The following is a 220,386-nucleotide window of genomic DNA, read 5'->3' as shown; positions in this document are numbered from 1 at the left end:
TGCACTGGCCAGCTCATTAGCTTCCCGGCTCTATGACATGGCATCACAACAACTCAGGTGCAAAACTTTTCTCAGAGAAAAAAAAAAAGAAAAATGACTGTTGCCGTAATACACCTCTCTGTGTTCCCTTTCCACACAGTGAATTTATCTGAAAGTGAAAGTAAGTCTGATGGGGATGGAATTACAGAAATCCTGCAACAGCAATGAGCATTAACACCGATGATGTTGCTGTTTTCAGGTGATTCTATTGACTTGTACTGTTGTACTAATGACTAACACAGTAAAAAAAGTAAAGTATTAATTACAGCAGTGTTAGGAGTCGACAAAGTTTGTACCTGTCCTCATTTATAGGCATCAAAATTTTGTTCACTGGTTTGGTGTCACCGTTTCAACAATGTATGTTTGTCCGAAAACTGTTCCGTCATCTAAACTAATCACCATCTGGTGTCTGAGTATCTAAAAGTAGAGAAATTTTCCTGTTAGTTTAAATTTTACTCAAAGTTGTTTGAGTTGTTGAGCATTTCAACAAATGTAGACCAGATATTGTTGCATCATACTGGTCGATGAAAACGTGAATATCCGATATTTTTAAGAATCTGCGTCTTCACATGTGTCTCCTTCAAGTAGCACATTTTAGTCAAGAAACATTTGGGCATCTTAGCCAGCTAACACCCATTTACACATTAGCTGGAAACATATGTATCAAGCGTATCACCATCAATAACATCTGTATTCATGCTTCTATTGATCTTTTAATCTACCAAATTTTGGTTAATTACATGTGCTATTTTTTCATGGATCATTAAGCATCTGTATCAAACTGAGTGAATCAATAATCGTGTGTCTAATCTGTTGGTTTATCAATGTATTTCTGCACCACATCTTTTAACCAACAACCATTTTCTGTGGAGGACGAGGCTGATGGGAGACCAAACTTGATGTTCAGGAGAGAAAGAAAGAAAAATAGCTGGCTGTGCTGCTACCATCCCCCATCTCGTAGGCATGGCAGCAGCCTCGCACATGCGCCTGCACACACACACACACACACACACACACACACACACACACGCTCGCTCATGGACACACACTAATACACTCGCATTCAAAGCACACATACATAAGCGCACGCATACACGCACAGCCCATCTCTTTCTGCTACCTGATGTGAGGCACAGAGAATATTCCAGAGACCAAACACAATGAATGTTTCTCTGCCATTCATACAAAACAGAAAATCATGCTGCGCTGGTTCTAATTCAAATTACATCCATGCATGTATTTAAAGCTGCTCTATTTAGTCTCAAGGATCAATTTTAAACTGCCGGAGTATGAAAAAAAAGAAGAAAACAAAAAAATGAGTGGGTAGGGAAAAAGTTCATGGTATAGCTATAACGCGGAAAAAATAAAGGGTTTTAACAGGCAGACTGGAACAGTGTGCGAAGGCACAGAGCAGCTGTGGTCATCTGTGGTGCTCCTGCTGCCCGTCCTGCACCTTCATAATACAGCACGCACAGCAGCTCAGGCATAGCTAATTCATTTTAGTTGCACAAGGTTATTTATTGGAGATTTGATGAGATTTATAGTTTCAAAAATGTTTTAATCACCTGAACAGTTACAATTTTAAGGCAGGATGCATCTCTTGTTTAACCATTGTTGGTCTTCTCGGCTACTGGACTTTCTTTAGGTGTGATTAAATAATGCATTTTAACTTTGAGATTTCCATTAATGAGAATGTGATTCAATTTGGAAAAATGACTGTGTGTTGGTTGCGTGTACAGTATACTTCGTCATTGTTCGCAGTCACTGCCAGTAAAAAGCTCAAACCTACTGTCATTCACACTTGACAAACACCACACAAAAACAAAATCCTTAAAGTTATTCCTGATGAGTTATGATGCGAAATGCATCATTAGTCTTTGTACTGACAGATGTAAAACAGGAATCTGTGACGACTCTGCTGAGCTGCGTAACGACACAATGTTCAACTTACAAATCATGTATGTGCACAAACCTACAATTTATATGGAAGTTTAAGAAGTTTTACATTAATAATAATAAGGGTTTCTCTTAATGCTACATTTTCTATTTCCAGTACTCAAGCTACTACAAATATTGGTACTACTTAGAACAACATTCTGCAGAATACTGATACTGTAACACCTACTACTAGCAAACTTGCTACTTCTATTATGTCTTTATTATCAAGACAACCTGATTTGCTGTTGTGTTTGCTGCATATATGTATGTGTAAATAGATATGTTTAGGTGAATGTAATACCACCACTTTTATGTTCATTTCTGCTATTACTACTTTTTCTCATGAAGTTTACTTCTACACATGAGCACAAGATAGAGTGTGTTCAATTTTATTTTTGGCAAAACTTTCTAGAAAACTAAATTTGACTTCTGCTGTGTCTTCTGTGTACAGTTGGTTTGTTCTTCTACTGAGCCTGTGTGGGATTCAGTTCAAAAACTTGCAGGTCAGGTGAACTCCAGTATATAAAATTTTTTAAACTGGCCACAGGCATGTGTGTATTGATGGAGTGTGCATGTGTAGTACCATACGCACACAACACATTGTATCCCTATTCAGCATTTATTAGCTGAATTTTAATTGCAATAATGACCTAAAGTATTATTAATATAATTGTCAGGAACTGCAGTACAACCCACACACAAGTGGAGCCAGCTGTAAAATATAGCAGTAAAACACATGTTTACAGGAGAATTTAGTATTGTGACAAACATTTTACTTGTATAAATACTTAGAAAAGTACTTATACCTGCATACAAGTACTTAATATTGTGTTATTAGGTATTTGTTAAATGTATTTGTTTATTAATGGGTTTAAAGACAACAAGGGACCATTTTTTCTCCACTCCAATAAAATAAAATGTGTTGCAAGGCAACTATGCACAATTGCTCAAGTGCTAATTTTTACATTACTACATAGAAGAATAATTTACGTGATAATAACATCCAAGCACACAATTATAAAAAAATATAATAAGCAGTGTATGTTTCATATGGTCTATAAGGCCTAAAAATTAAAACACACGGTAGATAAAATGCTCAACAGGTGGAAGCCATACGTTGTAAGTATTGGAAGCTAAATAAATATGAAATTGATGACTGTATGCTTACAATTTATGAAAATGAAAAGGAAGAATCCTGTTATTATTGTGTGTACACAGGTAACTGTTATAGCTCATTTCTGCCAAATAAATGCAGAAAACAGCATCAGTCTACAGCATCAGTGTTTGCTCAGCTTTTAATTTTCCCGAAATTATAAAGGTTTTTACAATTTTAGAAGACAGAGTTGGGATATGATTTCTGCAAGATGAAGCTTTATCACAACACACAACCAGAAATCACAGACTGTATTTTGACTTTACATGACTGAACACCAAAAAGAACACGACATGTTTCCTTTAGATTGCTAAAGTTAAATCAATAATTTATTTCACGAGTTCCTCGTTTAACATTTAAACATCTGTTTCATCAGGGTGGCTAAAAACATAGTTTATTTATACATTACAAAAATCAATATTATAAATTTTGAAAAAATGGCCCAAGACTCGATCCTTGTGGTACTCCACATGTAAGAGTACCAAAGAAAATGAATTATTATAAGAGACCAAGTGTTTTTCTATTTCTGAGTTACCAATGCATTTAAATGTTTTACTCCTATTGGTAAAGTATCAAGGCTGCCGTTCTGCTCACCTTTGTGTGAGCTTTATCAATTCCAACATGGGAGACAACCTCAGAAGTAGAGTAGCTCTCTCTAACCCCACGCTGTTGTTGTTTAAGTCCAACATTTGCAGAATGAATTGAGATTCTGAATACTTCCACTAGAGTATAAAAATAAACTATATAATTTAGTGTATGTGATGCGCTGCAGAATTCAGAGTTATAAACTGGAGAAAGAATTGCACGTTGTCCTCGTCACCTTTTGTTAGGACTGCAGCCGCCGGTTTTGGTTCCCAACTATTATGTTTGATACTTTTTAACTGTCAACAGCCTATTGGACACACGTTTAATTTATCTGTGCTGTTTACCTCGTCAGCTTCTGCCAGTGTTCTTGTATCATCTGCCGTCCCCACACAATGCTTTTTCCACAGGGTTTGAGTAATTGACAACATCCCAGAGACAATCAATAGTGCTGGACTGGGTTCTTTCTCCAGACTCGCTCATTTCTTGACTTTGCATGGTGCAGAGGCAGTTTGCCGTACTCTGGTCTTACCAGCATCCAGGTGTAGCATGGGAATGGATATATGTTTGAATAAAAGCCCAAAGCTTCTGGCAAGATCAATCCCAATCAATGCTCAGCCCAGGCCACCAGACACATGGTTTCCCCTTAAAAAAACCAGCCATTCATTGTTCTCTAGATTTCCTGACTTCGATCACCTCATATAGTTTTCCCCTAAAACAAAAATCATCCAAAACAATGTGGAGAACTTAAACTTTTGATTTTTGTGTGTGTGTGTGTGTGTGTGGGAGTATGGGGGTTTATGGGTGAGGAGGGTGCGAAGGGGTGTTCTCTAATGAGCATTATAGAGCGGGTACAGCGTCAAAATGAGAGGAAACAGACCTCCCACCAAATATGAATACCAGAAAGATGCAAATGTTCTCAACAGTGAATTTATTATTCTGAATATGTTCAGAAACAAAAGGCTCCGGAAAACAGAGGGAGTGAAAGTGAACTGCTCCCCTCCGCTCTTCCCTACCTAAAAAAATAAATTAATAAATAAAGGGAGACAGGGAGAAATAGAGGATGGGAGAGAGAGGAAGATGGAGAGGGAGGGGTATAAAAAAAAGAGGCAGAGAGAGAGAGAGAGAGGGGGAAAATCCAGGGCCCCGTTTCTTGTATTTTTTTAAGCAATGGCATCCTGTGTTCTTGGATGTGTCGTTGCCATGGCAACTGTAACTTGGTGACCTCGTTATTTCTGCCTAATCCCGCACTGAAATTATGGTTGCTCCACCCTTTTGCCTGGCTGCCCTGATAACATAATCATTGCAAATGAGGAAGGGGAACGGAGAAGAAGAAGAAGAATGAAGAAGACGAGGAGGAGGAAGAAGAAGTGGAGGAAGAAGAACATGACATTTTGCACAGCTTTTTTTATTTTATTATTTTTCACCAGACCACCCCATGCTGCTGTAATACATCATATGCATTCACTAATTTACACGTACTGCTGGTTTTAGTGTTTTGCACTATTTGTGCAACAGCTAATGACGGGGCACGGTAATTAAAATAAGCACTTAGCAATAATCGGCTGTGAGTGGTTGATAAACTGTATTGATTTCAGGTCAGTCGTGAGTTTATTACAGTGGACTTGTTGCCAAGTCAACAAACGGCTGCCACTGTCAAAGTTTGAAGACCATATTATGAAGAGCAGACGAATATACTGTAACACACACACACACACACACACACACACACACTGAAGCATGCACACAGCCAAACACAAACACCTGAATTATTGATCCCAGTGTTTGATTAGATTTGCTTATTAGATGAGGCATGAGAAGCACTCTGAAAAATTGATGGGGTTTTTTTGAGATAAACATGCAAACTAATAAGAAATCCTCACTCATGGCTATTCAATAATTCACAAAATTTACATATTATTATTGGCATATCTCATTACTCTGGACGCAGACACACTTATATATTCCAAAATTTTATTAGTTGGGTATTCTGTTGCATAAATTAACATGAATAATGAAGGATGAGGCTCCTTTAAAGTCATGATTCAAAGAAATCCCTCATTTAGGAACATAAAATGTCTTTGTGTGGTCACATAGGCCACAGGGTCCTTAACTGCTGAATTGTTTACATGCAGTTGCTGAAGCTGCGGCTAAAAATATGCTCAATTGCTCCGCGTTGTCTTTTATGTTCTAAAACAATTGAACGTGCCTCAATGTATTTGATTAAAAAGAGGTTTTTTGATCATGTTAGCAACCAACTTTTCTATGTTTAAATTGACGCCCAGGAGCCATCCAGCTGCAACAACACAACATAGAGAACAGTCAGTTTTAAAACTACCTCCAAATTCATCTTTACATCTAAAAGTACCATCGAAGAATCTCTGAGGACAATGAGTTCACAAACGTCATCAAGTTATTGTTATATATAATTCAGTAACCAGTAGCACATCACACATAGATATCAGTGAGAAGCTGAAAGCCTTGTATCTGAAGCGTTGTGATGGATGAATGGTCAGGGCACATAGCACATAACCGCAACATCCTGGGTTCAGATTTAAAGCCTGGTACAACATGTCTTTTTGTTTGAATCAGTCTCAAATACACAGTCCTGCTGGTGTAAATAGTAGTTTATTAATCCGCATCTGAAAATACTCCCACACTAATTAATCCTGTTTAACATTATACATAAATATTGCCATAACTCCACCAGAGATCTTAGACATGCAGATTTGGAGAATGTGGGGCAATGTTTGTTAAAAAATACGTTGACCACATGTTTTGTAATGAATAAACATGAAGTGTTTTCACAAAAATGCACGGTAGTGTGTGACACAGACCAACCAACTAATCCAGGCTCCAGGTTCACAAGAGGCCAAACCTGAGTAGAGAAGAACCCAGTGTTGCTTTGAGTGTCTGTATGCTGATTGTTACAATACAGTTAAATAAGGAAATGACCAAAGTCCTCTTAGCTGAATTTAAAGACATCTTTACAAGTCAAAATACATACTAAAGATAGTATAGGGCTATATGTGTCATAATATACCAGTTTCACTAACATAAAGTAGCTTATTACATTCTGAAGACCACATCTCATTCAGGCAAAGTTATTTTAAATGACTGATATATATATAATTAAATAAGACATCTTCACTGATGGATGAAACAGACGTGGGAAGACTTCATCACCAACCGCTCCTTTAAATGCATCCATACAGTGCATACGTACTGTTTATTTAAATGCTAGAGTTAAAGAGGAAGTAAATCCCCGTCAAACAGAGACTTGCTGCTGTTTCCGTTCTGTCCAGACCAGCCTGAACCTGACTTGGTGGTCTTCATTACAACAAAGGCAGTAAAAACCAAGTGGTGTGACCGACGGCCGCCACCGTGATCGCTCTACCCGAGCCTGTAAAACTTACATAGATAAAATAAAAGAGCAAATCCCAGACGATGGTTTGAACGTCTTCCTGTGCGTTTCAGCTGCGATTCACTGAAAATGTCAATCACAATGAGATCCGTTTATGGCATTTCAACAATATGTTGGCTACAGACATTATCACACAGCTGTTGTTGTGCTCTGCAGAGCCAGAGTCCATTGCAGCAGCTTGCATCAGAGCCAGACACACACCACCTATTTGTTTTGTTTAAAAATATCTGAAAGTGACAAGCGGACACAATATCATATATATCTCGTATGTATGTTATTCATGACTTTGGTGTAACCTTTTTCAGCTGCAGTGAGCTGCATTATCATTAACTGGTTGAATTTAAATGCATTTGTAATGTGTAAAGAGAATGTGTTAGTTACGTGAGGATGTGAGGCTTAATCCTAATGGTAAATCTAATCTGTTTACTTTTTAACATTTATCAAGTGCCACCAGTTTAAAAGTTTGAACTAAGAGTGAAATATGTTAAAGGGTGGTACATGTAACTGAAGGCCATTAAACTTCCCTTTGGCTTGACTATATTTAAATATCTCTTTACTTCTAGGTGGAAAAAGCCTCCAGATGACATCACTTGAAAATAACTTTTAATTTAATTCCTTTTAACATGGAGGCTGTTATCATGGTCAACCTGCTTTTCCAGAGCTCTACCAGATGATGTGTACTGATAAAAAACTCCTCCGGGTGATGTCATCTGGACATCGTTACATTTCTTTTACGTCTTAAATGCCTATGGTCAATACTTTGATTTATGTGCAAACCTAATAGTGTCCCATCCTTAGCTGCGCTTTGTGTTTTTTTATAATAACCATTAAACATCAATATGCTGTAATAAGATACATGAAAAAGATTATAGCTTCTTACTATCAGCATGCTCTCAGGGCTGGTGCTAGCATTTAGATCAAAGCGGTTAGCACGTTAGATTTAATAAAATGCAGCCGACTAATGACTCCAGTTCAAAATATTTACTGTAGTTTGGTCTAGTAACTGTTTCATTATTTGATTAACAACCACTCCGATGGTTATTATTTCATGATTACTTGAAAATGTCAAGGTTCCACACTACAGATGGGTAATTATTTTGTATAAAAAAACTAAAAATAAAATAAAGGGGCTGAGATTCGCCGTCACCTTTTTAAAAAGCCACACTCAGTTGTTGTAAATGGTTCTAATCATTTATGAAGAGAAAACATTCAAGTTTTGCCTCACTTTTTGGTTGAAGACTTAACATCCCCTTTGCTTTCCAACACCCACCCACCCAACCCCACCACCACCACCACCGCCACCTCCTCTCCTTCTTTTACTGAACTTAGACCCAGGATGCAAATGAGAAGCAGATGTGTGGGAGGGTGGAGTGGAGGCTGTTTCCACAAAGAGATGACGTTCCGAAGAACCAGCAAATCTCCAAACTTGGATCTTTTGGAGCTGTTTCTCCGTACGAGGCCCATCGTGGGAAGTCAGCAGAGACAGAAGCAGAAACAGAGAAGCTGACAAACGGGCGTTTGGGCAGATGTGTGTACAGAGAGACAGAAAGAGAAGTGTGTGTGTCTGCATAATCCGCCCTGAGAGAGAGGACCGCAGACTCCCAAGAGGCTTATCTTGGTTAGATGCTGTTGCTTGTATGGAAACTCTCAATTCGGTCACATCGTTCATCCAGTGTATAGCACATCCCCCCCCCCACCATCTACACACACTCCCACCCCCTCCAGTGACCTGGATTTGACTGACTGCTGCCTGCGGTATCCACCCACACGGACATCGACGGGCCTGCTGGCTGTTTGATGGTGCAGCTAAGAGGGAAACAACTCAATATGCTTTTATAAATGTTGTTTAAACGGACAAAGAACTACATTTATTAGCAGCAGCATTTGCAAAAGGCAGAGGCAGAGGCAGCATCTGCAGAGATACCTGTGGTAGTAGAAATGAGATTAGGAGGAACAGCAGTGACAGTGGAGGCAGTGAACACAGCAGCAGTGATAACTGTTATAGTAATTATAATTGTGAGACACAAAAAACAAAGTTGTCTTGGATAAAATTTGAGAAACGATATTCTAAAGTCCGTTTAGCAGCTGTTCTGCAGCTTTCAAACATATCACACAGTCCCCTTAACAGATGAGGGTTTAGGATTCGGGACATTCCAATCAATAAATGGCCAGAGGTAAAGAGTAACTAACAACATTTAGTTAACAATAAGTACACCGTAAAATCTAATTTAAATAATTTTATGGAATCATACTTTATATTATCGATCTCATTCGACTTAAAACTACCTGCCCTGTAGTCGTTTAACTAAAAACAAGGAATTGAACCAATTTCTTAGAGGAAACTTACTCATTATATTATGTAACTAACATACGTATAGACCGCCAAGCATGTATTGTCAGTGAAATACAGCTCCCAAGTTTTGTTTTTTTTGTAGTTTGAAGAACAAATCATGGTGAAAACTTTCCGCCTGTCATCAGTACATGATACATTAGGCCATTGGTGGTTATTTAAAAAAAGAAAACACACTTCTCACACGATGGTTTTGCACCGACTTGGGTACAATGTGTTTGAAGAACTTGTTCACCATGTCAGCTGCAGAATTCACATAAAGGGTACTTTTACTTTTGCAATACTTGATTAGTAGTAGCAATTACTCAACCGAGCTAATACATGTATATGTTTTAGTAAGGAAAATTTAGAATGCTGGCCTTTTACTTTTAAGAGTATTTGCAAAATGTAGAAACTACACTTTTATATGAATTCCCTCTTCTTCCATTACTGCATATACAATACCGCTGCTGTACAGCCGGACATGCTTGAGCCTTGTAGATTTGATCTAATTAACCATTTTTAATGAAGAAATCTAAATGGCCTACCTACCTACATTAATCTGTCTATCTATCTGTCACACAGTACAGTTTCTAAAATGTAAATATGTAGCTGATAAATGCAGATTAACTTTTCATACCTGCATAGTATCTAATATGTGCATATTTCAGCATATAATACATTCTGCACTGTTTTCAGATAAGATTTACTCTTGAGTAGAAAAAATGATGATTTTCTAGTTGGTATACATATATTTTTGATTACTGAACAAAAGTAAGGAAACATGCTGAGACCTCAAAACTCACTCCCGGTGCACAACCTTTTAAACTTTCCCAAAGAATGAAAAACAGAACTAGAAAAACAGGGAGATGTTTCGCTGTTGAGTAACAATGTTTGTGTGTGATGCTGGGTGGTGGTGGTGGGGTGTTTGTGTGTATGTTGATATCAGCTTCTCAGGGGAGGTGTTGTCGACTTTAAAAAGTCATTGACGATGTCATTAATAATGTTTTCTATATGACACGTCATACAGAGAAGTTGTATCTTCCTATTTCGTCAACTTGTGTTAGTCTCTAATTGGAAACAAAGGCTTTGGAACCAGCTTAAAACACCTGGTCAGATATTTCTGGTCCCAGGGGTGACAGATGTGATAGGGCGGGTCGCATGTGATGCACCCCCCCTCCCCCCCACTTCCACCACAATCCCCACCCCCTGCTGCCTGCAGCCTAATAACGAAGCTTTTACCTTTAATGGCAGCCTGCCTTCAAGCCCCCTGATGTTTCTGGTTGTCATCACTTAGTCCAGTTTGGCCAGAAGCATTTACTTTTACTTATTTAAATTTTGGGTGTTGAGATAAAAGCAACAGTAACTTAAGAAACTTCCATTCACCAGCAGCACAAACCAACAGAAAGGGGGAAGCGATGGGAGCCGCAGGATTCGGACACACGGTCGTATTCAACGAGCTGAAGCTGCCACAGTGTGTGACAAAGACATGATTGTTTTGAAATAAGAGAGGAGGAGAAAACAACACAGTACAGTGGAGTCACTGTTGGCTGCTACTCTATACCCTGAGGCCCCAGACCCCAGACCACAGGCCTGCTCCTCCTCCTCCGTCACCGCCTCCACTGATGACACAGCAGGTCAGAATGAGGGTGAAGAAAAGATATGTTCACAGGGCTTCAACGTTCCACATTATCAGCTAATCAAACCATCACCGCTTCACTAAATTGATCCATCATTTGAGCCGGTGATTCACACAAAACGCATCCTTGGGTTTTATCATGGGGAGGGAAACTTTTGGGGGGGAAAAAAATTGGCAAAAATTGGCAGCTAAAATACTCCATTTACCAAGCATGTGAAGGCTCAAGCTTATAGGTTCTGAAAGCCAGCGCAGAAATCAAAATGTCGAGGGCTAAAGTAATGGATAGAGGTGTAAAAGTCATGCATCTGCCCCTTCAAATGGCAGACACTTCCGATATGAGGGAGGAAGGACAAAGGATGGTGTACAGATTGGAAAGCCCACTAAGCACAGATGGATTATTGAATGAAATGTAAATTTTCCTTGTTAGAAAGTCACAGAGCTCTGTTAAAAAAATACACATAAACCAGAACGAGTCTAGAAACAACAAGAAAAACGACATTTATGTAAAGCATAATAACCAAGAATAGACACAAAATGAGGAAAAAAAAAAGACCTAGCTTGAGTTCAAATGATGTCAGAAGTCAGGACATCTTTTTCCATAATCCCTCAATAATAATGAGGCAAATTTCCACTTAATTTGATTGGATTTCTAACGTATTCAAACGAATATAAATGTACTGTTAACCTAAAATTCCAGGATAACTATGTTTCATTTAAGAAACCAATATTAATGGTCATTGAACTACTTGAATTGAGCACATTTGAATATGATGGGTGGGGAAGGTTAGGAACCATTGTTTAGGCTTCAGATAGAACAACAGGTAGAAATTCACATCACCTGCTTTGTTCTCCTAACAGTCTAAAACAGTCTAATCTAAACTAAATAAAGAGAATTTTCTCTAATATAAAAAAAAAAAATGTTGCAATTATCCATGTTTGAACCAGCAAATTACTAAATGACAATCAAACTGATAAATATTGTTGCCACTTTGATATCATGATTTGTGTGTATGCACAAGAAAACTAAATGTTTCAGCACATTTTTCATCATACATAATATGTTTAAATAGGTGTGATAGTAGTATTTTATTAACTATGTTTGACCAATTACTTTTATATAATATTTATGTTGGGTCTTCACACAGCAGCAGATTGTGCTACAGCTTTTATGGTCAGATTAAGAAAAAATAAGCTCCTGAGCACAGACAGGCGAAAAAGCCCCCCAACCCTCCCCGACAGGACCTTCAGACTGAGGGAGTTGGTTTTTGGTCCATATGAGACATTTTGTGTCTGGGTTTGGTCATTTTGCATTTTTATTGGATTTTGTTTTTATGTCTCTGTTAGTTCATTATTGTGTCCTTATTTAGTTTTTGTGTTGGTTTTTGGTTCTTTTTAGACTTTTGGTGGTTGTCCTCGTTTGTTTATGGTCTTTTTTGGTGAGCATCGCATCTGTTTCGGGCTGTTTCGTTTGTTTAATCCAATTTTTATGTCCCTTTTGGTCATTTTGGGTTGTGCTCATTTTCTTTGTTGCTTGGTAACTGTTTGGTGTTTTTCTGTGGTATTTGTTTTTCTCTATTTGGTCACTTTGCCTCTCTTTTTGTGTAATTTGTACCTGGACTATCGGACTTTCAAACAGGTTATATGAACTAGTCATGCCATTCCCCTGGGTCTGTGACCAGTGGGCCAGTTTAATAATCCATCCATGCATTGCCCTTAGAAAGCTCTTTCAGTCTCTATCACTTTATGCTCCTCTAAAATTGTATGGAAATCTACTACAAAATATTCGGATGCGTTGGTTCCAACTTTCAGCCACTGTACAGTATAGAGGCTTTCTTAAAACTGTGTGCAAAGCAAGCAGCTTCTGTCAGCCTGTCCTTAGTGTGAAAGTGATGCTGACAGGCCAGGAAAACACGTTCCCACATAACTTTGGTGTAATTACAAACCAAAACTTGCAAAAGTCATTGGGTCCTCTGTTGTTTCTGCATATAATTGTGAGTGTGTGTGTGATTACAAGGTGTGTTTTCCTCACTTCACATCTCTTGCGTTGTTTTGCATTTTCCTTCTCATTTCAAGTAATTTCACAGATTGTGTGAATTGAAAGAAAATCCGGAGCAGGTCTCCTTCATCGGCCCATCATTTATTCATTGACATGGATTTTTCAAGCAGTGGCTCACCTCTCACTAAGCAGATGTTGAGTACCATCTCGAGCTGCCTTGATCTTAAGAGACACGGGACCTGATGCTGTCTATTTGAAAAAGAAATTCTCCATCCACGTCGACCCTGTGCTGTAAGTTACTGGCTTGAGGGGCATTTAATTAAATCACAAACTTATCACTCAAATTTTAATTATGCTGCTTCTATAGCTCAGGTTCACTTATGGCTTAGTGCCATCTAGAGGCCAAGCTGGGTTCAACTTTGAAAAGGAGAAAGTAACATTAGTCTGTAGACTTACTGACTGTGACAAAGGGTGACAAATACATCAATGAAAACATACACTGTTTACTGTCGGGGAATGTGAGCATCTGTTATGACATTTACCAACGTACCATGTTTACAAGTGTAGCTACTGTAGAAGTGTCCCTCTAATCAAACATGTAGATTCTGCCTAAATTGGATGTTTTCGTGGTGCAGCAAAGCACACACAATGTGAAGGATCTGACTTTTTTCACAGTAACTTGCTGCTCATTTTAGAGTCTCCATCTAACACGTGCATGTACAAGCGTGATTTTTGACGCTCTACATGGGGTAGTAATTAATCATGATCCCGTGCACAGCTTAAAAAAAGGCTCCAGTGCAGGCAGAAAGCAGCTCATGTCTAGCAGTTAACTTTTAAACCGGTATTACAGATTGTCCTTAATTCTTTCTTTAGTGAGGGAAGAAGATGTTGATGACTTTTTTTTAAGATTGCTTATGAGCTATGAGACATACACTATCATTCTAATATGTCCTGTATGTCCTAAAACATGGTTGGAGGGGACCTTTGGGTCCAAATAACAATAGCAGCAGCCAACTTCCATTACAATCAAAAGACTTGCATTTAAAAATATTACCACTGTACTCATGTGAAGCAGAATGCAAATTCTAACAAAAATGTATTTCAAATGTCTCCTTTTTTCTTCTAAAATCATTGACACAATCAAATGTTCAATGTAAGTTTGTTGATGTTGCGCTTTCTGAAGCTTGAAGCCTATCTCTCCCGCACAATACACCTCAGGAAGTACAAAGATATTTTCAGATAAATGTGGTCAAAGTATTACAGGGGGGAACAGTACTGGTTTCAGAATAGAGAATGACCCCATTATTGTCACGGGTGCAGTAAATTACCGTGAAATGTGTATTTGGTTAATATAGAACCAACTGCGACTCATTTATGTACTAGTGGGATTTTTAATCTACAGTAAGAAATCATATTTTTCACCTCGAGAAAACTTAATTGAAAAAGCAGCATTAGATGTTGAAAGTTCTTCAAATCTTATTTTTCAGTATGCTCCAGGTAGAAATGTCTGCAATGCTAATGAGGATACTCTTTAATGTTGACCATGTATAAAGTGCTTGTGCACGCACACACTGCGTGCAGGATAAACCCAAGAATCGCATACTTAATAACATCATCATCAGACTTCAGGATTCTCCATGATCCTGTCTCTGAACTGCTTCCGTCTGATCCCACTTCTGGTTTATTGTTTTAGATCCTTGCTTGAAAAAACAGCTCTGGCTATGAGAACAGGGAGTCAGGAAGCTGGGAGGCAGTTCCTGGGTTTTAGGTGACTTACTCTCACGCAACACATGTGGCTGCTGGTCCTTGGGAGGCAAAGGGGTCCTCCCCTGCAGGTCAGGTTACCCAGAGCAGCCAAGGGCTAACCACTACCATCTGGCCTCACCTCGCATGTTCACTGCTGCTCCAGGTCTCAATGGTTTCCACATGGCGCTCCGCCATCTCAGACATAACCTCTGCAGCGCACCAACACCCAGAGACACACACTCAGCAACATAATGCAAATTGACATACTATTCAACATAGTTTTGCATGTATGATCATATAAAATAACAAGCATAACACACCCGTAATTATGCAAAACACTTAAATGATATTTTGCAGAAGAGGAAAAGAAGTAAAATTTAAAAAAATGCGTAAATGACAAAATATACTGTTGTAATATTAAGCAAAACCCCTAATTATGTATATCTATAATGTTCATTTAACATAAAATACAAAAACCACAAAAATGTACATAGCTTATCTGCACCTACTACCTGTGCACATGCTGTACTCACACAAACAGCCCATACACCTGTGTTTATTTACATATGTGACACTGCACAGACATTAAACCGCACACACACAGACAAATGCCAGCGTGTGCCCCTGCACAACTGCATGCGTTTGAGTCGGGGGGGGTCGGGGAGTGGGGGGAGGGCTTTAATCAGGAAATTCACCTCCAGGGGCTCCATGTAAGCAGAGCTGGATGCTGCTCTTCTCCATGCTTAAAACAATGAATCACGGCGCCTGTGCTTGAAAGCCTCAATCCACCGTCAATAAAGCTAATGCTACCACAGGTTCTGTGTGTGTGTGTGTGTGTGTGTGTGTGCGTGTGCGTGTGCGTGCAGCACAATCTGTTATATGGTTTTAAATCACAACTGCCATTGCCTATTATACAGAATAATAAAAAAAAAAACAATTTAGCGCGATTGTTATATGAACACTTTATATATTTATATTAAAGCAGTGTGCTGAGGCGCGAGGACGATGCAGGCCGTGAACTGATTTGACCTCAAATTAGCACTTTATTTCCTGCCTGTTATACTGAACTTGTTGGTTTGCTGACACCAAAAAACCCTGTTAAAGCGATTAAAGTAATAAAAAAAAGAAGTGCTATTTGCACTTTTTTAAAAATTACATGTAGATATAGCTTTATCTTGTTAATGCGGTTGAATTTGGAGTCATTTTCTTTTTACTGCACAATCTGCTGAGAGTAAAATGGTGCTTTTCTTGTATGGTCAAACTGCTATTGTTTGAAACACCCAGATCGAACTGAAGTAAAAAAATTTACAATATTGGAAGGGCAGTACAACTACTGGGACACGAGAGGTCAAATGATACACCTCCCACTGTTTCACTGAACAGAGAAGCTGCACCATCCTTCATTTGACAAAGTGCAATACAAACATTGGATACACTTTTAATTAAAATTTTTATTTAGTTTAAGTTCAAATTGACGCATTGACGGGAATGTGTACGTCAAAGTGTTATGCATCGCTCAACTTATTACAATCCTAAACGGAGATTTCACTGTTTGAATAGAAGGAATCGCTTTTATTCGGTCGTTCCTAACAAAATGACAACTTAGTGTTGCACCGTGGTTGGAAATAATACAAACCAGTGTGCATTAGTGTTTTGTGGTAACACTGGATGCAAACAGCTGTTTGTTTTTTCAGTCTTTGAGAAGCTGGAAGCTAAAAAGTATTTATGAATGAGATTCTGAGACAACAAAGGTCGTCTGCATGTTTCAAACCAGCAAAATTAGGGTTCGCATCCAGCTCCTGAGACCCACAGGTCATCAGGGTTTCAAACTAATTCCATTTGATTATTTTAACATTTTAAAAATAAGTTTTCATAATATTTGCTATATTAAAATATATTTATATATTATGATGCACATTGCCTATTTCCCCAGTAGAGCGTGTGCTCCTGTTGACCTGTAATGGCTCTGCTACTGGTTTACTAATGGGAAAGACATTTTAAATCACCTCAGTCATCCTGTATTTACTTACTCACCATCAGACTCCAGAGATCAGATGTAAAAAAAACAAAACAAAACGCAGCTCTGCATCTTTAAAGAAGAGCAGCCCAGATAAATTCTCTTTAGCGCTCTGCTACACGTGTGACATTCAAATAATTTGCTTCTCATAGGTTTACGCTGAAAAAAACAAAAGCAACAACAGCAAAAAAAATAAATAAATAAACAGTAGCATCTGTGGCACTGGGTGACAACTTATCTGCCCCAGCTGAAACAGGAACAACATGCTCCGTCTCAGCGGTAATCTTTGATCAGCTGAAACGCTTTCTGTGATAAACATTGACTCGATCCCCATGGGCAATCACTCTATAGTGCTGGCATCAGGGGAGGTAATGTATGCATAGACGTGTTGAATTTGCCTCGGGCCCACACACACACACACACACACACACACACAAAGAGGCATACACACAGTGAGATGAATTGCTACGCCACCTAGAATAAATACATATCAGCTACAGTGAGCTGGGGTGCTTTGCTCTTTCCTATTAATCCTCAGTGTGGTGATTTATTGCAGCGTGCTTGTCAACAGCCATACAGTCTCCTGGCACTGTGACCGGATGAGAGACATTGTAGAGTTTAAGACGAGGGCCCAGCAGCTGCCCTGTGCTCTATTTATGTGCATCCAGGTCCACGCTGAGGGTGAATATATGGGTTGGTTGAACAACAACAACATTTTGTGCAAAGAGGGATGGGGCTGTAAAATAATATATTCATCATAATACAACTTTTAAATTGATGGCTTCCCCACACGTGGCTGCTGCTGTTGGAGGCCTGGATGCTCAGAGATTACGTCTGAACAGGACGGTGCACAGTAAAGGAGCATTCTGTAGGTTATTTTATACACCAACTGTATGTGTGGCAGTGCGTAGCCAGCACTCAACTCACTACCACTGGAAGACAGTGGGGCTGCAGCTGCAGGACTCTTTATTAAGCAGCACCCTCTAGTGTTTCCATGTGGCCTGTATTTTACTTGCTATGTAGAAAACCTTCACACTGTTGAACTGAACGACATAGCATCGTTTTTATGGACACTTGAGTCTATAGTGGGCTGATCTCCCACACACCAGCCTGCTGCCAGAAATACTCACTGCAGTGCCACATGCTACTGTTACTGCTAACTTCATTACAGACTTTGTATTAACACAAACAGATGTGAACAATTTCAGTTATTAATCATGTTAAATTGAGGTATTGTTAAAATGTGCTGCACACTTTTTCATTCCATATTTGCTCCATATTGTAGCTGCACATATTGTATATAATGTGCACCTTGATGTAAATAGAGTGACAGCTGATGTTAGTGTCAGAACAGTTACTACAGTAAATGAACCCTGTGGCCTCAAGTGTTTTGTCAACTACTGTTTCGAAGTTCACGAATGATTTTTGAACAGTAATTTACTTTTACACATTTTATTGTGAATGTGACACAGTTACAACAAACAACAGCAACAACGGGAACAGCACCTTCCTCAAACCACGGACACCAAGGACACTTGGGACTTGATAGCTACAAACATAAAATAAGGCCACTCCACTTTAAACACGTTTTGTCCGTTTGAGAGGAGACAGCGGCTTTCTTCATCTTTGAGGCTCAGTGGTGGCAGAGGACCTGCGGGGATCTCTGAACGGTACGAACTAATAGGTCTACAGATCTCAAATGACACATAATGTAAGACACTGTCACGTGTGGATTTGCACAGATGTTACAGGAAATGACTGTAGCTAATGTAGGTATGCAGTTCTTAAGTAATATTCAACACTGTAAGAATGAAATCGTAAAGACTTCCATCATTAACTACCGTAAAAACCCTAAATGTGTGTTTCAATGTCGTCAACAGCAAATTACCGTAAAGATTTAACGCAGTCCGATTGACTGCTGCAGCGAGTTATTCTAGTGATCTACAGCTAGATGGTGCTGTGATGCCACGTTTGCAAAGCAAGTCCCCCCCCCCAAACAAACCCATCTAGTCCTCTCCAGCTCATTTCATTCAGCTTCTCTCTTTCACACTCTCTCGCCTGCACCGCTACAGCCTCCTATCCTCTCTTCATCAATCCCATCTCTTACTCTTCTTCACTATAGCCTCCTCGTCCTTTTCCCCTCCTCCATCTCCGTGCTTCTCAATCTCCTCATCTCTCCCCCTCTCTACTTCCATCCATTTTTATCTCTCCCTCGCTACAAACCCTTGTCACTGTCTGCACAGCTCCCCTCTGTCCTCTACTGAGTGGCCACAGCCTGTGTTTCGCCTCCGGAGGTGAGCAGCTGCATCAGGCTTCCTGAAGCTGGCCGGTCTTTGCCGGTGGCCCAGTTGAAAAACACTCTGGAGAGAAATGTTTAAAAATAGAAGCGGCATTAGTGATTTTATTAAAGCAATATAAGATGTAACAACCCTCATTTTGGTGTTTTGGTCAGATTGAGGTTGAGATCTGGAGAGTGCAAAAGCCATTACGCATGATTCAAATGATTTTAAAACTCAAATTCGTTAGTGACGCCATGTCCCGCGTGGATGAGGGCACTGTGATCCTGGATCAGACCTCAGCCATCAGGTCAGAGTATGTACTGTGCTACTGATGCTACGCTACACATGCACTTATCCAACGCTCACGAATGTAGCAAATTACTCGTTTTGATGGTTTTACTTTTTCAAAATCTCTGGAATCCACCTTTAAACAAGGGAGTGTATACATGCTGCACTCAATTGTGTCATGCAGAGCACCTCGTTTTTACGTTTCAGGTTTTAATTTGTCATCCATCTGTAACACATAACGTAGGCAGATCTCTATAGGTGCGTATGCAGCTACATAGAACTAACAGCCTCTTCTGATTTGTATTACAACATCTACAAAATGCACAATTTAGATTTTAATATGTCCACTTTTGATGGTTATAATCTGAATAGACCCAGAATGTTTCAGGTTTATACAAACCCACTACTCTCCATTTCCTCTGAATAAAATGAAGATAAACTGTATAATTTTCTGCCATCATTACAACAGCAGGTCAACACTCAGTGCTACATAACGTTTGGTAACTGCCTATAACCCTGAACATTAAAAGATGTTAAACCCTGACTGAATTCCTGGTCAGATTTTTATTGTTATTTATTCCAATCATGATTTAGCCCGTTCTATTCATATAGGCTTAGTTCTTCAACATTGAGGTTTTGATTCATTTTAGCTGATGAAGACAAGATAATCCTGTCAACATTTGGATGCTCATTCATCTACCACAGTGCTAAACTGAAGCAGAGAAATGCCAGTGCACATGGGACGTCGGTCTCGATTATGCTGCAAATCTGAAATCATGTACAGTTATTAAATAAAGATGTTTGCTTCAAACGGTAAGGTGTTTTGTCTTTATTAGTGGCACTGGTGTCATATCAGCAGCGGCACTGACAAATTACAAAACACACAGACACTTGCCATAAATAGAAATTGGATATTATCCAAAAGATGATTTCATTTGGCAGTGGACAGAATCTGAACCTACAAACGACACAATTGCTAGGACTTCTCCACATTTTTAGAACCTGTCTTGAAAAAGGTCTGATTGTTTTTTAATGACAAAATTTGACCAATAAAACTTATATTACACAGCAAATGATTTTGAACGACGTGTGTTTAATTTCACATCCGTGTGTATACCTGGCTGAACATTTTGTCAGGTATTTGGAGTAATTTTAATGTATTTGGCTGCAATTGTTTGTGGGATCTAAGGCAGGAGTGGTGAATGTGTGTTTTAAGTGTCAGCCATTGAGAACAAAAGAGCTTTTAGCACCAACAATCAGAGCGAAAATTCAAATCACCTGCCTCAATCGGGCCCCATCTGCCACATGCTTGTGGGCAGGGGGCCACTTGTGAAACATGCACTTGAAAGCCACATGGACTTGTGTGACAAATCTGAGTCAGCCTGTGCTCAATAAAGTTATTTCATCTTTGCGTAATGAATTTATTTACTAAATACACCCATAATACAATATTTGCTGTATATTTCAAATCACTATTGATGCCCTTTGGTAAATAAAGATTTGCCAAATGCTCACTTTTTTTTTTTTTTTGTCCTTTCGGCTTATCCCGTTAGTTCAGGGTCACCAATGATCAGCGGATCATTGTCCGCATGTTCATTTAGCACAGTTTTTACGCCGGATGCCCTTCCTAATGCAACCCTCCCCTATTTTTACCGGGCTTGGACCTGCACTGCACAGCTGGGAAGGGAAATAGGCTGTTAGGGGTTCAGTGTCCTACTTGCCCACAGACACTACGACATATAGCCGGGAACAGGGATCGAACCGCTGACCCTGTGGTCAGTGCCTTATCACATGGACTGCCTTACCAACTGAGCTACAGCTGCCCCTGCCAAATGCTCCCTACAACCACTAAATGAGAAAGAAAAACAATATGATGAGCACTCACTCTGCAATGTACTCCAGCGGCGTCCAGGAACTGAAATCTGCGTTAGGCATGAACTTCCTGTTCATCGGCGTGTCCAAGGTAACGCTGCCAAATTAAACCAGATGACAATCAGGGTTAGTGTGTAGCCAAATCTGTGAGGCAGAGACGAAGGAGAGCTGGCAGAATGCAGCACATATAGCACAAAGGCAGCACAGGCTCTGTGTGGATTACAAATAAAAAAGTCATTTGCGGAATTATCATATTCATGACTCAAATATCATTTAGCAATGCAGCACAGCACAGCGTTTGTGTCACCTTTAGTTCAAGCATGCTAATATTAACACGCATTGTCCCTGTGTAATATCGGCTCTGACCAAGATGCTGAATTTACCATGACAGACTCTCATTGTGTATGAGCTACAAGACCAGTGTTCACAAGTAGTATGAGAGGGGGGAGAGATGGAGAAGGAGATACAGAGATTTAATAACCGTCTTTTGTGCTTTGGACAGAACATTTAATACAGAAAAACATTTTAAAATTAAAAAGATGGGCATATGTGAAGGGGGAGACATGAAGCAAAGATACTGCACGAGGGGAAAAGGACAGGTGCATGGGGAGCGTCCAAAAACAACAGGAAGTTAGTGATTGGAGCTCAGTCTGATCATTAATGCTGCCAGCAGTCGCTGCTGCAGCAGGAAGTGGGCCACGCTGAGGCAATTAGGGTGGGATCAAACTCTCTGTGCTAGACTGAGGCAACCTGAGTCAAATCTGAACACAAAGACATACACATTTTCAGATTCAGTAAGACTTTCTAAGGTCAAACTAATTGTTAACAATGCACATCTTACATTAACATTGATAACGCCAATTAGAAATCACATCCAGAAGAAAATACAATGTAACTGCAGAGATTCATCAGGTTTTTGAGTTTTCTTCAGAATCAAAATCATCCAATGACACTTTTCTGGTATCTATGGATACAATGCAAACATCAACTGCTAACTGCATATTTGGTGCGCCGGGCTTTGTCTAAAAGTGAACGTATAAAACACAACACCTACAGATAAGGACTGAAACTTCACAATAAATAAACAAGTAAACTAAAAGAACTCACTTATGATTAAAATAAGCTTTAAGATGAAGTGCTATGAAAACTCTTGCTTAAACGTCCTCTGTATCAGGAATTCACTATACTGCAATATAGTGCTGGCATATAACAATGCAACTGCACGGGGGGGGGAGACGCTGTAAAATAAGTGCAAGTCATGGGGCTAATGCTGAACAGATGTGACAGAGAACAGAAACAACTACAGAGTGAGAAGGAGCAAGAAACACCCCTGGAAACACATTTCTGTCTTCTCACGATGACTGTGCAAAACCACTGGTTTTAATAATCAATACACGAGCACAGAAACGTGTGATGCAAAGCCCTGTGTGTGTGTCTGTTGGCATCATTCACCTGAAACGGATCATGTGTGCAACCAGAGACCTGCCGGAATTGGAAGTCTTATCGATCGTTTTCTCCTAGGGGGTCTGGTGGCTCAGTGGTAGAGCCTTGGGTGGGGATACAGTAGGCCGCGTGTTCGAATCCCACCCCACCAGGTTTGGCCTCGCACAGCTACCTAGGGTGACCCTGGTGCTGGTCCCGAGCCCGGACAAAAATGGGTAGGGCATCCAGCGTAAAACACATGCCAAATCAATGTGCGGAACACGTTGTGCCGCTGTTGTCGTAATGTCGAAACTCTGTGTTATGTTGCTATAATTGGAAAGAAATCAGAACCCATGTGCATGTTAAGTGAGGTTCTGCATGTCTGACTCATCTTTTAAATCAAATTCGTGGCCTGCTTCTGTTTTCTAGCAACAAAAGTAATTAAATGTAGAAAAGATGTTATTAAGGCATAAGTGAATAATCCATCCAAGGGAAAACCACTGTCATGTCTTTATTACAGCATAGTGGACCTTTAAATGTCATTGTCAATGTGCTGTGAGTGGTTTTAGAAATCATAACAATACAATATGCAGCTACGGAAGTTTATTTATTTTTTGGTCATTCTATAATCGCGAAACCTGTAGATCAAGACTAAGATGTTTTATGAACTATGAATTGAAGAGCAATGATTTTGGAGGCCACACGTGTCTTCACAATTGTTTGACAGAATCTTTCATCCAAAGCGACTGACCTGTGAGTCACATAGCTATGGTGGCCAAGCTGCTGTGCAGAGCCCTGCACCTGGCCCACCGGGAGCAACTTGGACATGTGCGCTGGAGAAACTACTGATCAACCCACCAACCCTGCGATTAGTCAACAACCTGCTCTACCCCCTGAGCTGCAGCCGCCACAGAAATGCCTAATACAGAAAAAATACATAAAATCAAACTTCACAGATCTACTTTGAAGCCAACTTCACAGTTTATTTAAGCTCCTACCTGTGTCCCATCTGTCGCATAACACGGTTCTGGCTCTGGAGCACTGTCAGACTTTAGTAGTTTTGTGTGTGTATGTGTGTGTGTGTGTGTGTGTGTGTGTGTGTGTGTGTGTCGTGAGCGAGCGTGTACTTACGGTAGGACAGCCACAGCAGCAGCCCCCGATGGCAACCCGCTGTTTTTTGCTGCAAGACTCTGACACAGCTGGTGGACGGCAGCTTTGGCCATGCCATAGCCTACCATGCCTATAGATTGGAGATGGGACATTCTTTAAGTGTTCTGGGAAAAAAAAAAACGTTTGCAAAGACATGAACTTATACAATAACTTGGTAGAGAAACACCTTTAAAACCGGAAGAGCAGCAGGACGAAAATGCTGCAGATGTCTTCGCACTGTGCAAATCGCCTACGACATGAAGATAGTAACTAACTGCTTGTTCTCTTCTTTTCTAGTTGGACTGTTCTTCTCGCACTGAATTCGTACATCAAACCTGCCTTTAATAACACAGTGGAATGTTTGTGGCTTCAGAATCTGGAAACATGTGTGTGTAACCAAACGTCTAAACTGGCTTTCAAAAGAATGCTGAGAATCTGCCCCCCGAGCAACAAAGAACTGACCAATAGAAACAAGGGGTGGTGTCATGCGTGAATCAAAAGGGAGCACGAGTTATGCCTGCAGGTTTAAACATCACACCAGACTGTTTCGGCTTTACTTTGAGCAAAAGTTTGTCCAAAAAAAAGAGGAAGTTTTGGGTTTTATGGTTAACTGAAAGCACCATGTTGACTAGACTCTGTGTGAGCAGCATCCAAACCCACTCCGCATAAAGGCGGTTTGGAAATTTCAGACCCAAGGACAGGACAAGAGACAGAGACATACATGATGTCCCAAATGAGCATCAGCAGCTGATGGTTGTGATTAGTACCCGGCGTAACTGAGCCTCCGTCATCTCTAATCCTCATCTACTTGTGTGCTGACAAGTCCACAGGTGACAGGTTACTGGAACTGATGATTAAATTCGAGCTACATGGGTTTGCATCCACAGGCTCCCTGCGATCTTTCCTACATCCTGGAGGATAATCACAGATTCTTAAAAGACACAAGTCATGTGAAGAGGTTCAGACAAACTGCGTACACACCCTCCATTTCAGGTTCAACACAAGGTAACCGCTCTGGTCTACTCACACAGCACATTTAACTCGGTTTTCATTTATAAATCTTTGACGAACAACAACCATTAAAGTCAAGGCAATCAGTCGTCCTACTCTTCGGTTTCCACTGCACAGATTATCTACATTTATCCTTATTGGCTTTGATCAATGCACACAGGGGAAAGGACGAACACGACTACTTCTAAATGCGGTTTGTTATATTTCATATTTAATTACACCGCACACAAACAAGCTTTCACTGCTCTTTTCTGCCTAAATCACATCTCCTAAAGCAGTCAGTCCTGCAAAATGGAATCCCAGCCACAAAGAGAGTGACAGGAATAAGGTCCCTCGTTCGGTTTCGTTGGACTTAATGCACTCAGTCCCTGTGGACAGTATGCGTGCAGCCACGACTGCTGAGTCATTCTCCTCCTAAGCCAGCGGCCAATGAGCATGTGGGCTCTGCACTGACTGCTGAGCCAGGGGTTTGTATTGAATTGGATTTTAGCCCATCACATGGTTGGCTTGGAGATGAGGGGGGGGAGAGAGAGATATCACATGGTACCACAGCAAAGCCTGTGAGACAAGGCTGGAGTCACATGGTATTACGACTGTAATTAAACATTTTCTTTACTGATTAATCTGGCATGATTTAGATATGATTTAGAGTAACGTTTCAGAAAACAGTGAACTGATTCATCAGCTAATGGTTTCAGCTCAAATCCATTTAAATATATGAAGACTAGGCGAGAGCAAAAGAGCTGTAGAAATTAAGAATCATTTAGCATTTTTCCATTAGCTGAAGTTAATGTGCTTTTTTTTTTTTAAATTGCTTTTTAGTTTAACACCTAAAATGAATTCTGTGGTTAACACTGGGTCGAGAAATTTTGTCTATTCAGCAACATAAAATGTGTAGTAAATATCGCACTTTTACGTATCTTAAAAAAAAAAAAGCGTCTAAATGAGACTTCAGACATTAAATGGATTTATGCCGAAAACTGAGCCTCATCTGCTCGTTATTTACCGCAACAGTTTTGTAAATTCATTCCCATTGGTTTTCGAAGGGAGATGCTCACTTCTGCATTAGAAAAGTACATAATCCCTGCAGCATCCTACTGTAAGATACCTTCTTTTACCTAAAGACAAACTCTCTTTATGTCTTTAACATAAAACAAAGTAGGACATTACATTTTAGAACACAACACACGTGTCATGGTCCCATCAGCTAGTCTCTATTTCTGCTTGTTTTGTTTCTGGAATCCATTTTATCGACACTTTCCTGCTCACTGTTGTGAGCTCCATGAGATGCCCAGTGGCTTTGATCAGCATGTCAATTCCCTGGTCATAGGCCTGTAGAGCTTTCTGTTACCCACATTATTTGAACTGGCAGGTTTGGAAACAAAGACCTTTGCACATTGTAGCCTTCTATAAGTCAAAGTCCGCCTGAATCCCTGACGTGACACTCACGCAAACCCGGTCATCACAGAGAGGAGGGTAAACACAAATAAGCTCCTCACCTCCAGTGCCCGAGAGCCCTGCTTTCGCTCCAGCCAAAGTCAACAGTCCGCCAGGTTTCAAGTGCAGAGAAGCGAGGTGGCTGGAGATAGTGGACGTCCACACACTCTGTTTCCACATTAGATCAGAGTTTTTGTAAAAATCTGAAAAAGATGTGGATGATTTTTAATCCTGTAGTAGAGATAATAAAATATGGCTGATAATTAATGGTAAAAACACACAAAAGGCTGAATTCTGACCTTTGGAGCTACAGTTTCCTCCTGCCCAGCCTCCTGCCACACACAAGATTGCATCCACTTTCTGGTCCCCTAACAACTGGGCCACATCTGCCGTCACCTGCAGACAAACAAGAGATAACTGCTAACAACATTTCATAAACCCTGGGGTCTCACTCACACACACAAAAAAGGCACGGCAGTAAAATGACAACTATATGTCAGTCGACACGCCAGATGGAAATTTTGAATACAGATTTCATGCAGCGTTCAAGTCACCAAACAAAAGGAGGACATTCAGGGAAATGACTCAGGCCACTTTAAAGTAACAGCGTTTTCAAATAAATACATGTTTGATCCCATGATGGAAAGAGAAAACTAATTTATAATATCTAAATGTCTTATTGCCTTTATAATCTTTATACAACTTTATAAGTTATTTATAAATACTCTAAAAAATTTGATCATATCATCAATGTCATACACACTTTATTTTAAAGTAATAAACTAAAATGTCAGACATGACACTTTCAGCTAAATTAAATCAGAGAAATAAGTGATACTCCGATCATAGTTAGTCACAAAACATACTTGCATGAAAACAGTTGACAAGTGAGCAATACCAGTTAGAATAATAAGATGCACAGAATTTTAGTTTATTTTTGACATGTAAGCTGATTAGTTTCACAACACACTGAATGAAACAAGAGACTGAGACGTCACCTTGAGACTTATTTGCCATTTCATACATAAGATAATGTAAATGTTGAGCAGATTATCAATAATAATAATAAAAATCATATGACAGGCGTTGAAACTTATCAGCTCTGCATGAGCTAAAGAACCTTCTTCTCATATTTTTCTGTGTGACTTAAACGCAGCATTAGCTTAGCCTTTTGCTAGCACAATAAATAACCCACGTGTGAAAAATAAATTCATATTACAAATCATATCGGCAACTGGGTTCAAACTGAGAGTCAGACTTTAGCTAGTGGCGGGGGCAGCCTCTCTATGCGGTCTTTTAGCTCTGCAGGGCTCAATTAACGACACCGGAAAGCACCGGACAGGTGACCGTGTTGACGTCCGTCCTGCGGAGCTCACCTGTCCCGCCTGCTCCGTGAAACACTCACTGGTCTTCACTATCACGTTTTCATTTGCGTCCTCGTTTGCAGCCATGTCGATGCTGGCGACCCACTGTTAAAGACACACACACACACACACACACACACACACACACACACACACACACACGGAGAAACAGTTAGACATGGAGTCAACTGAGCTACGGAGCGGTTCGATCTGCGGCCCCCTCGCTGCACTTACCCAGCCTCTGGACTTGAAATGCTGGACACACTTGGAGCCCAGGGCGCCTCTTCCGCCGTACACGATGACCCGATTTGAAGCCATGTTTCTACTCCGATCTGCAGCCAGCACTGACCGACTGAGTTGAGGCTGAGCTGCAGACTAAGGACACGCCCCCCCACGGAGGAGGAGGAGGAGGACGAGGAGGCGTTCCTCTGGTTGTGCAACAAGTTGGCTGCATGCTGCGTTCACAGGCTGTCGGAAAAAACCAGATTACAGGGTGAGCCATGCGTTTTATGCTTTCACTCAATACCTAAAAATAGGATATTGTACAAATTAATGTCAACATAATAATTGGTTTTATTTAAGCATATAATACATATATAGAGTTGATCGTAAAAGTTCCAGGTTCATCGTATCTTTATACACTTTGTGTCTGTCACAGATATACACACAAAATACTGTTTGCTTTAATTTGTGGCTCTCACTTATATCAATGTGTATATTTAGCTTCTTTGCACCCTCATAGTTTCATCAGGTTCATATGGACATAATCCGCCCAAACCACACAGTAGAATCCTGACAGCAAAACTGTTGTGTTAATGATTTTATCATTATTATGTTCACTATTATTGTTTGATGTTGAAGCTTTTGCTCTGCTTTCTGTTGAGACTGGACCACATCAAATTCCTTGAACTTGCTGCTTGGATGTTACTACTGTATTATTTTCAGAAACTAAATCATATAAATAGTAGTTGTACTTTTACTAATTTCTCCTAGTTACTGCACACTGACACATTTCAAGTCACTTGGCAGGTAAGTTGTTGCTGTAGGATTGTTTTCATAAGGACCAGGAACCTTATGAGGAACTTAGTTCCTCTACATGTGTTTTCATTAGAGGCATCTGAATTTTGTTCTGTGGCTACTGGTCCCAAAAAGGTCCCTGCTCAGGGGGTGGTGTTTTATGAGGGTCTACTGTCAGGATGGGGCCTGTAGCATTGAATATTGATTTCTCGAATACTATAGTATCTGGCATGTATCCCAAAACCTGCTGTGCACTGGGATTGTTTTGTTTTGCTTGTTTGCCCCAAATCCAGGACAAAGCAGCTGAAGCAATTTCAGGACCGTGGTGATGCGTATGATGTTGAAAAAAACTAAAACAGGTAGTTGAAAGACACTAAAAACCTTAGAGAGAGGAACCCCAGAGTCAGTTCTGTGTAGGTTTTTTAATCTCGGTGACAACTTTAACATCACACAGTCATATTGGTCTGTGCAGCTTTCATATTCACGATGCAAAATTTCCAGAAAATCTTTATTGATTTGCAAAGGCCCAACAGGGTTTGCAAAACATTTTATCCATAAGTATATTGACTCACAGTATTAATACTGTTATATTACCCCTAACACACAGCACCATTGTTTAGAAACTGATTTTAGATTAATGTGTGTCAGTGTGGAAAAGTCAGTCTATGGGGATGAAAAGCAGTTGCCTGCAGTGGCGTATTTTACCTCACTGAAAGGCAGAAAATGTCATATTCTCTGTCTTTATTTCCTATAATTAACAGTTTATATTTAAATCCGGCACTTGGCAAGCCCAAAATAACACCTCCTATCTTTTTAACGATATGGCTCAGAGCCTTGTAGAAGAGCTCAAACTCATTTCAGATGGAGGCATTCAAAGTGTCCGTCTGTCCCGCCGTAATTGGCCACTTTTACCTCGGTTGCTCTTCATTTGTGCTGCAGCATGGCGTGTGTTAAAGTGCAACTACTGTATGTGGCACTCAGATTACACTTACAGTTACATCATCCTGTGCATACACAAAATTACAGTCTATACTACAATGTATGCCCACTTGGAAATGGAACGAAAGAAAACGGCTGCATTCATAAATAATGCATCACAGTGCACGCCCAGGAGCAGCAGTATGGCTGCATAGACCCTGCGAGGAGATTGCATCACAAAGCCAGAAGAGGTACATGGGCTCATGATAAGATAATTAGTGGTGCTGGCAAAACAATTAAAACTGCTGAAGCTGGGATTTGCACACACTTTGCTGAAATGATTTTATGTATGAATCAGTGTCAACCTCACTTTCCACAGTTTACCACAAGTGTCAGATTAAATACACATTAATCATCTGGTGGCAAATCATCCCCAGCATGTTAATCACATTTTAAACTTTTCTTTTTTCTTTTTTCAGTAAAGCTAAACACGGCTTTTTAAGAGACAAAGTTTACTCATACAATTGAAATGGAACTATATTTAAATGCCTCATCAGGTGCCTGAGACTTGGGTCAACTGGGGTCACGACAGCTGTTTTAGGACTTTGTGGAAACTCACCAGTTTTAATAGATTGATTTACCAAGTGTGCAATGTGTTCTTTTGTAAGGCAAGTGTCTAAACCAAATATACAGTATCTTTATCTTTTTAACTATTAATTTTACTCATAATTTTACCAATTTTCTCACATTTTGACCAACATGAATGAATGAGTGTTGAATCTCCCACTGAAATCATGTGACAGATGACAAGAAATTGCAACGTTTTTTTTATCAGTACTGACCTTTTCATTATTGTTCAGTTTCGTTACACCTTTGAATTTCTGGTTAATTTATTCATATTTCCAAACAAGTGAGCCAGCATAATGGCATGAAGGAGGCTGACTTTGCTTTTCTCCATTCACTAACCAATTTATTCCTTAATCCTTTGAAGTTAAGCATATCTGTTTGGCCATACATTCATCTCCTTTGACTCAGTGATTTAGGGCTGGAATTCCTGGATTATTCTTCAGTTGATGGTTAATGTCAGAAAAAACTTGTTAAAAACTGAAACCAGTCTTTTTAGCAGGAGTTTAAACATGTAGGGTTTGAACATTGCTTTTCAGGTGTGTGGCTGTAGGCACAGAGGGGGAAAACATGGGGGACAAGAACTGGACATCATTGTAATATACACTGAAAGCCAGTTCAAATCCACCTGGCAACTGTGGTCTTCCCATGTGGAGTTTACATGCTCTCCCTACTCCGCTTTCCTCCCACAGTCCAAATACATGCATGTTAGGTTAAATGGTGGCTCTAAATTGCCTGTGGGTGTGAATGGTTGTCTGCCTGTGTATGTTTCTCTGTGTCCGCCCTGACACCTGCCCAGGTCAGACCCTGGTGTAATGTGTGGGGTGGGTTCCAGGCCACCATGACCCTGAACCGGAGGAGTGGTTAAGATACTGAACGGATGCATATCTTGTCCAGTGGCCATCACATTAATGGGGCTTTAATAGCCATGCGTGAAATTCATTAAACCATAATTACTTTATGTGTTCAGCACAGAATCGGTTTTTCAAACAACGACCCACTGAGTGATGTTTGTTCTATGTGTTTCCCTCTTTGTGTACTGTAGGAACCATTGGGGGTTTTATTAGAACCTGGTTCATTCAACAAAAAGTTATTACACTGCAAATGACTGTATATACAATGAAGCGATTTCAGATTCTCCTATCTTACGGTTGGTGTAAAAACCGACTATATAAACCATAAAAACTAAAAAAATAATATATATAGTGCTGAGCAACAACAAAAAAGACTTAGTTTTTTTGCCTGGCACAGTGTGAGCAGGAACGTGTGAGGCAAGCTGAAAAACTAATGAATGTGTGTTCCTCTCCCCTGCATTAACTTTTAATACACTGAGCATTAAATGCTGCTGTAGGACTGTGATGCTGATGACACAGCACCGAGCTACCGAGCTTCCCATTATTTTGCTGCTGTGCTATCTGCCTGTGCCGAAGCAGCGTGCCGATGAGACATCCCCCGCTCTCATGAATAATACAAACAAGATGGCCTTGCTTCCCCTGTCACTGTAGTAAAGCCCCCGATCTGTCACATTCACCTGGATATGACACACAGGTCTCCAACAGGGAATAAATGCTTGGTTTGTCTAGTTTGACATCCACACACACGTACACACAACAAAGGCAAGTGTGAGACAGACAAATACATACTTTTTCCAGTGTTCTAAACAAAAGTATTATGCTTTCCCTTCCCCCCTGTCTCCCTGTCTTCAGTAGAAAAGATATGAAACACACAAATATGCACACACACCTTTCATTTAGAGCAGGAGTTTTTTGTGCGATGTGAGACGGTGAGGCTGACCAAGTCCAGATCTCCACCAGAGCTGGGTGACATACCAAAGAACACACAATAATTATGAGTTGCTGTCTGGCTTGGACCTGGATGAGAAGTCCTGCAGCTTTCTGACAGTGGATGAACTCAAATTTAGAAGTACACTGTAGCAATCTGGGTCGTAGGTGGAGCGTCTGTCAGGAGCTCGGCATCTCGCGGCGTGGAGTGGACACCGGTGATGAGTGATGCAGTAAGAGAAAGGGCTGTTGGAAAAGTAGCGGAGGTTTTGGAGCAGTGATGGCTGCCCAGAGGTGGCACCTTAAGATTGAAACGTTTCCGAAAAGCCATAGGCACGAAGAAAGTAATGGTACGTAAGGGCAATTGGTAAGGATTCTAAGGACACACATTACCGCACACACTCTCGTCAAGTTGACAGATCTCGGTCAAGGTTGAAGCAATTAGCATAAATCAGCATAATCCCCTACTTCAACCTCCTCCCATGTACGTGTGCTGTTCACGTACCTGAGGTCCGTTAACACACATACTTAGGCACCATGTGCACCAAAAGAAATGTCTATAGAAGTAGAAGTTATTACGTGTTTTCCAAAATGCTGACGTAGAGAACATGAGTGTACATTTTTAGTAGTAAAAAAAATTCTCTAGTGGGTCTGTGAATGATTACACAATACATAATAACGATGTAGTAATCAAATTATTCAAACAAGACACTTTTTCTTAAATATTTATTAAAATGAGTTCTACATTTTGGCTTATTCTCCCACTTCTCGTTGAACAACTGTGTTTAATCAAACTGCTGTAATAAAGTGAATCAATGGGATACATGGTACATTTGTTTGGTCAGAGTGAAACAGTGTCTCTGAACCTCCAGCGTGAGCGTTGCCAGCGCTGTGATGCTGAAGGAAGCGGAACTGCTCTGGTTTTGTGCGAGAAGTGTTGGCCCCTTAACCTGCTGCTGCCGGTTCGCAATGACATGGATTGAACTGCACTAAGCCGGACTGTAGCTCCATCACCTGTGTTCAAAAACAAAACGTATGAGCTGGAACACGTATGAATTACACAATTCACAATACCCCTGCACAAAAGAGGGTCGTTCATTTTCTCTTAGCAGTGGACAGTTAGTTTGAATACAGTTTAGCCTACGACGTACAGCTGTTGGTTCAGCTCTTGCTTTAGTCTCTAGTTTTTATCCACATGCGTAAACCTTCACATCCACGGAGGGTTTCGGTCTCCGTCCTCTTACAGGGAGCTGTTTGTTGATGTAATCCCCAAATGCTCCGAAATGCAGATGCTGCTATTCACAATGTCACCAACATGGTGTAACACTGTTTTCACCCTAAACAGTCAAAAATGCCGGGCTACAACTGGGAAAACACAGTGGTCTGGTTAGGTCTAGGTACAAAACATTAGGGTCACATGTGGGGGCTAAATAAAGACGGTTAGAGCAGAGAAAATAAGCTGTAAGACACACTGGTAAATTATACACATAGTCAATATTAAAACTTCTTTTTTCCCCCACATTAACATTAATTTGGAGTAATGTTTCTGTCCACCTGGCAACTTTCACTCCCCCTACAGCTCTGGTTTTTGGTCTTCAGTAACTCTCTGGGGTAACATCCGGAACTGTAGCTGGATGTTCACAAGCTTTGACAGTTTGCTAATTGGTACTGGGCTGACTGTGAGGCATAGGTTTTTAATTCCCCAGAAACAATATGAGCGGGTGCAAACCATAACACCCATACAGTGAGCAAAATAATACTATAAAGCTGTGTATACAGTCGCTATGGAAAAGAGCAGAGAGAAGTAACTATACTCTGATAATTTTAAGATCAGTTTAAAAACCCCAGTTGCATGTCATCTTGAGCGATTCTAGTGAGGAGGGTCAGGAGAAATCTTTGCTGCTGATAAAAGCGCAAAAGCCACCGTTAGTGGCCGATAGTTTATTATAAAGCACGAACACGGAGTGAAGTGGGATAACTGTGGACAAATGAATATGAATTTTACATCAGTATTCTTGTTGGTTTCGTTTTGTTTTAACTTCTCATGGAGCATCACACTTTTAGAAGTCTGTGATCTGAGGAAAAATAAAATCCATGTAGACTCTGCTGCCATTTCCTTTTTTAAATCTTTGACCCCTCTTAGCAATTTGTGGCTAATCTGACATCTCACAACATGAACCCCCCCAGTAAGTAAATACAATAAACACCTTCACTTAAAGGCCAAAGGGGATCAAACGCCCACCTTTACTTTCAGAAAGTGCTGTCGAAGAACCTCGGGCTTTTAAACCTTTTCTAAAGGTTTGCTCTACATATTCACTTTTACAAAGTAATTTCTGTTTCATTGCTCGGTTTTATTCCACTCTGCTGGTTTGTTTTAACCTTTCTCACCTCACAAAAAAACCACAGTAAGTGTTCTTTTACCCGTAATACTTTTTAAAGTTTGTGTCATTACTGCACTGCCCTGTTCTGTTGGTGACTAATGATGATGTGCATTTATCTTTGTTATTTAACACTAAAATTTGCTCCTTAAATAACCCATGAAAATACATAATCACTGTTGTATTTGCAGGAGGCTGAGCACCGTAACATTTAAAGGTATTCTCTGCAGGTTGGAGCACATCACTGCCCTCAGACGCAATTCAGACTGTATATAAATGTACTGTATATAAATTCCGTGGCTTATATTTTCATGCATACATTACCTGCCAAACTACACGTACACCATCCTCTACAAGCACTGCAGTGTTTCTAAAAAAACTTTCTTCTTTCAACATGCTCAACGAGATCAACGGAAAAAAATTTGTTTGAATGGAACCAAACGTATCTACTCAGCTAGTAAGAAGTTTTTGCAAAGAGCTGTAAAGAAAAAGGATTCACTCGCTGTTTGCACGGTTTGAGAAGGTTTATTGCTCAATACAGTATAAAAAGGAACAGCTGTTAGCAGAATGGCGCAGGCATTAGTTCAAGCTTCTGTTCTTAAATAGGATCTTCGATTCAAAATGTCATTTGCTGCAAGTGCACAAAAGAGGAGTCTGCACACCCCAAATCATCCCGGATGCTTATTTAAATTCAATTTACCCGTCTCTGCTCTGTGTTTAGCATACATGCACAGATGTTTTTGTCATTCAGCTTCAGGGTCCTGGTGCTGTGCTTGCTGGCTCACAGTCACACTGTCATGACTCACAATACAGCATCTATAATGTTATTAGTAACACCTTCTCTTTCCTGCTATGACAAATCGAAATGTCAGCTGTGAAAAAGCCAAGTGATCCAACAACAGGTGTTAATTAGTTTATCACTGATGTGTCAAGCCGTCTTTAGTTTTGTCGTGCAGTATAACTTTCCGACATTAAAGATCCATATTCAAACAACTCAAGATATTTCAAAGTGCGCAAGTTTTTAATTTGTGCTTCTCACCAAGTGTCAAGTGAGATCAGCTCCAACTTCCCTCCAACCCTCCATAGGATAAGTAGGCATAGCTAAAGGATGCATGCATGGATGGACCAGTTTAAGTTGTTCTGGTATTAAATTTTAAAATCTCCTTTGCAAAGGTTCAGCAACACTCTATTACAAGGATAAATACCATTCTTATCATAGTGGATAATGCTGTGTCACTTTAAAAATGTCCCTTGAATTGAGATCATGAGACAGTGAAAGGCTGAGTGAAAGCCTTGGCACATGATCCACATCATCCATGTGTCCATGTGAGGACTCATGTGGGTGGGACATGTACGAAACATGTGAACACCTTCAAAACACAAATCTGTCACCTTCTGCTGTATTTACAGCTAACAATTAAAGTTTATTCTTCTGGCACTGATGAAACAGATTAAACATAATAAAAGACAAAGGCAAGTGAAGTGAAGTTGTTAGAAACAGCCAAAACAGAACAGCACTAATCCCTAAATCTTAGAGACTTACTTGTCATATACTGCAAAAGCTGAGGGCTGTTGTAGTTCACAACCATCTTGGATGAGCTGAATATTTTTGTCACAGAGTTCTTAACGAGATGTATGTGCTTCCTGGAACCGAAAAGTTCTTGTTCACTCTCTGCATTGCAGAATTTGATCTCCTTCTGCTCTGAAATAATGTCTCCCAGAATGAAAACTCTGCTTCCTGTCTCTGATAACAGCAGATCCAAGATGATATGCAATTCATCGCATTTGCCTCGTATCTAAAACCAGTTAGCCGCAGTGCCCCTCTGTACTGGTAACAAATGGTTTTGGTTATTTTGCTCTCTGGCTGTGGCATCTTCTCTTCTTCCAGCCAAACTCTTTGGACCAATTCCCTCACTGTTGACAGGGGACACAGTTGCATCTCCTCCCAGGGGCATCTCTGTCACAGATTTGGATTCTTTTAAGACATAAATACTGGCAGCATTTTTCACTCATCCCGAACTGTGTCAAGCATCACTTTGTTTCTATTTGAATTCTCTGCGTCATTGTGTCAAATTCCAAATGAGCAACTGGAGAGTTTTGGCCTGGTGCAAGTTTGTTGATTGCAATACTTTATGACTTGTAAATGTGTTGGGAAGCTGAGTGGCTTGGAGTAGTGTCTTAATGGGAGCTAATCAAAGCAGGAGAAGCAGTGAGCGGGGGGAGGGGGGGGTTAAAGAGACAACAAGAGTTTTATACATGGGAGGCCTCTGCCTAGGAGGACGTCTCTCTTGAAAATGACCCTGAAGAGATCCAAAATGACCACAAAGCGACAAAAAGACCCCACGAGAGGCAAATTGTCTTTTGAGATATGCAAAATTGCCACAAAAAGACGACCACACAGAGACGGAAAACTGACTTTAAAGGGATGCAAATCCTCCACAAAGAGATGCAAATACACTGCACAGAGAGACAAATTGACCACAAAGAGACAAACATGACTACAAAAAGACTGAATTCAACTACAAAGATTCTCAAAATGACCAGAAAAAGAGACACACATCACCAAGGAAAAGCAAACATGACTACAAAGACGCAAATAAACAACCAATACAAACATTCTGTGATCCATATTAAGTACAGCAGGATGATTATTTTTCTTTTTATTCCATGTGAATTTGGAAAATGCAAACCCACATCCAAAAAGGCAGTTTATCAAAGCTGCATCCTCAGTGCTAAACCTTTCTTAATCTGGAACCACATTTTAACCCGTGTTTGTCCCAAATCATGATCTAAAGCAGGATACAGACTGAAATTAATTTTCCACTCTACTAATCTTCAACTTTGTATTTTCCAGTTGGTGGCAGAGGGCTGAGACCGATCTTTTGCTTTTAAGCAAATTGAAACGTTCCTCCTTAGCTCCAATCGCCGCGTCCTGTTTCTTTAGGAAGAGCATTAGGTGAAACTGTGATTTGAAAGGAGAGGGTCTGGTCTCGTCAAAAGGAAAAATAACAGAAACCTTTCCTTTTTGTTTCTTCATTCGACACTAGATGTCCCCATTAGCCTTTGGTAAAAATAAAACTCCAAGTCCAAGCTCTTAGCATTTCACTCATCCCCTGCAAAAACACTGTTTGGTGGGTCATAAACATGCGTTTTATTATCTCTTTTCCTTTCAATACCGATTAATGTAGATGCAAATGAAAAGATAATGCAGAGATTGTGCAAAGGAGCAACTATATGCAGACAGGGCTAATGGGAGGCAAAACACTAAATATCCAGATGAAATGCAAGGCATCCTGTAGCATCCCAGTGGCCTGTAGATAAAGTGTGAGCTCTGAAAACAAAAGCCGGTGTATTGAGGGCCAGGTGATCTAAACAGAGAGCATTAGATAGTGAAGCTTGAGGCGTGTAATGTCTTAGATCTCACAGCTCACCCTAAAGTGGATTATGAAACCGATATTGCTGTCAGAAGCCTACTGGCGAGCAGGAGTAGGGAGGAAAAAAGAGGAGCTAGGCTAATCTGGCGGTAGACAGAGGAAGATGGAGGAGATGTTGGCGGCGGATGTAGGATAAAAGTGTAGCTTGCCTCAAGTAAGACTTAAGATCAGCGTGAAGAGGCAATAAAGTGATAGTGTGATACTGTAGCTGGGTGGCTGGCAGGGAAAGCTGGGAGAGAGGTTTCACAGGAGGGTGAAGCTGTGATTAGAGAGAGATTGGACGTAAAATCCCAGGGAATCACCAGCATCTGTGCAGGTGCTTATTGAAGACTTACTTTCATGGGTGTGAGGAAACAATCAAAATGGGGTTGAGGGAAGAATCAAGAATGGGATTGATACATCTGTGCCAGGGACTTTGGGCTCATAGATGGAAAAGGCCTGGGAAGAGTTTACTGTAAAAGTGCCAGCAGCTGTTCTCTGTTGTCTACATGGTGGTTATGATTAATTAAGCCCCCAAAAAATAACAGCATTGCCTATTATTCTGCTCACCTGCATCTTCTAATTCTTTTTTTGTGTAAACCACATCACAGCTTCATAAGGGGAAGCCCACTGTTATCTGCAAATCCCCCTCATTCTTTGCTTTTCATCTAATACACTGTATCTTGGTTGATGAGGCTCATTCGACTTCTAACGATTAGGCAATAAAAAAGGTTGCTTTAATTAAAGTTTGTTCAAAGATAAACTTCCCTAAAATGTGTTAGTGGGGTGATTTTACACTTCATTGGTGAAGTAGGCACTGAGATGTAAAACAAAACTAGAAAGGCTCATAAGCTTTTAGAAGACATAATTAAAAATGTTATGATAAAAGCAAAGTTTCTGAGTCACATTCAGTCACTTGGAGCCAAATAGTTTTGTAAAAAAAAAAAAAAAAAAAAGAACGATTAGCATATTTCTACATTCTTCTTATTTTCCACAGATCTTAAAATCTATTTGGAAACAAAGGTTGAACATTTCAGTGACTCAACTCACATGGAAAAGTTTATTTACATGCAAATACGGTGTTTGGCATCTGTGCTTCGACCTGATCTTTCCCTGCAGAATACACAGAGGGACTGGGGAGCGATAAGTAGATATCTTTCCCACTTTTAAATCAGAGCCTGCAGGTGGCTGTCGGTGGAGCTGAATAAAGCAGGCCGAAAAAAGGTGGTGCGCTGAGCAGTCATCGTAAAAGGCAGCGCAGAGGCCGAGATGGAAAGTTCTTGAAACTTAAAAACAGCGCGCCGAATTGGAGAAGGGTGCGTTTGTCAGATGATACAGAGAGTGAGGAGTGTCCCGAGTCTCCGACATCATCCTGTTTCCGTGCCTCAGGGACATTTACAGTACAAGCAAGTAAAGGTGTAAATAAAAACCTTGTGTGTCGTGAACAATGTTGGAGAAGCCTGAAAGTGCAACGAGAAAATAAACAGTGATATGAATTTTACCGAGCGAAAGATAAAAAAGGGAACTTATCTCGCAGGTTTTCTGACGGATAATACAAGATTGTATATTTATGTTTTGGTGTGCTCTTCAGAGTCAGAAACAGTAAAAAGATAACTCTCTGAGGTTTGGCATTTACTGCCAAATACCACCAGCTTTGCAGATCCAGGTGGGCTGTGCACAGGCTTGTTTTTAAGCCGAGAAACATTTTGAGATGCAGTGTCAATAACAATATAGTTTTAATGCAGTTTTTTCAACTTTTACTACTCCTATCAAGCCTAAGCCCAACCCACTGAGTTGGTGAAGCGAATGAACTGAAAATGTAGAAAAAATAAATAAATAAATAGAAATTAAATAGAAATCTATTAATTTCCACATCTGCAAAGTCCCGTTGACTCAATATCTCCATTACCCTTTTATCTGCATAACAAAATCAAATCTAAAATGAAATACTCATCGTATTATTATTCACTGGGTGAGGTTTAAAATAATTATGGAAATGAGTCACTATCAGTCACCAGAATGCACCAGAGCTTATGAATTTAGATGATAAATCAGGCTAAAGGAATTTGGGGGAGTCTGGTTTCACTTGCTGATTTTAGGCACTTGCCGAAACAACTGACTGGCATAAAAGGAAAAAGAAAATGGAGTTCACACCTGCTTTAAATGACTGCACCATCCAGAAATTCCAGTTCATTTCCAAATTTCCTCCCATGACGTTTCCTGGAAAGAGTCGTAAATTCAACTATAGCTTCAACCGGCTTCCAGTTGTTACTAGCGTTGAGACAACCTTGTTGTTGTTTTATTCAAAGACTTCATAAAAACAAGTCTACAAAAACTGAGTAATAAATATTGACTGGACCATTTTCCCTATTATTAAAATTGATCTGGACGTCAATAATAAAGTCAACAAAATGAACTGAACTGAAAGAATATATCAGAACATTGTTTCTAATTTTATAAAACTCATACTTACATGCACATGTATGCACTCACACTAATATTATCTACACAAAACAGCTAATGGTGTAGAAGTTTTTTTCAGTGCCCCTGTGGCTGAAGGACCAAAACATTTGCCAGCGTAGGCTCATCTCCATTTTGAAGTCCCGTATTTATCACAAAACAGCAATAATGTGTGTGGTTTGGAGGGGCGGTCATTTGATATTACGAGCTTCAGGTGTGCGATGTCTTTGTCGTTCAGCTCTGAGAGAGGCTGAAAGGGTCCGAGAAATCTAGTTCTTGCTGACCTCCAGTGGCTACACTTCTCCCCTTTTTTGCCGCCATGTAGAAGTGTCCTCCAGGGTGTGTCAGTCCACTGTGGCATCGCTGATGGATGCAGTTACAGATGAAGTACACCCAACCAAGCATAGGAAGCTGTGAAACGCTGTTTTTGGCTGGTGTTTACTTCCTGGCCTCATTGTCACGTCTGTAACTGTGAAAGATGAAACCCCTTTGCAGCGAAAAGGTTCAGGCTGCAGAGCAAGAGCTTTTCATGTTCGCTTGCTTTGCATAATGAGATCTGATCACAATATGGACAGAATGCAGGCATGCATATAAATCATGGACGTAGTGTAGGACCGTGATTGGGTTGCTCATTAGCCGCACGGCACATTCAGAAGAATTGCACTGCACCATGAACATAATGCAGAACATTATGGGCGTAATCTGTTGTTTAATAGAATCACATACACAAACTAAATTTCAGAAACTTAGGTTAGACTTAGATTATGCCCTTATATTTTAAATAAATCTAAGGGCATTAAATATTACTGCTTATCTCTTTCCGATCTGCACCTACATGCTTCACACTGTTGGTAATTTCTTACAACCAGAGATTTCTACTGCTCCTTCTCCACAGTGTGAATGTGTTGTGTTGCTATGTGTGTAGGTTCCCTCTTTTACTCAGCACAGTGCCATTATGTTGCCTTGTGTTGTGGGAGTATAAGTCCTGTTGCAATTTAACATCAGTACAATTATGAAAGGATTTTAATCAAAGTATTTTTACGGCCAAATTATCAGGTCTGTCCATATGTGGGAATTGTGTCCATCTTGTTGGTTTGTTCTTTGTGCAGAGCCAGTACAGTACGTGGCTGGAAACAACCTGACTTGTCTGGTTCAAAGAAGATGTTTCATCCCTTTCCCTTCCTATCAGAGCTTGGTACTGATCCAAATCTGCTTCTTCACTTCCCTGAATCTCCACTTACCTCCCCCTCACATTCTGTATCTGGATCACTTTTTAGCAGCGATGGAAAGTATCTACAGTACTGTAAGTGCTAGTACTACATTACATTCTACTACATTAATCTGACACATAAACCTCCTAGATGATGTTATTTAAGTTACTATTTGAGATGCAGAGCAGTCAGATTAGCCACTATTTCTAAACAAATCATCCCAGATCCTGACATACCCACAAGTCCTCCAACCAAAAACCAAGATGGACTGTTGACCCTCTCATATAACCAAGCAACAGTCGCTTCACATTGGACTGCAGTTAAACTCCAGTCTTCTACTGGAAATTCCTCTTTATGATTTAGTGACCCATCCAACCACCCCAGTCCACGCTTTGCAAACTTCTCTGTGACTAAATCCCAGTGTTATATTCACTACAGCCACTATGCGTCACCTCACACTAAGACATTTGTGTCGGTTGTTTTCCCATTCTCGAACAAACAACCTACCTAGTTCCTCTGCGGAAATTGTTCGTCCACTGTTCTAGCCACCTAATGCCTTAATGCTACTGAATGGAGAGTTACCAGTAATTTTCAGCCTGTGACCTGCTGCCCGATTACCAAGTGGGAAATTGGTGACATCTAGTGGTCATAGTAAATATTACAGTCCCCTCATTTTAAAGTTGGTGGGGTGGTTAAAAAAAAGTAGCAGTTTAAAACGAGAGACAGGAGTTTGGGTTCCATTGTTGTTTTTCTGTGTTGGTTCTTTAGTCGTTTAGTCAATGTTGTTAGTGTATTTTAATCCACAAACAGCGGGTAAACCACATCAATCAGACTGCATCTCCTAAATCACAAGAACAGACAATTAGAGAAAACAAAATTCAATATACGGTTGCAAGGCCCTTGTTTGCAAGACTCTTTTTAAGAAGCATGCAACAATTTGGACAGACTGTCGCCTGTCTTTTCCTTTTTTATTAGCATATTTTCTGCTGCACATGCACACATGCAAGTTTAACGACTTAAAACATTCAGGCATTGTCATCAATGTGGTCTCATCTTATATTGTCTCTGCCTGTCTCACCAGTGCTGCAGCAGCTACAGCTCTGAGCTAAGAGTGTAAGCAGATAGCAAAGAAAGTGCTGCTAAAAAACAAAACCATATATATATATATATATATATATATATAATTTAAAAAAATGTAAATATTATAATAGAAGTTTGTCCAACTCACACTAATAAGCTTGTTCATAGACCTGCTTTAAATCTGGACCATGTCTCTTTTTGTCAAAGAAATGTTTCATGTTTTTCTCCCTGCTGGGTCATATTTTATTTCACATCATTTGGGAATCAATGCTTAGCTAAGAGAAACACTTCAAAAGGCTACAACACTCAGTTGTAGTAGCTACAAAACTATTTGATCATTGGTGATCCACTTTTTCATCCGCGTCCTTTGGGGAAATTGTTTGGCTACGGTAGTTACAGCTGAGATGTTCAGGAGCCACTTTCATGTTCTTGAAGGTTTCTGCTGTCATAAAATGTCCAAAATGGCGAAGAAAATTACTAAGCAGCACACAAACTATCTGTTAAGCACATTTTTTTCCTTTAATTCTGGATAGAGGCCTATGGCAGGATGCAGTAATTTGAGCGTAGAAAACATTGGCCACAAATAAAAGTTGAGATGCCCTGGAAGCAGTATGGTGTCATGTCCTACTTTGAGTGCTGTTTGGGTTTCTATGCTTTGATATTAGAGCAATGTTTGGACTCTGACCTCCAGTCAGAGACAAGAGCTTTCACTCAAAGTGCCACAACTGCTGCATTATGAATGTACCAGCAGACTATTCCATTAGGAATGACTCAGCAAAGACTTCCACTCATTTTCAAAGTATCACTCTGTGCATAAATGACTGGAGCAAAACACTTCTAAGCGAGGCCTGCTGAAAACATTCAAGAGCACGGATACACAAAACTGAATGGTGAAAGTATATTTAGAAAATCCTCCTAACGCTCTTTGGACTGTCAGCCTCCACTGTTACTGTGCAGATTTCCTCCATGTACGCTGGCATTTCTGCCATGTTTTCATAAAATTTATACACTTGCCACTAAAAATCACAGGTTTCATTTTAAAAAGTATTTCTATTAAACCAATTTAGATTATTAAATTACAACGCCAATTCCCAAAAAGTTGGGAAGATGTTTGAAACCTAAAAGAAAACCGAATGCAATGATTTCCAAACCTCATAAACCCATATTTTATTCACAATAGAACATAAAAAACATATCAGATGTGGAACCTGAGACAGGGGATGGGAGCATATTTTGCTTTAAAACCTCTATGTATCTTTCAGCATTGATCGTTCCTTTCCAGATGTGTAAGCTGCCAACGCCATAAGCACTAATGCACCGCTACACCATTAGAGATGCAGGCTTTTGAACTGTCCGCTGATAATAAGCTGGATGTTTTCTGCCATCAAATTCAAAATGAGCTAATATTTTCCATGAAATAGTAAAATATCTCAGTTTCAACATCTGATGTTGTTTATGTTCTATTGTGAATACAATATGGCTTGAAGAGATTTGCAAATCATTGCCTTTTGTTCTTATTGATGTTTTTCACATCATCCTTGACTTTTTTGGAATTGGCTCTGTCAGCTACTTGTTGGTGATACCATTGAAAAATACTCTGCGCGTTGAGTAAAAGCATAGGGTAGGTGTGAGTTTAACGTTAATGAGTAATAATTTACTGAGTAAATCCACTTTGGTTGAATACATTGATGAGATTCGGTGCTTATTAGACTTGCAATCATGCGTCAGATTCACAATTCTGCTAAGTTATTAAAACAAACACATATTAACCTGTGTATTGAAAATGAGACGTTGACCCGAAGAATTGCTTCCTCCATTTTATAAAGTAATCTAGGATTGTACATTTGCACGTGTACTTAATGCAGCATTTATTTTCTCCTGTTTGTGGTTTTGTTTGTTTTCTGGTGACACTGACGTTTCTCTGGAGCCCATGAGCATCACAGTGGCGATGCATCAGTATCCTTGAAACGAATGGGAAAGGCTCATTTCTTTGATGAAGTGCTAATGTCGGTTCGAACTTGGCCTTAGAAGTGTGTCATGAAATGAAAAATGCCAATCACATCTTTCCAGAGCAAAAGGTGGCACCTTTAAATCACTTGTTTTGCCTGACAAACACTCCAGACGCCGTTTGCTCGGCAGTAATTGTAAGGAAAGCAGCAAATCCTCACACTTGAGAAGCTGAACCCAGCAAATTGTTAGAAAACTAATCAACACCAATTATCATAATTGGTGTTGATTAGTTTTCTGCCTTTGAAGCAAATAAGTAATCAAGTAATTGATAAGTAATTCCAGCACTAACTAAATCTGTATTATAGTCCAACACCTTTGAATCTAGTTTTCAGCCTCCCTTTCCAGTTATTTTGTAAATCACTGCCTTAAGAAATCCACTCTATTACTTTTTCAAATTAATTTGTAACAATCGACTTTTCCCAGCTACTCAATTTTAAAACTGTGGTTGTTCTTTCTTAACTTTAGCTCAGCACGTGCACAGGCCGACTCCTCAGCGCCACTGCTGCATCAACTCACAGAGGTCGAACGCATCGGGAAATGAAACAGAAGAAAACTCTGCTCAGGAAGACGGATCCAAACTAATGTCAGTCTGTCGGAGCAGAAGCCCAGAGAGTGGAGAGCGGCAGCCATATGCTTGGACGTAACGCAGCGGCAGTCGCAGTGAGTGTACACCGAGCTGACACCGCAATCTGGGTGCGTTCACGAAACTATGCAGTTTAATGGATAACGGGATACTGGTCTGTGTGAGCATGCGCCTGCTGACGCTTCCCATGCAATGTGTCACAATCTAACTGTACATCTTTGGTGTACAGTACAAGCCTCCACCACACACCAACATACATGGACACACACGCAGATTATCCTTACTGCCCTTCTTGTGTGTAAATCCACACACATAGAAACATGCAAAAGCTAAATGGTGAATTCACACACACAAACACACACACACACACACACACACACACACACACACACACACACACACACACACTATTCCTAAAACCAGGATTTTGAAACCACACAATGCTAAAATGTCCTGAAATGATGCTACTGAACAAAAACCCAACACAGACAAATGAACACACACACACAGAGAAAAGTGTTTTGTCTATCACTTTGCTGTGTGCATACACACCCTTTCAAGCTGAGGGACACACACCCATAAAGTATTGTACTCTCCAACAGCCTGTGCACACACCACAGAGCACAAAATGAATTCCCAGCTTGAATAGCCCAACAGTACAACATGCTATATTTCATGGAGACAATTCCTTCCCCCTCTTCCTTATTTAACATGCAGGACATTAATTGTCTGCACAATAAATTACAGCCCTCTCAATAGAACCCGTGTGACATATACACACGGGTTGTTTATAAGCACAGATGTGGCAGCATAATCACCGGATTCGCAGCGAGAATGCCAAGGGAGAGCTCACTCTTATTTGCCTTAATGGATCATGCTATAACTTCATTTTCCAGGAGGAACAGCACACGTGCTGGATAAGTGTCAGCACATACAGCACGTCTGATTTACGGTGATGTGACTCCTGCAGTTTACAAACAACATGCCAGCCGCTAAGATTAAAACTCATCGGCTTTCGGTTTGTCCCTTCAGGGGTCACCACAGCGGAACGTGTTCCGCATGTTGATTTGGCATGAGTTTTTACGCAGGGTGCCCTCCCAGCCGTGACCCTCCCATTTAATCCAGGCTCTAGACCGGCACCAGGGTTGCCCTTGGTGGCTGGGCAGGGCCACACCTGGTGGGGTGGGATTGGAACACACTGCCTTCTCCATCCCAACCCAATGCTATTCCACTGAGCCACCAGGCGCCCCTGCTACCAGCAATGTGGAGCCATGTGTGCATTTTTCTGACAGTGACCTCTTTTGGCAAATTGTGAGTGTCCCCTCCAGCTACAACCCAACAAAGGACTGTGATGATGGGACAGTTCTGCTTAACATTTCAAAAAGGAGGTACTAGGCAAAGAAAGCAGCTGACTTTGATCTTAGAGGCTGTGACTAAATCTTTTACCTACAATCCATCAATGTATTTGATATAGTATGCAACTTTTTTGGAACAACTAGAAATATGCTCCTGTATTTGACTTTTGGACACAGTTCATTATAATCAGGGTTTTTACCGTTCCACACACTTTATGTTCTGCACAGACAGACACTTATGTTATCTGCTCGTTCTTAGGTTCCTTTAAGAGTGAAGCTTGCTGGGTAGCAGGAAGCCGCTGATACACCGTGTCTTCAGTGAGAAGACTAGGAATAGGGCATAGTTTGTGTCTGGTGTTGGCTGCTTTCTCTAAATCCATCACACATTTGTGTTGATCTCTCGAAGCACATCAAGGCCAAGACTCTTGACAACACACAAACCTAATTTTCAGAGCTCCTTGGTTTGCAAGTCAGCATTTAAGAGCGAGCAGTTCAGATGTACGCTCAATCACAAATGTACGCGCACTCGTTTCTATGTCTGTTTTCCCTGTGTGATTTTTGTTCCTCACTAGAATCAACCGTTATGATCACAAGTCTGACTCAGCTCTTGCAAATCAATGCCTGCTTCCGCTCAAACGCCTTCTTACAAACTACGAAGCTCTTGAAATGTGGTTGTGTGCTTTCAAACCTTTAAACGTCTATACCGAGCAGTGTAATCAAAGCCTCCTGTGATTCAGACTCACTACTCACCCTTCCAACCAATCAGAATAAATGTTTTTCCTGTTTCCTTCGTAAGCACGGATTACTGTCTTTAGTATAATTTCATAACAACTACCGTGTGACGTGCAGGTCAGACTGGGGCGGAGTGTATCGCGCAGCAGGCGAGGGCTGGGTGCAGAGCAGAGCACTAGCTTAAATTGCATATTGTAGCTTTAAGCAGTTTAAAGCAGCTTTTTGTCTTTGTATTGATTTTGTGTAAATATGAAACCAACGTAGCAGATTACAGAAACTTGATGTCCTCTCACCTGCTTTTTACATGTACACATGTGCAGGACAAAGATTTTGAGCAGGGCGAAAAGTAGATTGGTGGGATCAAGGTAGAGTATTCTATTTAAACTATAATCACCTTCAAAGTCCCTTAACTCTATGCCATTGTTACCCACTTGGTACTAAAATGTTCATTACACTGACCTCAACACTATCAAAGCCACAGTCACAGGGATTAGGTAACACTGTAACCAATATCCCTGCTGGCCATTAGTGCCGGATATGGGATGGGAACCTGTCAGACAGAATGTGAGATGCAAAAAATGGTGACACATCATCAAAGCAAAAATGCCTGTAGAGCTTCGTATTTTATTATACTTGTAGTAAAATATTCATATTTTATTAGAATTTATTAGTAAAACATTAATATTTTATTCACTCTACAGGCATCTTAGCTTTGATGGTGCGCTACCCTTTTTATTCACTTTTCACAGTTTTGAATTTTTAGGTTGAGCAGCCCATTCAAACGGACACTTGTTTCCTATTTTTTGAATAAGCATGAGATGATATAAATTGTGAATGTGCATGATCATGCAGCAGGATGCACAAAGTGAAAGTTACATTCGGATTCAGTGCTATTTGCTGTAGAAATACACACATTTACAGTTCTGCAGAGAGAAAATTGGGATAGAGGTGAGGTCAGAGATTGAATTGATTTAATGTTTTCTCCTCATTGTATGATGATTTAAGGGCTGGTGTTTATATTTTCTTTATTAAAACCTTCTTTTTTTAATTAAAATAAGAAGCTTGAGCTTGATTTAGGCAATGCACTTTAAAAAGTTATGGTTTTTTGTACGACATGCTAACACGGTAGTTTGCCTAATTTAGCTCATATGCACCAAAACACACACACACACACACACACACACTTGTAGCAGCGCAGAGATATTCAGCAATGATCCAATGCCAACGATAACTATTACTGTGGAATGTGCAGATATTATAGCATGTGAGAAATAAAATAATATAAAATAAAATGTTATTGAATGAAAATCAGAGTTTGACAATACCAATAGTTTCGTAACCAACAAAGCTGCTTTTGTGCATCAAAAAATAAGAATCCATTTTGTACATGTGAATTGCTAAAACAATCACATTCCAGTGTGGACGTCTCCTGTATGTTTTGTTTCAGACCTGTCTTTACACGAGCAGCAAGTCACTATTATTAGGTTACCGATTCACTAAACACGGCTACACGGATGAGTCAGTGACTTACACAATCCTAATAATGCTCGCCTGAAAAAAAAAACTGAAGAGAAGACAATAAAGTCGCTGCAAACAGCTCCAATTTGCAGTCCAACAGTTTGCAACCTGCAACTACACAGTCACTATGATGATGACATATTCCCAAAAACAGATTAAATTTTTCATAAATGTATAGCATATTAAAGATCATAGGACGTTAGCATAATTCAGCAACAGTTTTTAATTCTGCTCAGCCAGCATTCTACTCTGCGTCTTATGAAAGTTCACTGAAGTAGAAGGGCTGTGGTTCCAGTCAGTGAGGACGGAGTTCGATCATCAGTTTTTCCTGCATCTTTCCATACACTGGAATTGTTTTTGCACCAGGAAAAGCCAGAAAATGTATTATTCCCTGGGAAGTACAGTCAATACCAAACTAGGGATTGGATTGAGACACGGCCAAGGTTTGTGTTGGTGGTGTTTCTTTCTTTGGTCATGGTGACTAATGCTAGCAAGCAGCACAGCTCATCCTCACACTGTTCTTCTGTTCCAGCTGCAGTAAAGCTAACATGCCTCAGTTATTTTGCAGAGAGAGATACAGCAGACATGTGTAAATACAGTTTTGTGAGTGCTGTACACTGAACAGGACGACAAAAGAGAAGTACATATTGTATGTAGATATTGTGGTGGCATTCAACCAGTGCAACCTGCCATACAGTGCAAACTCTCATCACATTTTGAAGTCTAAATTCTGAAAATCATATGAAAACAATAGTTTAATAGTTGCACATCATCAAACACAACTTTGTGATTCCCTGTAAATGAAGCACATCGTATATCACAGAAAATATAAATCTGATGGTCTTAAGGGGAATACTACACCTACTCCTGGTCGAAAATCTCCCCGTGTACAGTTAGGTTACCTTCAAGTTTCTATATCTACTGATGCTGTTTGTTGGTAGCTATAGAAACAGTTGGGTTTAATGAGCTCCCTGTGGAGAAGCTTTTTTTTTTTGGCATGTAATTTAGGTAGGGCTAAAGATAAAGTCCATTTTATGATCTGTGGCTCATTACGGGATAATTTGAAGACTCTAACTTTTATTAAAAATGTCATTGTTCTCCGCTGACTTTTTTTTTATTTTGGATGGTTGCATATGATAATGACTATCATCATTAGTCACATGATGATACAGAATGTCTAGGAGCTTACAGTATGTTCTTTTCTGACAGATGTTCACATGGTACCGGTGCAATTAGACACAGGTGAAAGTTAACAAGTACGGAGTATTTTAGTAGTTTAAAAAACTGGAATAAAATTGTACAAAATCAAAGATGTACTACAGATGAAAGCATGTCCACAGCTGGGAAAAAGTGCCACATTTTCGAACTGTGACATTAAAGAGACAATTATTGCATCAGAAAAAGTATGTAAACTTTTATATTTCCTGATTATTTTGCAGAGGTACTTTGAATGGAGGACCTTTACCTGTAGCGGAATGTATTTACTGTGTAGTAAATAAAGACTTAAAGATCCGAATACCTTCACCACAGTTTGTTGTTGTTGTGTAAGTATGTGTGGGCACTTGTAATGTGCAGAGTGCAACAAACAGCAAGTACTACTGGTTATAGAAGAAGTACCCAAATGTTTTACTGTTAAAGTTCTGCATTAAGAAATATACTTAGGTAACAAAGTTTTATCAGCCAAATATACTTAAAGCATCAAAAGTAAAAATACTCTACACAGAAGACAATGACAGGACAATGCAATTACAGATTACAGTGACTAGGCAATGGCACCATGGACCACAGGGTCAGTGGTTCGATCCCCGGTCCCAGCTACGCGTCAAAGTGACACTGACACCTGGGTCAGGTGAGCACTTTGCATGGCAGCCAGCACCATTGGTGTGTGAGTGAATGGGTGAATGTAAAAAAGCGCTTTAGATAAAAGTGTTATATAGTTTACCGAAATCACGCTGTACCATGTGTCTGTAAAATGTGAATCTGTCGCGGTCAGGTAAAAATACTAGTCTAGAATTTTCAGCATTTCCACCTTATATTTAAAGTAGATGTAGCAAAAATTGGAACTAAATGAAAACGCTTAGGTTAAGCACATTGTAGGCACCACAAACTAACCCTAAGTGCAGACAAAGGAGGCCAACAACTGACAGGATAGAAAATATCACTGATTCTCGTTTGTTAGTTGACTAAAAAGCTTGGCAAAGTTAGAAGGGACGCTAATAAATGACTAAACAGGACATCGAAGTATTCTGAATGAAAATATTCTGAATATATTGGCGATTTTTAGCAGTACTTCACCTGGAGATCACACAGTAAAACTACAGTGTGCTGACTAAACCGATGTACATGCAGCACTACTGTGTTTATATGCCAGTCCAGCACTGGATCACACACCTATGTGTGTGTGTAGGACGCAGAGTAAGTGAGTGAGTGGGTGAGTGAGTGAGTGAGTGATTGGGTGAGTGGGGCAGTCATAAAGACGCCCAACTCCCCCTCTCTCCTTTTCCTCCCGTCTTAGTCAAGGACAGTTTCGTTTGGAGACGGTGGGACTAAGCCGCTCCACATTCTGCCTGTCCTCGTTTCGGCTGCTTATACTGCCTACTACGGGATATTTGCGATTGGTTCATCCTCCCTCTCCTCCCTCCCTCCCGCGTGATTGTATGTAAATCCGGTCGGGACTGAGCCAGTAAGTGAGGTTGGGGCTGGTGGCTCCTGCCTCGGTGGCGCACACGAGACCCGAGAGCGGCCGCGGTGAGATCGCTGCGCCGTCGGAGCTGTCCACTCTGCCGTGGTGCTGAACTCCCTGCACTTCTTCTGGCTCCTCTGTCGGCCTCCTCGACACTGAAGGTATTTGGCGAACGGATGAACAAATCTGCCCTTTGACTGCTTTTAGGTGCAAACTTCTCCTGACTGCATCTCTCTCTCCCCACATCGGAAATTACCTCCCAACAGCGGTGGATTTGAGCGGAGATTATCATTAATAATAGTTTGGTGAGAAGTGTTGCTCTCCTTGGTTCACCACTAATCTCGCTTGGATTATTCTCCTGGATGGTATACGTCTGGACACACAGGTAAAACATGTCTGATTCCCCTGTGTGTGTGTGTGTGTGTGTGTGTCTGTGTTGTGTTTCTTGTGGACTAATTATTAAAGCTCCATCCATAGAAAAGTCCCTCTGTCTCTGTGTGACTCGCTATCCGACACCGAGCTTAACCCTCATCATCAGTGAGGCGCCACAACTCTTTTCTAATAATCCAGCAGGTCACTCTCCTTGACTCAGAAAATATCTTCCAATCTACTGCCTTAAGCTTTTTTTTCCCCCCCGTTTCAATTTACTCGCCTGCCCGTTCCCGGAGGCGCAAATCACCTGATATCAGAATACCCGAAGTTGAGATTATAGTTTCTGTTAGTGTGAAGCACGAACACTTCCCATTGTAACACAATCGATGTTTTCGAGCCGCCCGGAGCCACAGCACGTTGCCCAGAGCTTTTAATTTATCCGCGTAGTACTTAGTGTGTTATTTTTTTCCTTGGCACACTAATCCCTGAGTGACACCGTTAGCGGCAGAGGGATTATACTTTGGTTTTTCCATCCCGAGCTTTGCGTCCGATTCATTTGGCAGCACATTACAGGCTGCTGCGCCGGTGATGGCCATTAATTGGGGTGTTTGATGGGTTTGCGGATGAAATGTGGGGTCCCCCTTTGTGGCCACGACCGCGCAGCAGATGGAGTTAAAGATACCTTAAACCAGATTAAGTTCTGCCATCAATACAACTCGGATTTACAGAGTGAAATCCCTTGAAGGGGGTTCTGTGTTGGGAATTATAGAAGCTCTAGAAAAACATGATCTACAGGGATCTAATGATATTATAATAACTCTATATTCAGAATAGTGAATGAGGGATGGAAATGATTACATTTACTCAAGTTCTGCACTTAAGCACAAATAGAAAACTTGTGATTATTGTTGTCATTTCAGCACATGGCTGATTAAAATGTGATTCAGCAGCTTTAGCTTCTTGAGGTTTTACATATGTTGATCCTGCAAAATACCGCAGCTCTTCTCTTCAAGTACCAATGTTTCTGCAGTGTGATCTTATAACATTAAAGGCTCCAAATGCCTCTATTTTGGAAGAGTGGATTGGTTCCCTTTAAAAAAGAAACTTCTCTGAATCTTAATTATTCTCTGGTAGCAACTTAAGAATTGTACAGCTGTACTATAATTCAAATCCTTAGCAGTTTACATAGTGTATTTTGTGATTCACGGGCCAAACAGACACTTAAGAAACCCAACACAATCCTCCACTTATTGCAACAGTAATTGAAATTCATGTGTGAACGCCACAGAAATCAGGCAGTTTGAACGTTCAGCCATCTGTAGGCCTTTACGATCCAACTTCAATCCCTTTATTCCCACAATGCATTCACTTTATCTGTGAACGCTCTTTGAAAGCACAAGATAAAATATGTTTCCTGTGGTGCATTAGATGAACGAGTGGATCTGCTTTTCAAGACTGCACTTATTAATTGGTTATTCACTTGAATACGAACCAGGGACCACGTAATGTAGCATTAATACAGGCTATATATTATATATATTGCGCAGAGTATAGTGGGGATACTTGACAGATGTGCTCGACTACATTAATAACAGACTGAGCTGTAAAGAGACACGGGGCGAGAGAGATGGGACAAAGCTCATTTTCACGATGGCTCTGTAGGCTTTCTGCACTGAAGTGATACTCTGAGTTCAGAGGTGTGTTCTAATCCATGAGGACATTAACAAAGCAAAACAACAACGTTCACAATATTCTCACAGGGAAACCATTTGCTCCACCACACCAACACCACTAAAAAGTCTTTCCACTCCTTGTTTTTTTTGTGTGTTTTTTTCCACCTCAGATCCAATTAAGCCATTTAACAACAAGTAGGAGACGATGCCAGCTGAGCAGGTAGTGGTGTTAATGGAGCTGCTCTGCTTTTCATTACAATGACTTTCTTGAAGCACCATGGGGAAGCAGAAAGCTTTTGAGTCAATATTGCTTTTGACACGAGGAAGGGAAGAAAAAAAAATGCTAGGAAACTGATCAAAGCATTTCAGATTTGAGAGGAAAAGCACTCTGTGTAAAGGTGTGTGCACCAAGTAATGGTAGCTGGTAGTAGCTGGCAGATTTTATGATACAACAATAAAGCTCTGTGTTGGGGAGCAAAATTGCGCTGCCACTGAAAATGGAAAATAACACCGATTTAGGGTCTTCACAATGATCTCAAGTGTCCTAGCATCACAGCAGGTTAAAAAATCTTTACCAATTACCCTCTAAGATGTCTTTATGAGCTGTGTTAAAGAGCAAACTGGTTTTAAGAAGCATATTTTCTCAGACTGTCACTTTTGTGGCTTTTCTTCAGAGATGTCAGAGGCATCCACACACGCTTCAGCTCACTTTAAACGTCCAGGTTTTTGTATTCCACTTCTAATATTGTGATTTTACACAAGCCTACTTAGGGCTACTGTGCTATTCTGAGCTTCCGGTGGCGTCTACTGGGACACTAAACAAACATGGGAGATCAAGCAGCTATACTGCAACAATGCCAGCTTCTCTTGAAGGCAGGGAGCTACACAATCCATTATGTTTAGGTGGCTTTCCAACATGTACCATCAAAATGCTACTGATCTAAATATAATGGAACAAGGTTGTACACTGAGCCAGTGTGTGACAGTGTGTGGATTTCTAAGGAGAAAGACAAGAGTTTTTTTTTTTTTTTTTACCAGATAGAGATTTACACATCCTGCCAGATGGAAAACCATCTGAATTTATTATCATGCAGCAGCACAGCGATGGACATTGATATTTAAAGGGTCAGTTGACCAAAATTACTCATTGGTTTTATGCCGTGCTGATGGGTTTGGTTGTATTTGAACAGGTTTTGGTTCCAGTGAAACAGAAAAGTCAGTAGATCTCATGTAGAGTAATTTTGGGCCTTTATTTTTAAAAGACAAAATCTTCAACGCATTTTATCCCTTGAGCTTGAAGAAAAATTTGCTGCCTCCACTGTATTGGAATGGTGGCAGAAATTTCATAGGTTGGGGCAGGTAGTACTAAAGCTATCTACAGTATATGGCTGAATGCCCAGAAGTGTTGCATTTCTGTAGACAGTGCACCTCATTTTCAATGCAAAGCATGTTGACGCGCGTGTGAGGAGCATGTCGGCTGCTTTGAGTGGTCAGCTGGTATTTTGGCTCTGCTCGGTGCTTCATCGAGTAAATAGATATGTTTGGAATAAATGATGTCTGGGTTTCTGCGAGGTTATGCACATCAGGTAATATGTTCTTTATACTTTGTATTCTAATTATATGTATAGAGTGAGCGAGTGTTGGCTTGTGAGACTAAACGGCAACATGTGGTTTGGCAGACAGTGTCTATAGGGGGTTAATTGACCTGCTACTTGAAACATATTACTTCTTGTTATAACTTTGCGTTAAACATATATTTGCGGTCTTCTTTAAATATGTTTGCATTTGTATTTATGAGAAGTTGGAATCAAAATTAGCTGTTGAGTCATTATTAATATTTTGCTAAAGTGCCACTTTATTCTCCTACTTATAACAATTAAATTCCTTTTCCTTATATCTGTATCTGATGTTGTGTTGAATCCTAGTGGGCAAAATGTTCCAAGACTTTAGGTGCATCAAAACTTATAGTTAATATAGTTAGTTATAGCTCTTTTTCTGTCACATGATGAAACCACAAACAGACCAAGTATCTTCACAGCTCCTAGTGAAGCGCAAGAGGCCTGCACATTAAGTGAGGACTGAGACGTGAAACATAAAAGCCGGAGGCCCAGGAAAACAGCGAGTCTGACTCTGTCCAAAGTTTACTGATTAACATGTTGCATCTCATCTGCTAAATCCATACACGGACAAAAAATGAACATTTGTAGTGTTTGTGACAACATGCTGCCTATCATACGCGTCTGTGCAGCATCTCCACTGTTTTCCAACCTCACAGTAATGAGACATCACCACACCCAGCGGATTGTCTGTCAGGAAACTATTTCAGCATGTAATGTAATTAGCACATTTGTGTTTTTAACTTGCAGACACTGAAGTGTGAAAATGTTAAATACAGATACAGGACAAAGTGAACTTCTCATCTCACTGTGATCCAAAACATAAATAACCACAATTCCTAGTTTATATAACCTATTCCTTTATTGAATCTTTCCTTTTTTTTACGATGTATTAGGTATTTGTTGAAATGAGCCACCTGTTTTTGATTCTGAATGTACCCACACATTTGCTGAGTGCATGCTCTTTCTAAGCAATGCTGGCTTTTTCACTATTACAGTACATATGTTTACACCTAAGAGCTGTCAATTTCTGCCACACTGACTCTACTGGAACAACTTGGAGAGTAACATCAATTTTATAATGGGCCCGTCTGTAGTATTTTTATTTTTATACTGCTCCGAAAAATCTCCAGCTGTAGTTGACCAGCAGATCTTGGTATGAAAGGTGACTGTCTTTGTTGTGTACTGTACATGAGGTAACAGATCAAATAAAAATCCCATTTAACATTTGCACATTTAAAACAATCTCAGCAATCAAATGGAGCTGGTGAGCAACCCAAGTTCTTCTTCCTATGGGAATCTGCATTTTAAATCTTTTCAGTAACATCTCAATAAGCCGCTACACATTTAAGGTAGCATGTTTAATCTCTCGATTGCTCGGCCCCAAGCCCCACCTCAACAATAACACTTCTAACATCCCTCTCCCCCCCTTCCAGCTCCCCTCTTCCCACTCCGAGCTAAGCTTTAACTGCTGCCAGCTCCCATCTGTGTCTCTGTGTCTGTCTTTGTTGTTCCCTTCCTCAATATGTGGAATCTTTATTGTGCTGTAGACCCACACACATTGAGATATGTTATCCCGCTGCCATGTTTGGGAGACACTACCTCCTGACATTTTTTACATCTCCTGGCAAGCAGGAGGGTTCATTTGATGGTGTGAAAGACTGTTTTTCTCCTATCGTGCACATTGAATTTCACATTTATATTAATCCGGCTGTTGCTGAACACACGCTAACAAACAGAAGGGCTGTTTAATTATCGCATGCAGCAGTGACAGCTGAGATTTAAACTTACATTATTAGCAGGTGCTTTACTTTCTGTTGTGATGAAGGTCTAGTCTGAATGCAGTAAAGTCAAACTGGCAACATTTCTTTTTTCTTCCTTTCTTTTCTATTCCTGCTTCACGGATCAATCTAGAGGCAACAGTAAAACGCTTTGTCTCTGACTTTTCAAACAGTTCTACATTTCCGCAGCCTGACCTCCTTCACTCCATGTCTTGATCGAACTCCAAGTGGATTGTTAAATTGTTATTGTCATAACCCATTTCAGTACAACAAAAGACAGCTTTGGGGGCTACTTTTAAGGCCAAGGCTGGGTGAAATGTTGAGATGCGTTTTTTACTCTCTCAGTGCTCCTTGGCTCACCATAACAGCCGCTGCATTAGACCTTAAGGGTGAGGGTCAACAGGCTTTAGGTTTCTGTGCTAATTCTGTTGATGTACTGCTGGCAAGCGTGGCTCGAGGCACTGTAAAATATGTTTCAGTGGGAGGGGGTGTTGGTGGCCAAGGCTAGATAGGCAACGTAACAGTCTGTCCCTGAGATAATAATGCTGTTGTTTACTGTTGGTTGGAAGTGTACGACACTGGGAAGCGGGAGTTGGGGTGGCCTGGCCATGCGTTGCATTTTAATGGCATCACAGGTCGCAGTTCACTGTTCACAGCCACTGTGGCCAAGTGTGGAGGCATTGTTCCAGGGACAGTACAGTTGATCAGATTAGTATGATTATATAATAACTGCTTACAATGGGAGTGCCATGTACCTCTGCCAGGCTTTTTTCTGCAGAGTTGCAGCGACAGCCTGTATGTCACGACATTTGAAATGGTCTATAAATTAAATGTCTATAAAAGAAAAGTCAAGGTCTGTCCCGCCACTGGCTCGTATGCAGCGTCATAAATGCTTGTAATGTGGCCAATATAATGTCCAAGTCCCTGCTATCAAATCTTTGCCACACAGAACTTACAGGTGCAATTTGGAGTCATTGCACTAAAAGGTCCTCGAACGTCTGCTGTGCAGGATAACTGTTGGAAATGTTTTGTGCCGTGTTGCTCACTCATGCTCTTAATTGTTAATAATTCTGCATTTTGGATGAATCCAAGGGTACAATCGCAGTTGATAGTACACAGTAGGCTGTTTATAATTCTCAGATGTCATGCCAGGCTAGACAGAAATTCTGTGCATGACAGAAGATACATTATAATCACTTCATTTTCTCACTGGGTGGTCACCCAGAGCTGTGATGAATAATGTGCATGCTCTGAGGATGAATTAGTTCAAATTTTCATACAGTACAAACTAGCAACTAGAGAATGGTCACAGTGTGCTATCTGGCATTTCTGCCAGGCAGGACTGCCTGGGTGGATCAAACACAAATGATATATTGTGGGAAAGCTTAGAGCTCCTTTATGAGTGCTACTGAACTTTAGAAGGCAAAATATGGTCACATAATATTCCTGCAAGTTAAAAAGATCTACTGTTTTTTTTTTTAACATTGTATTTATTTACAATGAATATTCCTTGATTAAAAAGTGTCATACAAAGGATATTTACTTTTAATTTTACCATGGTTCCAGTTTTTTGTTAGCCATCTGCTGGCTGTGACTACTGTACATACTAATAATTGTGTTTGCTTTAAGCAGTCATTTCCCTTTTAAGTAGGTGTAATTCTTAAAACATCAAACTTTTCTTTCCAAAGCTGGAGAAAATTTTTGTTTCGTCATTTTAAAAAGTAACTAATGATAAATTAGTTGGGGAAATTCGATCCATCATTGAGTAGAAGCAGTTATGCATCAGTGCACTAACCTTGCAAAAAATGACATGTAAATTTCCTGTACATTTTTATTATGTTTCTGTATTAAAATACACAGAAACATAATAAGAAAAGAAAAATGTTAACTTTGATGAGCATAACAGAAACCATTCTGCTTTTCAATTCTGATTATAATGTTTGTCCCTGCAGGATCCCGCACTAAGTCACAGTGATCACTGAAAGCCATAACACGAAACAGCTACAGTCCCTGCTGAGAACAAAGGAGGCTGCTGACTTCGAAACACATCAGAGGCTCATTATTGTTTTGGTGATTGACCAGCTGAACTTTGGTTACCCTCATGACTTCCTTAATGTTTTCCCTGGTCTAAATCTCTCTGCCTCTTCTCAGTCTATGCACCTGCCTCACACAGTTGACACCTACCGTATTTTATTCCAAAAGAAGCTCTTTCATTCATCACGCAGTATCATATATACAGTGTAAAAGTCAAGTGGGAGCTAAATGAGATACTGATGTGCTCAAGAAGTTTTGTTTCTGGTATTGCAGTGAGGCACCTACCTTCTGAGTGCAAGGATCATTGAAATTCCACATTTGATTTCAAAAGTTTCTCTGCCTAGATTTGGACTGCCTGCCAGGATTTATAGTAGATTAACTTTGAAAGTGATTTAGCTCTTGGATTCTGCAGTCGCAAGTATGGCAGAAAAATAACTTTTTCTCATCCTCACAGCCTCTCATTTTCCCACACACACTAAATATTCCAAACATGTAAAAAATGATCTGTTTGTATGACCCTTATCGTGGCAGTGGAGTATATCAAAACTTAATTAGAAGTATGGGTGTAAAAGGAGATGACTGACAGCCATGTAAGCATAAATATAAATATAGTGGAGACACAGCCCCATATAGATTTTATCTAATCTCACGCACAAGCACATGCACACACACACACACACACACAGACACACATCACAGTAAACCCACTCCCAGGAGGCATTTGTTACATTCTTCCTCAGGAATGCACAGAGGATTTAGTGGGACACATAGGTTCAAAGCTCAGTGTAATCACATTTTATGAGTTTCGATAAATATCGGAACAAAACAGATAACTGCTTCATAAAAGGATGGGGAATAATGAATTATGTCATCGCAACATGCCAGCAAATTTACACAAGGGCCTATCTTCTTCTTTATCAGTTATCTGGTGGCATGGCGATACACTGCTGTTATCCGCTTGGCATTTGGAGCCATGCGTCCTGTCTAATGAATCAGGGATATTGGAGTAGCAGTTTCCCGTTGGGTTCAGAAGGAGGGTTGGCGACGGCAAGATCTTCTTCGGATTCCAGCAAAAGCCAGGGTCCACGAATGCTAAGAAATCTGCACCAATTGTTTCACGGGGCAGTGAACTCAGAGAGTAACGGGGTTTTGAATGATTAGACTGGTTTCTTTGAAGCTATTGTGTGCTGCAATTTAACTTTCCTACACCTGCATTAATTATTCTTTCTAGCCAGCTGTGTAAATGCTCCACTCTGTCCATCAGCTTGTTGCTATAGGTTAAAACACTTTAAATCACCGTGCGTGTCTGTAAGTCAAGTGTGCCCGACTCCAGAGTGAACGCCATATGGGCCCTAAACTCCCACGCACACACAACTGTAATTGAAACATGAGTCACGCTCATAATAACGACAGCAACATAATTTGTGTGACAGACAAATCACACAATTTACTCAAAACTGCTCAAATATGATATATTCCTTCCCGTTGGGGTTTAACAGAAGCTGCAATAAATTTCTACAAATCTGAAACTTTCTTAACTCTCCTCCCATCTCTATCTCTGTTGTTGATCTCCTCTGTGTTGATTTTTGCTCGACTGTGAACAGCTAAACACAAACAGGAATTTTGATCTGGCTGCTTTGAGTGTGGTCGAGATTGGTTAGGTATTGGATCTGAAACCAGATACAAAAGTGGCCCAGATCTTATTTGGTTTATTCACACCTAAAAAATAATCATTATTCACATCTTTAAAAAAAAATCGGATCTTGGTGACTTTGGGGCAAAAGGATCCGTTTGGTTTTTAGCGTAGCCTTTGTCTGTTTGGTCCTGAGAGGATAGTGTGCAGTGGCTTTTTTATCACTGATTGCTTGCTGAAAACATATTTCTGCTGCTGCTGGAAATAATGTTGACTGCAGCAGTGAGCTCACATCAAGACAATGTAGAAACGAAAGAGAATTTTCAAGTGTGACACTTTTCCTCAGTTCCTCAACAACTGGCTCTGTGATAGGTTTGAGTGGGCCCATTTACTTCCAGTGATGTGTTTGTCATTGATCAGAATCCCACAGAAGTTATAGTTGCATCAAACAAGGGCTTAATGTGTATAAAAAGAAACAGACAAATTGGAGTCACCGGCTGCACTGTTATGTGTTCATTCCCTGGATATTTAAAGGTGAAAACAGAGATTCTCAAAATGCATTAGTATTTACTCTGCCTCTGTAAGAAAATTATCAGCTGGAACCAAGAGGGATGAATTTGTACTAACAAATATTTTCTGCATAAGACAAAGAGAAGTGTTTGGATCAGCGAACTATCACACATGTCTCACATAACAAACAAGCGTTAGCAAGAGTTTTTAAATCTTAAAGGATTTCAGTTTGTGCAACAGTGCCAAGAAGGCTTTTAATTAAGTCAGAAAATTCAAATGCTGAGTGCTGGTTTTAGCATTTAAATAGTCATTTTAAAACCAACTTTGACTAAAGCAGATAGCAGTTAAATATTGACTATTGAAAACCTATAAGAACATTTTATTGGGTGCTGCTCTTTTAGGACGAGCTCCTTCTAGCACATCACATGGTCAACGTGCTACATTTCACGCTCAGATTGCAGTGCACTGGATCATATGATTAGACTATGGGGCACCTGCGTGCATGAGTTTGCATATTAGTCAATATTGAGCCAATTATTTTCTGCAAATTAGTAACTTTTTTTTTAATGCTTAACACAAAGTTTTACCTACCAAACACCTACATGTTCTAAAAAGACAATTACAGTGACATGAAATATACACAAATTACTGCATTAATTAGCTTAATGAATTAACCCATTAGCATAACTGCTGGTACATTTAATATATCGTGGTGATTATGAAAAGACATCAGACAGCTCAAGTGACAGCCCTATTTGGACATGATCCAGATTATTTGAGGCATGATTAAGGCTCTGCCAGGTTCGGGCCTAAGCATTTTATGTGCCTGTTCAGATTTGGCCCAAGTGTTTGGACTCATTTTAAGCTCCACAAAGAAACCCCCCCCCCGTTTGTAAATTGCTCCTCCGATGAAAAGAATGAAATAAAGCACAGCCATGCTTTTTTAAGAGCCCATTTCAACACTGTAGCCACTATTGCTCATTATCTTGGTGCGAATAGTACAAACCAGGATACAGTTAGTGAAGTCTTTGTTGGCATTTTAGCCATTTCAAGAGTATGCTGCTGTTTAAGAGGTGGCATAGAGGTGAGCTTGAGTTGGTTAATGTGCCATGAGACACTGATGCCTTTTGTGCTGAAGTTAACAGCAAAGGAAATCAAAAGGCTCTAAATGTAACTCCCCAGGTGTCAGTGGCCTCTGCGTTTCACTTTTTAAGCACCAATTTGTCAAAAATACTTTCCACAAGTACTAGCACAGACTCCTAATTGGTAGACAGACTGCAGAATAACCGTAAGGTCGCATATGGGCCTGTTTGTGTAGAAACATGAGCTAAATATGTTGAATGCAAATTTGTCCTCCGAATATGAGGATCACAAGAAAATTAGGGGCTGCACACAAAGCAGAATCCATGCTAGCTGTCAGCAGATACAGCTGCCAGCACAGCTGGGTGTCTACAGAGGAAGTGCTCTCATAGCAAAAAGACACTATACATCCTCTCACCAAAACATCTGTCACCATGTCATTTTAGATGAATAGCTGGTGATTACACAATGATGGTTTTGTCAGGGGGGTGGCTTCAAACCACCTAACTCTGGGTGGATGACAAGACTGTTCAAGCTGGCACAGTCCTCTGAGAAAAAGGCAGCACTGATGAGATGTGTCACGTCAGAATATTAAATCAGTGAAAACTAACACAATACATTTAGTTCTGCTTGAGTCCAGTTAAAGTCATGATCATTTAGAGAAAAGGGCTGTTTAAGCAAGTACTTTTATAAATTCGAGAACCCCATTCAGAGACCAAATGTTGACTTTGTGACAAACTGTTTTCTCAGCATCTAAGGTAAGTTAGTTTTGTAGAACTAGAAGGCTAATAATTTGGATGTTACCTGTTAAAAAGGGGAAATATTTAACTTTTGTAATTCTCCAAATTCTGATTCAAGCTACATTCCAGTCGTGACAACTCTCGCATTTCAGGTTGTAAGCACCTCGATTATAGAACAGATATTTTTCTAGCTAAAAATCCTTTAGCATAAAGGAGGTAATATGTTTTATGTTTCCAGCTGTTGCAACAGCTTGGAATAAACAGGACGAGTAGACAGCTATCATAAAAGTCACCATGTCTGAACAAAAACAGTCCTGACCAGAAAATGACATTTTCTTGAAAAAGGCGATGGCTATGCTCCCAAGTTGTTGGCAAAAAAAAAGGCAGCAGATCCGTATTTTACTTTTGCTTTACTGCACAAAAGAGGACTTGGTGGAAAGTTGCAAAAACAATATTTATATTTTATGACAAATCTATTCTTCAACGTCACAAGTTTATTTTTGGCTTAGAAAAATAGTTTGACAAAATAACTTACTTTCAACCATATTGCACATTTTCTCAATAGAAAGATCTTTTGAGTCAACCTGGATGAGAAGTGCTAAAATTACTATAAAGGAAACGTAACAGCTGTCGAGCCTGTATGTCAACATACAGTACAATATTTGTTACCTTGACAACTGAGCAAAACCTGTTCACTGCTAAAGACCATAAAATAAATAATAGCTCTTGAAAGAGACAGTATATGGACCTGTTAATAATGCAGTTTTTAAGTGTTTTACTTATTATTTCTATTGGAATTATATGGCATCTTACTGTCTAAAGCATGTACAGTACTACAGCTGCTCTTTGGAAACATCAATTCAGCTTTTTCAGAGGATGTGGAGAGCGCTCCCGCAGCAAACAGGTTGCTCTGGAAACAGTAAAACATCATTAATAAATTAGCAGTGCAGGCCTGTTATCAGTGTTGTAATTAACAGCTTTGATTTGCATGGCATTGAAGGGAATCAAAGGGTTTCGCTTTTGCATAAGCTCAATTTATAGCAAAACCTTATAAGGCCTGCATTCGGACATTTGTGTAATAAAACAAAATGTATAGGTCAAATATCAGATTATGGACTTTTCTCACTCCCCTGCTACACTGTTGACCAGTCTGTAGTTTCACAGTAGGTATTTTAGGTTGAGTACTTTGACCAGGGGCAGTCTCTTCTGCAGGAGGCTTGATTGTTACCCCTTTACTTCAAACTCTGTGAGCTGCTAGGATTACAACCTTTCATTCACCAGCCAACTCCTCTAACCTCTAGGCAAGTGCTGCCCCTTTTTATGATCTGACTCCCCCATTTATTATTAACTGACTCACTGACTGCAAGTCTTGCAGAAAGAAATGTACAGTAGTATTCTCTGGTAGAGTTTTCTCCAGAACCACCAGAAAACCATATTGAATTCCTTTTTTTTTTTTGCCCTATGCAAAACATTCTCAGCATGTCCTTTTTAAACCTCAAGCAAGTAATTTCCATGCACAGGACCACAGAAGCAGCTGACATTTCCTTGGCGCACCAAAAATAATAGGAAAGCAGTCATAAGATGCAAGAAAAGCCTTGAAAACAATTCATACAGACATCATGCAGAGCCATGAAATGAATACTCCTGTATATGAGATACTCATTTAGGCATGTATGACACTCAAAGTCATCTCTCTGTTTCTTTGTTGGATGAAACTTCATCTGAGAGATTGGCACAGCATTTTAAGCATTTGTAAAGGAAGAACAAGGACCAAACGGAAGCACTACCCTAGGGGGAAATGTTTGCCTGTGGTTTTGGACGTGCTTTGAACTTGAAGGAGTCCTCTATCAGTATACAATGCTGCCGGGGATGTATGAGTTTGAGAAGTGCCATGATAACTCTGCCAAATAAGACATGCTGTGGCAGGGTGCTTGGGCAGCAAACACACAGCAGATGCTCACTGTTCTCCAGATATCTCAGAGACAAACTGTAGCACTCCAACCAAATTGATCTGTACATAGAAATACCGCTGAGCGTGCTTAAATATCTGCCCACAGGGGGTCAGGGATGTGTCAGTTGAAGCATATGGTGAAGGGTGAGGTTGGGGGGCAGAGCAGTTTATCTGCTGACTTCCAATTCCCCTTCAGTGACCCTGCTGACTATTTGAATAATTTCTAACAAGCCTCTGATGGAAATCACTGGTTTGCAGAGGAAGATGGAACCAACCAGAACATCGCTGCTAGCTACACAGGAGCTGCGTGCCCCTACTGTGGTCCAATTTCTCAGCTGTACAGTTTGGTTTCAGTTTGACTGGAAACATTTCTAGTGATGGCATTAGTCATTTTTTAACAGTACAGGGACCAACCAGCAGAGTTTAAAATCATCAGTAATGTTTAATCATTTAGTCTGAAGTTTACATTGTGATGCAAGTCTACAGCTTACTTATTCAGAACCTCAGAAAAACAAATGTTATGGTGCATCATGAGTAAATTCCACTTTCTGGTTAACCTATTATTTATGCAAAACAAACTAAGTCTTCTGAAAGTCAAAGTCCTCTTAATACCACAGCATTTTTAAAAAGAAAAGGAAACCTTCCTATTTGTCTGGCTGTATAGATACCTGCTCAATGTGAGAGTAATGAATGTAATTAACAGTCTACATGAAAACATGCAATATTAAAAAAAACGTTATTTACTAAATGTAAAAATGTATGTTAATGTTATTCATTTGAATAATGAGGCATATGATCTTTTTGTATAAACAACCATTCCATATTTCATGATTAAAACCACAATTATCTAAGGCTGTCCGTTTCCCAATCTAAACACTGCCCACTTTAGAAGCCTACTGAGTTCGATGTCTTATTCTAGCTTAAAATGCAGCTTCTATAAGTTACAGTTTTAGAGACTTCACATGTTGAGATTGTTAACAATCACACAGCACCACCAGGAAGGCATCTGGGCCCAAATTCAATTTGCAGAAATGACCCAGAACATACATTTCACACACAGAGTCGTAGAGAACTTGTTTTCAATGACGCGAAGAGCAAAAGGTCCTGCAACAGGTGACCCCTACAAAGCCCAATTTCAAGATCATAGAGTCAGAGTGAGATTATATGAAGAGACAGAAGACACTGCAAAAGCCTAAATCTGCAGTGTAACCACAGCAGGAAGTTCTCCATGATACTAGGAACAACCTAACTTTAGGGGAACTTCTGTTTTAAAAGACAGATAACATTGATCTGATTTTTCTTTAACTGAAATGTAAAATTATTATTTATTAATTAGGTTATTTTTGAAAACTTCACTGCTTTACTTTTAGTACTAAAGATAGTATTGTATCTATACTGTATCTACTTATTATGCAGTCAAATAAAACTTGAGAGCAAAACGTGGCGGTGAAATTGCGACAAAGTGTTGCAATCAGCAGTTTTGAACTCAAAAATAGACAAACAAACAAACAAAACAAACCCTGTAGTTTATGTCCAGTAGTGGCAGCAGCGAGCAGTGGAAGGAAAGTATTTATTTAAAAAAAGAAAAAGGAAACGGCGCCATCTTGAATTTTGCTCAGGCGCTGTTGGTGTTAATTGATTTTACTCGCACCTGTTGCGCTTGTTTTATAGATCAACAGAGCCATGGTTTCTCCAGAAGTGCTGTTAAACCTTCTGCTTCTCCGTCTGCTCAGCATGTTTAACATTAGTTTGAAGTTATTACTGTCCGGTGATTAAATGGCTAAAAGTGGTGCTTCAGTCGGATACACTAACGGTCCTGGGTCATCTTCAGGTGAGTTCGCTGTTAGCTGTTAGCCTAGCTAATAGCTAGCTAACGGTCCACTTGCACTATGCTAACATTTATCTAACAGCAGAGTTATTCCGCGTTAAAGTAGTGGGATGGAAATAAACTACGTAAGGAATATTTAGCGAACGTTTTATAGTCATTTAGTTAAGGTGTCTTTTCAAAGTTTTGTGTTTGCAAAAAACCTAATAGCTCAAAAAACCTAATTACAAAAAAAAAAGTCCTGTGGCTTGTAGCTAAATTGTTGCAAGTTAACATTTACGTTATGAGACTAAGCTGTCTTTTTAAAACAACTGAAGAAATAAATTAACTTAATAATGCTGACGTTTCCGAAACCCGGAAAGTCGTTGGGCAACACTCGCCCCAGTTATGTAGATATATCCGGAATCGGCACCGGAACCATCTCTTTAAATCCATGTTGCAGGCGTTTCAGCGCACAGGAGGAAACGGGTTTGAAAAGAAGGTTGTATGAAAAACAAAAACAAAACAAAAAAACAAAAACAAATCCAAATCCAAAATAACTTGGAAAGTCATAGGAAGTGTGTATACCGCCATGAATTTGGATGGGTGTTGACAAACGAGAAAGATCGCCATGATTGTAATATTGTTATTTTTTAATAAAGGCTTAGCTCTCTGTGACTTGGATATAAGGTAATACATGAGAAACCCAAGCTCTCTAACTGCAAAGATTGATTATTTTATGTATTGTGACTAGCTTGCCAAGTAGTCCTCCCAAAAGTTTTCACATTAAAGTAATTTTCTACTTCTAATGACTGTATGTATTTGGCAGTCATAGCAGCTATTCTATCAACAGCTCGATAAGCACTTGATAAGTTGTATTTGCATGTGTATTTAAAAACCACTAGCAACAAAAGTACAGTATAGACCCTTTTATCAGACATTTGAATTATTAAAAACAGAAAAAGCTGGAGTTTAACTATTTACATTAGGCATTGTTCTTCTCCAAAACGAGTTTTAGTGAGCGTATGTACACTTTGACCAGTGACTCACCTAAATGCAGTAGATTATCATTGATGTTATTAATTACACAAGTGCTTTTCCTCCTTTGAAATGTCAAAATGTCTGCTGTGCAAAAGGTCCATTTGGTAAAATCACTGCTTGACAACTCATTAAAGTTTTAGAGGCTGAAGTTTTTAGAACCTCATTACTAATGTTTTCCTAATAACAATTTTTAATGCTTCATGAAGGCCTATTCAAAATTTCTTTAATGTAAGCTTAGTGTCTTTGTCTCATTTTTGTGTTGACAGTGATGTAAACCAAGCAGTGTTTTGTGAAATGTTGTTAGACATAGTCTAAGTAATATGATTTAAATTTTTAATCAGTGCAGTAATGCATTTCCTGATCATGCTCCTTTTTAATTGAATTATTCTATAACATCTAAAATGTAACAAATGTTGAGTGATCACGCCAAGTAACCAGCAGCTTCTCTTCAATTAACAACTGTTACAATGGAAGTGTTAAGGAAGGCACTCAAGCTTTGGTAAGCAGCTCAGCTTTGCCACATTTTTCAGTGTGCTGTACTGGACTGCTCTCTGGAGTAAATCTGCATGACTGGCTGACTTTGAAGCAGGGCGACTGCAGAAAAACCTCATGCAAGCTCAGCAGAGTGAAAAAGTACCAGCGAACAAATGAAAAAGTAGTTACTTTCCCTCTTTGGACTCTTTGCATTTTACACATATAAAAAAAGGGTATATCTGCCAATGTGCTAAAAAGGCCCTTCAAATATCATTTCAACACTTGACAGGTTTCATGCACAGTTTGCAAAAATGACACTTAAAGAAACTAGGCTACTCAGAAAACTGTTGATATGAAGAAAATTGTCACAGTTGCAAAAGAGACATTTCTTTGTAAATTATCTTTGAGGCAAGCTTTTGTCTTTGTGTTGTTTCTGTCACAAGTTTATGTTGTAGGAGTGCAGTGTGCCAGGGGAGTGTTATTTTATTAACAAGATATATTGTACTTGGAAGAGCAAAACTGACAAACCGAATGACCTGTGTTTTAAAGTTGGTGGACTATCTAATGAAGACTTTCAAAATATGTTGTTTGAGGTAAAACTTTACACTGATTTTTATTATTATTTCTTCCAGTAGTTTATATAACAGAGTGATGAAAGTGCAGGCATGAAATGTTAGTTCTGTCATTTGTTGAAATATCAGAATAGGCTGCTCTGCTGTGTTAATATGTAATATAAGAAGTTAAGCAGCACAGTGACCTTGAAAAGCATTAATCCTCATAGTAAGAGTGTTCTAGTGTTTTTTTTGTTTTTTTCTTTTTCCCGCCAGTTGAGTAAGCAAGCATGTTCTTAACACTTGGGAGCTGTATAGTGCAGCAGTTCCAATTGAAAAACTATTTGGAACTCAATGGAGTTAGAAGGAGTAGCTTAGAACAAGAAAATGGTGCTCTGTTTAAATAGTGTGAGATTTAGACAAAGCATTTGATTTTTAATAGCCATAAATCATATTAATCAAACTTTATGTTATATCACTTTTCATTTTACTGGAGTAATGGGGAAACACATATTAACCAGTATAAATCTGGGGGGTCACAAGGTTATTTACAGGACGGCAAATTCTATAAACAAATGGCTGCAACACAAAAGTGTTCATATTTTGTAAATGCATTTTCTCTAATTCATTTTAATAAATTGCTTATTTAACTTTTTTTTTTAAATTTTAAGAGTTGTGAAAATTGTTAAGCTTTATTTTATGGGTCTGTAGATTCCAGTTTCTGAAAAAAGGATGATCAGCAGATGGTACCTTTTACTTTATAGGTATTTCTTAATTCTAAGCCAGATAAGCAATTGTTTTTTGTTTTTTTTTTATTTAGAAATTGATTCCAGGCAAGCTACTCATAAATGTGTCTTCAAACCTGCTCTTTAGCATAACCAAAGAAAATAATTAATAAATAAAGGAGTAATAATTTTCAATCTGATAGAATTAAGTAATTTCTTCCACGGAAATCCATCTGGTAGTCAGTTAATTGAACTAAAATGCAAGCCTTAGACCTATGACTCCATTTCTCCAATAATTAGTTACACTAGAGAATTCTTTTCAGGAAAGTGTCAAATTATTGGAAATGGCAGACTTTTTACATGAAAGACCAATTATCCCAAAAAAAAAAAAACAAGTTAGAGAAATAATGTTTTACTTAAGTTAATCACACCAAGTTGAAGTACAGTGAGAAGCTGTTAATGAGGTAGACAAACCAAAACTGTTTAGAACCACTGGTTTCTGGAGTATTTGGAATTTATCTGCTTTCAGTTGCTGTATGTCTGGTTTACATAAAATCCATTCCAGTGCATCTAAATTGAGATTGTGAAATTACACAAGGTTTGCCACTTTCATGTTTTATGATAATTGTTACATTCCTGTTACCAGACTGTTGGTGGATTATCTTTTTTTGTCTTTGTTTTAAAAACTTTTAGTTGATGTGAGAAACACGGTAGAGGAATGGCAGCTTATGCTTGAGGGAAACATGGTCTTTGGTTGTTGTATTATGAACACGGCTACAGGTTTCAGAGATCTTTTCCAAAAGGTTGAAATATCTTAACATCTTCCATATGGTATTCTGATGGGTGAACCTTCTGTACAGTATATTCTCAGTTCTGTTCAGAAAGCATAGAACGTATATTGTAGCACTTGCTGTACTGGCTGCTGAAACACAGAAGAAGCTCCGAAGTTGCCAGTAAGCTGTCAGCTGTATAAACAGTTCTTCTATTTCTCAAGGGCTTTGTTTAATTATATTTAACAAAAGGAGACTGCAATGAGAAAGCTGTAAATTGCAGAGTTATCAGGCAGAAGTTAGAGTGAGTCTAGGCTGTCTATAATAGTGATGTGGGAGAAGAGTATTTGTGAATGAGTGTCTTTTGGGGAAAAATCAGGCATAATGTCAGGAAATGTATAAGGTTTTAATCGTGTATTCCTATTTTCCAGACCTGTGACTCACCGAAATACATGGCATCTCCTAGTACATACTGTGTGAGTGGCAAATCAAAGCCTGCTAATGCCCAGTGTACATACAGCACACACAGTATCTATAAGAGGAGCCGTATGGATATGCTTATTCTGCTGAATGAGACTGATGGAGCTTGGGGTGAAAGGAGAGTGGCTGTGAGCTTGTCAGGACATGATGCATTGTGTACATAGTGGGAACTAGGTTGTCTTCATTTGAAAGTCAATGTGAAAGCTTAGATGTGCTCTGGGGGATTTAAAACCACAAGCCAAAGTTATGATGGCACTCCCTCTGGGGATCCAGGTAAAACTTTTGGACTGTGCTTCCAGAGCAAATAAATAAGGCACAAGATTTGCATTGTTTACTCAAACACAAGCTTGCACTCACATACTTTGACTTGTACAATTATGTACTATATGCTCACACAAGAAGTGATGTCAGTTATATTATATTTAAACACTGAAAGCTACACATTCTGCAACAAGGCAAATGTGTTTTTTCTCTTCCTGTTAAGAACATTTCAATGTTAGGAAATCATCCACAAGTTTTCTTTATCCAAGAGGATTGGAGAGATATTGGCTCCTTATTGTGCCTTATACTGCAAAAGTGCAAAAGACAGCAGATGTCCATGTTGGAGAAGCTAGAAACAGTGGGCATTTGGCATTTTTGCCTAAAAATGAGCCAGCCAGATTTTCTTTTGATTTATTGACTGATTGTTGCAGCTTTACCAAAGGTTTATGGATGTAATATTATAATACTAGAGAGGTGTTTCACTATTATGTTCAAATTCTAGTGTCTGCTGCTGTTGAATCTTACTCCATTGCACTACTGACTTATTTCTAATATTTAGTCTTCCCTCACTGACAGGAATGGAATGGACAAAATATTAGAGGCACCTCTCAGTATTGCGCTTTGCATTACAGCAGCACTATGAACTGAGAGTTTGCTGTTAATAGTTGTATTCTTCTCAGCGGTTTGTCTCATTTTCGTCTTCAGATTTCTTGTCATCGTGTTCTGAGTAGTTTGTCTAGTGTTGTGCCAAAACTAGCCTATTAGGCACCCACGGCGCACATTATGTAGATTTAATGACAAGAAAATTAACTCAAACTCTTCATTTGAAACAAGAAGTATTTAAATGTATTTTCATTTTTTTTTTTAAATCCACATTTTTGCTATTTTTAAAGAAATTAATAGCCTTTTATTAAAATACAGATCTGTATAGTTGGCAGTCAAGAAGCTCACAGTAAGACACTAATGATGATGTTAAATTGGAAAGTTATTTGAATGTGTTTGGCAGTTGTGGCTAATCGTAACGTGTGGAATGTTTTTGTGGAACAGTGTTGTACGACACACTTAAACTTCTTAAAACCGTCCACATGTCTCTGTCTCTAACTGAGCATCCTGCAAAAGTTAGTCCATTAATAGCCCATTTAACACTGGGATGCTGCAAAGAAGTTGATTGATTGTGCTAGCAGATATGGTAACCCACCTAGTATGGCTAAACGCGAGAAGTGGAGCAGCAGCAGCAGCAGCAGCTGCTGCGGGCAGGGTTCCTACCTGGATCTGAACATTTTAGAAATGCATTTAGAATGAATATGATAACATTAACAAAGCGGTAAGTAAGATTTTAGTGCTTCATAGCACAAAACAACTATAATTTATCTGCAGGGGTTTAGTAAAGCTGTTGATCATTACCAGCATTTTAACAGTTGCTTCATTAGGTTCAGGGAACTTATGAATTCTTAGCCTCATACCTTGTTATATAAACACAGCCTGCTGTGTTATCAAGGCACTTTTAATGCCCCCCACCCTCCTACTGTGTTAGATGTTTTAAAGATGGAAAAGTTTCTGAAGGAAAATAGACTTAAGACCAAGTCCTAAAGCAGCCTGTGCTGGTATGTTGCATCTGACTTTTACATTAGTTTCTTTGTGGATTTTTGACTAGTTGCTCTAATGAGCTGCTCTTCTAAGTTATTTGTGGAAATTTTACTCAAATGTTTAGTACATCCAACAGGAGAAAACTAGATTTATTCGTCATTGGGCTGGTGATGGTTGTAATTGGTGTAGGAGTAGACTCTGTCATTGTCTGAGTTAGACAAAGCGGGACTATGGCGCAGGAGATGGAGCGGTTGTCCACCAATCCCAGTGTTGTTGAGTTGTTGTTGATTCGATTCCTGGCTCCTCCGGTTACATGTCGAAGTGTTCCTGAGCAAGACTCTGAACCCTAATTTAGTTGTTCCCGGTGAGTGTAGGCCAGCTGCATGGCAGCTCCCCCATCAGTGTGTCAGTGTGTGGGAATGGGTGAATGAGAAGCAGTGTAAAGCGCTTTGAGTACCAATAGGTAGAAGAGTGCTACAAGTGCAGATCATTTAACATTTATCATAGTTGTTTAAACTTTTAAGGTACTGATATTTAAAAAAGTCTGAAATGTATAGTTATATACATACATATAGACTGTCAAATATAGTTTTATTTGTTCTAATAATTAAAAGTTATTTCCATCAGTTAGAATTCCATACAGCGCAAAGTCAATAAATTGATGCAATACTGTGATATCTATTCAAGAAAAATAGTTGGGACTATAAAGGGATAACAGAATGAGTGAATCAAACAGCTCACAAAGGCAAAAGTCATAAAGTCCAGAAAAAAGTTTCAGTGTTCCCTTTTTATCCGGTGCATCACAGTGACATGCCGCTCTGCGGGCATGACCTTCTGACCTTTGCTGAATAGCTTGTGGCCCCATAGAGCTGCCACAGCAGCGGCAATGTTGTTTGACTCAGTGTCATTCTAGAAGAACAGGGAGACAGGGTCACCATCCTGCTGTCAGTCATCTCTGTCTGCTGGAGGATGATGAGCAGGCACTAGTGGCTTAAGACGGCTTAGACAGTGCAGCTCAGTGTTTGCCTGTAAAAATCAACAAGTCAAGTCAAATTTATTCATAAAGCACTTCTAACTAGAGATTTCCACAACATGCTGCACAAAGAACTGGAGATTAACACAGGACAAAAATAAGGTACAAACTCATTTCACATTTTAAAAACGTGTGGTGTGCTAGTGTTAATAGAGCAGTGGCATTTTCTGCATCTTAACTTCCTTTAACATTGCTGTTTCCGAGACACAAGCATTTTTCACAAGGCATGTTTTTCCTGCACGAAAACATTTTTGTTTAATTCAAGTCATGCAAAGGTCAAACTAGTGTTTACACAGTGTAATGAATAATTGAAAATGCAGTTATATTGGGGTGAAAAGTAAACCTCATACCCTTAAAAAAAAATAAAATAAATATATAATATATTTATTTGGGTTGGATCTCTAATAGGGTTAGGAAACTGTTTAAGATATAATCTCTTTGCGTTTTATCACAGTTGCTTGACTTGGACACTCAGCCTAATTAATCCAAAGCCTTCACTTTAATTGCCTTAATATATTGGCTCTTTGTCTTCTTTATCTTGATTTTTCTCATGTCTATTTACTCTTAATTGATTCAAAAGGAGATCTAATCTCTTTGCCGAGTGTGGAGTACATATTGATAGCTTTAGTTGAAACCAGCGACAGTTTTGCGCTTCCCATTGTCTACACTAATTACAGCGGACTTGATGTATTGTCTTGGCCAACTGGTATTGAACCTCCAGAGAGTTGGAATACTTACCATTCTTGTTTGGTTTTTGACAGGAAAAGACCAATGAAGACAGCCAGATGGTGGTCAGCTGCAATTTTACTGTTGGGTCTCGCTGTGCTCAATGCCGACGGGAGACCCAACAAGGAGGAATTTGGGTCACTGCCCTATCGACCAGTCGTGAGATTCCGACACAAGGTATTGATTACTTTCTTTTTTCATTTGCTGTCCTTAACAAGAAGACTATGCGCTTTTGCCAAGTATGAAACTAATTACAGTGGTGCTTTCTTTCTGCATCACATGAGTCTCCTGTGGTTGTTGTTTTTCTACCCACTCTAAAATACTTGATGAATCATTATCCCTCCTGTGTGCCGGGGGACTGTCTTTTCAAAGACAACATCATATTAATTCGAGGCATAGCTACGCAGAGATGAAGATGAGCTTTGAATGAAGTGAGGATGTTCACATGGCATTTTATCCTAACATTTAATGTAAAAGATGTAATTGAATGCTTGTTGACTCGATGTTACAGGGCAGGCCCCACAAGCAGTCTGCCACTTTTAATAACTTCTTTCTAGCATTTACATTTTCTTGTAAACTAGTAGCATACTGTTTTTTTTTGTTTGTTTTTTTTATGTTAAAAACACCAGCATAGCAGAGATGTGATCAATTAGAGCCAGTCTGGGAAAGAAATAGACTGCTTTGGCAGACGAGGACTTGAGAAAAGCACAGTGTTTTGTCAAGAGACAGTCAGATTGTGGCCCTTCAGGACACATTTCCTATAAGCCTCCTTTGCTATTCTGTTCACCAGTAAAAACGTCTCCTCTCTATTCAATTCAAGATAAAAATTGATGAAAAATGAAGATGGTTTACAATTTGCATTTTTACTTTTAATCTGTCATCTTTATGCTACATATTGCCTTTAAAATGATATTGCCTTTCAGTTGGCTTTAATCTTAGCTACAGAATGAAAGGCAAAGACAATGTTACTTAAGGGTGGGCTGGGAAAGAGGCGGGTAACGAGAGAGCTGGAAGAGGAGACAGAAGGAACAGATGGTTGGAACATCATTGGACTGTATTAGAGTTGAGCTGAAAGCAATGTTGAATTGACACAATGGCCAAACACATTCTGACCTTCTTGAAAAAGATTTATTTAGAGAGGGAGTTTCTAAACGTGGACTGCAGATATCAGCCAGGAAGAGTTCTGTTTCTTTGTTGCCTCAGCTACCCTGGAAATAGTGTAAAGTAAAGAGATTTAAACTTCAATACCCCCAAATCCGGTAAAATGATCTCTGTAAACTGCAGTGATAGCACTTGTACCAGACTGGGATGCTTTATACCAAAGGGAGGACAGAGGCAAATGATTCACTGTCCAGCTCTATGTGAATAGTGGTTAGATTTTGGTTTTATAAAACGGTGATCTGGTTGTTTAAGATTTTCTTTATGCACTGTGCACTATTGTACTGGCAGTACTTTGTACAGTACCTTCTCTGATCTTGCATGTCCTGGGCTGAAGAACTTTAAAAAAAACAAACAAACAAAAAACTAGTTGGACAGTGACATGTGTCCTTCTATAGCCTCTGTTCCAACTTTTTGAGGTATAGGATTTCAGAGCTGGGTAAAGTGTTTCTGTATCGACAAGTCTGATCCGAGAAAAGTGGTATATGGCGTTTATTTCAGGGAAAGTATGCTGACTATACAGGTTCTACCTCATGAAGGATGTGATTTTCTTATGAAGTTGGTTATTTGAAATTTGTACAAGAAGAGATGGTTTGCAGATTATCATATGTTGAATTTTCAAAATTCCAATATGTTATCTTTTGACGAGCAGACTAACAGGAAGTGATATGGAACAAAAATTAATTCAAATTTTTCGGTATTTATGTCCATTTTAAGATTATAATCCTCTTAGTTTTGGGGCTGCGTAACTCGAAAAAACTTGATTTGAAAATGATTGCTTTAAAAGATTAAAGCTAATAAAATCTACATGCTAACTGTAATACCGTAAACATTATAAAGAATAATACCAGGAGCAGCTGTCCAACAATAACAAGAGGGTAAAGTGTAAGGCCCACCCATACTAATGGCGTATTGGTCTCTGAACTGTTCTGAAACACAGGTGGCATACTCTCTGTACAGTCCCTGAATGCATCAGGTGGCTAACAACAAAATAAAATATCTAATTAGTCAAATTAATTCAATATATCGCCCTGCCCTACATACAATCTAATATGATTAAGTGCATCAGCTTTGCCATAAATTGGAAACATGGCAGTGTTGCCCAAGACTGCATTATCCTAAGAATGATACCATAACTGTGACCTAAGCATATTATTGAATTAACACCCTACATGCAGTTGTACTAGGATTATATAACTTGAAGAGATGCAGATTTATTTTCAGAAAGTCAAGAATTAAAGCAATATGCATTGTTTACCATCACTTATTGCATTGTAGTTGTGGCAAAAACATTCTGGCAAACAAAATGCTCAAAGTTTGTAAAGGTAGCAGCTATGGAAATTTAGAGGTAGTTTCAAACACACTGGGACACAAATTCTGGGGCAACTATTCCCATGTTGAATTTACATTACAGTTTTTGATGCTGTTTGTGCACTAATCATTTGTCCACTAATACAGTTCTAGTCATCCCTGCATTCACAATATTCATTTGTGCATTACACTGAGACTTTACTATGTGCTTTTTATTGTAATGCTATTTCATTTGAATGATGCAAACAGACCTACGAGTAGCTCTAGTTTATTTTAAAAGCACATTTTGAAGGATGTGCAAATTGTGCTTTAGCTCTCTTTGAATGAAGAACGATTTACTTTTTTTACTCAAGGTTTTTTTTCCTTGGAAAAAGTTGGACTTCAATAATTACTGTTCTATATGTCCATGTAGTTTGACGAGAATCTATAAAAATGATTGTCCAGTCCAGTGAAATTAAATATGCCAAGCAATGTGATTACACTGGGGAGGAATGTCATCATAGCATCTGCATAGCATTACAATTTATCTTGTCAGAGGACAGAGGTAAACTCGGCTCATCTATGTGACTGTCAAATGAGGCTGTGGAAATTTACAGCCCTTTGCTGAAAAATGGCCACATTGCAAGCCCCTTTCCAGAGCATCATGCACATTTTTGTTGCTCAGAGAATTACCTCCACTGTTGGGGAGAGAAAGTAGTGATAAAGAGTGAGTAGTGATAAAAATGTGATTCTGTAAAAAAAAAGCAATACGAGTTTTAGAACCGTGACAGCTATTAAGTTTCGACTCCCCATTTACAAATGTTAATTTCATAATTTCTATTTTGATTAACTGTTTTTAATTAAAGCCTTGTTACATTTATTATTTGTAGAACAGGGTAACACAAACATATTTTTTGAACATAATTGCATCCATTTACTGATCTACACATTCATAGAAATGTGCTTTGTTTTAAGCTATAATAACTAAAGGCTGTGGCAATGCTGTGACTTCCTCTGCTTTTATGGACAGTGTTTGACAAAGGTAACAGGGCTGGATACGGCCTTATATGCATATCTCACAAAAACTTCATTCAAGTAACCGGGTTACAGTCGGCTTTCTCAGGAAAGCTGAGTTCTTAACTATCATACGGGAAAGCTGGTTTCCGAAATCAGGGTAGGGGATTGGGGAAACCTGGTTTCCCCAGGTAGATTTCTGTCAAAGAATGTCGATTACTCTGCCATGTATATCTAATTGGCCTTCTCCAACTGTGTGTGTGTGTAACCAAAGGCTGTGGACAGTAAGCTGTATGGGGCAATGCCGCCTCACTTTTAAAACAAAGTCCACATAAGTTTCAACACGAAGTGTCTTGTAGAAGTTTAAATAAGTCACTTTCCCCCTTGGATTTTTAAAATTCAGACTATTGTGGATCAACTTTGTGTCTTTCCTTTCTCTTCCCCCTGCACTGTCACTCTGCTGTGACACGAACAAACACGCAGAGAAAGAAAAGTCAAAGATTTTCCTTCATTATACCGTCAAAATCTGTGCTACTACTCTCCTTTCGGCTTATCCCGTGAGTTCAGGGTCTCCACAGCGGATCATTTTCCGCATGTTGATTTGGCACAGTTTTTATGCCGGATGCCCTTCCTGACGCAACCCTACTCAATTTCTACCGGGCTTGGACCGGAACTGCATCACTGGGGAGGGGGAATGGGCTGTTACGGGTTCAGTGTCTTGCCCAGGGACACTTCGACATATAGCCAGGGCCGGGGATCGAAACACTCACCCTGTGGTCCGTAAGCAACTGCCTTTACCAACTGAGCTATAGTGTACATCTGCACCGTCTAAATCTGTGCGCCGGGCTTTTAAAATAAATCAGAGGGGCAGGTGAAATCCGCTTAGTCTTCTGCTGCATGTAGACGCAGATTTCCTGTAACAAGGTTACTTAAGTGCATGTAAACACTGCTCCCCGAGTAGCAGAGAGAGCTGATTTCTCTGAGTAACCTGCTTCCTTAGGTGCATCTAAATGTGGTCCATAAGTATAGGACACAGACCATGTCTACCAAAAGTTTTGCTTCAATTATACTAATTTTTACTGAGAGAAACACTCAGTGATGGTTCCTCTTCCCAAGCTCCTGTTACGTTGAGATCTTATTTTATAACCTCTTATTTCACTCAAGCTATTTCACAAGGAGTTTTACTGTAAAACTGATGGAAAGTCTCAATGTGTAATTTGGGAAATGTGTGGTAAAGTGCCCAGGCTCACTTTACACAAGGGACAAAAGCAATTTCTGAGAGTTTGAAGCGCTGACATCAAACTGTTATGTCAGGACAAACAAAATGGAGGCAAGGACAACTGTCTGCAAAGCCCCATCCATCCAGCACTGGCTTGGCCACATGGCAAATCTAGATTAACAGGGGATAAGCGGAGAGAAACAGACAGACAGACAGAGAGGGTGGGTGGGGCGTGGGCAAATGATATTGAGATAAAGAGAAGGGGAATGGGAGACATAACAAAAATAAATCACTACATTTACAACACAGCTTGAGCTTGATGTACAGTTAAACCGTAGAATGGAATGTTTGGATTAAATGTAACCACTGTCACTATTATATCCACCTTCCTCCTTTCTCCTCCCTTCTCCTCATCTGGTCAGTTTTAGCACCAACCTTTTTGTCACTCATTTTGATGAGCTGTCTACTTTCCAATGGCAGCCAGCCTGAGGCTGAGGTAACCAGCTTCTGTAAAGTCTCCACAGGGGCTGAAGCAGCAGACGCTGTCTGGAGCAAATCTGGTATAACAATAACAAGGTGTCCATGTTTGTGCTGGTTTTGACCTCAGTTCTTGCAAGTCTGTTCACATTCGAGCTTATTTTTCTAGGTCTTTGGCACTTTATTCACTGTACTTGGTATTAATATCTTTACCCCTTTTTTTTACCCCAATGTAGGACCTAGCTTTGTTCTTCTGTTATAAATACCTATAGATAGATATGATGGAGCTAACCTCAGCCGCATACAGACCTGAAAAATCCTGAAACTTCAGGGTAACAGGATGTTCAGGTTGTTGTTAATGGTGTGAGAGTATTATTCCAAATAAAGAAGGGAGGTTGTCTGCTGTTCATGTTAAACAGGTAGTCTTCTTCACCCCCCCCCCCCCCCCCCCCCACACACACACACACACACACACACACACACACACCACCCTCCTGTTTGTTTTACATTGCTGCAACATTTAGCCTTTGTGTCTTATCATATTTTAGAACACTGCTCAGTGGTTTATAATACTAAGGTCAACTCTGAAATGCTATCATGGAATGAAAAATGGATCCTTTTTCTTAGTGATTGCATTATAAACAGTGGCATTGCTGTATGACAGTTTTCTACCAGGAATATGCTTTTGTACTTATTTGATTTGGCAGTATAGGCATTTGGGTATTGGGCTGTTGCAATAGTTGAGCCAAGTTCAGCATTTTTACTGGAAACCCTGCATTCTTTTCCCCAGAGCTGTCTGCACCCATATCTATGCTGTGGTCACAGTTAACTCAATAAGAGAGTTGTTTTTCTTCTTCGTGTAACAGACAGATCCAACTTCCACTCTAATGTTGCTTCTACTTGTTTGGTTTTGCATTTTGCAGTTTTGTTTTAGAAGGCAAAGTGTACCAAAGTGCTTGTTTGGTGTGGGGGAGGGAGGGATCCGAAATGTGAAGAGGAGAAAGAGAGGAAAAAGAGAAGGGTGGTGTTGGTGGAGCAAGTGGATTGAGAGATAAAGTGTGAGAGACAGAGATGTGGGCGGTCAGCCAGCTAGCTTTGACAGGGGCAGATGAACCACAGGTTGTACAGCTGGGTGCTTCAGCATCCCTAGAGTCTCAGGGCAGCAGAGACAAGTCTGCCAGTGGCCCTGGGGAAATCAGTCTCTTCAAACAAATGAAGTGTGAACACTATCTGCCATATGCAAATAAGCCACATTTGATATCTTTCCTAACTGTAGTGCAATTCTAAATGTCAACTACTCAAGAGGGTGGTGGGGATATGAAAAATGTCATAGAGCCACAGGTGTTTTCTGTGATTTGTGCCTTTTGGGTCACTAGTCAACAATGTTTTGTAAAACATCCAGAAAAAATGATGTGCATAGACAGTACTTGCGAGATTATCATGGTACAATTAGATGTCTGTTATTTTATGGTTTTACAAAAAGATTCATCTCATCTTGTGCCCATGAAAGGTGCATTGCTCGTTCTTCAGCTATGTCAGTTCAGCCATCTGACTATTTTGGTCCACACTGGATAAATCTTTAAATCTCTGATTGCCATGAAATTTTGCACATATTTTCATGGCGCACAGATGATAACTTTTGTGATGGTCTGAACTGACCTTCCCTGTTGCTACACCAAAAGCTTCACGTCTCTTATGTCCATCACATTACATCTGTGACAGCAGCTATGTGAGCTATCAGATTTCAAACTAGTGTTCACCAAGAAGCTGTTTGTTCACCCACAGACAGTAGGATTCAGTACTGTGGATTGGGGATGAGGAAACAATTTTGTGATGCCCCTGGCAAAAAGGAGAAATGCAAGTTGGATTTTATGCCTGGTGCAGTGTTAAAACACACTGCATTTCTAATGCAATACCACCGGTAGGTTGCCACAAGCATTGTGCAGTGAAAAAGTATGACGCTTTGTATGCAAGGTCAGCCAAATATTTTTGCAGTAGAAGTCTGTTTTATACAAAAACCCTTATGTGTGTGAAATGTGTTTAAATCTGTGACACAGTTTATTAATTAACTAAGTTTCAATAAGATCAGATTTCCTGAGCAAACCCAGGCAACGGGTAATCTACTATTTTCAGGCAGCCGGGGACGCTGTTCATTATTGACTGTAGACCTGTTGCATAATGCATCTTCTGCATAACACCTTGCTCTGGCTGGTAGAGCGAGAGTCTAAATATTCTGTACAAGAGTGATTGGATGAGCTTTGCAGATTTCACTGTAGAGAAATCAAATATTTATGCCTCTTTCTTTCTTTCTTTCTTTCTTTCTTTGCTATTCATGGTTTGTGGAAAGCAGCTACTCAGAACACTAGTCCTGATAGCAGCATTTTCTACTCCAGTCATTCCCGTAAATTCTCTAAATGCAACTTTTTTATTTTTATTTTTTATATAGCACACATACTCAAGCGGTCATGACAATTTGCTCTTTGTTGTCTTTTTCTGTCAGATACAGTTCAGTTACATTTGGAGTTAGTGTTGTAACACAATCGTTGCTAATTTAATACCTTGTTCACGACGCCTCAATTATACTAAAAAAATGTATTATATTTTTGAATGAATAGAAAACCAGGGGTATTTTTTATTTTAGTACACAAAATAAATGGGCTATCTGATGCAACTTGCTACTTAACATAAGTGAGAAAGAAAAGTATAATTATCAATTAATCATTTACTGCCATTTATACAGGTAACAGTATGTTTTGTAAGATATGGTCCTAAATTTTGAGTGAAGACCTTACACCTTCATATCGAACCTGCATTGACGTAACTCAGCTTAATCATATCTATGCAACCACTCAGTTTATGTATTAAGTTGCTTATAGAATAGTTTCTGAGTTTGAAAAGTTTCATTCATTTTACTAAATGAAAATGGCTTTCTGTGTAGTGTGGAGGTTATTATAACTGATCTCTTTTCTGTTTTGTTTCTGTTCTTCTGTTCCAGCAGGATGGGAATACTGAGAGCTTGAGGATAAAGGGTGAGTTTCCATATCTTATTCTCATTTCTTCCTTCCTCTTTTATTGACCTACTTAGATGTAGGATATTTTTTTTTTTGGATGGAGGCCACAACATGGCTTAAGCATATTTGCTTTATGATTTTTTTTTTTTTAAACAAACCATAGTGTAAAACATACATGTCTTCATTTATATGCAGAAAATGCCACATACATAGCGCATCATAAAGAAAAAAGGCTTCACACCCATTAGTGGCACAACACTTTGACTCCTTTTTCTCTCTGTTTACTTAGCTCAACAAGAAGATCTCATACATTTTGACAGAGTCAGAGAACCACTAGTCTGGTTTGGTGCAAACATTTGCTGTGGTGGCCTTATTTGTTTTTCTCTTAAGCCTCTTTCACAAATGCACTGGAGTCCTGATCTTCTCCAGACTTTACCCTGGAGGTGGTGTGTGTGAGAATGCAAATGTCAGAGCCAGACGCACCGGAGATTATGCAGAGTTTATCCTGCGAGCACTCTAGTAGAAAGTCTGGATTTTATGTGTAAGTTGGTGCATGGATACAGCACATTGTTCTGTCCCAAATTGAACATGTGTGAAAACGACAACTCCAGACACGGTCTTGAAAATAAGGACCGGACATTGTATGTTAAAATTGCTTTGGGTGTGTGTGTGTGTGTGTTCTCCCCGTTGGCCCTATCACTTTTTTCCTAACCTTTGATTTTTGTACGTTCATGTGTACTGTTAGTGGTGTCCTGATTCCTTTTGGTCAGGGAGAAGTGTAATGTAATGTAACATCTTTATTTCAGTGCAGAATAGGCCACATACATGTCGCATCTTGTACAAAAAGCTTTACACTAAAAACCCATTAGCAGCCTAGCACTCTATTGACTTCTCTTTCTCTCAGTTTATTTGGCTGGACAAGCAGATCTCACACATTTTAACACAGTCAACCAACCAATAGTTTGGTCTGGTGCAAACATTTTCTGTAGTAGTCCTACTTGGTTTTTACTTAATGAAGTACTTTTCATCGCTGTGATGTGTGTTCCGTATGGAAGTATTTGACCTAATCCAAATTTTCTCCCTTTCTCCCTCTACAACTTGATCCTAACCCTCCATTTTGCGCCTTCATTTAGAAGCAAGGGGTGGAGAGAAGTGCGGCCATGTTGCCCATCAAACGGAGGGGTTTTTATTTGAAGCAGACTTAAAAACCTGGGTTATAAATAAATGTTAGTTTTTCTTTGTGACTGGCCTATAAAAAATACTGTTGTCAGAGTTTAATGGGGTTCTGAAAAACAGTAGAACATTGCATTTAATTCTCTTGGTTTTGCATCCTTTTAAAAACTGCAGGTGGACAGAGTCAAGAGAACGTGTTGCTACTACTGTTAACTTTATTGTATTGTGATTACAACAGAAACATCCCCCATGTTTATACAGTGTATAGTTCTGCTGGGAGCCCTCATTTGGTTCTGATGGCTTATAGGGATCTTTATGGGCTGTCCTCTTCCAGGGGGGATACTCTTACCTCTGCAATGAACACCAAGTAACGCTGAAGACATCCATGATAACATTTTGTGATAATGCATAGATCAGGTTCAGGTTAAAGAAAAATGTTTAGGCTTTGTGTTCTCAGCGACATAAAGTTTGGAACCACCAGGAGTCTTCCTATAGTGCACAAACTAAACGGTTAGTGGAAAACACAACTGCCTCACTCCACCAATTAAACCTTTAATTTGGCTTAGAGTGGCTGGACTGAAGAGTGCACATGATGTTGTTAACGGGTCACATTTCAGCACAACAGGGACATTACCGTAGGTCCCCGACTGTGTTTCAGTGACACAGTCAAAGCGCAGACTTGCATACCATGGAAAGTCTCAGGAGAAACATGGAAACACCTGAAGATGGCAGTTCAAATATGCTTCCCCTTCCAATCTGATGAAGCTTGAGCGGATCAGCCAGGAAGAATGGAATAAACTACTCAAATGCAGGTGTGCAAAGCACCAAGAGACTTACCCAAGAAAATTGAAGGCTCTGTTGCCAGTGGGATTGTGCAAAGCGTTGATGGCCAAGCAATACATTTTTATTCTAGTTCAGATCAAATTTATAGTGCAGTAAAATGTGAAAAAAATGAGGGGGTATGAATACATTCCTAAGTGAATGTATATGGCTTATTTGCCAGATTACTTCTGTGTTGTATGTGTAATCACATACACATCAGTTATGACAAGCTTGTATAGATGTTTGGAACAGTAGCTCTGAAAAAATGTTCAGGAGTATCAATAAATTCAACATCATATTATGCTAGTAAACCTTACCAGCAAAGCTGGACAAATTAGTTTGCTCTGCTCACTTAGTTAGCTAAGTTAACTCATGTTAAATGTCAAAGTAAACAAAAGAAATAATGTTAATTTATTCATTGCTTTATTATTCAAGGTTACACAGTCAGTGCTGTAAATAGTTAAACTTTGTCAGTACGCAGAGGGGCCCCTCACTGGCCTGGGGCCCTAAGCATCTGCCTGTCTTGCCTGTCTTGCCTGCTCGCCTGGAGAGCCTCTGCCTGCAATGTTACATAAGTGATTAAACATATATAACCACCAAGTTATTAATTTATTTATGTACAGTGTAACTGCCACGTTGCATTACTGTTGTTAAGTGAGCTATTTTCAGATCTTTCAGAGTTCAGAGGATCAGAGGTTTAGAGATCCATTCAAACTGATGAGGGCACAACAATTGCGATGACAGAATGAGTTGGACAAATATCGAGAGCTTCATGGCAGAATGTGAGAGCAATACTCGGCCTGTCACGTACATCTTTGTTTTGTGTTTTTTGTTTTTGTTTTTTTTATTCCAGAGACCAGGAAAAGTGACCCACTGAATTAAACAAAGCTAATGAAAGGTTAGATAAGGGTTTCGTTCCGCCACAGAGTGGAACGAAGTGAAACCGGATCCAAATCAGTACCAGCAATCAGAGCTCATCCCTAATAGCCATTAGTTGCAGGTGTAGTGGACACAATTATCCCAAACCAGCTTCATCTACCAGTATTGTAGTGAGTATTGTAAGTGCATGCAGTATTGCAACATGGTCTTTTTGCAGTTTGACAGATGCATCTCATCTGTCAACCTGTCACCTTTCTAATGTCTTCTCTGTCTCCTCTAAACAAGAGTCAATGTCAGGCAAAAGGTGGTCCTGCTGCCCAACATGTCTGCCACTAAGTGTTTGAAAGGGCCGCTAAATGGACGTCTCCCCATTTTTCTTCACAAGGGAAGGTCGAAGCAGTAATTGTAGAGGGTGCATTACCATAAAGGGCGGCCCCAGCTGTCTGCTGTGATTCACTTTAATGCGCCACGTTCTGTAATCCAAGAGGGGAGCTCTCACTTTGGCCAATTTTCAGCAAACTCATTTCCAGCCTTGTTAACGAGAAGCCAAGCAAATTGTAGAGAAAACCATAAATAATTCAAGCATCAGCCTTTACATTGGGGCTTCTTATTATTACAAAACCGAGGTCAATTTAGCTTTAAAACTTCAATTTTACATGCTATGTCACCATCTACTTTCAGTGGCAAGTAAAATTAAGAGGAGACCTGGGAGCAGCTAAACAGAGTATAATGTAATTTTACAAAAAGATGTAAACTAATATCTGGTGAAAAGTATTGTCCGTGTTTTAAAACGGCTGGAGAGAATGTAAATTAAGCTTCTGCCCAAAAGTTCAAAACAAAATCAATCTTATTCCTTTTCAAAATATTTTTTAAACGTACTTTGTCCTTTCAAAACCTAAAGCGGTTCATAGTCAGTTATATTGTAGAAAGATCAATTCCCTTTTAGAGTTTAATTGTCTGAGACAGACTGGCGATCTGTCCAGGGTATACCCTACCCCTTCTCTTTCACCCAGTGTGTGCTGTTACCCTGAACTTAAAATGAGCAGTTTCTAGAATTTATGCGTGGATATTATGCTCTTATAGTCTTCAGTGTGCATGAGAAAACAAAAATTATTATAAATGGAAGGATGTAGTGCTCTAAAGCGACTGTCAGCATGGAAACGACAAAGACAGACAAATGTCTGCCGTTTTACAGGATGCTCTATAATTGGTGTCCCAGAACAAGCATGTGCCACACTAACTGAGCTTGTTATGCAGGCTGCAGCAAGACCTTGGGCTGTCGGTGAAATGCAATTTTACAGAATAAATAGACTGATTTAGCCATATGAAATACCTGATGGAACTTTGTGAGATAATCTTACCATCTTCATTACATGTAGAAGGTGTCAGCGGTAGCCACGTCGTTATGGATGCATGGCTTATGCTCGTATGGTCTGCAATATTACCGCTGGTGTTTAAAAGCTATGTTCACAGTAGCAAACTGCTCTTACTTTAAAAAAAAAAAAAAAAAAAAAAAAAGACATCTGTTTATGTTCTGCTTATGCAAGATTAACACGTTTGTTTGCATTAGATTCTTTGTAATTGAGGTTGGCACACTTCCTGAGTATTTGGTGAAATTGAGGACCCAATGATACCAAACAATTTCTAAATATACTGCTGTACAACTACTGCACAATATTTTTACCCAAAACAAATTAATTAAGCGTTTACTTTAAAAAAACAAACAAACAAATGGCACATTTACTGTATTCAGAGGTTCTCTGCACAGTTTGCTTTGTAGAGAAGTTGAGGTTTGTTGGGTCACACCTGTTCAATGGATGGTGCCAAGGCAGTCTAACTTCATCATTTGTGTTGTGTTCAAATAACTGTACCTGTTTAGCCCGTGACATTTTCACTGCATGTTACCATTGAGGTAAAAAAGCCTACCAAATGCTAAACTAAATACGTTTCCACTGTTTTGATTTAAACTAACAGTTATCCGATTTACCATATTAAAAGGTATTGAATTAATTTAGGTTTGACTTATATTACTTAATGCAAATATTGGCAGCAAAGCATTCAACTTGATTTTATGTAGCAGCCCGTCTTTTTCATCTAGGTATGGGATTTGTCAGTTTGAGTTTGCTGACTCTTGTTCACAATACTCTGAAGCCGTTTTCATGCTTGGAATCCATGATTACATTTACGTTCCTCACACTCAATGCAGAGGGATGCAAACATGAGTTACAGTAAAGTTATGAATAAATGAAATGCAAAAAGTTTGATAAATTAATATTTAACTTTAATTTCTGATGAAGACCCCATTTGTACTGCTTATTATGTATTAAATATTGATGAAATTAATCTTTGTTTTACTATTTTGTAAAATAAGGGTAAACAAACCTTTGTACTTAACTGTAAATGCAATCAACAGGACGAAAATGTAGCTCATGTTGACAACAGTATGTTTTACTAGGTTACTCTGTGTTTACTAATATTTTGAAAATGCTTAAATTGCCACATGAGCAAGAGTAATAGCATAGAAAGCCAGCATTTTAATCTAAATTCTCTAAACTGGAGAACATGTATACACTGGAGCACTCACTGGAGAACTCAAGTAGGTTTATTGCAAAGCCAGTGTAAACTTCTTAATGCATGCAAAAATGGCCACTGAAGAAAGATTTCCCTACAGATAGGTTGCAATATCAGTCTCAAAACAACATCCTAGACTATTTCTATTAATATGTCACAGCGTCGCAGGTTTGAACTTGGCACAAGAGCAAACTCTTGTTTTGTTGGCTGGCACCAATATTTATGTTCCCCCTAATCTACGCCGTCTCCTACTCTTTCATATACTGACATAATATATTAATTTGTATGCATAGCAGCTACCTTACCCCCACCAGACCCAAGCCCATAACAGAAGTACATTTGAATAATTCAGAGGTTGCAAACACCAAATTCTAAATTGTATATTAATTCTAAAATTACACTACACCCCCTGGGCCTGAGTCGCACTTTTAAAACAAGTTATTACAGTTGTACAGAAAAGCGGTGAATGCTGCATTGCAATAAACTTGTTAGACAAAGTTATTGAAACACCCTTTGTTTTTCCATCTACCATAGTCTTTTACAGTTTTGGCACTGTTTTGTTTTGTAATTTGTAATACCTTTCAAAAAGTAAGTCTGTGCTGTCTCTGCCCTCTGTTTCTGGGCAGGGAGAGAAGTAGTTTTTTAAAGACAAACTGTGGGACTGCACTGCACCATCTGCTTATGAACACACCTCTGACCGGCTTAGATGAGTTGCTGAGTTAAAATGCGGCCTATATGATTTTCCTCTTGAATTCCCACAGGCCTTTCTAGCCAGCTTTACTGGCCACTTATGCTCCTTGACCCACTAAGCCATAAGAGGACACTTGTGTCTGGCCTAAATACTATGCGGGACAACTCTGTCACCTTCTCAGGGGAGAAAGCCAGCTATACCTTTCATGACACTTTAAAGAGCATTAGGCTGCATGGTCATTGCAGCTTTTTATACTTTATTTTAAATTGCTGCTCCAGTTTCTGTTCAAATCCTTCGATATAGCCTATAGGTTATTTTATAGCAATTTATTCTGACAGCCTCGTTAAAAACGCCGCCCACAAAAAGCCACATTGTAACATTAACCACATTTTGGTGGTCCACCAGTCGTTCTCCACTTTTCTCCTCATGCTAAATTTCCAAGGAACAGACAAATACTTCTAATATGCACAAAGGATCTTTGAATAATACTTCGCTTTTCTAACAATTATGAAGCCATAAACCCTTATACACACATCAATTTTACGATCGATAATAGATTAGAGCATAAAACATGCAGCATACCTGATCAGCCACAAAATGAACATCACCTGGTGGTGATAATGTTATGGGGGCAGCTATACAGCCCCATACACTGCAATGCACAGTGTGTTCTAACACCTGTTAGACATGACCAGCATTAAACGCTTTCCTATGCTGACCCACATCCAGCACAACAATAACAGCATGTGTACAGCATTTGGCTCTAAAAAGAAAATGAAGTCATCATTATTCAACAATCATGCATCTTGGTTGATCTCAGTATAAATATACTTTGAAAATTTCATCTAGATGTTTGTATAGTATATTGTTGTGGCATGTGATTTATTGTTCATTATGCAATTAAAATCTTTTTTTTTTTTTAAAGAAAAAGTTTAATTTCAAACACTTAAGGATAAATAAGGGTTAAAAAAAAAAGTGATGGATAGGTGTCAAGGTGAACATCAGCACTGCCGATCGAAGCATAACATGCTGCACATTAAGCAAGATCAACAATATTACCATCAACACTCATCTACAGAGTATAAAGTAGTCCCAGGATGTTGATAACCATAATTCCTGGCAAACTTTATCCTGAATATGTAAAATTAAATGGAGTGAGACAAATTTAATTGAGGTTCATCAATAATTCTTAGTGAGCTGCGTGAACCTGTGAAACTTGCAGTAGATAATGATGAAGGCCTGGCAATAGTGGGCCTTTTTTTTTCCCATCTGAAGGTCAGCACAGTAATCATAAAAGGAACATTATCTTGAAGAACGGTTCCCGCTCTTAGACAAGATTAACTTTAATGTACCTTTTTATCTGAATAGCAGAACTGCATCAGTGTCCAAACATGAACTAACTTCTAATGGAAGAGGCCGCACCACACGCCCACAATTTTACTTTCTGTTGTATTGTACATTGTATTTCAAATAAATGCAACTTCTTTGGTTTTGTGGTTGCTCATAGCTTGAGAAGAAAGTCAACTTTTCTTAGAACCTTGATATTAGAAGTGACTTATGGCAATTACACCAGCTTTAATATCTATGACAGACTTTGGGGTTAATTTAAAGAAGCATGGAAAGACCAATTATGTGAAAGTAGTGGGGGTCTTACCGCTCAGTTTCAGATTTTAGTTAATCTTTCAAAGCTCCTATTTTTGTGCACTGTTAGTATTTCTGTTTGCATGTAGAGGGAGAGATATAAAGTCGATTTGACTGACAGTACACCCTTTTCTTGTTTTATGGTGGTGTTCTCAGCAGGAGGTTTAGTTTATCGCTGCAGTTTGGGGGAGGGGACACAACTGCAATTGTCGTTCTCTTCTTTCATGAGTTGAAATCTAGAAGAAGAAGGGCTGTTGTGTATTTTTGTGTATTTCATCATGACAAAAACAACTCTTGCTGCTGTTTCTGTCAGATAGGAGCAATGTGTGCTTTAATCACCATACTTTTCAGTTCACGTCCTATTTTTTGGTAACCCTAGATTATTATTGCTATTTTTTTGCCCTTTTGATAAGGGCCTATTTTGAGTTTAAATGGTGTAACCCTCATAACTATATAACAATGCCTTGATCTTTCTCAGACATGTGAGCTTCATTACAAAATAAAGTATCAATTTCTTAAAAAAAAAAGTACTCTCTAATGCTCTTTGAATAATCCTCAATTATCCTATATTCTAAATCATCATTTGTTTCAGAGCACCACTCACAAAAACACAGGAGCTGCACCATAGAAATGAAGTAGTTTGCTTTGAATTGATTGAATTCTAAGTGTTCCTCTTTTGATGATACTTAATTTGTCTGTTCAAATAGTGTGTTGACCATAGAAATTGCATTCTCCAGATAAGGAAGGCCCAGGTATGCCATTCTGAACGGAAACAAATCAAACCTTGTCATTTTAGTGTTTCACTTTTTCTTATTACGTAAGTATTTGTTTCTTATTTGACTCTGTCTCTGACTTAATCACTCAGTCAGTCACACATTCACACACTCACACACTGTAAGTGTAAGGAGAACACAAAGAGCTAACCTGAGGTGAAATACTCAGGTCACATTGTTGATTCTTGTCTCTGTACCTGCACTATATGATCTGTTAGTATCACTCGCTGAGCAAGCAGAGACCTGCAGCAACGTGATAATTTCAGCTTTCCCCCATGGTCTCCTGTCCGTTGTTGGTCTGTGTTAACATAAGAAGCTTGTTATCTAATTGTTAGAGGTCTAGTTTTAGCATGTTTCTAAGTTTTTTTTTTTTTTTGTTAATTTTCATCCTGAAACTGAGAGAATGCTTTGAGTAAGCAGCTCCCCCACTCCCAAACAGCCCCTCTCTCTGCCAGCAGGACCTGCTCAGCAGTGAATCATTGAATTGGTGTTTAGGGTTGGAGCCTCAAACCTAGTCCATCAACCTAAAAGTTAACTTAATGATTATTTGATTATTTTAATTGGGTTATTTCCTTTTTTGTCTAACTGAACTCAAGTAAGAAAAAAAAATGTCAAAAACAGATTTATTTAGACTACATGCTCTTCCCCTAGAGCCATATGTACAATATTGAAAAAGTAAAACAACAAAGTCGCTTATTAAACACAGGTGACCTACACTCCTTACTGTCCCTGAACACATCAACAATGGAGTAAATACTGATTAATTGTAGGCATTTTTAGCAATAATCTAATTAATTTGATCTAGTTCTAATTTATAACTATACCCACATAGAAAGAGAAGCTTCTTTGCTTTCTGCTGTTTGCCTACCAACCCAACGGCTCACTGTAATGTGAAGTAGTATTGGGAGAAGTAGGGGGTGCTTACAATTAGTCTGCAATTTCTGATAAATGGGGGTGGTGGAAGCGTTCTTAATGCTGCATCCTGACGTGGACAGAATGAGAGAAGAGCCAGGCACACGTTCAGTCATTGAGAGAGGGAATGAAATGGGACAGAAAGCTGCCAAGTGGCTGCCAGGTGCTCTCATAGCCACTTTCCACCACATGCACTCAAGAGACCAGCACACATGCACGTACTGTAAGAGTGAAAATAACATTTTTCTTTTAGTCTTGTTGCTACAATTGAATACATTTCTGTATTATTTGTAAAGACTTTAGTTTTTTAGATGACTGCTTTTTACTTCAATATACAGTATTAGAGTTAGTTATGTAACATCTATGAAGGCATTGAAAGAATTGAATAATAGCAAAAAATATAGCATCTGCTAAGGCACATAGGTGTTGAGTTCACTATTTTTATAGCACTATATTGTAAAACCAAAGAGAGAGGATAACAAGTACAGTAACTAAATATAAAAGCAGGTACACTTTAAAGTGATAGATATGCAGTGTAAAATTTGACCACTTCTGTGGTGCAGCCACACTGTGTCTTGTAAAGCCTAAAAGTAATAAAAATAAAATCTAGCTGATAGCATTACTAAAATCAGAAGTGCAAATGATATTTTACTGACTAATATGGGAAGAGCTAGAGAGATTAAAATTTCTTTACTATGATTTTAACAGGTCCTCATACAGTAGCTATAAAATACAGGGTTCATAACCAGAGCTTTGGTTTAGGTTTGATAGCATTTCTACATTCACGTAAACTGAATTAACTTGTTAAGGTTTCAGAGGTGACAAGTGTTGAATCATGTAATCAAATCTCAATTCTTTGATTCTTTTGTTGGTTTCAATTTGTTTTTGTTTCTAATATTTGTATTAACATGATTCAGGTAGCGTTGGTGGTAACGTATAATCTGAGATGGCAGAAACTGATGGGTTGCAGAAGGAGAGAACTAACATGAAAATAACACGTGTCATTACTATTACTGTTTATACTTGATTTTGCAAAAGCTACAGTGATTGCTTCAAGTATTCATTATTGGGAATGAGATTAAAATCTAAAACCATAAGAAATTGAGATTACTTGAGAGATTCCAGCTCCTTTTGTGTTGGGTTTTTAACACACCACTTTCCTTCAGAAGACCTAATTTTGCAGTCTTTTTGCAAAAGTTACTATTCACACATTGGAGAATTTTCTCACAGGGTGAGTTGAGTGCTTCTCTCTAAAACAGATCGTTGGCCTATAACGTTTTAGAGCATGGACAAAGTTTTGTGATTCATTTCATTTTGCCGAATCACTTAAAACACAACATTAATCAGCTCTATCCAATGTATTCCTTCATTTCATTGCTACGAAAGCCAGCTGATAACACCTCCATGTTTTCTACTTTATTCTGTTCTTGTGCAAAGAAGAGCAAGAAATGTTGAGTGCTTTCCACATCCCTTATAATGTGTTTGTGTCTGATTTAGATAAAGGCTATAGCAAAAGAATTAACAAAAGTAAACCATTCAAACATCTCTGACTGCCAGTTGAAGCAGGTGCTCAGTATTATTGATTTGCTTCACCTTAAGGAAGGTGCAGGCTTAACGAATTATAAATGTGATTTCGTCATGACGACTGTTCGCGCTGACAGTCAGTGGAGAAAATTATTGTGTGTGTGTGTTGTGTGAAGACTCTAGTCTTTAGTCTTAATTTGCAGTCGCTGTCAGTCATTCTTACAAAGATTTTTTTTTAAAAACGTGTTTAACAAAGTATTTAAGCCTGACATCCATGATTGATGTCACGTATGAGGGAGACCTGCAGAAACTACAGCTTTACATGAACTTGGTTTCCTTTTGAAAGCTATTTTACGTGCACTTTTCTTCTAGGTGTGTGTGAACTGTTCGGTCTTTGAACGTCTTAGCTAGTCTTCAAATGAGTCCCCATCACAAGTTGTACAGCTGATGAATTCCAGACATGATCTCTCCTTAGGTGGCCAGTGGAATTTATGTCAAAGACAAAACCAAAAATGATTTAAATAAAAGTTAATTGTCGTCAACAATAAATATGAACGTTCCACCAAATCAACATTTGTCACTGTAGTTAAAACCGCCATACCCATATACAGTATTGCCTAAACTGAAATGACAATTGTGATTCATTTTTCATTTTTTCAATGGGTACAATTTATGTCCTAGAACAAGGTGTTTATGTAAGATTTTGTTGGAGTATAAATTGAAACCCTTGTGAGGAAAACAAATATTACACGTTTTTATTCTAAAAAAGATGTTTTTCTTCATACACTTTTTAAAATGTATTTCTTATTTTTTGTGAATCAGTTGCCAAAATAGGGCCATGTTTTTAGGAACATAATCATACCCAGTGAAACCATGCAACTGTAAATCACTTCACATGTTTACCTGCAGTCACATGGTGAGTTATTGTTGACTAATGTGAATAAATCAAATGAGAACTGGCATGAAATACTTTTTAAAGACTTGGGCTTTGTGCTTCAGTATGAGGACCATGAATTGGACTCGTTGAGCTGGAAGAGAAGTCATCAATGTTTTAAACATAGTGGGTTGCTCAGCTCGAAAAGGTTGAAAAGGCTCTTATGCCCTAAATAGCTTTTCATAAAATGTTCACGACTTGTTTATGCCAACAGGAGTAAAAATGTTGTCACAGTGCTGCAATTAGCATACAGTGGGGAAACCAGAGGAAGTGCATTTCAGCAGGTGATAACATTCCACCTCCGTATTGTCGTTGGTGGTTGCAGGTTTTCCAGCAGGTCTGCACCTTGGGGGCTGACAGAAATAAGTGTTTCATTTGACATGTGTAAAGATGAAGATGACAACAACTGGCTTTCCTTTGTGGAAAATTACCACCAGTGGAAAACGATTTATTACTAAGAGGATGTTTTTCAAGAATACGTTCTGTATCCATATTTCAAAACACACAAGCTTTCTGAATCGACATATGAGTGTTAATATTTACTAATAACACTTATACATAAGGCTTTTTCTTTTCATTAGACGTGATTAACATTGGTCAAAGTTTATACAGGATGTGTTTTTCAGTGTGTTTTAAAAGTCCCAGTACTTACGGATTTTTAGGCAAGCTTTGTCCTCTTAAGGTGAAATGTGGAAGTTAAAAGTTACGATATATTAAGTCTATTCTCTGCTGGAACAGCTGTTTGGGTCCAGCTTAAAAATGATACAACAACCCAAAAAGCAAGCAATACATGTTTAAATACCTATGGTCATTTTATTACCAACATAAATGTCTAGTACAGAAACTGGTTTGAGTTAAAGCTTCAAATTATGAATTTAAGTGTCTCTAGTCAAAAGTAAATCACTACTGCAATGCACTCATACAAGTAAACTTGGTTGAAAATGAGTCTTATTACATCATACAATGTATTCTTTTTGTCACATTTCTTCATAAATATGACAGGAAAAAATACATTGTCAATAAATTGATAACATTTAGGGTCTCACTCTTTCCAATACACAGCTAATAGTCAGTTTATTTTAGCAGATATGAGAGAGGAACCCTGTTCAATAGCAGAGGGAACAATATTATTTAGCCATAAATAATGAGTAACGTTTTCTTTGCATGACAACAGGTTGGCTAAAAATACACTTAACAGTTGCTACAGCTGCTGTCACTGCTGTAGATGCTTGTGTATCCCAGTATCGGCAGCTGTATGTACCTGTGCAGTGTCTGCTGAGCATTTGAAAGAACTTAACAAACAGCTGGCATTAGTGAATGTGACACACTTTATGCACCAAGTAAAATTTTAGCATTGTTTTACTAGTTCCTTATTCTGATTTGCATCCCCTTGTTCTCTTTCATGGGCCTTGTGGGCCAGCTTAACTCTGTGCGTGCACCAAGTGAGCTCTGCGCCTTTGACTGTTGTTTACCACTGCTCTTTCCCTCAGGACGCTGAGCTGCTTAATGGAAACTATCAGGTGGGTACCAGACGAACAATCTTAGTTTAGGAAGAGAAGAAAAAGCCAAACCAGAAAGGGGGGGGGGAGGAGAAGCATGTCCAAGATTAAATGTGCTTCAAAACACTGGGCCATATTGCTTAAGTGGATGTGAGCATTTGGATTCAATATGAGCACCACAGCTGTAAGAAGGCAGCTGAAATGGATTTACAAAGTGAGCGGGTTGCTACACATTTGTAGAGGGCAGTTTCCATTATACAGCTTTGTTTTTTGTTTTTTCCTCAAGCTTGTCTTTTGCTCTGATAGTGAGGCTTTGATCTATCTGCAATGACAATCTGATTATGTTAGTCATGTCCAAGTATGCCTGTTATCCCTTCACACAGTGTTCCCCTCATTATGCATGGATCGCAGGATGATGCCCTTCATATGATGCTCACTGGAGTCACATATGTCAGGACCTTGATGTTGTCTACATGCTCTGACTCGAAGATTTACTCGCACATTTTACCTGCTTTTTCTGCCTGCGTGGTTTTTAATAAAGAGAGTTCAGATGTTTCGTTTTATTTACACCAATTCTGTAAAAAGTTGTTCCTGGAAGTTGTTGCTCGGTTGCAATTTTTCTGATTGACATTTTTATTTTGTAGTTGTTGTTGTTTTTGTTATAACTTTGGTCATAGAGCAAGCAAGCCTTGATTTTTAATTTAACAATAATTAATTTTCTTTTATTAGTGCTGTCTGTAGTTGTTTAGAAAGTTATTGGAAATTGGTAATGCATTTTTAAACATATAATTCAGTTAACAACCATAAAACAGATTAAGAATATTATATAGGATTCAAATATTAACGTTTTCCAGAACAATTACAATGTTTTTTTACCCCTCAAATGATTAATTAATTAGCTTTCTCACTTCAGTACTTTTTGAGGAGACTGTATAGTTTACCATTTATCAAAATACTCTATTGTATAGTTTTTTTTTTTTTTTGGCATTTCTTTTAATCAAATAAGCTTTACAGTTAAAAACAAACTCCGTAACTTCACTGAAAACAAGCCTCTGCTTTGTCCTTGAGCAAGACACTGAGTTACTTTGCTTCTACCATTATATATCGTTCTCGTAGGTGTTCACAAGTGCACAGTTACAGTCCAAAAGTCCCATAACAACCCTCAGGTTCACAGTGAACACTAAGCATCATGTATTTCTCTCTGTGCTCTAAAGCGTTATAGCTCATCAATAAATAAATGGCTGTGCACAGTTCCTCATTTGTCTCTGATGTCAGCTGATGACTAGACTGTTGGATATGTATACTGATAGCAAATGACGTTGCCCTTCGCTGACCCTACTGGTGGCACAGGATGCCTGGCTGTGCGACACAAATTCACTGAATAATCATTATGCCACAGCGCCGCAGGGAATTAATAAACTGGCAAATTGACTGGCTCCAATCAGGTCACGGTGTACAGGCTTGTATCTCGTCTAAATCCTCTGACATCTAGGGGATAATGCAGGACAGTCTGTGGGGAGATTTTGGGGTTGTGAATGAAGCTTAACAATTCATGAGTGTTTGTTGACTCACAAAAGGCCACAAAACTAGCAAAGACCTTTTTCTTTTTTCTTTAATTTTATGTAATTACTACAAGTATTTGGCTGTTAGCGGGTATCAGGGATGGTGCGCTAATCTAAGAACTGTTTACTGTTTTGGAATTTAGCTTTAAAGGCAGACCCCAATACTAACTTCATAATCTGCAATGCACGTGACCTCAAAACCATTTCTTTAATGCATCTCTTTCTCTTTAGACCTTCTGTGCACACTGGATTTTCTTTTTGCAATTTATGTGGGTTAATATATCAGCAGACCGGGCTGCTCAAAGCCAAATGCATCATAGATTGTAATTAATGCAGTGAAGCACTACTCTCTTTTCAATATTTATTGGTCGGTAGTAAAACAGCGTGCAGTTTGACAGTAGTTTATCAGTACTCTTCTGTAGTTTTTTTTTTTTTATTTTTTGGTTCCATGACAGTTTTACACTTCAGTTGGACATTCTTATGTAGAGTAAATGCATTGCAACATTTTACACATTTTGATTGCTTGCACTAATCCAATTCACTCACTGGCAACATTGGGTTTTCATAGTGTTTCAACTTGGTTGCGGCAGTTGATTGCTAGATGTATAAAGTACATAAATAATCTTAAAGGAAGTCTCTGGATTGTTAAAAGAAATTACATATAACATGTAACAAGTATCAAAATGTCATTAAATTTGCATCCCTGTGTTTCCTGTACAAAGAAACCAGATTTCTTTTCGCCTTTTGTCTATTTGCCAGGTAATGAAAATCTCTCATTTTGTGTCAACCTATTTTCCTTTAATGAATTTGTGTAGGCTATTTCTTTTTTTTCTCTCCCAACTGCTGTAGAAAACCATACAAGCTGCAATGTTTGGCTCCGTTATTACCTTTTTCCTGCTACTGCACTAATCCCCGTAGAGGAATCCACACTTTCCTTGCCTCCTGAACATTGCAGTATAGTTCAGGGTCTGTTTCAGAAATGCACCCCTGAAGCAAGACAGAAACAAGGTTCTTGTTCAAGGACACGTTGGCTACCTTTCATTTTCCGTTTATTTTCATTTCAAACCCTTAACTTCTTAGCCCTTGGATCAAATGAATACTCAATGACATTTTAGCCCTTGTCACATAAGGAGGACTTTGTGTGAGACATTATTGGTTGCATGAATCTCGGACTGTTCCCTCCCTGAGTGTTAATTCATATGAACTCAGAGTTGAAGCAACGTATAAATGATCAGGTCAACTGTAGGACACATTGCAACTGTAATCATACTCATTGGCACAAAAACTATTCACTTCTTGTCAGATTGATTTAGCCGAGTGCTGTGAGTTCAACCAAACACTATCTAAAATGTTAAATTACTTTATTGATTGTTGAGGTTTAATAAGACAATAAAATACATTTTTTTTTTAACTTTTTAAAATTTTTTTTTACTTTTTTTGTTTATATGTTTTGGATCATTTTGTAGGCACATTTCTTCCTTCAGGGGGTCCCAACCCAAACGTGTATATTTTCTCAAGGATTTTTTTAAAATTTTCTTTTTTTGTGGGCACAGTAATTGTACAACATGTTGTACGTGTTTAATAGTGGAAAACGCCAATAATTTGGTGTGCTAGTTTAACACTGTAAAAATTACTCAAAGGTTAATGATACCTTAGTAGGTTTCACCTTTTGGCAGATGCTTTTGGTAGCCATCACCAAACTTCCTGCATAACTCAGGTTGGGTTTTATCCAACTTTTTGGCACAGTTGGTACATTTCAATTAAATTAATTGGTTTCCTGGCATAGACCTGAGCACAAGTCCACAGGCTTTTGATAGGCTTAAAGATAAGACCTTTGTAGACCATTACAAAAGCATAATGTCAGCTTGCCTTATCTATTCCACAACTAGCTTTGATGTGTGGCTGGGATTGTTGTCCTGTTTAAATGTATCCAAGTTTCGTCTGCCTCTGAAATTTGTTTCTTCATTATTCATTATTGTGCAGTGCATTAAATCAGCTGACTGTAAAACACCCCCTGCTAAGATGCTGTATGCTTCACAGTTGGTACTGTTGCACTTGCATCTCCTGAAATCTTTGGATAAAAGCATTTGTTAAATGACTAAATGGAATGTAATATACTTCATTAGTTCTTGGGGTTGAATGCCTCATCTTTACCCTTCTAAACATATCCTGATAGCTTTTGTTGGTGTGGTTCATCTTTTACGTGAGGTTGTTTTCTTTTCTCTTGTTTCTGTCTTTGGAGCAGAGACCAGCTATAACAAGGCAAATAAATTCCTCTTGAATTATTAAATCTTAAATGTGGTCCTTGTGGCCAAAATTTTTGTTTCATCTGACCATAAAACACTCCTCCAGAAGGCTTCCTTTCTTTGTTCATATGATCATCTGCAAACTTAAGTTGAGACTTTTTTCGTGGCTCACTTACAGTCTATGACAATAAAAAAAACTCACTTGACTGTAGAAAGTGACACTGGTGTTCCAGAGAACTGCTGGGTTGTTCCTGACCATCTAGACCAATGTCATTAACTGACAACTGCTTTGATATTGTTTTTTTTTTTTCCAAAAAACAGTGTAAAAAAAAAAAAACTTTCTGTGTGTTTGTGCAGGTTTTATGGGACATAATGACTATCCAGGTCCATGTGAACACAAGTACTGTGGCTTGGGGCGTCATTGTGTAGTGAACCATGAGACTGGCCAAGGGGAGTGCAAGTGCTTGGATCACTGTAAACCACACTACAAACCTGTGTGTGGCTCAGATGGGAAGCTGTACCAGAATCATTGTGAGCTCCATCGTGCCTCCTGTCTCAGAAGACAAAGGATTACCATCATGCACAGTGAGGAGTGCTTCTACAAAGGTAAGAGCTAATGGACCTATTTTCCAATGAGAGATGTGCGAGATACTGGTGGCTCTGTAAACTGTAAAATTGAATTGATTGGCGTTTGACTGCTTCTTAAATGTTTAGATAACCACAAATCTTAATATATCCACAGTATGTACATTTGAAGCAGGATTTTGCAAAATTTTCTTGTGCAAACACCTAAAGTATTTTGAAAGTTACACCCAAAAATGTTTTTTTTTTGTTTAAACTCTAAGTAAAAAAAGATGATGTGCGTACAGTATGTAGTCTTTATGTTATAATGTATGCATTGCTACAAATGCAATTGTGTGTCTGTTGGGTGCCTATTTAACATGGGCACCCAGTTGCGACAAATGTGTAGCCTTGGGCAGTGGCAGTGCTTTGCTTAACTTTTGGTGCAAACTGGACTGCATCTAGCTTAATTATGGGAAAATGAAAGTGAATGAAGACTGCATCAATACTCAAGTAAAGGAATAACTCGATCTTTTATCAGGTGTAGACAGAAGAAAGCTGTGTGAGAAATTAGCATCAGCCAAATTGTGTGCTAACGCAGTTTAATCAGCCAGATACCAAACCAAAGATTTTACTTCTAGTATTGTGCTTGTTTGGTAAAGTAATGAAAGTGTTTTGGCTGATAGCCACACAGACACCAAACCCTTGGCTTGAGTGGCTCATTTGAGAACACAGTACCTCTCAGAAGAGACACAATAGATCATTCTTCCCACAAAGAGTGAACAGATCGAAACTGATTGTTCACAAGTTTGTATTTTGGAAAGTTTGCAAATTTTGCAGAAATTACATTGGTAAAATGTGGTTTGTTTGAAAGTGCTGCAACGTTTGTTGAATCTTCTTGGATGACTGTGGATTTGTTGCAGGAGTATGTTGTTTTGGAATTATAAGGTCGGCATCCCTTAAAATTTCGTCCAACATGTGAGAGGTGATTTAAATCAGCTTTACCTTTGTTAAAATTTCTTGCAGTGGGCAAGCAAATAATGCAACGTGTCTGTCTTGTCACAGCTTCACTGTTGTTCAGATGATCTTTTTTGATAGCATTTATTTGAATGACTAGAAGTCTCTGTTTTTCCTGTTAGCAATGCTCAGTGTAAGCTAAAACCTTTTGCTAGAGGCTTCCACTTTTGTTGCTGTTGCAATGAATATCTGCAGGTTTGTTCAACTATTGCTTACTAAGGTTAGTTTACTGAATTAAACTGATGCAAGGCCAATATGAAATTGACAGTCACACAACAGTGCTGTCTGTAAACCCATAGATTGCATATATGAGGTAGGATGCATGAGTCTTGGAAAATGTGTATTTCTGTAGTTTCAATTCTACCAAATGGAAACTATCTGCTGATCTCAGATCAGTTTCAATGTTTGTTCTTAAAATGTCAATAAATTACACTGCCATTCAAAACTCATCTCATCTCAACCTACCTTTTTGTTGTTTAGATCCATAAGAATCCAAGTGTAATGTGATGTTTTTAGGAAGCAACCTCATGGACATATCCACAAAAAGACATTTAGATGATTGTTTCTGTTACATTTACTGTATATAGCTAAAAGTGTAATGAGACCTGGACTAATAAACTGCATATAGTTGATCTAGACTACAATTAAAGGCGTCATGCTGTGGACTGTAACTTTAAACAAATATCAAAGAAACTAGAACGGTGAATATTAGTGTTAATTTATTTTTCTTCTCTTTTAAAAACTATTTGATTGAACTATTTACAATGTAAGTCAAGGTCCATGTGCACATATGTGTGTACACATGATCAGGATGGTACTACCTCCACCTTATTGTGAGCCAGGAAAATACCCTGGCTTGGTTTAGTGGCAGGAGCAGGTGGTAGTGCTGTGATGTTCATATTTCCCCAGAGGAGTCTGACTGCTCTCTACCATTGATTATATAAACACGCCAATTATTCTTATTCCCTGGAAGCAAGGCTACTCTCCCTTTGTAAAGCTATACATCAGTGAAGTAAGCCCTCCTGACACAGTGCACCTTTATACAGGTTGAAAGGGAATTGCTCCAAACTGCTCACAGACAGCAATATTCATAATATTCATGAGGGATTGACTGAGTTGATTTGACAGAGTTAATAAGCTCACTTGTTAACTCCGAAAAAGGAACTTTGTAAAAGACTACGAGTGGCTTGGGTTTACACACTGTTGCACATGAGAATCCACGGTCCTTCTTAAACAAAAGCAAACTACACATCCTCCTTAGCAGGTATGTCCTCTTCTTCTGCCAAAATGTTCAATTTAATGACGAACAAAACCAAACTAAATGAAGGAAGCTTACAACAAGACGGTACTAAGGAGTGAGAGGCAGCATACAGACTATTTGAAACAGATGCCTCATTATTTGGCGTATATTAAGAACAACCTGGGCTGAAACTGTGTGGGTGAGCCATTGTTAACAATCGAAACACCAGTTTAATTCCAATCACTATAAAAGGCGTTAAGATCAATGATACATCCTTGGAGGGTGACAGCCCTAATCAGCCTCTCTCTCCTGCCCTGTCAGACTAGCTGGCTTCAACCCCCTCTTTACCAATCAGCATCTATCCGCAATGCAGCGTGGGATATTTGACCAATGTCAGGCAATCAATACCAGATCAACAGCAGCCAAAAAAGGAATAAAAAAAAAAAACAGTCCCTTTTTCATCTCGTCCCTTGCTCCATTCACAGTTTTTCTTTTTGCCATGACTGATAAGTAATCAATTTCTCATTGGATGAGCACTCCAATCAATTTCTCATTGGATGAGCACTCCAGGATGTGGACAAACGAACCTGTTGGAGCCATTAGTAATCTCTAGAAGAGATTCTAAAGGCATTGTCCTCTGGTCTGCACTTTACAAAAAATGTTGTTTAGTTTTAAATCTGTGCATAAGAAAACAGGGGTTGCCTGAATAATAAACTGCTGTTAAGAGAGTTTGCCCTTTTTTGCAACTACTAATGGCACAATGGCAATAAGAGGAAATGCATAATTTAGCAAATGTAATAGAGCTTACAACTAAATCTGGATGTAATTATGATTTAGGGGTTATTAGTGGGTAAAGTGCAATGTGCCTTCAGTGGCATGTAAAAGGTCACCTGATTATTTGCCCTCCAGGTAATGGGTTCAGTTTACCAGGTAATATGGAGCCATACAGCCATTATCATCATCCTAATGGATTTTCCTCAGTGTGAGTTACTTCCAGCAAAAACATTATGTATTACATAGTCATATGTCTTTGTTTGAGTTGGTTGCTAGGCTATTTACTTAACACAATTAAATCGAATGTTATTAGGAGTTAGGAGCTGGCTCTAGAGATTAAAATATTTATTAGTCAGTCCAACTCTTTGGTTCAGACTTAAACATCCCAAGAATTATGTGGTGCCTTTCCTTTTCCTCTAGTGCTACTGTACAGTGAAGTTGACATTTTTTTTTTGTGAGTTGTCTTACCAACCATTAGATAAATGCCCTTGTAATTTGATATAAAAAACACCCTTTCTATACAGGCTTAACTATAAAAACTTCCCCAAGAGTTTTATCTAACACCATACTCATGACCTTTGTCCACCACACCAAAGTTCAAGCTCACCAAGCTGCTAGTATGGCAGTAGACAATGTATAGACACAAATGTTTACATTTTTAGTTTTCTATCTCATGCTTATGTTAATTTATTAGAATATCCAATGTTGGTGTTGGTCTCTGAATAAAGATTTGTTTAACAAAACAGTTAAAGTTTAGAAAATGAGCATTTATCCTTTAAGATTTCCAAGCTGTTTAGTAGAAGAAAAAGACCTTTTGAAAAGAGGGTATTGGTCTGTTGCTGTTGTCCACATCATGGTTTATTTATAACAGGTTAGCTGTGAAAACACCAAGAGTCCTATTTAAGTTTTGTCTTATTACTTGGCTGATGTGGTCAGACGGAACATTTTCGTGTTCATTCCCTACTGTGTCATTCGTCCATGTAAGTAATGTACTCAGTCAATTAGCCATAAATGACTATAATGCTGACTAGCTGATCAAGAAGTGATTAAATAAAATTTTCATCTGATTTTTACGACACATTTGGCAAATACATAGTGGATGCATCCAGAATTTAAACTTGGCACTGCTTAACACATTCTCGATTAATTTAGTCTTTTCCTTCATACAAATCATAGAGGTTTAGCCTAACATAAATATAATGATATTTTTCCCCCATGTTATTTGGAGGATTGAGTTGCTTCCTCAGTTGTTGCCACACGGAAAGATTGTCATTACAGTAGCATTAGGTCTTCCTTCTGTCCAATATATTAAACTCGTAGTAATCTTTGACCATGGGCTGTTAAATTCAAAACACAGTGCCGTAAATGAACTGTCATTGGCAGATGGATGACCTGCTCCACTTACGCTCCGCTGACTGCCACCCTGTGCCTCAGACTTCCCTTGTTGTTAGATATACACAAGCTAACGAAGTGGCCATCAAATAGTCACGCGTAGTTTGTTTCCATCATTTATCAGTCACTTAAAACCAGTGATCAGACAATTAAAGGAAATCTAATGGGCAGGTCATCCAACATTAAATGAGTATGTGTTCAGCAGATCTGAAATACAAGCAAAACCCTACAGGTTCTCATCACCATATTTACGATTAAACGCATTCTTATTTCGTGGAGAAGTAAATGTTTTAGTAATGTGTTAATGATATTTATAGTAACTGAAAATGCACAGCATTCATTTAATATGCTATTTTGAAAGTGGAATTCCCGTGCTATAGCAGAAGATTATGGTGCATGACCAGTGGTTAATTCTTTAACCACTTTCTACTAGATTCAAATTTCATAGTGATGTCTTAATGGGACCACATATTATCATCATCAGACATGTCCAGTGCATCTCCTCACCACAGAAAAGACACTGCTTGGTATTAATTTGACAGACAGACAATTAGTCCCCTGGGCTAGCTTTAACTAAGAGCTGCTGGAAATTATTGCTTTTGAACTGACACCCATATGATAAAATGTTGAGCCACTATTGGTTCTGGTCTCAGTTAGATGGATCTATGTTGGAAATGGACAGGCCTTGTCACCCAGACCTTCTCAGTGCCTCTTATCTGCTATGGAGAATGGGATAAAAAATGACAGCTATGTGTTGACTGAAGCTTCTCATTAGCACTGGGGAGAGCATATGACCCCCATTTTGCCTTCGCACTGCATAGCAACCTAGGCAGGATCGGATCTGATTGAAAATTAAGTGGTGCACAAATGCCTGTCCAATCTGTGGAGGGCAATCTGTGCAAGAAGGCGAGCAGTTTCTGCAGCAAGTGGAGACAATTACGGCTAAGGTTGCAGCACATCAAGCAAGTGGTTTGGGTCCATTCAGCATGCCCAGTTATATAGATCATATATTTAAAAATCTTCAGATATTTGGCTGCTAATAAACTATTAAAACCTGAGCTTCTCAATTTTGAATGTACTACCCATTTATTCGTGCACTGCGTCATTTGCTTTGCTATTGCATCATGGCGTTGGGGAAGACTGATCAAAGTTTTCAAAATTAAGGTGAGCTGGTGTTAGATTACATCACACCTGTTTTAAAGTAAGATGGCCTCTTTCAGACTACATGTAGTCACATTAAACCTTGATGTTTTAAACCACATGGGTTTTAGTTTTTAATTTTAATTAATTTTTTTAATCTGTAAGAGAGAATTATAACACCCACAATCCGTTAACTAAAGGACTATTTCCTCTCATAATGTACCAACCATTTGTCGTTTATTGTATAAATTATATATTTACTCCACATTGGTGGAGAAACAAGCTACAATCTGTCTGTGCCAGCTATATTTTTTTTAATATAGGTTAAAAAGTATCAGTCTGTAACATCTTTGAACAACCAGTGTACTAGGTGTCTGTAGTAGTGGTTGGCAGATTAATCGAGCCAATCTTTGATATTTTTAATTAATTGGCATTGTCCGGTCTGCACTAATGCTGCCCCCTTTAACAAAGATGTCTGCAGACACATTTGCGGCCTACACTGACAGCATTTTACTCATGTGTGACGAAAAATTAGAGCATGCTTATGTCAAAATTGTTTGAATGCATCAGTGATTTAACCACGTGCATTTAAAGTAGGAATGGTCAGAAGTTACAAATTGTACTGGCATTGTTACTACAGTGGTCTCTTCTCAATCACTCTTTTGCAGACCTAAACAGGCAATGAGGGGGATCTCTCTCACTGACAAACCAATGCCTAGTAAACATGTTAAATACAGTGTAGACAAATGATTTTTTTCTCACACACATTTTTACGCTATGCAGCACAATGTTGCAGTGTAAGGCACAACTGTGAAAAAGAGGAGCACTGCAACAGGGTGAGACTGAGAAACCCGAGTTCAGTAAAGAAAGCATCAGATTGTAATAGGCTTTATTTTAGCCAATACAGATTCTTTAAAAATATGTCAATCTTCCATATTGCCTTGGCATATCTCTAGTTTTCAGTTGTATTTAAGTAAAGTGAGTAGACATAAGTATTACTAAGATTATATATTTTTTATTTTAGTCTACTGTTGTAACTGTACTTACAGAAGTACATTTTATATTTTGCATCAAACCAGCCGTGTATGCCACACAACCGTAATAAACATCTGTAATTAGCTTGTGTCTATAAAAGTAGGGCTTGTTGAATTATAGTGCTTTTGTTGTCAGCTGCTTCTCTGGCACCTTGGTAGAACAAACTCTTTGTGGATGACTCCCCTGGGCTCTGCCAAGAAAAACATGCTCAGGAAGCATCACAGCTCCCGGCCTCTAGAGAACTACTACCTTAATGATGTGTCTGCATCTTTCCCACAGGAGAGCCCCTCCAGTGAGATCACCCTGTGTACAGTAAAGGCCTTCTGAATCCCCCTGTGCATTCCTGCTTTCTTTTAATGACTCTGTGGCACCATTAATGCTGTGACCTCTGTACAAAGCCTGGCATTGCGGTGCCAAAGAACAAGCTCCTCATTAAAATCTCGACCTGTTATGTTTGAAAGGACGTCCAAACCATTGTCAACTGTAGGCTGGTCAGATCTGAAGATAGTCTGTTTACATGTATTTTGCTAATTTAAGGATTTGCTTCCAAATATGATTGACTCATTGTTATGTCTGAGACAAACTCAAAGCAAAAACAAATTAAGCTTTTAAAAAATGTTTCAAAAGTACTAGCTGACTTTATTATTTTGTACAGAATGGTGGTAAACTACACACACACACACACACACACACAAGGTTATGATTTTTATTTATTGTATTTTTTCCTAGACACATTACTCTGAAATTAGGACAGACAATCTGAACTCTGAGCTGGAGTGATTGTTTCTGTTCAGTCTATCGAATTATATGTATTATATGCTCATCTGTTGAGTATCAGACCTAAGATACACACTTAAGAACAGCCACACACATAAGGACTAGAGTGGTACCAATTAACTTTTTGCGGTTAAATGGTAAATTGTCTGCACTTATTTAGCGCTTTTCTACCCATTGGAACCCAAAGTGCTTTATACTGCTTCTCATTCTTAATCACACACACACACACTCAACGATGGGGGAGCTGCTATGCACCAGGCCAACACTCACCGGGAGCAACTAAGTTGGAGTTCAGTGCCTTGCTCAAGGACACTTTAACATGTGACCCCAGTTGGTTCAAATCTGTACCATAAAACACAAGCCTGCATGCCATCTAGCATTTTTGAGAACTTTTATTAAAAAAAATGAATTGAATGAATGTGGTCATTAATATAATGTACTGTATAATATATAGTGACAATTTATGGCAAAAGACGTATCACAGCCAAAAAATACAAAGTGCAAACACACCATTACCGGGAAGATAAAGATTCTAAGATGGCAGCAATGTCTCAGGTTGCACAAGCTCAATGCAAGTCATCATTGTGCCATTGTGTCAGTAAATCAACATATATTTGGCATGAAGGAGAGAATCAAAGATTATAATACTAAATTCATGGGAAATACTACCACTATGGTTCACATTTTAATAAGAGACTGTTGGGAATAATGATACTTAGCATGTTACTCTATTTACCTTTCTAGTGGACAATTTATTGTTTCCTACAATTTGATCACTGGAAGGCTTTGAGCAGAAGCAGACAACCTTCCTAAATCAGTGTGTGAGCATTACTATAAAATGTATGCCACTTTTTTTTTTTTTTTTTTTAGTTTTTTAATAGACTTTTGAGTTGTTTTTGTCTCTGACATGGGCATCTGCAAATGACAGTCATGTCACTGAATACATGGCACTGTTAGCCTCCCTTATTATAGCTGAATGAAGACAAATGCAGTAGAAAAACCGTGTAGATACATGACTAGCTATGGGGACTAGCAGTGCCCCATTTGTTGAAAACTAATATTGTATAGGAAATTTTAGAGCACAATGGTCTCATCACTCTCTGTCTCGCCTTGCAGTAGTCAGGAAGAATGCATTGGGAAAACAGACTGCATAAACAATATTAATACACACTAAATTAGGTACAGAAATAGAAAATAGGGTGAAGGTGAAATGTTATGTCAGGGTTAATTAAATATCCCCAAATTGTATATACAATAAAATAAAAATGTGTGATTTCACTGTTTTCTATGTAAAAGCACTCGCTGTGTTTTAAGCCTAACTTTTGTTGTATGACAAAATGTTTCCTGTTGCTGTTGGGTTTCTGTGTGGGTTAAAAGGAAAAATGAGGGCAAAAAGTCACCGTAGATTGGAGGGACTGATCATATTTATTAAAGGACATGGCCTGGAGCATCTATTTCTGAAATTTGATAACGATGAGCAGTCACAGTGGTCTAACTTTAAAGGCTGTAGGTTCCGTTTGTTTGATCACAGCCCTGACTCCTTTAAAGTGACACAAAATTGAACCCTCAATCTGTCACCTAAATTAGCTGTTAAGTCACCGGTAATAGCTTAATTTGTCAGCTCCTGTCATAAACAGGGTTCTTCACAAGCGGATACCTCAGTAATACAGTAAATTACAGTTTCCTGAACTGCTGATCTTTAAATCAAAGGCATGTTTGTGGTACTTTCACCTAACTGTTTGAAGAACTTGACTTTAAATCCAACTTTTTTGGTATTTGCATACTCTTACTTATCACGCTTTTTTTCCCTTTTTTTTTGCATTTGAGTTGATGCCAGTAATTAGATAATTGGAAACCTGTTACACTCGTTAAATTTGTGAGATGTTTTCAAACATCTCTCAACTAAATATGCTGTGAAAAAATTGTAAAATTAGCTGCTGCCTTTTTGCAAAATATTAAGAACATATTCAGAAGCCCTGCACACTCATATTTTGCATTTGTAAGAGCTTTCTATATGTCCATTGATGGTCCCTTTGAATAAAATTGGCTTGTCATAATTTACACAAAATTATTTGTATATTTTCAAATATCTAAATGCATACTTGGGTCTAAATCAGTACAATTAACAAACATATATGGAATTTTTCTTAAAAAAAATAACATTTTTTCCCTAAATTTTCCTGGATTGCTTCCTTCCAATCGCTAATTTTCTGCTTTCTTTTGGCAAAGGTAAAAGGCAATAGTCCACATAATATCTTTGTTTTAGCAGCACAGCACTGGGGTGATTAATATGAGATGTGTAGGATGCTGGACATTGCTGATAACACTTAGTGTTTTTAATTCACTACTTTGTTCTGTACTGTAGTTGTTAGTCTGCCCAATAGACTCCATTTAGTAAATTTAATGTCATCAACAGTAAAGTAAATGCTACTTTTATTAATCTTTTATTCTTGATCTTTATTTTGATAGATAGATAGATATAATACATTATATATATATATATATATATATATATATATATATATATATATATATATATATATATATATATATATATATATATATATATATATATATATATATTTTTTTTTTTTTTTTTTTTCAAATTTGTGAGTTTTTTTCTACTTTGTTAGAGAATTTACTCTTGCAAAAGTGTTGATTTGATGACAGGTGGATGTCACCTGCATGACTGTTGAGATTAAAAGAAACATTAATTTGCACCTGTGCTAATTAATTCACCCTAAGTTTACTTTGTTTAAAGATATGTTACATTTCATGCAGCAGATCTGTGGTTCAATAACTATTCTGAGCAGGTCTATAGGTCCCAGTTTAATTGTGTCTCTTTGGGTCAATTTTTAGAATTTTCTGGTTTCCACTGCAGTTCTAGCTATACACTGCATGACTAATGTGTTGATTATGATAAAGTAGCAGAAATTAAAAAACAAAAAAGTACACTCCAAAGCCAGGGAATGACTCAGTATCACCATGTACTTTTGTTTATATGTGTTTTATAAAAAGAGGTATTAAAAATAGGATTTGTCAGGGTTCAGTTAAATCTTTGTGAAAATGTTCACACAGAAGCCTGCAACTTATTCTGTGTGCTTTTATTTATTAATGTGTGATTTGCCTCCCTAATTATTGCTTTTGTTTGTGTTTTTTTAGTGGTACACAGAACACCGGAGGCTTGAATGAGCCTTAACTTTGTTTATGTGCAGGGTTTATAATGGGCTGCAGCCCACTGGAGCTAAGCTTTGTCTCCTTTTGCATGAAAGCATTACTACTTTTGCTATGGCAATTTCATCTTTTAGAGTCAGTCTCACACTCCCCACACAAGCATTTCTCTTTAAGCTGTTGTAGAATCACTCGTCGTATTCTTCAAATTGTCTTTAATGTAGGAAAGGTAAGCATGTTGCACAGATCGCACAGTGGCGGTAACTTAATGGCTTAAATATTCAGCTGTGGCATTGTGGTCTTACTGTGGTCTTAGCCTAAATACTTTTCTGCTCAGGAAAAAGATAGCAGAGCCGCTCAAAGTCAGTGCTCTGAAACAAAGCAACTGTTTTCAGGACCATTTAACCAAATTTCAAATTGTGTGTCCTTTGGAGAATGACTCTTTTTTTTTTTTCTGTTTTCTTTTTTCTTGGGGGGATTAGCAAAAATTAAAATATCCCATTGTAACTCCTATTTAATTCTCTATTAAATATGTTACAAAGGCATTTACTGCCAAAATAACCATATGTAAATTCACATGCAAGGAAACAAACTTAGAAAAGATAAGGTTAGGTAAGGTTATCTATTACCTCAATTTTAGATAAATGAAAGAGCTTGATGACTAAATAGTAATAATTGTGAAGGAAAAAGTGATGTACCATCAAGCAACATTAAAGTAACACCAAGAAATGTAACATTTGAGACGGTGTGTGTGTGTAGAGAGATGTTTTCCCCTTTAAACTAATTAGTAATTAGTAATTAATTAGTAATTACTTGTTCTATTCCAGTGAAAATTGAAACTATTTTACTGTTCTCAACAAAGCACTATGTTCAATTGCAGTCCAAGGTGTTTTCTTACTGTATGGTTTCAAAGATAACCAAGAGTAAATCATAAATAAATAATACATAAAATGTTGTGCTGCATTGATTTGAAGCTTGGCTTTGATATCAAAACATGAAGATGTTCCTGAAATGTTTGAATTAAATATTTTTGAACTACTGTACAACATACTGCCAGTAGAAAATATAAGATGATATATTGGACTTCTGTCCTAAACCTAGATATGTAGCAAGTCTATTTATAAGTTGAAATGAATGGATCCTGTTTAGTGTAATGTTTTGTTGAGTGTAATTTGATGCAGACAATGTCAAAGCCCCTACAGGTTAGGGAGATAGGGAACTGGTGTTGATTGATGGGCTCGTTTATAAGTTGCTCAGCTTCAAAGCCTCCTATATTCATTTGCATGCTCATTATGTGCTAAAATCGCCAATTATTCCATCAAAGGCGTGTACAGAGTACTGGACCACAGATCACAAACAATCATATGACAAATTGGCCAATTAAAAATGTTTGATGTCCCTCCCCCCTGTTGTGCCGAACAAAAGGTTGATAGTGCAGAATTATTTTATTGATTTTCAGAGAAGGAATGTCTTAAAGATGACCGTATTTGGGCTCACTCATACAGAAGTTTCAACTTTATTTAACTAGACAATTATATCATTTATATTATCATCTGTAAAATATTTTCCAACCTATACATGGCCTGTCAGTTCAATGTTAGTAATTATTTATTATTCTTAGTTATTTTCCAATAAATCTTAAATGCAATTTTACCCTTTTATGTGTGTTGGATTTTCAATTGCTGGACAGTGTGGTGGAATGATCCGTATATCTCTTTTGAGGAAGGAAAGGCTAAAACAGATGCAAACTTAACTGTTGTGTACAGTTTTAAGTTTTTTTTTCTCCTCCAATTAGCCTGAGGAAAAAAGTCTGCTCCAAATAGCTGGTGTACTCATAAGCAAAATGACATTTATTAAAAATGTTTCGTTTGGGATTATATTATTTGTTGTTTAGGTTTAGTAAAATTGTCTGTTTCTTGGCGTGTGTGACTTAGTGGTAGCAATTAAATAATCAACATGGAGAAATACAATTCAAATAAATGTTCACTGTAACTAGAATATGGGAAAAATGAGATGGCAACAGAAGAAAATGTTGTTTAATGATATTGATTGACAACTCCAACTAGAATACCAGCTGCATAATTTTAAATAAGGCTTTTGCATCTGATATAAGATATTAATATAAATACCCCAAAGGTCCTGATTCAGACCAGTGAGGCTAATGAGCTCAAAATATCGATTTGATATGCACAGACAATTTAACTGGGCCTCTCCTGTGTTTAACATGTGATTCTCTGATTATTTATCTAGTCTCCACTTCAAAGTTCACTGGCCCTTGGAGAGCGATTTTTTTAAGACTTGTCTTGACATCTTTTCATTGGCAAATGTACGTCTTAACAACCTCAGGTTTATGGTCTTTCAAGGGCATTAGTGATCAGAACTCAGGCATGTCCTGATCAAGTCCCCCCCCATATTCACAAACTTAAATACTTGGTATCTGCTGGCGCCAAGTCCATTGGCCTAATTAGTATCTCCAAAATTTCTTCCCTCAGTTTTGCCTTTGCACGCAAACACTGCATGTGGAGCAGAGGAGAAGCTGTGATCGCAGCCTTAAAATCGACCAGAATTCAACTAATTTGCAAATACATAAGAATTAGCATAATGAGTACAATATGATGATGTTGGCTTGACACAGGTTTAGGCTTGAAAAGGAGACTGTAGGCAACACTGTAAAGATGTCACATTTCTGCAAGTTAATACTTTTTTTTAAAACAGCTATTAGATAAATTGTTCCCTTTTACACTGTTGGTGGATTCTGTTGTGTGCGTGTTTAATGAGCGTCATAAAAGTTGACTCTCCCCTCTGTTGGTGAGCAGCTCAGCACTCCCTCCCCTTTTCTGCACAGAGAGCAGGGATGGAAGGGGCACTCCAGAGAGGGGTGAGATAGGAGTAGGAGCCCCTGCTTAGAACTGTGCCACTAGAGTAAAAGTAAACAAGGATCAATACTGAGCCTTTAAAATGTGCATAGATCGGTGCTGAATGTCCTTAGGATTGGCCTGAGACTGAAGGTATTACATGATCCAGCAGTATATGGCGAATGTAGTTCAACAAAGAAATTATTGTTTTTTGTTTTTTTTTTTATGCCTGCTTTTGTTAAAGATTGTAGCCTTTATTGTCCTTGTTTTAGAAATTACAGTAGTAAGTGTTGTTAATTCAGGTAAATGCTGAGAGTACATATTGAACAGTGCACATGATGACTCTACTTTGATTTTTCGCTGGGGAAATTTTTTCCCCTAAATGACAGGCTGTCAAAAGCAAAAATGAATGAGTTGGATGCCGGTAGGGTAGATTACACCGTACATCAGAAAATGTTCGATTATTTTGTTTATTACTTTATTTTTTTTTGTACACACCATCAGCAAGAAAAATGCATGTTCTGGACACAGAGGAAATGTGGACGTGTCTCCTTTATCCTACAGATGGTCGAAGTGATTACAATGCGTTTGAGTAAATGAAGGAACATACGTGATTAAGGAAAATGTGTCAAAGTAATTGCAGATCTTTCTTGTACTGAAAATTGTATGTCTTACAAGATCACAAGAGTCAGAAAATTCTCAATTATCTTCAGATTTTGTACTTTTTTATAAAGACACTATGGGAATAGATTAACATCATCCAAAAAGGCTAATTGCTGCTCATTATTTGGTTAGTTTGTGAGCAGGAAATATGTGAAGATGTCTTAAAACACAAACAATATGTGGACAATGGCTGGACAAAACAGTCTTGTTTCCATCTCTGTTTATGAACCTGGATGTTTTATGGCACAATCAATAAAAGGCTACAGAGTAAGCCCTACCTTGGGGACCAGATCTATAGGAATTCAGCCCTTTATGGTTCCCAGCTAGGAGTCGAGTGACTAGATAAATGGCAATAGAGTCCTTTAACCCAATGCTGACCCCACTCTGGGATTAGAAACTGAACTCAGGAGCCATTATGATAATCAATGTTACTATTTGTCAGTAAAAAGACCTGCTTTACCAGAGCAGTCTGAAGTGGCATGAAGAGCATCACTGGATATAAGGCCAGCACCCGAGGACAGAGGGGAATGTGGATAGAACTAATGATTTTAACATCTTTTTCAGTAGATTTGATGTGTCTCATATCCACCCCCCTGAGGAGCTTCACTACAGGTGCCCACATCTCGCCCCTGCATGACTTGGTCATCACTTCCGTCTCTGTGGTAATGACCATCACAACAGAGCTTGTGAGGAGGAAGCTATGCCTTCACCCCACAAAGGTGCAGGTCCTGATGGCATCAGCCCCAGGGTACTGAAAGCCTGAGCTCCACAGTTATGTGACATCCTGCAGCTGGAGACGGTGTCTGTGGGATGGAAAATTGTGCCTGGTACCAGTGACGAACGTCGCTCACCCCAGTGTCCCAGCAAAAGTGAAAGTATTGGATAGACTTGTCCTGGACTTCCTCTGGTGAAACAATCTCTGGACCCCCTCCAGATTGCCTATCAGCCTCAGGTGGGGGTGGAGGATTCCCTCATCCACCTGCTACACCCCATCTACTCTGTGTCTGACACTGTGACCTACAGCACAGGTACTGCGCAGGGGACACTTCTATTTCCCTTTCTCTTCACCCTGTATACCTCAGACTTCAGGTATAACACAGTCCTGCCACCTTCAGAACTTTTCTGATGACTCTGCGTTTGTAGGATGTAACCAGGGTGGCGATATCACAGAGGACCGATAAGTGGTGGATAGTTTTAACTGGTGTGAGCACAATCCTCTCCGGCTCAACATCTACATCAACATCTCATCAACAACAACTAAAAAAAAAAAAAAAAGGAACTGGAGGTAGACTTCATGAAATCTGGGACTCGGACAATCCTCTCTATATGGTGAGAGGGGGTGGAGATGGTTTTGCAGTTTAAATGCCTTGGTTTCCACCTGAACACCTGAGGAGCACTTTCAGCCAGTAAAGTAGCTCCATTCATAAGTCAGACATCTATGGACCGCAGGATCATGGTTCGATCCTCGACCCCGGCTACATGTTGAATGTCCTTGGGTAAGACTCTGAACCCTAAGTTGCTCCCGGTGGGTCAGGTGAGCACAGCATCCACTGCCATCGGTGTGTGAATGTGCGTGGAAATGAGAAGCAACATTGTAAAGTGCTATATAAGGGGCTATTTACCAAAAAGGACGGGGACTGACAGGCATAAATGGACAATCTATTAATTGCTTTATTTCATTTCAAGGTCATTATAATTATAATTGTTATTTACCTCATCTATCTTATCTTATTTTAGTTGTATTTCAGTAATTTACTTGTTTATATGTGGTTTCTCCTTGGTTTGGTTGAGGTGCTTTTTCTTTTTTTCCACTTGTCTTGCGGCGAGCAGCTGCCACAAAAGAGACTTGTGGCAAACCAGAATAGTATTCATAAAGTCCCAGCATTTCTCAGAAACTGCAGTGATGTGGGCGCCCCAATGCACTTACTGTTAATGTCGAGAGCCAAAGAAGCAGTGGGGGGTGGCTGTAGCTCAGCTGGTAGAGGAGTAGTCCATGAACCACAGGGTCAGTGGTTCAACTCCCGGTCCTCCTGGCTACAAGCTGAAATGTCTCCGGCAAGACACTGAACCCCCTAGATGTTACTTTAGTGATTGCCGCTTACTTTTAAGCCACTTTGGATGAAAGTGTCTGCTAAATGACCAATTGTAAGCAAATGATTTTAAATGTAAAGATTAGCTAGCTGGATATTATGTAAATATCGTTAAACTTCCGTGGTCAGCTGGATTATTAAGTATTTAAGAACAAATTTTCAAGGCTAGACCTAGTGCTCTCCATTGTTTTAACACTTGGCAGTGGAGTAAACGAAGTAAGACTCGGAGTAAATTCAGACATTATTAAAAATCCTCAGACAAAAAGTTATGGGGAAATACCTTTTAAAGGCCTCGTGTCAGGACAAAGTCTAGGGTTTGATTGAAACAGCGAGTGTGTTTGTTTTGGTATAAAAAAAACAATTGAATCAAACAATAGATTAAATAGTTTTATTTCTGGAATCACAGTGGCTTCAGAAAGTACTCAAGGGATCACTCAGCAGTTTACTTTCAGTGACTCAGGCTAGGAGCTAAGCTGGTTGCCCTGTCAGACAATCTGACTTTAAACTAGGAACTTCACCCAGTTTATACATTTCTGTATATTATACCTTGGCTGTATTTTGTATAGTAGCAAGGACAGAGTAATTTTCAAAGTTACTCCTTCTCATTTACCTTGATTTTTCTGCTGGGCCTCAGTTCAAGTTTATTAAGTCTTTAAATCCACTACTGAAATCATTTATTTCCCTTCTGAAAAGTATGTCCTGCCTACTGTAAAGTCCCAGTCTGTCAATGTTGGGCACAGCTGTGTAAAAACTATATTTCCCAGTCTGTCTGCTATAGTCCAAATATAGACCTGCATCCATGTATTGATGTGATGCGTCAGCCTAGGTGTGCTCAGCCCCTGGGTCACTGTCCTCTATCATGTCATCAACAATACCTGCAACTGAAGGAGTAAGCTCTATGTAATCAACTCTACTGGGATCAGCCTTGAGAAGTGAACAAAGACTCTGCCTTTTCTTCTTGTCTTGCTCTCTCTTAGTTTAAATTTTAGCCTATTGCGCCTTGTTCTCAATCCTCATTTTGGTACATGGTCAAATAAAATATAGTTGAAAATAAATTTGAACTAGTTTAAATTAGGGGTGTAAAGATTAAGTGATATGCATCAGATTTTCCATAGAAGAGTTGGATAGGACTAACACTAACAACTATATTTATATACAGTATTACATGAAGAGATTGGCTTTGGCACAGTTCCTTTGACCTTGGGCGTAGAACGCGCATATACTGTGATTGGTAACTGGGCCTGAGCATGAAACTACAGTGCCGAACATGTGAGGGCGGTTCGCTTCAAAACAAAAAGCCACAAGGTTAGTGACGTAAGTGGCACAGATCGATATAGTGCAATGTGAGCGTAGGACAGCAGGGAAGAGTGGATGGGGGCAGTTTTGCTTGGGCATGGTATGAGCCAAGCATGCCTTATGCTAGTATGATATTGGGTGATGTTAAAAGGAGATTTTAAAAACATCTTAAAGCTTCTATCAGAGGCTAGTAGGGAAGATGAAGGTAGAAGGGGTGAATTGAATCGTCGGGGTGAAGAGTAAAGTCTTCTAGATGATGATAATCCCCTTCAAGGTAAGAGGGGAGAGGTGTGGGGGGTAATACATCAAAGATTAAGACATGAGGAAGAGCAGCAGTCCTGATGAAAGATGGGAGGGGGAGCATTGCATTTGCATCCATGGAGGCAACAGTAGTGACAGAGACTGAATGAAGTGAAGGAATCTGTCTGACTTTGTTACTAAGCAGTACAGAAACCGTACAGTTTCCAAAGAAGCTGTTGTGTAGAGACGATGCTGAACAATGACAGCAACAACTTATAAGTGACCCCTCACCACAGTGCAAATAATGATGTTCCTCTTAAGGTGAAAGAATAATGTAGAGGGGTAGAAAAAATGTCCGTCTTCTTGTAGTGATACTAATAATCTTAATTTATACTGCACCTTTACATGCAAACAGGTTCACCCTCTTCTTTTACTTCCTGTTTCACGTTTTCACACAGCATGAGTCATATCATTAATAGACAGATATAACAAAAAAAATTTGATCATGTACAGCACAATGAAAACTGGGCAAATGCCATGCAAAGAAGATCCTCTATTATAATTCAAAGGTCCAGAACAACTAATGAACAGACTTTTTAAAATTTGTTTTGTTTTGTTTCAAAGGTGAAGTTGGATACTTAATGTTGCTACTCTTTCCTTTCTCTCTCCACTCCCCACTTAACCCAATCAGCTGAGGCAATAAGTTGCCCATCCTGAGCATGGTTCCGCTGGAGGTTTCTTCTGTTAAACAGAGCCCCCCCACCCCCACCATCACCTAGTGCGTTCTCTATAATTCTTATAATTCTGAATTACAATGTAAAGCACCTTGAGATGACTTTGTTGTGATTTGGCAATATATAAACGGCATTGTGTTAAATTTAAAACCTCAGCTTTTCTACTTAGTTTTGTATAGGTGCACAGATCTTTGATATAACTAAAAGTTCTACTAAACTCTGGAGTGTTAGTAGAAGCATCTCTTCTTTAACTGATGTCTGCTGATGCTGTGAGTTTTTAGCATTTGTGTCATCCTAGGCAGCCTGACTGTAAGGAATTTGCAGCCCTACTGCCCAGATATCCATTTCAGATTCACTCAGTTGACATGCCAGTGACACCTTCAGTCGCTCTTAAAGATTGCAATCAGTGACCTCTGATTTGGGTAAACCAGTTGTCACGCTGTGCTGTCTCAATGCATTGTGAGTTGGTCAATACCCAGGGCCCTAAAGATGGAGATGGAAAGTTGGAAGAGGTGGTGGGGGCACGTTCCAAGGGGCAAAGATGGAGCCATTTCAGCAGAGTTGACTCCAGCAATTCCACTGAGCCACTTTTCTCGTTATATAAATAAAACAGTAGTGCTTTTAAAGAAGCAGGTGGAGGAGGCGTGGGGAGGTGGGATCACTCACAGTTATGGCCTCGGTGAACAGGCTGGAGAAGATTAGCTTTTTTTTTTTTTTTTCTCGCTGACTTATTGTTTATTTTCAGCTGTGGACTCAAATGACAGCAGACTACAGTAAAATAAAGCATCTCAGACAGAGATCTCGTGCATGATGAAGAGTTTTGCTTAACCTGAGCATTTTCAGAAGTCACCTTGTATCTTGTGATTGACACCTGGACTTACAGTGACTCAGTGAGTGTTTATGCAGCAGTTGTTAAGTCAGTTTAGGGTAGTGTGTATCCGTGGCCGTAGATGTCTGGTGCATAGTAGTGCTATCCTTGGGTTCTCTAGAGAGATGAAGTCCTACAAAATAAAAATAATTCTCCCACATGCTTATCTTCACATCATAACTGGCCTCTGAAAAAGCTCTGTAAAACAAAGTAGTTTTAGGCAACATTGCTGTTGGCCTTTATGCTTCATCTAGCTGGCTTATCAAGCATATCCCTGAGGATGGGTGCAGCGGTGCCCAAGAGAACGCCTTTATGTTTTTGTTTGTTTTTTCCTCTTTTCAGGTTCATCTAGATGCCACATTTCTAAAGTGGTGGACTTGTGATGGGGGAGTAAGCACCTCATCACCACCACCAACCAATAACAAATCCAGGTGTAGCAGTAAACCTAATTTATATAAGTGGAATGTCTAAAATTGTTTTCAACTTATGTGTTGCATGCTCACATAGCAACTCAGTGATGTTATTGAAGTTTGGTTTGCTGTAAAGCCTTTTTTAAATCCTGCTGTGGATGGGCTGCATTGCTGAAGTAATTTATGTATTTCTCGATAGTGCTTTTCATCGTTGTAGTCAAGGGAAACTGAAACAAAGAAATGCAAAATGAATGTGCCTGCATGTTGAATCACCTGAATGTAGGAACTTTTCAGATTAGTCTCAATGGCTGATTGTGTGTAATTTCATTATTTATATGAAAGGCACTCAGTCTCTGTTCCCTCTAAAGGGACCTCGAATGTAGCACTTGTACTACAGTAGTGTTGGAGTCCATTTCACCCCCTATTGTGGTCCTGCTTTATTTGCTACATAGATGGATTAACTAAAGGAGATGTCTTGTGCAGGATTGTAGAGACTTGTAACAACCTCATATATATTATAAACTGTATACTGACACTACTGTAACCATAGTTAACCCATATTCTTGATACCAAGTAGGTATAGGTGTTAGACTTTGTTAAAATCAACACTTATGAAACACATCAAATATAAGCTGCTTTCTCATATGAACTCGATGTCCACAGAATCTGGTCCAGACATGGTCTAGAGTTGCCCTGTATCGCGTACACATAGCTAAGACCCGGAGACCGCCTGTGACAGATGAGTTCTCAGTGGTTGGTTTAAAAAGGGAACCACATTTTTAGCACTGTCACACCAGTTAAACTTCAACCTGTGTATGCTTCTCCTCACACCCATTCAAGGTCATTTAAAATTAAAGGTCAAGATTTAGATGTCTCAATCCAACATCAATACTGTATCTGTTTTTGCCCCCATCTCGGCATATTTCAAACAGTCCCCCCAGAACCACCGTTTTTTTTCCTCGAGTGGTTCCCCATTGGAATCACAAATGGCTTTATACATTTTTAGGACCAATAAACCAACATTGATGTGTAAAATAGATGGAAGTTCATTTCACTTTAAAATGCTAGTTGGCACGCTATTTAAAAGACCTTTCCAAGACCTTTCCAATGCAATCATCAGATGCTATTTAGTAATCAGAAGCTTCAAATGCACTTCTGTGATACACTACACCCACTGAATTACCATTCTTTGTAACTACAAGTTGAGTAAATCCCGATTCTTGTAAGCTAAAGTGCAGCAGTAATTTAATAAGTATACCATTAAAACTGAGCGATTGACAATGACTGTGGCTGTAAAATGCTTTGACTCCTGCCTTTGCATTTTAATAAAGAAGCACTGCACAGACAAGTGAGCAGCCTCATGCTGTTGTTGCTCTTTTTGACAAATTGATTTCATCAAATAAATCATTAGTCCCTAGTTGATAAAGAGCATATGAATCCTTTCACTATTACATCTGTTTCCATCCAGGTGAAGATTTACACATTATATGAACAGTTCAAAGCAGTTAATAAAAGGCAATCGCTTTGATTAGTCAAACCTGGCCAGCTGTTAGTCACATTTGGAATCTGTAACTAGTTACACTTGTCAAATGCAAAACAACATAAAATTAAAACTTCTGTAACTTACATTGTGACAGGTTAACTGCCACAAAACTGCTTTTATAGTTTACCTTTTAAGTTCGTCGTCCAGTTGTCAAGGAAACAATGGCTTAGCAATGGTTTTGTTACAAGGGAGCTCAGCTCCGTTACTGAAGGGTGCAGACGTGGACTACAGGAGACATGGTAACTGGAGCAGAGGAACTGACTACAAGGTAGTGGGGACCCCAACAAGCTAGAAGTGAAAGGTTCGGTGTGTAGCCAATGAGGCACACGGTTTCTAAACGGGTTCTTTGGGTTTAGCCATAGTTTGAGAAACTTGTTTGATAAAACTGTTTGTGAACGTGTTTCTGAGATTCATAAACTTATAGTAGTTATTGGCTAAGTTAAGAAGCAAACACAATAAAACTCCCATCCTCTGTCGGGAAAAATGAACTCAAGTGTTGGTCATTCTTTTTGATGTTATAACTGCCTGTAACTATGGGAAGGTCACGTGGTTTGTTGTGTTAAATGTGTCAGAAAACTGACAAACAACAACACCTCTCTTACTGCTTTAAAAAATAAATTTTGCCTCAGACAAACTGACATCTGACAAAATAAGCATAAAGCATCATGGATAAAAATCACTGAGTTTGGTACAGCAGTTGAGTGAATACCCCACCAATTATTTAGAGTAAAGGGGCAGGTTGCATTCTTTTTAAGTCCCACTCAAATTGAAAACGATTTGGGTGGTGGGGGATGCCTACAGTAGATCTTGATTTGACTAAATGGATTGGATTGAAAAATACAGTAGCTTTTTTCATTGTTACTAGTTCCCCGAGGGGCTGTTTTGATTAAAGCATATTGACTATCTTAATTTGAGGGAGATTATTTTAGACATTGTGTAATTAATTTTGACAATCTCCTGTCTAGACATTTTCAGTTTGAATATTCAAAGGTGTGAAGACTGTACGTTACAGTATGCACGCGTGTACACATAACAGTTTAAGTGTTCGTTTACATGTGGGCTTGTGCATACATGTGCCAGAGCATAGACGTTTAACAACTCTGACCTTCGTATCCCCTGGGTACGCCAGCAGCCATTTATCTTTTATTCATTGTGCCATTTGTTACCAAGGCAGCTTCTCTGGCACTGATGCTTGTCAAAACAGACCCTGTCCCATGATATGCAGCATGTTGCAGCCTGAACAGGCTGCGCTCTAACAGCTCGTGCAGTTTCCAGGGCAAGAATTAAACTTGCTTGTTCCATTCCCAAGACTGCATCAGCCACTGTGACTCCTTCAACAGCCAGGCCATATTTTGTATTTCAGTACATCCTCCAGTTGGTGTGTTATCTGCAGTGACTGGTTAAAAATACGAGCTTACCAACCACCACTGTTGTTGTTGTTGTTGTCGTTCACACCCTGCTTGTTGCAGGAAGCATCAGACTGAGTGTGCAGCTCAAAAACATTTGTCAACAGCTCAGTTTGTCTGTCTGACAGGTGGACCTGCTAAAACAAACCGAAGCATTGTTCCATAACTCGTTGCTTAGGTTTAATTCTCTCCACCTGGCTAAATGATATTTAGATTATTCGGTTCTTCCAGCTGTTAAACAAAAAGTGGAAAAAAAAACGACATTTTTTTTAGTATGTTGTATCTTATTTCCATGCGTATATGAGCCTACATAATTAGGTGGTTCGTGTTTCTGAAAGAATAACTTTTTGACTCCACAACCAACATTATATTTGTGCTTAATAGGTTAATGTTCTCTAAGGAGGCTACATGTCAATTGTAGTGGCCAAGTGTCAAGCAGGTTTTCAGCTTTTACTCTGCAATTATGCATAAAGCTATGGCAGTGCCTTCTTTTCCATTCTGGGATTTTATTAACTATTTAAACATTGTGTTTTACTGTTCTGGCATCATGTCTTAAAGTTTAAAATGTGCAATTGCCCTTGCTGTGTTGCTGCTCCTTTTTGAGCACCTACGTCAAACTCAGAAGGCAGACAGGAGTGACTGCTACTGACGCTTTCAATATTACCTGCTAGTCCTGCACTTAGGGGGCACAGACTACTTTTAAAATATAAAACAGTGGGGAAAGTTTGATTTTTGTATATTTTTTCTTCCTTTTTGTCAGAACAGGTCGCCTATATATTTCACAACAGGTATCCCTCTGCTGTTTATGCTGCTCTTGAAATCTAAACAATTTCCAAAGCACCTGTGTTTTGTAACCTGTCTTTGCCAAAATCCTTATTCCTTGTGAGACTTTTGACTCTGCTCGCATTTTCAAATTTTTACTTTACAACAATGTGCTGTTTTTGTGTGGCCATATCAGCTACATACCCCGATACAAAGTTGGCTTTTTAGTTTGAGAGCTTATGACGGGTTATAATTACTGTACAGCATTTAGAACATTATCATACTCATTCTCGTAAAACTTTGTGTCCTATATGAAATTAAGATGATACAAAACCTTAAAGTATTCCCATAGAATTTAAAAGCATCCAATTTATAGTTTTTCTATCTTGTTCACACAAACTCTTTCTAAAAACCTGATAGGAGAAATTGGTCCACTAATGCCTTCTGTTTTTGATTTTAAATTTTAAAAAAAATCTCAAAGCTTGTAGCTTACACCTGTCTTATCCCCAGTTCTACACGTGTCAGTGTCAATCCTTGAGATTTTACAAGGTCATACTGAATTGAGCTAAAAATTAAAATGATTTGAGAGCTTCTGTTAAAGCCCACTGATTTCCATGGCAGAGTGTTAGGGGAAGTTCTTTCCGCCCCTTAAACGCAAATGATGCTTAGCGTTGGGATTACATCAGGCCTCTCATTCAAATGTATGCTGATTGCTCAAGTTGTTTTGCTGGAAAAAATGTATAGGACAAAATGAGATCCTACACATTCCATAATGACATGACATTGGTTTCTGGGGTTACTCTGATTCCTCTGAACGAGTACCCACTGCTACCAAGTAGAGATCTCATTACCAAACTCGCAGTATCACCCCCCAACAAATTTATTTTGTCTCTCACAAGACTCTATGCGCCAGCTATTATTCCATATTTTACCAGGAGTAGGTGATCACACTGTGGCAGTGATGCCGCCTTCCTCCCCTGAGACTTGAAAAGCGTCTGAGCATACAACAAACTTTTTTTTGTGCGCTGCTTGACACCAGCTAATATAACTGTTATTAGAGGAGAAACTCTTCCAGTTCTAACAGTAAGAAGCTGATATGACATGTGTCAACCACTAGGTCTAGTCATTATTTTCTCTTTGCCTCAACTCTACTCTGGTGAACCCTTCATGTGGTTGACTTCTTTGATCTAGAGCCTTTGATGGCAGATTGTAAATGCAACACCATCCTGTTTTCTGTTGCTGTCAGGGTTAGCGTTTGACACCTGTGAGATGAATTTGTTCGTCAGTTTCTTGGTGTTGACTGTGATGCTGCCTCCATAGTTTGAGGCAGCAAAATGCGACACGACTGTCAGTGTTTGTGGCCTCCCTCGGGAAAATAATCCTTAGCAATTGTTGTTGTGATGCAGACAGTCATACTCAAATTTGGGCTTTTGCTGAGTATAAGCAGCAGCGTATTGTTTAATAATGTAGCTCTTAAGGGGGATTCTAGCACTAATTGGCTGGGATTTGAAACATTGCATCCAATTTAAAGAATCATAAGTTCAGTGCTTTTAATCATGCACTTGTTGCAGCACCTGGGAATTACTAAGGCATTTATGAAACATGTTTTTAGGCATCCAGTTTACATTCAAATTATATTTTTAGATATTAAAACAAAGAAAAAGCCCTTCTTTACAACATTTACAGTCATTCTTTAGTTTGTCTGTCCTCCTAACTATTCTGTTTTTTTTTCCCCCAGATGATAACTGCAGATTGAGTGACTACCATCGACTGAAAACCAAGATTCTAGATCTGCATGACAAGCGGTACATGGGGTCTATTATCCAAGGGGCCCACAAGGACGACATGGCTGCACGAAAGCAACTGGTTGATATGATGTTCAAACGTTTTGATGCAGATAGTAACGGTCAAATAGATGCCAACGAGCTCTCACAGGTAAGTCTTTTGAACAAAATCTTTACCATTTTAAAATCAGAACATGCTTCAATCACTTACTGGCATGAAGATAAAATGCAAGAATTAATCTTGACTCAAGCGAATACAACTTGTGATGCAGCACATATTAAGTGTTGGGGGAAAAAAAAGATTTATTTTTGGCTAAAGCTCTAACCAAAATGTGACTACGTGTGAACTACACCTGTGTGGTCTGGTGTTTTATACAACGCGCTTTTTTTCCACCATGATTCTATTCATTTTGCTCCACTTACTCTTCCCTCTGGTAGTTGTGGTGTGTGGCTCTAGGTAAAGCTTTTGAAATGCAATGTGGGTCAAAAGAGCCGTGTGCTCATAGAAGGCTGCAGCCTTTGACCAACTCTGCCGACAGGAATAGTTGTAAAAAGAGCTTTTTTGTCTCCCATGAGAAAAGAAGTACTGTAGTCTGTGCATAACAAATAAAGCCTCTCAGTACCTGAAGACTGATTTTAATATAAAAAAAATTCAATAATTAAAAGGAGTATGCATCCTGCAGTTGTTTTTAGAACCATGACGCTAGTGATGCTTTTTCTTTGGTCAGTTTCATGCTGATCCAATAGGATATGCTGTCTCTACAACGGGTCACCTTGGTTTTCCTTGTCAATGCCCCCCTGCCTGATGGGGCAGCAGGTCTCAATAGATTATTTTGAATATATTTCAATATTTTGACTTCAAAGCATCTAAATAACAACCCAAAAGAGTGATATTCTAGCCATATTTTCATATTATTTACATATTTTTACATGTTTTTACATTTACTCTGTGCCAGTGTGGGTACTGAATGAAATGCATAGTCAACAAGCCGTGTGACATGCATTTTATGGGATAATATTGCCTGTATGCCCTGAGTGTGAATGTGAATTTACCCTTTCAACCTATTGAATATTACTCTGGACAGATTTTCAAGCCTCTTAGTGTTGCAGTTATTTTCTTCAAAGCCACACTGTACCACCCCACCTCCCCCTAGGTGTGTGAATGACACAAGCAAGTCAGTAATAATTAACATCCAGATGGAGAAGCTCTTTTCAGAGGTTCCTCAAAGGCTGCTTTTAACCCTCCTTCCTTTTTTATCTTAAGGGGGGTGTTGGCAGATTTCATAGTGTCAGCACATTCACAGGAGAAAAGGGTGTTATGAAATTAAAATATCAGTGTATTGCAGGTGGCCCTGGATGGGGTTTTTGTTTTCCTTTTTTGCATGCATACAATCATGACCCTCTAACTGTGTGAAAACACTGGGTTCTGAATTAAGCCTTATGTTCTTTAGCTTTAGAATCAAGCTTATGTCAAACTGCAACTCGTCCTGTAGGCCTGTTTGGCTGCAGGGACAGGACGTTCACAATTATTTGCACTCAACTACAACCTAGAAATATGGAGAGAACCCCTGTGCTTCTCAATACTTGCACCTCACAAATAATGACTGCATCATAAATAATTGTATGACAAATATCAGAGTAGAATAGCTTCATCAGTATGATAGATCACTTAATAAACTAAGGCAGTTGTAGGTTGACAGTGTCTCAACGAAAGGGGTGCCTGAATGTAATTATGGATTGGCTCTGTAATCAGCTTTTATTTTGGTGTATTAAACGTTCTCTCAGAATCTAATTCCGGAGTGATTAATGGCTTGGGATATGCTGTTTTCTTTCCTCTCTCTATCGTGTGAGTTTAAAACACCAAACACAATATTATAAAAGTTCAGATTAATTTAGATAGGATTGTCAAGGCAATCTGCATATTTTCTTAACCTTAGTTGCCTGAGCCACAAGAGCAAAGCTTTCTTTATTGACAAAAGATGGATGTGTAAGATGACAAAGACTAATGCAAATTAACTTTGGTATGAACAAGCCCTCAAAAGAGTACTGCACAAGCAAATCACACTCTTATCGGCAGTTGAAAGTACAAAAGCATGGCTGCCACCCTTGTGGCCTAAAGGACCCTTTCTAATTGGAGCATTGTCTGATCTCATTTGAAATTCTAGGATTGAAATCCTTTACCCTGGCTTACTTGACTTGCTAGAGTGTGCACATGAAAGGGGCACAGGGAGCAATTGTCCCTGCCCTTTTAAAAAAGTCTTGGGTGCCCTTTTAAAATGGCAAATCAAAACTGCTTTTTTTCCCCCTTCACGCATTGCTCGTATCCATCATTTAACCAAGGACAGAATGCCTGAAATTATGTCATTTACTAAAGAAGATTTGTGGAGAGAGTAAACTGTCTTGTATGGACTGTGCTCTGCCATGTCTATGTAACTGTCAGACGCGAACATATATCAGCAATTTAGCTGCAAAAAGTTTGTTGTTACCTTGTTACAGGCACTTCCATTCCAAGACCTCCATTAATATTTGTTTCATTGTGCACTTTTAAATGCATTTTACAAAAGACTGCAACTGGGGGGGAAAAAAAGACATTTTTGAGGTTTAGGCCATTTAAAAAAAAAATGTATAAAAAAATGTTGTCTCAAGCTTGAGATTGAAAGATTTTCCTATTTGTTTAGTCAGTTTGTGTCGTGTATCCCTTTAATGTTTTGAAAAAGGTTTAGGTTTTTAATTTTAAAATAAGACTCAGAATAAGTGACGTCCACTAACGCAAAATAAAATATTGAGGCACAGAAGAGGTAAAATAAATGTGCAAATATTTCAAAAATATTCTCTTATAGTTTGTTGTAGTGCCAGGTCCAAGCCCGGTAGAAATTGGGGAGGATTGCGTCAGGAAGGGCATATGGTGTAAAAACTGTGCCAAATCAACTTGCGGACAATGATCTGCTGTAGCGACACTGAACTCACAGGATAAGCCGAAAGGACAAAAAAAAAAAAAGATAGTTGTAAAGTTACAGTAACCTAAAAATGCGTTACCCAATAATTCTTTGAATTGTGCTGCTGGAGATATTGGCTTGAAAAAGTTTTTGAGCGAGGTTCGTCCTTCTAGCCAGTTAGTTAGTCAATGATTTCTTCTTAAATACAAAGCAGGCTTCCTATTTATTATACATTGATAATGACTAATATAAAACTGTACCGAACATGGTGGGTGTAACAGAGTGGTAGACTCTACCGGAGCCACCTACATTTTTAGTTTTGTAAATCGATGCACTATTTCTTTTTGTTTGGTTTGTTTCCTAAAAACTAAACAAAGGAAGGAGGAGACAAACACACTTTCTGGAATTGGTGGGAAAATGACAAAGTAGTGTTGACAGACCATTTAGAGCCAACAGACAAAGTCTTTGTGAGGTTAAAAGGAAACCTAATAACTACGTGATCAGAGTCATGCTTTGTATATCTTGGTGTTCTACTTGTGAAGAACAGCCATAATCAGATGGAACCCTATGGCCTTTGAAGATAGGTCCATGCTCAACACGGATGTTTGAGACTACTGTGTACTGCATAATTACTGGATTATGAAACTAGACCCTGCGGTATTGAAACAAGTCTGTAATGTAAAGACGTAGTAAAGTACCTGCTAATTGTAAGATAAGTGTTCTGTCTGAGTAACTAGCCAATGTTCTACTGGTGCTGTAAATTCAGGTTTGATTTGAAACTGGCAGAATTTGCATTTTCAATTAACATTTCGGCTGCTTGTCCCATCAATGATGTGTCTCAGGTCATTTAGCTCACAGGTTCTTTTGAAAGCCAGTCAACATGTCGTTGATCCCATTTTAATGTGGTTCTCTTGGTACAGAGAAGTGACTGCGAAAATACAAAGTAACCACAGGAATCAAGGTTTGTGGGAAGTAAGCCAATGTCATAAAATATTTAAGAACTTGAGTTAAAGCATCAAAGCCTGTTCCTCCATGGCTCACCTACACTCACTTTTCTGTTATTTTTTTTTTACCTTCTCTAATATTTGAACAGCAATTTAAGCAACTTCACTGTGGCTAATTTTAGAACACTTATAAATTATAAAACACAGAAAGGGGGGATATTTATGTATTTCATTTATTTTTGGGGGGTATATATAGAAGCTGTTTTAGATTTTGTCAACCACAGTTACTTGATGCTTGTAGTGTTTGTTATAGGTGACTCCTAAAATTTAGGCAAGTCATCTGGGAAGGGAAATGCACTGATCCAATGGACGAGGCATGATGTATAAAGCCGTCCCTTGTGATCAGCGTTTTGACAGCTGATCTAGTATGATGGATGTTTTACTGCCATGCACAGGGTGTTGAATAGGATCATGTTTTAGCAGCATGATGATAAAACCTGCACAGTGGTTGGGGCCTTTTCAGCATCTATTGTGTCAAAACTTCAGCGAGTCACAGTTTGTCTAATAACAAAACTTGAAATTTTAAATCTCATACAGAGCCTTTATGAAGTGTGAAATATTATAAATATTAAACCCCACCTTTCTCTTCATGCCATGTAATTAATTAATTGTAGTTCAGTAGTACTGTGCTAACATGCAAAAACACATAGCTTCAGTTTCTTAGTTAAAGTCAGTTTGTTTGCACTGTGATTGACGGTAGATCTTTCGTATTTAATGTATTATTTATGTTACTCCATATGTAGTATGTTGCATCAAAGCATGCAATCATATAATCTACACATGAAAATTGCAACCTTTATCAACTTATTAACTACAAAATTAGTTAACTCAGTCTTTGGTTTGGTGTAGTTCACAGAAGCAGCTTTTTTAATGAAACAAATGCAGTTGTACTGCGAGACTGGATAATTGGGTGGGAGACAAGTAAAATAAAGTGAGCCATGGTGGCATTACAAATATCCTGCAAAGCATACTTACTTTTGCAAATTAGTTGTAAGTATAATTGAGGGGAAGCTGAAAGAAAACACTGACCTACTTAAACTGAACAACAATGCATTCTCGTTCAAGGTCATCAAGCAAGAAGGTCTGTCCAAGGATGTCTCTGAGTGCACGTTGTTTGACCTGCTTAAGTACAACGATGTCGATGATGATGAGCATCTGACAAAAGAGGAGTTTTACACAGCTTTTGGTGAGTACCATGTTTCCTTACCAGACAGTGGGATTTTAAAAAAGTGCTTTCCCAATTGTGACAATGTTGGTGGTGGTGGTGGTTGGGGGGGGGGAATAAAAATAACATTTGCATCCTCTGAGAAAATGTGGGTCAGATGTGACAGAACTGAAGTTCTCATCCAGAGATTCAGTCAGTACTTAATATTTATTTTCTTTACATCCTGAGATTTTGGTCACATTTTTTGATATGGAATCATTGTGACAAAGGTGTCCTCCTTAATGTAGAGACAACATTAAGTTATGTTATGTGCTGCGTTAGAGCACATTTCCTAATTAATTTTCACATCTTTTTACATACATTTGCTAATAAACAATCTTCTCTTCCGCCTGCTTTTCTTTTAATACCATACTAACATAACCTGTAACATGTTGAAATCTGAGGAGCAACAAGCTTGTTTCTAATATCTGAACTGTATAACTGAACTGCATTTCCTTAAAAACTAGGTCATTACAGTTATGTTATTTACTGTAAGCTTTACATAGTTTGAACTAAGTGTTGCCCACTGTGTTTTGAGTCTTCAGATGGACTCCTCCCCTTCCACCCTCCACTTATTTATGACAGGTGCCATGCTAAATCCGAGTCACACAAAAACATGTGCAGGGATTCTCTCCTTTTGTTTCCTCCCCATGCTCTCTTTCATGCTTTCTCCCTGCCTGACATTTTCAGTTAGCTCAATATCCTATGACAGAATATCTTCTGACATTTGGCTGGCTTGACACATCTACCACTGGGAGGGAATTCACAATCAACCTTCAACTCATCAGTCCCTTTTTATTTGAAGCATTTCTTAAACAGACAAAAAAGTAATGAGAGCAAATGGCAGCGAAAGAGTCTCTCACCTTCGCTGCTATTTTCCTCACCATGTGTGAATGTGTGGGAGCAAACCCCTTCTGGCAAGTCATGAGAAGAAAAGAATCCCAGCCAATGTGAGAGGAACGCTTTCCTTGAAGAGTTGACTTCCTCTAACCCCAGCTATTTCCTCTTCAGTTTTCAGAACTTCCATCAAAACTCCCCTCAAAAAAATAAGATATTTTATTGCAAGTTAATCTCTGATTCTGAGGTTTCTTTTAACCCGTCTCAATCGTCTCTTTTCCTTCTTTTGTCGTCTTTCTTCTTATGCGGCAACTAATCAGTGCGTTTACATGCACTTAAGTAACCAGGTTGCAAAGGTGGTTTCCAAAATCAGAGATTAGGGAAACTTGGTTTACTCACAGATTTCTTCTGGAGAACTGATTTCCCCGACTGAAAATAAAGCTAACAAAAAGTACTGCGTAAAAAATTGAAAAAGCTCGCTTTCCAGCACAGATTAGTTTTTGTTGTTGTTGTTGTTGTTGTTTTGTTTTTGTTTAGACAGTTCACAATGTGTATCGGCTGTGTCTCTCCACTCTCTGCTTTCAGAAAGCAGTGTTTCCTGTCTTTGTATAGTTAAAAGTGAGCCATGCTGCCAAAATAAGTCTGAAGTAGAGAAATTAAATTATTGCTCTGCTGCATTTATATGCGGATTTTCCAGTATCCAGGTTTCTAGTAGGTTCTGGTAAACTCCAGTTCCTGATTACCAGAGAAAGCTGGTTTCCATTTTCCTACATTTTGGACTGGATATGGGTTGTATTTTAAGGTGTGTATTTAAATTAGCTGATTCAATTAAGTGATAATATGCTTGGTACAACTGAAGTAGTTTTTGTGTCTGTCAACCGCTGAGCTTGACTTGATTTTCATGCTTTCTGCTGCAGTGCTTGAATCCATTTCACTTGTGTTCACCCAGTGCTGAATTTAGATGAGTATTTGACATACTTGGAGGTCATTGTAGTCCTCAGCTGGTGTCTTCATCACTTTATTCACATAAAACCTACTTCACTATGCTAAATGCTTAGGTGCCTCAAAGAGCCTGTGAGACAGCTGAGAAAGAGAGGCTGATAATAAGGTTACAGAAGCACTTTCTCTTGATACTAGCAACAGTATTGAACATTTCAATTTACTTCATTTAAGTTATGGTGCAAATAAGCAGATGCATTTAAAAACACAAATCTGTTTTTGTCGAAATACAATCACTTGTGGTCTAAGAGTTTTATTTAATAATATAAACTTTGTACGTTAAGCTAAATGATTTGATCAGGCCTTGTTAAACAAAGTTTAATTTCCTGAATTAGAATTGTTACCAGTAGCTGTTACTGATCGTTCGGGTATTGGACATAAAACACACAAGACTCAAGACCTGTGGCAGTAAAACAAGAACCTACCTGACATGAAAATTAAATTTGGACTCACATGATACCCCCCAGCTGACACATAGTCTTTTAAGTGAACCCCTCTTGTACAGATGAACATGAAGATCAATGTTCACTGATTACTGTGTTCAATTGTGTTCCTCATTGAGATACTTTTCTAAGATTTACACAAGGAAACAAATAGCAATTGGAAAAAGCATTACCTTTTACTGTTTTATTGAATTAAGTTAAAACAATCCTATTTATTGGGCATGTCCAATTTATATTATTACTGTTGATGTTCTTCTGTATACAGGTATAAAAGAACAGTACAACATAACACAGAGATCCACGGCATTGCTACTTATTAAATTTTTTCCCCTATTGTTCACTGGGTGGACCACAACACTGCTGCTGATGAAATACAGTCCGGGGCTTGAGTCATAGATGTGAGCTTTTATTTCACTAGCTTGTAGGTTACTGATGTGGCCAGGACCCAGCAATGCAGTGGAGCAACATGGACAGAGATCTATCGAATTATTTAGCCCTATACTGTAGATCACACTAGCAGGGCCTGAGGCAAAAATGCATTGCAAAGTTATAGTTTTTCAGTTCATTGCCAACATAATCTGCGAGTGGCAGCCATAAAAATCTATGCAAATACCTTAAGCGCTGTCATAAACTGAGCATCGTCATATAGTAAATCCGTTGATCCAGTGTGTCCAGAATTATGGTGCAGCTTGAAAATGAACCGCAGTAAATGCAGAATGACTCCCCATGAAAACTGCACCTGTCTGACTATGCTGCTAATAGGGACCCTTTGGACACCTTTGTGGAAAATTCAAAGCGTGGCAACATTGTTTGTCAGGACAGAAGATAAGACTTTAATGTCTATGCATTATTCATTCCTCTTTTGCATAGACTAGAAGGGGGTTGAGAATCAATTTGCTTCAGCTAGCAGTAAGGAAACTGTTTGGCAAAAGTGATGTCTTTTAATTAGATGATGTTACAGATATGAATGATGTCTGCCACACTACTGATAGTCAGTCCCCTTGTCATCGATGAATAATTTTGTGAATGATGGCCCACTGCATCATGGGTAAACAGATAAGGTATCATCTATCATAAAGTGTCATTAACCTTTGGCAGGAGTCTGTTACAAAACATTGGGGCATTAACAATACCTGTATGCACTATGAAGACAACAAAGTAGTATCATCACTCTGCACAGAAAGTATGTGAGGAAACAGTATTACAGTATAACAGACACGACAGTGACCTTGAAAGTACTTCCCAAAGGTTTTGTAAAAAATAAGTTGTGATGTAGTATAGTAATTGCCACATACAGTGTAGTTCAAACCCATGAGACTGAGATGCTACTTAGATCAGTAAGGAAATGTTCAGTTGACATGACTCAACTTCCATATACACGTGTATGACATACTGTGCATTCAAGGAAACAAAATCTCTTTCTTCACGGGACTAAAAATGTTATACAAGTGGCACAAAGGGAAAGAGTGAGCAGTCTTACATTAGTGGAGACTAATTGGATGTAAACAAGTTGCAGTGTAGTTTCTCCTATAGAAACTCTCTCTGTGAAAAGTAAATTTGAGTTATTGCAGTCACCAGCAGTGATGAACAAGTCACTGGGGTGTGCCATTGTTTTTAACTGATGTTGCTGTTTGACTCTCACAGTGCCTGCATCTCATCATTGCTTGGGGGCAGGTAGACTGCTACATTAATAGTGCTTGAGTCATGAACAGCAGCTGCGAACTCCCTTTTCAGATAAGTGTTGCTAGTGCCTAACCATTGTAAAGTCCAGCAATGAATGCTGCATTTGAACACTACCATAGTGTTCACGCACCGTTCCTTGATGAAATAAACACCGTTCACTTTCCACAAGTCTTACTGGACAGCAAGGAGTCCCTGTCAGCCCAAACAGTGCAAAGTCTTATCCTAGAATGCTGTTGCGTAACATCTTTCAATGAAAAACAAATCTAACTGATCTTCATTACAGGCTGGGTTTGTTGAACTCAATCTACCAATTTCTGTAAGATTCATTTTTTTAATGCATTTATTTTTATATTTAGTCAGTGCTGTATGTGACAACCAGTGTGTCATACATCCTTTCAGTTTGCATATGTTCTGCATTAATGTAACATTGAGAAAGGTATTTTATGTAAATGCAAAACAAAATATTGATAGTATTTTGTTTATTTAATTTCTTAATCCCACCCAATCACTTGTACATCACATTTTGGTTATAGAACATAAGGCACACTAAGTAAAACGCATGTGTTTACATGTGCCCATTTTAGTGCTTTTATAAAAAAAAATCAAGTTGTGTAATGCGCCAAAACAAGAGAGTTGGATCTACTTTTGTCAGTGCTGAGAGGGAGTTGTGTCATCTCCAGCAGACCAGTCAACATCTGTGATCACTGCCAAATAAACTAAGGAAAAGGTCATGCTCACAGTTTGCCACAAGTAATATCTCACCCTGAATAAAAGAGGGAGTCGGAAACATTGTACTCCTGGTGTGTTACCATTGAGTACATTTTATTTTAGCTACCATATCAGCGCCGTCCAAACAATGGACTATGTCTAATAGGCAGCTTAACATTAGCTATAATGAGTTGTATTCATTCAGACGCAAGGTTTTAACAGCTCATACACACAGGTAGACTGTAAAAATGTCCTTGTGCCAATGTGCTGTTGAAACCCTTTGGAGTTGACTGGACAATTACATGGTGCTTTACTGGTGTGCAGCAAATGTTATTAGTTTAAGTTCACCCACGAAATGCGTTCCTTAAGTGTCTACTCTTGCAGCTTCACACAGAAAAACAAAGAAATCATCCCTAAGAAATTCACCTCATAGATTTATACATATTTGATGCAGTTTCCTTTTAAAAGCATATTCAAAATGCCTCAATCCTTGTTGGGGCAACATTTAAACACAATAGCAGTAGCACTAGTTGTCCTTACTGCTACAGTCATTATCCTCATTTTAGCTTGTTCCCCAACTGTCATGTAGCATTTATTTATTTAGTGCACATCATTTAGACGATATACAGTAATGACTCTGATTGTACTTTTCTATCAAGTAGAGTGGTAATTTTGTCTGTGCTGCACTGTGGGACAGATCTTACCACTATTTGTCGTTTCTTGGGTGCCAAGATATTGATCTGAACCCCGAGACCTTCTGACAGGACACACAGCCAGAAGATAAAGCTCTTTGATTTCTGCTGAGGCTTGAAACCTTGGAATGCCCATTAGAATCCTGAGGGACTGGTGGGAAACTAAGGCTTTGTTCACGTTATGGGGTTTTAATACTAAATTGTTACGTTTGTAAGTGACATATATGTTGCTCCAGGGAGAACACTGCTGTGGTCCTAAATTGACACACGTGTACTGTTAGCTGAAATGTTAGCCACATGCTTACATAAACCCCGACCTCACATGTGAGACAGTGACATCGCTTAGTTTCCACAAAAAACTGCTTGATTACTATATTTTTCCCTCATTATTAATTTTTTTGGTTTGAATAGGAAGCTTCTCCATAAATATGTAACATTCACCTCTCAATTTAACCTCCACATTCTCAGTTGTTAATCTCTCTTATTTTTACCAGACTGTGACATGCCAACTCTAACTGATAGGTAGAAAGAGAAAAGCTTTGAAAAAAAAAAATGCTTAAGAAAACTTTAATCTTGCGTTTCCAAGTCTGTTGTAATTCCTGCCTTTGCAAGTTTTGGTTGACTTGCTCTCTACATCTGTAAATATTACAGACATCCAAACCAATAGGCAGTTGGTTTGGATGTGAAAGCTCCTTTCATTAAGGAAGGCAAGTTTGATGTTATTCACAACCCCTGGTATAGCAACAATTAATGGACACTCAGGCTCTTACTTGTCAAAAACCCTGCTAAAAATTCCATTCACAAGCTGTGAGAAGTGGTGTTAAGTGTTTCATAATTCATGGTTCATTCTCCAACATGTGGCTTTTCTATCTGCAACATGTCTTAGAGAGATTTAAAAGATCTTGAATTACCTTTTTTTTTTATTCTAATTGATCCTCAGTTGAAGTAAAAGAGCCAATTTTCTTAACAATTCTCAAAGGAGGTATTGTTCTTTCCCTTAAACTTGATGACAAATGGGAGGCATTGTACATGTAAAATAATTATATATTTGCTGTGTTTTTATGTTTTTGCTTAGAGTACAAAACCTTACTTAATCAGTTTATTTATTTCAGGAATAAAAGGCCATTGGGTCCAAAGCTCTACAATACCCCTTTACTGCAACATAAATGACCTTGTACTTATTATTCCATAGTGAATATAAGATGCCAATATCAATGCATGCCCACTATCAATACTAGATGACAAATTATTACAAATGTTATGTGTAAGCGTGTAATTCATTCAGACATTTCCCACACAAATCCTCATACAACAAGCCATTATGTAGAAAGTGTTTTTTTCTATCTGAGAAATTATGGGGTGAGTCTTAATACTTTCCATCAGTGGTAAATTATACTACCTGCCTGTTTCTAGCGCCAAATAATGGCCTGAGCGCTTAAGCAGGATTAATGATGCTTCCAACTGTGTATACTGTAGATGTAAAGTAACGTTTTTGTTCTATGATGGATTTGCACTGAGACCATATATTTAGCTCTGTTTTCGGCAAATGCCGCGTACCACGCATCACGTTCCCTCTCTCTCAGATGCTGATTATGAATAGATGTAAATGTTCACATGTTGCCCGATTGTAGAGTAACCATAAAAATATAAAAGCCCTCTAATACATGTTTTTCTTTTCAACATCAAGCTGTACAAACATAGTATTATATTTTCTTGGGTAACAGTGATGTGGCATGTAAATAAAAAAATAAAATAAAATAAAAATCTAATAGAAAAATAAAACTTGAATAATATTAGAATAACCTTTCCTGTAACCAGCTTGTTCTTTATGAAAAAATGTCATTTTCATCAAGATAAAGTATCGATCTTTTGTTCAAAATAGTAGTAAATCTATTTACCAATACATTAAGTATTACAGTATTACATTTTTTCTGTAACCACTCTTGTATAACAGGCAGATTACAGCCTCACACCAAGCTTCAGGAAAATCACCTGATGCCTAACAATTACTCACTGACATCATTTTATGTAATAACCCAAATTTCAAACCGTATAAATTATAATAGTAATAGTCATTCACACAGTTAGCAGCAAAGTTATTAAAGTCAACATCAACATTAAATTTAGATTCAGATAGCAACTCTCTATTATTATGAGGACGATGTCTATACGACTGTTTGATCATTTTTTTTCCCCTTCCACAGTTGTCGTGTTATTAACTGGCCACGCCCTACTTTTAGGATGTATTACATAAATTTTTAAATCTCTGCCTCTCAAAGATGTATTTATTCAAGTCTTCCGAATCCTCTTTTCTTCTGCAGTGCATCCAGAAAGTATTCTCAGCGCTTAACTTTTTCCACATTTTGTTATTTTACAGCGTTTATGGATCAAATTCATCATTTTCCTCAAAATCCTACAAACAATACCCAATAATGACCTTGTGAAAGATCTTGAAATATTTGCGAATTTATTAAAAGTAAAAAACGAAAAAAATCTCATGTATTCACGGTCTTTGCAGTGACACTCAAAATTCAGCTCTGGTGCATCCTGTTTCCACTGATCATTCTTGAGATGTTTCTAAAATTTGATTGGAGTCCACCTGTGGGAAATTCAGTTGGTTGGACATGATTTGGAAAAACATACACCTGTGTATATAAGGTCCCACTGTTAACAGTGCATGTCAGAGCACAAACCAAGCCATGAAGTCCTAGGAATTTTCTGTAGACCTTGTATCAGGCTCCATCGTTCGTAAATGGAAGAAGTTTGGAACCACCAGCACTCTTCCTAGAGCGGTCAACAGAGAAGGGCCTTAGTCAGGGAGGTGACCAAGAACCCGATGGTGACTGTGAATGAGCTCCAGTGTTTCTCTATCGAGAGAGGAGAACCATCTCTGCAGCACTTCACTTATCGGGCCTGTATGGTAGAGTGGCCGGACAAAAACCACTCCTCAGTTAACGGCACATGACAGCCATGACATGAAGGACTCTCCGAACAGGAGAAACAAAATTTTCTAGTCTGATTAAACAAATACTGAAATCTTTGGCCTTAATGCCAAGTGTCATGTCTGGAGGAAACCAGGCATCACTCACCAGCTGGACAATACCATCCCTACAGTAAAGCATGGTGGTGGCAGCATCAGGCTGTGGGGATGTTTTTCAGTGGCAGGAACTGGGAGACTAGTCAGGATGGAGGGAAAGATGAATGCAGCAATGTACAGAGACGTCCTTGATGAAAACCTGTTCCAGAGCATCTTGACCTCAGACTGGGGCGACGGGATCTTTCAACACGACAACGACCCTAAGCACACAGCCAAGATAACAGAGGAGAGGCTACAGGACAACTCTGTGAATGTGCTTGAGTGTCTCAGCCAGAGCCCAGACTCGAACCCGGATTAACATCTCTGGAAGGTCAGAAAATGGCTGTACACCGTCATTCCAGATCCAACCTGATGGAGCTTGAGAGGTACTGAAAAGTAAAATTTTGTAGAGGGTTATATTTATGTTTTATTATACATTTTTATTATAAAGATTTCAAGCAATCGTCTTTCACACTTGTCATTATGGGGTATTGTTTGTAGACCTTTGAAGAAAATAATACATTTAGACCTATTTTGAAATAAAGCTGTAACATAACAAAATGTGGCAAAAGTTAAGTGCTGGGAATACTTTGTGGATGCGGTGTAAATTAATTCTAAGCCAAATATTTCAATGCTTTCTCTACTGAAGAATTTTTATCCCACCACTGTGATGGTTTAGTTTTGGAGAATGAATTGGCACAAAGAAATCTACCTGTTTCATGCCAACACTCAGCCAACATCACAGCTGTTATTTTAGGGCTTTCGTCCAATGTAATGAAAAGGCTATTACAGAAATCATAATTCAGCAAACATGACTATCTAGAAGTTGACTCTCACCATCGATTTTCTTTTTAAACCGTATCTAATGAGTTGCATATAAAAACACTGATTCATTTTGTTTTACCCTAATGATACAAAGTATAGGAAAGTGATCCAACAGGCCACCACTGAGGAGCTCAAAATTTTTAAAAATACTTAAAAAGCTCACTGGATACTATAATATTATCAATCATACTGTGCCTAGGTGCCTCAGTTTCTCCATTCACAAATAAATATTAAAACTGCGGCGCATATGCAAAAAAGTGGGCCATATGGTAACATTGTCTTTTCATTTTGCTGTTACATTTACCAAATAATACCAATATTCAGAATCATCATATTGAATACAATCCATTTTATTACAAGATCTCGAGCAATGACAATATGTGCATTATCTCCAACCTGCATTAACAGACTTGGTGTGACCACCAGGTCTACAAGCACTCACTGCACTTTAACTGCAGAAGGAGGTCTGGTGGGCCTCACAAGCAAAGGGTCAGTACTCATGCAATAGAATAACAAACTACCTAAATCTGCATGCTTAGCAGGTTCATTCCAAGGATTCAGGAAACTGTTGAAGGCCTAACCTCTTCTGTAAATTAAACATTAAAACAAATGTTTTTTTGGGGGGGGGGGCGTTGTTTTTCACTGACTTAGCTTTTTGCTTGCTTTGTACCTCACTTGTGAATCACTTTGAATACATGGCTCAACATAAATGTGGATATGATAATGCAAATGTACATACATGATATTTAGGACACTTGCTGCTGATGAAGGTGATACATGACAAGTATTTTCCATTGTTACAATTAACCATCCCGCTAAATATTTGCAGAAGTCTGCCATCATTAACTGGTAGCTTTCTGTCTTTGAGGATTCATTGAATGAACACCCCAGTAGTGCCTACAAGTCATTGACTGGTTGAGTGTAAATTCACAGCAAACTTCTCTCAGAAGGTTTTTTTTTTGCCCTCTTACTGAGAGATGTTCAGTGTGCTTTTCTGGCTGTCAACTTGTTTAGCAGTTCTGTGTAAACAGATTGCTGCATTCATCCTCTGCTCTCAACATTTACCATCACCTGTCAAAGGTGCAGCACCATTTGCAGCCATGCAACTGCTCAAGTGTGCTTTGATGGTGATGCTGATACAACACTAGTAGAATGCACTGACTGCGTTTTGCAGCATCTGATTGGTGCAGACACTAACTATACAACCCTCTTTACCCACAGACATGCATGTCCTCTAGTTTATACAGTCTGATAGTCCTAATACATACATTCTGAGACATAGTCTGATCTGTGATGGAAACAATAATTCACATCCTTTTTTCTGCTATAGCACAAGTACTCGAATGTACCTATTGTGGAAAACCACTAATGAAAACATCCTTACTACAAGTTATCCATGATAAAACTTCTCCAATTAGAGCTCCATTTACACTTGTTTGCATAATAATGCTGGGCGTCCCTCATGATCTTTCAGAACAGCTGCTTTAGAAAATGACTTGAATATGATGAACCAGAGTTAATGCACTCACTAAGGCCATTTGTTAATGTTTTACAGCCATCTTGATGTTTGTAATATTTGTGGGAGGAGAGAAGAAGTGAGTAATAATTATCCTCTTGCTCTTTTCCTAATACCTGTAATTGGTGCATTTTTAAGTGTGTTTAATATAATGCTGTAAAATCCCAATTCTTTTTCTTCACTACTGTAGATGCAGTAAATGTAACTGGAGATGCTAATTCTGAAAGACTACTCACTGTGGCTGTGCCTATGTTATTTCTCTTGAATTTGGACTGTTCTAAACATTAGGAAATAATCTCATTTAAGGGGAAAAGCTCATTTGATTTGACATCAAAGGTAGTTCTGCCTTCAAAAGTGATGCCAAAGTTCTTCAACCTTACAAATGTACAGATGTAGAGTGACTATTTCAGGCAGTGCCGACCGATATTAATTCTTTAAGAGATGCTCAGATCTTAATTATAAGTATGTGGAGTTAAGATATTGTACATCACATTGCATTTACTGTTTTATATTTGTCTTGTTTTCTCAGTCTATATTTTAATAAAGCACATAATGCACCAGCACACTGGTTGGATGAAATTTTAATGGTTTTACGGAGGCAGTTCACAGACACAACGCACACACAAATTAAATGATAAAAAACTAAATTAACTGAGACAAAACCTATCAAAAGAATATTTCTTTCTGTTTTTCCTCATTTTACTTGTTTCTTAAACAATGTTTGTGTAAAATGTCAATGCAGCACACAAACACTGAATTTTCTAGGTGTTTTGTAAAAACAATAGTTTACTAAAGTGGAAAAGGAGATTAACATGCATTTACAGAAGTCTGCATACAATAATAGAATATATATAGTGTGTACATCCAAAGCCAGCTGGGTAAAGCAGCAATATTCAAAGGTGAAGGGAGTCAACAAATGTTTGTAGGAAATAAAAGCAAGCAACAATTGAATTAGGAGCATTAACATGTGTTAAAGAACTTATCTGTGAACATCAAATGACATTATTTTACCTAATTAGAATCTAGACTATATTAGATATACTAGCATGTTATCATTTTCCACACTTTGTCACAATAAATGTTATGAATATGCATCTAGGAAAAAAATATGCTGGATTGGTGAGACCAGCAGATTAGTATTTTCAAAATATTAAACCCTGGAAAAATTTACAGTTTAGTACTGTGGGTGTCTGCTTTCTCAGTGTTGTTTGTATGATTTTGATATTTTGTTTCACGTGAGCTTTTTTTTTTTTTTTCCTCCCTTTTGAATACAAAAACAATCATCGTGGTTATGGCAAACAAGCTTTCATTTGTGTTCCCTCCCTGATTTTCCTCACTCAATGTCTCAGTCTAAGTATATGCTTTAAACAGTAATTTTAAATCTCTAGACTGTGTGTTAGGAGAAAAGACAACCTCGCGTCTAGGGGTGGTGTGAAGGCGTGACCTACGCTCTAAGCCTGTTTACTTGTCCCCGGGCATATTTGGAAATCCCCTGACTGGTGATTTTGTTATTGGTTTCTTATCGTGCAGTGATCCACTTTGTTAAGAAGTGTGACTAGTAGCAGCAGTTCAACATTAAAAACAGAAATAAGTGTTTTCCTTGGGAAAACAAAGGCTGTATGTGAGATGTAATGTTCAAGCTATTTTCTGTCTCTGTCAAATATTCAAGTCCTTTGAGTCACTCATCTGCAGTATCAAAAAACAGATTCTTCTTGCTTTGGGAGAGAGTTCAGTTTGCACAAATCAAGTCAACTATCCAAGATCAAAGGGTGTTCACATGAATGTGCATTCTGTTTTTGAGGTGCTTTTTCCCTTTTGAATCTTTGCGTGCGGGCTATGAATACTCTGCATCAGGGAAAATACTTTTATCTCTACTTCAAAATGTCAAAGTCAAAGCAATTGGGGGGGTACAACCATTCAGGGTTAGTAATATGGAACAACACTGAGGGGAAGAGAGAGGGAATTGCGTTAGAGGAACGAAAGATTTGGTGAAGAGAAGGCAGAGCAAGTGAGCATGTGTTTGAGAAAGAGAGTGACAGAGCATAATAGAGGATGGAGTAAGGAGGTTGGCTAAGCAACCTTGGTGCAATTTGTCTTTGCAACCGGCCCTTTGCAACGTCCTGCAGGCCAAGGCTATTTTCCCTGACAAGCTTGTTGCCTCAGTGCGATAGGTGATTTACCTCTCGCCGTGGCACAGACCAACATCCCATTCTGGGAGTAGAGAAGAGTAAATCAAAAGTCTGGACTTCACAGTTAATCACTAATTACAGGTTGGATGGTGAAGGTTGATCATTCCCAGGAGGCTAAGTCCCCCAGGCTTCAAATCAGACCAAGAAAGAGGAGCCAGGGCCACTTCCTCCTCTGATAAATCTCTTACAGAGGAGGTGCTGGGCTCAGTGTTTGAGTCAGCTCCAACAGACCACACTCTCATCTCTCTCAGGGTTTTTTTTTTTCATTTGGGTCAGATACTAGCCCTTGATTTCTACTCCCTTCCCCTTCCATCCAACAGCTAAAGCTATGATGGAACTGTCTCTCTGCTCACTTTCTTCTTTAAATTCACCCTATAACTTCACACGTTTCTATCCCCCAGGGATCAGCGGCAAATCGAGTTTGTTGCTTGCAGCGTATTCCAAAAGCATTTAGATACAAGGGAGCTGTAATTGAATGGTTAGGGAGGACATTATTGAAGGAGGCTTTTGTTAAGGAATCCACCCACTACTACCTCAGCACCATGAAGAGCAAGAGTGTCTGCGTGATATGTTGATCTGCAGGCTTTAGTGTTAATATCAGGGGAGGAGGAAGTGGGGTATGGATTATCCATGTGTGACTGATGGAAGATCCACTTTTTGTAATTCTTAAGTTTCTGCATCAGATTCTGTTTTGTTGTGTTTTACTTTTTGTTTAACATATGTTGCTTAACATATTGACTTCTCCTCTTTTATTCCGTTTGTTTTTAATTCCTATTTATTTAGTGACACAGCTCTGACTTTAGCCCTACTGTACACTTTTTATAAGGGAATTATTTTACACAAGTTATTATATTATATTACCATGTTGCTAGTAGGTTCACATTCATTTTAATGAGTTTAAAGTTAAAAGGAATCAACCATAAAATTGAAGAACAATTGCATGCTGCAGAGTTCAAAACATAATGCTGATATGTGCTACTTTTAATTGGAATAAAGATTTCTTGTTGGGTGTTCAAATCATATTTGTAGCTCCGCCTTGTTGTTTTTTAAAATAGATGAGTTTAAAGATAAGACTTTGTTGATCCCACAATGGTGAAATTTCAGTAAACATTTTAGAATGAACCCGGAATTCAACAGCCCAATACCAGTGAACATGAGTCCCTATTGTTAGAAATGTGAACAACGAGAAAATGATGACGAGCATTAAATTATGACCCTGTTTATTGTAAACATTCACTACACTATGTTAAAAACAGACTTCCTGGTTTTGCTTTACATATTTGCCATCCCAGCATCTATTTCTGTGGCTTTGTATCAAATACATAACTGAAGGAGAACTTACTCAATTCAAAACATTACTCATTGTGCTTTTGCTTTTTATTTTGATTCCATCCTGTGATATGAGAACAATCCATTAGATTATGTTTGACAAGTTCAGTGACTTTTTGACTTTTTGTGCTGTCATTTACTTTACTGCAGATCCACTTTGTTGCAGCATTAAGTAGGAAGTCTGTAGGTCCTGAAACAGTCATTTCATTCAAGTTGCTCTGTTGTAGCCTCACAGGATGCAATAAACTTTTAATGAGATCCTGTAAAAGCAGAAAGTCTTTGTTCCTTAACATTTTTCATTTTCTGTCAGTCCTTTGTATTTTTTCTGCCCATGATGGCTCTCACATTACCCCTGCTAACTGCTGCTGACATGTCTTTATTACATACAAACAGCTTTTAACTCGCTGTTTTTTAAACGACTTCTGTCCAACTTGTTCGTCTGAGGAATGTTTTAGTTACTTTATAATGTTAGTAAGTGCTTTAAATATGTCATTTAAACAAACTCGGAGATCACATCATACATACAGATTATTGGCATTATTCAAAGGTAGTTAAAATTGCAATGTTCATGGCATTGGACACCTGTGAAATACAGCATAATCTGATGCAATAACCTGCAACACACACTGGCTTCATGGAGCTGATAATGTATTGTCACCTCTGTAACTGGCTTAATTCTGTGGTTTTTGAGGTTAAAATTAGTGGAATGGCCTTTATGACATTACACTGTTAGTGGACTCTGTTGTTCTGTCCAGAGAGCAGTAAGTAAACTTAAACAGAGACTGTGGATGGTATTCGGCCTTCTGAGCATACGTAACCGACATTTTGTATACTTTACAGGGTTATGCGAAAAAAATACTTTCAAAAGTATTGTAGCATCCTAAGCCTGTTTCACAACAATGTTAGGACCGTAGCTGCATTTCACATGTGTAACACACAGCAGCAGATCGCCTGCGTAAGAACACATGTTTCACTTGTGAAACTTCACTTGATTTCACGCACAGGAGGGACAACATAATAGAAAACTTAATTTGTGGGAAACAGTGTTTTCTTTACAGCACCTTGGAGCTGTTCCTCTAATATAAAACAAAGGCTCTATCACTCAAGTACAACAACAGTCGAGTGATAGAAATGTCATCAACATGCCCGCAATTCAGGACAGAGCAGCTTGCTACATGCACAAGCTCACGCACATAAAATGGACATTGCACTAGTTGGTTCGAAGGATAAAGTCCAAACGGTGTCAACCGGGTTTCCCTCAGAGATTTGCATTCACATATGCACAAAGTCAGGAGAATGTCAGAATTCCAGTATATGTGTGAAAGGGGCTCTAGTGAGTGCCATTCAGATTCAGTCTGAATGGCACTCACCATGCAGCTTGGTCTCAATACATCTTGGTCTAAATGCATCTTGGTATCCATGCATCTTGGTCTCCATGCATCTTGGTCTCCATGCATCTTGGTGCAAGTAGATCACCACAGTGTATAGTATTGTAATGCCTCATATGACTAGAAATGTTTTAACCTAATAAAAAAATCAAAACAATCAGTCAAAGCAGCAGAACAAGCTATAGCATCACAACTTACATTAGTTGGATCAACTCTCCACTAGCAGTGCGTCCAAACTTGGAGCTATACTCCACTAACAAGAAACTGCTGTTATTAATCCGTGACTTTTTAGTGATTTGCCCAGGCTTAAGCAGGGTTTCACCAAGCCAAATGAGAGATTAGAAGTCTTAACTCAGACTTTCCCACTGAACAGAAGTATGAATTGTCTCACGGCTCCAGTCTGATTGGCCTGGATTGAACGAGAAAGCCCAGTTCCCAGTTCAGAGATGCAACAAGTGGGCCCCAAACGCAGCAAAAGAGTGAGAAGGTTAAAAAAATATTCAGAAGCCATTGGTGCAGGACCACTGAAGTCATGCTTTAATTGAAGGTGCTCTCATCCTCATTCTCTGGGCTGTGGCAAGTGAACACTGGACCTGCTCTTTCATTAGGATTTGTATTTCATGCCTTTAGGAGCAGAACAAATTGAGTCTCTGTTTCCTTTTGCTCCATTACTCATTACCGAAATGAAAGATTAAAAGCATTCTCTTACAGGCCACGTTACTTAACACCACCAAAGAACGGACGAGTGTTGATTGTACTCATTGTCTCATCAAAATACCGGAAACACAAAAGGCATTAACCATCTCCAGCCAAGATTACCTCTCACTAACTCATCCTCTTTTTTTTTTTTTTTTCTTTGTGGTGTTAGTTGCTTTCAGAATTCTGTAAATATTAATCATCAAGAACAGAACAGCTTTTCTTTAGCAGAAACATGCCTGGAAAACGTGAATGTATTGCAGGAATGCTGAAGTGAGCAAAGCACTGACTCTGGTCATGTTTCTTTCATCAGAAAGGATGCACTCCAGGGCTTTTACAACAGTGTGAAGAGCTTAGCTTGATTTAAAGTCTCAGAACACTATGCATGTTCAAAGTTTTCTAACTTCTAGTTACAAAACTCTGCTCCTCCGATGAGATTTCAGCATTCGGCAGAACTGGTGCCTCCCAAAAGTGTTCCTGTTTTCTCTTTCCGTGAGCTAAAAAAGGGGTAGACATAGTGGTGGACATCGGCCCCTTTGAGAGACCAGTGGAGAGTATAAAGTAAAACTTCCGTTATAATAACATCACATAAATTATGCAAAGTATTTAAATAGCGTTAATCTCTTCCCATCACTTAGCAAATTGCCATAACTGTACTGCCTCAGTTCATCTTTAACACACTAAAGAAAAACGTGCCTCAGCAAAATAGTATAGTACAGCAAAATAGCAGCTAATTGAGACCATCTTGTATTATGTTTTCTGGTTTCATTAGGAGAGAGATGTGAACAAAACATAATTCTGGCATTCTGAAGTGTCTCAGTGGGCTTTTTCCTTTTGAATTATGTGCTGCTGCGTGAAAGTGCATCCATATTCAGATATAAAGTATAGGCAGAATGATATGCACAACGTTTTCTACTCTTTTCTAGCTAACTTACTCAAAGTAAACGTTTTACAAAGGGCTGGAATTGTTGCCACTTTTACTCAACAGTTGAATTACTTAACTCTTAAATTCAGTCATTCTGTGTAAAGAACCCTGCCTAACATTTTGCTATTTTCTTGTCTGCAGAAGTGTACCTGCTCACCCTTCCAGATGACCAGAAAGTGAGCGTCACTACAGTGACAGTTGGCCAGAGCACTGTGTTGACTTGTGCCATCACAGGGGAACGGAGGCCTCCAATATTGTGGAAGAGAAACCATCAATATCTGAATTCTTTGAACTTGGAAGACCTTAATGTAAGCTATTATCAGATCCTCTGATTTATTTTTTCTACAAAGATAGATGGGCCGGGAAACGCGTAGGTCCATTAATATGTGCTGATAGGTAGAGAGATTGTTACATAGACAGATAATGAGATTTATAGCATGACAACTTGACAATGGCTTTAACACATGCAGTGTATGGGTCTAATTATTGTATTTTCATGTTGCGAAACATCATCAATTTTTAAACATGGTTTCACGCTCGTCACCCTTTTGCAAGACCTGTAAATTTCAGATAATTCAGCCCTATATTTTTTTTTTTCTCATCATATTTCAACTTGGTTCTTTGGCAGTGGCTCAGATTTTCAGCACATTTAATTTGACTGTTGGCACTGGCTTTGAATTGTAGGTCTGACAGTAATCCAAGATGTCAGTTTGTGTTCTTGGTGTCTGTGTTTAGAGACTGCTGGGAGGGACAGGGATTTCAGACAAAGAAGGTAGATGAAGGGGTATACCAACGGGGTTCAGCCCTAGAGGAAGGACCTACTTTTACAACTCTGTGTGTGTGACTATGTCCGTGTGTGTGCGTTAATCCACAATGCATGGCTTCAGACAGCCCTTTGTGTCACTTTCATCCACATCAAAAGGAGCAAGGATGCTTATGTGTCGAGGTGCAGAAAAGACGTCCTTTGGCTTAACCTTTTCCTCTCTTTGTGTCAGGCCTGACCACGATGAGTGCGATACTACTGTGCATAATTAAGTCAACACTGTCGCAGTAGATAAAGGGAGACCCAGCGAAGCCACTAATGTAACATTAAATGTTGATGACCCTTAAAATGAGTAAGAGGCGCCCAGCTGTCGCCAGTCATCCTTGGCACCATCAACTGGCTCTAAACTAGTGCGCTGGTTCTGGTTGTTGGTGATATGCAATTCCCACAGAGCGGCAATGATGCCCGTGAATCTGAGATTAACAGCTTTTCCATTGCTTGCTTTATTTAGTCATTTTCTGTAATATATTACGACTGCTTTAGAAGCAATAGATTGCCAATAAGAGATGTATGCTAGGTGTAACAAATAAATGTCCATTCAAAATATTTCTTAAACAGTATCTTTGCTAGAGGAAAAAAGAGAGATGTGAGGTTTCGTAAGGTCAAAGCAGGCTTTGATCCACCTTTCACACATTTTTTTCAATAACTCTTTTACATATTTTCTTGTCTTTCATTGTAGCTTCAAACCTAGAAATAGTTGTTATTTCATCTCCTGATTTTGCCTGAAGACACGTAGCACACAGAGTTCAGTGTCCTGACCAGAGGCAGTCTTTGTCTGTAAGACACCCACACTTACCAGTTACCAGTGCCTAAAAACAGATCTTGAACAGGTGCACTTTTGGCTGAAACGTCACCTCAGTGATTTAAGCCCCTGCTGCCAAGTGTTATTATCTGTATTAGCAAAGCAGGCTTTGTCTGAAGCTCATGAATAGCTAGATTATTGAAAGCATATAGATAAATGCTAATGCTACGCTATATGCTATGCTAAATGCTATATAAATAACCTGTTATGTATTAAAGATGCGTTATGTTGCTACTGATTTGCATTAGGACTTAAATTTTTTTTCCCCTCTTTACCAGGTAGTTTTCTATAAATGGTTCTCGTTAAAGTCAGTAGTCTCATTCTTTGCTGTGATGCTTTTGCAGGTTGCATTTTAATTTGCCCAAAACGACTTTTAGTACCCTTAGGATCTTCACTTATTCTGTTTAATGTTGTTTCATTAAATTACACTTCCTCTGTCCCTGTACAACATGTAGTATGCTGGTTGATGCCAGTGCAGATTCATAAAGTGAGACTTCGTCGAACTACTACAAAGACTAATCTGTCTCTTCAGGTTGAAAGAATTTGCTGTACTTTGACCCTTGAGGTCTGTGATTGTCAGATTTGATTTTTTTTGGTGCCTGACTGAGTTTACAACCTTTGCAAGCACACAGACTACCCCCAGAGCAACTGCACTAACCACAAACACCACCAGCAAGTGAATAAGCTTAAGCACAAACTGTCTCTTGTGGCCCGTGAGCAAACTGTGTGCAAACCACCTTGCACCAAGACAAACTACCATGAGTGACACATCAACGCCAGCTTAATCCAGATTTATTTTCAGCTGTAAGACTCCCAGTCACTCATTGTTGTTCTTCTAGAGAGGAGAATGGATTTTGTTTGCACCTGGCATCCACAGTCCCATTCTAAATTGCCTTGCAGACAATTTCTGTATCATTGCTGGCTGTTAATATTTGTGAGCATCCACTGCCAGCCTTAATTAGAGTCATATTCCTGTGAGTACACATGGGAGGTTTATGCAGTCTAATCTCGCAGGCCTTCCCAGTGCTGAACGTGGTTATTTTAGAAATTTTAGTCGACATTCAGACTTTGTAAATCGTGGATTAATCCCAGTGGTGTGCTTGTATCCCAGAGTTCAATAGAGCCTCTCTAAATTTTGACAAAGCAGCTTACTGTAATTCCATGAAGTTGACAGTTTCTGCCTATTGCATCATCATCCAAGGCTGTCAGTATTTCAGTCCTCCCTGAGTGGCCATGCCAAAGACACAGTCATGTACTGTGTGTGTTTGTGTTTGTGCAGAGACTTGGTGACTTTGGGTTTAGTTTGTAAGATAAAAAACGCATGTGTTTTTTGTAATTCCTAAAGTTTCATACATCAGACATAGTGAAAGTGTATTATGGGAAAGTCTCAGTTGGAGAAATTCACTTCCAAGGTCACTGTAAAAACATATCTGATTTGGCACCGGAGTCTTTGAATTTAATCATAAAAAAACATGGAATTTTTTTTTTTTTTTTTAAATTGAAAAACAGAGTGTTGCTTCAACTAAAATAGATACAACACAGGGAACAGTATAATCTGAAGGGAATTTTCCCTTTTCTTACCTTGTCTCTACTGGAATTTATGGTTTTATCTATGCCTCAATCTAGTTTTATCGTTTTAGAATAAGTAACATTACATTTGTGATTCTCTAAATGTAGTTTTATTCAGTTTGAAGCACAGCTTCTGTCCTTTTTATCATTTCCAAACTAAGGCTACATATCTGCAAAGATATACATAGCTCTCTGCCAGGAGGACCTGACAGTGTCACACATCAACACAACAGGATGGTCATATGTCTCGATACGAGTTAGGACACAGCTTTAATTATGGTGTGATCACACCATAATGAATCAATAGTCACGAGTGTGGCTTCACTGTATAAAAAACGCTGACTCCCAATTCGAACTGGTAAAATTCAAACATTGCTCCACCCTGGACACTACTCTTACATTATCCTTTTATTAGCCCTACATTAAGTTATATACTGTACTATTATAAGGCTATGTTATTGTTGATCATTTGTTCTATTAAATCCAAGAACTTTTAAAAAATGCACAGACAAAATTACACAAGTGCATTCACATAATGAAAATGCTTTGTTTGGATGACGCTTACTCCAAACACAGTGTAGGGTCCTATCAGAGATATAAGGAACCAAACCCGGTGAATTTGTGTATTTTATTTAGTTGTTTAAAATCAAAAAAATTACAATCCATTTCATATGCCTTCATAATGATACTGAACTAAACCTTTATATGTCTGTTTTTTCCCTCTACAGATACCATCCCAGGTATGGTGTTTTTGTTGTTGTTGTTGTTTCCTGTTTTTGTTTGTTTGTATCCGGAACAATGTGACATTACCTCGCTGTTTGTCATTTCATTCACAATAAGCCCACAAACCTAGTAAGGTGCCTGCTACTGATGCATCATCCTGTTATCCAAATCTTAAACTGCTTAAAATGTAGCAATAATGTAGTAACATGTTCATTTTATTTGTATAAATGGAAATTAAAAGTTGACCTTGAGAGGTGAAAGCACATTTTGAATGCCAGCAGGCTCACTTCTCACACGTTTAAAGGGCTGGTTCTCACAACTATCAACAAAAACACATATTTGCACTAACAGTACATCTGGTTGTGACCAGCTATGATTGGTTTGGTATTATAAGATAAAATGTCTGTCTCTATGTCACTACGAAGGGGGTGATGGCATTTCATCTGATTGTGGCATCAAACACACAGCAGATTGTACTTAACCATAGTATAGTCATACTGTAGTTGATGGTCTAGCTCCTCCAGTCCACATCTCAAAATGTGCTTGTGCAAGACACTGAACCTAAAGTTGCTTATGTGTGTCTGCTAAATGACTTAATGCAATGAAAATGACTAATTAGTAATGACAACAACTGTTTCCAGAAACTGTCAACAGAAGGCTGGACAGTGAGATCTGTGATTTCTTTTTTCAATATAATTAAATATTTCACTGCTATGAGCACCATTGTCTTGGGATGGAGGCAGACATTTTAGGAACAAGAATCTCCAAATATTTGGCCATGAAACAAAATCTTTCTGCATATCTAAACAAACACCAGAAGTCCATAAGAACACGCATATTAGCATTTTCACTCACTTTTATGCTTCTTTCAGACACAGTTTAGGCTGAGCGGAAAACTTCTTCAGTAGACATTCACTGAAATGCCTTGTCACTACAGGAGGTTAGCTGTCCAATAAGGTGGCTCTTCAGTGTCCTTTCTGATTTGACCTGGCATTGACAGCTTTATTAATTATAGTTTCTTGAGGGCTATGGCCTATTTGTAAATCCACCTCTACCTGCCCTTGTCTCCCTTCCTTTGAGTGGTAGTACCCTGGTCTGCTTTCTCTGCAGAGAGCTGGGTGCTGGGTGCTGCTGATAGCTGGGGTGAGAGTGGTGAGGTGAGGTGAGGTGAGGTAGAGGAATCATGTCGACAGCCTCTGCCGTGGCTCGTTCCACCCCTCTGAGTTTCATTTCTTCCCCCATTCATTTTTCATTTAAGAAGGTGACACAATATGCTCTCAGCCCAAGGGGCCAAGACGCACCATCGATTTCCCCTCATATTGTGAAGCTCTGATGCTTCACTCAGCCCGAGCCGTTACCAAACTCGTAGGTTAGATCGGAGCACACTGAAACGAAGTGATAAACACACTGTATGCCTGTAAACATGATGGCTGACTCTCCTCGCTTGTCTGTGGACATTTAAAGGGAAGCCAAATGCCAAGATGTAAACAGCCAGCAAAGATGTGATCCAAATGTTAAATGCTTTTTAATGAGAAAATGCATTTTTTTCTTGTAATGAACTGTTGTGAAAGAGGACTGGTAATTAGAGATGAATTATTATTTTATTTTTTTTTATAAACAAATGCAAGGGAGCATAGGGGCAGAGTCATGCACATTCTTAGGAGCAAAAGTTCACTCCACTAAAGGTAATGGGAATGATTTTTTAATGCATTGCAGCAATCACGAGTGAACACGTTTTGGCACTTGGCCTTCATCAAGTTAGTGGCCTCTGAAGAGAAAACTGATGAAAGCAGAGAGCTGGAACACGGTCATTTCTGAAAAGCTCGTGTGCTTTGGAAAGTGGTGAAATTTGTTGTTGTTAACTATTTTAGTTCTGTTGTTTCCAAGTAACTCCTCAAGATTTCGATTTAATTTAATGTAATTCCATGGTAAGTGAGGCATATCAAGCATGTCACCCCCACTTACAAGTGTAAGAGTGAGTTTTAAAAGAAACTTCCAGTCTCTCATGTTCACTTACGTTGATCACATGTACTGTATTCTCAGTAATCAGTCAGACAAAACGGCTTCTGCTCTGTTATTTTCAACTTGTGTACAAAACTTTTATACAATACATATATACATCTCTAAAATGGCTCAAATAATAAATAAACTGGAGCAGCAACACATTCCACTGCAAGCCTATATATATATATATATATATATATATATATATATATATAAAAAACCCACACTTATGGTATTTTAGCATCTTAGCATCAAAGTGGAGAGACATGAAAAGAGATTATTAAACAAAATCAGTGCTTCTCTAGTCTAAATATTCACATGTTGCTTCAGATAGCAAATTATCCATCCTGAAATTATTTGTCGTTCCCAGAGCGCCTCTCATAAAGTCATAAAGATTCTGACTCAGTACTGCAGCCATCCAAAAATATAACTAAATTGAAAACACCTCCTGAGGTCTGTTCATTTAAAGGTATTTTTAGGTTGACAGAATTTTGATAAATGATTAAGTCTTCCAAAGAACAAGTTAAGGGTTTTGTTTATGTACAAAATTTCACTTGGTTTGATAAAAGCTTTATATTCATTTTATGAATGTAAGATTGCTTTTATACTCGTTAATACAAAACCCATTATGCTGTCAAAAGGTGACTTTAATGCACTGTGCCTTAACAAGGTGGCAGACTTTCCCTGCTTTGCCAGATGGGACTCATCTCATTGGCACACCGTCAGTGGGCTCATTAGCTTTGGGGGCTTCTATCTGTGCTAGAGCTTGAATAATTTATTCTTCTGTTTGCTCCCTTTCCTTGTCCGGCACCATTTTTTTTGTGTTCACTGGCTTAATAATCACATCCCATCATGAATTAATCATGTTTCAGTTGGCTCTGCACAAGTTCACATCATGGATAGGGTGCGGTTTAATTACAGCTTTTGTTTTGCTTTAAGTAGGCCGCGTCAGAATTAAAGTGCAACATGTTTTGTGTATTTATGCAGCGTGCATGTTAACCAAAGGACAACAACTCGTTTTTCAGACTTTTCTGGGACAGTGACATTTGAAATGAGCAGTGACTGCAGCACTATATTTTCCTGTTATCTTCTGACACACTGGGTAATTTCCACGCTAATCAATTATAGTCTCAGCCTCTTTCCATCAGATCACTTGCCTCTGATTGGAAAAATGACATGAACCAGAAAACACATTTGACAAATTTTCCTCAGTTGTTTTCTGTGCCACCCACTTTTGACTCGGATTGATGGACATTTCTTCACATTGTGCTATTTTCGATCATTGTTGCATTTTTCATTTCTTATTATATGGGATATGTTTGTCTTTTCATCTGCACACTTTTCGCTTGCGTTGTCTCTGAATCAGTTCATTTCCAGATTTCAGTGCCTTCACCAATAACTTCAGGATTTCCATTAGTTTGTCTAAGTCATTGAAACTCTGTTCTTTTTTTTTCCTCTGGTAGGACTTTGGGGATGACGGCTCACTGTACATCACCAAGGTGACCACAACCCACATGGGCAACTATACCTGTCATGCTGATGGCTATGAGAAACTCTTTCAGATCCACACTCTACAAGTAAATGGTAATTTACCCTCAGCTCTCATCATACCAAGTATTTTTCTATTCAGACCATTTCTGGTGGTCATCAGTTAATTTAGCTTCTCACTTAACATAAACACAGATAAATTAGCTCTTGTTGTAACCTCTAGTCACTGGTTACAACTAGTATTGCACTAAACCTTTCACATAAATCATATATTGTTGGTAAAATGATCTATTCTGTTGTTTAAGTCAATGGGACTGTGAATAAAAGTAGAAATGAAATTGACTTTCAGGGAAACGAGTTGGACCATTAGTTTGAGTATTTGTTCCAGAAATACAGTGGTTCTTTCTAAAAGGGTCCCTCCAAAACAGTGCTTCAAAATGGAGGACCACTGAATGGTTGTTGAGGGCACTCATTAATAGAGACACTACACATAAATGGGTACGCTGCATAATGCCGTGCCTCTCTCATGGAAACAGTAATCACTGTTAATATCGCACAGAAGCCATAATGTTGTCTTGGTGTCTATGTAACTACTTCTGCAAATGCTTACAAAGTAGTTTTGTCAAATAAATGAGTGACAACTACCCAACTACAAACTGCAGCATTTCCCTTACCAGCATTTATCACACTTATGTACAGCATTGCTTTGTTCAGTATTTATTTCCCACCGCACATACATTTTTGGTGCTAATTGCAATGTGCTTTCCTTTCCACTGTAGGCCAGACCGACTTTCCCTTAAGCAAGCATTGATTTCAATATGATATTGAAAAGTTTAATATTTTACTTCTTGCTAATTGGTTCGGGATAGTCTCCAGTATGGTGAATCAACTATGTGAATACTAAAACAGATAAATTACAGAAAGGACAAAGGTGAAATGACTGAGCCTGTGTGATGAGCCCGTTTTCCTCCATACTGATTCTAATGAGCTGAATGTGAATAAACAATGCGTCAGTGAAGAAAATTTTAACATCTTCATTACATTTGACAGACAGCTGGTTCATGATTCTTCTAAAAGATTATTCAAATTAATTGCAATGATATACAGATCATATTTTACCAACTATTGTGTTTATGGAAAGAGAATTAAACTTGTGAGCATTGATACTCATTGATGCTGAAACTTCCAGATGACTTTTTTTATCGCAGACTATAAATTTCACATTCTTATTCAGGGTGACGTCTTCAAGGACCTGCTATCCTGTCATGACTACTGAGATTTTCTAAAGGGCAATTAAGAAGCAGTTGAAAAAAAGGGTAATTCATAGAAACTGAGTTTACAGAGTTGTCCATTATTCTGTAGACAAAAGACGATGACAAGTTATAAAGTTTTTTTTATTCAGAAGAGCTGCGGAGGAAAAAATATTTTGCAAGTTTATCAAGGTTCTCTAAAGGATAATGTCAGCGTGGCTGTCTGCTAGCTGAAGCTTAGACAAAGCTGAGTGATGCAGCAGGACAATGACCGTGAACATTGAGGTAAATCTACTACAGAATGGCTTCGGTGACACATGTTAATTTTGAACTTACCCAGACCTCATCTCAAAATATAGATGCTGTGGAATATAGATGCTGTTCACAATAGAGAGAGGAAGAAGAAACCCACGCAAGAAAGAGGACATGCAAAGCTTACACAGAAAGACCTTGCAGGCAGCAGCGCTAACCCTTCCACCACCATGTTGCCTTGACTTAGAAATATTTTGTTTGTTTATGTTTCTTGCTTGAAGAATTCTTCATAAGGTGTGGACTGTACTTCCATAGTTGCTGGGCAAATGTGTGGATGTCAACAGTTCCTTAGCTCCTAATGTGTTTCCTGAAGAGCAGGAGTGTGGCCCATATGACTGCATCTTGCAGAGAGAAATTGGCTCCCAGTGTGACTTATGCATTGACAAGCAAGTCAAAGTGTACAGGCTTGCACACTTGGAAGTGTCCTCTTGGGATCCTAGGAAGGATGCTACTTGGGGCGGGCCATACTTCTGTTAGAGGAACTTACATACTGTACTTTGACATGATTGTTTTGGAGGAGTGGCCTGACTAAGATTAACTAGAATGCTGTGTTTTTCTGCTAGATATAGTCTTTCTGCAACAAACCTTATGTTAAGCATTAAGTAGTTATACTTGTACTTGGTCAAAGCACCTTAGGCTAGTGTTTAATGATAGATCTTGTAATCATAATCTGACCTGCAGCCATATGTGTTGGACACAGATCTTTCAACTGCTCACCACATAACAGGGCACCGATAAATTGAGCAACAGTTCTTAAATGGCAAATTGCAGAATCTCACATAAATATCAACATCTTGCACTAAGTTCTTCTTAAGTTGATAGTAAAAAAATATATATAATAAAGAATAGTATATCGATTGAAGAGCTAGCTCTATTTTATCTCTATACCCCAGTTTCTTAGAAAAAAGGAAAGCTTTCATATTCTTTTATTTGTATTTATTTTTTGTCTTTGCTATCTTTTGTTTGTTAGTTTTTTCTCTATGGACTACATTTTTAGATTTTTAGAGTTTTTGTTGAAAATAATAGTTCACATAAAAACCTGTGCACACAAAAGTGATAGTTCTTTTGAGTAACGGCAGAGCGAGCATAGAAACCCAGCATAGTGATATTCCCTGGAGGTCTATTATGCTTCCTAATTTCTGCCCCAGATCTTTTTAAAACCCCCCCTAGCAGTTTTACTGCTCTTACTTTTATTTTACTCCCGAAAAGTACAGCAGGTATGTGACGTGAAGGAAATGCACGGGAACCATTCTCTAAACTGTTTTGTGGGTTGCATTCCTCCCACATCTCCATGGGGAGCATGGCACTCGGGTGAGAGTAATCACCGAGAGGAAGCTTTGATCGTGGTGTGTGCATATTTGGCACGCGGTGGGTCTGTGGATGTCACGGTTTGTGTACAGTATCACAGCGGTGTAGCAGTGAGTGTTTTTACACATCATAGAGAAAGCACAGGATTATGTGCTATTTGCCAAACGCGTGATTCACAGTTTGCAGAATCCGGTGGAAATGTCCGTGTTTTTGAACCATAAGTTCAATGTGTTTGAAAAGTTGAAACCAGTCTACCAGGCTTAGTTGGAAGTCTCCCAGTAGAGTGATGGTGAAGTGGTCTCCTGCTATGGTATTTGTGTCTTCTCTGTTCTTGTATGTATATGTGTGAGTGTGAGAGTGTCTGCATGCCTGCTCATCTTCTACAGCGCCATGGCCGACGGGAGCCTTGCTGAGTGATTGACGACTGGCTGGGGAGCTTTATGATGGAGCTGTCAGCCCTGCTGTGTCACATTCTCCTGGGAGTGGCTCTCCTGACACACTCAGAAACACATCAGAATGCAACTTCTCTCACATCTTGTCTGAGTTTTGAGTGGAAAAATCGACCAACTGGCTCATTCTTTTATTTTTTTTCATGATCTTCCGGGCAAAGGAAATTGTGATTTGCGTGAAGGAATTGAGTTAACACATGCACATTGGTAAAGTGTAAGTGAATTATTTTCAAAGGACAGAATAGAGACCTTTTTTTCCGCAGGAAAAGAGGAGTTTTGTCATTCTCTCTAGCTAACGAGGCGTTTGGGGTCGTGAAATTATAACATTTACAGTATTAATGTCTTTAAGCAAAATACTTCATCAAACAGGTTTCGTTTTTTGTGGTTTGTAGTAGCGAGCAGAGCAATGGAGTAATACGAGGTGTGTGTTTGGTTTTTTGTTGACAAAAAGTTTATACTCCTGATTGAATAACACAAGCGAGGGAGGTGTCTGTGGAGGCTTACAGTCCACATCCATTAAACTATACTGACCCGACCAAATCGAGGATTTCATTTGAATCCCTTCCGCAACTCAGCCCACCTCGGCATTCATATCCCTTACAAATCCATCCCATTATTCAAGATTAAGGTCCCTCTGACTTCAATTTATGCTCTAGTTTAAAGTTCTACCTAATATGGAAACAGTTTAGGTCTGCGGCATTAAGAGCTGAACCGATCCAACTGTTCAGTCACCTGTCACACCTGATATTACCTCCTTTGGCACAAAACGCCTGCTATCAGACATTGGGTTTTATCATATCAGGATCAATAGCACTCACACTCTGAATGCTTGTGTTATACCATATCAATAATTCATTTATTTTAATAGCTTCTCCATTAATGCAAGTTACATTAAACACTCGCCTTGTAGTTAATTGCTGTTAGTAGCAAATAGTGTTTATGCTAAATTAACAACAATTATTTTAACTCCCCTGATAATATCAGCTGGATTTGTTTTAAACGTAATTACATGTATTAAGTATAATTTTAGTTATTTTAATGCTGAAATGCGACATTTTTAATTTGCAGTGCAAAAACCTGCCAGGGATTTCTTTTTTCAGTCTTCTACCTCAGTCAGTATTTTCCTATTTAGCTTGACACATTTTTAGCCTTTTCTTCTACCATAGTGAGGACTTAAATAATTTAGGACACTTTACTGACCTTGATCAGAGAATAGTCTTCCTCTCACACATTTACAGCCACAGAGGGAATTTACTGACATGAGCTTTTTCTCAAATAACTGTGGAAATGACCTCGACTGAGATCTTTAGGCAATGATTGGGAATTGCTGTAACAGTGATAGAATGTGACTCCTCCCACATAAGTCTCTGAAACTCCCCACGTCCCTGAGTTATATCCGCGGGCTGTAATTGGCAGATAGCAGTCACATTTTCACCATAAACATAGGTAAGCTAGAAATCCAGAATGGATTCCTGACAGATAAGTCAATAGGATGTGATATCCGTGCAAACTGGTAAAACAACATTTAAATTGTTTTTCAGGTATAAGGAGGTGAGGTGGTAATGAGCTCCATTGTTAAACAGTTATGTAAAGAAGACGTCTCAGCACTTTAAAATGCATTTTAATAAAGACTAGTAATTGACAGAGAAATCACCACAAAGTTCAGTTTTCTATGGTCGAGTGACTTTTAATCAGAATTTCTAAGGTAACTTGGATAAAAAGAATTGCAGTAACTGATTTTTTCTATTTCTAACCACTTGGGGTGAAAGAAACAAGTTGTAAATATAACGCTTACATAGCAGCACATTTTAAACTGATGTTTCTGGCCACCATTTGTTTGGTTTCCTTAAAGCTACGGTACCAGTTTCTAGAAACAGGAAACGGCAATATGCATATGAATTGTAATTTCTGCAATTCATCTTCTGTAAGAACTATCTTTGTCACTTTGTTCTTCTCATCCAATTATCTTTGTAAATTCTATTTGCAGTAGGGAATATGTTGGCCACGTCCCCTTTCCGTTGTGGCCAAATTGGCTGTGATTGGTCAGTTATTTCATCAGCAGTCACCAAATGCACAACAGAAGACAATTGATTTACTGAACTCGAAAAATTTGATTCGTTTTTCACACGTCACTGGTTCTTTGTGTATGTTTCACAAATATTCAACAAACACCTTTCTTTCTTTTTTTTTATTGTTTTTCAACTTGCCCATTAGGTGTTTCTTTGTTTACTAACATGGTTAATTATGAAATTATGTCATGCAATTATGCTGAACTGGGGTCAGTACCTCTGTTGGATGTTTGAGCAATCTAGACTAGGTTATAAAAGTTTTTGGCAGGCACTGTGTCCCTCCCATCCCAGATGTTGCCTTGAATTAGGTCCATGTAGTCTACAGAGGAGTTAACTACAACTTGTGAACTGACTGAGCCCACCTTTATATACCCATTTTCAGCACTGATTACACCTCTACTTACCCACACTGTAATTACAGCTCTATAGACTGCGCCTGCACTTTTACTGTAACTATGTGACTCCTGTAGTGGCGTTAACAGCTCTGATTGGATCACAGGCAGAACTCTTCAGCACAGAGTACCAACCACTTCCATTTTCTCAAATCACACAAGCAATTTACCCAAAAGGTGTATGGGATGAGATGTGTGCTTTGTGTCACGCTGGCCATTTTCTATTCTTCTTGACAGTATCAGAGGGCAGTTCAATTGGCCCTAACGGAACATCACCCTGATCATAAGATGGCTGCCTTTGCCTTGTTTTTTAGCATCTAATTCCAACTAGACTTCAAAGTTTGCAAAGCATGAATTAGGAAAGTATGTCATGTTTGGCCTGTTTAAAATGAAACAATAAACAACCATACTTGTAAAATAAATTAAATACTGTGTAATTAAGGATGATAAACTGTAGCATACAGGTGATGTATTTCTTTTAACATTCTACCTACAGAATAGTGTATTGAAGCACAGGAAATCTGCTGCAAAGTTTACATCCGATTTTGTCAAGGAAAGAAAGATTTTGGCAAATTAGCACATTTAACGAAGCATACAGCAGTTTATAAATAGACACGATACCCATATTTCTTTTGTGCTGCTTTTGTGACCTTTTACATATACAACAAAATATTAAGATAAAAGCAAGTAATTAAAAACATTTGCCTCTTATGCAGGTATTAGATTTTAGCCAAAGCTCCAAAAAGGTGAAGCCAAATTATTTGTATGAAAATAACAGTTTTACTAATGTAACTGTAATAAACGATCCATACTTTAAGGCCGAATGCAACAACAGTTCGTACTCAGTTCATTTGTAAGAATCCATTGTTTTATTTTGTTAAAATATACCGGCTTGATCCTTGGTGATATTGGTAATACTAGTTTAGTACAAGTCTGCAGAGACACAATTTGGCATTCTTCACTGAGGATTTTCAACTGCTCTTTGCTGCAGACGCTGTGTTGCTATACTTAATAAAAGGTGTTTGATTAACTGCAGGGGAAAGTCATAGTTTTCACTTTTGCCTTATTTAAAAACCTCCTGTGTTTAATCTGATCTAATCAAAATTGATGTTGGTTTAATCTGACCAAAGAATGTGCTGCCAGTATTATTAAGTTCCTTTTTATGTTCTTTGGCAAAGTTTCATCTTGGAGTGTTTTACTGTTTTGGACGCTGTGGACAGTGTCTCTAGAGGTTGACATCAAGCGGTGTCCTTCAGTGTCTGATCAGTCACCATTTTCCACAGAGAGTGCTTGTGTCACATCAAAAGCTCTTTCCCGCTAGTCTTTCAGTTCAAGGTTGTGTAAACAGCGGACTGTGTGTGGCGTCATTATTGGAGGACAGCCACTGTACCTTCTCAGAGATATCATCATCATTCTTTCTAAATCTTCTAACTATTGCTGCAACTGCAAATGTTTATAAGCTTTTGTTCAGTAACTCATCTCATGTGTATCTTGTACCCTCTCCCATTTTTAGGAACACTTACAGTATGGATTCGTCCTCTTACCTACCTCCTGTTATGGGGATGTAGCTCAGGGTGTATAGCAGGGAGTCAGTAAATTCCAGACTTGTCCGGTCCTCATATCTAAGTGTCCTTGAGCAAAATGCTGATTCCCAAAATACTCCTGATGGCCTCTGTGTGTATGTTGTAACACAGAGCGAAATGACAAATTATACAGTACATGTTGCATTACACACAACCCAGGTAAAAGCCGAGAAAGCTGTTTGTGGGTTCAAACTTAATACAATTATTAAGTGATTACACAACAATTAATACTTTTATATTGCATAGGGGTGTAAGGTTGGTTGTACAGTGTAATGGGTACTACAAACGTTTGTCACTGGCTACTGTAACTTCAATTTCATTTTAACTGACCACGGTGGTAGTTTTTCTAATGTAGCTTGGATAAAAAGGCAAAAAGGATGTGTTTTCTGTTTTATCTCCCGCACACTAAAAAGACAAACGTAGTGAGATTGTCTGCGAGGTTTTATTAATGAGTTACTCAAAGGTCAGTCCATGCTTGTTCCATGGATGGTGATTAATAGGTTGCTGTGGTTGTTTGCTAGAGACAAAGAAACATTCCATGGCATGACCCTAAAAACTCTTCCCCCAACACTGACGCCAACCCAACTCCAAACACACACACACACCCAAATCTACTTATCCTGCCTTTCAGGCTGGAAGAGATTACAAAGATGAAAAATCTGTCTCTTTAGTCTCCTCTGTGTTTAAGATATTTGATAAGCTCTGTTCTTCAGAGGGAGGTGTTTAATCTGATCAAGTAATACGTTTAAATAAATACTGTTAATTAGCTATACTTTTACCAAGATCAAACTCTTCATAAGCAGGTTAGCATTGATGCAGCATATGGGTAACAAGTATTATCCTGATGTTTATCATTGTTGGGATATAACGTTTACAATTAACACAAAGACAACTTGTTAATTATTGTGTACATGATGCTAATTATCCAGGTCCGATGGTTTTACTTCGCTGGCATTTAATACAAAGAGCACCACATTTTTAGCCTTAAACATGCAAATAGAAACATTTTCGAATGGGGTGGGTTTATTTTAAGTTTTGCTGATCATGATGGTCAACCACAGTGTCCAAAAAACTGATCATAACCAGGATGCTTGGCTGCACAGCCACTTACGAGGTACATCATTAATTGTATAATGCTTATACATTTCAAATTATAAAGAGACTTCAACGACGACAAACTGAGCTTTAAGGACCACATCTCCTCAGTCTCGAGGACATGCAGATTTGCCCTCTACAACATCAGGAAGATCAGACCCTACATCACGGAATATACAACCCAACTCATTACAGGCGCTGGTCATATCTCGTTTTAATTACTGCAACGCTTTGTGGATGGGGTCACCGGTATCCACAATCAAACCCTTGCAGATGATCCAAAACGCAGCAGCTCGCCTCATTTTTAATCAGCCAAAAAAGACCCATGTCACACCACTCTTCAGATCTCTGCACTGGCTTCCTGTAGCTGCTCACATCAGGTTCAAAGCTCTGTCTCTTGCTCACAGGGTGGTTACCTCAGCTAACTCATTCAAGTCTACAATCCTTCCCGTCCGCTGCGGTCTGCCAACGAACGACGTCTGGTGGTCCCAGCACCGCACAGAAGACACAAAGCAAAACTTGATCCCAGGATGGTGGAACAAGCTACCAAACTCTGCACGCTCAGCTGACTCACTGCTAAAAACTGAACTCTTCCGCACCTTCCTATGCACTTAAATCTATTTTTAAAAAACAACTTCCTTTCTGCTGTTTCTCGTACTTGCATCTCTTGAAATGTGAACACTTTTCTGATAGGACTTTGCTTTGATGTTTTCTCCTTGACTTAGATTTTTGCTGCCTTGTACCTCACTTGTAAGTCGCTTAGGATAAAAGCGTCTACTAAATGACTAAATGTAATGTAACACAAATGTAAAGACATCAGAAGCTCATCCTTAAAGGTGAAAATGCCTGACCAAAAAAAACAAGTCACAGAATTACAGTATTGCTTTAGAATATTACAGATCATGGAAATACTGGGAGTGTTTTTATCTGCATATTTATATGTGCATTCAGGAAGATTGATTTACAGATGTAGCTATGGATTCAAACAGCTATTATTTACTGAACACTGTCACAACGTTATTTAGGTCAAAGGGACAGGATATTAGAACTAGAGAAGTAACATGCTACAAACAGAGACAAAGAATTTTGTATGCTTGTATGGACATGTGTGAGGAAATGACCCGCAATGACCTTTACTGAAAAGATTGAACAAAATAATTGTCTCCATGGGTTCCATTCAGTCAACCTCGGTGCTGCTGACGGGCAACTGCATAATTAGTCCGTTTCTGTGAATGTGATTGGTAAAGTAACCTGGGTGCCATAAGAGCCCTTGGTGGCCCACTGTGGATGGCGTGTTGGCAGTCAGGTTGACATGAGCTCTGAAGCCCGGGAGTGCCGTGCTTACCAGATGGCCGTGGCAGCAGTCTTCAGTCCTTTCACTCACCTGGCTGAGTAAAGACTTCCTCTAACGCAGTGCCCACAGGAAATAGTCTCAACAGCATGTCTGCCTTCTCTGCGTCTGCCAAGGCTTTCACTTACATCCTCTGCTCATGTCTCTGAAGTGTGTTTTAGAAAGGAGAAAAAAAAGAGGACACTGATTTGGGCCACAGAGGCTACGAGGGATTGCACACAACAAGATGGCAAGATAGAGAGATTTGATGTCCCTACTTAAACTGCTGCTAGGTTGTCATCCTTATATGTGACAGGCTGTTGTGGAATGAATCATGCTGCTTTTTTATGGTCGCTCTGTAAACAGTTCATTGTCACTGTCCAAGTTTCAGTCACCATTTTAGTGTGCGTCTCCGCAGGGACACTGCCATCCTTTTAAAAGGTTTTATCCTTTAAAGGATTATTCAAATTCATTCTTTTGATATTTCCATGTTTTGTGAAGCAAGACTCTACCCAGTTAGCCCCCGGCTAAAGAGTAAAAACTTGTGGCATATTCTTAGCCAATGCATAAATGCATAATATTAATGTGTTTTGTGTGCTTTATTGATTTATGTTGATTTATGGTTCTTGGAAGTACAGTATGTAGGAGAGATTTTTTTTTTTGTTGGTTGTTGCTTCAGGGTTAAGCAAAGAAGTTAAACACTGACATGGCAGCAGTACAATGTGCAGAAATGTGTAAATGCAGCTTTTGGAACAGTTTGCAGAACAGAGGGACATTTTATTGTGCCCTTTCTTTCTTGATGCATTTTGTTTTCTCTGCTGCTATCCCCTCATCTTCTTCCTGACAAAAGGTTACATAAAATCAATGGCTACCAAGCGAAATCGATAACATCCGTACAGAGGTTCTCTGCTTTATTTATCTATCTGATTTGTTTGGCTTCGCAGAGCATGTTAACTTTATCTAAAGGCATTCGGTGATGCTGAAAATACAATACGATTACATTGATAATGTATGGTAATGCAAAGCCATGAGCTTTTCTAAACTTCTCATTTGATAGAATTGCCTCGCTTTTTAAGGGAGGCAAATGTAAAAAAAAAAAAAAAAAGTGAGACGGTACATCGTTTATGTGTTTCTCATCTCATCCGTCTCCCTTTCCTCTTTTCACTATATTCCAGTTCCCCCTGTCATCAGAGTTTACCCAGAGAGCCAAGCAAGGGAGCCAGGCGTCACTGCCAGCCTTCGTTGCCATGCTGAGGGTGTCCCCAGCCCCCAGTTGGCCTGGCTGAAGAACGGTATGGACATAACAACCAAGCTGTCCAAACAGCTCACCCTGCAAGGTAAAGAGGAGTCGAGAGTTTACTGCTCAGTGAGTGCATGTTTATTGCCATTAGATTTTCCCATTATTAAGTTTCCTAGCGCTTTTACTGCTACGGATGCTGTGAATTTCAAATATTACCACTAACATACTCTAAGTGTCACTAATATGACGTCACTAGTATCCTGTTACGACTATAGCTACTATCAACCCTCACTAATACTGATGCTACAAATGAAGCTGGGTGATACAGCCTAAAACCTGTTTCAAGAAAAACATCAAATCGAGTTACTTTCAGGAGCAAAGATTGAAGTAATTTACCGTTTTGTAATAATAAGTGAAGTTGTGCACACAAATGCAAAATGAGAAGCAAGACACGATGAAGCTGACCTGTGCCACATTCTTACTTTGAATTGTTTAAAAAAAATGATCTCTAAAATAAACCTCTCATTCTCAAATGTTTGAGAACTGTTATGTAAGATAGTAAATGGTAAAAGAGGATAATAGCATGAAGTCACCTTTTATCCCATACTGGAATGCAAACTGTCTATTTTTTGTGTTATTCCTCCAAGCTAATGGAAGTGAGGTTCACATCAGCAATGTGCATTTTGAGGACACCGGTGCCTATACCTGCATTGCCAAAAACGAGGCGGGTGTAGATGAGGACATCTCTTCTCTGTTTGTGGAGGATTCTGCGCGCAAAACTTGTATGTATAAGTCATGATGTGGGTCTCTGTTTTTACTCGAGGGATAATGGAGCCATGCAAATGGTGCTCTTAATAATTTATTCTATCAGTTCTCAATAGTTTATATCCTGCGAAGCAACGATAGAGCCTCTGCAAGGGAAGTAATGTGATGCTATCTTTACCCTCTATCAAATGTGAAGATCTGCTGCTTTTCTCTCTGTTTTACAATTCACATTTTAAATTGGTTATTTTTTAGTTTGGACCTGTTAATTGGACAAAATGGGCATTTGACGATGCTACATTTACCCTTAGCCCTAAGGCATTGTCTTATAACTATAATTCAGTCTTACAAATGCTCCAAAACCAAAATATTTTCTGTGATAAAAATAATTTAAATAAGACAATAAGAGAAAATACCCAATATTGTTGGTGAGCAAGAATATTAAGAAATGACAAACCTTTAAAAAACATTTAACTGCCTATACTCTGGCAGTTAAATATTGATCCAGCACTAACATTTCCATAATTTCCTCCCTATGTCATACTCTACATTAGTGGTATTGTGGCACGAAGATTCACTGATTAAGGCAACAGTCATTACCAAACATTACGATTGTTAAGCAAGTAACCTTCCCATTGAGCCTTGGAAGCAGTTTTCCACACAGCTTCTTCCTGTTCCCTCCCCGTGAATAGATTCTCACATAGTAATTAACTCTGACCTTCTCAAAAATGTCAGAATCTGTCTTTGGGGTTCAAGACCAGTTGTTAGTGTGTTTTTCTTTCTGGTGGGTAATTAGGGTTGCCAAACAGTACACAGAAACTTTGCATTCAAGTCACACATCTCACGTGTACTCTGTCCAACACCTCTGCCAGACCTGACGCATTTAGATGTCATCTCCACAGTACGACTCTTCCTCCACCCAGCCTGTCATGCATCAGAGGATCATGCTCGGCAAGGTCAGAAGTCACTTGGGTGCTTTGAAGCTTTTGAAGCTGTACCGCAGGCCAAAATGGTGCTAGGACTTGGATATTGCGGACCCTTTCTGGAGTGAGTAACCCCACAGGACAGTTTCAAAGGGAGTTCAAAGGGATGTCAGCAGACAGCCAGACGTGGCTGTACTACTACATTATGAAAGGAAAGACAGAAAAAAAACTTTTGTATACTGTCATAGTCGGCCCCAGATAACAGATGGACTGCATAGTGGATCCAGTCTAGTTTTTCAATGGAAATGCCACCTTTATTCAGAAACTAGTTAAATGAGCAAATGGAAGCCGACTATCTCCTCTGGATAGTCTGTCTCTCTGAGCCTGTGGCTAATGTGGCGTGTTAGCTTACAGAGCTTGCAGCACTTAAACCCTCACTTCTGCTCTTAAAAATATACTTTCATTTGCAGCCGTAAGCGTCTCTTAAAATGACTTTACAAATATCATTCTTTATTTTTATGAGCAACTGTTACTTTATCTTGATATAATAGATTTTAGCATGATACCTAAATCATTTGAAAATGCAACCAGGTATCATAAACCAATCTTTATCATTTTCAACAAATCCTTTTCAAAATAAGTAAAAATAAAGTGTGTGTGTGTATATAAATATATATCCCTAAAGCCAGTTAAAGTATGTTACAGTTTGTTATAATTTCTTACAGGCGTATAAATACTAAATGGGGAACTTATTTGGTATCAGACTAATGTAATTGAATCAACATTGTTGCAGTGGTTTTCACATGGGTCCCTGCAGAAAACTGCATTGTCGAAATCCAAACACACTTCATTGCCTCACCTTATCACTGAGTTAGAGCTACTGTTCCACTTTGTCACAACTGTTTGTCTTTGTGAAACATATGTTTCTCTGGTTTCCCTTGATATATTAAATACATTAGTTATTTTGGACTGATGCACCTGCAGTTTTGATCACAGATGATTTAGTCTCTTTGGAGATCTTTTATCCCATGACACTTTGAATCTTGAATATCAAAGAGCTGATTTTCTGGCTTCTTTTACAGCTCAAGCTGTAATTGTCAACGAATGGAACTCACCTTTAGAGCAGTGTTTGTACTGGCAATACACTTATTTCTGAATTATTACCAGGATGTGTTTGTCTACCTTCTAGACGTGTATAGATAAGATATTTTATCATAAGTTAACAGTAAAGTAAAAACTCCCTTAGCTATATCTATTGGTCAGTAGACTCAAAATCAGACATTGTTTCATGTATTCCCAGTAAAATCACTAAAATGTCTGGAAAAAAGGGACATAGGACAGTGAGATTTATTGTAAGTGAAGTCAAACACTTAAAGTAAACCGAATAAATAATCACATTCCAAATGGCTCTTTGCTTGTAAAAAAAAAATGTTTGCAAATGTTTAGCATTTTTGTATTAATAATGGATTAATAATCATGAGCAAAAGATTTTATGAAATGACCGTGTGTGTGTGTGTGTGTGTGTGTGTGTGTGTAAAAAATCAAAGCACCAGATGTTTCCACATTTAGGAGTACAGATCATTTAACTCTGAGTGTAAAGGAGAGAGAGTGCTATAATTCTGGATTTGTTTATGGCTATAGAACTGCTCATGTAAGAAGGTGAAACAAACACAAAACTCATTAAATCTGCAAGGAGGCTGTGGGTTTGAGTTTTGACCCTGGAGTTTGATTAGCCACTCCTGATGGACAGATATTCTTGTTGGGCTCTTCAGTAAAGGGGCAAATGGGAGATATTTCCCAGGAAAGCTGCCAACTGTCGCCAGTACATCTGCTTTTAAGGCCAGATCCGTGTGATGAGCAGAGTCTGAAATGCGTATGTGTCATTGTGATGTTTAGCGTTAACACAGCAGACGTAATCAGCCCAACAAGCGCCAGTGTACGCTGCAGCCGATTTTATACAAGTGACTTTCCCTGTTATCGGGTATTAATGTGTTTGGCTGTTCTTATGAAAATATAACCAACAAAACACCAGTTGGTTTGCACTTACTGCATTATTCTAAGTGCAAACAGCTGATGTTGCAATGAATGTTCATTTAGCTAAAGTTGTTGATGTGTTGCTTAACAGCACAATTCCCGTCTGCAGTTTACACACACCCTGCCTCTCCATGATCACATGCTCAGCTGGGATGATGGCACACTTGCTGCTTCACCCAAAACATTCAAACATTCTGTGAATATCAAACTGAAATTAACTGTGCATAATTTCTCAATCCCAATGGTTATACATTTTATTTCCACAAATTAAAAAATTCTGGCTGGTGAATTCTGGCTGTTATATACAACAAAATGAAACTAATTCCTATTCCATATAAAAGAATAATTTAGTTGGATTAAGAAAAGAGGACAACTTAAAGGAAAACTCAAAGGAAGAATTAGACAAAGGGATAAAGTATAAAATTCCACTTAATCTATTTTAATGTTTTCAAAAAAGCTTAAACGTCATTGCCAAATGTTTTTTTAATTATCTCTTAAGGAAAATTTACTTGGTATTTCATTTAGTGGATGTACTTGTTGGTCACAGTAACCTAACCAAACCAAAACTGCCCCAAAATGACTTAAAAGATGATGGTCACAGATTAATGAATCTGATCCACAGATCAGAGTAATTAATCCTCTGTTTTAAAGGCATTGTCTAATACAGTTTAGTTAGTATCTGTGCTTATTCCAGTCTAAAAATATAAACAGCAGGAAGTAGACATTCTTGCCATTCAACAGACATTCAAAGGTTGTTTTAACCACACCAGGCTTCAACATTTTAATCAAAATGTAAAATATTTCCAGCATCTGTGTAACTCATTTGTGTCACAGTACATCAAATTTGTAAATCCTGTGTAGCTGCAGGAGCTCCTAATTTGGCCAGAGAGGCTCTCTAAAATCATCACCCCAGTTATTACCTCTATATAGGGCAACATCTGGTTTTTAGATCCTCATTTAGCTGAGCAGTTGCTGGGACAAAAACATTACAAATATCTAAGCTTGACCAGCAAACGCTGATCTAAACTTAAACTTTTGTCTAAATTATCACCTAGCCACAGTTCAAAGGTCATCACTCACAGTATACATCTCAAATAATAATTAAACATAAAATGAGAATTTTCAATATCAGTGGTCAAGAATCAGTCTAAGCTTCTTATGACAAATTGGACTAGAAAATTTGAAATTGCCTACAGAAATGGAAATTTAAGTGACAGCTGGGCAGACTCGTATCTGCCTAAGCTATAAAACAACCAATGATCAAAAACTGTAAAATTGTTTTCTATTCCAACATATTTACCAGTCAACACTTTATTATCAACAACCACTGCCATGTATATATCACAGATGTCCTTACAACCTACAAAAGATTTTCTCACCTTCACACATATTCAGGTGTTAATCTCTCTGGTTTCTTGCCTATGGAATAAGAATTCAGTGTTAAATATTGACATAATTTTCATCAGACCCAAAGAGGGATATGCACTTTATTAAAACGATGGCATTTTACAAATAACAAAAAGAGCCCCCTGCTCTGTTCCCTCAGAAGTTAAGATGCTAGTGGGCTTTCTGTGCCACCAGACTACCCTTACTCCTAATACCACAGGTCTAAACCAGACACAGAGTCAAATGACACATTATGAGTTTACTTGGAAGGGTTTCAGAAATCTGACTTTGAAACATAATGATCTCATTCTGTGAAATCATCGTGTTTATGACCTGCCCAAGGCTTCTCATTCAAACACGGCAATAAGTGAGGAGCGGAATAACTAACTAAGGCAGTTGTCAAAGGGCTGAATGAGGTATTAAGCAGGAGATGAACTGAAAAACACAACATTTGATGAGCGAGATATGAAAGATCTTCTTTAGATGAATTCACCACCGAGGAGCTTGAAGGTCAAAACCGTCTCTTCACAGGCGCAGCACAACAGTGAATTGTTTTCCTCACAAAATGTACCCAAGTGCTTAGATGTTTGGGAAACCTGAGCAGTCACTATTCTGAGATCTCTTTAACGGAGTCTGTCACCAGCAGGCAGAGCATCATCCATCTCTGACAGTGTACCACTAAACTGGCATAAATATCTGCCCTTCACAATGTGCCAATTATTCCTGCAGTGTCTGGATCTGCAAGGCTCAAAACAAGCGTTTGTTGCTTTAGTCTCTCCTCTCTATGTCTGTACATTATGCTGCACTTCATGCTTCATGTCAGGGACTTGTGGAGTAATGTATAGATGATATAGTTACTTACACTCCTGCCCCTTTGCCCCGTGTAGCTGAAGTACCCTTAAGTTCCAAATGAAGGACTTTTAATTTAACTATTACTATTTTTGCAGCTTGGCAGAGAGCGTGCCAACATTATTGTTTCTTAAGTCCGAAAATAACCACACTTTTCTTTCTGTTTTATGTATTATTGCATACTTCAAAACAAGTTATTTTGCTCTGAGTTATGCTTAGGTTTCTCTGTTTGGCTTTGTAATTCTTAAAGCAGCAATATGCAAGTTTTGGAGTCAAACCATCTGTGGTGTGAGATTTGAAATGAATCCACCCAGGGCATCACATAGTGACCCTGTGTCACAGCCTGTGGCATCTCCGATATCTGCAAAGCACCCTGTGATACCTAGGATTTGACCTTCTCTTACTGGTTAGGACGCTCAAAAACCTTAAGGGAATATCTCAGCAATGTTGGCATTGCTCTTCTGTGAGTCTGACAGCACCTCTCCACATTAAAGTTACGGAGCATGATTTTAGCAAAAAACTTAAAGCCGAAAATTACATTTTGTAGCTTTAAATGACTCCGTAAAAAGGTTAATGGTATTTGGGACACGGCACGGTGACAATAGTCTTATTTTGTTTGTGGTCAGTGTACTGTAACCGTTAACCTTGAACCCTTAAGAGCTTGATTTGTTCACACTCTTGGTGCTTCCACCGTCATCAATGACTACAGTGTGTTGCATGAGATATATTTGGATTCATGGCTGCTAAGCATTTAAATGGGTTATTACTTGTATATAAGGTTATTGCAGCTTTTAAAAAAAGGATTTATTATTGAATGTGTGTTGCTTCACTTACAGTAGAGGAGAAACGAAGGAAGACAGGCAAAAAGCCGAGGAAGCAGCTTAAGGCAGAGCTGCTTTTACAAATTTTATTTCAAAGATGCAACCAGCCAATACTGCTGCTGATGGGTAATATATTCACCAACCAGTGTGCTTTATCTTCAGTAATTACTTCTGTCTTCATATTGTGAAGGCACAGGTAGCCTGGTCCAGGGGATTTCAGTCCTTTCTCGCTGGTGGCTCTGACAGGCACGTTTTCAGGAATAAGTAATGGCACTGTTTGCAATTTCCTGGTTTCCTGCATAAATTGGTCATGAAATGTGATTTGATCTTCACAAAAGTCACAAGTATCAACAAACACTATTTGGAAGCTGATAAAACACAAAAACAAATGATCTTGTTTTTAAGTGAGCACACCCATTGTGGAAAAAAATGAAATGAGAATAGAGGTCTGGTTTAGAACTAGCTTGATTTATGAAAACATGTTGTATTAATTAATGTACTATTCACAAGCAGCATCAACTGATACGAATCATACCTTGCAAAAAAGATGTCAGAAAATGATCAAGAATCGTCAATATACATGCAGCTGGAAAGGGCTTCACTGTAATCTCCAAAACTTGTGAAAATCAGTCCTCAGATTGACAAACTGTATCTAAATGGTTCTGTGGCTACTCTCCATGGAAGTTGCCACCCAGCAAAGGTCACTTGAATGCTCAACAAGTTCATGGCAGAACACAGAGGAAAGAAATTGCCATTGTGACGGGTAAAAATTAATTTCTAAGTTTATTATTCATTATGCTACAGGATAATGTTAGGGTGGCTGTCTGCACACTGAAGCTCAGAAGACGCTGAGTGATGCAACAGGCGAATCTACTACAGAATGGCTTCGACAGTAAATCTGCCTTTTGGAGTGGCCTAGTCAGGACCCAGACCTCAACCCGAAAGAGCGTTTTGTTTGGTGTAATGCACACCAACAGGAAGCGCTTGCAAAAGGTGGTTGAGTTATCAAAACACTGTTGCCATTGCATCATCATCACTTTGCATGTTTAATGGCTGGGAATGAAGACATCGAACATCATGACCGTTTGTGTTTTGTCAGCTTAGAAAATTGTGGGTGTTGATTTTTGTAGCCTTGGTGAAGATCAGATCATATTTCGTGACCAATTTATATAGCAAACCAGAGAAACAGAGCTTTAAGGAATAATGAAACTCGACTGGGCAGGAAAGCAAGTTATTACTATAAAACATCTTTATTAAGTCTGATAATCCTACTTTAATAACAAAGCTGCACATGTGGTGAAACTATTTCATCGACCTAAATTTGTTCAGATGAGCATCTGTTATTTTCTGATAGTGTAATATTTTGTTTCAATGTACTATAACTAATCCAGAGACATTTTTGGCTCGTCACGAATATTTCAGTTTTACATGTGACAATACGTGACAGGTGAAGTTTCCAAACTTGGCCAATAGTCATTGGCTCATTGCTATTAATGAGAAGCACTCTCCCCACCCTCAATGGGACATTTCAACCTAATAAATTCTCTTTATTGCCCCTTTACCTTTATTGACCTTTTATTGTCTCTTTAATGGACTGTGCTGTCTTTGCTCCATATTCTTTTCTTTTCCACTCTGTACACTAACCAGTGCTAACTTGCACGTATTGTTTTTATTTCTATTACTCCGTGTTTCCCAACCATTTTTGACATCAATCGATGTGCAGGCATTTGTTCCAATCAAACATAGCTCTGGGTTATTTCACAGATTCAGGCATAGAGGAAGATCTAATCAGTGAAAAGCGCTGGTGAAGTGATTGGTTGGAACAAAGCCCTGCAATCTCTTGGGGCTTGATGGCACATGGATGAGAACCACCGCTTCACACCAAAGTTTTCATAAAGCTGTTTTATTTTCCACTGTCTGCCATGCTGTCTGCTCCATATCCTCTGAATAGAGAAGATCAGCCTGTGCCAAACCCAGCGTCCATGTTTCCATCAGCAGTGTCCCTCCCCATCACAGTGGGCTTTCACACAGTGTTGGACACGCTGTCAGCAACAAGGAGCTCTAACCAGGCAGTGACGCTTCCCAGAGTGTCAGCAGCCTACCGGCTGTCGACTGAGTTTCATGCTGAAGGCCTTGTGAAATGAATATTGTAAATCCAGTGAAAAGTTTAAATGCCTTAAAGCCTTAGTTACAACATGACAGTTTATGAATATTTTAGATGATGCATTATTTAACAGACTAATGTCATAATGTTATAAGATGATAAGATAATCCATACAAAACATAAAAACCAAAGTGGACGAAGCGAGAATGCAAAAAATGTGCCAAAAGGAAATTAAACATGTATTTAATATTAGATAAAAGAAAGTGTGTGTATAAATCTGAATTGCTTAACAGGTTGTAAACTGTACATTCTTTCAGCCCTAGTGATTTTTTTTAAAATTATGAAACGTTAATACGTGATTAGCATTGGTCGACATTCACTGGAAAGACATGTACAGTATCTCAGCATTCCATAGTAGTGTTTGCTTTTGATAAGGAACGGTTTTATTTTTCAAACTCTCTGTATAATTTTTTCATTTTTTAAACTCTCAGGGATTTTACTCCAAGGATTAATTCTTTTCAATACTTCTCCTCTTAAAGAGATGATACAGCCTTCAGTCCTCTTCAGGCTTCCAGCTCTGATTCTAGTGAAGTCAGTGCTGTTATTTTGAAAGCTTCTCCACTACGGTCAGGCACTTTCTGTTGACATTAGCCCTCGAATACCACAAATATAAACAGCACGGAGCTGCTAAATCGCAATGACAAAAGCAGCAAAAAATCTAAAGAATCTGCCTTCTGAAGAATAGATGGGTAAATATAAGGGCTTACAGACTTGATCAATAGGTGAGTCATGACTGTGTGAAGTGCAGAGTAAAGAACCCAATGAAAAGCACAAAGCACTGAAACTGATTTTTTTTTTTTCACTTTAAACGCCACAACGCCATCAGTTGTTGGCTGCTTTGAGTTAGACATTTACTATCTCAGTGTTAAAAATGACCCTTCCTGACTTTCTCTCAACTGTACCAATTTTATATTTTGCAAATCATGCAAGAAAAATGTCTAATGCACACAAAAATCTTTTAGGTTCACTTAGCTTGTGAGAGAGAACCTTATTACCTCTAAAACCCGAGTGCCTCTGAGGCAATATAAGGCATCACATTGCCTTTTGCTGTTGAATTTTTAAGGCCTGAACATTAGTTTTTTCTTTTTACCTGGTGATAATCTGTGTTTCACTTATTCAAATCCCTATGAAGACATTCATCGTAACACTGGGTGGGGTTTCGCTTCATTGCAATGAATTTTTATTTTTTGTAGTTGATCCAACACCATGTTTCAGCCCAGAAGAATCACTAGTGCAGTAAATCATACATACTGTTGTTACAGTAACATTTGCTAAATAGAGCCCAGGTGCTTGAAATGTGGTTAAAATAAAAATGTTTTAGAAGTTTTAAGCCTCTTAAAATTTGGTATTTCCCTTCCAGGCTCCTCCTTATATGGTCACTGTGCTCTGGGCATATTTACACACCGGCATATTACACGAGGCATATTTGTGCTTCATGCCTTTCAATTGTTAATGATGGATTTAACTTTACTCCTAGAAATATTTAATGACTACAAAATGTAGTCTAGTACTCGTCCCCTGACCTCCGCTTTAATGCAACCTATTTTTTTGAGTTGATTGGAATTGTTTTGTGTTCAATCTGTAGTTTTTGAGCAGGATACTGATTCAGAAGTAGAGAATAGTTAGTTACACCATTAACGATTACCAATTTCTGCTCATCTTTGCATTTACATGCTCTGGCTAAGACCCAAAGCAGGGGTCCTGAGGCATCTTAATGTAGGCATGAATGCACTGTAAGAGGGTGTTGGAAGGTTTATCTAAATCCTACTGTCACAGCTACAATAATGGATATATGTTGTACTTGCTTTGCCTGGTATTAATCACCACAGTAAAAGGAGATTTAATTTGTATAAATGTGTGTGCAGACAGAAAAGGAAGCAATATGAAAGATTTCTTGACTTTATAGAAGCAGTCCTCTTCTGTTCCTCAAAGGAGCAAAGCAGGCACCCGGCTTTTCACAACACTTGCATTTTGTCAGTATTTGCGTATTGCTTATAATTAAAGCATAATTTAAACATGCTGCAGGGGTAGACGTTTAAGAAGTTTCTGGGATTATCTCTAGAAAGAGCAGCAAAACTGTGCACACCCAAGGCAGTCTCCTAAGTTGCATTTTGCCTTTGCATCCACAGTGGCTAAATTATTCTACCTATATTATCCATTCACTGTAGTCTGCCATGCGACTGTAGTGAAGACCAAGGGCTGTTTGGCCCACTGTCATAGCAATGTGCTCTTGTAAACAAACTGAATTTATGTAACCTCGCTGACGGGTAGAAACGGCAGAGTCCAGGCTGGTGAGCATGGCATTCCTGATGTTTGGAGCCCAGTGGAAACACAGTTATTAGGGTCTGAAAGAGTGAACTCGCCGCCTACAGTGGCAGCCAGCTTGTTTTGTTATATGGATGATGAAGTTGATGTATGGGCCCCTTGTATGCGCACAACAGCCACAGTCTTTCTGCCAAGTGATGAATAGCATCAATACTGTGGGCTATTGGAAAAGACTGGGGCACACAAGATCTCATCTGAACTCCTCTTTTCCATTTTCCATTTTTGGCACATCTCAAATAAATTTTATTGTTTTTCTTTTTGTTTTGTCCTTGCCTCTGCATTCCATCCGTTCTTGTCCTTCTATCTATAGAGCCCAGTTCTTTTGTGCAACTTTTAATGAGCTGAAAGGTATGCAAGAGTGCACAGGAAACACTTGACAAAGCACTTTTGAGAGATTAAGGCTGACTAACAGCACAGTGGTGTCTAGTTGGCTTTGTCTCTTCCCTTTTCTTTCTCTGCATCTGTCCACCCGAGCAAGAGGGTGTGGGAACGAGCATTGCAATAAAGGCGAGATTAGAATCGGATGTGAATTGAGCTGGAGATTGGTTTGTAGACTGAAAATGGAAGATGGGATGGAAGCGGAGGGAAGACTGGGGGACAGACGAACAATGAGAGAGAAGGTCACAGTTAAACAGCCAGCATGCGAGGGCAGTAGTGCTGCTGGTGGGAATGATTGAGTAGTAAAATTTGCTTTGATATTTGCATGGAAAGTAACTGTGTAATGGTTCTCTATGTTCTTCTTATCACATAATTTATTTAGTCATATAACAGTGTCTTTTCTCTCCGAGTGCTCAGTGTCTGCTTTGAAAGCCAGCAGGTCTGTATTTTAGGTCGCCCATTAAAGCACTCATGGTGTTTTGTGGCTTTCATTCCACATTTCATGTCATTAGTCACCTCTAAGTGAATTTAATAAGAAATTACCTGGCATAGGAGCCAGAAGTGTGTTGCCATCGAAGAAGGAGCACACTAATCCCCCCCTAATGACTTATGATAATCATCCGAGCCTGAAACCTGTGGACTAGTCATGGATGTCTAAGGCAGCTTATCCATAAACCTCATACTGATGGATGATGATGAGATTTTTTTTTTAAAGGCTTGTTTCATGTGTCTCCACATCAGTGTACTTGGGTTGCAGCATCTAAAAATCATCAACTGTTTTACAGTACTTGTAGTTTGTTGACTGCACTCCATTTTCCAGTGTTTGGTATCAAATTATTTCCAAGCAGAGGGCTCAATCGATTGTTTGTTGCACTAGGTGTCAGAGAGACAGTTTCCATAAAACTTTCATGCGGGTCTGCTTTCCTCTGTGCCTCAATAGGAGTTAGTGTTTGGGTATTAGTTCTCACAAAGGGACCCTATTGATTCTTGCATTTATTTTCAACTGTGCTTTCCTCTTTTTCTCCCTCACAGTGGCAAACATTTTGTGGCGAGAAGAAGGTACGTCTAGACTGCTTCTGTTCCATTATAGCATTCATTAAACTGAGCTAATTGAATTTTTGTAATAGGGCTACTGAACTGTGATGAGGAGGATTAAATGATTTGATGCTTTGGAAATAGATAACAGTGTCGTAGGCCTCTTTCTGTTCACACTGTGACTCACACTGAGTCATGAGGTATTTCAGGTGTGAAACCGAGCGGTTTTTACTCTCTTGAAGGTCTTGGCATTAGCAACATGTTCTACGTGTTCTATGAAGACGGCATTAAAGTCATCCAGCCAGTGGCATGTGAGATACAACGACACATAAAGCCCAGTGAGAAGCTGCTAGCTCTGCAGGTAAGTGACACTGAGCTTTTTTATTTATTTTTTTGAAAGCGATGCACATTTATTGGACCCTTCAGCTGCATGAGCTGATGTACACAATCGCAATGTAACTTCCCACTTGAGGATTTAGGTTTATACCATTTCCCCACTATACATATACAGCTTAGACATAAGATGCTCTGGTGTAATTGTACTTTTTAATCATGAGAAACGCGTCATGTATAGTTACATACCCGTAAAGAATTTTCACCACTGTTGGTAGAGGAGTCGTCCATGAACCTCAACGTCAGTGGTTTGACTCTCAGTTCTTTCTGGACACTTGGCCAAGTGTCATGCTGCCTCCAAAAAATGTATTACAGCTAAATCAGTTGTTTGTAACCCTGGTCCTCACAGATTCCCTGCGGTCATTGTTTTCCAGCCAACTCTACCCAACTAGCTCTTGTATAAAGTTAGACAGCAATAATGGAGTACGAGTGCTGCACGGTACTGTATGTTAATGCAGATTTCCACCTCCACTTTCTTCACTCTTGATAAATTACCGTACAATTTTAAATAAATAGACATTGGTTTTAGTATATTATTAATACCAAAATCCAGCACATTATTCCACAAAGTGTTCACTCAGCAAACACATATGATATTTTATATAGTACTGTAAGAAATTTAGGAATAGTTGATGTTTGGCATCCAGACCGTGACCTCATTACTTACTTAAAGAGATTGGGTAGTGATCATAAACATGCCTCCCCCTCAGAGCCTACAGGTGCATGTTGCAGTGGAGGTGGAGCTGATTTAATGCTGCGAGTGGCAAGAGTGATAATGCAGTGAGCAGCAAAACAGATGAGTTAAAATGTAATAGGCGTGAATTGCACCCTGTGCAGTAAGGCTGCTTTGTATGTACTGCAGAGAGTGCAGTACTACTTATGTATGAGTCGAACAGCTCCACTCAAGTTGCCTGCCTCAACTGGCTAACTAGACCAAATATTTATTAAATTGTTTTAAAGTAAAGCAAACATAACACCTTGGCATTTTTCTCAGGTACAAAGACAAACGATTAATGCCTTTCAAGGCCTATGAATGCTCCCATTAAACTGTCTTTCATGACATTATCTTGTTCTTAAAGTTTAATGCATTTAAAATGGGGAGAGTGTTGCGAGTTGTTGACGAGCAAAAATCAAAGTCGGCACACTCTCCATGAAATACAAAAAATATATATGTTAAATTATGGTTATGTTAAAAGAAAGTGTTTTTGGCTTTGAATGGCAAAATGTGCTAGTGTCTGACTCATGGTGTGATTTATTATCCACTGGCCCCGGCAAGCAACACATGTCCTGTTGCTTGACCTAGTAACAACTAGTGACAATCAATCATTTGCAGGCACTATTGGCGAGATACAGATACAAATGGACAGGATAGGGTTCACAGATTCATTCATTTTATTGTATAATGATCATACAAAACAAAAAGAACAAGTAATTGTAAGATGACACCAAAGAAACCAGGGCAGTACAACTGTATAGTGTTAGAGTAGTTTAGTCAAGCTTATAAGTTCTTTAAACCTCTAAAACTTTTTTGTTTTGTTTTTACAGTGGTAGACAAGACTTTAAACACAGACACATTAATACCTAATAAAACAAATGTGGCAAACAGGTTAGATTCATCTGGCTTTTTAGGTAACTTCTATCATCACTAGCATTTGTTGGGAATGTCTGTTACTACAAGAATTCCGCCTTATTTTGGCTCTGGCATTGCCTTTTGCAGTATTTGGAGGTACATATCTCGCTTTTTAGATGATAAATGCTTTCAATTTTCTCACCTTAGTAACTTTCTTCATTTGCTAGTTGGTGCAGACAAAGTGTGCAGTTTCTGTTTTTGTGCTATTAACAGTTAAGATGTGGGTTGTAAAATCAAGACTATGAGCTAAAGGAAGCTAAATTGCTCTATCCTGAGGAGGGGGACTCTTTATATTTCCCCATTCAATTTGTTGGATAAAAATAATGCAGCACAATATTGAACCAATGCCCAATGGACACAGAAGCCATCTTAGCAGTTTCTTTAAATTGATTGACACACAACATGTAGTATGGATTTCACCTTTCAGCGGACTCTTTATATACAGCTTCCCTCACTGAATCACCATTTGTCACTATAGCTTCAGGGAAGCAGAATATTCAGAGAGGCTTGCTGAAAGTTACCTGCTAGATTTACATGTGTTCTGAAATGGAAGCTTTCTTCTAAGCTGCTTTCTATCCAGGTGCCCCATACTGACTGGATGGTTGTTACACATAAAGCTATGCCATGAATGTACAACAGTCAGCCAAGCATTCCTCTGAGAGGTGTTTGTATTAGGATATCAATCACTGCAAGCACTGCGATGCCAGTTCCAGTGCCGTCCGGGTGGATTTCTGTGTGAACACGTGGAGCTGCTCGTGGTATGGAGCTCACGTTTTCTCCATCGCAGGGGAGCATTGATTGATTTGTTTATGGTAATCGCACAGCCAATCCATTATCCTTAACTACCATAAAGACTGTTTTACTGTGATACACACAGTATTGGCAAAACACTGTGATGTCCATTTGTGTAGTTAAGTCAGTCCAGAAGGCATATTTATTTTGCTTATCTCCACTATCACCAGAAGCATTTTTATGCTCTTAGTTTTTCCTAGAGGAACTTGTTTACTATAATCTCCAAGATCAATATAATGCAGCAGCTAAGACTTCTTTTGGATGCACTCAGACAAAGTTTGGGTAAAAATAGTTCACTAATCTGCAGCTTTCTGAGAAAAAAAAAAAACAACGAAAATCTATAAACAGCCTTATACGTACGTGTTTCATGTCTGGTGGCTCCATATCTCAAAATGTCAAAGAAAATAAATGCAAATACATTGGGTGAAAGGCTATTATCTAAAATTAGATGATAATGGAAATGTTTCTGTTATGTATCATTTAAACAACTGCATTTATTGAAATATTCTGAAACAGGCATCGCATCCTGCTGCGTAATCCACATTCCACAAGCGTAAAGGGTTAAATATCTTGTAGTAGTTTCTCTTTAACAGATTCTTAATGGCATTGCTCACTGATGTATCATATCAATTTACTGTTACTAGTCTCACGTTGTCACGACAAACTGGTTATCTGGACTAATAATCTCCATCATAATTAAGTAATGTTTAGACACTGTCAGTTACTAAAAACAAATGACACATACATGCTATGCACACACACCTACAGACATATGCACATCGTATAAATACGGAGAATTGTAGCCATCTCCATTCTCCTGCTCTACTCGGAATCAGATGTTTAATTTGTGTCCACTTCGAGGTACAATAAGAAAAAATGACCAGTTTGGGTCTGCAGGGACCTCACAGGGTACAATACCAATTACTTAACGATTACATGATCAAGTAGAGGAATTTCTGTCTTTTAAAATCAATGTTTCCAAACAGTTTTTAATCAGAATCTCTGACAGATGGTGAAACAAATGCTCACTAAAAGACATTACAGCTAGAATAAATTAAAAACCCTGTCATTAAAAACCAAAGCATTGTTACTGATATATTATGCATCATAAATTGACCCTCAAAACTACACATTTTGGTTTAATATCTGTCTATATTAACCTCCTTGAACTGCTTCTGAAGAAAATACATAGGACAAAATGACTATGGGCTGCAGTAGAGATGGGATAAATTGTGTTTCTGCAGCTCCCCCTTATCCTTGATATAGTTCTGTGAAGTTCATACATTACCTAATACCCCTCTAAGAGAATCTGGCATGCGGGGAGGCACCTGTCATGGGCTGCTTCTGTGGTTGTAAATATGGGAGAAAGAGTCCATCCCGCCATGTTGGAGCCCTTCATTCATCCTTGTTGGCCAGCAGCTCCCTAAATCGTCTCACGGAGTCTGGAACAGGGCGAAGGAGAGGAGGCAGAAGGCCAGTTGAGGTTTCTGTTGGCCAGGAAAGCAAGTCCTGGTAAGACTGGAAGCTGAACAGCCGCAGATCTTCTCCAGTCTTTGTTCTGGGGATTACGCATGGACAAATGAGAGTGATTACGGAGATTTTGCAGGACTTTGCAAAGCTCATTTATTTAAGTTGCCAGCATAGGTGATAAGACAGCAAATGGTAAACAGTGCAGAATAACGACAGGATGAATATAATTGTTTTTTAATGAGACACATTTCCCTGTGATATGAAAAATCGTTATTTGACTGTGTGTCCTTTGTGTTTTGTACAGGAGGAGGTGTGTCCCAGCTCACCAGGAGAGGCAGTTCAGAGATGTGTGTGGTCATCAGCAGTCAACATCAAGGACAAATTTATTTATGTGACACAGCCAACCTTGGATCGAGTGCTCATAGTGGACATCCAGTCTCAGAAGGCTGTCCAGGTACGTTTCAGGCTAAATTGGAAAAACGGCTTCATGTTCGTTTTGCTAGCAAATTTGTATGATGTAAGAGTTCATAATTTTCCACTGAACATGAAAAAATACATACACATTTTCCTGTTTCTCAGCCTTACTAGAAAAAAAGGTTGTTTTTCATAGACCTAAAAACCTGTCAACCCCTGTGCCAGCAAATATCAAGGTTGAAAGAGGGGAGTTCCCTTCTTTACCATAGAAAGACATTACTCTACAGTAAAATAACCTTTGATAAATCATTGCTCATGCACCTTTTTGCTCTGGATGATTGTGTTGGAAGTCATCCCCTTTGATACATCATCCTTCATCCAGAAGCTTCCATATTTTCGACTACATTCTCCAACTTTTTCCCAAACTACATGTGAATGTTAGCCAGAGTTTTAGGAAGCAGCTAGTACATTGGCTTAAAATATTCCACTTGAGTAATAATTTAGTGGGATGCTTATACACAAGTGTGTGTGATGTGTGGTGCTGTGTCGGCCCTGTTGAGCTTCAGACATAGAAGAAGGCCGAATAAAACATCTCTGACTACTGGTTGACTCCTTATGTCAGGGATGTAAAATTTAAATTATTTCCTTCAATGTATCCGTTACAGCTACGTACAGACTCCGCCACCCTTTGACATGCTTGTCCTGACTAATTTTTGCTTTTGCACTATAACAGATGTTGCAAATTACACTCACACTTTGGCAATGATTTATAGCTGTATCTATGCAGCTATAAATGCAACAGGGACACTCTGCACCCTGATTACGTGGAGTGTGTTGTTGTTTAATTTGTAAAGCCTAAAACACATCTAGTTAAATGTCAAGACTGTATTAAGATGTGATGAAGGTCTCAAAGTGAGCTGAAGGACAAATTCAACATTAAGTCACATTCTTATTTAACCAGGGTTAGCTAACATTGAACTTGTTACTAATGTAATGACTGCGGTAGAGAGCAAACAGTACTGACTTTATGAATTTCAGAACCAAAGAACTTCTTTGGCTTCGTGCTTTTTCTGCAGTGGAGGTGGCCATGTTGTGTAGATTGACACCTGCTGCTGTGGCAAAATATTAAACACGGTCACTGCCAAATGGCTTTCGTCTACATTACACCAACAAACGCTGACCGCTGTTTACATGGAGGTGCTAATTAGATCAGATTAGTTCTCCCACACAGCAGCTGGATCATGTGACTGTGATTACAGCCATAGTGAGGATATGAAAGCACTTCTTAATACAGTACTTTTTTTCATCCAAAACACGAGAGTCCCATAACAACTGGTTATGACACACAGCCTAGTTTGTTCTATTTATGTGTAAAAATAATATTATGCACATTTAAATTACTACTATAGTGTTTTTATATGTAAATGTATTAAAATAATTGTTTATATTCATATTTATAAATTATCATGTAAACTTAGAATCCATTTGTTTAGTGTAAGTCATGTAAGTTATAAGTAAACATCATTGTATTTGGTTTGTACTGCTACATGCAGTTTTAATGTAAAGGAATTCAAACTTGACCCTAAACATAAAGTTGCAAATTCAGTTAGTACACATTTTCTTTCTTGATCATAATCAACAAATGGTCAAGAATCGCATTAAAATTAAGTTATTGTTAAACAATGAAAATTTACAAATTTAAAAGTGCAAATATTTGTACCCCCCTAGATGATTAAAAATTAAGTTCAGTTCATAGCTAATTGTGTAAGAAATGTTTTATTTACTTACTCTTTTTGCCATTTCAAAATAAGAGTGTACTAACCTTTGCACACGACTGATTGCAGTGGTGTGCAGCTATGCTGTAAGATGTGGGGATCAACATGTCCAACCAGAGTCTGTATCCTTTAAAGAAACACATTTCTTTGTTTCCCCAGTAGGAATTTCAGTTCTGCAGCCTGGCAAGGAACAAGAAGAGAAATGTATCTTAAATACACTTTTACTTTTTAAACACATAATTAATTTAACTTCATTAACACCTCACTACCATATTAGGCCAACTTGAAAAATCCTCGAACATTCCTTTAGGGTAATGTACAACACTGCAAGCTGCTTGACCTAGTATGTTATAAACAACACTAAAGTTTATTTGAAACCTATTTCTTTCTTTTTATTGGTCTAAAATAATGAAGAAATTACTCAAAGGATATCAGGCTTCTCATTTTTAACTCGTGCAAATTGTTGCTTTCGCTAAATAAAATGACAGAAATTATGTCTAAGTAATTAGATTGTCATCTACTAATAAACTCTGTTCATCTCATTCTTAGATTGTAAACCAACACAGATTATCAAATGTAAACACATCTGACAACGACACTCCAGAAGTTATGAAGAGATTTAAAACAATTCTGTTTCACTAAAATGTTATCAAACCACAGCCTCAGCTTGGAGGAAGACTTCATAGTTCTGTCATGTCTGTTTAAAGTTGTTTTGTTTTTTTAAGTTTCAGCCTTTTCTGAAAGCATAGCAGTCCATCGCTGCTGCTCTGTTCCACTCACACCAGCATTCTACATTGCTGCTTTCTCAGCTTTAAGATCAGCTCTCTTTCCCTTTTTCCCACCGCTTACCTCTGACCTGACCCATATTCATTTCATACTGCAACCGTTGAGACATACACTTAACCTTCACGTCGACGTGGTGACCAAGTAACCCTATAACCCACCTCTTTGTGGACACTGTAACCTTGAAACGCTTTATAGATATTGGAACGTGGTGAACCCTGCAGTTCTCCACAGAGACGGTATAAGAGGCCATCCTTCAAACATTCCAGGACCTCACAGAACCATTTATTTATTTTCTTTATGAGACTGACTCAGGAAATCACCATTTCTACCTGACAACGTGTGGAACAGCGCAATGTTCAGTTAAATCGTCACAATGTTGGTGGGTTTTTCGGTGTGTCAGGTTGAGCCAGAGCTGCTCAGAGCCCTGCATATGTTTCTGACACGGTGATGGCTGTTTACAGTCTGCAAGCCTCTCAGGGGCCTGCCAGTAAGCAGCTTGGTGTCCCAGAGATTGTCACAAGCTCATTATTCAGTTGCCTGGAGGTTTAGCTTCATTGCATTATATTAGCACTTGTCAATTAACCACCTGAACCCATCTCTTGTCTTGAATTGTAAGTTCTGGTTTTCCAGATATTCATTTTTTCGTGTAGATTATAATACGATTGATGTGTATAATCACAAATTAGCACATTCTATTTTGAAAATTTGTGACCAATTGAGTGCTCTGTGAAGACGTTAATGAGCAGATTGTATTTTGTTATTTCCAATTAATAACAAAGTGCACACAGATAAATCCTTGAAGCCACAGTAATATTTTTCGTGCCTCATCTGTGACAGATCTACAGTCATAGCTGGAGTTAGGAGAGCATATTGGAGGAGGATCTTGATAATCTTCGCCCGCCAGAAAGAAGTTGTTAGTCAAGAGAAAAAGAACAACATGAGCACCTGTTTTCTCCAATGACTACATACTCAGAGATTAGTTAGGATTCAGCAGATATTCTCATCTTATTTGCAATAACCCTCTCAGGAGCAGTTTACCCTATCAGTGAAACAATATATATTTTGCCTAGGTAAACAATACTATTAGGGCTACATAGCAAAACAAATATTATAGAAAGTGAGATGCAGTGAAAGGAAACTGGGAGAATACATGGTAGGAATAATTTTCTTGAAAAAAGGTAATTGCATTCTCTTGCTGTCATTGAGACCCGAGCTACTGCATGCATTCTTCTCCCTGTATACTTAGCCTGGTCCCTTTGAGGTGGCTGCCTATCTGCACTCAGGTGGACATAATGCATGAGTAGCGCTTTTCTGTCACATGTGACCCATCTATTGTTCTGTCTTGGAATATTGCCACCGCGTGCCAATGGAACGGATAGAGACTGAAAGCAATTACTGCAGTGTGGTAAAACAATTGTCTGTCACCACTTGATTTGAAATTCAGCTGAACAACAAAAACACCTTATACATAAAAAGCACACCTCTACCCCACCTTGTTACGAGAAGGTTTACTCCTGTCAACCCCCTGATGCATTAGTCTGCGGGAACATCTTAAAAGCATTACCGCTGCATATCAAAGAGGGATCTCTTCAAAAGCAAAAGATTGTTTTGACTCGTTATTCTGTGGCCCTGCTGCCTTAAAAGGTTTGGCTTTGTGTCCCCCTGCAGACGGTCAGCACCGACCCGTATCCTGTGAAGCTCCACTATGACAAATCTCACGATCAGGTGTGGCTGCTCAGCTGGGGAGACATGGAGCAGAACTATCCTACTCTCCAGGTAAGTTTGCACTTCATTGTTTTATTTAAAATATTCTTACATCTCTGCAGAGTTCAATTCTTGAGAAATAGTAGAGAAAGAGTGTTAGCTTTAAAAAAAAAAGTCCTCAAGCAATTGATCATCAGTAATACAGATGAATTAAATGAGCTTCAGATCAGAGAACTGTAAATATGAAGTGATGAGTGGAAAATGTTAACATCAGTCTCATAGTGCTAAATCAAGTGAATATCATGTTTGAAAATCTTTGTTTAATGCTATAATAATAAAAACTGAATACATTTGTCAACAAAAGAAATCTATAAACTCCAAGGTTATTAAAAACGCTCTTTTCAATATTAGTCACACGGAGAGATTTTGTTGTGATAGAAACCTTTGCGAGCTGTAAGACAGACACAAACAGCAGCTCTATTCTTCAAAAAACCTTCAAGTCAACACACTGGCAGAACATGACAACTAATTAAAAGCGAATTGCTCCAACTTGTTTTTCCCCTCCCCTTTTTCAATATCAAATGAATGGCATTAGTCACTACAGCCTCTCCGCATCTCTCACTGGTTGATTTGTTTGTCCTTCCTGATGAGGGCAATTAACATTCACACATACAGTGATGTGTTTAGTATTTGCTCAGGACCTCAGCGTGTTGGATTTGAAACAGAAATGAATAAAATAGTTAGAAACTGACTTAATTTTATTTCAAAGATGGTCACATCTATAAAAATCTATAATCTATAATAGCACAAGATTTTTATGGCCAGTAGCAACAGAATTTTTGTTTTTAAAAATAAAATTATTGTTATGTACTAAAACAACGAAATACGTTTTACAGCAAAGAAGAAGACATTTTTGGTTACACATTCCAATTTGTTACGATTTTGTTAATGCTTTGCTGTTTGAAGATTAAAAAAATACATTTATAAAGATTCACCTTGGGCCTTTGTAAATAGTAATTTGTACTATGTCATACATTTTAAAGGTTTACAAATGAATCTGATAATGAGATCGGCCTCATAAACCCCTACTGCAAACTTAAGGTTCTGGCTTTTGTGAAATCCTTGTTCATATTAGATGAACTATGAGGGAACTGCAACCTAAGTCGTGTGTCAGCAGTGCACTAAAAGGGTAATATCTCTTGACTGGTCAGGTAATATGTACAAAACGGCCTCAAATTAAACCAAAAGCCAGCAAATAAATGACTATTCAAATAGTACACACTCACTTTATTAGGTACAACTGCGCGATCTACTGCAATACATATACAGCAGCTCTGCCATGAATTCTACTTGTACAAGCTTATACTTTTTAATATAATTCAGTTTTTGAGTTGAAACTGTCAGAAATGTGATAACTGTAGTCTGTGAGTGTTATTGAGGTCATAGTGGGTGGTGGCGTTGTACTGACAGTGCATTATAAGAGGAGTTGGTTCTAAAGTTTTGGGGCCCCATTTAAAATGAATGAAGGGGCCAAAACATTAGAACCACCTCCTCTTACAATACACTCCAGTACATAGAATGAATGGCAGAGCTGCTGTATTGATTGGGAGGTGTAAGTGGCCAGTGAGTGTACATTACGTATGATGACATGGCAGATAATTAAAACTACATATTTCCTAAATCTATTTATGGCAGTAATGAAATATTGCTTTATTTTTATATTATGTACAAATAAGTTTCATTTTTTTCCCCATGTCCGTTTGAGAGTCATCTTGATTAATCTCGAGTCTTGAGAGGTTTTACTTGAAAATCCTGCTCATCGTTGCCTGCACAGAAATTCATAATGTGGGGTTTGGTCTGTGGCAATTTGCTTTGTGCATTGTGGCACAATCAAAGCAAATCCCTGCCTACACACAAGTGCCTGTCTGCATGCTTCCATGCATGCACAAGTAATATTTAGACACCAATGACAACAGCACACGCCATCTCCCACAGAGAAGCTCCAACATCTCAGCAGAAAGACAAAGGAGTGCATACGAACATACAGAATAGAAACTTCATGATTCATTTGAGTGGATGCTGCAGGTACTAAAATTAAAAATTGTTAAAATTACAAGTATTATTTCTTGATAGTTGGAAGCTATGAATAAGTTACAAACTTAAGAGTAGCAGCTGCACTGTGCGTATTTATCTGGCCCGTGTTAAACACTCTCTCGCTCTCCACTGTTGTTCACCAGGTAATCAATCAGGCAAGTGGAAGACTCTCCCACCACACTGTTCACACACAGCCAGTGGGAAGGCGCTTTGACAGAGTGGACGACTTCTTCATTCCCGCCTCCAGCCTCATCGTTAGCCACATCAGGTATGTCCAGTATGATCCGAGAATACTCCTAATGCAAATGGAACTGCAAATTAAATTCACCCCATTGGCATTTAACTCGCTTTCCCCCCCTCACACTCCGTAATGAATAGAATGGGCATTTTGAGTGAGAAAATAAATGTGTTAATAGAGGTTTTGTGAGAGTAGCCCAGTGGTCATTTGTGCAGCATCACATGACTGCTCACCTGAAATGGTGCTAAAAATAAGCCCTTTTGGCAGGAGCTTCGTTGAGTTATGAGTCTGTATCTGAACGTTAAGAATCCTAAAGCTACAAAGTCAATCAACAGCCGTCTTCTGAAACCAACCCTGTCTTCTAAATAGTTCTTCCTATGCAGGTAAACTGCAAACACGATTAGGCTTTTGGAGGGAACGTAACCAATGGATGAGGGTGTTCCACTGCAGTGTATTTTTTTTTTTGATGTATGAAGTAGCGATATGGTTTATAAATAAAAGGCTTTCACCATACATAATGGGTATATTTGATATTTTAAAATCCCTGTTAGACCTTTCATAAATGCTCAGTTTAACCCTTTTAAATGCATACAATCACACTAATAGTCCCTGCGATTTATGTCTTCATTAAAACATTCCTTTTTATGTTTATTGGAGGTTTGTGCTGTATTTCTTTAAAACAGAATATTGTTATCTGCTCTTGAATGAAAATAAATAAAATTAATAGTAGCTCCGTGGTAGGATAGTTCCGGGGGGGGGGTGGTATTTGTAGAGCAGACGGAGAGAAGGGAAAGGCTAAAGCGAGCTTATTGCCAGCAGCTAAAAAAAACTGGCAGTTTGAACTTAATATTTACAATACAGTAATTTTCTACACAGCATTTGAAGTAATTGTTACACTTTTCTTTAAGCCCAACAACGATCTTTAGTCTGACCTTAACTAAATGCTGCCATAGTTCAAACATAACAGTCACACAAATTGGATGTTGCACAGCAAGATGGGATATTATGGGAGTCAAAAAAAACATCTAGGGAACATGTTATTATCGCATCAATGTATTTGCAACCTGCCATTTATGATACATGTCAACAATCTCATTATGTCACCAAAGCTGCTTGCAATTACGTTTCCGACAAAAACGTTTTTGTGTGCACTTTGGTTCAGTTTAACTGTAACTAACCCTGGCGTAAGGTGGTGATAAACATGTTTTCAATATGAAAATGAGAAACTTCAGCATATGACACACAAGTTACATTTCTAACCAGCCTACTTAGCAGAGCACAATTGGTCTGGTAACGTCCCAGATCAGACTCTTTAGATATTACAAGTTGAATGTTTGCTGTTTAAGTTACTACAATCTGCATCATTTATACTTAGTGGCCAATATATTAGGTACAATGTGTTTCAAAGTAGTAAAGTATTTCTCCTACACATTCCGTGTTAATGTTCATACATTTCTGTGTTTTTCTGAAGTAAATTCCCAGTTAATCTGTAGCTGGTGAGGAAGGCGAAGTTGTGTTAGGCAATGTGCTCTGAACATATTGCTTTTACCATCTCTGCCACTGAGAGAAGGGCAGGCAGTATAATTATGTTGCTAACCATCCAGAATTGTAAGTAAAAGCTGATAACCGTCATTTGGATCGAGCAGCCCCAACTCAGCTTGGCCTCATTTTAAATACTGTGCAGGACACACACACGGTCAACTTCATTGTCAAAGAAGAGGGTTCTTCTAAACACTGATCATAAAAATCATTACTGCACTTGACTAGGATTCTTCACAGTAGACAGTGGGGGAGGGTTGGCAACTCATCTCCTTTCTTCTTATTCGTTAATCAACAACCAAGCACAGACCTGCTGAATGCAGAGCATCGAGACACTGCTGTGGTTTGCACAAGTCAAGAACAGTTGTCACACTCAGGCTTAATGTTGACGGAGAAAAACCCATTGCCAGTGCTTGGCTAATGTCACACGGAGGCCAGGAACAAGCAGGAGGTCTGAGGGATTTCAGGATGTTGAGGAGGAGGAGGAGGAGTAAGCAGTCCTTCATGTGTGAGGCTGTGGGTACAATGGTGGGCTGCTAGCACAGCTGTAATTAGATCCACTGAGATCTGCGGAGGACATTGCAAGTGTGGTCACATTTATTTTTTCTAACTTTTTTACAATGGTGTGTTTGAAAATTGGTTTCATTACCAGCTCGCTGCTCATCATTTGTGATGCTCTTAAATAAGCTTAACGTTTGTTACTGCTGCTCCCATTGTGAATGTTGTTCACATAACCAAAACATGAAACAATACCTGAGTGATTAGCACCACATCGTATAGACGTGCATCTCACTAGCTACACCACATGGCCTGTTAATGGCATATTACATCATGGTGCTTGTGGCTTTTATCTACTGGATGTAACCACTGAAATTAACATGCTTCCTCGCTGTGTGCACAGGCTGCTAAGCTAGAACTGACATCAAAACATGGTGGAATGAAAGGCAGTGAAGAACTCTAAAGTCTAAAGACATAGAACACACACACAGAGAAGATGATTCCAGTAACAGAATTAAGACCCAAAGAAATTTAACTTGGAAACAAGACTCTGCATCTCTTTCTTTTCACTGAGAATCTTTAATGGTCAAGTGTTTGGCATTTTTGCTTGAAAGATAAATCAATTATAACACAAACTGGAGCAGGTGTAATTTTCATTATTGAATAATGTGTTGATTTGTTGGGTTTATGAAATGTCATAAAACGACCATTACAGGTTCCCAGAGCCCCAAGTCACAACTTGATTCTACTTTTTTTATTTATTTATTTATTTTCCCTGTGACTAAAAGGTCTTTACACACTAGAGGCAAATCTTGCGAGCGATATTCTCACATGGCCAACATCTTTCTTTCAATGTGATGCAGCATTCTGAAACGTCACACAAACATTGTACTTAATCTACTGTTTAGTGTACAACAGTACATAGTTAAAATAGGTAAAATCATGTTTGCAAATGTTAAGGAATGTCTTAAAGTATCACACAGACTGCGATGTACCGTTATCAAACTGATGCACCTCTAACTTATTTATCAAAGTTTAATAATTAACATCAGACACAGCCAGGTGCTTTTCCAATTGCCTTTTAGCTCCCTGAAATCCTTTCTCTGCTTCTTCAATCCTACCATCAACGTTCTGAAGTACGTCCAAAAGCTGCAGCTCATGCACTAACTCTCCACATCTTCCTTTTCAGCAGAATAAAGCAACAGGTGACCGTGAAATCAATTTTTGTAGCATGATTATTTTAGAAGCTAGTTGCATATTCACATCATGTTTGTGAATTTTTGTGGTGCATTTATTTCACCTCAAAAATGTTTGTCTTTATTCATGTCATTCCTAACATTTAAAGACCTTAACAGTCCAGAGTAATGCAAAAAATAATGGTGAGCATTTCAGTCTGAAAAGGTACAAAGTTAAAAATGACGTTTCCATGGGTGAAATAGTCGGTTACTACTAGGACGTTTCGACTTAATGCATTAATTCATTCACGTTTAATGTGCTTCTCTCAGCTAAGAAACTGTAACAAAGCAACACAGACCATCGCTGTGAGAACATGCACAGTTATTCATGTCCTTTTTGTTTTATTTTTTTGAAATTGGACAGCAGATTTTATTGCAGCTATTAGGAAGGTTTAAATTAACTGCTGCCTTATGGCTCTTTATTTTTTTCAGAGCGAGGACCACAGTATCGATTAGTTGATTTAGCAACATAAGCGGCGTGTAAAGAGCCGACATATATTCAGCAGCGTCCGGGGATTGTTTGATGACCGTAGATTCCCTCAGCAGCTACCGTAAAGCAACCACGAACATCTGGAGGCCATCATTCATTAAAGCCATCGACTTATGGACAGGCAACTCTGCATGTCAGCAAAAAAAGCTGACATTTCTCATTTTTGCTCACAGAGAGCACCCTGCAGCTCAGGCGTCACACGCCTATTTTTCACAAATTTCTAATGATTGCACTGACTGCCTTTTGGCAAAACAAGCTGAGCGAGATGTTGATCCAATGTTTCTGCAGTGCAGGATGGGTGAACAAGAATCGCTGTGTTATAGATATCTTTTAGTGTGCAGCATTCATTGTTCTCCTCTCAGTTCATGTGTTTTGCCCTCAGGAGCTTTAACTGAACTGCAGACTAAACAGTATTTGGTGGTTAAGTGTTCAGATCAACTCATTTTCAAACGAAGAATATTGACACGAAGATAAGATGATAAAATGCCAAGTAGCTTTAGCTAAACATAAACCCATTGTGCAGAACCAGAGAATCTTTAATGCATTAATCACTGGTACAAATGACAAACAGCAGCTGTCAGCTTGGCTGAGAGTAATCTGGATCTGCCAATGAAGTGACCCAGCTGTGTTCACATCAGAGTAAGGCCAAGCAATATCTGATTATCAATTTATCACAGATGAGGAAGAAAAAAAAAATTGCATTGCTGGTGAAAATAATCATTTCATTGTAGGATACATTTGCCAATGACCCTTAGCACTCAAGCATGCGTGCACCACCCATTGTTTCGTCACAACAGATAGAATATTGAATACAATCATAGCAAAACCATTTCTGCAGTGTTTGACAGTCAGAGGGGTAATACTAGATTACAAATCATCAGTTCTGTCTCCCAGCAGATGAGAGAGCCAAATGGTTTTTCAGGTTTGAACTGCACAGTGCATTTGAGAATGATTTTTCTTGAAATGCTGCTGTCTTGGAGATTATTTTTCAATACAGGTGGGAAATTCCCGGGGCTTGGGATTCCTTTAGATTTAGCAAAAAAAAAAAAAAAAAAAAAAACATTTGAGATAAATAAATATAAAACTTTCATACAGGTGCCAGTTTTGAGGAAATTTCCCAAAGGCGGACTTTACATATCACAATTAGAAGGATGCGATAAATGTAGAGGTCACAGTGACCTTTGACCACCAAAATATAATTAGCCTCATTTTTGAGGGTCTTCCTGGGATATTGCGGTCACAGTAATGGGACAGATAGACATGTAGCTGGACAGCCCAACAACAATGCCACCAGCCAAAGCTTTCATCTGTGCAGAGGCATGTTGACAAGAGGTGGCAAAGTGGGAAGACTGGTTTTCAGTTAGAATGAAAATTGCGTTACAAAAAAAAAAAAAACACACAAACATACGAGGCTGCTGATGATCTGTTCTTTTAATGACGTTTTATTTCTATCGCAGCTCTTTGTCTCGGTCCAGACTACAGGCAGCCGCAAAATGTAAAATACTATGCTCATCTGAAAGAAAGCATCTCATGGTTCACAACGACCTAACCCAACGTACCAGTAACCGAAATGACAATCATATCAAACATCCACTTAGCCAGGGCAGCGACGTCATGAGTAAATTTCGCACACTGCAGTGTCTGCCTGGCTGTACACACATGCTAAAGGTTGTTCGGTGTTTTGCTGTGTTCATTCATGCACACAAATTATCAATAACACCTGCTACGCTGCTTGTCTTGTGTGACCCAGTGCACCCTTCTGTCTGGATCTGGTGGACAGACACTCTCTGGATCAATAATTTCCTCGGCAGAGATGATAATGTACTCTGTGGCTTTCAAACAGCCATTTTCTGTTCACAGGTACAGACAGATCGGTGTTCAAATGGCATAAAAGATGATGAATGATGGCAAAATTGAAGTGCCTGTCAGCATCGATCAGCTGGTATTCACATTTAATTGAGGCCTGTCAGCGTCTTGCATATTCCCATTCTGCCCTGTTCAGCTGTTAAAACCTAATGTGCCATTAAGAGATTCTTTGGGTTTTTTTAATGAGTAGCATTTGCACTGATCCATGCCCACATATAAAACTGCTATAATTCTATTAGAGGGTGAAGTGTAGATGATGCTGTGTTGCCAATATGAAGATTGTCAGGGACCAAAATATAGCTGTTATTGGTTTAATGGGCATTTTTCTCCTGAACATTTCTTTTGAAATTATGCACATTCAACCCATCATAATTACATAATACTGGGTTTTGCATCAATTGTCATTTTAGTTTGACATTGTGATATTTGGATTGTTCTGCTTTTACTTCAAGATTGTTATAAATGTATTCAAACTATGGGAACTAAAGAAAAATAAATTCCCGGCAGACTCCGATTAAATCACCACCCACAAACCCTAAAATATAACAGAACTAATTGTGCAGTCCCTACAACTTTAGCTTGTGCTCATGATAAAATCCTAAACAAGTGCAATATTTACCATTTTAAGATGAACCAAATACAGCAGTGTCATTAGATTGTAGGTATCAGGTCATGATCTTTAAGTAATGGCCAATATAAAAATGCAATCTGGTCACAGTGCTAAGGTATCAATGATATTATTACAAATTATGTCAATGTCAGTTTACATTTTCATGGTAACATATCCGGCCTCGACTCATTTCACTGACTGAGAACTAAGTGGGGAACTATGACCTGCCAGTGCCCTTAAATGAAAGCCACAACTAGCATCACTAAAAATGAAATTATTTTGAGTTTCTAGGAAGACAAAATGGGATATTGATTGAATCTTTGTTTTCTCTCTACAGATTTGGCCTCATCCTTCATCGAAATGAGCCCGTACTCCATAAAATTGACCTGGAGACAACGTCGTACATGAAAAACATCAGTTTACGGGAATATAACTGCATCCCCAAGTCTGTAGCTTACACCCATCTCGGTGGCTACTACTTTGTCAACTGCAGGCCCGACTCCACTGGCGCAACCCAACCCCAGCTCATGTTGGACAGTGTGACAGATAGCGTGATTGGACAAAACCATGACGTAACCGGCACGCCCTATGTTTCTCCAGACGGTCATTATTTGGTCACTGTTGATGATGGTGATGGTCTAATGAGAATCCAGAGGATCTCAGAGAGGGGAGAGGTCCAGGAGCCTTTTGACATCCACACCAACCTTCACCTGTCCGATCTGGCCTTCCAGCGCTCTTTTACAGAGGTCCACCAGTACAACGTGTTCGGCAGCTCCGGCTGGCAAACGGACGCTCTGTTCGTTGAGCTGAGCAGTGGCAAAGTTAAGATGATAAAGAGCTTGAAAGAGCCCACCAAGTCATTCGATTGGCCCTGGAGCAGTAGGAACAGGGTGATGGCAGGCAGTGGGCTATTCGGACAGTACCTCATGACCCCGTCCAAAGAGTCCCTGTTCATCCTGGACGGACGCCTCAACAAGCTCAACTGCGAGATCACTGATGTCCTCAAAGGCAATGTGGTGGTGTGGGTCGGGGAGTCTTAGGTCATAACGTCAGGACCCAATGAGCTTTGTTTTCCTCAAAGGTACTGTTGCACTGAATTCTGTTGCAGATTCTTTCATTTTGTGGGAGCACGATAGTGAAAACAGATTCAGAAACAAATTGACCATTTGTAAGTCCATTGGATGAATCCAACAGGTGTCATCCAACAAAGAAAGAAAAACAAAAGCGATGGAATAATTGATAGATGTAGTCTTACAGCCACGTACATTTTTCCCACTAGGTGGTCTGTCTTTAAGTCAACGAGTTGCTTGCTGGTTACGTTTTTTTTTTCCCCCACCAGGAAAATTATTACAAATCATTAACTCTGTTCAACTTTGCAATATTTGTAACAAATCGGTTGTATTCATTTTTGCGGGAATGATGTAGATAATCTTTCAACAAACCTAATATCAAGTGATTGACAGAAATATGTCCCGATTAGTTTTCTCCCCAACTTTTTCCTGTGCCTTCGAGGAAAATTTCCCTCTGTCAGAGGAATTAGCGTAATTATTCCCAGTGCGACTGCAGACTACACCTCTTCCTTTGACCCCCTCCATTTGTGGTGAGCGTGGTTCCTCACAAATCTAACACTCTCGTCGACGCAGCCAACTCAGTCTAATTAAAATGAGCCCTTGCTGTGATCCCATCCTGTTTGAAGTGGAGACTGAGTGGTTCATTATGGTTGTGCGTTCTGTAACCTTTGATCCAAAATTATAACCAGCGTTGGAAGGTTTTACTTTCCCCCCCCACCCCAACCCCTTTTTAGTCCAAAGCAGAAAAATGACAGTTAGTGGCGATGTTAGTTGAGTTGCACCAGCTTTATACAATACACATTGTAAAATGTAAGTATCTAGGAATGAGTCAATAGAGCACGTGTGTGTGAAGAATATCCTATCATAACTTCAGTATCCCTGGACCAAAAATTTAAAAAGACATCATAGAGTATAATAGTAAAAACATGCATTGTCTGCTCTGTTTGACAGCATGTTTCGAGGTAATGATGAGCTAGCACACTGGGGAGGGGGTTAGTTGTGGTTGTATTGTGTAGGTGGTCTTTGAGCGTATGGGTAACAATTCTTTCTGAATGCTCCTGTAGTAGATTTGTAGCTGGCAAGTCAATGAAGCCGTTTCCTAGCTGGACACATTTCTATGCATTTTCACCCCGGCACCCTTATGACTCGGAATCACAATAGGCAACTGTATCTCGAATTTAGTTTGAACCCTTGATGTGTACAGATTATATAAAGTCATTCTGTCTTTCATGTTTGAGTTTTAAACTTTAACCCGTTTCTCTCAAGACACACTTTGCTTTCTGACCTATAAACCGGATTGTACTGCTGATGATGACCTCTGACCTTTGTCTGTATTATGTTCTGTACATAGCGGCCGACTGTGAGTCCATTGGTTTCCCAAGATTGTACAGATTCATGCAGGTTATAAACACTTTCTGCCTAAATAATCAGCACATTCCTTTTTGAGAAACACACAGCTGTCATGACTACCATCCTGTACACAACCATCCTGTGGTCACAAACACCGCTTTCACCTTCATATAGCCACGTCTTGTATGTTCCTTCATGTGATAGTTATTTATATATAGGGAAAACATGCTTGTCATTTTATCCAACAATAAACCACCATGAAAACAAGGCTGATGTTGACTCTTGTCCTCATTAAAACAAACTTCTACAGCTGCTGGTAAACAGACAATCATGCACTGCTAAATTTCTTTTAGGAGCTGAAGCAGCCACTTGCCAATTATTATTTTACAAAATATGCTACAACAACAAGGTCAAGACTCTGCTCTCAATTTGGGTGTATTTACTTTGCAGCACAACATATGATTGTAATTAGCGCAGAGAAAAAACTATTTTTAAACTTGAGATTTAGGACAAAAAGGAAAACGATACCATATTACTGTGAAAGCGGGGCAGTATAGTTTGGACGTGTGTAGACATTTCTGGCAAGTAATTTAAAATTTCTTTGACTAGGAAAGTCTGTCATACTCAGAACGTTTTGGAAAATGTGATTGACATGGACATGAATTAATGCCCGAAGGCTAAATGAAAAAATATCCACTGCTATTAAAGATACACTTCCCGTCTGAGCTGTCCTGAGTTTGAAGATACGAGCTGGAGGGAAACTGAAATCCCATTAGGCACCTTAATGAAATCAGAGAGTTACGTTTAGATAAATTGGGATTCCTCCTACCTGGCAGTACCAAATGCAGTTATAATCCAAAACAAAGAAAGATTATTACTGTACAAGCTACTGCTTGATTACTACAATTATCCAAGGCACTGTGTCGGTGGAAGAGGTGCTTAGATTTTGAAGTACTTTAGGTGTGATCCAAAGTATAACTCAATGATTATAACTGTATACATTCTATTAAAAGGATATGTTGCATACACACTGCTTATGGAGACTTTTATAGACCAAATATGTACTAAAAGCATCACTTCACTGGAATAATTTGTTGAGGTAAAGGCAATTTTAGGTGCTGGGTAGTTGTAGAAATGGATCATATTTGGTGAGGTGATCATTAAACTTATGAGAAACGGCAATCTGTAAAGCCACTAATTACACTTGGGTCGTCAAATAATGCAGTTGAGTAAACAACCTTGTCTCCTGTAATTATGTTCCTGTGCAACTAAACTGCTATTGGAAATACTGTATGTTTAGTAGCAATCACTGAGTGGATTATGTTCCTGTGCAACATCTCCTTTGAGTGAATCAAGTGCTGCAGTTATTAAAGACTTAAGAGGCTGGAGCGGATAGTGAACCAACAGTGCACAACCGTCTTTTGTCAGGGATCATTCTACTGATATGTCCAGAAACCACTTTTTCCCCCCAAACTGAGGACATATTTTAAAATTTAGTACTTGCCGAGTCCCATTACAATTACTAATATGCTTTGCTTTTTGAGGGAGTGGCTGGACACTAAAATCCTCAAATCTATTGCAGATGGGCAAATCCCGCGAGAACAAAAATTCCCGTGTTCATTCAGCCAAAACAAATATGGCGGCAACCGGTTTTTAACAGGGCAACTTTCGCTGAAAGTGATAATTAAAGATGAAAAAAGATGGGGGAAAAAAAGCACAGATTTGGGATGAGATCCTGGATGGATAATCGCAAACTGCATGGACAGAGATTATCCAATATTCCAATAAAACTAGGTTTCAAATGGTTTACAAATTGGGCAGCACTGAGGTAGAGTGGTTAGTGCTGCCACCTCAGTGTGTTTACGTGAAATTAAAACAATCAGCTTTCACGAGAAAGTCGACTCTAACAAAGTTAATTAACTTGGTTAAACAGAAACGCCGACTCAAAGTCAGGGAGGGGGATTAGGGAAACCTGACTTCCCCTGATAGATTTACCGAAGAGAACATCAGGCTACTCTTCTGCTGCATGTATACGTGGATTTCCAGTAACCCTGTTTCTTAAGTGCACGTGAATGCCTTCACAGATAGAAGGTCCCCGGTTCGAATCTAGACTGGCAACCTGTGCAGGGCGGAACCTGCCTCCTGCTCAATGACCACATGCATCATGCAGCCATAGTCTGTATGCAGGTAACTACCCACATGCCTTCTCCCAACAGCAGCTGACTTTAGGAATGAGGATCGTACATTAAGAGGAGTCCTGACAAATAACTCAGATTTTTTGGGCCTTGACACAGTTTGTTTATTCTTGGTTTTAAAAATTAAAAGAAAATTCAGTTGTTAGTTTCTCCAGTGAGGTTTGGCCAATTCCCTCAGTCTTAAATTATTATAAACTAAATATCTTTAGGCAATTTCAAGTTAGCACATATAAATTATGGTTGGTCAAAAGAACAATGCAACAAAATCTTTTAAGTAAAACAAATGACCAGCTGCAGCCTTAAACCTGTGAATTAGGAACTTTAATTCTTTCAGAAGAGTCTGTTGAATGACCTATTTTTCTTCAATCGTGTCAGATGTGGACACCAGATGTTTTGAACTCTGTCTTGTCGATTTGATTTCTGCGTTTTATTCAAGTCATAACAGTGAAAGACAAAATCTGTGGATCATACGTTAAGTGAGATTGGTTTTAAAACTACATGACATTTATTTGTACTTCACCACAGCTAACACATTCAGACAGGGTGTTGTATTTTTACCCTCTGGGCTTGTTCATCTTTTAAATGTACACGGCTGCAGTTTCTGACAGGTGCTAGGGATAAAGGGATCCTCCAAATTGCATAAGGCTGTTCACTTATCTTTCAAATCCATGTGGAGAGGCGCTCGCATCTGAACAACCCCTGCCATCTGATAAGCCTTTTGCATGGATAATGAAAACCTACCACATCCAGCCCCATGCATGACAAAGGAGAAAAGGGTCTAACATGCTCAGCTTCTCTAGTATACACTATCTGTCTTGCAATGGACTTGCTGTTCAGAGCTCAGTGATCTGCAACTGGAGATGCTAGAGGTACACAAACCCAATACATAATAGTACAACAGTGCTCCAAAGCCTGCAGTAATACCACTCAAGTCAAAGCTGTTGGGACACACTGGAAATTTACAAATTAAACAAAACGGGTGTCATGGAGGGGTCACTCAGGGGCCCAAGAGGTCAGAGGGCCCATGGGGATCAGAAGCAGTGCTGGGTATCGTTAAGATTTTAACTACTAAAATAAGAAACCTATTCAAGCCAGAGCTGACACGTCTTCACTGTTTATACAGTAAGTTAGAGAGAGTGGGGGATGCGTCAGTGTAGCTGCAACTTTAATTAACGTACAAATTCAATCTGAATACCTGACCCCAGATCAGAGCACTCAGAGATTTTGCTCAGAACATAAAATAAAATATAATGCATTATTACTCAAACTGTCCGGCAAGAATTAAACCGCCACCTTAAATCTAAGCACATTGTGCTGATAATACGTCTCCTTCACTCTTCAATTTCAAGAAACAAATTTATTGCAGGACTTTTTCACTGTGCAGTATTTTACCTGCAGCTCCTAAATCCTCAACTCCACCGCTGCTCTGAGCGCTCTTAAACTGAAACTGTAAATCTCTGAAAGAGCGTTCTAATTTCAGATGGAATTTATGAACCACCAATAACACTCAGCTGGCTAATGGTTACATTTAAAGGACGCAATCACAGATTTTGAACTTGCTTCTTTTGGTTCCAGTGCTGGTAGTACATGTAAACTTCCCTTTGATATTATCTCTCTCCACTTCTAGGTGAAAAATGCCTCCAGATTACATCACATGAAAGGAACCTTCAGTTCAGATTATGTCATCTCGTTGCTCTTACTATGGAGGCCGTTACCATGGTCAACCTGCTTTTCCACAGGTCTAGCAGATGATATTTTCTGAACTCCTAACGATTGAAAAGGAGCAGAGAAGCAGGGAAATAGTTCAAAAAAAGGGAAGTCTTTAAAAACATTAATGTGCATTTACATTATAAGCCACAGAAAGCAAGTTTTAAAAAATGGCGAAATTCCCTTTTAATTCTTTAAGAGCATCTGCAGAGTTTAGCATGTGGGCTCCAGGCTGCTGGTTGAACAGACCCGGGCAACAAATTAACTCTTTGTCGTTGTATTTCTCCTCATGGACTTTAGCATGTGAAGGCAGAAACATGAGCAATCGGACGATGTTTTGAGAGCGAGAGAGCGAAAGGCATTAAAGAACATTAAAGAACAGAACCTTAACCCTTAGGAATCTTAATGTGGTAAATTATGCTGAAATCAAAGGTTTTCAAAAACAACTACTAACATCTCACCGATCGGGGTTTGATCACGCTGGCACGATCATAGACTCCTCAGGAACAGAGTTGCTGAGGTTATTATATTTTTTTAATGTGTCCTGTACCGATAGAAGAATAATAGCTAATGTCAAAGCTTACTGATCCTTTAATAATTTAATAAATTGCTTGAAACCAGGCTTCAGTTCTCATGTCTAGTCTAAAGTTGCTTTTCATTACTCCTCTACATGAAAATGGCCACCACATGATTAAAAACACCCAAAATCGGAAATTAGACACAAAACGACAAATGCGATCAAACACTGGAGCACTTCATCCATGCACCTCTACAAACTTTTCCACTTATCCTTCCTTGCAAAAAATAGTTTCTATTCTATTCTACGTTTCAAATACAATAGAATAAATATATTCAAACTAATTGAATTATATGCACTTCTTTCATTCAGTGAGCACTTTATTATCAGCTGGTTACGTAAACAGGACCATTGTTCCACATGTCAGAAGGGATGAACCAAGTTCAGTCTCCACACGTTTTACCCACGCATTGGTTTTTTTTTTTTTGTAATCCAGCAGATGGCGCTATTAAGCAATTCACCAACACAGTGTCAACACTGTGTCAACACAGTTAAACAACTGTGCCAAACCCTCCATGAGGTGTCATCTACCCATCGATAATCATAGCTTAACATACAAGCCCCCGGTATCAGCATCAAAATACACTTAAAGTAGCAGCGCTGGGAATTCTGCCAGCTGATTTCCATTTAGTTTGATCATTGTAATAAAAATGTAAAGTAGTCAAATTTTTTGCCATTTGTTAGCTTTTGACTACTTTTAGTCAAAACATTTTAGTCTAGTTTGTATATAGATATATTGTTACATTGTTTTGTAGTCACCATGGTTTCAAGCAGTGTTCTCATCCATCGAGAAATTAAACGTTTTCCCAAAGCTGAAATATTGCTCAGTTGAGTTAAAGAGCCACATTCGTTCACAGCTATGACTAAACGTTAAATTATTGCCTTTTCGTGTCACTACGCTGCTGTATTCTTAAACTGTTCTCAGCTGTTTTTCATCATGTTGTTCAGTGTTTAAAAAGATCAACGGCTGTTGGCTTGTCCCTTCAGGGTTCGCCACAGCGGAGCGTGAGTTTTTCCTCCGGATGCCCTTCTTGCTACAACCCTCCCATTTTGTTTTATACAGAAAACGATTAATCAAAACTGTTGTTATTGTTACTCAGTCCACCTGAGGAAGGCTGCTCATTCAGACATGAAGCGGACACGTTCACATGCCGTCAGGAAACAGAGCAGTGAAGGTGTGCAAGAGGCTGCAATGAGCTGAGCTTCACACTAATGCCTTTTAAAGAGTCACTTCCCAAACTGTCATGATTGGTAGACCCGCTTTGCGCAACGTTCCACGTCAGTGCATCGGAATCCGTTAAGCTACAGTTACAGTACATTGGCTGCAGAATGCGGTTTTTATTTACAGATGTTTATGGGGAAGGTTGATTAGTCAGACATGAAGCCGACGATTTCAGATGCCAGCAGCTTAATGGAAAGAAGTGCACGTCTGACAGATGTAAACCAGGAAATCATCACACAAAAGCTGTAAGCAGGATGTCTTCAATCACTGCGTTATGCTTAAAGACGATAACTGATTGATGATTAATCTCCAAAAACACTGCAGTACATGACAGTGTAGTAATGTGCATTGTGTACGAGTAGTATGTGAAGTAATTTGAACATGTTTCATTGTGGCGTCACTGCACAAATGACCAGGAGACCATTTCTCTAAGAGCGAATCTTCTGGAAGCCCTTTCGTGCCTGATGGCGTGCCCACGTTTATTCTCCAGAGATCAACAGAGCTGAGGCTTCAGTGGGAAAGTGTGCAGCCTACTCTCATGATCACCGTCCCCCCTCTGCGCTGCCGATAAACACTCCCTAATGCATTCCTCCCCCCACGGTCTCAATTTATATTCATCTCTGAGCCTCACAGGCTGGTAGTTTATATTAATATTCTTCCTTACTGAATCCCCTTTAATAAAACAGCCATGTGAACAGACAAGGGGTCCTGGCAGTTCCTTAATTATCTATTGTCAGTGCTTTATCTTCTCGCGGTCACATGGGAGGGCCTGGGACTCCTCCCCACCACACACTCGCCTCCTCCAGGAGAATTTAGCTGCAGACTTTGCCTCTCTCCATTACTCCATTCATAAGGTGAGCGGCGTAATCATGCCGCCGGCTCCTTAATCACGTTGCCCGATTCTGCCAACAGTTCAGCCTCTGTGCTCCATCCATATCGAAGCACCTGATGACTGATTGAGGCCACTGCTGGTGCTGCACCTTGTGCCAGTTGTAGGTTCTCATCTTGCATTCTCCTGCTCTCTCTCTGCCTCCAGAATAATCAGCGTGCTGTGTGGCGGTGGACGGTAGTGGGTAGGAAATGAATTCTCTCTTGGGGGGAAAAAAAAAAAAATGTAAAAAAACGCTTCCTAAACTGCAAAGTGAACTCTCCAGAGCGGTGCAGTAAGATAAAATGTAAACACAAAATGGGCTTTAATTGCACAACAACATGCTCTACAGAAGGTCTACATTTTGCTCCTCACTGCGGTGATTTATTTCATTAATGATTCATTAGTCTATTTATTGTTTTGACTCATAAATTAACAGTTTCGGTTTTCAAAATGCCACAAGAGAGTAGAGAAACTTTCCAAACTCAGTAGGATGTGTGTAATGCGGCTGATTTTAGGAGACCCCTGAAAATGCACAATGCATCACAAACAGAATGCACCGTGCTCCCTGGCCGCCGCTACGAGCTTTGGAGAGTGCAGACCTCACACTGAGGACGTTCTCTGCTTTACAGATACGAGTTCAGGTGCAGCCGGTTCAGTCTTATCTCGGCTTTTGTTTCTTCAGTTTACATGCAGTGAAGTCGACCTGCATTCGGTACATATATTTGTATGTCTTGGCAGCCATTTTGAGTCACAGTAACAGTAACAGAGATTCTCGCCCACAGGCCCCTTGACCTCTCACCTCCCACTGTGCGTGCTCTTTAATTCATTCATCATCATTCACCCATAGACACGGTATAAAGCTGCAACACAGAAAATAGTGAAATCAGCTATTTTCATTTGCTTGTAAAGGATCCTGAGCTGAGTCTGTTCATAACAAAGTACGGAAAACCTGAAAACCCTACAGGTTAAAGTTAACATGCATCTGCCAATCCATGATGAAACAGTGAGTACAAGTTCCAAGTGAGACAAAGTACTATGTTGATTAGGAGCAAGAATTAGAAAAACCAGGAAATACAATCTGCAGTTTGTAGGAGACCACTTCAATCAGCCAGGGTGACAAAAAGTCGCATGGTATGTCGCCCGGCCATCAGACGCATGGAAATTATTGGGCATTTTTTGTACAGGAAGCATGGAGGGACATAAATCGTGTAACTTTAACATCTTCACTTGACTCATTATCGATTAAAACAGCTACTGATTAATTTTTTTAACTGACTTTACATGTTTGTTATATTTTGATCAATTAAAGTAAGTTGGAAACATTTTACACATATTTATTTGGATTTAGAGGTGATTTTCATATTGAAAATCTTGGACGTCTGGTGATGTTAGAAATGCAGGATGTGGTACAGCTGACAGCAGAAGCCTAGTTCCTGGCTCTTTTTTATTTTTTATTTTTTGTCCTATTGTCATGCTGAGCTGGCTGTCATGACACATAGACCGAAGGACGCCTGTGGACACTCAGCAGTGATGGGAACGCAGGCAGAGCCCTGTCTTCCAGACACAGTCGACTGATCCCCTCCTGATAGCACCGAGGTCGCCCATGACAGGAGCCACCACCTACACTTAACATGCACCTTGTCTGTCCTTTTGCTGCTCAGTGCGCTGCGAAAAGGCAGAGGAGGGAGTGATCCTCAAGGTCGACCCGAGAGGTAAAAAACAAAACTGTGCTTCCATTAGTTCAGTCCAACATCAGGCATGAGTTATGAATCCAGTACATTGGAGATCGCAGCCTACACCTTTTTAATTAATGTAATTAAATACATTTAATTGTCTCCAGAAATAAGGATTTGTTTCTCCCGTTTTTGAGTTTAACAATAATTCGCATTCGCAAATTCAGCCTCTTTAACTTGTAAACCTGCTTTTACTTTCACTATTGCAGAGCATTCGACTGAAGAATGCACAGAACACATCTGCAGTGCACCGGGTGTCACTTTGATAATATTACTTCATACTTAAAACTGATCATGCACTGAAATAAGCTTAGAGACAAACTGATCCTTTAGTTAGGTAGAAGTGGTAATATTACTCTGACAAACAAGATTTAAACATGTCATGAACAACATGCGTACTTGTCCCTATGCAGTTTGTTCCATTTTAGAGGGTTGTAATTATTATTAACTAGTAAATATTCCATGATTGTTATAGTAGCTGGTCGTCATGACACACAGCCAACAGACTGGACTAATTCAAGAGGCTGAGAATATTGTAAAATCTTATAAAACTGTTTGTTTGCAGGCACATCCGAATCACAAGCTTTCTTTACGATAACGTAGCAGGAACAGGAAGCACAGGAGCGAACCCTTTGTGAATGGTGCCAACAGGCCACGTAAAAGCAGAGTTATTATAAAAGGTTCACATGGGTTTAATTGCACATATTAGGACGCAATATTCCAACCAGTTTTTATGTATTTATTTGCTCATATTTTCTGTTTCTTGTGTGGCTTTAGAGCCAATGTGTTAATACAGTATGTGGAAATGAAAAAAATAACCACAGCATGGTAAACAGTTTTAAGGGGGAAATATAAAAAGGTAAAATCAAAAGTTTCCAAAAACGACCAGATATACAGCAGCCTAGACTCCACAGGGCTAAATGTGAGTCAAGCTCAACTCGTCCTTAAGTGCTAAAGGGTCATAGAAAGTTTGGAAGCATACACTGCTTGATCCCAAACAAGCAAACTGTGCTGGTAGAGACTGTGCCTGCTGCAATTCCTCCCTCTAAAATGTGGAAACCAGCACAGTACTTCGATAATGGTGCAAACTTAACTTCCACTAAGGACTGTTAGGTCTCCTACAGGGAATGTTCAATACTATACATACATATATACTGAATAGTTCTGCAGGCTTTAACCGGATAATAAATTTATAACAGTACCCAACATAGTGCTGACTCTTTTGAACAGCACAGGCTGCTGCCCTGCAGTTTCATCTCAACCTTCTCCCAAGCGATTTAGTGAGACAGGGGTGTGGTTGTTGAGCCCTAAGAAGGCATGAAATGACCACCACCTTTCTTAAAGCTAGCTCTGAAGCATAAACAACACACCCTGGAACTAAATGACTGCATTGTGCTTCAGTATCTCATTACTGCGGATGAGACGAAAGCACTTTTATAGCACCGTCAGTGATATCCAGCTAAGATGTCTGTGGGTAATAAGGCTGATATACAGTATTTGAAGTGTCTATATGTGCACAGCTAAGAATGTGTTTGATTTGTTTGTTTGGGCGTTTTTAGGCAATGTGTCTGATGTTGGATATTGTGAGGAAGTTAAAAGTTTCTCAAAGTGAAACTTCTTGTTTATTCAGCCATGGAGGATCCTGCTGCTCCTGCAAATTGTCTAAACTCTCTCTTTATTTCCACAAACAAGATGCTGTTCCTGTTGAAAACATCCTTTGTCCTATGTAACAGATTGGTGTTTTTTTTTTGTTTTTTTTTTTACACATAGAGACACATCAAGAAAAACCCAAGTCGAATTGCATTTTGATTTAACAATAATACAACAAAACTATAGGGTTGTTGAAGCTATTGTGCAAGAGAAACCACTTACTAAGAGATGCATTAAATTTCCACGGTGCACTATTCTAACTGGAAAACTGGCTGCGACACCCTGTACACCCAAGATGTTTTTAATCACTTGAACTCCTGAATGAGAGCACACTGTATCGGTTATATATCATTAGTGATTAACATGCCCCTTTACAATAATCAGTCAGGAGGATCCATGGTCCTGTGCTTTCCCATGGTGGAATTATGAGAACTGGATTTCAGACACCAGAAGCATGGGGCCCATTGACTTCTATAGAAGCTGCTCAGTGGTGCATGGCAAGCTTTGCAACCAGCCTCCATTGGAAACCCAGTGGAAACCCAATTAGCCCCAGTAGGAGTATACATTCCAGCTCCTCAACTATCCCTGCCCTGACTGCCGCTCATTCCCTGGATCAGCCATGTACAGTTACCCTCCAACACCCTCGCTAACATACCATCTTAGCTGAGGAGTGAATGGGGGAAGAAAAAGTGAATTTCCCAGCTTCAACACACCTGATCCGGGTAATCAGGTGTAGGCAGGGCAGAGACCGCAAGCTCTCAAGGACCAGGAATGAGTAACCCTGCAGGAGAGGTAAACATCTGGGAAAACCCACTGTTTGAATCCCACTTGGAGGTAGTGGAGAGTCAACAGGTCTTTTAATGTAGACATTACTATACATTTTCTTCGCTCGTGTTAACTTAACAATTTGTTGTGCTCAGTGTTGATGCCAATGACCGAGCAACTCAGGACCAACAGCAGCAACAGAGTTAAATACAGCAGCTGAGTTAAATAACATATCTTCACCCAGCTAGAAGCAGATGCATATGTTTATCATTGGGAAGTCAGAGGGAAGTTTAAAAGCGTGAATGTACATTTATAACCTAAACTAAGTCTATAGAAAGCAAGTTTCAAATTTGCCCTTTAAATAATATTTACAAACGGTTGTCTGAGGGTTTATTTATTTAATCTCTTTACACAGTTAATTACAGTGTACTGTTGTTATTACAGGCTTCGGCTGAAGAAACAAATATGATCTGGCAAATCATTCATTTGCACATGAAACTTACTAAATAAAAACAACCAGGTAAAAATGACCTTCTCCTGACTTTTTCCAGAGGGGGTGTATGTGAGAAAGCAAATCTCAAAGCGAGACACTCCAGACATTATCTGGACTTCATCCTTCAAGCCCCCGTATTGCAATGTGTGTGTTGTGTGCAGTAGCTTGTGCATGAAGCACATTGCTCTGTCTGAAGTCTTTGGGCAATGTCCAGACTGAATTCTCCTGACATTCTCCGGAGTTGTAACGATGCAGTGAAACACAAAGCAACACGTTCCAAACCTTCATTTCAAAACGAAGTCACAAAGTCAAAATTCCCTGAAATTAGTTCACCGTTTCACAAATCATGAAGGTCCCTATCTTTAGATTTCCCTCTCCACCAGAGCAGGAGCCCAGTTTTAAACCTCGGCCCATTGACCAGCTGGTCATCATTAGGAGAATTTACTTCCCGCTGCCTGCCGCTGCCGAGCGGAGGACCAGATGTGATGCCCGTTCTCTCGGGTTGCCAAACACTGCGAGATGCATCTCACACCAAGGGGAAACCAGTCTAGAGAGCAGCTCCATCACTGCCAGGAGGAAATTTCACACAGCTCTCTCTCCAGCTTGCCGGCTCTTAGCCAAACAGCCAGCTGTTACGGGATGAAGCCTGAGTGCACAGAGAAGAAGTCGTCCTGTGGTTTTTAGGGCGACAGGGACTCCTCCGATATGTACGGCTCTCAGGTGAACAGTGAAAATGAACTGAACCAGGTTATTCACTGGAATTTGTGAATCCATCTACTTTATGTGACTCTTCCTGCGGTCATCCGTTTGTTAGTTGTTGTTACCACGCTCAGTTGTGTTTACTTGCTACCCTACTTTAGTTCACACCAGCTGTTTGCCAGTTAAAATATACATCACTAACTCAATCAGGTCTTCGTCTGAACACCCAAAGTCCCCAAATATTGTTTTTTTAAAATGTTGTGTGCACAACATATTATCCGATTCTGTGTTATTTGGCTTTTCTACTGCTTTGTGTTTATACTTTTGAAATGCATTTAAATATTTCAGACGTTGCCTAAATTGCCTGTTTTTCTGTACGCAGTATAATATAAGGCATAATTAAAGTTGATTATTAAAACTTATAATTTAAATGTTGTTTTACCAAAGAGCATTATGCCCATGCAGCTGGTGATGAGCAGCATGAAAAAATTAGTGCCTAATATTTCAAACACTGAACCCTTAACGTAAGTGAAAGAGCATTAAAACAAGTGAAATAATCCTAGTAGCTCTGACTTTTACTGGCATAAAAGCAGTGAATTTTTGTATGCACAGCTTATTAATGACGTAAAATCCGACTATCCTCAAGGAGGCGAGTCACAAGGTGACCACAAGCCTGATGTGTTATGACTTTTTACCTTCTTTAGGTCACAAACCTCTAGTTTTTCACCCTGAAGAATTTTATTTTAATAGCAATTTGGGAGGGAAATGCTGCAGTTTGGAGTTTATTCTGTTGTCCTGTAATTCTGTTGTTCTCCCTCTTGCTCTCGCCTCTGAAAGTGGTAATCATTTATAATCAGGCGGCATGAGATATCTGAGCCGGAACATCAGAAAAAACAGAAGTAACTCAAGGTCAATACTAAAGTTTTATGAATACAAAGTTGTAGCACACAAATCTCAGGAGGAAATACTGTTTTATGGCCAAATTATCTGGTCTCGCTGTATAATGGTCAAGGCTCAGTAATATCCTCGTATTCCTAATAACACCACACACACACACCCCACCCACACAATTTATTGAGGGGAAGTTTGCAAAGAAATATGTATTTCAAATTTTGTGCTGAGCAGCATTGTAGGCTCCTTGAACCTATTGAGGAAAGTGACGTGAATTCTCATTTGTATTTCCTCGTAAAACTAGTCATCAACAGCATGGAGAGCCTGAGCGGGATCAAAAACAGTGTGGCTTTATTAGGAAATGCAGTGATTGGATGTAAACAACTTCTTATTCTGGGCGAGAAGCCAAAAGGAATATATCACTGTCTCTGGGCAAAAACTGTGCCACAGCCAACGGGATATTTTTCAGTAATGAAGAAAAGAATGCACATTTTCTCAGTGGCACCCCAGCATCTCTGGAATTATACAATAGGTTTTACTACATACGGGGTCGATAAATCAAGAAAGTTAACACTGTGATCTGAACAAAGAGGCGACAAAACGTCTGTGAACGCGGCTTTTTCTGGATCAAATGTTTATTCACAGCCACTGAAAGGCTGTGAAGCCTTTACTGTGGGTGGAAAGGTCTGAAATCCTCTCACTGGTTGTTCACATCATATGGATTCGGGCTCTCACGTGGTTTGGAAACCTTTTGTTTGGGTCATGAAAATATAACGCCACCTCGGTTATTAGAAAAACATTTAAAAAAAGAAAATTAAAAAGTCAAAACCATACGTCATGCTTGTAACTTAACTGATAAGGAGGTTAATCCGAGGTTTATATACTCCACAGTACACAATCATAACGGGATATCATTCAGAGGAAACCGACAAAGCCTTTGCAAACGGTTGCAAACTATAAATATTCATGGATCCCAACATAATCTAATGACAAGTTTCAAAACATTCACTTGGTAACCATCTACTGATAACTAGCATCTGCCAGTAATGGCTGCGAGGGCAGCTGGCAACTGGACAAAGACCAAGTAACAGCCTCGAAAAAGAAAGCAGCTGACAAGAGGAAATACCAGCAGAAGGAAATTGGGCCAATGTGGACTGGCGACTCACAGACAAGCAGCCCGGTGTATCAGGTTGCACTTAGGCTTCGAGAAAGCTAAAGAGCATGTCCGAGAGTCAGCAAGAGCCGACCTCATTTTCCTTCACCGAAACTTTCAACACCCACTAAGTTTTTTTCCCCCCTTCATCCTTTCAGTCTTTTGTAAAGTAGCAATTCATAACAAATGTCACAGTACTAACTTTAGTGACACCTTAAAAGACGGCTTTGGTCATTTTCCAAATTAATCATCATTTTCAACAGCCCACATACATATACACACACACACACACACACACACACACACACACACACACACACACTAAAACCTATGACTTGTCCATAGTTTCTATAAGTCTGCAACATGGATTAGCTCTTTCCTTTATGCCAAAATGCATCGGTCCAGTCAGACACTGGGTGACAAGGTTCCTGATGCTCTGAATCTCCATAATTCCATCAGGAGATCTCGTGCATATGCAGTTACCTGGGTTACCTCAGACCACTGTACAATGTTATAAAGAATCTGAGCTTCTAAGGCGACGTGTTTTAAAAAAAAAAAAAAATGCGCTACCACATGTGTCACTGTGCGAGTCCGGTAAGGAAGCATGTAGTAATTAGCACCTGTAAGTATTCTAAAGTTGCACTGCACTGCCCTGGGCTTCAGGTGGTCCTCCTTATAACATTACAGTAATTGAGAAGGCTGTAAAACGTGCTAATCGTTTAAAAAAATTATCAAAATTCTCTGATTGGTTAAAAGGGGGAGCCTCGTTCAAAAACATTAAGGGGTGAGAGTTTCCACATTGAAACACTGGTGTTCAGTGAGTCTTCACAGGAGGCTTTAAGAGCATTAACATGTGTTTTGAAGCACATGTCTATTCAAAAAACGATTTGAAGTTACTGTCGCTTTAATATAGAGAGATGCTGTCACTGTGGACTCACTAAACAGTCATAAAGATGCTCCTCGTCTTCTTTTGAGTGACCAAAGTCAGGGGTGCAAACTCACAGCTGTCAATAAATACAAATTTGCTTCTAGTCTACTCTCACACAGTGGCTGTACTGGCGTTGATGTGCCTTCTCATAGAAAGCTCCTGATTCCTGTGTCCGTTGAGACAGCGAACAGGATGAAGATGTGCAGGACTGTGCAGAGCATGTAGAGGAAGGGTCGTCATTATGTAACTTGGTGTTTTTTCGACAACGGGCGGAAGCTGTCTGAGTGATTAACACGTCTGCATCATGCTAGTCTCTACACATAACTTACAATCTGCATGTGTGTGTAGCTCTGAAAACCTGAAGGACTCGCTCCCATGCTGTACCTCTATTGCAGGGTGCCTTTGCCTGCCAGCTGATGAGATAACATCCAGATTATATCCCTATAAACAACAGCCTGACGTGTCACGTACGTGCACATACAGTACATCCATCTGCCCTCTGGGATTCTGCCTGCAGCTGCATGCGCTGCCGTTTGCCACAATTTGAACAAAATGTTTCTCCCTTTCACAGCAACCCATCTACGCCACTGACCTCCCCAATGCAGGTCACTTGCCTGAGAAATTAGAAATAACTTTGCGTATCACACTGACACATTGTTCTTAAACACTCCTGCCTATTTTGTGCAGCACTCGACTCTTTAAAGCATCGATTGCTGCTGCTGATCGTCCGCTTCCTAATATAATTACATTAAGCTGAACACAATGTCGGAATTAAATGTGCTATTCAGCATTTAAAACGTTATTAACTCCTACGCTGCTGTACCAACCATACACGACTCGGAGTAAAATAAACGCAAACAGAAGCCTATTGGCCCTTTCACTTGTCCTGTTTCTGATAGCATTTTCAGTGGCCCACAAATACTGTAGCGTCTCAATGCTTTGCCCAGACTTGTTTTTCATTATCTTTGCTTTCCAGTCGAAGGTTCTCCTTTCTTTGAAAAGGACGAGCACGTCGAAGGTGAAATTTCCAACAGCCCTAAAGTATTCACCATATGCTTTACTAACAAAATACCTCTGAAGACCTTACTTTTGTTAGCTCAACAAGGACACCCCCCCCCCCCCTCATTGTTGTAGGTAATACAGACTTTACCTTCACGACACAAAGCACAGCAGATTTCCTGTGAGGGTTGATTCAGATACACACACAAAATGCACTTTCGATCCCATTGAAGGCTGCTAGTCTTTTTAACAGGAATGTTTATGTTTTGTACAACAAATGTTACAGTGCTGTGGTTAAAAGTTTATTCTCAAACCTGCCCAGTTTTCATGGAAGTGCCGAGTCTGATCACAGCAACACAAGTTTATTTTCTGATAGTGAAAAAATGAGGAAGAAAAAAAAAAACTCACTATTTAGCCAAAAACAGAATAAGGGAAGCGGGGAGAATGTAAATTAAGCCCAAACACTGACACTGAACAGGCCTTAATCTATACGCTTTCTAGTAGTAGAGATGTAGAAGTAGTTCTCATACCAAGTTCTATTTCACAGTTTATAGGCACCATTTTTGCAGCAATGACATAAATATAAAAATATTACCAACAATATCTTTTTGTCCATAAGTCGCATCAGCTCACATTGTTAAGAGCAGTGCACACACACACGCACAGTGTTTTAAACATAAGACTGTCCATCATCAAAAACCAAAACATATACGTATATAATATGAATGAATGATGTCCTAGTCTTTATTTTAATCACAGTCCCTGCTTGTCTACAGTTTGGATACACTTTGTTTATCACAGAAGAACCACTGGCAAACAAAAATGTGAATTAAAGGCCCCGTTACTTCCTCTAACATCTGCCACGATCTCCTCCTCACACTGGTGGTGTTTGTGCTGGAGGTGGTGGAACAAATCTGACTGCTGGTAGAAGTTCCTGACACAAATTAAAATCTGATTTGTTGCTAAACCACTTCCAAATGACGGAGGGAGTTATGTTATTTTTCTGAATTAACTCTTCCCGTGTGCACGCTCCACGTTCCTGCACACTTGGTGCAGGCACATCTGAGACGTGCATGTTGTCACAAAACTGCATCAATGCTGCAATAGGGTAAATTCTCATCATGGAAAGTTTACAATAAGACTGACATAATCAATTAAGTTAGGTGCATTTAACACAATTCAGCAGTTAACAAAAACACACACACACACTCACAGATAAAAATACATCCCAATCTTTCGACTACATAGGAGTTTAACCCAAACAAACCACAAAATAAGATGACATTTAAGTCAGGCAAGAAGTCCGTGATGAATGCTAGTTGAAGCCAACAGATAATGGTAACACTGGTTACCATTCCAAGAGGTTTCCCTCATTCAAAAGGCCGGTAATATCCAGACACTACTTCTTGATTTTGTTAAACATTTATAAGCTCACCCACGTGAAAATATTATCACCAGGTCACTTGAATACCCCATCCTTGTTGGAAAGTTAACTTCAGGGTAACAGGTTTTAATTTCTCCCCTCTGTAGTGATAAAAGGACTGATTAGGATGTAACTCAATAAATGCAAAGTAAAAAAATAGGCAGTTCAGCGCTATTTAAAACATTGAAGAACAAATATTTTGTTGTTCACAATTTTTGCTACTTACAATTCTTAAGAGATAAACCTGAATTGATTCCATAATTGGTTAGACTTGAAAAGCACACTCAGTTCGGGATTTCAACCCCAGTTGCATTTGTAAATTGCACTCTGAGACCACCAAGGCTTGGTTTGTACTGATGGTAATATTATTTTTGAATCTTTGAGGCATTCTTCATGTCGTCTGGCACAGATGCCGCTGTCAGGAGAGAAACTTGTTTACCCTGTTAACTGCTAGTGGTACTGACAGGCTTTGTTGAAGCATTGTGGTCCTAGTTTGCCTAATTTAAACAGGACTGCCAGCACCAGACCAACAAATAAAACCACTACCACCACAGGAATGATAGGTCCAGGACCATCAGAGGTGTCAGGAAGTTTCTGATTCCAACCTTACAAACACATACACATGTTCCTCTATGAATGACTTCACAAGTGGATGTAGACATGTCACTCCTTCAAATCTCCACACTCTTTTCTGGTAGTGTCATCATGATTTTGGTCATTTTTTATCAAAGGACAAGACGTCCTGACTGTCGTGACTGTGCATGTCTATGCTGTCGACGATTGTCATTGATTTTGGATTGATCCTCTAAGAATTACCCAAGACAAAGATCATTTTTGACCAGTTTCTACAAAAAAAAGCTATGAAAAAAGGCCACATGATGAGACAATTCTCTGCCAATAAAATGATTCACCGATCATAAAAATCAAGAAAACTGCCATTGCTCAATAATAATAAATTCATAAGAACTTTCCCTACATTTTAACATGGCGTTTCAATAATTCCTATTTGTCAAATGTGACCAATTTATTTTATGTTACATTACTGCTCTGTACATGAACAGTCACTGAATAACTCTCAGTGGCTTATTAAAGCAGGAAAGTGCTTGACAGCTGGGGAAAGCCTCCTCCGACCTGAGTGTGTATCATACATTAATAGTCTCATATTTCTGTAAAGGTTTTTTAAAAGAATGAAGGGATATCTACCTCAGTAGTCCAAGACAGGTTATCAAATTAAAACCATTTACTACCTTCATTTCAGTTCTCTGATTGTAGAACCTGAGGACAGAGATAGTGTGCGACGGGTTCGACTCAGCTGTGGTTTGCTCGGAACAAAGGCCTAATATGGTTTCGGGTTGATTATCTTACTAAAGTCTCTTTCTGTCGAGTTATTACAGCTCACATAAGAAATCTGATAAAACTGAGATGTAATGTTTTTTTTGCCCCGTGTTTCGTCTTTCTGGCTACAGCACGTACTGTACAGGTTGCCGTGCCTTCTTAGTGGAAGTTGTTGGAGTGCATGGAGCATAAAAATATCTACAAAGGGAACTAAAAGTACAATAACAACATGTGAGGATACAAATCGACGTCTATTTTATTTCATTGTATCACAAATTACACTGTTTCTGCAGAGTAACCAGCTTCTTCCACACGACACGGATGCAGCAGTTAAAGCAACACAAATGCACCTCGAGGAAGGTGAATGAACACTAGTCTGTGGTTTTGAAAGATTTCCTTCACTTAATTGTGCCAAGCGAATAAAGCAGCAGTAAACAGTTGCAGTAAACAGTTACAATGCAGATGTTACAGTATGTCCACCTGTTGAAAGATGGTGCTAATTAATATTAATCATATGGACTCATGTCACACCACTCTTCAGATTTGTATACTGGCTTCCTGTAGCTGCTCGCCTCAGACTTGTAAGAAAACATAAGTAACTATATTATACAGTAGTCATATTTTAACCAGTTTCCTGTAATTAGCATCACACATCTACAGTCTTGTAACCATTAAACTGATTTTGTTGGTTGGTTTTGCTTTTGTTGTAGTATTTAAAATATCAGGACACAGAAAATGCGAATGGGAGTTTTAATCGCTGCTTAAAAGTATTTCTGTACATTGGCATTTGATCATGAGTGATGGTGTACTGACGATATGCACATCCTCGTGAATTTATCAAGACAACAGCCCTCAACCTGGTTTTAACCTTAAGACTGTATCTGTTCCTGCCAACCTGGCTGTACTGAGGGTTACATGATTTATTTGTTTCAGCCTGACATGATAGGAGACGGACGTCTGCTGTACACCACTATAACCTGCATATAATAGCACTGATGTCTTGTCCTGGGTTTTCTCTGCCGTCCTCTGACACACACACGCACGCACGCGCGCACACACACCTTGCTGACTGCAGGTGGAGGCTTTAGATATTGTGCTCACAGTGACATAGCATTGTTTTTTTTGTTTTATTTCCAACACGGCTGAGGGGGAGCAGTAGCACTGGCAAAAGCAGTGGGAACACAGCCACAACCTATTGTGCAATAAATTGGTGAAATAGAATGTATTTGGCATTCAAATCTGTGGGGATGCTCGATTTACATTTTCAGCTGGAAAGCTGTCAGATGTTTCACTGACGTTTGACACTGTAACAAGGGTTTAATCTTCTTTCTCACACGTCCTCCGACCAAAGTAATAGTTCTTACACTAGAAAGAGAATAGGGCGGCTTTATATGGTGCTCAATTTAAATTTGTTTTTGTCATGACTTGGGGAAAAGAACACCACATATGGCACAAGTATAAACATTTATTCCCTCCAGGGGAACGTTATGCGCAGGTGAGTTGGAGGCAATTCAAATGCAATGGAGCAAGCAAGCTTATATTTCCCAAAATAATGTAGAGCCAGCCAATAGTTGCAGCATCTCAACAGCCTGCCCGCCTGCAACCCACCGCACTCTCCTCACTTGGGATTTTACAGTTTTTCTTGGGAATATATTTAACACAAGAGTACCTTTTTTACAGGGCTGCACGTTCATCATTTATTATTGCAAAGTTCTTCAACCTGCCTACAATAGACTTGTGAAAATTATCTTGTGACCAACTCTTAAGGTATCTGCTCGATATTATACTGCTGCACTGGAAGCTTAAAGTCTGTTGGATCAATTTTTCAAGACATGTGTGCATACAGTGCGTGTTGTGAGTAATAGAAAAGACGTAGGTGTGTTTTATTTTATGTGTGCTCATACAAGCACAGAGGCAGATTACCGTTTTGTATTCTATATCAATTTATGAAGATCTTCTATGTTTTCATTTTTCAAGGTTGAACAGAATTTAGTGCTAAATAAATATTTGACCTGGATTGTTCTCCTGGATAATGAATTTCAAGGAAAAGCCGAAAAAAAAACATTACTACTCCCACCCAATCTCCTCTAGTTTTAGTGGCTTTCAGCCCATTAAATTAGTTTTCTGGGGAGACAAGTTTACCGTTTGGTAAAATCAATTAATGCCTGCATTTTCAGGGGGGAGGGGAGTCGGCTTGACCCAAACGACAACTTTTCCGTCGAGCACATTTCATTTAGAAAATAGACAAAAGACAGAAATGAAAACATGTCAGGGATGAAGGTTTTAATTAATTATTCATCATTTTACACTTACATTTAGTCATTTAGATGAGGCTAAATGCAAAGTGGAGGTTCGGTGTCTGGCTCAAGGATAGTTTGACACGTGGCCTGAAGAAGCTGGGGATTGAACCTGCTGTACCGTACATCATGAGCCACATCCACAGCAGCTTTATAAAGTCAGGCTATGAGCATCAGGCACTTATCTACCCATCTGACAGGCTGATAAAACCCTAATAAATCGTCTTAAAAGGGACCTGGCAAACCAGTGAAAATTATTAATTATAATCTGTGACTAGGTTTTTCAAGTGCGAGTCTCAAATCCACGATACAACCAACCATGGTGGCCATATGATATGAGCTGCTAGACAGGTAAAGTTCATCAAGTTCTGACCACAAAGCCAAAACAATGAGTTAAAAGACTTTGAAAGGCCAAGTAGAGCTCAGGGAATGGCTCAAATTCTCAGTAGATGTGTTACATGTCACACCTTTCACACGCTGTAGCTG

General features: G+C 39.0%; 2 protein-coding genes across 9 annotated transcripts; one reads left to right on the top strand and one right to left on the bottom strand.

Annotated features, from left to right (window-relative positions):
* Window positions 1–18,299: 18,299 nt before the first annotated feature.
* On the bottom strand, window positions 18,300–28,080 carry qdpra (quinoid dihydropteridine reductase a). 2 transcript variants are annotated; one of them, XM_067519064.1, is made up of 7 exons: window positions 27,920–28,080; window positions 27,698–27,790; window positions 26,621–26,717; window positions 26,384–26,524; window positions 23,856–23,998; window positions 21,316–21,399; window positions 18,300–19,223 (listed from the first exon to the last, which is right to left on the bottom strand). In XM_067519064.1, exons 1-6 carry the CDS (start codon window positions 28,001–28,003, stop codon window positions 21,358–21,360), a joined length of 600 nt encoding a protein of 199 aa, XP_067375165.1. In that variant the 5' UTR covers window positions 28,004–28,080; the 3' UTR covers window positions 18,300–19,223; window positions 21,316–21,357. The 2 variants fall into 2 exon arrangements, with proteins under 2 accessions (XP_067375165.1, XP_067375164.1); XM_067519063.1 differs by having other exon boundaries at window positions 23,856–23,964.
* Window positions 28,081–51,260: 23,180 nt separating this feature from the next.
* fstl5 (follistatin-like 5) lies at window positions 51,261–199,230 on the top strand. Of its 7 annotated transcripts, XM_067519171.1 has the most exons (18): window positions 51,261–51,609; window positions 51,715–51,833; window positions 74,326–74,467; window positions 82,444–82,477; window positions 100,044–100,292; window positions 125,399–125,595; window positions 130,450–130,570; window positions 148,036–148,202; window positions 151,817–151,828; window positions 155,279–155,399; window positions 166,267–166,428; window positions 166,979–167,113; window positions 179,006–179,032; window positions 179,251–179,369; window positions 183,598–183,747; window positions 187,937–188,044; window positions 190,210–190,334; window positions 196,880–199,230. In XM_067519171.1, the coding sequence occupies exons 2-18, from the start codon at window positions 51,811–51,813 to the stop codon at window positions 197,580–197,582; spliced, it is 2,595 nt and encodes an 864-aa protein (XP_067375272.1). In that variant the 5' UTR covers window positions 51,261–51,609; window positions 51,715–51,810; the 3' UTR covers window positions 197,583–199,230. The 7 variants fall into 7 exon arrangements, with proteins under 7 accessions (XP_067375272.1, XP_067375276.1, XP_067375273.1 ...); XM_067519175.1 differs by lacking the exon at window positions 51,715–51,833; XM_067519172.1 differs by having other exon boundaries at window positions 51,261–51,833; window positions 82,447–82,477.
* The last annotated feature ends 21,156 nt before the right edge of the window (window positions 199,231–220,386 follow it).

This window comes from Channa argus, chromosome 10 (genome assembly GCF_033026475.1).
Source record: "Channa argus isolate prfri chromosome 10, Channa argus male v1.0, whole genome shotgun sequence".
Lineage (NCBI taxonomy): Eukaryota > Metazoa > Chordata > Actinopteri > Anabantiformes > Channidae > Channa > Channa argus.
This window is presented reverse-complemented; position numbering and strand designations above follow the sequence as displayed.

What these genes read in the sequence shown, in the direction of transcription:
- fstl5 (XM_067519171.1), top strand. Translation starts at nt 51,811, where the DNA reads ATGGTATACGTCTGGACACACAG. An exon ending in CATTTTGTGGCGAGAAGAAG is followed by an intron (nt 179,033 to 179,250) that starts GTACGTCTAGAC and finishes ACTCTCTTGAAG; the next exon opens with GTCTTGGCATTAGCAACATG. An exon ending in AGAACTATCCTACTCTCCAG is followed by an intron (nt 188,045 to 190,209) that starts GTAAGTTTGCAC and finishes GTTGTTCACCAG; the next exon opens with GTAATCAATCAGGCAAGTGG.
- qdpra (XM_067519063.1), bottom strand. Translation starts at nt 28,003, where the DNA reads ATGGCTTCAAATCGGGTCATCGTGTACGGCGGAAGAGGCGCCCTGGGC. An exon ending in ATTTCAAGTCCAGAGGCTGG is followed by an intron (nt 27,791 to 27,919) that starts GTAAGTGCAGCG and finishes TGTCTTTAACAG; the next exon opens with TGGGTCGCCAGCATCGACAT. An exon ending in TCACGGAGCAGGCGGGACAG is followed by an intron (nt 26,718 to 27,697) that starts GTGAGCTCCGCA and finishes GTTTGTCTGCAG; the next exon opens with GTGACGGCAGATGTGGCCCA.